The 219275-nt window shown below is 38.8% G+C and overlaps 8 protein-coding genes and 2 long non-coding RNA genes across 21 annotated transcripts; 5 read left to right on the top strand and 5 right to left on the bottom strand.

Moving 5' to 3' along the window:
* Window positions 1–25369: 25369 nt before the first annotated feature.
* LOC148189543 (uncharacterized) lies at window positions 25370–28289 on the top strand. Its single transcript, XR_015776592.1, has 3 exons — window positions 25370–25483; window positions 26939–27003; window positions 28272–28289. It is a non-coding gene; the product is annotated as an uncharacterized LOC148189543 (long non-coding RNA).
* A 749-nt stretch (window positions 28290–29038) lies between these two features.
* Window positions 29039–52720, top strand: ptprc (protein tyrosine phosphatase receptor type C). 3 transcript variants are annotated; one of them, XM_042515091.2, is made up of 31 exons: window positions 29039–29323; window positions 34143–34169; window positions 36799–37104; window positions 37381–37509; window positions 38585–38614; window positions 38992–39249; window positions 39353–39589; window positions 39678–39794; window positions 40131–40259; window positions 40390–40545; window positions 40765–40911; window positions 42256–42467; window positions 42573–42633; window positions 42790–42898; window positions 43190–43224; window positions 43510–43619; window positions 43795–43885; window positions 44332–44408; window positions 45188–45224; window positions 45341–45438; window positions 45753–45878; window positions 46300–46457; window positions 46981–47116; window positions 48123–48272; window positions 48442–48532; window positions 49070–49206; window positions 49499–49633; window positions 49756–49878; window positions 50004–50164; window positions 51078–51213; window positions 51906–52720. In XM_042515091.2, exons 1-31 carry the CDS (start codon window positions 29269–29271, stop codon window positions 52218–52220), a joined length of 4089 nt encoding a protein of 1362 aa, XP_042371025.2. In that variant the 5' UTR covers window positions 29039–29268; the 3' UTR covers window positions 52221–52720. The 3 variants fall into 3 exon arrangements, with proteins under 3 accessions (XP_042371025.2, XP_042371030.2, XP_042371038.2); XM_042515096.2 differs by lacking the exon at window positions 36799–37104; XM_042515104.2 differs by lacking the exons at window positions 36799–37104; window positions 37381–37509.
* A 1339-nt stretch (window positions 52721–54059) lies between these two features.
* abhd8b (abhydrolase domain containing 8b) lies at window positions 54060–66737 on the bottom strand. Of its 2 annotated transcripts, none has more exons than XM_088077582.1 (5): window positions 66382–66737; window positions 60377–61183; window positions 58745–58915; window positions 57687–57903; window positions 54060–56508 (listed from the first exon to the last, which is right to left on the bottom strand). In XM_088077582.1, the coding sequence occupies exons 2-5, from the start codon at window positions 61171–61173 to the stop codon at window positions 56239–56241; spliced, it is 1455 nt and encodes a 484-aa protein (XP_087933708.1). In that variant the 5' UTR covers window positions 61174–61183; window positions 66382–66737; the 3' UTR covers window positions 54060–56238. The 2 variants fall into 2 exon arrangements, with proteins under 2 accessions (XP_087933708.1, XP_087933709.1); XM_088077583.1 differs by lacking the exon at window positions 66382–66737 and adding an exon at window positions 63167–63783.
* A 3286-nt stretch (window positions 66738–70023) lies between these two features.
* Window positions 70024–74652, top strand: dda1 (DET1 and DDB1 associated 1). The gene is made up of 5 exons (XM_042484030.2): window positions 70024–70374; window positions 70978–71058; window positions 71238–71289; window positions 71627–71688; window positions 71878–74652. The coding sequence occupies exons 1-5, from the start codon at window positions 70366–70368 to the stop codon at window positions 71980–71982; spliced, it is 309 nt and encodes a 102-aa protein (XP_042339964.1). The 5' UTR covers window positions 70024–70365; the 3' UTR covers window positions 71983–74652.
* An 891-nt stretch (window positions 74653–75543) lies between these two features.
* On the bottom strand, window positions 75544–128027 carry ano8b (anoctamin 8b). 3 transcript variants are annotated; one of them, XM_042483988.2, is made up of 20 exons: window positions 127621–128027; window positions 101946–102056; window positions 99196–99328; window positions 93906–94044; window positions 93712–93808; window positions 93332–93448; window positions 92560–92687; window positions 92300–92461; window positions 92057–92209; window positions 91781–91907; window positions 90603–90658; window positions 90424–90498; window positions 90116–90250; window positions 86083–86330; window positions 85499–85658; window positions 84353–84760; window positions 82461–82652; window positions 82032–82163; window positions 81184–81294; window positions 75544–80047 (listed from the first exon to the last, which is right to left on the bottom strand). In XM_042483988.2, the coding sequence occupies exons 1-20, from the start codon at window positions 127796–127798 to the stop codon at window positions 79304–79306; spliced, it is 3606 nt and encodes a 1201-aa protein (XP_042339922.1). In that variant the 5' UTR covers window positions 127799–128027; the 3' UTR covers window positions 75544–79303. The 3 variants fall into 3 exon arrangements, with proteins under 3 accessions (XP_042339922.1, XP_087933705.1, XP_042339924.1); XM_088077579.1 differs by lacking the exon at window positions 90116–90250; XM_042483990.2 differs by lacking the exons at window positions 90116–90250; window positions 127621–128027 and adding an exon at window positions 105139–105288.
* Window positions 128028–132361: 4334 nt separating this feature from the next.
* Window positions 132362–152921, top strand: gtpbp3 (GTP binding protein 3, mitochondrial). 3 transcript variants are annotated; one of them, XM_088077578.1, is made up of 11 exons: window positions 132362–132676; window positions 134218–134397; window positions 135077–135163; window positions 135975–136057; window positions 136943–137062; window positions 141074–141146; window positions 142163–142306; window positions 145278–145443; window positions 147828–147958; window positions 148413–148599; window positions 149176–152921. In XM_088077578.1, the coding sequence occupies exons 2-11, from the start codon at window positions 134286–134288 to the stop codon at window positions 149405–149407; spliced, it is 1335 nt and encodes a 444-aa protein (XP_087933704.1). In that variant the 5' UTR covers window positions 132362–132676; window positions 134218–134285; the 3' UTR covers window positions 149408–152921. The 3 variants fall into 3 exon arrangements, with proteins under 3 accessions (XP_087933704.1, XP_042338016.2, XP_042338008.2); XM_042482082.2 differs by having other exon boundaries at window positions 134138–134397; XM_042482074.2 differs by having other exon boundaries at window positions 134135–134397.
* Window positions 152922–177825: 24904 nt separating this feature from the next.
* Window positions 177826–185334, bottom strand: plvapb (plasmalemma vesicle associated protein b). Its single transcript, XM_042515607.2, has 9 exons — window positions 184846–185334; window positions 184277–184453; window positions 183555–183645; window positions 182637–182838; window positions 182324–182543; window positions 179835–179984; window positions 179455–179583; window positions 178910–178978; window positions 177826–178251 (listed from the first exon to the last, which is right to left on the bottom strand). Exons 1-8 carry the CDS (start codon window positions 185047–185049, stop codon window positions 178949–178951), a joined length of 1203 nt encoding a protein of 400 aa, XP_042371541.1. The 5' UTR covers window positions 185050–185334; the 3' UTR covers window positions 177826–178251; window positions 178910–178948.
* A 1871-nt stretch (window positions 185335–187205) lies between these two features.
* babam1 (BRISC and BRCA1 A complex member 1) lies at window positions 187206–193822 on the bottom strand. The gene is made up of 9 exons (XM_088077577.1): window positions 193667–193822; window positions 192243–192688; window positions 192090–192148; window positions 191885–192005; window positions 191706–191784; window positions 191559–191583; window positions 191326–191455; window positions 191145–191231; window positions 187206–188911 (listed from the first exon to the last, which is right to left on the bottom strand). Exons 2-9 carry the CDS (start codon window positions 192672–192674, stop codon window positions 188711–188713), a joined length of 1134 nt encoding a protein of 377 aa, XP_087933703.1. The 5' UTR covers window positions 192675–192688; window positions 193667–193822; the 3' UTR covers window positions 187206–188710.
* A 509-nt stretch (window positions 193823–194331) lies between these two features.
* On the top strand, window positions 194332–207788 carry ushbp1 (Usher syndrome 1C binding protein 1). Of its 5 annotated transcripts, XM_088077574.1 has the most exons (15): window positions 194332–194595; window positions 197523–197746; window positions 197969–198105; window positions 198449–198612; window positions 198883–199071; window positions 199244–199491; window positions 200068–200208; window positions 200364–200452; window positions 200572–200704; window positions 200839–201100; window positions 202843–203001; window positions 204123–204220; window positions 205189–205311; window positions 205416–205582; window positions 205711–207788. In XM_088077574.1, exons 1-14 carry the CDS (start codon window positions 194590–194592, stop codon window positions 205579–205581), a joined length of 2139 nt encoding a protein of 712 aa, XP_087933700.1. In that variant the 5' UTR covers window positions 194332–194589; the 3' UTR covers window position 205582; window positions 205711–207788. The 5 variants fall into 5 exon arrangements, with proteins under 5 accessions (XP_087933700.1, XP_087933699.1, XP_087933701.1 ...); XM_088077573.1 differs by having other exon boundaries at window positions 194335–194595; window positions 205416–207788; XM_088077575.1 differs by having other exon boundaries at window positions 194338–194595; window positions 200866–201100; window positions 205416–207788.
* LOC148189542 (uncharacterized) lies at window positions 197526–209180 on the bottom strand. The gene is made up of 4 exons (XR_015776591.1): window positions 208632–209180; window positions 199225–199497; window positions 198926–199020; window positions 197526–197711 (listed from the first exon to the last, which is right to left on the bottom strand). It is a non-coding gene; the product is annotated as an uncharacterized LOC148189542 (long non-coding RNA).
* Between the last annotated feature and the right edge of the window lie 10095 nt (window positions 209181–219275).

The raw sequence follows: 219275 nt of genomic DNA, 5'->3' as shown, positions 1-219275 counted from the left end.
GGAGAGATGTGACCATGAGAAGCACAGGGGTGACGTTTTGACGGGTTTATATGTGCGACCCACCGTTAGAATTTTAAAAAGCAGCTTATAGCATAGCAGCTAATTCAAAGAAGAAGAACAGAGGCTGTAAATGTCCGCAAACTGGGAAAACAATGAGATTCTGGAGCTCCTTACCCTCCAAGCAGAGGATGAGATCAGCCTCCAAATAATTGTCAATGACATGTTGTGCCTTTGTTATTGTTTAGAAAACCTTGCCGGCACATATTTTATATATCACGCTAGAGGCTGACACTCGCGTGTTAAACGTCATGCAGGATGCAAGATGACACAATGCAGTGTATTGCTGTGTGTAGGCTGCTGTCCTTTGGTTCTGTGTAAAAACACAAGGGAAGTGTAAAGAGGGGACTTCTTTGTGGCCCTGTATAGCATGATCTCTCTGTAAAAGTGGCTTCATTCAACTTGAACTACAATATGCTTAAAGTTTATTGTGGGCTATTAACTCTATGATGCCAAAATGAAACTGCCTACCCCAGCTTTAAAGTAGTTTTCCAAAACCAAGGGGATTGTAAAAGACATTATTTCAAATGGCATTACTTGGATACACAATCTTGTTAACAAAATTTTAAATGCAATTTGACACTGCAGGTTGAGCTGTGGCCCTGTATTGGCAAGCTTACTGTATGGCCAACACTGTGCAGCTGTGTAACGCCTCTTCTTCTGTTGTGATGTTATTGTGTTTGAGGTCATTAGCTGAGTGTTTATGGTCTCCTTCCTTCTTGCCTCCCTTGAGTCACCCCCCCTCCACACCCTCATCCCATTCTGTAAGTCCCCCTCCCTACTCCACCCAACCAAACTAACCCATCCCTCTGGGTCCTTCAAATCCCTCTTGGCCAGGGAGCAGTGGGGGTGGGCACTGGCTTTTTCCCTGTAATGAACTCCACAGGGACTGCTGTTCAGTTTCATCACAGCAAAAATTGCTCCCATGGAGCCCCGAACATAGTGAAAACAAACAAAAGTAAATATCTGGAATTAATACACCGGTTGTTTGGCGCTTCCCAGCATCTGTAGCCCCACCCTCATGGACTCGCCCGCTTTAGAGTATAGAGATATTTATATGTTGCCAGAAACTAGCTTGCATTTTGTGTGTAACAGTTAAAAAAAGAAAAGTTTTTTTTTTTCTTTTTTTTTTTTTTTTAAGTTGGGGAGCATGCAGTTTATTACTGCTATTTGCCAAACATCCCAAATCCATGCAGTCCATCTTGTGGTGAAAAGTCTTCACTGCAGTTTTCTTTTTACTGGTGAGTCCTTTTGAAATATATAAATATGCTTTGTAGTAGAATAGAGCTTTTTTAAATGTATACACCTAAATCATTTTTGCCAATGGTGCTTGTGTTTGAAGCTATTTAATGGAGCTGGAAATTAAGAAAACATAACTGAATATAGCCTATTTCATGTGCCATCACATACTTATACAAAGATAAACATGCCTGAGTCCCAAACCTTTGCTTTTACAGATTTATCTAACCTTATGTTTATATAATTAAATATATATTTATGCTAAAATTATGAAAAAAATGAGACAAGCCCATGGAAAAAACTGCAGTTATGAAGTTTTGTATACATAATTTAGTTAACCAACTTATATTCTTGCAAGTCCAGATTTGAAACTGAATTATGCTGCAGGAAGAGTCTACCTCTGTGTGAATTTGCAGGCGCTCTTAACTTCTTGAGAACAAGAGTACAAAAAAAAAATGAGGAAGGCCTGCTCTCAGTCTTTAAATAGAATCATGATTTTCAGGGTACTTTATAAGCATGGTGTATGTGTGTTTATGTGTATATTTAAGAAAGAGCATGGAAGAAAGAGCAGAATAATCATTTGTCCCAGGTGATCTCTGAGTGTTCTGAGGCAGAAAAAATGGGGCCGTTCCAGAGGACATTGACTTAGAATTTTTTCTTCTTTTTTTTGCTTGTTTTGTTTTTAGAAGCCTGAAATATCAATATTTTTTGCACATTTGAAATAGCTTGTGGCGCAGGCTTGGCAATGGCAGCCTGAGCTTCAAACATATTAGTTTGCTGGGAGAGAAGATTCACCAGGGACAGTCTCCAAACACAAGCGGGAACAGCAGCACAGTCCTGTTCATCATTTGAAAGCTGCTATTGTTTGAACTTGAGTAACTTTAAACAGGTTAAACTCATATTTAGAATGAAACGGTTGTCTTGTAGGCCTGCTCGGTTTTCAGGTTAGAATATTTGTCAGCAGCTGCTCTCCAGGGAAATTGTTGAGAGGTTCAGGTAAAGAAAGACGGTCCCTGCAGTCATTTATCAGTTGGAAGCTGCACCCAGCAGGCCGCAACTGGCGTCACTCATCAGCACTGTTCCTGACACACTAACATATGTGGAAGCAGGCACACACACACACACACACACACACACACACACACACACACACACACAGTAAACACCACACATAATAAGCGTGTGTATGCTGGTGTAATGAGTGACTCTTGCTCTGCATGTCCTTAATCTGCAACCACCAGGCCAGCACAGAGGGGGCACAGTAAAGTACAAGCAGCCTGCAGTGAGCTGAGCCAAAATAAAAAGCCAAGTGGCTCACTAAACCCGTCAGGGGCTCTTAAAAGGCACGCACTGCATCTCCCTCGTCCGTCCAGCAGCCCTACGGGAGGTTTATAAAACGCCGTCCTGCAAAACTAAACTCGGATGCATCACTCCAGCCTTCCGGAACAGGCGTTTTCACAAACTGTAAACTATTGGAAACAAATGCTGTCTTAAATGTGTTCAAAAGAAACCTGATCCTCAGAGACACTTTACAGGTGGCCGGGGGTGTGTCAGATGTAGACAGCCCTCCCTAACACACATGTGCACGCGCACGTACGCACACACAAACACACGCACACACACGCACACACACACACACACACACACACACACACACACACACACACACACACACACACACACACACACTGCTGGTTTTTGCTTCCTATGTGAAACTTTGGTCACAGCACCTCCTCCTCTCTGTGGTGACCAGACTGCTGCCTGTAAATAGAGAAAGATGGCGTGGTTGGTGGTTTTATGTGTGTTTCTGTGTATTTGTACATATTGAAAGAAGAAATATAATGGTCCCAAACACTAAGACAAATATGTTTACTTTCTAATGTGCAAGTATGATAATATGTGAACATATCTGTTTTTAACAACACAAAAATAATGGAAGTTTAAAATGACTTTACCTTTTGTTCAGGAGATCAGTGTTTGCATGATCCTGTTTAAATACATCTAAAATAAGAACCACAATAGCTAGAGCAGTCATTATTTTTGCAAGAGGAAGCTAAGGTTTTTGTCTTTCTTGCTATCATGTTTTACACATCTAATGATGTCACTTTGCTTACGTGTAATGCAAAAATATGCAAAAATATGCAGTGGCGCGATAGGATTGAATGATGAAACTATCACAACACCTTTGCAGTCTGCTCATAAAAATGAGCATTATCTCAAAAATGTAATCATGTGCGTAGTTTGAAGAACTCATGGAGTGTGTTGAAATAACTTGTTTGTGTTTCTACTTTTATTTCGTAACATCTGATGGAAAAACATCTGATTTTTTTCAATTATTGTTTTATTGACTAACCTAAGCTTATAGCTTACTGCCCAGATTTTGGGGATATAAAGCATGAAGAAACTCCACGAAATGACATCACAATGAGCAAAAATATAAATGTAGGCCCAGGCAGACTATTTCTATTGTGGACTTCAAAGGTTAACATTCCTGAATCACTGCATTGATAACATCACTAAGCTACCAGTAACATCCAATAAATCCAGTAAAATCTATTTGCACCTTTAAATAAATGAATGCATTAACACTGTGCACGAGGAGTTAATCTGCATAACGCAAATGGGATCATCAAAACATTTAAGGACAAACGCAAATCAAATATTTAGATCCTGCTGACAACACACTGAATTAAAACCAGGTTTTATTTTTAGACAAACGCTGTTGCAGTCAAACTTAATCATCTTGTGTTTTTGGACAAAACACCCTCAGATTTCTTTTGGTGATAAACATCAGGCGGGTTTTATGTCCTCTTAAGTCTCCTATATTTCAACCGTATGCCAGACTTCCGAAAGGATTTCCCTCACTGTCACAAGCACATGTGCTCAGCTCTAGTAAAATAAGCACTCTAGCCATAAACTTGCCAATGAGCTGTCCCCAAATAACCACATCTGTCAGCTCGACTTAAACAGGCCCTAAAGAGTCACTTTTAAAGATGAAGGGAGCTCTGCGGCTGCACGTAGACTCAGTCGGAGACAATTCTTATCTCCGCTATGAAATTAGGAAATATCATGAGAAACGTTCATGTGCTGCTCAAGCATGGGACATAATAAAAAAAATTAAAACATTACTTTTTTCTTTAGCCTAAAAACCTTCCAGATTTAAGGCGCCTTAAATCGATCCGTTATGTTTTAATTGTTAAACCATACACTCATGCAACATTTTGTAATCCTGCAGTTTCTCTCTAATTACCGTGCTACTAGAAGTGACTCGGTTTTTATTACCAGCCAAGTTAAATTTAAACTATCACACACTTGCACACAACTTGAGCTCACAGGCAGTTCTGCATCTCACCTCATAACAGTAAAGCCCAGGACAATAAACTGATTGCAGGTCTCAAACTTAATGCCTTGCAGCTCTGCGTTTTGGGAGTGATTTAAACACGTGAGATGGGCTGAGACCCCGTGCGTTAGGGAGAAGAGATTTGTATGACCGTATTGTGAAATGGGATTGTTGTTGTACGTGCCCATGCTGTGTTTTCTTGTTCCCACGGTCCTCTGTGTGCTGCAGTCAACCCCCTCCAACCCCGGTACCTGATCCCCGGCCTCCTGAGCATGCCACTGACACTTTGGAAGCAAAATGTCCTCCTAAAACTATGAGGTTTAAAGGTTGACGGGGGAGGAGAGGATGGATGAAAGCGCACACAGGGAGAGGGGGTTGCTGTCAGTATATCTGAGATAAGTTTTAGACGTCAACTTTAAGAAGAAGCTTAAAAATGAGACTTAAGGCAAGGCATTGTCTGGTAAAATAACGGTAGTCAGTGTATTACTAGCTGCACCCGAAAGACAGGCGAGGAGCCAGACACACTTTTTCATGGTTCAAAAAAAAGGGAGAGGATAAAATAAAAACTTGGATCATCGTGAAATGCCGTCTGTTCTGGATATAATCAATAGCTAAAGAAGAATCCAGTTCAGGGTTGTCTCTCATATTTCAATCCCTGCTCTTCTGTGATCAATAAAAGTGAGCTGAAATCAAAGCGGGCCCTCTTTACTATTGTCTATTCAACGTTAGCAGACAAAGACTGAGGAGCCTTTGATCGCCCTGTCTGCAGGGCCCACAGCTAAACACAGACCCCATCCTCCCACTCCCACCCACCACCTCCAGGTGAGCAGTGTGTGTGTCTGTGTGTGTGTGTGTGTGTGTGTGTGTGTGTGTGTGTGTAGGCTAAACAAAATGTTTTTTGCACACATACAGACGCACACACACAAAAAACAAAAGCACTTTTTATAGGAATCACAGAGAGGGAAACGATAAGGTTGTGTTGTCAGCTGGCAGGTCATCACACGAGTTGCTGGCCACTGTGTTACTGCGCGTGTGTTACAGTGTGTGTGTGTGTGTGTGTGTGTGTGTGTGTTACAGTGTTGTGTAGTTGATGGCTGTGCTGTTGTAGTATTTGCTGTGTTAAGTGCTGCTGTATTCAGTGGACAGTTGTTTCCTCTTCTGTTGTCTTCTGTTATATTCTGTCCTCCTCTGTTTTATCTCTTTGTTCCCATCATGTCCTCTTCTGTTTTAGTCTCTTCTTCTTTTAGGTTTGTCTTCTTTTGTCCTTTTCCATCATCTTCTGTTTTGTCTTCTTCCTCCTTTCATATTCTCTTCCATCTCTCTTTTTCTCTTTGTCCTTTTCTGTCTCCTTTCCCATCTTACTCAGTTTTCCTCCCTGTCCTTGTTATGGTCCCCTTAGTATTGTTCATATCTGTCATCTCCAAATGTCTTATTGTGTTTCAACCATATTTTTGTCCTCTTCAGTCTTTTATTGTCTTCTGTGGTATAGTTTCTTGTCCTCTATTTTGCATTTTTTGTTGTATTTTCCTCTTCAGATTTGTCCTCTTGTGTTTTAAATGCTTGTAGCCCTCTCTCTTCTGTCTTCTTCTGTCAAGTCCTCCTCTGATTTGTCTTCTTCTTTTGCTGTGTCCACTTCTGATTTCTTGTGTCCGGCCTTCTTGTCACTTTTTTGTCCTCTGGCCTATCTTGTTCTCTTTTTTCTCTTCTCTTTTCTCTTCTCTGTATTTCTGTCACTCAGGAAATTTTGATGAATAATTTTTAAGAAACAGAAAATGATCAGTAGATTAAACAACAGTGGAAATAATCATTAGTTGTAGCCCCAGTCCTTTCCCTCTATTCTGTATCCTTGCTTGGATCATGTCCTTTTCTGTTTTTTTTCTCATATGTCCTCTGAGGCTTTACTGTCTTTAGTTTCATACTGTTCTCCCTCTATTTGTTGCCTGTTCGTATGTCCCCTCCTCTTGTGTTCTCTTATATTTGTCCTGTATTTCTTCGTCTTTCCTATTTCCTCCTCTGTTTTGTCTCCTTCTGTCATTCCCCATCTGTTTTGCTGTCTTTTGTCCCTTTCTCTAATATGTCTCCTTCTTGTCTTTTTCCATCTTCCGCTCTCTTGTCCTCATCTCCTCTCTGCCGCTCTACAGTGTTGTCTGTACTGACAGCTCAGAGGAGACACCAAAGCAGCAGGACCCTTCGACTCTTGACGTGCACCTTGTTTATGAGTCCTAAACGACAGACAGCCCCACTGAAGCCTCCTGTGTCAGAGGTGGGGAGCGGAGGATCTACTCCGGTTGAACACAGACACAGTCTTATGCTGACAGCTTGCATGAGCACGCTCAAGATGAGCTTATTATATCAAGGTGCTCCAGTACACGAAGGTGCAGATTAAAGCCGATGCTCGCTCCATCTGGCTACCTCAGTGCATCGCTACAGAGGAAATCTGTACGTGTCGACACAAACACTCTCTGAGTGACTAAAAGCTCACTGACTGTGTTCATTCAGAGAGAAATTAGGAGTTCAGGTTTATGTATGCTCTTGTTAGTGGTGGTCCAGTGGAAGGATTTAGGAGCCTCTATTGCCAGAAAATAGAAAAAATATTCATAACTGTGTTTTCATCTGTCCACAGTCAACCAAAAATAAGAATCACTTTGTTTTTGTTATCCTAAAATGAGCTGTTTATGTCTACATACGGAGCTCGTTCTCTTCTGCAGAGTCTGCCATGTTGTTCTACAGCAGCCCAGAATGGACAAATCAAACACTGGCTCTATAGGGCCAGTCATGTTTTTGTGTCGGCAACCGTGGTTCCCCAACACACTAGATGTCATTAGATCCTACACAGTAGACCTTAAAGTAAAGTACTAATATAAGTTAAAGCATTGCATATATTATCAGTTAAATACATTTAAAGTATCAAAGGTAGAAGTACTAATCCTGCAGTAAAATGCCCCCTGCGACTGATGCAATATGATGCATGACATTATTAGATTGTTAATACCAATGCATTCATTCGCAAGCAGCCTTTTACTGCTGGTGCTTTGATGTGGTAACCAACTTTGGGGTCAAGTCTGCTCAAGGGTGTAAGTTTATTGAGAGAAAAACGGGAAAAACTCATTTTGCAACATAAACTACTAATGATTTTTCCTTCGTTCTTCGATCTTTTTTTGTGGGAAAAAAAAGATAATTATATCTTTTTCAAACACTTGTCCAAATGAATCTAGAAAATCTAGAGGGTAAAACTCCATTAGGTGTAGCATCTCATGGACACCCTAGGGGCCTCAATTAATCACTGTTTTTTTTGGGCAAAAGGTCACAAGGCAAGACTGTATTAATAGAAAATAATAACCGTGAAGTCATCCATTGTCCCTGTTTGTGGACTCCCATTTTAAAGCCTTTTGACCGTCACTGTCTCGGAGTTTAGAACCAGAAGTGACATATTTGGGTGAGAGGCTGACGCTGTGGAGGAGCAAGGGGTGGATCTGACTGAAAAGTCAAGGAAACTATCAGTAGGCAGCCTGTCATTCAAACCATCCTAACCTTTAATTATCCCGGACTTTAAGCCCTAATAACATTTAAAAGGAGAGTTATAGAAAAGCTCACCCCTGTACAGCTGTAACAAAGGGGGAAATTAGCTATAGAGACAAAAAGTGTTTTTGTACAAAATTGTTTATTTCTGCTGTAAAGTTGAGCGTTTTAAAGAAGGCATCTAGGGATTGGTGGACTTCTGGGGCCAGTCTCAAGTGGCCATTCAAGGAACTGCAGTATTTGGCAACTGCAAGTTGGCTTCATTTTCAGCCTTGCAGGTTGCCGCTTGGTTGTATTTTAAAGGATTATCATATGTTTACAATTTGAAATCTTAATCTGAAAAGTAACTTGCAATTACACCTGCCAGATAAATGCAATGGAGAAAAAAGTCTTGTATCTCCCTCTGAAATATGATGATAAAGTTGCAAAACACTACCTCAAATTTTCACTCAAGCATGAACTTCAGTAAATGTACTCAGTCACTTCCATTGCTGCTTTTTGTATATCTGTATTTCTGTTTACAAGCGTGTGTGCTGTTGCGCTATAAACCACATGACATGCATTTACCGGAAACTCTTAATTAACACCCCTGTCTCTGCTCCCTCACCGTGACCAGGAAAGGTAACTCTCACCAGCCTTTTCTCACCAGTGCACCTGCTTGTTTGCCACTTGTTCTCTTACTTGCTCACCTGCCACATTCCTGTGTGTGTTTGTGGAAACCCACATATGTCTGTTTGTTGCGTATGCTTGTTAAATGTGCTGTCACCGAGGAGTCGAGAACGCAAATGGACAGGAAGCCAAATTAAAATTGTGTACGTTTCCTTTCACAACCTGGTTTAGAAAAGGTGGAATCGAGTGACGTTTTATCAAAGAAAGTCACAAACAGAAATGTTTAGAAAGTCACGTCCACAAAGCGAAAGGGGGACTGTTTTTATTCATTATTTATGAAGCGTGCCGTCAGGTCTAATAAACACTGAGATGTTATTCAGATGCCTCAAAATTAATAGACATTGTGAACTTTATAACATTCCTGTGTCGCGTTGCTGTGTAAGTCAGAGTCGATGTTCGGCGCAGAATAAGAATCATGTGCATTTATGCAAGTGAGCAAACATGAGGCTGAAAGTGTGTTTTGTGAATTTGTTTAAAGGCCAATATTAGCATATAGCAGCAGACAGGCCTGAGTCCTGACTTCCATTCAAAATCCCCAGTCCACGCTTGTGCCAGTCAATCACCGCACACCTCTGACGTTGAACGGAGACAGACATGAAGGGAACCTTTCACACCTGGGTGAAAGGTTGTAACCTTTCAGACAGTAGCTCTTCCTGTGTTGTGGTAGTGTAGGGGCCTTGGTGAGCAAAAAAAAAAACCAGGGAAATAAGAAGATGAGAAAAGTTAAGAACTCAGAGGCAGAGCAAGTTTTCCTCTCTCTATACGCCTAACCTTTAAGCCGAGTGCCCCCCTGTGACTCCTGGATTCCTGATTAGTTTACAGTATACTCCCAAATCAGCATAATAAAGCGTGTGATGAGGCTGATGAGATCTAACAGTCTGCTCTTGTTTACCCTGCCGCAGCACCAGCTCCTTCTCTGCATGTGTGTGTGTCTGACCCTGAGGCACCGAGTCACTTGATGCGCCTTGCATCTCTCTCTAACAAACATTCACACGCACACACATACACACACACCCACACAACCCCCCCACTGGTAGAAATCCTAGTTGTGCTGCCGGATCTCAGCGGAGGCCGGGAATCCACATCCCCTTTAGGCTAGTCCTGGGGTGCATTTACTCCACACACACACACACGCAGAAACAAACACAAGACCATAAATACATGCATGTGCACACACACAGACGCACGCTATATCTTAATGAGAGAAGGAGATGGTACTGTGAAGGCGACAGCAGAATGAAACCTGCTCACCAAGGACTGACCTGTGGTTCAGGGGCGGCAGCAGCTCGGCAGGGAGCTCCTCTCCCAGCGCTGATCAGAGGGCTGCACCGCCGAGGCTGCTCACGCTGACGGCGCTGGAAAAACCAACTGATTAAACGCCACTGTCGCCTCAGCTCAGCTGCTATATGGAAAGAAAGCTTCCTCTCTTTTATATTTTTTTTCACTCACTGTTTGTTTGTCAGTCTCCTTTGTTTTCTTTGTCCTCTGCCGAGACAGCGGTGTCGGTGGATTGGAGCTGTGAGCGTGAGGGATTTGTGCGTAATTAGCTGAAACGCTCACCCAAGCAAGCACAAAAAGTTAAATTTTAAACTTTTTGAACTATGCTCCTTTTTAACGGTATTTCACTGACACTCTGCTTCACTTCCAAGATCAAAACCTTGCTTCATGGTAGAAATATATTTTATTTGAGTCTTTGGAGTACGTGGACAGCAAAACGGCACTGCCAACTCGCAAGTCCCATTAACAAGTTGTGCAAACTTAAAATTGTGCAAAGTGTGTGCATGAAGAAAAGTCATGACTGTGAGACTATATGAATATATTGATGAAATGTTAGCAGCGTGACAGATGGAGTAATTGGATCTGCTGACCACTGTTTTAAAATTGTTTAATCCCATCCTGTCCGTTATGTTCTGCTATAGAAGCTCCTTTAACTGTTTGACAAGGACACTGAGTGACTGCACTGAAACAAAATGTTCAGATGTGCTGTATTTGTGAAGAGTTTGGGCTATTAGAGGTATAGTTTTGCTTAGTTGGGTTTCAAAAGTAAAGTAAGCAAGAAAAAAAGCTGATATTATCTCAATGTTATTAAATTAATTGGGACTCCTAGCAGCTAAACAATGAAAAAAAAAAGCTGAGATAAAAGGTCATCGGATATGAGGGAGGGATGAGAGTTGGTCCACAGGAGACACAGAAGATGGTACAGCTTTGGGTCAGAGGTTGAGGGCGGCATGGCCTCGCCCGCCTGCCACACCTCTCCACCGGCAGCCAATTCACAGTTCCCTGGACCACAGAATAGGGATCCTCCGTCTGTGTTTGACCATATAAGGTGCGGATGTAACATTGTTGAATGTGGAGACATTCTGGCACAAAAGAAGGGTTAGAAGACTCTGCCCATTATCTGTGCCCTCTGGCCTAGTTGGGCGAGTCATCCAAGGATGGGCAGCAACTCTGCCAGCCCCGGGGCCAGACTTCGCTGACTGCCAGCCCCCTCGTGCCACATGTACAGTGTCAAGCCTTTGTTGCTTGGCCTCGACAGAGATGTCTGTGACAGAGTGCTTTTGTTTTAGACAAATAAATTAAATTATATTTATCAATTTATTTGAAAAAGTTTCAAAAGTATGAAACACTGGACTTGAGTACAGTGGTTTGCCCGTAGTGTTGGGTCAGCTGCCCTCCACCCTACTGTACCTCTCGCCCTTCACTGCCACAGTCTGGCCGGGGGCTTCTCTGGCCAGAGTTGACAGATCATTGAAGAGCTGGAAGAAAGACAGGACAGGGGCAAACAAAGGAGGAAGCTCTCTGCCATGCCCTTGAATGACAGAGAACTGCTCTAGCAGACAGACAATAGCCACCGTGCATATCCAGCCAAGTCAACTTTTCATTTATCTTCCCCAGTTTTGTCTGCAGTTTTTTTTTTTTTAATTTGAAAGTTAGCCCCTCTCATTTCAAAGTCACTGTCCACCCTTTGCCCCCGCTGTGACAGCTAGGAGAGAAGCGAATATCTCTAGGCAAGAGAGAAAGAGAGCATTATCTCATCCTAGCCCACCGGCTGCAGAGAGAAGGAAAGGAAGAATAAGGAAGGAAAAAGGAAGGTGAAAAAAGAAACGACCAGGCAGGGGCAGCTTCAGGAGGGTAGGGAAGCAGTGGCTGGCAGCACAAAGAATGGTTCTCCTTCTGTTTTTCAGCTCCATTAATATCTGAGCTCCAGCCTGCATATATCCTCATTCATTATTCATGAACCGACCAGGAAAGAACGCAAGCGGGGAGGAAGGTGGGAAAGCAAAGGCCAGAGATAGTTCCAATCAGTCCTGGTTTAAATGACACTGAGTGACAGAGCCTGGGGTTTTATGGCTCGCTGTTCAAATAAGACACTGCGCTGTGGTAAAAGGTCCACACTGGCCCGCCGTTAATGACCAGCAGGACGTATTAGAGGCTGCACCACTCGTAAAGCTAGCTGCCACACTGGGTAGCAAATTTGCCCAAACCAACTTATCATGGTTCTACACTGCAGCACAGTGTGAACACTAACACATAGTCTGCTAACCTGAACATGACCTGAGCTGAAGAGCAACTGGATACATTATGAAGGCTTGCAAGAAAGGCCTTCAATTTATGTTGCAGTCTTCACATATTAGACTTTACTGGATATTTGAGACATGATTGTGTGCACTTTTTGTTTTTACCAAGTCTGCTGAACAGACCTACAATATATGACTCTTAACTGAACTTGATATGACACTGCTACAGTCAAAGAATTAATCAGTAAAATATGTATTTTAATCTTGATCAAATCCCATGAAAAGGCCAAAACCAGAAAAAATCAGAATCAGAATCAGAAAATTTATTGCCAGGTATAGTTAACACACTACGAGGAATTTGTTCAACAACCAATTGATCCAACTAACAAGTATTGTGAAGCCAAAGCCTGATATTCCTCTGTGATATAGAGCTCCAAACTATTGAAGACACATCATTGAGCCCCAGTCTTGCACTGGGTGACATTTTCCCCTATTACAATGAACATGGACAATGTATGTAAGTTTGAAGAGTTGATTCCACACGCACTAACCAGTAACCAGAAATGTCAAAAATACTCTATAACAAAAGATACCACATTGGTGTACTGAACATTGTGTCAATAGATGAAAGCAGATTCAAAATAATATAGCACTGTGTACAGTATAAATTTAAAGTTTGTTCCTTATTTTGCGGCTCGTCTTTATCTGCAAGCTTAATTTCTGATATCAACCCAGTACAAGATCATATCAGCTGTTGCATCATCTTGTAAGACTGTTGCTTTTTAGTATCATAAATTTCAAGGGATTAGGGCTTATGTGAAATGGGTCCAGTATTGACTTCAGTGACGATTGGTAGAAAGAATCCGACATAATTTGTGCCCACGTTCACTTCTCCTGTCGGAATGAATAGACTGGACTGCTGCTAATCCCCTAAAAGCGCGGAGCAGTGGTAAAACCCACGTCATGTTACAGGAAATCGAAAGTGTGATCTCTCGGTTCATCAGTGGTCTCTGGAAATACATATGGAAAACTCTGGCAAGACTCTGTCTCTCTAGATGTGCCGCAGTGGAGCAGCGCTGCTCACGGCAGCACTGTGGCTGCTCTAACCTGTTAACAAGGGCGCCAATATACAAAAAACGACTCACGCAGGCAGTGTGGCCCTGGCATTGGCAGCTATGGGCAAGAGAGAAGACCGAAAAATATTTAGGGAATAATTTTTAATAAATCTCAGATTTATGAAATATATGTGGTAGGCGGTCCCTGCTGTGCCTCTCTTTTAAGACGTTGAAGAACCCAGGCCTAGAGTATCAAATGTATATTAATCTGCTGCTAAAAATAGTCCCCAACAAATGCACTATTTACTTCTGTTTGAGTCATGCTCCTGTTAAAGCTACAGTGCCCAGCTGTTTAGGGGAATTATTTAGCCTTTTTATAGGGGCATTTTGGTAAACCATATTCAAACATTTATATTTTTTAGGCAGAATAAATATGTACTTGTAGAGGTATAAAGGGTATAGGGAAATGTAAACATATTGAAAAATAGACAAACATATTGTTAGTTTTTGTTTTTTCATTGGATTTATTGACAAGAAGAAAACGTGAAATATCGAAAGCTCATTCTTTAACATTCATGTTGGTTTTTAAGTCCCCAAACTATCCCCAAACTACATTATTAACACAACATATCTTATTCTTTGGGAAGTGAAACACTATGAGCTGTGTTCCAGTATTCTGTCTTAAACCCTAAATCTTTTTTGTGATTTTTTATTTTATACTGTTAATATTTATACAGTTCCTTCTTGCCTTTTGTGCTTAAACACTCTTGAATTGAGCCAAATTTGATGCTAAATCAGATCAGTGACACCACTGTCCCTCAGGCACCAATGTCATTTTAAAAATGCCACGTGCCTACCAGGATCATTGTTCAGAGATTAGTGAACAAAAATGAAAACAAGCCCTCAATGAATATGTTACAGTAAAAGGGAATTTTTAAGTAGAATGTATAGTAAGCATTTTGCAAAAGACTCAAAAATATTTTATCATCTCATGGGGCATCTGGTGAGTATGCCTCCGCTGTCTCTGTATGTGTGTGTGTGTGTGTATATGTGTGTATATGTGTGTGTGTTTTCCTCAAGTCTCAGAAATGGTAATGCCCTTAACCCCAATGCAGGGAAGACTTAACAGTTGGTATTGACTTTGTGAACATTTACCATTGAGGATTCAGACTATTCAATTCTATTTCAACTGAGGGCTGCAGACGGAGAGGGAGGAAGTCCCTAGGCTCCATGTTGCTCACACACAAACACACACACTCTCGCATACACAAGCACACAGCTGCACACACACTCAGACTGCGTGTTGAATGTGCTATTCTCCAGTGATATCGACTCAATCGGATTTTAACCCCTCTCTGCTGAAGCCGTACAGAGACAAACGCTCTCAACATAACAAAGGCTGTGTGTGTGTTTGTGTCTGTGTGTTTGTGTGTGTGTGTGTGTGTGTGTGTTCTGCCTGTATGTGTGTACTTTTTGAATTGTTGTTTTAGATGTGTAGCCCTTTGAATAGCCGCCACACAGGGGAGTACAAATGTGCCACTTCTGTCATCGTCATTCAAAATAAAATTATAATTACCTTAATTTTTACACCTTGAAATCCAGTCGGTCTGTTAAAGGAATGGTTCAGCATTTAGGAAAAATTTTATGGGAGGATTGATACCACTTTCATATCTATATCCATTAAATATATGGGTTTTGCCAGCAGCCTGCATAGTTAAGCTTAGCTTAACTTAGTTTAGCTTAGTTTAGCATAAAGAATAGAAATATTGGAAATGACCAACCTGGGTCTGCTGGACTACTTTGGGGGGGATCAGTATTTTCCATGGATGTATAAAGAGACCTGGATACAGCACTGGAGGCAGGACACCATTCATTCCTATGAAAGTAGCTTAGCAGCACACAAAGCCAGAAAAGCTTAATCGCTGCGATGTGTAACTACTTGAATTTTCTGGGGCCAAGCGCACTTGAGACGAGCTGCAGCTGAGTGTCTAACTTCCAGTTTTGCACTCCACTAATCGCAATAAGAATTATTTAATCATGCATCGCTTCCAGACCTTAAAAATGTTATGGAACCACATGCATCAAATCCTGATAGTGAAACAAGTCATTTTGTGAAGGTTGTGACACAAGAAAAAAATGTAATCACTGATTCATACATGTCTCTTTCATGATGTAGTGGTCTACGGGGAAGGTGTTTTGGGCCCCAATGTATCATGTGGTGCACCCGGACATTGTAATTCTACATTTGGCAACTTTGTGATATTGGCTTCAAAGCCTGGTGCTGTCCCTGGGGGCTTGGTAACTTCCTGGAGCCTTCCTGATGGCAGCCGGTCCTGGCGAAGAAGAATATAACACTCTGTAAAATGGGTATGTTCTTTGTTTTTCATAGATAATAAAGCAGATTTTGTTTTCATTGGGCAGATAAATGTATCCTCATAAAACAATTCACATGATATACTACAAGAATGGTTCATATGTACAGGTTGTACATTTTTTTAAATTTATTTTTTAATTTTTTATTCTCCATGTATAGGAATATGTTGTTAAGATTTCACTTTATGTACTTTAAGTCCTTGTGAATTTGTTGTATATTAATATGCCATTTAAAATGGTTGAATAAGAGTATGGATAATGTTGATGCATATTATGTATGAGATCAAAAGATTGTTAGTTATACTTTTCTGATTTTTAGTTTTGTTTGTTTTGTCTGTAAGTGTCTACTCTATTATCATGTCGTTTATGTTTTGTGTGGACCCCAGGAAGAGTTGCTGAGGTTAAGCAAAACTTGATGGGGTTCCTAATAAAATTATTAATTGTATGGTATCCTACCAATTAGCACTCTATGTATCACATTAAGTTACTGTGGTTAGGTTTAGGAAAGAAACATGGTGATGGCATAACTTAAAATCAAACAGTCACACAGTTCCGAACACTGGTCTCCTGGGGAAAGTCTCGTGTTTTGTGACTAATCCATCACCCCAACATGTCTCCTTACAAGACTGCTTCCCTCTTCAGTTTTTTTCTCCGTCAGTGCATTGGTCACATGATTGCAGCTTTCCAAAATATGTGGGTTTTACACGAATTACTGGCTCTAAATTATATGGGATATTTACAAATTTTGTTGCATTTCTTTCTGTTGGAAAACATATGAGTAGTCCATGGGAACAGCCTGTACAGATCCAGAGTAATGGATTCTCCCTGTTTCCAGACTTTGTGCTGAGCTAAGCTAATTGACTGAAGCCTAATATTGAAGTGTGAGAGTGCTATAGCTTACTTCCCAGAAATCAAATGAGCATATTTTGTAAAATGTCAAAATATGTGTGACTAATTTTACTGTGCAACTATATTAATTTTTACACTTTCAAAGCTCCTTTAGCCATTCTGTCTTCTTTTTTTTCTTTTTTTTTTGCTCCTCTCACTTTTCTCATAGTCGATACTGTGGTTTTCTGTTCTCAACCATTTTCCAGTCTCTTGCCTGGTTTTATACCCGTCCCAATCTCTCTGAGGATTGATTCCACACAGCCACACATCCTACTAGGACACCCCCCGTTCAGCCACCCACCCACATCATTTATACATGTGAGCATTAAGACTTGTCACAGCCTCTCAGTCAGGCCCTTTATCAGTGCAGGCCATAGATTCTCATTAAACGGGTGAATCCCCAGTCCCTGACACTTTAGCCATCACACGTCCACTCTGCCATCTCTCCACCACTGACCATTTGTCCAATCCAACTGGACACATAGTAGCGGAAAGGCTGTGCAATTGTTTGCTTCTCAGAGTGCTAGTGTGGCATTTCTTCACCTCTATCATATCATGCTGGTAAGCATGCACTTTTAAACTGCTGCAAGCAAACCAATACCTCACATTCCAATATTAGTCAAAAATCCCATCTGGAGCCAAAAAAGTGTATTACATGTGCATCAGCGTATCTCTGCTTACTGTAACTTGACTGGATGATTGGCTAATCAGTTTAACCAGTGGTCAAACACGGTCAGGAGATATCCAGCGCTGTGTGGCCACTAGATAAGAGGCGCTACTCCTCGCAGGCTGGGCTAGCAACCTCGTTAGTGCTGGGTCAGTGAACTGCCGTCCAGATTTCTAAATGGCCACTCAGAGGCCAGAACTGGATTTTTGTGAGTGTGTGTGTGGGACCGGTGCTGTCTCTCTGGACTTTCTCACCGAAGGCTCACTGTTTACTGCAGTTAACCACGTCCCCTCAGCGTGTCTTCGCAGGGGGAAATGTTTAATAGGGATGTTTGTATACCTGTGCTGTTGCTGACTTGAGATTAGAGTTGAGCTGTTGAATTTTTCCCCCTACTGCTGGGGAGGCACACACACACACGCTCCTAAGGGGCTTTGTTGTAATATTGAAGCAGGTAAATATCAGCGGCATACAGTATTTAGTAGGCCTCTTCCAGCCCCTTGACCCTGCGTCTTTCTCTGCACGCACACACACACACACACACACACACACACACACACACACACACACACACACACACACACACACACACATCTCCAGCCCCTGACCCCCACAACCGAGAGGCAATGAGGTCTGTACTGAGCTGCTGCTGGATTTGACTGGCAGTTCATGTGTCCATAGAGAGACAGAGCCTGTGTGTGTGTGTGTGTGTGTGTGTGTGTGTGTGTGTGTGTGTGTGTGTGTGTGCGTGCGTGCGTGCGTGCGTGCGTGCGTGCTATACAGGCCCAGTCTGGCAGCAGAAAGCAGGATCTCCTGGGAGGGCCGGATGTTGGGTCAGGAAAAGAGGAAAACAAGAGCGGAGGAAGAGAAGAGGGGTTGGAAGGAGATATACATGGAAGACATGAATGTGTGTGTGTGTGTGTGTGTGTGAAATGTAAAAAATGGATGCATCCTCCACCTAGTGCTGCATGAGGAATTTGTTTGGCATATGGGAATCTCTCCCAGCTACATACAAACATATAGCATATGTATGTACGTGGGGTGAATCCGCGGTACATTTTGATTTATACATACGTCTTCATGCTATATATATGTATTTGATATTATACATCAACATTTAATGGCAGCAGGAGGGCAGGATCCACCACATTTTTCCACCAAGGTTTGAATGCACCAGATCTGTCACCACACGGGGGGTAGAGAGAATGTCATGGAGGAGGTATGTCTTTCTTCATCGTATCCATCCACATAGTATTTTAATTGGGTTTTCTCCTCCGCCGAAAAAAAAGAAAGGGAACAGAGGTGAGAGGTGGAATGAATCATGAAGGGGTGGAGGGGAGGAGAAAACATGCTGCTCTGGGTTTCCATCTCACCTCCCAGCTATGCCGTCTCACCATTGTGGCCCTCACAATGACTACACACTGACACACACATCTGTGCGCATGCACTTCAGCTAGCCCTTGGTGGTGTTGCGTGGTGTTGTAATGCGTTTGTATTGAGCCTTATTGAACAATGGTGCAGCTGACATTCCTTCTGTGCTGGATAAGGCGGCCTCATAGAAACATAATAATACTGCTGAACCCAAACAGTCTCCCAGTGACTGTCAAACACTCCCTCAGCAATGGACAAACTGATTGAGCCGAGGAAATGGGACAGAGAATGTCTGCAGATAGTAAGCATGTGTGGATGGTGTGTGTGTGTATATAAATATGGGCGTGCATGAGTGTGTGCGTGCGTTGTATGTTGATGGTTGATGTACAGGCCTGGAGGGCAAACGCTCCAGGCTGCTCTCGTTAAGAACCTGTCAGTCATCGGCAGAGAGGAACCAAAAGCAGTCCAAATCGCAACACTGAGTGTGTGTGTATACGTGTTTGTGTGTGTATAAAATGCATTCAGCCACTTGGCTATTCCCAAAAACAAGTGAGGAGAGAAATGTGTGTTTGAAAAGGGGAACGGCTGTAGTGCAACATGAAGCCACACTGCCCTCCAGTGGCTCTCAGTTGCTTCACCACCACAGACGGGTTGTGACACTGGTGGTGGATTGTCGATAACACAACACAAGGCCTTCTGGTTCATGCTGGCGATTTGGGAATGATAAGAAATATGAAATATTGATCTGAGACAAAACTGAAAGGTTTAACTTCATGTAGCAGTGTAGCTAGTAAAGTGGATCTGTAAATAAAGCTGGATAGTGTTCAAGTGTCCAATGACGCACTGCAATACAGAGTGCAGACAGGAAGGAAAAAGAGGAAGTGTAAAAGAGGTTGTTCTCACTCTAATCTTTAACTCTCTTCACTGCCCTTCTGATGCATATGTAATATACATACGGGAGGTTTTATGTCTCCATTTAGTTCCACTAAAGATCTCATAGCAGAAATCAAAGGCCTGTGTGTCGATTTTGTTGTATGTTTTTCCAGATTTGTGACATGGGATGGTTTTGATTATTATGCAACTTACATTGAGAACTGACAATACATGTCACTCTCTCCATTTTTATCGTTTAACCCTTTGAAATCTGAGCAAATGGCTTGAGGAGGACAATGAGCAAGGAAAGAAAAAAACATATCAAAAAAATAGTGAACAAAACAAAACAACACAACACAAAACAAAAACAAGAAAATGACCTGAAAAAAGTACTTAAAAATTAAATTATTTTGTAATTAATTTTAAACATATATTCGTGATAATAATACATTCAGTTTTCCCCTACCTTTTTTTTCCTATACATATAGCTTTTTTGTTTTGTTTTTTTTATTGTAAATCTACAAATGTCTTGCAATTTGAGGAACATTTCTTGCAAAGCTGCCCATTGACTTTTTTTTCCAATGTTGCTGAAAAACATTGCAAGTTTTTAATACTTGTGAAAGGCATCTGAGAGCACAAGAAAAATAATGTTGATGCAGGTTTTAAAGGGATAAGCATAAGTGGTATTTTAAAGACTGTGCTGGGGTTATGTGAATTTCAAGTGGCTTTTTGTACTGCATGTTTCTTGAATCAGTCAGAAGAGCCGGATATTCAGGGTTACCAGCAGTAATAACCACCAAAATCACGTGCAACCTTTGACATCACATGTTATCAGTGTTGGGAAGTTATGTGAATAAATTATAAAGTTTAATCTGTTGCAGTTACTGAAGAAGAAAAAGTTTTCTCTCACGTACAGTTACTTATCAAAATGTTGGCTCACAAAGAGGTTACATCTGAATATATTCCTTTCAGTGAAAAGCTAGTATGAAGAATATAATATTCATTTAGTTGCTTTGTAGCTTTTTGCCATATAAGAATGCTGGAGGTAACATCAAAATCTGTGATCCAGTGTCAGACTCCATCAAAAAATTGTTGAGTTTTGCGAGTTGCTGAGTGTTAAGGGTAAAGGGGCTGGGTTACTGATTCTGACAGGTCACAGATTTCAATATAATATCTTCTTTTTGCCTATATTTTGGGAAAATGTTCTGCTTTATTGCCTAGTTTAAAGCATTTGAAAAAAAAGTGATCAAAAATTAATAAAATGTCATAAGTAACATTACTTTGAAATAGCCATGTTAGTTATTCCATTTTTTTCCAGGGTAATCTGTAACTTATTACAGTTCAAAAGTAATCTCCCTCGTAAGTCTAGTCCAAACTTGTTTTCTTATAACAAAGGTTTGTTCATAAAAGATTGTATTCTAGGTTAACAGTGAAACACAGCAGAATTGCCATTGATTAAATTATAGTTGTTTCACATTTGGCTCCAGTCTCTACAATTTCCATAAAAGCTACTTTAAACAATATTTAAGGTGTTTAAACCTTTTCTTGAGCGAACAACAGGCACATGTTGATATGCAGAATTACAATACTTGAAACCAGTAACCCACATACAAAGTGTAGGTGCACAGTGCAAAGAGTGGGGGGAGAATTGCATGCATCTGAGTGTAGCGTGCACACACACATTAACAGGCAGAAGCATGCATTGTCTGCAATCCATTTTTATCACACCTCCATGTGGTCACAGCTGCGACTGCACAGAGGAACTAACTGCACAATCTTCAATAGATACTCTGCGACCTCCTCCGCTGTGCTCACTGGCTCTTGTAAGGAGCTTTAGACATTTATAATAATAAGAAGAGGAAAGTGCATGAGAGGAGAGGATACAAGAAAATGAAACAAGAGGAAGCTGAATGAAACTTTTGAGTAGCAACCCAAAATTCTAGAAATTGAAGAAGAATAAAGAAATTGGGGAAGCTGTGACACAGTTTCTCATCCAAACCACACCCCTCTCCTCGGAGCCTACATAAACATCCAGATCTTGAAATAGACGACAGAGACACTTTCACTGTTAACACCAACAATTACATTAATTCACATTAGGTAGTAGCTGGAAGTCAGTGAAAACTACCTGCCCTCACTCATGTGACATTTACATTAGATGTAGGCATGAGGAAGTTTCTGTTTTACTTTCAGCCTGATACTTTTTATGTCTTTACACACTTGTAATAGCATTGGGAATGTACCTAATCTAAGGTAATATCAGTATTTCCCCCTGAAGTCTTGCCAAACAAAGAGTTTGATATGTAGGAGGAAAGACATTGTCTAGTTTCCCTTCACCTCACAGGCTTGTCTCTGATGGATCTGAAACAGGGGGCTGCTTAAAGAGAGCTCATCTCAGACTAGCCTGGGTTACTGTAGGTCAAATAGACAATGTGAATAACAATAATAATGTAACATAGTATGAAAAGCTTGTTTTTTCTGAAGTGTAAGTTGTGATTCCGTCAGTTCATCGCAAACATGTATATGTTTTTATGGGTTTTCACCCTACCACATACTGAGGGGCTTTATGCAAAATTCACAGCATATGCACACTTTCTTGCCTTGTTTTTTCGTTTACTGTCCTTTTCTTTTTTTTGTTTTGTTGTTTTATGCTAATTTTCATGTAATATTTTTCTTCTTTTTACTAAATTCTTGCTAATTTTTGGGTCTCTTCTTTCGTCGCTCTTGCATAATCAGTTTGCTCAGGATTCAAAGTTTTAATTTATGGTTATCACCACTGACTCTAGTCTGCAGAGCAGTTGCATCGTCATGAATAATTATCAAATGAAAGTTCTCGCTTTTGCATCTTATCTCTATTGTAATCTCTCTCTCTCTTTCTCTTAAAAATGTTTTAATGTCAGCATCATTAAATTCCCCTACAAAGCTGCTTTCACATTTACCTTATGAAGGTGGGGAAAGTTACATTAAATCTCAGTTTAGGATGAGCAGGATTTTGTGACATCACAACCACAATTTGGGAGCAAATCATGGTCCAATTAAGCAACATTACACAAGAGGGTGTGCTTTATCATTTCATTTGAGCAGGACATTGATGTTGTCAGGACCGAGGCACTGGTGCTGAGGTCTGCAAGCAAGCAAGCAGCTAGTAAGCTATGTTGGTAAAAAAGGTTTTTCGAGAGTGGTGAATCATAAACTAGTGTATAGTAATGAGGCAGGTGTGCTATCATGCAAATTTGAGCATGTTATAAATGTCTTGTGGACCAATCAGATTTCTTGGTTGTAGCTACTAGTTGTATTATTGAAAACTTGAAGCATCCAGCACACAAGCAGGAAACATCACATGTCTAGCAGTGAACAATATTTGCATTTTTGTAGATTCTGGGTTTTTCAGTGAAGGAAGAGGAGAAGATTTTAAGAAAAAAGATGCAACTGGTCACGAGAGCCTGGCATCGAAACCCAGGCCAACAGGAGGTTCTGCAACTCAACTAAAAGGCAATGCAAACCACTTGGTTAAAGTTTGGAAAAGATTATAAGATAACCACAACTTTTCCATCATCATGGAACATTATGGTCATTGTTGAATAATAAAATTGTCAAAAGTGACTAATAGTATGAGACAGAACGTAAACCCAAGCCACAAACGTTACAGACATATGCTTAGACACCCATGCACAGCGCCAAACTCCACATATGAACATCACACAGCACTGTCACCAAATAATGCAATGGAATGGTATTTGTGTATGAATGTAATTCATAGGAGGCTTGTGTTTAAAGTAAATGATGGGAGGATTTTTTTTCCTTTTTCTTTTTCAAGTTTGATTGACATTTTGATAAAATGTGGTAATGTGATGCAAACAAACCAAAGATTTCCTGATTCAGTAGATACTGAGGAGTCTTCAACTTGTGCAGCATTACAGGGGCCATTTGTGTCACTCTATTTCTGTGTCTTTTTTTTTTTTTAATCTTTGCCAAATGACGCACAGCTAATACCCATATTCAGCTATTTCTAAAGAAAAATGATCTTAGTTTTAATTTAAGCAAACCACATAGTATGTGGAGATATAGCGGTTAGCTGACAGTGTCCAGCGAGTGAGTCATTTGTCAGGCTGTGTGACTTCTGTTTTCAATTTGTGGCTGGTTTGTGAAAAGATGGCGAGAGGCTCAAATGGGCAACATTGTGTCATTTTATTGTGTGATCCAGACCAAAGAAAAACTCTTTGATTCACTGTGTCAACTTGTGGTTGTTGTGGGGTATGATAACAACTAGTAATTATGCCCTAAACTCATGCTTGTGTTTTGAAATACAGTTTCCATGACAAAACCGTAAATCAGGAAATAATAATGTAGAAAAAAAGCAAACAAAAAATATATTTATGTTCACTATGTCATGGGGTTATGACCAGTTTCTCTGTTTGTCAGTGGCACATTTCTGTTCAGTTTGAGCTTGTTTTGTATGATGGAAACTGGGCAAAAGTCTGTAAATATTTGTGGTTGGCCTATATTTGTTATGGAGTGACTGTTACAGGAAGGGGTTACCTTGACACTAACCTTATACACTATTGTCACACACACACACACACACACACACACACACACACACACACACACACACACACACACTCACACACACTGTCAGACTGTATGATCATATGACTTTGTTGGAGGAAACTTCCAATCATGGCGCTCTACATGAGAATAAAGGCTGATGAAAGACTGCAGTAGGAGGTTTTCAGTAATCATGTTATTTGGTAAAGTCATGACAGAAGATGTGTGATAGATAAAAAATTTCCTGGGGGAAATCCTGGCTAGTGATGGTTTGTATTTTAACTCAGTGGCATGCAAACAGACAAGTACTGTGACAACCAGCAGTGACAGATGGGCATGTGTTGTACTGTGTGGCATCGCAAAGTGACTGCACAAGACAGGATGAGATGAGATAAGATGAGATAAGCCTTTATTGATCCCCAGAGAGGTAATTCAGGTGCTGCTACAGCACAAGTACAAAAATAAGTACAGATACAGACAGAAAGTAAAAAAAAATCATACAAGTATAAGTTGAAATGTGTTGATATAGTATGAAGTGATATACAATATAGCACATCAATATAGCACAGAGATTAATGATAATAATAATAATCACAATAATAATAATTACAACCGCAATAGTAGTGTAATATCATTCTGGCATATCCCCTGATATTCTATCATTGCTTTATTGTAATCGCTCTGATAAAAACTTTTCTAAGCTGACATTTCTAAAGCCTCTCTTGAAGTGCTGGAAATTGAGCGGGTTCATTCTCTGGGGAGCATGCAAATTTTTACTGCAATGTGATTAAAATTTTTATATTTTTTGCATGCAAATGTTGGCCTGACTCTAGTGAAAGAGTAATCCCTGGGGACCATGATTATCCTTATTGAAAAATAATAAAATGTTGCCATTTTAGTCAATTATGAACCCCATCAATGATTGGTTAACAGCAGGTCTGGGCAGGTTCTTATTTCCTTTTTCTTTAGAAGTGATGCTAATGTAAACAATTTTCTTTTAGACATAACATTTAAGTTTTGATTGCTGTACACTCAAAAAAATTAACCAGGGTAGCCTTTGTGTTTGATGAGTAAATTAGAAATATGTTTGAATCAAAAGAATGAATTGTGTTTATGCTCATTAAATTATGGGTTCTTGGTTGATGTACATGTTTTGTTTTTTAAATCGGATTAATCAAATTCACACATACTGTATCAATCCAATGAGAATGAGGTTCATGGGGGCAATGACGCTCTTGACCGGATGCAGATGAGTAAGACGCGGGAGCAGAGACTTCTGGGAAGTATGTAGACCAAGACCACATTAACATTAAGGCAGTTTATATGTTATTTAAATAGCTATGCATGTTTTTTTTTTCATTAAAATGGGGTGAGTGATAAATAGTAGTCATTAGACATTTGTGAGACAATTCACTGTTGGATAGTTTTCTCTCATTTAGAAAGTTAGGTCATGAAAGAAATGTTTTTCACAGTCAATGCTAGCTAGCACAGACTTTACTATGAATATGTATGTAGGCATAATACAGGTGTATAATTTGTCAGAATTGCTGTGTTTGTGCTTCATGTAAAAAAACTCCTGCTACTGAAACGCAGTGAGGAAAAATGAACCTACAGCCATGCTTGTTAACAGCTTCGCCATGTGTGGGGGACAGTGATGGGGACTGCCAGCACATAGTCGTAGCCGCGGTGTCTCGGATGGTTAACATTAGCATCACTTTCGGTGAGTGTCCAGAGAAGCTCAAGCTGTAGCACATGATTTATCGGCGGACTCTTGCTTCGTACACTGCCTGTTGTTTATCTAAGAGGGAGACGACATCTTTCTACCGGCGTTTGTGTTGTGTCGCTAAGTTTTCCATCACGTGACCGGGCTAAATAATGTTAGCTTAAAACCGGAGGACAGCGGTTTGGAGCTGCAGCTCTGGGAAGGTAAAGTTTTCGGGTAAAAGGGTAACATTAAATCCCGTTTTACGCCATCATGCCATGCAGACTCAACTGTTAATACATGTACAAACCTGATAGCTGCGGTTACTAAGTCATTGCAGACTAATGCGTGTTGTTTTTTTCAGGGGTAGCAGTAAGAAAAGTATGTAAAGTTAAAAACGTTAGCATGTGCCTTTTCTGCATCTGTAACATTACATGACTCCATGAATAGAATCTAGGCCATGATATTTGCTTTTTTTTCTGGCCAATTATAAAAATCATGCTTGCCCGTACTGCCATACTGTTTATTCTGCTCTTTGCTCCTCTAAATGACAGTCAAGTAGCAAGTCTTTACAATTCAGTGCAGGATCCTAATTGAACTTTCTGACTCACTGGGCAAAGGTGGTGGATAGATGAAAAAATCCACCGGATAAGCTTTTTTTTTTCACGGGCCATGATAATAAATTGTGTTTTTGTGTCGCATCCACATTCCTTTGCGTACATTTTATTGACATAGTAGCTAGCAGCAGGGTAGCAGAGCCCCCTGTAGTAAACAGTGGTGGTGACTGCTGCTCCTGTGTGTCATTGTCGCCCAGCCCCGAAGCTCACTGCAGACAGCAGAGGAGAAGGAAGCTGCAGCTATACCTAAACCAAAACTCAATCATTATTTACGTGACTGTGTTTCCTAAAAACAATCACCCCCCATGTGGCAGATAGCCCTATGCATTTTACTGACCAAGTGGATAATGTATCTGCATTTGGTGCTTGGCGGGTGTTATTTTCAGACCCTGGTTCAGTGTATGTAATTAAAGATATTGAAATGCTTATTCACAATATAAATGTAACTTCTGTTGTATATGTTGGACATTTTAAAGCAAATTCTATTTTTTCGTATGTTTTACAGGAAATTGATCACAAAGCAGTGTCCCTATGCGCTGATATTTGTATGCACCCCCTCTACTATACATGGTAAGTTATTAATATTTTTGTTATGTTATTTATATGTTGTTTGTACATACATGTAAAATTTTAAGTATTAGTGATTTAAAAATTAGATGAAGCCTATTGACGTCATCTAATATTTAAAAATGAATTGCAAAACATTGCACTTAATTGCAACATTAACATTGCAATTAATTAAAATTAAAATACATAAAATATATATATTATCCAATTCAAAATTTGTTTACTTGTTGGTACTCTACTTGAGGATACAGTAATTTGTACATGTAATTACATTATTCTTAAGGATGTTGTAATGCTAACAGCATTTTACAGCCTCAACTTATTTAAAACGGAGCTGACTGGCTTCAGAATATATTTTGGGTTGCATCATGCCACAATGAAGCACTTTCATGCTCCTATTCTTGTCACAGAAGCACATAGAGGCAGCAGCTAAAGGTGCAATCATGCTGCAATTTATCCTCCATTTCTGAATATACTGTCCGTCATTACAATAATAAGTTAGTAACAGTAGCAGTTAGGAAGCATCTTGGTAGCGTTAATCTTATCTATACTTAGTGGTGTCAAATCTGGCAACTTGACAGCATTTAAGCACAGTTACATGGTTGCGTGACTTATCTGCATTTATGAACTCACATATCAAACAGAAAAAAAGCCCAGTGAATAGAGTTTCAATTGGATTGCATTAGCATGATGCTGCTTGCTTAAGAACCACTTCCTGATTACGAGAATCTATACTCTCAGAAGTGGAAATAACCAAATACCATGTGTTTCACTGGTCTAGGAGGAAATCCATATTTAGATCTTCATGCTAAAAATGTGAGCTCTTTGTTGGAAACACAGGGCATTTCTGTTGGGTTTCAGGTTCAAACTTATTTCCACAGAAATATACTATAATTCAGAAAGAAAGCAACCATTGTGTGAGCGCATTAATCTCTTCAGAATAAACACAAATGTTATTCAAAAGTTTGACTCAGTTGATGTGTAGATATTCAAATCTTCCTTTCCATGCAAAATACAATTAAAGCTTCATCCACTGTAAATACAGGTTATTGAAAGCCTCTACAAGCTCTGTATCCTATCCGATAACTGTCTTAACTTGAAAATGGTCCGTCTTAGTTGTATTATTTTCATACAGCTGCATGAAATAGCTGACTATGTTTCATCCAGATTCACATCAGCTCACCACCCAGTGTGTGAGTCTCGCTCCCCGGAGAGTTTCTCTACTCCTCTTCTTCCTCTTTTATCCCCCATTTTCTTGTGTATGTAAACAGAAGTAAAGCATTTTGGGCTCCAAGGCAGAGCACGATGATCAAACACCGTGCACGATCAATGACTTTGAAGAGATCTAACATCCCTTATAAATGTATTTCACACAGAAGGAACAGCAGAAATGAAGAAATTCACTTCTGGAGCCAATGGCCACATGTTTTCTCTCTTAAGACTCAGAGAGAGGGGGAAAAAACGGAGAGCAAAGTTTAAGAAAGGAAAGAGTGCATCTTTTTTTCCCCTTGCACACTGCGTGCTAGCTCCTCGTGAGTTTTTGATTACATGGCCGAGCGACTGTAGGCCTGTGAGAGCAGGGAGGAGTCAGTGAGAAAGAAAAGGAGCTCTGAGAAGTTTCACTAGTGTATCTCAGATGTAAAATGTTCTTATCGTGTCAGATTTTGAAGAGAAGCCAATAAACAGAGGACAGTTGAAGCCTCAATGTGTCTTAACATCACTGTTTACTTTCATTTCTCTGTCTGTTGATGTGGAGGCTAAACTGTGGCTTTAAAAACAGTCATGTTTTAAGCATGTATCTAAAAATCCCAACATGTCAAAACACAAGCCTTAAGTTATACAGAAAAGCATTCACACTAAAGCTAAACTTCACTCCTTTTTTTCACAAGTCAGAGGGTTTTCACACTTGAGCAAAAGCAAGTGAAGATTAGATGAGAGAGGACTTCCTGTTCTTGGTGGCGTCGCTAAAATGAAGCTTCCTGTCATCAAACGTTAAGGTAAAGGCAGCCTCTTTCAGTGTGACATCACTGCCACTTGCTTGACTTGTAACCAGAGGCGAGGTTTAGGGTTTGGGGAACAAGTCCAGGAAGCTGCGTCCACTGATAAGACAGAAAACTTATGTAGTTTAAAATAAATTTTTACGTATTTCTCACTAAGAGTTGCGTTCAGAATTGGACAGCTTCAGTTTGGCGTGCGAGTATCTGCCTGTTGGTCCCTACTAGGACTATACTGTATGGTGTGCGGCTGTACACACCATAACTCCTGGATATGGCAGATCTCAAGATTCTGCTGCTCTGGGCTGGGATCATCAGTTTAGCCAGCTGTAAGTAACCATCTTTATCTTCTTTATGAAAGAAAGGAAAAGAAATAGTGTTTTCTGAAGTTGCGTCTTCGTGTCTGTCATCTAAAAGTCTTCTAGGTGGAAAAAACAATCTGTGAATGGTGCAAAAACACGAGCGATAGCCAACTGTAGGTGAAGAGGTCTCTTATTCTAAACTCCTAACTTAGCTGTTTTTGAAATGATAACATATGGTTGATCGTGTTTATGAGAAAAGGTGAAACACTTTCCTGCCTCAGATAGAGACATGAATCTGTCAGCGCAAAAGCTTGACAATTTACTTGTTGTTTTTTTTTTTTTTACTGGAAAACATCAGCGCACAAAATAAAATCATTTAAAGTAAAAAACTGAGGGCAGAAATGACAAGCTACAGTATATCATGTCTTTGAGTTGCGCCTCCGTTTGTGCTACTTCACGTTTTTTAAACTTTCCAAACCCGAGAACACAAGACATTACAGCGCACACTTGTGATGTGAGAAGCTGAAAAGTGACAGGTTTGTGAGCCCCTTTGGCAAAAGAATAAACAGTTATGTTCAATCAAAGACGGCTGTTAATAAGAAGACTCTTAAAAACGTGTTCTTTCATTTGGTACAAAGCAGTGGGAATTTTTGCAATCATGTTTCTGTTCTGCTTTGACATTGTGTGATGGTGCGAGTGTGTGTGGTGTGTGTGTGTGTGTGTGTGTGTGTGTGTCTCGGTGGGGTTGTGGGGGGGGGTCGTGGTTGTGTCTGTCAGAGATGAGAGGATTTTTTGGGGTGTGTCCCTGCAAGTCTTCACTTCAACCCTAGTGGCTGTGAGGGTTGTATGTGATACACATCTGTGTGTGTGTGTGTGTGCGTGTGGTGCATATGTGTGTGTGTGTGTGTTAAGTCAGACCCACCTTACCGCCTCTTGCATCAGTCAGAGTTCTGCTACTGTTCAGCACATCAAATAATTTCTGCTATTTTCAGCTCAGATGTCTGTACACACACGAGCTGAAATAAACCCTTCACTCTATTTATTTCACTCTGCCGTTTTTTTTTTGGCAGTCTGGGTCAGTATTTGTCATTTGTCTCTAACATACAGTATCTCTCACGTCGCGTGCGAGGTGAGTCATCACGGGACACCACATCAACAGTCATTTTTTATTTTTATATGTCTTCACTTTTCCATTGATCAAGCATCAGTTTTCATACAACATAGTGTATCAAGTATCAATTTAGTTATCTTCACCTTATAAATCTGCAGTAGATAGTAAGTAAGTACCGATACTCAACTACCATACTTTAGTGCTATCCTGATGTACCTTATTAGGTACAAATTTTCCTGTAAAATAGGGAAACTACCTGCAGCTAGTTGCCTACTGTTATTTTTTTTTTTTTTTTTAAAAAGTTTTATTTATTATTCTTTATTCTAAATTACTTACAATGTATTACCCTTAATTTTATTATAGTAATTTACAGTAGATTGTGAGGTTTATATTGTTATTTTGGATCCAAATTGCAACAGGATTTATGGTGTTTTACTTTATTTTGGAGAAACTACATTCCTGTTAGAATTTGGCTGTAATTTTTACAGAAATTTTACAGTGTGGTACTTTATGTCTGAATGCTACTACAGTTGTAAGTTGCTTTGCAGATTAAAGCCTATATTGAGCACATAAAATTAAACAACCAGCAGTATACAAAAATGCATGCAATGAGCTCCAACTCAACCAACAACATTAAATCGCTATCTACAGTTAGTTTGCAAGTATTTTTTTATTTTTTGTGTCATGCCAAACATTTGGCCGATCCCACATGGGATTGCAAGACACCAATACTTTTAATACATATTGCACATATATAAAACATGCCCAGCTGGCATTGGACATCTATATGACATCAGAAAGACGTTGGACTGGGGCACTTGCTCATTTGGTAAAGCGGGCGTCCCATGTCCCAAGGTTGTGTCCTTGCTTCAGTGACCATGGGTTTGACTTCAATCTGCAGGTCTACATGTCTAAATAATAATAATAATAAGAAGAAGAAGAAAAGAAAGACTTTGGACTCTTACATCAGACAGTCATTAAATTATTATTTGTAATCAAATCAGTTGATAATATTTTAAATATCTAATGATGTTTGATGTTGTGTAGACATTTATTTTATTTTGCAGATGTCAGGGTTTGTTCTCCGTACCTTTTTGACTAAATGTAATTTTTCAACATTAAGATGACATTGGCATGAGATGTTTGCATTCCGTTTTATTTAAGTTTCTTAACAACACCGCTTAAAATCAACAAAATATCAACAGCATCTGTCCTCAGTATTCAACATCAAATTGATGTTGGCATTAAACCTTTCCCTGACATAGGATTTTGGTCATCCAACATCATAATCTTAATCAAACTAAACATCGCCTAATGTTGTCTGATGCCTAGTGGAAAAGGAAAAAAATGAACACAGGCAAACTAAAAGCAAGCAAAAACAAAATCCTGAATGATCTGTTCACACAAGGAACTATGAAATATCTACAGATTATCCCCATACGGAGCTTTTTTCTCTTCTTCAAGGTTTTCTCCGGATAACTGTCTAATTAATACATTTCATAAGTGACCAGCCAACTGAGACTTCCACATTTATTAAACTGTTATCTTTGTTTATCTTTCTAAACAAATTACGACTAAAAAAAGGGAAAGTAGAAAACAAAATTGAACTCATTTTCTATATCATTTAGAAACACATGGAACACATCCGCTTTTCTTCTTCTCTATTTGCATGTGAATGCATCAATAATATCAAAAGTGTAATATACTGTGCTATAACAGAGGACATTCTGCCTGAAAATCATGTACTTTTATACTTTACGTAAATGTTACAGATAATGCTTCTACTTACTTCTATACTATACTTCTACTTAGTTAGGCCTGCAGTTTTGAATGCGAAGTTTTTATTTGTAATGGAGGATTTTCACAGATATGGCTTTAGAATGGGAGCTTTAAATACTTAAATAAAAGTAGAGATACCGGAGTATGAAAATACTCCATTTTGTCCTACATTCAAAATCCTACTCAAGTAATAGTAAGTTTTATCAGCAAAATGTACTTAAATTTACAAAAGTCACAATAAATAAATAAAATAAAATACCGGTCCTACAGAAAAAAGCCCCCTCCGGGAAATATTGTTTATGAAAACAGTGAATATTACTCATATATATACTGTACTTTTGAAACATCAAAATAGCCCAAATGTGAGAGGAACTTTCTACCAACACACAAACTAGTCAAAATCAAATTGTCCTTCTTAACTATTTTTTCCTTATTATTGTTAAAGTGTCCTTGGATCCCATGAAATGCGCTATATCATTCCGAGCTACTATTAAAAATCACCAAATACATTTATTTAAACCAACTAGATGAGGGTGACTGTGCTCCATCAAAATGCAAAGTTGTCAAGTTTCCCTTAGTGGCAGCAGGACGGAGTTGTATGATCAAAACGTTGACCACTTCCGTGTTCCATTCTAAGCTGCCTTTATTTCCTGGCAGAGCCGAGCCGAGCACCACGCTGACTGAGACAGAGCGCAAGTAGATGACTTGAGAATTCATGAAAAAAAGGGGAAGTGCAGTCTTCTAAAATGAAGAAGTGAGGTCAGAAATGTTAAGCACGCTGCTCGACTAAAGCTGTTTCTTGCAAGAGGGGGAGCGTGCTTGTCAATGCAAAATATGAGAAGAAAGTAGAGGCGGATGGAAAAAAAAGAACAACCTGATGATGTACAATGATAGAGAGAAGTGACACATGAGCAACAGGTTTCTTTACTGAAATGTTAGGCCAGTATTTGGATTTAGGGACAGGAGTGTGTGTGTGTGTGTGTGGGGGGGGGGATCTCTAATTGTCACTGAAAAAGAAAGTACCCAAAAAAACCAAGGAGCCTTTGCTTAAAAACACATTATAAAAACAACGAAAAACTGCAATTACAATGCTGAATGCTGAAACAAACTTAGTCATGATAAAGCCAGTGTTTGGATAAAGTTTACTAATCAGCTACCTGAAACATTCATTGAGCAAAGTCATGTCTCTCCAACCTTTAACTGAAACAGTTCAAATCAGTCACCACAGAGCACAAAGTGGTGAAATGTCACTGCAGAGAGCATGCATCTCTGCTCGATATAGTGAAACAACAACGCGCCAAACCACATCCTGAGACTCATTGTTTGACTGCCCCCATCACCTCATCACTCTCTGCTCACTGCTATTTTATAAAGAACAAATGAACAAGACAGCCAAGACGTATTTACAGTAAATTCATTCTTAAATGAGAGATAAAGTGCAGCCAAACTTAATGCAGGAGCAGTGTTTTTAAAATTCCAGAACTAAAAACAATAAATGTGTGAGTCTGTATATGTATTTCCTGCATGAAGAATAAACAACATTAGAGGATGCTGTCATTTCTAATAACTAAGAATGAGGATATAAGAGAAACACTCTGTTGTGAAAATCAGTTTGAGCTTCAATACGAGCTAGTTATCTCTCCAAACTGACACTAATTTTGTAAGTACGGGAGGTTCAGTGCAAAGCAGGAAATAGCGGTTTGCTTTCTGAAATAGCAAGTGTGGTTTTTGCCGCATTGCCATAGCAACCAGGTTGTACAGCGCTGCCTCATGCAGAACTTCAAATGAAAAATGGTCGCTTTCCTCTTTTTGACCTGATAATGCTTTTGGCCCTACAGGAAGAGTTTTATTTATCAGATAAGCAGAGACTTATATTTTTGTGTATATTACAGGCAATACACTGTACTGTTTTATGAAAAAAGCAGCAATGATTTACACATCTTTTGTCTTTTCCAGGTCAGAGTTCAGGTCCATCAAATGACAGTGAGTGGCAATCTATGTTTCCTATTATATAACTTTTAATTGTTATAAAATGAATGCAGTGTTCTAAATATGTTATCATCTGTGCTCTACCTTGTGAAATACCTTCACTTCAACCTCGCACTTTCCTTACGCTTCTCTTCATGGCCACAGCATCGCCAGTGCCAACAGAATGCCATGATATGAATATGCTCCTCAAATATAAAAAAATGTGCTCTATGTATAATGAGCGGCATATTTTCTTGCTCTTAGTTAGTGGTTTGGTTGGCATTGGCCTCCATTATAGTGACCTAGTCAACTAATTGTAGAAAGCATTAGTATTTGCTTGGTGGAGGAATGTCAGGACAGCAATTATTTTTACCTAGTTTGTGCTAATTTCAGAACATTTTGTTTTTCTAAAGCAGCATGAAACATTAGCAACTTATCTGTAATGGTGATTTTCATTCACATTCAAGTCTAGTGCAAGACTTAGTGCAACATATATATAAAGTGGTTCATGGAAAAGAAAAGGCCCCTTTCAGGTCACCCTTTAGTCATATGTATATGCCCTTTAATTTCTTCTAAATGGCTTGCTTTTAAGATGAGCTAAAGCAAACTAACAATAACTGTCTGCATGGTATCTAATATATAAAAGTACTCTGGTGAGGCTGTGTTTATGCATATCATATTCATAAATTATTGTTATGATCCATTGCTTGCTTACACAGTGAAGTATTTTGACATTTTTTCTTTCTCGTATGATGTGGCTGCAAAGTGAGTTACGAGCATGTCGGATTTCTATATTTATTATTTATTTTTATTTTCCAAGCTGTCTGATACTTATTCTCCAATAAATGGAGTCTGGAGAATTCACAGCATAAGAGTTATGCTGCGTTCCATTGCAAGTCGGAAGTCAATAATTCCATGTCGGTTTTTCCGACTTCCGATCTAAATGCGTTCCCGTGCATCTACTCGGGAAAACATGGATGCATGCAGGAAAGTCATGTTTCTTTACGTTGCTATTGAACATCAGAAGCATGAACTGAGGATCTACATGAGCTACCACAGCACCAGACACCCCACCACCCATCGAAAACTTTTTGGTGATTTTTAGATCTTATGTAGATTTGTTGATGTAGGTAGCTAACAGAAACAGGAGGAGCAGGCTTGGAGGCTACTAAATGCCGTCATTCAAACACAAATAAACTAAGTGGAAATTGAAATGCCACAACAAAGTTGTTATAGCAATTTTTACAACACAAACACACCATGCAAGTTAAAATTGACGACCAGGTAATTCTGATCTCCATTCACTGTGTGTGCTGCCATATCGCTGTGACATAATTTCTACGCACTTGGTCTACATGGATCTTGCCTGAGTGTCCATCTTGGAATCCCGACTTGCATGACCGCTCCATTCCGATTCGGAGGTCGTTTTTTTCCCGAGTTCCGAGTACAATGGAATGCAGCATTAGAATCAGAGAACAGCAGTTCTGTGTCGAGTGTTGTTAGGATTTAGATGAGTCAAACTTTTCAAGTGCTCGGCATGGTGCGGATGCAATTTTTTATTTTTTCCAATATAGTCACTTTTTATCAGCCAGTGAAACATGAATCCTAATATATACTAATAGTGTGTGTTCTGCAGTCATCAGTGATGGGTAAAATAATTCATTTGAATTGTGACATTGTCTGAAAAATTCTAAAAACAACTTGTTTCCATCTTATCCACTGATCCTGACTTTCTGGTAATGAATTGTGAGAGTTTATGCAACAGTTTCTCAGAAAACTTTAGAAACTTGTCATCAGAGTTGAGGTAAAACTTCAAATCAGACTTCTGTTCAACTCTGTTTTAATAATTGATTATTACAAACTTAATTTGTGAAGAAGCTACGCTAGCTGGCTGTTGATGCAATGTAATGCCTCTGCATCACTGCTGACACAGCCCTGTTACCACTCCAGTGTGTAAGATTTAGAGGACTTTTGGAGACATCTAGTGGTGAGGATTGCGGATTGCAACCAGCTGAAACTGACTCCCGGTTAGGATTCCTTCATCATCTCTATGTAGTGTTCCCGAAAGCGTCCTTGGGTCCCATGAAAGGCGCTATATAAATCCAAGCTATTATTATTATTATTATTATTCATTCTGAGGTAACAAGAACACTACGAGTCTTATTTTCAGGTGATTATACACCAAAGAAAACATACTATTATACTGTTTTCTATTTCTGCCAATATATCCCCCTAAATCCTACACACTGGATGATTAAAGTTAGCCACCTTTAATTTACCTTTTTAGTGTTTTTCCAAAGGAAGACAGCATAAAGTCCAAAAACAGGAAGTATTTGAACTCACAGCTACACTGTTTCCACTGTTGTATCTGTAAAGACCTACTGACACGTCATACTGCCGCTTCACCTCTAAACATACATTTGCTCTTGCGTAGTGCTACTATGTTCTTTTATCACATCTTCTTTTCTAATTAAAACAAATGTGTGGTGAGAGTAAATGAGAGGAATGACTGATGAGTAGCAACGTCATCTCTGCAACAAGAGGAAACAGAAGTTATGTGTGTTACATGAAGCACCTTTTAAGGCAGTCGGAACTCGCAATGTGATTTTGTGCTTGGCCTGATTTTTGTTTCCTTGGAACGCAGATATTTCAACTCCCTTACCTCCACGCACTGCCACAAATTCCAATTTACCTCCAGGAACTGGTTTATCTGTCACCACCTCAACTCCACGCACCATGACAGTCGCCACTGTCATGCCTTCAGACAGGCCAACAACTCCACGCACCATGACAGTCGCCACTGTCATGCCTTCAGACAGGCCAACAACTCCACGCACCATGACAGTCGCCACTGTCAAGCCTTCAGACACCCAAAAAACTACCCACAAACTTCCACTCACTTCGCCATCAAACTCCCCAATTACAGCACTCAGTTCAACTACCATATCTGGTAATGTATTCAGCTGCAGTTTACAAGTTGGTTTTTTTTTATGTGTGTGTGTGTGTGTGTGTGTGTGTGTGTGTGTGTGTGTGTGTGTGTGTGTGTGTGTGTGTGTGTGTGTGTGTGGGTGTGTGTGTGTGTGTGTGTGTGTGTGTGGGTGGGTGGGTGGGTGGGGGCATTAATGTTGCATTCAGGCTTGCTGATATGTGAATCATATAAGGTAAGACTGTTGGCAGAACATATTTCTTCTTGAAAGTGACCTCCACCATGCTCTTCATTCGACAGCCACTCCTGCAAGCACCCCACCCTCAAACGCAATCAGCAATCAACAAGACTCTCAGACAAACACCTCTCAAAACCAGACTCAACCTCCAATCACCACACCCACTACCACAATGAGCCTCACTACCAACGGTTGGAACATTCACCTTTATAAGTCATCTATTCTTTCTTAGACAGGACTGAGATAAAGCTGTTTTTAACACCAGCACTGCTGCTGCTCCCAGCTGCCACCAGAAATCACTATGACGTCAAGAACACATTGGCTTCTTAATCAAATTGGGGTTACAATATTTTAAATGTCTAATGATGTTAGAATTTCACATTGTGTGGATGTTACCATTTTACCATACGACTAAATATCGTCAACGATAACATTGGCATAAGATGTGTGGAAGACACACACTTCAGTTACTTAAACCCAACAAAATATGAACGCCATCTGTGTTCGGCATTCTACATTAAGTTGACATTAACGTCAGATGTTAATCTTAAGATCCTTAAGTGCACAGTAAGGGGGATGCTAAGGGTGCTGCAGAATCCGCTTTTGACAAGGAATGCATCAACACTGTATATAGCTGGCTATTTTACGGTAACTAATGGGCCATCTGTACATTTGTTTTACATTTTGAAGCAAACCACGGCTATTTAATATTTTACCTCACTATGTAGTGGATATGTTGAAACTACTTGTATATGTATCAAAAATGCTGTGTTTACCGTGGTTACGTTTAGGCACAAAATCACTTGTTATTGCTAGAAAAGTAAGTGTTATGGCCTAAAATACCCCCCATTGTGGCAAAATCACAGCTGGACATGCCACCAATGTCTTGCTAAAAACCACCCGCTTATGGTAACACGGTACGTGCTGTACATGCAGCTGATGTGACGCTAAAAAACAACATGCTTCGTTGTTTGTTGGTGTCAAACAATGGTCTGCAGCTGGCAGCCGTAAGTGCATGCACATACACAGACATGCACACACCTTTACTGTGCAGCAGCCCTTAACAAAAATGACTTCCCAAGCACATGTTGGCCTGGATTTTGAATATTGGTCACCTGATATCACAACATAAATTCAACCAAATATCAATGTGTAGCAATGTCTGGTGCCAGCTTGGTTGCTATGGAAAATTATTTCAAAGTTTTATAATCATATATTAATAATTTGTTGTTTCCTTTTCTAATCCAATTTGAATCTGCTCTCCAGCCTCAACACAAGGTCCCTCATCTGGAAAGTGTGAGTATTTAACTTTTTTTTAAAAATTTGTTCAGTTCAATTTTATTTATAAAGTCTATTATCACAAATCAAAATTTGCCTCAGAGGACTTTACAGCATACGACATCCCTCTGTCTCATGGACCCTCAGAGTGACTAAGGAAAAACTCCTTCAAAAAAAAAACCTTTAACAATATAATACATGTCACCTTTACATGTGTGTTAATTATTTTGGTTTCCAGTATTTTTCTCCGTCTATTAAGGTAATTTATACAGTGAATGTATACAGTGTTTGGATTCTCAGCAGCACATTCAGTGTCTGCATGAACAAACTGTCTGAGATTTAAAGGTGGTTTATATTTAATATGAGATTGTAAAACTGTTGATTTCATTTTGCAGGTTCTTACACTGTCACACCCATAAAGACTGGCTTCGGGATTAAGATGATAAACTTTACTGATGGCAACTACAGCATAAAGTACAACGAAAAGGGACAAAGCAAATCAACCCGGCAGAACTTCAGTGAAAGCTCTTATGAGATTAAACACCTGAAGCCGTGCACTGAATATGAGCTTAGTGTTGCATTTATTGACACTGCTAACAACGAGACGTCTTGTATTAGTAGCGCTAAGAGTGAAAATAGGACAACTGGAATAAGTGAGTAATAATCATTCACACTGTTAATTTCCATCTGACTATCTTTTAATTTAAGAAATGAGACAGACTGATTCATGCATTTCATTTCACTTGTGTATTTCAGGTAAAGATGACATTACAGAAGTTGACTGCATGCGTGGATATGTTTGTTACCAGAGTGATTGGGACATCAGCTCTTCCCTGTCAATATCTAATAATATCTCAGCTGAACCTTGTAAAAGTGACAAGAAGAAAGTCTGCTTTAAACCTGGTTACAACGACATTTGCACAACTTTGACTGCAAACTTCAATTCCAAAAGCTGTGCTGATCCATTTAGCATCTCCAGAAACATCACTGTTGGTATGTACAGTCCTTGTGCAGTTTGAATTGAATGTGGTGTGGACCTTATTTCATCATGTTTAATTTATGTGCTGTTTTCTTTATTCAGCAAAGTTTTTAAATCCAAGCGAAATACCTCAGACGGCTCCAACTGGACTTCCTTCAAAAATACAAAGACAATTACCGCCAAAGTGCAGCGATCTCACTATTGATTACACCTGTCGGGGTAAGTGGAAAGACTAGAAGTAAAGAGACTTTGTCTGTTAACAACATTATGAATGAATCGTCATGGAAATTGATGGAGGCAGTGTGCCACATTACATTCTCACACGGCAGTAAAACAAAAATCACACTGAAAATCATTTCAATTTGAAACTGAATCTGAATTATCTTTTGGTGTGAGAGGAAGTCGAAGTATTTCTTTGTGTATTTTGTGAATCAGTTCTGAATATAGTATTTAATTGTTTAATATGAATGTGTCCACATTTGAATCTAAGTGCTTATTTTGCACTAAAATACAAACTGTTGAAGAAATGCTGTCATCCTTGTGTCTCCTCAAAAGCTGAACTCAGTAACACCAAGAATGACACCAAGCTGGAGCCCTTCACAAAATACAACTGTACGGGTCAGATCAAGAAAAACGATGTCCTCATTAATCTCAACACCAGTATCGAGGTCGAGATTGTCTGTGGTATGTTGGTAATCATTGTAGCTCAGTGCATTGATAAGAACAAAACGCCTGTATCCTCAGATAATCATGGAGAAAAGAGCAGCTTCAGATGCTCAGCTCAGTGTTACAGATGTCTGATGTGTTTCAACAGATTTTGAAATAAATATCAACGCGACTCCAACCAACACCTCCATTAATCTGACATGGACCAACAGCAGCAAGAACTGTCCAGGTCTTCCTGAACTTCCACAGTTTTCATATGACTGCAGTTGTTCCCCCGAAGACAAATCCACACACAAACGCGCTGGTAAGTAAATGTAATTACATCAAATCTCTCATTTTACAGATTTTACAGGACTGCACTTTTGAAAGTCTGTGGGGATTTGTTTACTGGTCAGTTTATCTAAAGAGTGAAATGTAAATACATATAAATATACTATACCAACAAAACAGTTGTATATTCCTGTTATTTAGTCTTTGTTGTTATTTGGTCAAACACAACACAGTTAATGAAACTATTTTACAGGTTCAGCTACCAGTACTCCAACAGGAGGAAGCTGTCACATTAAAGGACTGAAACCGTACATCGACTATACTTGTGAAGTCCAACCAAAATACAACAACAAGAACGTTGGCTCACACAATCCAGTTACACAAAAGACTGAACCTGGAAGTAAGTGTCCAAAACTGTATCATTTGGAGAAGGTTATAGTCAACACCTGTAAGAAACAAAAAAATGGACTATTTGTCTTTGACATTTATTTTGCATGTTGTTGAATATCCAGTAAAGATAATTCTGTGACATTAAAAGTAAATATCTTTTTGAAAGACTGTCTTTAGATCACACAGCATTAAAACTGTATATGAGAAAACTCATGGGACACACTTTGACACTTATAAGAAATAAAGTACTTTAATGACTATTTTAATTTGGAATATCAACACAAGATTTAGTATTATCAATTATTTTTTTCAAATATTATTTAAGCTAATTACAATAGTTAAAATTCTTAGTCAAATGCAGTCCATTAATATCATTATATTATATAATCGAGTGATTTAACTGAGTCTTTTTCCTGTAATTCCCTGTTATTAATACCAATATACACTGTGTGTTTAAGACATGATAATATGCAGCACATTGTAACTCCAAAAGTGAAGTACAGTGCTTATTTTCAGTGTTATTCTCTATGAAATCTAACCACAACGCTGCCAAAAGTCAGTTCTGACCTCCTCATTTATTACAGGTGGTGAAAGTCCAGAGTCATAATAGACTTCAGTGTTAAATTGTAATGTATTAGTACAATGATAATTGTGTTTTTTAAAAAACAAAACATTTATGTTGTTTAGTTGAATTTATATTCATTTTAAAGATATATATTTTGGGGCTTTTTTAATGCCTTTAATTCATCGGACAGATATAGCGTGAAAGGGGGAGAGAGAAGGGATGACATGCAGCAAAGGGCTGAAATCGGATTCCAACCTGCGCCGCTGCGGCGAGGACACAGCCTCTGTACATGGGGTGCCTGCTCTACCAACTGAACCACCAGGCGCCCCAAATTTATATTCACTTTAAATGCTGTTTTTAGACGATTAAGTGAAAAAGCAATCTTTAATTCAAGTTGAACAAGTTTTTTAAAAAGTGCTTGGCTTCCTATCATATGCCGTGCCATGATTCATTTCCTGCTCTATGCCTACAGTTACTATTTCGTGATGGCTTTATTCTAAAAACAACTCTGTTTAATGTAAACATATTAGGTCCAATCTACCAACCAATCGCTCTCATAACATCACAGCTGTGTGGGGAAAAATGGAATAAGTAAAAAGTTGAATTTCCTATTGAATTTCTAATTTTAAGTTTTTTTCCTTTGCGTTATAATAAATTGCTTTGTTCACACTAATGATGCTAATCGTGTAAAAACTGCTGTTAGAGCAAACTCAAATATCACCTTAGCCGTGAGTAAACGTATTGTTGTATCTGAAGGAAAGTGTGGTGTCTTTTTTCTTTGTTTTACAGAACCAGATGATGTTACTAATCTGAAAGGGATTATTATAGACAATAATGTCATTAGAGTAACCTGTACTCAAAAAGAGTTTAATGGACCTGACGGGAAAATCGAAGCAAGCCTTTATTATAATGGTAAACCTCAGGAGAATAAGCCTGAAAAACCAGACCCATGCACTTTTGAATTTAAAGACCTGAGCTACTTAACAACATATGAAGTGGAGGTTTGTATAATCCTAATTTTCTTCTTTCACAAAATCATTTCAGATTTATTCTCATATTACTTTGAATGCTGTGATTCCTGATGAAGGGATGTTCTGTGCTTACAGGTGATTGCTTACAACAGACATTTTATCAGCAACCCGAAGAGAATAACTGTTGTCACTTCATGTACGTGCTGTTTGATTCAAGCCACACATTTTCTCACCTTGCTTGGTTAAATACTTTGACACATTTTCTTTTGAGATGCAAACATCAGCTTTTAGATATTGTGTCTTTAACAGAAATGCCAGCACTTTGATATTGTTTTTTTCCTTTCCTTTGCAGATAATGACAAAGCTCTCATTGGGTTTCTGGTCTTCCTCATCATCCTCACGTCTGTCGCTCTGGTTTTGGTCATCTACAAGATTTACGTTCTGAAGCGCAGGAATTCCCAGTAAGGGTCATTCTGTCATCTATTCATCCATCCATCACGTTGCTTTTTGGTTTTTATTTATTTGTGGGACTCTCTGGTTTTCCAAAAATACACCAACAGGTTTTTGGTTGATAAGGCGATATATTTTCATGTGCAGTACACGAATAATATTGTTGCATTTGGATTGCATTTTTGTCAGGAACATCATTACTGTTATTCTATGCATTCACTTCATTCTTAATGCCATACCTCATATTATTTAAAGACTTTAAAGCCAACCTTGGGTGTTTTCGTTTGTTTGTTTTCTTGCAGTAACCATGGTGAAGACATAATGCTTATCACAAAAGGCAAGTGACTGGACTTTCTTGTTCTTTTCCTGGATTTTCACTCAAACCAGATGATTACAGTAAATGTAACTCATCTGTAGCAGCTGCTGTTGATTTCATGAACGTTAGTAACAATCCAAATGTACTGATGTCATACTTTAATCCTTGTTGGATAATGTAGAAGCAAGAGAAATAATTCATTAAAATCACAGTACTGTAAGTTGTAGTGATAGCTAGTGATTAGTTAGTGTTATTATAGTATTGAGTTGTTTCTGTTTCTTATCTGCTGGATTTTTGCTGTTGCAGACGATGAGGAGAACCTAATGTTTGTCGAGCCGATTGCAGCAGAGGAGCTGCTGGAAGCCTACAAGAGGAAGCTCGCAGACGAGGGAAGACTTTTCCTGGCTGAGTTTCAGGTACATTTATAACTGTGATGGTTTACAGTAAAAGTCCAAGACTGAACTTGAACCAAGGACGTTGGATGGGCATACTGATGGCCCTGGGCAAATATAGATTAGAGAGAATGTGAAAAGTACTCTAGTATTGCTGCTTGGTTTTTGGTAAATGACCTGATTTTGTTTCTGCTTTCAGAGCATCCCCAGAATCTTCTCAAGGTTCACTGTCAAAGAGGCCAAAAAGCCCTGCAATGCCCCCAAGAACCGCTATGTGGACATCCTGCCATGTGAGTCTGTCCAACAACACATGCAGCTTTTTAAACAGAAGAGATCAAATCTCAGATGTTTAATGTGTAATATTCTTTTAAGATTCACCTACAAAGAGTACACGACTACGATCAGTTACTATAGCACCCTGTAACTTGGTTTGTCTATTCTCAGATGTTGCCATACTGGATATACAGCTACTTTAATATTTCTAGATGTATTACAACTATTGTGGGAAAAGTTCTGCTCAAATCAATGAGCAGAACTTTGTTGCAAAGTTGACTTCACAGGTTTGTACATCAGTGTGAGATAAACGTATTACCTTTCAGGTTATATCTCCATAAAGATCCCCTTAATTGAATTTCCAGAGAATGTATTCACACACATTGTTTAGGGTTGTTTTAAGGTTGTTAAGGTATCTTCTGTGATATTTTGATAAAATCCATTTATGTCTGTCTTCAACCAGATGATCATAACCGTGTCCAGCTGACCACTGGGAACGGAGAGGCAGGATGTGACTACATCAATGCAAGCTTCATTGATGTATGAAAAACACCCAGATCATACTCTTACAACTTTTACTGCTTTTGCTGCAGTCCTAAAAATTATACAGCTTTATCAGACCACTTACAAATTTTAAAACTTTTGTAAGAATATTTGTGTTAAAGGAACACTTCAAAATGATCTTTTTATGGTGAATTGCTCACCAGTATTGCAATGAATTTGTGAGGAAAATGTGTATCTCGCATGCCTCCATGGTAAACAAAGAATCCAAAAATAAAGAAAATTCTTGATGAAGGGGAGTAAAAGGGGGCCGTCTTTAATAACAGCAAAAATATATCAAAACATCCGTTTACAAACTGTCACACAACTCATGCTGTATAATGCAAGTCTCGTTCATTCCTAAACACACACATTTTCGCTAAAACCTTACCATTGAAAACACTTTAGCGTCTGAGTAGCGCTTCTGGGCAAGCATGCGTGTGGATGTGTTTTGTGTTTGGGCAGTTCTAATCATGCAACTGGATAAACGTATTATATGGCACAAGTTGTGCAAATAAATATTCTGATATAGTTTTGCTGTATTAAACGTGGCCCCCTTTTATTCCAATTCATTAAGAATTTTTTTTTTATTCTTCATCCATCATGGAGGCATGAGAGAAAAACAAAGTTTTCTTCACAAATTCAATGTAACGGGTTGATTAATCAATATACGGATGATCTTTTTGTTGGGGAAATATTCCTTGAAGGGTTAAATTTTGGCTTTATCCATCTTTCTGACAATACACACCTTATTAATTGTCTTTGTTTTCTTCCTGCAGGGGTACAAGGAATCCAAAAAGTACATTGCAGCTCAAGGTAAAGTTCTCATGTTGTTTAAACACTCAGTCACTGCACCTTTGCTCTTGTTTCTGGCTGATTCATCAAGTGTCTGCCTGTGTGTATACAGTATATACATCCTGCGTGTCTTGTAGGGCCTAAGGATGAGACTGTGAGTGACTTCTGGAGGATGGTCTGGGAGCAGCAGTCCTCTATCATCGTCATGGTAACGCGCTGTGAAGAGGGAAACAGGGTAAGTACAGGACTAACTAATTGTCTCATAACTGACTGACTTGAGTCAGTCTGTCACTTTATCACCCCCGCATCATAGCTACTCTGCCACACATACGCAGTATCTGATATAATCAAGCCTAAAATTCACACTTATGCGCACACTGAGGTCTCATTTTGTTGGAGAATGTTGTCTTCTTGTTTAAGCTATTGCAGTCTTTCAACATACATTGACTGCGTATTTGACTTTTAGGTTTTTTCAGTAGTGTTACTGATGTGCTGCTGATAAGCAAACTTGTTTTATCACTCACTCCTTTCCTCTCACATGTATCACAGGCAAAGTGTGCCCAGTACTGGCCGTCTCCAGAACGAGAGACAGAGATCTTTGAGGAGTTTATAGTGAAGCTGAGCTCAGAGGACTGCTGTCCAGATTACACCATCCGCCACCTCAGCCTAACTAATGTGAGTCCCCATCAAATGTTTTATAGATAAAACAGTTGAAATGTACAAGGTTGTAGGCTTTGTTTCAACATTAAGGAGAACACATATGAAACAAGAGTTTGGGGAGTCCTCAGCCAGAATATTTGGCGCATCAAACACTAAATTTCCTGCATTGTGATGATTTTTATGCACCAATTTGTGTCTTTTCTACATCAATTCATCATGAAAATGCCTTAATTTTGCCAAAATAAAGTCATCTACTATTTTAGTGTTTGGGGAGACAAATGCATATGTTCTAAATATTGAGGGTTTTGTAACTTTTAACTTGTGTGTGTATACATGTGTCTGTGTATATGTGACAGCCAGTGTATCTTTACTGTATATCAATAAATATATTTGATTAAATGTTTATTGTTGCACAACAATCTTTATGTGTCTGCAGAAGAGGGAGAAGAACTCAGAGAGGGAGGTGACCCACATCCAGTTCATGAGTTGGCCAGACCACGGTGTCCCTGGGGAGCCTCATCTCCTCCTGAAGCTGAGGCGGCGTGTGAATGCCTTCAAGAATTTCTTCAGCGGCCCCATCGTCATTCACTGCAGGTAAACACAAGCTCTCATTCAGGCTCAGTTAACATTTTCCTCTGTTTGTTCCAAATATAAAAAAGAACAGGACTTTAATCTGCTAATAGTGGGAGAAAATTGTTCATTTGGTTTGCAAAGAGTACAAGCGTATTGTTTTATTCATTTTGTGTGTATCACAGTCATAACCCCTTTTACTATTACTACCTTTTAATTTATTTTTTATTCTGTACCTTTGTTTATCTGTATACAAAAGTGTTTATCTTTATGAACGTCCGCTACTGTTGCATCTGGTTAATTAGTTCAGTTTTTCTTACTGTGTGCAATGACACCAAAGTTCACTTTAATAAAGCCAAACTGGACTCTTTACTGGGGAAAATCTTACTGCATCACTTAACCAAAGTCCTTAAACCTTTTAGTGCACTCAGTAGGTTTGTTCAAGTGTGTTTTCAGTCAGGCCTCTGAACTTTCATTGCTTCTATGACTTGCAACTGATAGATATGTATGCGCAAATATTAACACTGTGTTATTATCTCGTGTGTAGTGCGGGAGTCGGCAGGACAGGCACCTACATTGGCATCGATGCCATGATGGAAGGCCTGGAGGCGGAGGGCAGAGTGGACATCTACGGTTACGTAGTCAGGCTCCGCAGACAGAGGTGTCTCATGGTTCAAGTAGAGGTAAAGTATAAAATATCAATCTATATTGTATTTTAGACATAGTGTGTGCATAGTCTGCGAAGGGGAGATGAAAATTAGGTGATGCCGTGACAGCAAATTTACATGCCTGTGTGTGTGCGCCTGTGCATGCGGGTCTCATTACGTTAATTGGCTGAGTATGTTGACCCCTACAGGGAATTTGACTCCAGTTTTCATTGTGCGTACTGACAGGAAGTAAAGCATCGTGAACATGTAGCTAAACAAAGATCAGTAAACAAGACAAGGTTACATAAGCTGTAATGTACAGCAAACAGCCAGAAGAAAGAAAACAAACATACTGTGTAAATGGAGGTTAAATGACTTGATTCAATTTTGAAATTCAATTATTAATTCATCCATTAAGACAAAATATGGAAATTAAATAATGAATTGGACAACACAATCTTTTTTCCTCTTGTTCATTTATTAATGTAGTATTTAAAAGCAAACATAATTGATAAATTTACCTTTTATAATCAATGTATTGATTGATTATAACAACACACTGTGAAAGTGTTTAGTCATGTTTGTGGCGCACTTCAGGTTCTATCTTTCTATTGTTTATTAGCAGCCTTTTCACAATACATTTTGAATGTGTTTCGCTATGATAAAGTGAAACTATCCAGCATATAATATACATGACTGTTATGGATTGTGAGGTGAAACGTTGCGCTCTCTAGCACCTACCAGAATGTGTTATTTGTACAGTGAGTGCACAACACATTTGACATGCTAACTCTTTTCATGAAGAGCAGCTGGTTAAGTTAACACAGAACAAAAGCAGAATTGTGTTTATTAAATCTAAACCAGCCACAGAGAAAGAGGCAGAGGTAACAAGTTGTGGATGAATTAGATTTAAAGGGATTTGTAATTGTGGAGAAATATGAGACATTGATTGCGTAGCTCAATAGCAGTTTGTCTTATGTGCACCTGTTCTAACCCCAAACTATATATCCTTTCCTAATTCAGCGCATTTGTCCTTATGCAGGCGCAGTACATCCTGATTCACCAGGCACTGCTGGAGCACAATCAGTTCGGAGAAACTGAGGTTATGCTGTCTGAGCTCCACAGCACACTGAGCACTCTCACTGAGAAAACCTCCAGCAGTGAACCCACCCTGATGGAGGAGGAGTTTCAGGTAAAGCACTTCACACCATAAGTTTTTCTGATCCCTTTCAAATGTATGTAAAAATATAGTCTTGTCCTCTCCCTCTTACTCCTGCACACCTCTTTTTGATTAACGTGGAAGAAAGCACAGGCCCTCAATGTGTTTATCTATAATGAAAAGTATCTGTCTTGTAATTCAGAGACTCCCCAGCTATAAAAACTGGAGGACATCGAACACCGGGATCACAGAGGAGAACAAGAAGAAGAATCGCTCCTCATCTGTCATCCCATGTGAGCATCATCCTAAAACACGGACAAATTTCATTTTACACTACAGAATGGAAGCTGTAATATATTAGTGTATGAGCACTGTGTTTGTATGTGAATAATAGTGTGCGTATATTCATAAACCAGTATGGACAGATTATGACACAATGGACCCCTGGGCACAGATATGCAAAAGGTCCCATCACCTCTCCTACATAGGACAAGACACACAGACTTTGTTTTGATTTTGTGTGTCTTTCGATTCTTTTTGCAGAAGTGGTCTGCGTCTTTTTGGTCATTTTGTGGCTCTTCAAGGTCATTTTGCATGTCCTTGTGTCTTTTCTGGTTAATTTTGAGTCTCCTTGTGGCTCAGTGTGTTTTTGTAGTCATTTTGTGTCTCTTTGCGATTTTTTTCAATCTTTGAGGTATTTTTTTCTTTTTGAGGTAATTTTGTGGCTCTTTCAGATAATTTTGTATCTTTCTTGGTTGTTTTGTGTGCCCCCTCAGTAATCTATCCATGTACACAAGAGTAAATATGTTTCCATTTCCCTCCTGCCTCAGATGACTACAACCGAGTGTTGCTGAAGCTCGATGAAGGACGTAGTCACGATAGTGACCCCGATGAGGAGGAAGAAGAAGACTCATCAGATGAGGAGGATGAGGAGTCCACTAAATACATCAATGCCAGCCATATAGATGTGCGTTACTCCACTGACACTTTTTAGCTTATTCACTAACCTGTTTTTGTGCAACTCCAACATTAACCCAGACACCAGGACAAAAATAAGTGTTTTGTTTGATTTAAGCATAAAAAACTGTGCTCCTGTTGCCATCCTTCCCGATGTAGCAGGTGTTATCTCATTAACTCTGAATGAATTCCATCTTTCATGCAGCCAGCTGAATTTTAAAACCAGTCTTATTAAATTTACAAACATCCCATTTGTTTGGATTGTGTACAACAATAGACGGATGTGTTTCTTGCCCACACAGGGATACTGGGGCCCACGCACCTTAATCGCAGCACAAACTCCAGTGCCAGACACCATGGCTGATTTCTGGACGATGGTTTACCAGAAGAGAGTATCTGCTATTGTCATGCTCTCAGACTGCAGTGAAGGAGACAAGGTAAAGTAATGTGCACATGTGATAATATATAATGTATGTAACCTTACATATAGAATACGCTATACAGGCTCTTGGCACGTACAGTAATACACTTGTTTTCTTGTGTGTCTTCTTGGTCACAGGAGTCAGACTGTGTCTACTGGGATAATGACAAGAAAACATTTGGAGATTTTGAGGTGGAGGTAGCAAGCACGGACACCTCCCCAACTTTCATCATCCGTAACATGCTGATCCGCCACGTTAAAGTAAACACTTCTAACTACCACAAACTCTGCTCTCTTCCCATATTTATCACCATTGGCCTTTGTTGTGACGGGTCATTTCAACGTCCAAAGCCGTTTTAACCCCACACATCACTTTCTGTCAACAGAGGAAAGAGAGTCGGCCGGTGAAACAGTTCCAGTTCCTGAAGTGGGCGAGCGGGGAGCTGCCGGAGAAACCTCAAGATTTCACAGACATGATCAAGGACATAAAGCACAGCAGTGGCAGCAGCAAAGCACAGAGGAACACGCCTGTTGTGGTCCACTGCAAGTAAGACAGCCCCACAGAAAATGTCCCCTAGAATCTTAAAGGGGAAGTACTTATATAGCCATAACATAATCATTTTGTTCTTGAAGAGATTTCAGAGCTCAATTTCAAGCCTTTAATTTCTTTTGAAAGACAAAGCCTTCCCAATGATGTGAGTTTTGGTGCAGTTGTAAGCTGTGATTCCGACAAGGTGCATCTACTTTAGTTTATTAAAGTAGATGCACTTTACTTTACTTTTTTTTTTTAAATTAAAGTGTAAAGTAAAGAAAAATGCTATCATAATTGTGATTTTAACCCCTAAAATTTATCAGATCATAGTAGGACATCAGGCTTGTTTCATTTGAAGATCATCAATCTCTTAACAACCTTTTTCTTTGTAAATACAATATCTTCCTAAAAATATGCTTTATCTGAGTAGCACATGGTTTATGTTGTGCCTCATTACATGGAGGATTTGGATATGATTCTTTTCTGTGTGGAGTTTGCATTTATTTTAGACTACAGACACTAAGTCATTTATAGGTGTTAACATGACTGTATAATTGAGCCCATATTTCTCAAACGTCTTAGAAATACACTCAGGGATGCTTTAAAAAGCAGACTTTGGAGTAAAAAAAATGTGCAACAATTATGAGGCGCTTTTATGGTGAATCACGTGGATAAACAGAATGGGAATAGCCAATCAACATTTCAATCAGTGATGTTTTTCTGCAAAATAGTATATTTTTGCAAGTTTATTTTTGTGAAATCATTAACATATCCAGTAACAATTACAGCAGTCTTACATAGTCTAGTAATAATTAACATTGGGATGATGCTGCAGTCCACTATGACCTAGAACAAGTGTATTTAAAGGGTTTAGTGGGGAAATGATTAAGTGCAATCTTTGTTATGTATGTGTGCTCCCTCTCCCCAGTGATGGCTCATCCCGTTCAGGGGTTTTCTGCGCGCTGTGGAACCTGCTAGACAGTGCTGAGACCGAGAAGCTGGTGGATGTTTTCCAGGTGGTCAAAACCCTTCGCAAAGAGAGACAGGGCATGCTCTCCAATCTGGTAAGTAAGAGGAACTCATTATCTGTCAGCACATAGTTTCAAGGCTTCAACTACCAGCAGCACTTGGCTGACAAGTGATGATGCTCTTTATTTACCTCCTAGTATCTGTTTATAGGTCTACCATGGCTGCTTTTACCAAGAGGTAAAGGTGCTGTCAGTGTATTTGGCTAACGCCACACTTTGGCCTTGATGACTTTGAATGCTGTAGAAAATAATCTCTCCTTCAGTTTCAGTTTCTTCGCTTATGATGTTGTTTTGAAGAACTGAAGGATAAGTGAGCTTTTTAGTGAGTATTAACAGCAGCAGGGACAGTGTATGTGTGATCGACTCAAAATAGAGCTCCCATGTTCATCATAATGGGAACGTGTCAAGCAGTGAAACAGTGACTCATTAATAATTTTTTAAAATTTTATTTTGGACAGCAGTGGAGGTTTATTGACAAAGAAGAATCTGATACAATGTATTTGGCTTTGGCAACACTGGAAATAATGTCAGATCAATTCATTGTTAACAACAACATATATATAGAATATCACCAGATGTACCGTTTAAAGCTGCTATCTGGTGCTCATATGTGTTTGTTGATTAGAAAAATGCATGATAGGGTGAGTTTAAAGTTTACTGTCATTAGAGGCTACAGCACAGCAACTTATATTTATGTTTCCACTCAAATCTATCTGTGTCTCTTAAAGGAACAGTACCAGTTCTTGTATAATGCCCTGGAGGGAGTCTTCCCTGTCCAGAATGGGGAAGTGAAAGCAGCACACGCCCCTGCAGCCGACTCCATTCAAGTGGTCAATGAAACCAACGCAGCAGAGGAAGAGGCTGAGCAGCCAGCCAGCACTACCAGTAACAACCAGCAGGGGGCGGCAGCAGAGAGCACTCCTCTGGTGGCTGATGGAGAGAAGGAAAATAAAAAAGAGGAGCCTGAAAAAGTTTCCAGTCCCACAGAGACGACACCGTTGGAGGGCAGCGACAACAGTGCCACTGTCACTGTGGAGGTGTGAGGGCCCTGGAAGGTGGATGTCTGTCTTTTACAGTTGAGAATAAGCGCTTTGGTTAAATGCTTTTCTTTTAATTATTTTATGATTGTATGAACATTGTAAAGCTTTAACATGGTGTTATTTTTGGTTGAGATTTGTCAGAGAATTTGAGCAAATATTTTGATGTCAATTTCCAAAAAGAAATATCTGATTTTTACTAAGTTATAAATATTTTAGAATTAAAAGTGTATGGATACAAATACTTTTTGAACTGCAGTTTACAAGACATGCTGTTGTCAAACTAGGTGCCATGGTGAGAGACTCAATTTTAAACAGATGCCTTCTTGTTTTGTATTCTTCTATGAGTGCATGTTGAGTTTTCATTAGTTTCAGTATTCTTTCTCCCTTAATAAACAGATGATGTCATCTACATTTATATACCCATGGCATATTTTTATAATTAAGTTGTTAAGTTCAAAATTTGTGAGACAGTGTCTTTTCATTAAAATGGACTTATATTGAGAGTCTTTTTTACACTGAGTATTTGCTTTTTAACGTTGTCACTTTAAAGTATTTATTTTTAGCATAGATGATTTTCCTAAATGTTAACATCTTCAACTGCCCCCCAGAAGCCCATTTTCTTAATCAGTTTCTCACTCTACACAACGGGCTCCTACTTAAACATTTTCTGCAAGTTTCACTGGCATTTCCTCACCAATCATTATTAATGGCAATATTTTAGTCAAATTCTGATGACAGTTGTGGGTTTGTTAGCAGTGATGGAAAAAGTATATAGCTCTTTTACCTAAGCATAAGTTGCAATACTACAGTCCTCAGCACTGCATAGGTGCCAATTTCGTTTGCTGAGCATTACTAAAAGTATTTGTGAGTACTGATGACTTTACTTGCTTATTTAGTGATTTTTTTTTGGTCAACACCCATTCTACTCTAAAGACACTGTAGCTGAGCATGCCAGTGCTTTTGTTTGACAAGTAAAATTACTGCATTCAAACTCTTACTTACATAAAAATACTCAGTTTGCAGAATGGACCATTTCAGAATCACATGCATTATATAACTGGATTAGTGTTAGTACTGGTGATGCATTAATGTGTTCATTAGTTTAATGTTGCAGCTGGAGCTGATTTTAATTACTCTATATACTGTAGCTTAATCCATAATAAATCATTCATTATTTATTTATTTTTATTTTGTATTAGTGATCTGAATCTACAAAGAATATAAAGCTTTAAAATAAATATATGGAGTAAAAAGCACAATATTTGTCTCAAGAATTTAGCAGGTAATAGTTTGAATTAGTATAAGATGAAATACTTCAGTAGTACATGCACATCAGAACTGTACTTGAAGTTCTTGTGTAAATCAACAAACACTACAGTGTTTATCAAAGATGTGACAGGAAGGAAAAAAGTGCAGTAAAGTTAAAAAGGAGGGCCTCTGGTCAAAGGTTGTGTGTTAAGTCCCTTGAGCAAAGGAGTTAACACACAGCTGCTACCAGACTGTGTTTCACCTGATAACCAGATGTTCAGCTGTTTCTGACAAAAAAAAGGTCAAACTCAGGAAACCACTCCAGCCAAATAAAGGTTGAAATATTTATTAATTTTTTCCCCCCGTAACCGTGTAGGGGTCACAGGGGTGCTGGAGGCTTTCCCAGCAGACACTGGGCGAGAGGCGGGGCACACCCTGAACAGGTCGCTAGACTGTCACACGGCTGACACATAGAGACAGACAACCATTCACACCTACAAAGTTGAAACAAAATGTGTGAAAATGTCACTGAAAAGTTAACCAATTAAAGTTTAAACATTACAAAAAAATAATATAAAAGACAGAAGACGTAACTTGAAAGCTCTCAATAATTTACTTTGATACATTTTTAAATCGGCAGTTTATATAATCATTGTCAAAGGCAAACAGTTAGAAAATTTAAGACACAAGATACAACATTTCCCATAAATTCAGGACAATCATAATCAAATCCTCCATATACGCCACATGGAAATGAGCTTTTGTGAGCTCAAGTCTAAATACAAATCCGACACATTTCTCCGAACAGAGCTGCATCTTTAGCTGAGTCAGTGAATTCCCTGCTACAGTTTCTTTTGAATCTCTAAATATTCATCACAAATAGAAATACAACATATAAAAAGAGTAATCTATGTATAAAAAAACCATCAGATACTGCTGAGTCAGATCAAATCTGTACTTCATTCACACCGTTATACAAATCAAACTTCTAATTCAGCGTTCGGGGCTCAGAGGTTTGTGATCTATTGCAACGCAGACAACATGTTGGCTAAGGTTGAAACATATACACATTATTGTTGTGGTCAAAAAAACAGTCACAAAGGGTTTTAATAGCTTCCTCTGCTGCTGGCTGTCTGCACTGTTACAGAGTTACAGCTCTGACGTTAAACAGAAACAGTGTTCTGATATGATGATGCTGATGATGCAGTCAAAGCATTGTGCATACATCAACTCAACAATACTGAAAGATATGTTAAAATGCTGTTTTTTTGGAATATGCTAATTTATTAGAGCTTAGCTTCACTTGTCCGGATACGAAACATTGAAAATGGCATAGTTTTGGTGATAAATAAATGCCCAACATTTATTTGTAACAATGAAAAAAATCTATTCAAATCTTCTAGCAGAGACAGTCTGCTATCCTGAAATTTGTGCAGAAAATACCACATGGAATTTAATCATCCATTATGTCTGGGACTTTCAGTCAGTCATTGTCATAATAAGGATTTGAATTATTACAGGTGCTATAGTATAGCACATAGCTACATGTTAAAAGGATATCTTCAAATGTTCAAATGTTCAAATGGTACTAAACACACTGTGGTGTGATGGGGTGAATTTCTGTTGACATATTTCCATGATGCATCTCAATACAAGTCTAAGTTTGTGATTTATTGCTGAGCTTCAGCTATTGCTACATTTCCCTGGATTCTGGGAAGCAACACATTTACTTTCACTTCTGTCTTTAACATTCTTCCTGTTAGGCTTCACAACTCAGTCACTCACAACACACCCTTTTCTGTTTAACACTGGAGGCGGCTAGTTCAATTTCATAACTAGGGCGAGCGCTGTCAAGCTTCTTCTAATGCACTGTGCAAAAAAATAATATTCTGGCACACCTCTTAGAGGAAGAACGTAATCAATGGCCAAAATACTGAATGTACATTTTTGATCAAGAATCACTCTGTTTTCAGTGCCATTTTGTGTGTACCATTAAACACTGTGCTCATTTAAACACCTCGCTTCTATAAGGGGTGAGGTTTGAAATCTACCGTTATGTACAATAGAAAAATCGAGCTACAAAACACCCACTGACACACAGACAGACGTTTCGCAGCTTGAGCAGCATGTCGCAGTTCGACATTAAACCTCAAGTAGGCGAATAAATTAGGCTAATTTACCCTCCAGTTAGTGTCCATGAGGTTCAGGCTCTGCTGCTGTGCAGGGCAGCGTAGTACAGAGTCATCCTGGAGCATGTTTCATACCAGCCCATCAAGTGTTATCTTTTCTACAATGAAACGGTCAGTGAGGCAGTTTACACTTTCTTATTGGTCCACAAAAGTCAATTGTAGTACTTTTGCAGCTTGAGAACTTGACTATTTCCCCCCTCAACCTCATGGCTATATGGTACCATTTAAGCCTTTTGCCCCGCCTATCCCATCATCACCACCCTTAACTTAAAGGCACAGCTACATCTGCTCCGCTGTGTGTTAAGGAGCTGTCATCTGAAGAATAGACCTTCAGGATCCTTTAGTGGAGCTCCTTTTTCCTCTGCCCTTCAGCTCGACAGCTGATATAACCGCACTCAGACTTGAGTTTTCTGCATTGTGTCACATCATCACCTCTCCAGCATTCAGCTGGATCATTTCAGATAAACTGGCTCTATTTGGCTCAGCATCAGGTTCAGCATGTACGACTGGCTCAGATGATAAGGACCCCAGTGCACGGCCAGACGTGATATCGTGCGTTATCCCCTGGAAGCTTAAATGTTAAGTCATTTCTTGGCCTTGCTGTCTGGCCTCTCGACTGAGGTCTGCCTCGCCGTTGCAGGTCGGACCTTGGTGGGGTCAGATGTAGCCTTGGTGTTGTCACATTGGGCTTTGGCAGTTTCTGGACGTGCTTTGGAGTCTTTCTTTGGCGGTGGAGGGGCGGCCGGCTCCCAGAGGATGAACTCGTGCAGGAGTGTGTTGACAGCGTCGGGACACTCCATCATGATCATGTGACTGCCGTCCTCCAGGACCTTCAGAAAGGCCATTAGTAGGATCTGACAGAGAGTTAAGAGCAAAAAGTTAGATACAATTTCGAACAAATCACTGACACTTTGTTTTGTGACAAGGAACTGTCCTGCTCCCAGACCTCTGAATCATGGCCCACATCCACAACTTTTTCAGTGATTAAAAATATAAATATAAAATCGTATTGCAGACATTTTAAAACCTAAAGTGCCGATTACTGAATTTCAAACTTTTTAAGAAACAGTGGATCCCCTCTTCTCATAAAATAGGACCTTTAAAAATATATGTATTTTATTATTTTATAGACCCATTACAATCACACAACAGACCACTAGGGGTCCTCGGACCCCAGTTGAGAAAAAGCCTTCACCACAGTCCCTAGAGCTCAGGTAGTTGTAGGTTGTTGCAATGTTTAATCCATTAACTACAACTTTGCCATACTTAACACAACTGTTGACCATTGATATCCTAAGCTCACCTTAAACCTACATAACATTTTGATCAATGGGTGGCTGCAGAAACAAGCTGCAAAAACAACACTGACCTACAGTATCACCATATACAGTTTATGTGACAACCTTCTCAGCACACGTTTGCTTTTTTCCACACACACAACACACAGATGTGTTTCATTGTTCTCCTTTTAGCTCAGTTTTGGTCTCCACAAACTGCTGCAGGAAATATATGGCTTTTCAGCACTACATGCTCCACAATGTTCACAAGCTAGTAGCTTATTTTGTCTGTGTGCTGCTTGGCGCCTTGCAGGGAGCGTGCAATGGATCACAGCTGAAAACAGCTGCCCTCTTCATCTGAATCCAACATGGAAGAGAGCAGAGACAGTGATCCACAACAGGCCATAGAACCATTTCACTGTTTAAATTTACACATAGTTCTCATTATGATCCATTATTAATTGTTAATAATTTTTTAATGCATTTTCTTAATTGAAAAAGAACATATATATTCTGGGAGGTATTCCAAAGTTTGTGAAAAGATCAAATTAATTTAACTATCCAAAAATGTAAATGTCTTTGTTCCATTTAATAATTAATTCTCATGATGCGGACAAAATGACTCATTTTGAACGTCTGGTTCTCTCAGTTCACTCTAGCTAAACTTTTGGCTCACAGTATGACAGCAGTGTATTTAGTAGGGTCAGTTTCCCAGTTTGAATCCTGGAGTTTGGAGGTCAAAGAGGCCCACTCACCTCGGCCATGCGCTGGTCTTCTTCGACAGGGACGAACTTGTCGTGCATGCCGTGAACTAGCAGGATGGGCACTGTGAGTTCAGCATGGTAGACCTCGTCTCCCTCAGGCCAGTACTGTCCACTCATCATGGCTCGCAGCACAAAGGATGACACGTTGAAGGCATTGTTGTCTTTCAGCAGCTGCTTCTCCTTGGCGCCCTGTCGAGCAAAGCCAGCCCTGAAGGGGGCAGAGCAGAAGAGATTTACCTGAATTACAAATGGCTTAAAAACTCAAAACCGGGATTGTGAAGACAAATCACACTCAACCGTAGCCAGCAACATAAACGTTTGGTTATCTCAGTTGGACCAGTTCTTATTTGTTTGATTACCGCTGTGAGGTTTGTTTAGCAGGTTAAAGATCTCCTTCACATATTTCACTTTGACATAGAGAACAGAGTGATCTAGGGATAACGTTTTTCTGTTGGCCAAACCAGAAGCTAATGTTACCCTGGTTCTCTCATCAAAAAAGCCTATGGGACTTTTTCCATTGGATTCTGGATCACTGCAGAAAATAAGCTCTGTGGTAAACAAACGTCTCATTAAGCCACTTATTAGCAACCACCTTTTTAAGACACATAAACGCTTCAAAGTTTGCTAGTGGGGTGTTCATTTTATGCCACAGACCTTATTTCAGGGTTCTAAACAAAAGCCCATTCAAAAAACCTAATGACTGAGATGAGGGAACCAGAGGTGCTGAAATGCTAATTAAATTCTGGGTGTTAGAACTCATTAATGTGGTTCGCTATACTACAGCATGTTTATGATGCTCACTGTTCATTTTTGTACTCCAAATAAAATGATTTATCTCCATTACCTGTAAATAAATGTTAATCCATGAGAGCTACCTGCTGCAGCTTTAAGTTACATTAAACTATATTTCATAACACCCTAGAACAACCTATTATGCAATATTCTGATAAGACTCTGCACAAAAAATTGCAAAGGAGGGCGATTATATGATTTTAGGGAAATCAATGGTAAAATTGTTAATGTCGCTGTTGTAATGTTGTCTGTCTTACTTGAGAAAGCTCCAGGCGAGCAGTGGGGAGAGGCAGTGGAGCACACAGGTGGGCAGATTGAAGATGGAGCAGAGGCTGGGCTCCAGAGCTGTGGGACCTCCTCCATTGATCATCACCATCTTGTGGATCTGATCCGGATACTCATGGGCCAAGAAGGTACAGAACGACACACTAGGAGAACAGAAAAGACAGCTAATTACAGGCAGTGTTGGGAAGTAACAAGTTACATGAAGGAAATTACAATAAAATGTAAATGTAATCAGTTACGGAAAAAAAATGTAATTAAATGGCAGTTACTAATCAGAAATGTTACTACAAAGGGGTTACACACTAGAACTTTCACTCTGTTGCTTTGCATCTTTTTGGCATGTAAGAATGCATTCTTTTGGCAGAGCCTATGTTCAGATATTATCCTGCTTTATTGTCCAGTTTGAAACATTTGTTAGAAAGTTACTAGAAAAGTAACAAGTTACATTAGTTTAATGAGGTAATTAAAATAGTTACGTTACCTGTTAAGTTTTTAACAGGGTAACTAGTAATCTGTGACCTCTTGCATTTCAAAAGTTACCTTCATCAATGATCACAGGACAGGCTTGAGGAATCTGTGTAACCATGCTGTTTGTTTTGTGGTTGTTGACTTTAGTTACAATGTTCACATCATGAAAAGTGTTTGGGGACTGACAATTCTGGTATTTCAGCATGCAGGTTTTTGGAGAATATAAAATAAAAGCACTGTAACACTATGTTTAATAGATGTAAAGTCGACTAGTTCAGGTAAGTAACACATCTGTCAATTAAGTTGATCACATTAATCAAATTTTTTTCAGTCTATATGATGTCAGACATAGTACAAATACACATCAACAAAGAAGTAACTTCTCAAAATTCCTTGATTTATGTGACCAACAGAAAACCTCAAGCAACTGTAGCTTTTGGAAAACTGATCACTGTGGCTACTAGTTGCACCTATGAGACGATGGTCAATTCTAAAACGAAAGAAATTTGTTACATATCACCATCTGTCTAAACATTAGCCACCATAAGATATTGTACATATCACACCAAGTGCAGCTATAAAGGCAAAACTTCTAAATGAGTTAAAATGAGCAATGTTGCATCTCATTGTGTATCAGTCCAAATTTTCATTTGGAAAAGAGGGAGATTGTGTTATTTCTTCTTTTAAATCTTAAATAGTCTCCCTTTATGTCAATATATATTTAAACAATCATAAGCAACTGAAAAGGCAGCAAATGACCTTGAGAAGTTTTTGACACTTTGATAATTAAATTACCCAAATGATTAATTGATTTAATCAATAATCAAACTGAAAACTGCAATAAACTATGTCAATCTTAAGTTCACTGATACTGTACGTGATGTAATCACATGATATGTAACTGACAAACGCTGACATGCTCACACTGCTTGTCTGGGCCTCCCTCTTGTTCTTGTTAGTTATGAGGGTGGGGGGTTGATTAAGCTTGCCTATAGGGTGCTGCATGTGCTAGATCCGGCACTGCATAGATACATATGTAGTTAGGTGGCTTTTGCTTTCACACTTTTTTCCACTTATAATCCTCCTCTCTTTCAATATAGCTGTGTGTTACATGAAAGCTGAGATCTTATATTTACCCATAAGAATGTCCTATGAGAATATTCCTCTTGCGTGCATATCTCTTGAAGATAAGTCTCATGTCCTCTGCCAGGGCGTAGAAAGTGTACGCAGCAGCTATCTGTGGTGCTGAGCTGGCTCCGTGACCTGCCAGGTCCGGAGCGATCACCTCATAGCCCAGCCTGGAAAAGAAATCCAACTGACTTCCCCATATGTCCAGTGAGCCTCCCACTCCATGGATGAAGAACAGAGCCACATCTGCATGTGTCCCTTTGCAGGCTGTTATCTTCCTCTCACAGTCGATCACCACTGTGCGCTTGGGCCTCCGCCTGCGCTTTCTTGGTTGCTGCGACTGGTCAGTCTGTCCAGGAGCAGGTGCCTCTCCTCCTGCTCCTGTCTCAGCTGTCCCATCTTTTACAGCGGTGACAGAGTCAGACCTGGGCTCAGGGATGCTGACGGGCGGTGAGGAGTTACCACAGTCTGTCAGTTCAACCTCTACACTGATGTTTGGCTCTGTCTCCCCATTCTGGCAGTTTTTCAGCTCTGCGCTCGCCCTGTCACCCAAGTTCTCAATGAATAGCTGTCCATTACGGTATACTGTGATCTTTCGCTTGCAGCTGACGCTCCCACCTGGTCCAGTGGGTTCCTCCACCACCGGCCGGTCAGGGATAATATGTCGAACCCGCAGAACTCGGCCTGGTTTTACCTCCACAAACTCGTAGCCGTCAGCTGGTTCTGAGGTTTCTACAGGAACCACGATGTTTGCCGACTTTGAGGTCAGGCAGCAGAGAAGACCCTCCATAAAGCTGGTCAGCATGGCTGCCAGTCTGTAGGGAATACGTTCATACACATGTAAATCAGCACACATGCAAACATGAATAAGTAAGGTCACAGGCACATAAATTCTAAAAGGAACCACAAGCAAGTACTTCACTTATATAGACTATAAGGTCAGTAAAAACCACTAAAAAATATCTTTAAGTGAAGTAAAACAATCTAGATGAGCTATATAAATCAACTGTATTTCTATTAATTATTAAGCCTAAATCAGATCTAAATACATCAACACCCTCATTCACTGGTAAAGTGAATTTTTGTATCTTGGAGACCCACTAACAGATATACTGTATCTAAGATCTCTTATCAATGACCAGTATTGGCATATCACAAAAATATCAAAATGTATTGCGGCTACCCTTGTGATCTTTGCATGCATTATATCAAAACGAATTGAAGTTGAAGCACATTTAGACTAAAGACGACTAAAGACAATACAGAGAACAATCAAGTTGCAGTGACTGTTTACATATATGTCTGACTCATATATAGCCATAACAGATGACAGTACTTCAAGTATGTATGTTGTTGCAAGAAGCTACAAATACTTTAACATGGATGCTTCACAAACATCTTCAACCCGGCAGCAAAGAAGATCTATACAATCAGCACAGTTTCAAGTTGGACAACAAAGATAAGGGGCATCAATTCAGTATCTGACCAAATGTCTCCCCTTCTTTTCCTGAGGTATGACATGAAAAGTGTTTTTGCAGAACATTTTGATGTCACAGTGAAGTTAACCTTTGACCCTTTGGATATAAAATGTCATCATTTCAACCTACTCAATATTTTTTTGTGAATTTGTGACATAATTACCATATGTATCCTTGAGTTGTGGCCAAAACCGTTTTTTGAGGTCACAGTGACCTTCACCAAAATCTACACAGTTCATCCTAGAGTCCTAGAGGACATTTGTACCAAATTTGAAGAAATTCTCTCAAGGTGTTCTTGAGCTATCACATTCACGATAATGAGACAGATACAAGGTCACAGTGACTGTGACCTTTGATGACCAAAATCTAATCAGTTCATCCCTGAGTTCAATTGGACATTTGTGCCAAATTTGAAGCTATTACCTCAAGGCACTCTTGAGATAAGGTGCTCACAAGAATGAGACAGAGAACCCAGCTGAAGCATAAAAATTAGTGATACGTGAAATTTTAAAATATCGGCAATATGTATCAGAACTCGTGTTAATCAATATGCAGCTTAGCCGATGATGGAATCTTTCCAGAGGAAGAGAAGTTGATATTGTACTTACCTTTGTTGTAATTCCTTGATAACACAACCAGTGAGATTTTTAAATTGGGTCAAGTTGGGACAAGTTTTACATTATACTACAGTATTTACACTTATTTTAATAAGAAGACCACAAAATACATTGTTGCCACAATGTTCTCACTCCCAAATATCAGTGTAAGCATCTGCTCCATAATTTTCACTCTATTGTCATGTGCCATTTTTAACATGTTTTCTTATTTATCTTCAGAAATCTTTACATCTCTACCCCAACGGAGCACCTGGAAACCTTAAATGCACCATTCAAAGAGGTAAACAAGCTCCTCTGCCTTTACAATCTGTCGTCTAATTACCACTGAAACCCTTGAGACTTTCTGTCAGACGTAACTGAACAGCATCCTCCCTCAGTGCAGACTTTCAGGGTATTAATAGCCGGGACCAGTTATAGCTCCCTGAGTTAAAGCTGTCCACCATGTGATCACTCTGCACCGATGTATACTGCCATACTGCCTGTCAAAACCACAAAAACACCAACAGTGGCACTTTTTTATTAAGTGTTTCAAGGAGAGAAGGGTTAGATTTCTTTGGTGTAGAAACATTTAAACGCATGTACACACACATTCAAATGATCAAAGTCACTGCAGTCTTCACATGTTATGATAATGCAGAGAAATAGTAAATATGCACATTAAAAGTTAAGTATTTAATAAGTACTCCATATTGCAACAACTTACAATAACAAATTGGCTTCTTCATGATGAGCTCCAAACGTTTCAACGAAGCTTGAACAATTTACTATCAGCAATAAATATTCAAAAAAATAGATGAGACTCTGTATAATGCATGCCCCATACACACTACAGATACAGTATACAGTGCATGTTAGTTTTATCAACCATTGCAACAGCACAGCAGCCGAGCAGGGTCTGCAAGTCTCTCCTCTGGTGGCATTATCCTATCGCCCTGTTGCTCCCCTCCCTGCTAGAGAGGATTATACTCTCTGTCTGTCTAAGTCCAAACAACACAATCTGTTTATCTCCTCTCTTGGTGAAAACAGTGACACTGTGTGGCAACACTATTACCTTCTGTGTGATTTGTTGCATCTTTTTCTGCTCTTGCAACTCATCAGTGACCGCTTTCATCTGGGGATTATGGACACAATGCAATACAGCATTCCTGCTTCGCTGGCTATTCCCGTGCCCTTTCTGCTTATACTTGCACATCCTTTATCCCAACTGCAGTTCTGTACAGTGCTGTGAGCAGACTGAGTGGAGGAGACTGAGCAGGCCGTTATTAGAGGGACACATTTGTCTCTAATATTTTTTTTTCACATCAAAGAGCATCCATTATCCAGGCACAATATGTGTCCTGGATAATGGATTTTTGTTTTTTTTAATGCTGCTCTTTTACTGACAGCTTTTGACTTAGTGTCTATTTAAATAAAACATTTATACTAGAATAGACATAGGCTATCTTTTACTGTTATGGACTAAACAAATCCAAAAACCTTTCCCACCATTAAAACATAAAAACTCCCATTCATTCACCAAGCCCCCTTTTGAAAGTTGCAGATTCCCCTCATCTACATTAGATATTGGACCTCAACTTTAAGAGCATTTTTTTTTCATCACAGTCTCCCCTTCTCATTGTTATCTAGCCTATGTGATGTACATTATTTGATGGGCAGAGCATAGATGGTACTGGTTTTCATAAGGAAAAACTAGCACAAGCACCTGTGAGAAAACATCAGTGACTGAAAAATAACTGAGCAAAAGACTCTTCAATATAGCAGCAAAATCTGTCCGATTTGTCCATTAACCCTTTGAAACCTGGATTGACATCCCTTTTCTTGAGCTGCATTTAGACACCTTTCACAAGTATTTAAACCTTTTAGGCCTGAGCAGATTGGTTGGTTCAAAAGTTGAAAAAGGATAGTTATACACACATCGCATAGGTGCAAGGCTATAAAAAACAACTTTCATGAGGGCAAAAAGGGTACGCCTGCACACTTACTCCATGCCACACAAGTCTGTTGAAGACAACGTTTTGATCCTGCCTGGATCTTCGTCAGGTCAAATGTTTGAAAAGATGTTTGAAAAGTTGTTCAAACATTGTCTTCAACAAACTTGTGTGGTATGGAGTAAGTGTGCAGGCGTTACCTTGAATTCTTTCAAAAACATGGGAGGAAAAGGCAACCAGCAACTTGGCAAGAAATTAGTGAGAAATAAGAGGATTTAGAAATTTATTTTTAAAAAGTAAGAGGAAAATTTCCAGAGAACAACTTTTATACAAATAATAACTAGATATTTTAAATTATTTTACAGAATTATTATGATTTTACAAAGTTTTATTTATTCTCTTCTTTGTTTTTTACTTTCACATTTCTTGTTTTTGTCTTTGATTTTAAACTAATTACCAGGAAATTTTCTAGTACTTTTATCTAATTTCTTGCTAATTTCTGAGTAATTACCTCTAAAGTTGCTCATTTTTTGAAATAAATTAAGCCAATTTGCCCAGGTTTTGAAAGGTAAATTGATGCTATGAGAAAAGAGCATGGTAAACATGTATGATTCACTTCTCATGTGTAGTGCATATCATAATTTGTTTAGTTTGGTGGAATTCACATACTTTAAACATATCTGTGATAGTAGTGATCACAAAGCACATTATATCTGGTACAGCATTAGGGACTCCCTCGAAAGAAGGGCACTGTCACTTTGCTCTTTATAAGCAAAGTTACAATCACACCTGAGCGTGCCTGCCCAGTCATACCTCTTTCTACTGTTGGTCACCAGAGCAGTCAGATGTTATCCGCTTTATAAAACGGCAACTCATGACAGTAAGGAGTGAAATTCAAGAGCCACTATTTTACCTGCGTCCAGTTTATCAAGCTGACCACCTCACAGTCACAATAGTGTTCCCTAATGGATGGAACAGACTGTTATATTATGGTGGGGAAAGCACTTTATTACAGTATGTCCCAGTGTTGTGTCTTATTAGTGTTTGTGCATGATTTCTTGTGCTTGATCCATTTGGACATATTGCATGATGAAGCACTGCAGTGTGTTCCTCTTGTGGTCACTACTGTAGGTGGCCTCTGTTGACTGCAGGAGGGTGTTATATAACGATTTACGCAGGTCAGACACACACAGTGGGGACTGGTGCCAAGAAAACAGCAGAGACTGTCATAGGGATTAAAAACAACTACAGTAGGTTCACCCCATGAATTCTGATCCTTAAAGCTTTCCATCATGGGCCACAATTTCATCAATAAATAGTGATTATTTTTTTTTATCTTTAGTATATATCTTTCTTATGTACTTATGTAATTTATGTCTGCAAGACAAATGATCAAAGTAAAACTAAAGAGAAACTCAGTAATAATGTTCAGAAAATTAGAATAAATTAAAAAATAAACATAGTTTGAGTCATTTGTGTATGTTTTCCCTTTTCCAAGTCGGACAGTTAAAACACTATTGCCCTTAGAGCAAGAACATCTCTTTCTCATATTGATTGAGCGGGTCATGATTTTACACCAGTTTGAGCAACAAGAAAAATAACTGGTCACACAATAGATACCATGAAGGCGTCATTGCATAGCTTTTGCGGGTGTTAGTGTAATAAAAATGTTTACAGGGTGTTTAGTGAAGCTAATGGTTCCCATCTATTCACTAATAAAAACAGAGCGTTTTGAGTAGGCCAAATATGCAGCAAATAAGGCGTGTGTTAGAGCGTTTTTTCCCCTTTTAGCCAACTCTATCGATAAATAAAATGTATTAGAAGAATTTTATGACACTAATTTAGCCGTTTTTCTCGGTTAACTGCAACGCCACTTGAAATGCAGCGCCCTCTCTCTGGTGTGATGGATTTATATAAAGTATGAGCTAATATAACAAAATACAGACCAAGTAAAAAGAGAAGTGGGTGATATGAAAAAACAAATGCTTACCTTTATTTTCCCAAAAACTCCGCGTGAAATATGATCAGATTAATGTGGTTTTCTTTTGAAGCATCGAAGAAGTAGGAGAGCTGTAATCTGTTGCAGTCAATCCAATAATCTAATTTATTTGGATTGTGTTGTCCTGTAGGTAGCCTCCACATGGCGGACAGTATTAGCCTACTGACAGCATATTTCTCCGTATTGCTCACAGGTAAATCCAATACATGTGCGTCTTCCAGCACTCCACTAACATTTCCATGGTGAAATATTGGTGACGGCGCTTTGGAGGCGCGCCGGAGCTGCGCGGCAGGATAGCCGACTGTTTTTAATCCATCAACTGTCAGTGCGACTGAACCACTGAAACCTTCTGCTTCACTTTGTGGATGTGAGGAGCTGCCCCCTGCCGCGTGACGTGAGACAACCAGCGGATACATTCCTGAATAAAAACAACAAAAATCACAGTATAAAAATGTAAATCTAACTTTTATGGTTTAACAGTTGTCTAATTTATTCATTTTATTTCATTTTTTATTGAAAGCAACTTTTGCCTTATCCAAAATAATCTTTCTCTATGTTCACTAATACCAATAGACCGAAGGACTATTCGTTATTTTAAGGTATATATAAATATAAATATTTAAATATGCATTATAAATTTCCTCTGATTTTACTTTGCAACTAAGATGCTTAGGGGAAATGCAATAGAGTAAAAGTAAACATTTTATTTAGGAAATGTAGTGGAGGAAAAGTGAAAGAAACTCACACAAAATACTTAAGTGGTGTGACAAAGTATTATTACTTAACACCACTAGTCAATATTACACATACATAAACAGATCATTTGTGCTACTATCTTCTAACATGGTTTTAAAGCTATTGTTATCCACTTTCAGATGGTTGTTTACACCCCCCCCCCCCCTCCCCCAGGAAGATCAGTTTTTTTTTTTGGACCTCCGTATTTCTAAAACCCTGCATCCGGCCCTGTCCCAGTCCACCCCTGCTTGTGAGCAGTGTTGTGTTGAGAAAGTTACTTGTAACTAGTTACAGTATTTAAATTACAAAATAAATATAATTGTGATCAGTTACAGTTACTGAGATAATATATGTAATTCAATTATAGTTACTAATCAAAATTTTGGTGATTACAAAGGGGTTAGGCTACATAGCCTGTTTAAAAATATATATATTTTCAGTAAAAAGTTTAAATGTTAACTAACATTCATTCTGTTGTTTTGCATCTTTTTGCCATGCCCGCTTTTGGCATATTTTTGGACAATGCCAGGCAGCATAGCCGTTGAGACAAATTTGAGTGCAGCATTTATGCACTTATGTCTTTTTAGCTGTATTGCCGTGTTTAATACATTTGTTAGAAAAGTAATCAAAAAGTGATTTTAATAAGTTGCATTATCTTGATAGAGTAATTTAAAAAGTTACAAAACATATTACATTTTAACAGGGTAACTATCTGTAACCTATTACATTTCCGAGTAACCTTTTCAACACTGTTTGTGAGAGTGGAGGGGTGATGAAAAAAAACATAAAATAAAATTTTAAGCACTGTGGAGGAACTTTTTTTAAAAATTTGTCTTAGGGGAGGGAAATTCAACTTTATATGGTTGTATTTATTCTAAATACCCCCATAACCTCAAAACCTGCAAGATCACAGCATTTATCATGGCTGGAAAATGTGAAATATTGTTATTTATGGTAAATGGAGGGTTCCAATCACTCAGGGAGGCTTCAGGGAAAATATTTATTAGCTCTGGAGAGGGTCATGACAAAAAACAAAAAATAAAAAAAGGGAGTCACACCCCAGCCCCTTCCCTACTCTAATAGGTCTAAATAAAGCTATTCAAATAATGGCAGAATCCTATCAGATGGTTGTTTACATATTTCAAGTTTGTAAACTGATTAACTGTTCCACCAGTTATTTTTATTGGCTTTCACTCATGTAATGTCTAGATGTGTAATAGGCTACCTAAATGGGATGTAGGCCTGACACTTAAAGTTGTTTCACAGATGATCTCCATCAGCGCCACAACCAACCTGAGGAAATCGAGTTAGCAACTGCAAGCCACTTATTTCCTTTAGATTTGCTTGGCTTGTTAAATATGTTAAGTCTGGTTAAATCTGTTATACCAAATACTTATTCATTTTCATTATTTTAATACTTTAAAAAGTAGGCTGTTGACATTTGACTGTTCATTCATTTTGGCACTATTCTGAATTTCAAAATGTCCCCAAGTTACCATTGAAAAATATTCCACAATAGCAAAGAATATTTCCTCCATCTTATCAATATCCAGCTCTCCAGCACCATAAGGAGCTGATGCTGTGGCTGTTTCCATGGCTGTTGTTGCTAGGTAACTAAGGAGTCCAAGAGGCAGGTGCCAGTGAGGTGTGAGGAGGACCACACAAATCAAGACCCAGCAAACCCACTGAGCTAATTATAATGTAGGTCTCCCTCAGCTGTTGCAAACAAGGGCTGATGCAAAGATATACTATATCTCTTCATATGCTGATGGACAAAAAGCAGGATACATTCATAGTGATATAATACTATAGTATTGTGTTTCAAGAGATGCTAAAAAGCACACACCTGGGCACCAAAAAACATCAAAGAAGTATAGATTCACTCCGTTAGAAAGGACCAAAGCATTATTGCAGCTTTAACCACGTTAAAGTAGACCAAAAGCTTGAAACTGCAAGAATGTCTCTCAATACTTTTTTTTTTAAACAGACTTCAACTCTGTTTTTTTAATAACCTGGTACTGACTGAGATTATATTTCATTCAGCTGTATCTTTTATAGGTATATTTTATAAATAAACTAAAAGTGGATAATAGGAGAGTTAACTGCCCCATGGGTGTCACTGTCCACAGATAAAGATCAGCACATATAGGAACACATGTACTTAAATTATGGATGTATTAAGGAGGACCATGGAGATGTTATTTGTGTGAACACATCAGCAATCCGTGTGTTAGGCTAATATATAATCTGTAAATGTAAAACACCTTCTAAACACACACACACACACACACACACACACACACACACAATTTTAACTGACAAAACTATTTTGCAAATATAAAATGCTCTAATAAATACACTACAAATTACGCAACTAAAAAAAGTATCTATGAATCGATTTGATCAATTTACAAATTTCTCATTTATAGCTTTTGAACAGATATTTGTGAATCAAGTTTTATTTGTAAATATAAGTTCTGTGTTTGTGGAATTGCATTTTATGCACAGTGATTCTTTTCTTTACTTTTCTTTCATTTTTTCCCATTTTTTTGCGTATATGCTGCTCTGTTTTATATTTGAAAAATATTTTTGTGAATTCAAAAATCTCTTTTTGTATTTGTAGAAGGTGTTTTATATTTGCAGGTTACACATTTACACAGGGACTGACAAACTACTCACAGTGGTAATACTGACACAAATCTATCTCTGTAGAGAACTACATACTCTGTTGGGTGAATGTCTGGTGATGTTTTTGATAATGAAGCTCATCATGTGGGAAAGCAGGATTTCCCAGTCAATGTTTTAGGGAGGGGCTTAACGCTTTTGTGTTTATTGATTGGCTGTTATGTCAAGCTACGACCACGTGGGAGCAACAGTAGGCCAATAGGCGCTTTGGGGGCGTGGCTAAGAAAGCATCGCTATCATCCAACCATCATGCTAGCTGAAGAAGTCCAGTGCAACTAGCCTTGCTAAATCATGCAATGATATGTTGGGTTATTTTACCCGTGTGTTGTATTATTTTTTTATGGACACTGGGGTCTAGAATGGAATCAACAACTGGTGTGTGAAGGTCGTTGTTTTTTTTTGCCAGGAGGACTCAAAAGGACAGGCGTCTCGGTTGACTAACGCTAGCCTGTTAGCTAGCACGGCTAACCGTAGCATACTCACACTGCCTGCCATCACGACCAGCACAAGCCAAGTCCACGAGTCGGCGTTTCAACGTTGGAAATTACTATCATCATGGAGAAGGTACTTATTTCACATACGCCATGCTAGCGTTAGCTTAAGCTGCTCTACAGTCCTCAGAGGGCATGTGGTAATACCGAGCTAGTAACAGATAGCTGTTAGCCACCCCTGCTTCCCCTGTTGGCATTCATTCACCGAGGCCAAGCCGGCTGTTTTGTGCTCTGGAGCTCTGACTTGCTAATTTGAAACCACTTGCTGTACACTATCAGATATCATCACCTTCAGTTGGGAGGTTGCTGGGGACATTGCAGGGAGAGGAGGCCCGTTAGCGTGCACGGGCTGCAAAAATGAGGGAACGCCCAGCACTGACTCAGTGACTGATGGCCTGATCTACTGTCATTTACAAGGACTCCTCAGCTGTGTTTTCGACCCTCTCTGCACATCTAACATCTGTACTAGAAGACCCTTGACACACACTGATGCCAATCAAAAATTTGGACTGTAATGAAATGCCACAGGTGAACGACTGGACTGCTAAAAGTAGAATATTTGTGGGCAGATAGACAGATGACTTGCAGTGCTCAGGGTCAGATTAAATGCAAGATGAAAGACATTCACTAAACCAGAGCTGTAGGGTATAATCATCACCTCACCTTCTTCCCACAGGCTGATTTCTTGAAAGGACTTCCTGTCTACAATAAGAGTAACTTCAGCAGGTTCCATGCAGACTCTGTTTGTAAAGCGTCTGTAAGTAGCCTATTATATTATCTATGTTGTCACTATTATTTCTAATCACAATTTAATATGGATAAGTTGCATAACAGTTTAAAATATTTGCTCTAACATGGTCAAAATTCTTGGGTTGTTCCTTAACTAAAATAAATACACAACTCTCATTTTCTAACCTTTTCTGTCCATCATTACAGAATCGGAGGCCCTCTGTGTACCTTCCAACACGAGAATACCCATCTGAACAGAGTAAGCAACAAACTCACAGCATAGTCAAAACTCTGGGCGAAACACAAAGATGAGGGAGTAGAAGCGATGCTGGGTCTTTGAAATGGACATTAATAGGTGGTCTTTGGATAATTCAGGTGTACTGTGTTTATTCCATCTTGTGAAGGTCCCATTGCATGGGTGAAGTATACTCTCAATCCAAAAATGTAAAATGCATGTCTCAAAAACAAGCCAAGGCACACTGTAAGGTTTGTTCAAAAATTAAAATGTCTTATGGGAGAAACATCTTTGAACAAACAGAAACAAGCAGCTTTGAACGTAACTTTTCAGTAATGTGCTGACTGTGTTTGCTCTACAGTTATTGTAACAGAGAAAACCAACATCCTTTTGCGTTATCTCCATCAGCAGTGGGACAAAAAGGTGAGTGTGTGCAGTTCTTTGGAGTTAATTTCAGCAATTTGGCATCACTTATTGACTGTCTGAGTCTTTGTTAGATCTTGCTTAATCATGAGCCTCATAATATTTGGTAGCTTGATTATTATTATTATTATTATTAAAAAGACACTGTTTGATTTTACTGACTTTGGTGTAATCCTTTATGTCACACAGAATGCAGCAAAGAAAAGGGAACAGGAGCAAGGTGAGGGTGACAGTCCGGCACCCCCAAGGAAGATCGCTAGGACAGATAGCCAAGAGATGAACGAGGACTCATAAGTTTGTGTATATTTGTGTGTGTGTTTGAGAGAGTGTGAATGAATGTGTGTGTGTTTGCATATACAGGGTATAGCCAGTATAAACTAACAAAACTGAGGATAATCCAACCTGAATAAATACTTCTGGTCATTCTGCATTATGGCAGAATGACCAGAAATGACTTCTAAAACTTGGAAATGAGTTGGCATTTTTGCCCTCCCTGCTCCCTCATCTTGAAGTCAATGAGTCTATTGAAATTTTTTTGATTCACACACACTTAAAGGTACACTGTGCAGGTTTTTCAATTACTGTTTGCAAACATGCTCACCACCAAAAGTGAAAGTAAAAGCCAGATTCGCTTAAGTTTATCATTTCACCTCACTATTTGCACTTTTTCAGCACTCTGTCTCTTGGATGCTCGTTGCTAATGTTATTACTCCTGGTTGTCACCTTTTTATAAAGCCCCGACCTCACCTGAGCGCCATTGGGGGTTCATACCCATAAATATCCCAAACAAAAAAAATAAGAGGAAAAATAGAGGCAGAGGGCAGAGGCTCTGCAGAAAAATACACCGTCACACATTTCTAATAGGCCAAAAGCGATGATTGAGATGGATCACTTTTGTGTGAGTCTTTACACTGTTAAATCCCTCATAATATATCTTAAAAATTAAAAAAATTCATGTTTTGCTCTCTGACATAAAATACATCAGTAATTTCCCACTTTGAATTTTCATGCTTTTGTCTAAAAAAAATCATTATTAACAAGTGGCTAAATGTGATAGAAGTTGGCGACTTTGAACATCCTTGCGCAGCACACACCTTTTACAGCCTCATTATGATTGTGATGTTGAAGTCATGCGACTGTGGTGTACTTTGTTTGTAGTCTAATATTAGTGTTTTACATTTGCTGATTGCAATTACGCTCCAAATGTCCGAAGATTATCTTGCTAAACAAGTTATGCAAGTGTCATAAACTTTTGTTTTTGTCGCAGTATTTTCTGAAAAGTACTTGATTTTTATCGAGGGAACCACAGCGACGTAAACGTTTGGGCTGGCATACAGAAAAACTTCATCCCTGCAACACTCAATTTTGTTACTCTTATATATGTTGCCTATTCCCTGTGTAGGTTAGCAACCGTGGATATGTATGCATGCTGAGGTGTGAGTGTGTGTTGTACTGTGTGTGTGCAGTGAATGAATAGTTGAAAAAGTGTAGATTTAAGATCAGAGGGACTTGACACATAAAGTCAGACACTACCCTTAAAAACAGTCTCATAAACTGGTACATGACTTGTGTAGCCTTCTTCTGCCACCCAGAGAGTCTGTCCTGATATGTGCAAAGATACATTTTTGTTACTGTTTTAACTTTATTATAACTATTATTTTTTATGTATGGCAATGAGCTTCCTGCCAGCCACAGTGCCCACCCTCTCAGTTTCACTGCCCACTCTGCAACCACATGGGGGCATTGCGACATTTCTCCACACTGTTTGAATCAAGAGAATCAAGTCTGCACTGTGAAGAACAGCACAACGTAGAGGCAACTCTTCCAGAATCCCCCGTAGATGTGTATTTATGGTGAATATGCATATCTCCATTCTATTCTGGGACTTGTGCTTTTAGGATAAATGTGGTGTTGGTGTTTCTGAGAAATATTTTTTGCATCTAGCACCACCTGCTGGCTGATCCAGGCTTGTAAGAATGAGTAAGGTTTAGCTGATCTTTATCAAAGGATGTACAAGACAAAAAGAACAAAAAACATGACCTTAAATATGGAGATTTTGATGTTGGATTTTCAGGTGCACAACAGGGTAACAGCACAGATAGTGAAGAAAAAAATGTAATGTCTGGAAAAGGGAAAAAAAAAATAAATTATGATATGTGTAAATAATTGCCAGTACCACAATTAGTTCATCCAATGGAGTATCTTTGTGTCTGCCTTTTTGTAAAATAATACTTACCCATGGATACGATAGAAAATGACCCTTGGGACAGTAAAGAAAGAGCCCTGGTGCCCAGTGGATGTTGCCTTGCATGTTGATGTTTTCACAGCTGGGTGTTATGTTCCTGGCCCATTAATACAACGTAAGGGGTGTTGGGGTTATGGTGTTATCTTGTGTGACTGGAAGGTTTTAGCCTAGAGGCCTTACAACCCGTCATCATGGTTCGGACCCTTTCGCTCCCCCAGGTCAGGGCCCGGGCAGCTGTACTGTTCTCCCTGTCTTTGTGACAGTGCTGAATGGTTTGTGTCTGAGAGCTGGCTTAGATGAACACGGGGGTTTAAAGCGGTGTTATAATTTCAGCCATAGAATGCACAATAAGCATGCACAGCAAAGTGCAGTTGCCATCCTGCCTTGTTCCTGAGATTCAGTTTGTATTGGTGTCATATACTGTACAACACTGATTAAAGCTTTTTTCTTCTTTTTTAATATCACTGCCCAGCAGTCACGTCAAACCCTCCAGCCCCTCTTGTCTTTTTTTTTTCAGTCAATGCTGCAATGTTGGTTGACAGTGTGGTCAGTCATCTTTTGACCCACAGTGTAAATACTGTCTGTTTCTGAAGTGTAATACCACATTATACTTCTGCTCGGATAGACTGTTGTACAACACCCTAAGCCTTGCCCCATCTCATGTGTGTTAGATCAAATGTTCTTTTTAGCTTTGCAGAAATAAAACTGGATTAAAAATGTTTTTTTGTCATGTGGTACTTTTGATAGATGATTTTGTGTCCTTGTGTTAAAGGAACAGTGTGAGATTTAAGGGGGATTTAGTGGCATCTAGTGGACCGCAGATTGCAGCCAGCTTAAATGTCTCCCAGTTACAATTTCTTCAGGGTTCTTTGTCCAGGAGGTTCTTTGTTCAGGAATGATTTACTGGGGTCCCTTCGTTTCCAAAACAAACAAGCCTGGTGATTAAAACCCATAGAAACACTGAATAAGCAGTTTTCTATTAAAAATCACTGTTTCTCCTATGCTGTTTGGCACATCATATACTGGCAGTTTCAGCACTTGCTAATGTGTGTTCCCCTTTTTTCTTTGATTACTTAATATATGCTCACCTTACTTTTGACGGTGAGGATGTATTTACCAGTAACTGACTTATCAGCAGAGGTCTCCTCCTCCTCCATTAAACAAATGTAAACAGTGATTTAAATCGGTAAAAACACTGAATGAAACAGTTTCATGCTAAAAAATCTGTTTTTCATATGCACACATTTCAGGGGGGAGTTAACTGTGATGACTGATGCAAAAGATGAATGGCCCCATCTGGAGACACGGTCTGTTTTATCCATTCTGGGCTACTGTAGAAACATGGCGGTGCTCTATGGTTATGTCCATGGACAAGGACCCACTCCCTGTGTAAATATTAACGGCTCACTCTAAAGGAAAACAAAACACGATTGTCATTTTCAGGTGATTACAAACCAAAGAAAATTTTATATCCCATTTTATATCCCATTTACAATCAGTACTTTCCTCTAAATCTTACACATTGATTTTGACCCCTAGTATTGAAATCAGTATTAGTGAGAAAGTGCAGTTGTGAATTAGCAGGAAAAAGATTATCAGAACACATCAAATGCATTTGAAATAGTTTTATTAACTATTTTTCAGGTCTTACAAAAATATGACAAAATAAATTAAAAGAAATAAATAATCCCATTTCCCAGTATTTCTCTTTAAAAGATCTTTTTTTTGTACAGTGGTACATTGGAAGAGCATATGATGTTCAGTAAGTGAGGCTTCCATGAGGATGTCTTATCTTAAACTCTTAAAGTTAGAGTCGGGTTTCAATGTAGCTGTGGTGAGAACCTCACCTGTTCACATCCACCTTTAAAAATCCAAAAGAAGACAGTACATTTACTAAACTTAGTCCTCTCATACTGGTTTCACATTAGAGTGTCTAGATAAGCCCAAATCCTTTAAAGAACCGCTGTTGCTTTATTAGTGAATTACAGACGGCTGATGAGCTGTCTGAGCTGCTGTCCTTACACAAGGGACGCCTGTGCTTGGCGTGGTGCTGTCTGGGTGATGAAGCTTTCCATGATATCTGTTAGTTTACTTCAACCAGTGCTTATTTAAAAACCTCCATATTAACAATGTGCTGAATTTGACGCTGCTGCTAAGAGTGCAAGGATAAAACATGTTGGTTAATGCTATCCATTTCTATCAAATGAACTGTGAGTTTTCCCTGAATAAGGAGGAACTACATACATGGAGGCATGCCCTAAACTGTTGCTCTTATCTCTGCCTTCTAATCTTTGAAACTGGTTTCTCATTTTCTACAGAAGCTTTCAAATGACAATATGAGGACTCTATTGCATCATGGTGTCACTCATCCCTGAAATCCAAATGCTGCAAGGATTTGATGAGACTGAGCTCAGCTACACTTACCATCCTGATCTCTATCATGTGTCCTGCTAACAATGACCGCCCTGTGATACACAAAGACACCAAAGATATTAAATTCCCCTCAGCCCTGCACTTCTCATTTTACATTTATAATGAACAATGACTTCCAAATACATAAAAAAGGACAGACTGTAGGTTGACAGTCAAACAAAACCGTGACCACACAATTTGATGTCCTGTCCATACCCTTATTGCGTTTAATGTCAGAAAGTTATTTTGCCGGAAGTACATTTTTGTGTTTTCTTTAGTAATGTGACTGAAAGGAGGAAATATTGTGAGATTCTCACAATTTGACACATGAAAGCAGCAACCAAATATATTAAAAAAAAAAATCCTGTTTGAAGCTCAATGTCATCGTCACCCCTAGAATAGACAGATTCTGTCAACACAAAGCGAAAGATGGATGACATTATTGTTATTTTAATTGTGCGTCAGGGGAGATTCCTAACATTAAATGTGAGACGGGAAAGAGCTGACATTGAAAACTGAGCTAACACAAAGGAAAGATACATAGAGTCTTGCAGGGGATAATGCAGTAGGATGGGTGCTGCAGGTGGAGGAGTAAGTATAGTGATACATGTAAGCTTCCTACAACTCTGTTATTGCCAAAATCCTTGCCAGGGGTGATGATGTGAAAATGCATAGTTAATGCTTCTGTCTCTCAACCTTCAGCGTGATGGCTCTGAACTTTCAATCATTACTTGTGAACATGAGCCATGATGTCACTGGGTGTAAAGTCCAGGGCTGCTGCAAGACAATGACCGAAGCCTGATTTTTTAGGGGGGATGTTTTGAATGAATGTTTGTCTGCTTCTTTTAATACCCAACTGAGCTTTATTCTATTAAAATATTCTCAGTTCTGAAACAGCAAATGTACCCATATAACTCAGAGCATTCCCCTCAGGACTCTCAGTGTCATCTGGTGGATCATGGTCCAAAAGTGGATAGTGGGTCAATTCTGAATGGACCACAAGTGACACGTGAACTTTGTGTGTTTTGAAGTGCAGTGAATTTCTGGCACAGTGCTATTATTTTGAAGTGCCGATTCTATTTATTCTTGCAATATGTTTTATTTCTTTGTGTTCTAAGCCAACGTGTTGTTTGCATTTTGTGAAATAAAATTGAATATGTGGTAATTCATGGCCCTTATACTTATGACAAAGGAGAAATCTGTACCCCATGACTGGACCACTGAGAAACCACTAACCGAGAACATGTTTTACAATTCACCGTCTACAGAGTAGCTCCAGACTTTCTACCCAGTGACATCACAAGGTTGAGTTTAGTACTCTTGTTTCACGTTTACTAATGTTTTTGGACTGTCTTAGATCATGAGAACATTATGGGTGAATTTTGAAAATGGGCATAGTTCCTCTGTAAGGATCCGTCAGACCAAGCTGTTCAAAAACACATTTTTCTGTGCAAAGTATCTCTGGCGCCACCTTCTGTAGACCCCAAAGAAGTATAATGGTATATGATGGGCTTGTTTACAAGAGTAGCATAATGTATACCCTAAACAGCGCTGATATAGATAACTAACAGAACAAACAGTACTTAAATTTTGAGTTAACAGTTTAATCCAAAAAATACCAATTTGGTTAAAAAAAGGAAATCCCCATCATGAGCACTGCAGTAACGCAATGCAGTAAATGGTGCATATAAAAAGATATGGAGCTCAACACAAATAAGAGCAACTATTGTTAAAAGAAAATCTGAATATTTAGGAAATCTCATGTTTACTGAGTGCAGGGGCAGGTGAGTAGATGGCATGTACTGTGTAAGACAACCCAGCTTTTGCATAATGTCATGAGGCAGGCTGGTGTCGCTCCTCTCTCCTGCAGAGGGAGATATGTTTCTATGGAGGGCGTCAGGGTTTTAGTGCAAATGTTACTTCTTTAACTCTATACTTGTTTGCCAAGTCTGGTTAGAGTGTGTGGAATGAAGCACCATCTGTGTTTACATGGCGCTCTACGGGCTTGGATGGAGAACAGCACATGATAGCCTCCCATGCTCCATTTTCTCCAAATCACCTTTATCTACTTGTTTTTTTTGCTTTTTCTTGTCTCTCTTCCACTTGCTCCCTCGGGGAAAATACTGGTACGTGACAGCTCGACTCACTAAGCTCTTTTACTTCCTTTTTTTCCAACCAAATCTGCTACTGTCACAGGATGGGAAGAAGTGTTCAAAGCTCAGACGTCACCTCTGCTTTGAAAATAAAGCTGGTGATACATCAGGGATGCTGATTAATCGAGGGGGGTTTTGTGTGATGATTGATAATTAAAACACTGATTGATATTGCTTTTCCATTTTTCCCACTTCAGTATAAAAGTGAAGGGCCCAAGAATTCCTCACAGTTAAAAATGAGACAATATCTAATGATCACTTGTGTTGTGACAGCTAAAAACACTCTCGGAAGTTATTTGATGTACAACCTGTGATCCTTTCATACCACTGTATACATTTTTTTTTTTAAAGTCTTTTTCCTCCATGACAGGCTGTTCTGTCCTAGTCGGAGGCCAACAAGATGCTTACAATTTATGACTAGAAGAAATCAAGAAACACAGCTCTCTGCTTTAAAGGCTTAAAAATATTAGAAACGCAGCTCATGCATTTCTTTATGTATTGCAGACAAGGAAGGATTTGTATGTGTGTGTGTGTGTGTGTGTGTGTGTGTGTGTGTGTGTAAGGGTGTGTGTTTTTATTCATGATAAGAGGGCTTACGTCTTTCTTATAAAGCCTGTTTTTTGTCTCTCAGCAAAAAAGCAAACCAAAACAACAGTCACCTCTCATCAGTTTCTCCTCTCTCTGCTTCAAGTACTTCTACACACAGCCTGTGATAGCACAGAAGGTAGGTCAGGCCTCTCCCCACAGTAAGCACATCGCTTCTTCGGTTGAGATGTAACCAACAGCAAGTTTCTCTATGGAGCTACTAGACTTTAGAGCCGGCCGGGTCCAAGTCTGTTGCATGTCCGTTCTCTGAGCCTTCCCCTCCAGGCGAGGGGATCTCGTCTGGAACGCCGTTCAGGTCAGACCTGGATGGTTGTCTATCTGACGTCTGTGATGAGGATCCTTCCCCGGGTCTGGGCAGCGGAGCCCCGTTCACACATGTCCCCCCCTCAGATTTCCCAAAGTTAAAGAGTTTCCCAGGGTTGAAGGCTTTGCTGGGTGACTGAGAACGCTCCTGAGAGCTGCTACCTGATGATGAAGATGATGATGATGCTGTCGCTGTGGCATTAGTGGCTGTGGAGGCAGCCGCAGAGGCCGCAGCACCTTCCTTCTTATTCTCAGGTGACTTGAGGAATTTGAAGCTCAGAAACCCGGGCAACTTGGGCTCACTTCCAGTGGGCGACTGAGGGGAGCGGGCACCGCTCGAGGAGAACTTGCTCTGCAGCGGGATGATCTGTTTGAGCTTCATCACGTTGTTGTTGGCCAGCAGAGAGCTGGGCCTCTTGGGTTTGTCCGACCCGCTGCCCCCTCCTCCTCCTCCACTCCCGGGACGTGATTTGCTGCTGTGACTTTTGTCGTGGTGGTGATCCCCAGAAGAGTCGCCCTTGCTGTCATCCCGCTCCCTTTCCCTGCGGGCCATGTGCTCCACCTGCCTCTGCCTCTCCTCCTCCTCCCTCTTCCTCCTCTGCAGCTGCTGGTAATGCTGCTGCGCCTGCCGCTCATGCTTCTGCAGAGGAAGGGAAACATTTGCACAATGTATTTACTAGAATCAGCTAACCATTCCAATACTGCAGTGTTACCCATCGAACAAATTCCTGACTAAGAACACTGCATTGGTTCTGCAGCCTAATCTCATTTCTATGCTCTACAAATTGTGTTTCTCAAAAGTATCACCTCTCAAATATCATCAGGAGTTTAAAAGAAGCTATTTAGCCCCAAGAAGAAAGCTGCAGTGTAGCAGTACAGCTTTTTTTTTGCAGCAGAAAGTTCAGCTTCTCTGATGGCTAGTTACTATATTACAGTACTCTACATATCACAAGGTAGTAGATAGTAAAGTGGGTTTGTATGGGGTACTTACCCATAGTTAGTATATGAACTACAGTAGATGGGAGTCGGTACTCCCAGTTTGGAGAAGCAGGCTATAGTCAAACACAGAAGCTTAGCAATGTACTAATGTGGAGGGGTTTTCAACAAAACATATTTCAGCCACCGAAATATTTTGAATATTTTTGCTGCTTTAACAAGGCTGAACACAAGAGCTTCTGGCCTACCACTGCCTCGAACAGTTATTTTGTTAAGTTATTGTGTGACTTTGGCATTTAAAAGGGTTAGTTTAGATTCACCAAAGAAATGCATTAACACTTAAAAACTAACTAATCGCAGCAGTCATAGACCAGCAGCTCCTGTGTTTGGTGAGCTAAAATGACTTGTTTTGTCAGTGGAGTTTGGTGGCTTTGACAGGAGCATAGATCAAAAACTGAAACTTCTCTCTCAAAACTGGCTGTCTGACGGAAAGGTAAAGCTGTAAAATACTTTTAGTATTGCTTACACTTAAAGTGATACTGATATGTTTAGGTGGGACTTTTTTTCAGGTGATAAAAATTTTTAAAAAATTGCATCCCCATCCACAGCAGTATATTGCTTAGCTTAGCTGTTGGACTTCCAGCGTGCTTCTTCAAACTGGGGGCATGTCGACTGACATCTGCTGTATGTCATATACTGACTATGGATAAATACCTCATACAACCCCACTTCAAAAATGTTGAACTTTCCCTTTAAACCACCTGAATACTTATTGAACTTCATCCATCTCATGCAGCTTCTCCATGACAAACAACATTATCTCACGCTGTCATGATTTACCTTAAAGGCCTCCCTGCGCTGATAATCCAGTTTAGCCATCTCCTCTCGGACCCATGTAGGAATGTCAGGGATGGCCACATGGATGACGTACTTCAGGAGGATGGCAAAATGCTGCAGGTGGTTAGGGATGAAACAAAAATAATTCACTGAAAGTACAATTCTAATCAGATATAAGGCACAAAGCTTCAGAGCACCCTTTAGGGGTATGTTACTCGAACTAATTCTTGCACATCATCTAGGCCGTGAAATCTTCCTCCTGATAGGCCTGACTTCTTTATCAGGCCAAGACAGAGCTGCAGGCTGTTTACCTTTTCCCGAATCTAGGCAGGCATAGAGTGCAGAGCTAACAGAACAGCTATTAAAATATGTTGCAAGTAACAGGAGGACCATGAGAAGAGCTTCAGCTCATGTATTTATGCAATGTTGTTGTGCTTCTTTCATCATAAATAGCCATAGACACCTTTCTGTCTGGACCTCACAACTGCAGAGGGACACAACACAATATGTGTGGTATATGTACATAGTATTTCCAACCACTACATCTTCCTCTAAACTATATCTTGCATCTCCTGGCTCACTATATAATTACAGTGTGTTCTGTAATTATTATAGAGTAACATGTTTCTTTGCAAACATCTTTGAATGCATATTCTGCCAAACCCTTCAAGGTCTCTGCAGGTAGAGAGATACAGACAGTAGTAAACTTGTTTGCAGCTTAAATTTCTGGCACATTTTCTGATTACCATACATTTTGTGCTAGGTCACAAAATACTGGCGACTCGAGAAAAAGTTTGGAAAAGCACTGCTCTAAGCACTTCAGATAGACCCTCAGGAATGAGCTGCGGTACCTCGAGGATGACGATGGAGATGATGGCCATCTCGGGGCTGAGCCATGGGAACAGACGCTGTAGCTGACCGCACTGACCAATCAGGTAGCAATTCACTATGATGGCAATCAGGCCCATGGCTTCCATCGCAGTCTGTGAAGGAAAAGAAAAAAAAGGGAAACTTGGTGGTTTCTTAACACTAGCGTTGTTTCTTTGAATCACTTCAATTCAGTTCTATTCAGTTATTCCATCCAGTTATTAGTAATAATTCAATTTAATGTGATTACTACACAGTTACATATCATCAACTTTCTGAATGTTTGTTACATGTGACACCATTTCTTTAATTCTTTCATTGACCCTGTCTTCAGGTGACAATGAATTTGATTACAACCACAGTAGAAAAACCTCATGAGCTCCTTTTAACTTTAACTAGATTGTATTCCTGACCTGCCATTGGCCGATGCTCTCCACTCTGATTCCAAAGGGCCTCTGCAGACCGGTGCAGAGCTTAAAGGCATCGCTGCGGATCTCAATGATGTTGTTGATGAGAGCGCACATGGCAGCCAGAGGGAAGGCCGAGGAGAAGAGCACCACGTAGCCAAACTGGACAAACATCTCTTGGTAGTCCTGAAAGGTGTCCTGAGAGAGGCAGAGTGAATCATTAAACCACAGCTCTATCATTTAAGTGCAGTCTAAATGCTACTATTTAGCAGTGACAAAACAAAAGTGCATTTCTGTAGAACAAAACAATGGTACTAAATAACAAAGGAAGTTAATATGTCCCTGTTTTAATAAATAATAAATACATACATTAAAAAAAAGAAAAGAAAAATTAAAAAACATATTTAAAAAATAATAATCTCTCTCCACATGAACGGGCTTTCTCCCAGTGGCTCTAGAGGCTGATCAGGATGGACGAAGGGGCAACAAAATACAGCCAGCTTCATCTGTAGGGCTGAGTGGTGGCTAAAGAAAGGTATGCAACTTTACTAGCAAAGTGAAAATAAAAAACATAAGCACACACAGGAGCCTACACAACGGACTGCCCTCCTCCTTGGCAAACACACATACACCCTTAACCATAAGACCTAATATTGCGCTTTATTTATTTTGACTGGTTTGTTTGTTTGAGGTTCTGTCATATCACCAAATGTATTGAATCCTGTCTTTGTCTAGTCTCACCGCTCGTGTCTTGCAGAAAAAAAGAAGATGTTGTTAGCTTTGATAAGCCATCATATGATCAGTTATGACCTTTTGGAACATCACCCAGCGTTATTCACAGCACACTCAGGATGAGTCCGGGGTGTCGTGTAACTGTGAAGGCTGAGGGATCGGATCCATGTTGCAGTGCTTGTTTATCAAATGCATGAAACCTGAGCTAAGTATGAGGAACATGAGTGGAGAGGGGAGTTGAGGCTGAAACATGTATACTATGTACACTGTACTATATGGCTAAGTCGGTTACCTGCTGTGACACAACATTTTACAGTTATTTTCTATCTATTTGTTTTGAATGAAACTGCAACCGTTGTAAATTATTCTACGGAGGGAGGAACTTTTCATGATCTTAGTTTCATGGAAAACCTCAAAGAGAATTTTGGCAACATGGGTCTTAGTTTCATGTTTTTGTCTGTTTTTCAATAATGATAAAAATCTACTCATCCACTGTAGAGATTTGAAAAAGAAGAATTCCTGCAACAATGATGTCAATCAGGATAATGATGAATGAGTCACCTACAGCTTTCCAAATCACACAAATAATCTCAAATACATTTTTGAACACAGAGAGTCTCTAGCTGTTGCAGTAAGCTTCACATAGAGGTGGATTTACTTCCTGGTCAGCTTGTCTGCGGATATATTTATGCACACATGCCAGTTTATCTGACAAGAGTGCAAAGGTCGTGGCTCAGTTTCTATTTAGCTGGTGTGCAGACTAGAGAGGAAGTAGCAAATGGAGATGGTTTGCAAGTTTTTGAATCCATAAAAATAAAATGACATGTTGCACATCGCTCAGTTTTATTTGTCTGCCACTTAACAATATAGAGATGCTCCAGCTGGCTAACTGCTTTACAGACTCAAAGATGTGTTTTGGTTGAACTGAAGTTTTTTTTGGAAAGCTGTAGGATGACATCATTCTTTCCTGAGTTCACACATCTCAAATCTCTACAACAGACCAGTAAACAAATGCTCGTGATAACCATTAGACATACTATGAGAATAATACAACCCAATGTGACAAGCTCTTAATTTGCCTTTAAATGTTTGAAAGGATGCAAAGTGCCATCCTTTAGAACTGTGTGCAGAATTAGAGAGTGAGTTCAGTATACAGTCCTACTTACAGCATAAGTTTGCATGCAGCTCTCCATCTCAGCCTGAGTGAGTGTGTTGCTCTCTCTATCCTCAGGGGGGTCAATCCATGATTCCCTTTTTGTCCTCGGCTCGGGTCTCTCGGTGCTCCTGCCTCTTCTTCTGTGTCGCAATGACGTGCTGCTCTCAGACCCAGAGGGCAGCGGGGCGGCGCTGGCAGCAGCACCAGCCGCAGCACCAGTCGTAGCATTAATTCCCTCGGCCACACCTGTCGCTCCCCCAACTGACTCCTTCACATCATGGATGCCATTATCGTCGTCATCATCACACATCTCAAACACAGAGGCAGGGTCCATTCCTTTTTCCACCATAGTGGGACTTCCCTCTTCCAGGAAACTGGTGTCCATGGGGGGCCCACTGCAGACTGGCCTTCTGTCCACCTTAACAACAACAATACAGATGAGTACTTCAGCATCAACTTACAGCAATACTTCACCCAAAATGTGATCATGTGTATATCAGTTTTTCACCCTGTGTTACATTGAATTCATGAAGAACATGCCTCCAAAATGAATCCAAAACAGAGAAAAATCTTCATGAATTGGAGTGATAGGGGGCCATATTTAACTACAGGAAAACTTTAACAGAATGTCCATTTACAAACTCTCACACAACTCACAACAAGTCTCAGTGCTTCCCAAACACATGCACTTCTACTAATATCCTACTATTCAAAATATGAGTGGTAAACCTGGCAGGTGTGTACATTTACTCAGTGGAATGCAAAGTTCAAACACACATGCATGCCAAGGTACCCTACTCATATGCGCAAGTGTTAGTAAGTAGGAATGTTTTAGCAACAATGCATGTGTTTAGGAAGTTCTGAGCATATGACTGGATAAATGAGACTTGGATTATACTGGAAAAGTTGTGTGACAGTTTGTAAATAGATATTTTGGCATAGTTCTGCTGTTGTTAAATGCAGCCACCACTGACTGCACTTCATCAAGAATTTTTGTCCATTTTTGGATTCTTTGTTAACCTTGGAAGCATGTCAGAAAAGCAAAAGTTTTCAAGACCAATTCAGCCTACCGTGGGGTGAGTTAAACTAATCATCATTTTGTCGGTGAGGTATTCCTTTTACTCTTCATAAATTAACATTATCACACAGCGTATACCTTTTCTATGAAGCTGACTTTCCTCAGCTTCAAACCGCAGTCGATCAGACTTTCCTCCTCCGTCTCTCCTTCACTGAACCTCCCGCTGTCAGCCTCGTCCCTCTCACCTCCCTCCTCCTCATCAGGCACCCCGCATCCTCCGTTCAAACACTTCTTTTCCCTGAGAGAAGTTGAAGGAACAGATAGACATCAGACAAAATGTGTGTGTGTGTGTGTGTGTGTTTTACTGCTCACAGTGGTGTTCTGTCCATTTCCTCAGTGTCCGACTGGCATGAATCATTACCGCACGCAGTGTTCAGACAGTGTCAAGTGCAGATAAAGTGGCTTTTAATTTGAACCCGAGCGCGTCTGTTTGTTGTGACTAATACTTTGAGTGTTGGTGTGGATGACAACTACAAACACTTAAACGTCACTCTTCATCACCCTGATCTTGTGATAAAGTGTCAGTTTCTCTTACTGCATACTTCAAATTGCACTGGTGAAAGATTCATTTCAATCCTTTTTTTGGCATCCCAGTGTTAATACTTGAAAATGCATGTTACTGCAATAACTGATTGAATAAGAGTTCCAATAATGAGTTTGACCTTCTGTCTGGTTGCCCCAGCCCAGGCCTGGTGCCCCTCAGTCCAGGTCCTGGCATGGCCTGGTCCGTGGGAGAGGCCTGAGCTTTTCCAGCTGCCAGCCGGGCATATTTCAGCAGCACAGACTGCAGCAGGTCCCACACAGCTCGCAACGTGAGCTCGCCCAGCTTGTGGCGCTCATACAGGTAAGGCTGCAGAACCTCCTTCACATTTTGAAGGAACTGGCGTATGATGAGCAGAGTGGCCAGCATCTGACAAGGACAGACAGAAACATTCGGAAAAAATGAAGCTGCCCCATCGGGTGAACAAACTGTGAATAAACTGTCCAACTAATAACAGCATTTATATGCAAGGGGGATGGAAATGGTTGGGCAGAGACAAAGAGGACCAGCAAGATGGAAGGAGGCATAGTAACAGGCTGAGAAAGCAGTGGGATAAACCCTCATGGAACAAATGCACAAATCAATCACAACACAATGATGTATGCAGACTTTATCATCAAGCAAAATAAACAAGGCAGAAAACTGTTGCTGAACAGCTCTTTATAAATTAAAAACAGCATCTGTCACTGACTGGGGTCCAAAGTGTTTGAAAGAACCAACAAGGAGCAGTGCAGCCGCAGTTTTCCAAACCATGTGATCCACTGTGGATGTGCACTTTATGATCATCGAAACATTTCAATGATGTTCAGAGGCCAAAGACTGTTGAACACTTGAGGCCTTTCAGTAATACTCATACCAAACACACCAAACAAATCCAAATCATATGCAACAGCAAGTACAAATTGTCCTGACTTTAAGGATAATTCAGGTTTGTCACAACTTGATTTAGACTTTGTTACTATATTCCTGTACAGTGTACTCAACAAGTTAATCACGGATGTGAGATCACAGTGTCATCATTAAAGAGAGGTCCAACAGGGCAAGTAACTTAAGCAGTCAGACCATCATACAGGTTCTAAACATGCCCTCAGGATAGCAAAACTTACTTTTTTTCGAAAAAAGTATATAAATAAATAAAGGGTAATATTTGAAAAAAAAGTATATAAATAAATAAAGGGTAATATTAGGCCTACTATAATCAAACTTACTTTTTGTTGTGCAATAAAGAATTATTCCCACAATTTTGAGGAGGCTGATTCTATTTTTTATGTCCAAATAAAGAGCTGTTGATTTCTATAACCTCTGTGACTGTCTAACTTTAGGCTGGGCAATTGGCCTATGTTGAAAATCAAATTGCTTATTCTTTATCATATATTATTTATGATAATATTATGATATTTTTGAACAAAAACCTCGATATTGATAATGCGACAATATTGCAGGGTTCATCAGTGCTATCAGTGCTATCCAGAATATTTACTCAATGGGATTTTTCATTAACAACTATTAATGAAGAAGTAGGTAAAGGCAAATAATTGAACAGATAGAACATTTTGGTAAGTTCAAAATTTTAGTTTTTAGTTAGTTTAGGTTTTTTTTTTAAAAAACTGAAATACCGATTTCAAAACCAAGCCAATACTTACTTAATACAATATTACAATATCCAAAAATAAAAAAAAATTCTTATCTCATATTAAGATTTGAATAGGTTATAATATCGATATATTGTCATGCAGCACCCCCGACTGACAATGTAACAATGCAGGCTGTTTATAGTTGGCTATTTTTTTCATAACTTCTAATATATATATTTTTTTTTTTTACAGTATAAGGTGCTGGTAAAAAGATATATGCAAAAAGACATTTAAAATGTGCGAATTAAATGAACCCCTCTCTTCTCTGGCGTGACGTCATTACGTCAGGTCAAAGCGCAAAGGTCAGGGTTAGCTCAGGGTGCAGCTAGCTAGACTTCGTGAGAGGCTAACGGAAGCGGGGGCTCCTCAGCGTGCACAGACTGACCAGGCGAAGAAAGACCAGAAACTTTGACGCTGCTCTTTAAATCAGTGAACATGTTGGACACGAGGGACTTCCACTGCAGGGGCAAAAACGCTGGGATGCAGCTGGTTTTCAAGCAGCTAATAATGGTGTGAACGATGTAACCCAAGGGGACGTGAGTGGCTTCAGTGGACAGACAAGTGGATGTCCGACACCGACACAGTTCAAAAGGAAATATCAGACATTTTGGCTCATCCAGTCTACAAAGAAATTGTGTCTTAAGGCGAGGAAGGGTGTTTTCTTTGGACTAATGGAGCCACTGATGTAAGTAACATGATGTCTGTGCAGTTTTCCTGTAGCTTATCAAGCTAAATGCGAGAATGTTTATTTGTATGTATCTGCAATCCTTCAGAATATGTTACATTATTAGGTATTTTGATACTTTACGTTTTAATAATATTGTGGTTAACTTGTGGTTATGCTATGCTCAAAAATCACTTGGTTATGTGCAGGAGGAAATCATGTTTTGGCCTAAAATACCCACTTTAGGGGGCACAGGTGCGGCCGACGTTTCGCTAAAAACATCCGGTACTGGTAGCATAGTCTCCGTTGTAAAAGCCGCAGATATCTCTTTTACATGTTTGTTTATTTGCTGGCTTTGAACAGTGATCTGCAGCTGCCTGGTTGCACAAACATAATCATTCGCTTATATTTATGCTGCGCAGCACCACTCAGCGAAAATACTTTCCTGGTATTGCCCTGTTAAAGTCTATGACATTGCCACATAGACACATCTATATCTATGTATTAGCCAGCCCCAGCCTTACTGCTCGTTTCCTGATCTATCAAACTTTACTGCAGTAATGTTACTTTGTTTTCAGATCTCAGCCAAGAAAACTATAAAATCTATAAATAGTCATAATTTCCTTGATCTCAGCAAGTAGGATAGCTTATTTTCAAAATGTCTTGAAATATTGGCCCAAACTATTAAAATTAAACTCAAGTTGTAAGAAATCAGAATTATACTTTAAAACACTCTAAACCAAGCAGGGAGCATGTCTTCAGCCTTTTAATATTATACAACCAGAGAAACTCATGCTAAGAATTGCAGCATCTCAATCTGCTATTGGTTTTTATCTAAATGCAATTGTTTCCAAGTCAAATAATGCTGATGCACAATATCTTGTAGCCGCTAGCTGCAGCACAGAATGCAAACACAAAGCCACAAAGACTTCCTGACAAGAACATGGACAGAATGTTATTTTCAGTCAATGATGGGAGACCTCAGAAATGCAGAAAATGAGATACTGTTCTTCCACTGTTACCTACGTGAACAGTCTGCACAGATCCGTCAGAGTCAGACACTGGCAGAATCAAGCTGACAACACCAGATGGTTTTCATTTCAGACACTTAAAGGTTTTTGCATGTTTTCGCCATTTTTTCTATTCATTTCACTACCGTATGAAAATTAATTAAAACATATTATTTAATGTTATTTTACGTGTGTTGTAATGAAGTTGTGGGTTGAATGATTGTCTTGGCACAAAAGTAAATATAGTGTGACCAATATTTGCAGAAGTTCGTCTGTACTGGCTTGTAATCATAAATGGGAAAACAAATAAAGTCAGGTGATGTTGACAAAATATGACAAGCTCAATGAGGTGGCACTCCGGCTGAGATTGTAACAGAAACTGACAGACGGAGTGAGAAATTGAGGTACGAGTGGTGAGAGTTGTATCGGAAAAACAATTCACACTAACTGCATGGAAGGAAATGGCCAATATAAGAATCCACATTGACTCCACATCCCCATGTTGAGAAATAAAACGGCAAAACCACACAACTATTGAAACCAGGAATGATGCTCATAGATGCAGGTGAAGAGGCACCATTTCTGACTTGATGAGCCAGAAATAAAAACACCAATCATTGAAACATCATCTTCTGTCTACATTTTAAATTCTCCACCACATGAAACCGCTCATCTGTCTCTGTCTGGTGAAAGCCACGTGTCTCCGAAACTTAACAAAAACATAAAATAGATTTTGAATTTTTTTGCTAGGTTTTCACCAGACAAGCACAATCAAAACAAACACACAGTCGGTCAAAAATGGACCTTTGACCTCTCGCCCAGACAGTGGATGTACAGGGAGCATACTTTGGACCTGAGTAAAGCCCTGAAGAACCAGGGAACAGAGACCACAAGCATCTGGATCTTGAGGAAGAGGGAGGGCAGCACATTGACCCGGACCTGCCGCTGCAGACTCCTTAACAGAGACAACACCAGCAGCATCTTCCACAGATGGACAAATGGATGAGATGTGTGGATGGATGGTTATGGAAATCAATGCATGTAAGCAGAGAGAGCAAGCATTTAAGGATGGGAGAACGACAGACGTTGGAGGCCAAATGAATTACTGGAGCTAATGCGTGACGGAGGAGCATTAGAGCTGGGGTGTTGCTTACCTCTTTCAGACGCTCCATGTCTTTGAGGTAGAATCCAATGTAAAAAAGGCTGAGATAAGAATTTACAAACTGAAACTGCAAGAGAAAAAATGCTATTAAGGAAAAGTTGCGCAGAAAGGACTGTTTAAAAAAAAGAGACATTAAATTACTTAGATAAGATGTAATGAAAAGCAACTCACAAGAACCATTTTGATGATGAGATTTTTCTCATAGGCACTCTGGAGTCTATAGTTTTCTGTAGAAAAACAAGACAAATCATCCCTTATCCTGTATAAAAAATGTAATACACTGTACTGTAAAATTGTAATTCAGCTAATTACAGCTTTCACGGTATTTTGGTTTTCTGTAAATTGGTTTTGTGTTGCAAGTCTGTTGCATGTTTCTTGTATGTAATTTTTTTTGTGCTGCTTGTTTTAACTTTTTGCTGTTTTGTTTTTAGTTTTTTTGTATATCAGACTTTAAACTGGGCATACACTATATGATTTGAGCCAATTTCTGACCCAAGTTTTGAGCCGCACAACTCATAATCTGACAGAATTTCAGCTTTGTGGAAAGTCGTTTCCCTTGCAGCGTAAACAGGGAGGCGAGGACCGACCAACTGCTGCCACCAGCTGTTGGATGTCTGGATGAATTTTTGACATGTCAGCTATTTTGGCCAGCCGTTTTTTTAGCACTCGATCAATTGTACAGCTAGTTTGTTGGTGTTGCTTACGTTCTAACTTCTGTGTGAGAGATCGAGAGAAAGAGAGAGGGGCGGTGGATCCAGAGAAGGAAGGGAATCAAAACCAGGACTGACTGTTTTTTGCAAAAATGGACTTTTATGGGTTTTTTTGGGATGTCTGTCTTGATATTATTGTGACTCGTTCCAAACTAGCAAACAAACTTCTGCCTGTCCGCAGTCCTGGAGCTTGTAAATCTTTGTCTTTATTTACAATCATTGCTAGTCAGGACAGTCCACAGAGACCGACAGGCTGTTTTATTTTCCAGTTTACAAGTACAGTGCAAGCACTCAGGTTGTGGTTTGAAAATTGGACCACACGTTGTCTGCACATAAATCTTGAGCTTTGGTTTTACAACAGAGATGACTTCCTCATACAGTGGGAGTTGGAATTAAACAACAACATTTCTAAAAACAGGCTGAACTCGTGCAGTGTATGCCCATTTTTAGGCTGCTGTTTTGACTCCCTACCAGAGGAGATGTTGGATCTCAATGGGAATATTCCTGGTAAAATAAAGGTAAAAAACAATACTAAAAATCAAAGAGGAGTGTTAAAGAATGTTAGAAGAAGCATTTTTATTTGACGCTCTGCTCGCGGCGTGAATGTAGATCAGAAAAATCTGGAAGATGGACTCTCACCCATGTCATTGAGCCAGCAGGCGATTTTCCTGTACACCTCGTCACATGCAGTCACAGTGATAGCCAGCATGATTTTGGGGATGAAGCGAGCTAACCGAGGCATTTCCTTGATCCCCATCACAAACTCCTGCAGAGACACAATCACGGCTCTTTACTTGTCACAGCCATCAAAAAATGTTGACGCTTATCAGGCTTGCTGCATCATTTTTATCCAAAACTATTATTGCGACATTTATACAAGCGGATCTAAAACATAGATGCTGACAGATGACTGACCTGCAGCTCAAAGCAGATGAGCATGACCAGGAAGACAAAGCAGAGACAGAGGAGACAGATGGGCAGGCTGACCAGCCACCTGAATACACGCCTCCGCCACGGAGGGTAGTAAAACTCCTCACATCCTGTTATGGGACTGCAGCGCTTTACTCCCTGCCAAGAGAGAGAGAAAGAGCATGAAAGGGCCCGAAAGAAGAGAGAAGAGAAGAAGATGGAAGGAATGAGGGTTTTTGTTTCTCTCACTCGGAACTGAGGCCGCGGTTCCTCCAGGGATTCAGACGGCGTATCCAGTGTTCCCCACTTGAATGCCAGCTCAGCCCCCCTCCTCTTCCACCGCTCCAGAAACAGAGTGGCCCACACCACGTTGAACAGTGCAAACACCACGCAGCAGATGTCACGGCTCGTCTGAAACATACCAAAAACACAAACGGCCAGACTATGATGACCATTTTCTCAACTGCGTGATTTAAGTTGTTCTAGGCTATAACAGCTTCTCTCTTCACCTGATCTGACTCAGTGAGCATCCACAGCACGAAGCCGATCACAGCAGGATATAACATAGAAGTGGTGTAAAATCCCAGCCAGGCAAAATACATGGCAATCTTCACGCCAAAGTAGTCACAGATGTCATCTGTAAAAAATAACAGTGAAGAAGAAGGATAATATGACACAGTTATAATGACTGTTAGACAGCGATGGAAGAAGTATTTAAGTAAAAGTAGCAATACCACCTTGCAGAAATACTCTTTTCCAAGTAAATGTACTGAAGTACAAAAGTATTAGCATCAAAATATACTTAAAGTACAAAAAGTAAAAGTACTCTCTGTGCAGAATGGCCAGTTTCACAATAATACAAACATGACTGGATTGTAATTACTGATGAAAATATGTCTTCATCACCTAAATGTTGCAGCTGGCAAAGGTGGAACTCATTTTAATTATTTTATTTACAGCTGGCTACCTTAACATATGACAATATCTTATCATGTATCAGTTGATTTATATTTTGCATTAACATTATGAATCCACAAGGTAACTAATAACTTAACCCGTCAAAAAATTGAACGTGTTTCCCATATATTTCTGTGTTAATTTATTCCTCTTATCCACAATATTGTTTCCAGTAGATTTTATTTCCGAAGTCTAGTTTTGATTTTTTTTTTTTCAGTTCACTGAAATGTTTTGTTTTAGTTAACTATGTTAACTTTGCTTTCTTGTGGTGTTACTTTTGTGTTATGTATACAGATATCTATGTAATTCTATTCTTCCACTGACCTAGGGGCTGTTTTTCACAAACCGCCTGAACCCAAGACTTCATCAGCTGACTGAGGATCCTCTGCTCATGGAGAGGAAATACCTGCTGGATCACACCTCGCGCACTCAGCTCTGGGACTGCAGAGAAAAAAAAAGCAAAAAGTAAGTTAAAATTTCTGTACTTTAAATTTGGGAGAGATAGGAACATAGAAACATAGGAGATGATAAACTATCTGCTACAGTAAACCATCAAATCCATCACAATTAAGCCTCTAATAATTTTAAACCCAAAGCAACTGAGGGATTATTTCCAAAGCCTGCCAAAGAACTGCCTTCTCTTTAATGAAGACAAATATCACAGCCCGTTTAGCAACACCATGCCTATAAATGATGCAGCTTACTGATTGGCTGGCCCTCCAGAAAGTTGATATTATGGAGCACCTCCCCATGTTTGGCACGTAGATTGTCCAGCCAGTATTTAATGATGCTCTGCCTCTCCTGCAGCGAACATGAGGAGGGGAAAGTAAAATCAGGTGATGCCACAACAGCAGGTTTACATGCATATGTGTGTGATTGTGTGCGCGCTGACACTGACCTGTGAAGTAAAGAAACACAGCTCGCTCTCGATGTTCTCGTAGATGTAGTCCTCCTCACAGGAGAAATTTCGTGTTCCTCCACCAAACTCGGGCTTCACCGCTTTCCTCAGTCCCATCTCCTCAGCACCTCGCAACAAACTGAAGGACCACAAAGAGTATAATGTGCCTAACAGAGTATTATATCGTCTTCTCGCAGTATGATTGTTGAACGTTGGTGCAAAACGTTTAATTTTTAATAACCTTGTTCTTTCACAATGAGGGACGCGTACCTAAAGATCCACACGCACCAAACCAACATCAAAGCCACAAAGCAGACTGATGCATGTGTGAACCTGAACACACTGCAAAGACTACAATCAACGACCAACCAGTACGTACATTATATGCATGCGCGAATGGAAATACTCGCCATAACAACACATGGTGGAATTAGGTAATTGCCAAAGCAAAGATATTTACCCTGCACCAGTGACAATAACACAAACCATCAGGAAACATTTCTGCTAAAGATCTCAGTGGCTAAAGAAAAACAATCGGACCTTATAAAACCAGTTTGTTCGATTTTACTCCCTCTTGCTTTAGCTCGTTTTTCACGTTCCTTACTTCTGTTTCACTTCTTGCGCTCTGACCTGAACAGCCAATCAGAGTGATTCCATTTTCCAATGTGCTGTGGCGTCACGGACACGAATTCAACATGCCAAACTGGCAGAAATAAAGCTGAAAACGGTCAATGAGGTCCAGCTGTGCAGGACATACCACAGCAACTAGGGTGACAGAAGCTCACCAAGCGTCAGGATCTGAAAAACCTGACATTTCCTTTATAATGTTCTTTTTTATCAACAATAATTTGCTAATTGATTAAGTAATTTATTCAGCAAAAATGCCAGATCTTCTGTAGGTCCAGCTGCGTAACTGTAGGATTTGCTCCTTTTCTCTGTTGTAAATCACAATTAATTAAATCCTTTTGGCTCTTGAACTGTTACAAGCAATTGGAAGATTAAACTTTTTTGCTCTAGAAAATTGTCATCTTTCACAATTTTTGGACAGTTGACAGAATGCAAAAAGATGAAACAATAATGAAAATGATACTTAGTTGCAGTCCTATTGTGGATAGCTCAACAAATTTCAACGAAACTCCATTTAGGCTGCATAAACAAACATTTTACTGGAAATGACCACAGTGAATTTGGCAAGTTTTTTAATGGGATTACAAAAAACAACCGCAAACAATAACATTAGCAGAGATGGATTGTCCTTCATAGTGTTAAAGTCATGTGAACTCTCCTCTAATGCTTTAACCTCATCAATCTCTCTCATCATCTCATTTCCCATCAGCCCTTCCTCCACGTCTCCACTCTTTCTCCCTCCTCCTCCTTTCCACTCTGTCTACTCTCCCCTCCTCTTTCCAGCCACCTTTCTCTCTTCATCCTTTTATCTCCCAGTCCTCTCCTTTGCCCCCCCCCTTCCTTTATCCCATCATCCCCTTCTCCTCTTCCTTCTGTCCTTCCCGACGGCTTTGTGCTGAAATTGTAGTAACAATGCAGCACTACGCCCTCTGTTCCCTCCAGGCAGGCAGCTCACCTCTGCTTGTCACATGTACATGTATCTATAGTTTATACACACACATACAGGAGCACAGCGTAGGTGGGCCTGTAACATCCATCCATCATCCATCCGGGCACTTTGCAGAGCAGTCCAGTGAAGTACGCTCAGCACCATGATGGATTACAGCAGTAATGTGAGGTGTAAGCTTCTGTATCACCGCTGAATACTGCTTACTGTGCAGCATCATCACAATAAAGGTCCTTGTCTAAGAAAAAAAGGGCTGTATCTATTTAAACCAACTGTTTAGTAATCGAAGCCAATGACTGCAAGGCCTTTCAGAGGTGCGCAGCTCCTGCTGCTGCCAGGAATCCTGATGAGAATCCCCCCTTTTAATTAATCAGAAACATTATCGCCTTTTACACTCTTTCTCCCAAATACAAGGAGTCTTAATTTAGAGACATAGTCAAAGGGAATGCGTGGACGAAGCTAACCTTGTATAAGAACAGAATACTGCTGAGGGAGAGCACTGCACGTACGGTTTATGCTAATATAGCAAATATCTATCAGACGTAATGTAGAAGCTCAGCAGAACAGGACAGCATGCTATAAAATTGCCCAGTCAGAGCTGTGAAATGAGTAATGGTTGGTATGTCAGCTATGAAAAGAGGAGGAGGAGGACATTTACTGTACGTCTCACTGAGTATGTTAATTGCATCAATTGCACTTTCTGCCAGGGTTGTTGTGTCTTTCAAAGCTAAATTTTAGAAAAACTGTCATAGTGAAAAGAACAAAGCGCCATCAGAACAGCAAAATCTGTATTTGTATTTATTAAAAGCCCTGCAACATGCAACATCATAGCACTACTTTTTGTGCAGTCTTGGTAAAGGACTTAACATTTGCCTATATCAGAAAAAATGTGCTTGCAGGATTCTTTAGGCGAGTGTTACTCAATCTATAGCCTGCAGGCCAAATCTAGTCCGTGATAGGATGCCAGGTAGTCTCCCCAACCATTTTAAGACCACAATAAAGTTAAAGTGAAATAGATTGGGGATTTTTTTATACTGTTAATGTAAACAAGGTACCATAGTTTATTAAAAAAACATCTAGATAGAGCTTGTTTATTGATAACTGTGCCAGGGAAGGATGTCCCCCCCTCCCAAAAACAGAGGTCGTCAAATCCCAGAAACACCCCTGCATACACCTGACCTGAAAACTGTAAACAGTTAAAAAAAAAAAAGATATTATTTTTAAAAATCAATACCCTTTCACAAAACAAAATATCATGATACTTAAGTGTGTTTATGTCTTTTTTTACAACCCTACTTTATGCTTAAATTGCTTTCCAAGTTATAAATGTAGATTTTCTAAAAAAAAAAAAAAAAAAAGCACAAATAACAGCACCGAATCTGTGACCCCAGCTGTTTTGATCTCCTAACCAGATTTTTTTACACTGGTAACCCCTCTCTTTAAACTCAAACACGAAGCAGAAAGAGCAGTGCCATTTCAGTTGACAGAATGATATAAAACAAGCAAAGTTGACAAAAAGCACGCCAGGAGCTCTCAGCAAATGTTCTCACATAGGAGGAGATGAAAGGAAAATTCTCACCGCTTTAATATGTAAAGAGAATGACTGTTCAAGGTTAGTTTGAGAGGATGAGATACTTTCTGGGTTATTACTTCTATCACATGAAATGTAGGTCAATGTATCTAACAGCAGGTACGTGTGCAGAGAGAGGAGAGTGCACTTCATGTCACACAGCAATCATTTTCCTTGAGCATTTCATCTAAAACCCACTGGCACACATTCAGAAAGCACTCTCTCCATCCTCCTACTACATTAACCTCCCTGTTGTTTTCTCTTTGTCTTTCTGCTTCACTCCCTTCTCTGTTTCTCTTGTTCTCTCTTTGCATCTGTCTCTATCAGGCTCTCTTTCTTCATTACTCACGGCCATCTGTCTATTCCCATTCCATTCATCGGTAAAAGGTTTGGTTGAGACTCTGAGGGTTTTTCTTTTTTTTCGAGGAGCTCGTTGTCAAATGCACAGTCAGCAAAAGGACTCTCCATTTGTCAAGAGGTGAAATGCAGTATGGAACAGCGAGTGCCACCCTGATCTCCTGGATTATATTTCTCAAATGACCCTGTACTTATTCCCAACTGCCCTAAAGATATTTTCAAAGCAAGAGACTTTGTCTGTGCAGTGTAATCAGAGCGAATACAATCTATACTGTTTAGTCTGACTACAACCATCTGCGAAACTTTAAATAACCTGCAGCCAGAGGCAGAGCAGCGGTGCTGATACAGGAAACCAGGCATCACTAATGATTCGCTGTGTATGAGCTAAACTGCTGTGCCTACTATAGCTGCAGCTAAATATAATACCACAGTAAATGAAGGGACAATTTTACACCAGCACAGAACTGCAGGGATATTTTTGTCATTAACATCCCAACTCCAGTTGCTTTAAAAATAACTAAATAAACTAAACCTCAAACTACCAGAGGAAGCAGTGATATATACTGTATTATTCATCTGGCAGTTTGTTCATTTCCTGTCTCTGTCGAGAAAGTCACTGCGGTGTTTTCTTGTCTGTTTTCTTTCTACAGTGACTAATTCACACAGCTACAATAACAAGAACAGTAACAGCACTCTGTACCTGTAACATGACAGCAAGAATGAAATTACACAGAAGGCGTGTATACAGATTTGTTCCTCAGCAAAGTTGGAAAATTGTTCAGTTAAAGAAAGTATCTTCATAAATGTGGTAAAATTCAATAGATCTTGAAGTAATAATATGAAATTAGGGAAACACGGTATTCATTTACATTCTTGCCAAGAGTTTGATGAGAGGACCGATGTACCACTCTCATATCCGAGGGTGTAGGTTTCAATTCAGCATTGGAGGAGACACATATGCAATGTGTGCATATCTGTATGCGAAATATGAAAGAACAGAAGCCAAGTTGGAAGTTTTTGTAGAGATTAAAGAAATAAATAATTTGTCAAATAGTGAGCTTTAGGCCGAGTTTGTTAACTGCAGTAAGAGCTGAGCCGAACAGCATCGGAACACATTGATTTTTAACGTGTACTGTTTCATCATGTATTAGCATGTGCTAGGCAAACAGCCCCTCTGCAACAAGCTGAACAGAAACTGTGATTTGTAACATGAAATAGCTTTATTTAGTGTTTTTACCTGTTTAAATTACCCGGTCCATTTGTTTTACAGAGGAAGAAACCTCTGTGAATAATTTTGCTCCTGGTAAAAAACCTCCTGAACAGTGAACTCTGAAGTAATTCTAATTAGAAGAAGTTTCAGATGTTAGCAATCTGTAGTCTTCACAGCTAGATGCCACTAAATCCCCCTAAATCCCATTAAATCTTGCACACTAAACCTTTAAATGAGAGTCAGTACATGCCAGTGACCCTTGGCTGTCAAATGGAGGTCAAAACTATTTGGCAAATTAGTCTGTCGACAGAAAATTAACTGGTGACAATTTTGGCTAATTAATCATTGTTTTGAGTCATTTATCAGGTAGAAATTACAAACAAACTTGTTCCGGCTTGTCCAATATGAATATTTTCTGCTTTCTCTGTTTTGTGGCATTTTATAGACAAAAGAAATTATCAATAATGAAAATTTTCTTCAGATAAATCCATGCTGTCAATACACACACGAAATGAATGACTAAATACACTCCTACAAAAATGCGTTGCTAACAATAGACAACCTTTATGATAGTCCTTACTTTTCATATGTAGCAGTGACAAAGAATGCGTAGACTCGTGTGTGCTTGTGATGTCGTATTTGGATGATGAGCTCTGGGATTCCCAGCCGGATGTGGTTCAGTAGCCATAGCAACGTGTGGTCATCTGTAGTGTCTGTGGCAGGAAATGAAAAACAGAAATACATTTTCAACTGTACCCACGCATCACTGTACACGGAGCTGCCGGGAGTACTCCCACAGTCTTATACTATTTATTGCTGAGCAGCAGCTGGAGGTTAAGAGTCGTACTAACAAACACTTGAGAATGACTCTTCTCTGCTTTCTTAGTTGGTCATAAAAAGGTTTCTTCGACCTTCAGGCTATGGCTTAGAAAGTTAAATGAGGTAGAATGATCAATGTAACAGTCACGAACCTCATCTTTACTATCAGCAGTATGTAACTGTATTGATTCCTGCTGTTTCAGAGACTATTCTCTGCTGCTCAGTGGTAGGCTGGGATCTCTGTGTTCTTTAAAAGGCAAATAATAGTCTAAAATGAATTGAAATGGGATGAACAAAAAGGAATAAAAGAAAATTGTTTTCTTCCTTTCCTGGAGAATATCAGCATAAATTTACAGCTTGGTATTTATAGCACTATTTCAGAATTAAATTATGGATTAAAATCACATTTTGAATTTTTTTTTTTTGGAGCGGCAGTGAAAGCTGGTGCGTTGAAATAAAATTAAATGAAATAAAATTTTTGTTATCACATAATGAAAATGTGTGTGCTCTTGTACTTTTATATATGTGAGGACCAGTATCTGGATCTTTAAAATGAAGACACTGTAAAGTTAGGACATTACAGTCCATCCTTACTCTTTCAAAGGGCCATTTGAGGGTTAAGACTTGGTGTTATGGTTTAGTAGATATGAAATTATTAGCTGATTAGACAGAAGATTATTTGGCAGTTATTTTGTATAATGTATAAACTGTTTGAGTCACCTTTTTAAGCAAAAATACCAAACATTTTCTGGTTCCAGGTTCTCAAAAGTGAGGATTTGCTGCTTTTCTTTGTCTCATATGATAGTATATTGAATATCTTTTTTTGTTTTGCACAGTTAATTGTACAAAACAAACAATCTGAATTTATTACTTTGGGAAAATGATAAATATCTGTTAGTTGCCCATACCTATAGGTGAGGGTTGACCTGAGGCATGTTGTTGAGATGGTGAAGGTCAGGAATATTTCACAAACAAAATGGTCACTGGTATATCAATTCCTCTCCTTGTGTTACATTGACTTTGTGAAGACATCTGTTGTTTTTTACTTGTATGCCTCCACACTGAACAAGAATCAGAAAACCAAAAACTTCTTATGAATTTGAGTAAAAGGGAGCCGCATTCAAAAACAGCAAAACTATATCAAAACATCAGTTTACAAACTCTTACACAACTAATGCACTATAATCCAAGTCTCATATATATCGAGTCCTATGCTTAGTACTTGCCATAATCATTGATTTTAACTAAAACACCATAGCATTTAAACGGTTGCGCAAGTGTGTTCATTTTAACTGTGCTCATGTATTTCATTGCGCACCGTTGACTTCAAACTTACCTGCTTGCTCAGGCACATTATTCATCTGTGAGTTAAACTGTTTAACCGAAAGTTTTTTTAAATAATAACCCTCAGTGGAAATGCATGTGTTTGGGAAGTACTGATCATATGACTAGATAAATGAGACTTGGATTACACTGCACAAATTGTTCTGTAATCAATAGTTCTGATATGGTTTTGCTGTTGTTAAACTTGGTCTCCCATGACTTCAGTTCAGACGTTGAAGATTTCCCTCAGTCATATAGGGGTTAATGTTTTTGGGTCAGTCTTTTAGCAGTTGGAACAAAAGTTTGGGTCAACACAAAGAAGAAGACACAAAAATACGTACAGTAAAAGAGATAGTAATCAGGTCACTGGGTAAACAGTGTAGTTGAGGATTTAGACTTGACATATAGTTCCCTTTTTTGTTTAACTAAGTATGCAATCAAGAGACAGTAACATGTTTGCTCAGTCACCATCAATCGTCTATAGTCACAGGTGTGATCAGGTGATTGTTTTACCTGATGAAAGCCTGTCAGTTATTGTATAAACAGCATTACTGTGAGGGAAACTAGAAGTACCACCGCACTGTTGTATGCCTCCAACAACCAGTCAAGTTGCAGTTTACATCCATGTCTGTCCAGACTCATAATATATGTAGTGAAGAATTTAAAGGAATTTAACAAAGGGTATTATATTCTTGGGAAAATGTGAATGTTTCACACACATCTTCAGCTAGAAAGTTGACCTCAAACTTACCTGCTTGCTCAGGCACATTATTCATCTGTGAGTTAAACTGTTTAACCGAAAGTTTTTTTAAATAATAACCCTCAGTGGAAATGCATGTGTTTGGGAAGTACTGATCATATGGCTAGATAAATGAGACTTGGATTACACTGCACGAATTGTGTTGAGTTCTGTAATCAATAGTTCTGATATGGTTTTGCTGTTGTTAAACTTGGTCTCCCATGACTTCAGTCCATTTTTCTCTATTTTTGGGTTCTTTGTTTTCCATGAAAGAAAAACAGTTTTCTTCAGGATTTCAAAGTAAAACGTGGTGACTGAAAAGGTGGTTAATTGATAAATAAATGATAATTTTGTGGGTGAAGTATTGCTTTAAGGTAAGCGTTGCATTATGTCAACGAGGTTCCTCACAAAAATAGAACTACAAACGTAAGCATGTGTGAGCACCTGACCTGCAAATGTCATGAGGACGTCACAGTTCTCCGTGGGCACCGTCTTCATCCAAGACTTATGAGACATGATGTGTCTCCCAGCCTGCAGCAGCCGCTTTCCAAACAACTTATCTGAGAGACAGACAGACAGACAGAGGGGGACAGGAAGAGAGAGAGACAGTCACCTTTTCAAAGTGAAACAGTGTAAGGAGCAATGACATTTCTAACATTCTCGGCAACCCCCCTCCAAAACTCTTACCCTGCTGCCCCAACACACACACAGACACACAAAAAAATGGACCTTCTTGACGGGAACGATTTAAATGTCACGCTGCCCCTTTGCCTCACAACATGAGACTGACAGAGCTCATCCTGCCCTGCCAAGACCAGAGGCCACACATTGTCCACACTCTCTGAATTGTTCCATACGCACACAGACACTCCTTTCAGTCAACTCAACACGTGGACGTGCGGCTATCTTTCACTCTTGTCGTATGTCCTAAGTGTCGTGGACACCCACATCGGCGTTGCATAATAAAAGAACACGGTATGTAGAGATTTTGGGGTTACCTTATCTCTATCCCTGAAGTTACCAGTGCACCACAAATAGCTCTCCTGCAGCCAAACAGTTATGTCACATCACAACACAGTCGCCTTTAATGCAGCATTTTTTAAAGGAAAATATCACACCATATATATTTCTTCTAGGCTGAACAGACACTGTTTCATCTTGGAAACAGTTTTAGATTAACAGCAATTTTTGAGTCCAGTCTCAAATGAAACTTATCTTTGGCACCTCATTTATCTGTCATTGACCCACTAGATTCTCATATTCCCACTGATATATTCATCAGATGGCCAGCAGTGCCAAGCGACTCTGTAACCAGTTTAACCCCAGTCACTGCTCAGTTGTCAGAGGACAGTTTGTGAAAATTATTTCCCGGGTCCTGAATAATAATGACAGCAGCCTGGTGAGAATGCCCGTCCAACAACACCATGATCACTGAGGCATGGAGTGTCAGAGAAGTGGGGCACTTTCCAGAGATTACACACAGGCAAGTTTAGTATTGCAACATTTATCCAAGATTATTTGCTTATCCTTATGTATTTGAAAGCCAAAATATGAAAGCTGCATATCATCTTAAACACGTACATCCTATCCAACTATTTTGCTCTCATGGTTACAAAAGTGAATGCACACACATGCACTCTTACAAAGGTCAAGGTCATAGCAGGCTGTAAATTTAACCATGATATCACCACCAAGAGCATGACGCTTTAAATCACACTGTAGCTCTTACTGTTCTGTGGATCCAATAAACACCTGTCACATAAAAACGTCATTGTGCTGCTGCTTGGTGTGTCCCTCTCATTCCTGGAACAGAGGGACACACAGAGTGTCTTCCCAGAAACAAGCCTCGTGGTATTTTCTAAAGACTATATTTGCTTTTTGTGTTTACAGTAGGCTACTTTCACAGTAAGCGCTGCTCCAACATGTAGTGTGCTGGCATAGGTCCTGCTATTACAGCTGCCCTAATCAATATTTTTATATAACCAATGGGGCAAATTATTACATGTAATTAGGTTAGGTTAGAAATGATTAGAATTACCTAAAGGACAGGTCTCAGTAATCTATAGTGCTTTGTTAGAACACACACACAACCTCCGATGAGTTGGAATAAAATCTGCTTCGAATCATCAATAGATTGGACTAGAGTTCGGTGAAATGTATCCTGTTCTTCACAAAGCTTAAATCATAAATTAACAAATCTCAATTTTATTTACAAAACATATGTGACCCCAAAGCAACGATATATAATGAATATTTCTATTTCTTCAAATTGTACCCTGTGTGATTTAAATCAGTTAGGGACTTTCTTGCATATCATGTGGGAGTGTCCATTAGTTAAAATTTTTTGGGAACAAATTACAAATCATCTATGTGGAACTTTGGGTGTAAAAACGGGTGATTGTTCTCCAGTATGTCTGCTGCTCAATAATTAGTCAAAATAGACCTTTAACTGTACTCAAAGGCTCCTATGGTTATCTGCATGCACTGCTGCTAAAAAGATGTTGGTGGTCCGGTGGCAACCACCACACAATCTTTCCGTTCAACAGTGGATTTATTCTTTAATTGAGATTTTATCTCTGGAGCTCTCTGTTGCTAGGATGGATGGTGCTGGACATGGTATGCTTGATGCAAGGGAGGAGGCACTCAGCTTAGCTAGAAATATGCTTTTCTTCACACGTTGGTGCTTAAAGCACCAGAAGCCGAGTGCCATCCGTTATATTAAAGAGAAGGCAGACATCTTTACGCCGGATATCGCCAGCACTCGGCAAATCATAGCAAAACAATTGAGATGAATAAATAGCACTACAGGTAAGAGGAAAAATATGTAGTTTGATTTGAGGTTGAACTGTTCCTTTAAGAGCCAGATATTTCCCTCAGGAGTTTGTGGAGACCAAACCGGAGCTACAGTAAAAGAGAAGCGAAATTTGACAAGAAGCACGACCCAAAATTAATGCAAATGTTGTCTGCCTGCTGGATAAGCAGATATTAATAGGCAATAGGCAGTTCACAGCTCACAAATCAACCAAGACAATTTTATTTTGTGATGATGTGTTAGTGCTGTGTTTTGCTGCTCCTAAATGAAAAAAACCCAGCTTAAATATTTGCCTCAAAACCCATTTGTGTAAATTTGCTTAATAGCTTTTTTGGGCCTCAGATATTGCATTACTCCAGACTAAATGAGAAATTAATATTTTAGCATCTTCTTTAACTCAGTTTTTATTGTTTAGTCTGTGGCAAAGTTATAGTACTGCTGTTAATAATATTTATTATACTTTTTTTGTGATTTTGATATACTGTTTTATAATCCATTTTTAGCATTCCTATCTCCCCATCTTGTCGTTCTTTTTGTTCCCTAGGTCGTCTGTGGAAAACACCTTCACCTAAAGATTTAATATAAATAAAAAAAGTACAAAAAATGAAGTAGAGCCATTAGAGACATGGAGAGCTTGCTGGCAAAATAGCTTTTGGTAAATCTAAGGACTTGTCTACAAACTCTTAAAATTCAACCTAACTTATTTTGCAGAAAGGGATATTCCCTGTCAAGATAAATCAAAACGTATCAAAGTTACACCCTAGTAGCAGCTAACAGACACTGACCTAGAGGTAGCATTACTATTTAAAGGATCCCTCTTCAGTACTTACAAAGGGGTTCTGACAACTTAATCTGGTTCCACACCGCTCTTCCCCTCTGAAGAACATTTGCAAACATCATAACCGCCCGAACAGGAAACAGAGTGAGGTATTTCTGACTTTTTAATCTCGAGTGGTGCTCCTGGATACTGAAATCTGACTGGCCGCTCCACTGTGCTTAAGATGAAATGCTGCAGGCAGAGCTGCGACATGACAGCAATTCTAATGAGTCCTGTATTCATCGCTGAGGGCAACACACACACACACACACTCACTCTCTCTCTCTCTCTCTCCCTCCTGAAACAGCCAGCAGATTGGTTTCAACACTTCCACAAAGCTTCAATTTATAAGCCCTGATTTTGAGCATGTGTTTAGGTGGTTTTCGTGCATTTGTGTGTTTGTTCCTCGGTCACACATGGACAGTTATTCATACATCGGCCATTGAGGCGTCACTGCACAGACTTGGCCAGTCTGACAGGTTTGTGTCTGCATGTGTTTTTGGACTATGCAAACAAACCACCTCTGAAGTGCCATGGAAAAGGTTTTTGTCACTCTGAGTGAAGTAGCTCCCTGAAAGCAGCACACCTGAGACCACAGCCAGCTGAGCAGAGCACTAGGTTGTTTAGCAACATGATCAGCACAACTTTTCTGGGTAACCATTAATTAAAACAAGGGTCAGATATTTGAGGTAAAGTTTTAAAGATAAAATTTGTAACTTTTTTTGCATTCAAATGTCTACTAACAACTAGACCAATGTTATTTTGTTGAGTTGTGTACTTACATTATCTCCAATGTTTCCAGCAATGTTCAAACCTAGGGAAATCTGTAATCAAAAATGGACCCAGTGCATGTTTGTTGGTTGATGTTGCCTGTCAGTGGCATCGTATTTACTTTACGCATGCATCAGGGTTGTGGGTGTCTGCCAGAAGTTGTCCTGAATATCCTTTTTATCCAAAAAAGTGGTATGAGGGATAGTTGATTTTTTTTTTTTTACTGTATTACAAATCTGCATTTGAAACACATATATATTTATATCACCACTAATGTTTGTTGCTGCTTAAGAGAAGCAGAAACAGACAAATTATCAAATTTTAAGTTGATATGGCAATTAGCAATGATTTTGCAATATTTTTGCTGATAACGCTATTTTTAAAACACATCCAAACAACATCAGCAATCATCTGGAATTCTGTTCCTGTACATCTCATTAATATAATCTGATATTCACTCTCTTTTAGCTCTGTTTTTGGTCTTCACAATCTCCTAGAGGAAATATCTGGTTCTTTAGATGCAAACATGCTCCATTATGTTGCTCTCTACCTACGTCTGTCTGCTGTTTGGAGCTGGAGTTAGCAGAGCCTTTCTGATAAAAACGGTGACCTGCTGCGGCTGAAAAAACCTCATAGAGCTGGTGATAATTCTCTCATGGATTGTCACTTAAAAAAAACCCCAACTTATTTTTATTGCATGTATGCTACATGAATTCATTGAATACACAAAATATCAGGGACCTAACTATCTTGATTATAAGTCAGTCCATTATTTATTATTCTGTCCCCCCTTTAAACTCATTTGTGTCTCATTGTCTCCATCACCCCCTTGGTTGACTGATTTAACAAGGGCAATCAATTGACACTTATGACCTTTAACCAGTTCTACCTCATCATTGTACTTAATTAATTAAATAGGTGGCACAGATATTGTGTAAATGCATGTAAATAAGTGTTGGTTTTAGCAGTTAAATTACTGTTAAAGTTTAGTAAGAAGTTTAAAACAGTTTTTAAAAAGCACCCAGTTTTCTAAATATTTTAATTACAGCTCAACAATGTAATCCTCAAATAATATACTAGCAATTACATAACAAGATGATCCCAAAAGTCATTTCTGTTGGCAAAATAAAAGAAGTTCTGCGTTAAAAAGCCCCTTTTGGCCCTGTAGCAGAAACCAGAGCACTGTTGAGCAGGTTGGCCCTGGATGAGCAGTGATACAGATGAAGCCTTATTACTCACGGCCTTCACAATGAGACGGCTGTTTCGGGGCTAACGCTTATCAGACAGCAACCAGGCAGGTGTAACAAGCAGGATGTCTTTCTGTCATCTGAGTTGCTCTCTGAAGCATTTCTGTGGGGTGTTAATGTGTGTGTGCGTGTCTGTGTGAGTGTTTTCCACACAAGTGTTTGTCTGTGTGCATGTGTGAGCCTGAGATATAAAGTGCCAGATTAATGGGGTGTAAGTCAGTTATGAAACTGAGTCAAAGCTCTAAAATGAAGGTCACAGACACTGAAGGAAACACCTGATGATGCATTCACTGTCTTCGCTGCCTGTGTAAGTTTGATAACTCACTGGTCTTAACACTGAACTGGAAGCCAACGTTGAAGATTTCCCTCAGTCATATAGGGGTAAATGTTTTTGGGTCAGTCTTTCAGCAGTTGGAACAAAAGTTTGGGTCAACACAAAGAAGAAGACACAAAAATACGTACAGTAAAAGCGATAGTAATCAGGTCACTGGGTAAACAGTGTAGTTGAGGATTTAGACTTGACATATAGTTCCCTTTTTTGTTTAACTAAGTATGCAATCAAGAGACAGTAACATGTTTGCTCAGTCACCATCAATCGTCTATAGTCACAGGTGTGATCAGGTGATTGTTTTACCTGATGAAAGCCTGTCAGTTATTGTATAAACAGCATTACTGTGAGGGAAACTAGAAGTACCACCTCACTGTTGTATGCCTCCAACAACCAGTCAAGTTGCAGTTTACATCCATGTCTGTCCAGACTCATAATATATGTAGTGAAGAATTTAAAGGAATTTAACAAAGGGTATTATATTCTTGGGAAAATGTGAATGTTTCACACACATCTTCAGCTAGAAAGCACAGATAATCTATACAGTAGGCAAAGTTTCAAGGTGGGCTTGTAGTGTCATCACTTCAGCAGCTTCCCAAATGTCTCCCCGTCTGTTGCTGAGTTTTGACGTTGGCCAGAAAAGAACATTATTATGTCACAGTGAAACTTACATTTGACCTTTTGGATATAAAATACCATTACTTTATTATTTTATTCTCTAAGACATTTGTAAGGAATTTTGTCATAATTGGCAAGTTATGGTCAAAAAACATGTTTTGTGGGGTCACAGTGATCTTTGACTAGGGCTGTGACATTGTGGATTTTTTTCTTACCATGGTGAAAAAACAATGTATCACCACAGTTTGGTGGTTGATATTTAAAAATAATAACATTAAAATATCTGCTGTCTTACATTTGACGCACAGTTCAGAATCTGCATGCTAACTGGAGCAGCTCCAGTCTGTGTTCTTTGCTGTCTTTGGCATGGCGGCCCTCAGTGTTGGTAGGCTATTACTTGTGACATGTAATCAATCAGATAGTGCTGTGGGTGGAACATAAAGCAAAGCTACACAGTTGTGACTGCACAGAGAGAATCTGCATCAGAGCCAAGTAGCTCATTTTTTAGATGAATTTGTTATATCAGCTCAAAAATAGTATGTTGATGATGGCGAAGACCTCATCACCACGCTAGTGTCACATGCTTCAGTTACTGTCACAGCCTTACCTTTGACAGTAGACCAACAATAGAACAATTTTAAGTTTATCATTGAGTCTAAGTGGACATTTTTGCCAGATGTAATGAAATTCCCTCCAGGTGTTCCTGAGACATCACATTCATGAGAATGGGACAAACCTGAGTTCAAAGTGACCTTGAACTTTGACCTTTGATTACTCAAATCTCATCTGTTCAGAGTTAGAGTCCAAGTAGACGTTTGTGACAAAGTTGAAGAAATTTCATCAATGTGTCCTTGAGTTATTGGGTTCACAAGAAGGACGGATTGACAGCCCAATAACACAATGCCTTTGTTACTGTTGCCAGTGCAGAGCATTAAAGAGAACGCAAAAGAAGTATGTGGGTAGAACAAGAGACATGGAATTGATTTTTACTTCCACTCGGGTTTACATCACATAAAAATAATTTTAAAAAATACTTTTCCTGTGTTGCCTGCCGTAGACCAGCTGTTAACGGCTTAATGCCTACCTGCAGCTGGCATCATTTAGTAAGTAAATGTTCTTCCTTTCTCACTTTTTGGTCCTATGGAGCAGATTTACCGCACTGAGGTAATGCTGGGGAATTGTACTTTCAAATGCGCCTCTAGAAGAAGATGCCTTTGCTAAATATGCCTGGCAACAGAGTGTATTTCCTAGGAGGCTGGAGGGTAGGGCAGGATTTATATTTTCTTAGCAGCAAGTCATTTCTACTCTTATATAGCCAGTCTAGAAGCAGATAGACAGATGCAAACATAATGTAATAAAAGGCAGAGATACTGAGCTTCAAGGAGACTCAGAGGGAATGTAGCAAACAAAATGAGAAGGCAGAAAACATTTCTGTTGTCACATCTGCTAAGTGTGTGAATGAAACAAATGACCCTATTAGAACGATTACAGCAGTAAGTGGGACAGAGAGCCTAATCCAATTCAAACATCCAATAATTTCCTTGATTAGAATCCTTTCCATTCCTGATTCTGTTTGTTGCCATCCTGTGCAAACAAGTCCACACCCAGCCAGACTGGATCATAAAGCAGCATTACTCTGAGACAGCACGCTCTCAAACCTGTTTCCAACTCATCACACACACACACACACACACACACACGCGTTAATAGGGGCGGTAAAATACACACAGACAAGACCCAAAAAAAACATCACATTTCTGAGTATGTACATACAGAGAAGTGAAACAATGCCATGCACACTGAGTCATCAAATCATGCATCTGAAATAAATACCAAATCAGACCATTCTACCTGTGAAAATTATGTGAATCAAGCTGTGGAATCTGCATCTGCAGCCTACATGTCTTGAGGGAAAGCGGCAAATCATAATAACCCACCTCTTCTCCTATATGTCCCTTTTTCTGTCTTCCACTTCTCCCTCCCTCCTGCTTTCTCCTACTTCTAAACACTGACTTGCTCTATTGCTTGTCGCAACAGCCACCTCACCAGAACCTTGCACCCTCTCAGTGCAAGGTACACAGTCTGCATACATTTTGGCACCAATTACACAAACACTCCCAATTCCACATTACATCTTTCTTCTCCACTGGCAGCAGCACACACAGATGTGTTTTAGATGATATGAAAGCCCCCTCTTCCCGTTGCAGCAGAGCACTCCCCCTCTCTTTTCTTTCACCTCAGTCTGCTCCTCTCTTCCAAAACATGGAACTCTCTCTCTCCTCTCTATATCTTTTTGTTGCTACTATCCCTGCCTCCTCCTCTCATCCAAATCCTCTCTCTTAGCCCCCCTGGGCAAAATCTCTCAGTCCATCCTTCTCTTCATGCCTTCACTTTATCTCTCTCTCTCAGCTCTCCTGCCTTTCCTCTCACTCAGGCTGTCTCAGGAGGTATTTGTCATCTACGTGTACATGGAGCTCCTATAGATGATGCCTTCAAATTAGGCGAGGGAAATAGTGATAGTGATACAAACCTGAGTAAACAAGGTGCAGATGCTTTGGTGGCCAAGCACTTGCAAAAGTTTAATTTCTGCAATTAGCAGTGACATGACCGAACCGATCTCTCATCACTCAGTAAATATCAACACTAAAAAAGGACTGAGAGAACATAGAGTAAAGTGTGCTGCAAGTTTCCTTTCAAAGACAAGTGACAGCCACTAGTTGAAACAGCATTTAATGAAAACTGGTTTCCTGTAAGTTTCAAAGCTGTACTGCTATCAGACTGTAGTCCGGCCTGCTGCTAATTAACAAACTTCTTTTTAAGCCATTAATAAATACTGCTGACACAGTCTTAGCATCTCATTTATCCCAATTACAACAGACACAGGACAGCTACAGCATAGTCCAAAGGAAACTTTTAAATTTAGAACTGTAAAAGAAAGGGAAACAAGTCTATAGCTGTGTTAAAACTGCTGACCTTAATCTATTTTTGGTATATCCATTTTGCATTTCATCTGAACGCGAGTTTGAACGACTAAAAAATCACATGAAATGCGATTTTTGCAAATCCACAGCACATTTGGAGGTGGTTTGAAAGCAGTTCCAATCGGATTTAAACATGAAAAACACTGATTGGCCATTCAGCTCAGCTCATGAGAAGACCAATGTAAGGTTAGCCTGTCAACAAACAGCTAAAGTTAAGGGGGAGGTAAGTCAAAACAGACTTGTTTAGATTGTTTTTCTTAAACCATTGAGCACTTAACAGAAATGTTTCCTGATGGGTTTTGTTCAGTGGCGCACGGTAAATATGCTTCGTTCTGTCAGAATTGGGTTGTGTTGTGCTAACTGGCTATATAGCATCATGGCTGTGTTTTGGTTTCCTGTTTTGAATGACCATTACAGACGATCGCTGTCTGCTGGTATAGAGGGGTATCCTCTTGTGCAGGCGCAGAATGTACGTGCTGGTTGGCAGTTGGATTGATGTGTTTTTGTGCAACTGTTTGGCCAAGACACGGCAACATGAGGGCCACGCAGCAGGGGGCTTTTGTTGATGCTAGTTCTCTAATGTCAGCTTGGTGTGTCACAGCCTTAACATTTATCCTGAGGGTGACGTGCATGTCTGCACAAAATAATAGCTGTCCCGACATTTTACTCAAAAACAAAATGTCAACCTCATGGGGGAGAAACAAACAGTCAGGGGATCACCGAAGTCATCCTCTGGGGATCATGACTGCCAATGCATCAAGGTCTGAGAGTATTTTAGTCTGGACCAAACTGTGGTCATACCCTGAGCCATGCTGCTAGAGTGGCTAAAAACATAGCTGTACTATAACTAATGTGGATATGATGTAACTGAGATAAGGACTGTGTGTCATCAGGAGGGAGACAGAAGGTGTCTTTTCCACCTTTGTGATAAATGGGATGAAGATGTCAGTGCTGGTGGATGTCACAACTCTGGTTTCCTCATTAACAGCAGGAGGGAGGATAATAGGGACTCGTCCTTGGCTTCAAAATAACAATGATTACATGTGATACTGGAGCCACCCGTGGCTGCGGGCCAAGGGAACATTGAGGCAAGACCATGTAGGAGAAAAAAGCCACGCAGCAGAATAGCTGAAGTATCACTTTTCCCCCATCCCATCTTCTCTCCCCTATGTACATTACATCACTTTTTGTCTCTGCTTCTCACATAATCTGCCTCCTTCATTACCCACTCTCACTCTCTTTCTGCCAAGTTGGCTAATCATTAGTTCATTCTGGGTTAGCTGGTCAATTTGGATGAGCTACTGTTCGTCAGTGAAGAGGAACAGAAGCAGGGATTGAGCTACTGTATCTGTTATAGAGTTGGGGTTAAATGAGGAAAATGATGCAGTCTACTATTCAGTCAGGTAACAATCATGAACGAGAGCCAGCGTTGAATTGCTTTCATGCCTGGTTGATGCAGACTACTTCATCAGACAACCACAGACTGGTTATCTAACGGGCTGAATTGAGCATTGTCAAGGGGGGATTACGAATTATGAATAAGCGAGTGGTGATGATGAATATAGTGGAGTGAATGGCAGCCTTTGTGGAGCAAACAGACCTCCTTGTTGAGTAGTAGGCAACTGCCAGAGTGGAGGAAGGGCTTTCTGATTAACACACAGAACAAAGGAACATGGATTACACACAGCAACAATGCAAACACACATTAGTGGTCAATTCTGTGTTTTGGGGAGATGGTTAAGAGTCACTGCAGCACAAAGACATACTTGAGGCTTATTTGCTTCTTTGCCGACAATTAGATGAGAAGATTAATACCGCCTCAGGTCTAGATTTCAGGGTGGGAATTAGAAGACATGTCCCCCTCATTAAATAAAATATGCATTTGTCTCCCCCCAGTAACACCCTGAAATTAACCGAGGACTGTAATTTTGACAAAATTAAAGACATTTACACTAGGGTTGGGGATCACCAAATACCCCATGGTATGGTATTATCACAATACTTACGTCACATTACAATATTATTGGGATTTTAAATGTGTTGTGACATGCTGAGTATTGTTAAAACATATGATTGCATATATTACATTGGTGCACGGCAATGCAGTTTTAATCATCAGGACACAAACATGTTTCTTATTCAGAGCACACACAGGGTCATATGGAGGACCTAACAACTCAGGCGTTCAGAGAAAACAAGCTCATACATTTTTAAGGAGCTTTAACACAAGGCATTAGTGTCTAATGTAGGCTTGTTACTGTACATCTGACTGACTATGCCAGACTCAAACCTGGCAACGTTCATCCAGAAAGTTCTTTAATGGAGATTAATTGAATTATGGGAAGAAATATAGAAATTGAGAGGATTCACTTTGTGCCAGCATCTCAGGAGGTCATTCATAATTATAATCATTCAGGCAGTCCGGTGTAGAGAGAGAGACGTTCCAGTAAGCGTCAGGAAAACTGGGTATTTCTATTCACATCAGAAATTATGCTGGGCACTATGGCATTAGAAGAAGAAAGGATAATAAAAGAGTGAATTTAGAGGAGAGATTCTGTAGCAGTGAGGCAGTCTAATGGCTTATCTGTATGATGGTGCGATAATCTATTCCTGGACAGGAAAGATGGGAGGGAGGCTTCAAGTCTGATCAATACCCAGAGGAACCAGTGATTACTGTACATTACTACACCATTCCTCCTATTTCCTTTCCAGTTCAATGACAAGCAGTGAAAGACATCTTTAATGACCGACACAGTCGGGTTTGATTTCTAATGTCTGTCAAAAAAGAGGTTGAGGAAGATCTGTGCAGCATTTCGTTCTGATTTAGGTAGCTTTGTGTCTATAAAGGGATGTTACAAAAGTGGTGCACTGTAGAAGCAGCATAGGAAGTGTAAGATGGTTGTTTGATTAAAATACATAATGACTGGTTAATCGAAAGCTAATGGGAATTGAGCAAATGAGATGCATATTTTAGGTTGCGAAGCCTCCTCAGTTTAAAAAAGAAGCAAATTAATTACTCCTCTGTATGTGCTTGGAGACCGCCATACTCAAAGACCTTCATACAAACAACAGGCTGTTGACTCGCATGCTTCAATAAACACTGATCAGGAGGAAAGCGAAAAACTGGAGATATTTCACTCTCAAATGCAAATACGCATGTTACAGTAGTGGCAATGCTGTTTATTTTCCTTGACAGCCAATTTCTTCAGGCATCATCAGAAACACTGCAATCGCAGCCTTCCTGTGGCACTTTTCTAAAGGAAATGACAGGAGTAAACGCTGTAGCAAGCAGAAAACAGTGCACCAGAATCACGATTCTCTGACCATATGAGAAAAATATGTGTCGCCAACAAAACAGGCATGTTTCTGCAGATGGCACATAGAGTATATGTTCTTAAATATGTGATAGCGAGGGCTGAACAGTAAAATAAAAGGCAAAGCGTAAACAGAAAATAGAGGGGTAAATTCAAAGGAAATGTATGGGAATGAAGCTTGATGAAAGTCTGTAGTTTACAATTGACAGCTTTCGTCAGTCAGCATTGACAATGTGCAAATATATGAGCTAGAACAGAATGTCACCCGTCAGCTCTGAAAAGACTGTTTACCACATCCAAACTTGTAGTAAAGGCACGGGCCAGAATCTGCCTGGACTTTTCACACAAGGAACAAAAGATGCAAAACTAAACAAAAAGGAGAGGGCTGAAAATTACCTCAGTACTCATCATACACTTCAAACTCTTGAAACCCACTGACCCTTCAGTGGACCCCTCAGTGGAGCAGCAATGCTTTGTTTACAACAGCACAAAGCTTCCAGAAATGTCAGGTGTAATTTTGAAAACTGTGTATAAAATGATGCTCAAGACATTACGCATATTTACACTGAATAGAGTGGTGCAGTCTTGGGTTTAAATACTTCATTCTATGTAAATAGCAAGTGGCTTCAAAGAAGGGCAGGAACAAGCCTATGCAGAATTTATCTGTAATACTGTTAGACAGTTGGGAATTTTTTTTCTCCAAACTAAAAGCTACTTCATGGTAATGAAAAAAATCAACTAGAATTTATGGGGTTAACCTTAAGTGTAGCAAACTCCTTAAAGCTTTTAGCAGCATCCCTCATGTCAGTTCTCAAAGTAGCTTTAACATAATAAAAATAAATAAATAAAAATGTAAAACTTGTATTTTAAAGTGGCTATAATTAATATTTCCATAGTAATAATAATAGGGCAACATGAAAACAATGTGACAATGTAAAAAGTGACATACACATGACATAAAACCCTCTAACACCTGGCTTTGTACTTATTGAACAGTTCACTCACTCCCAGGAAAGATGACTGCGATAGTCACAGGTATTTATCAGTTCCGGCTCCAACCGACTCCAATCAGCAGTAATGGAAATACAACACACAAGCTGACGCACTGATTTTTGCCCCTTTTCCAGCACAAGGTAATGACTGCCTGCCGCAAAGTGTCTTTCAATCAACACTGAAACATCGTTTCAAATTAACATAGCTCTGACTCAGAAGATGTATAAATTGAGTAACAACTGTAACATTTTCACTGGCCCCCATGCTGCTTTCTACTGTTTACTAAACTTTTTTTCTGGTCTGTCTGTGTGCAAAAAAACAAAAAGGCATATTCTTCTGCTACAGAGTTGTGCACTGACTGGTCTACTAGCATTGGAAAAGTAGCGTGTCACCTATTTATAGTGAGTTTTCAATGTGCCAAAAATCCACATACACAGTCTAGTTTTTGTGGCAAAAGGGTAATAGTATAGTTTTTGGCTGCAGCAGGCAGCTGTTTCCAGTGAAAAAGCTCTAAAAACTCACAATAGCAGCAAAGTGGTCGACACAAGCCGCATTTCCATCAAGAAGCTTTGGTATAGTAACTTCAGCATCCGATGTGACCCATATGGACATGTACCTAGACCCTTGATCAGTGTAGAGTTTTCACTGCAGACAGTACTGAGGCCAAATTTTCCTCAGGAGTTAGAAGAGACCAAAAACAAAGTTAAAACATAGACAATATTGGACTTAAGTTTATAAGGTGGTCAGAAAGATATACATTTAATATAAGATTTTACTGTCATTTAAGGTATTGATACTTGATGTAATAGCTCAAACAATCAGATGCTCGGTCCTTGGCTCTACAGCCATTTTTTCAAGGTCAATGGCACTGGCATTACAGATAGCCCAACAAAGGCTTACAAAAATAATGCTGTGCCACGGTGACAGATGTTGCTTCTGGCAAGCATCAAAATGAACATTGTGTGAAAAGTGATTCTCTTAAATCTACCTTCTGCATCATCAAGGGAAACTGATTAAAAAGGAAGGACAGAAAAGGGAAAATACTTAATTTTCAAAGGAGATTTACTGAGGTGAAATCTCAGTGGAGAAGCCTCTGCCAAGCTCTTATCTGTCATCTACAGCTGTGGGCTCTATGCTAATGTCTGAGCAGAAAGTGTTGTTCCCCCCTGTTACAAAGCTGCACACAAGTTACTCTCTCAACACTTCAGTCGATGATAAACGGTAGAGGCTGACGAGCAGTGATTCTGTTCCTCATATGCACTAAACAAGCTCCCCTCCTGCCCTACACCATTACTAAACAGGAACAAAATACAGAGCCACACAGGAAAAGGGTAATATTAGCTAAAACAGAAAACTGAGTGTCTTCTGAGATGTAGTCATTATCAGAGGATGCACGAGTGCTCAGCAGCAGTTTTGAGTGTGCATTATTTCGAGCAAACATTTAATGAGGTTGAGGTTAAGATGATGAGGATTGACTGCGCCTCTATACCCACACCAAACGAATTTAAAAGTATAGCAGCTAAATAAAACAAGTCACAGGAGGGAGTTCAGGGGGTAAACAAGAATGATAGAGAGGACGAAGACCGGCTGAGCTTTAAGATTCCCTTGCTTCTCATTGACTGGCTCTGTGCTAACACTGACATGGATAATATGTCTAGTTATTAGCTGCAGGAGAAAGAGCCTTTCTCCCCCATGTGCTGTATGTTACACTTTCACAGCCCTTTAGCCTTCTCTAGAGGCTGCAGAGTGGCTAATGTGGAGCAATTCCCCACAACTGAGGCTAAAAATGGCATTCTTCACCATTGTTATTGTATTTCTCCTGGCTTTGCTTAGCAACAACAAAAACTAAAAAAGTTAAATCTAGACCTGGTCTCTACCGGCACAGAGGATAAAGGACAGGGTGACCGAATGCACATCAATCCTAGTTTTTCCTTTAGGAATGCAATATCAGTTACACACAGAAGGAGGCTGGTTATTGACTCTGCTTTGATCTGAGAGAATGGAGCCTAAACTCCCTGATAAGGTCTCTGCGACATGCCATTGCTTCCACAGAAGGCAGGCGACACCGGCAGCACTCTCTCTGTGCTTAGAGTGCATTAAGCTCTGGAGTGTGCATTATCATTTTCCGCTTACAGTTTGATAATCTTTACAGCTATAAATGGAAAAGTGTAAATTTCCAGAGAGCATGAATGAGGATTTAGAAGTTGGTTGGCTAGAAGCAAAGATGCATTATGGGTGATATGATTAAGCCATTAAAAACTTGAGAATCTAGGGCAAGTGAATCACCACTGGCAAGACAGATGGTTTATCACAACCCTGGGACAGAAACTTCCTAAAACATACCCATATCTAATGGCTCTTGATGCAGGTAACTTAACAGCAGTTACAGGGTGATGCTGTAACCTGAAGGAATCTGATCATGCATGTGGGATCATCTCTGCAATTAGAAAACCAGGCCAACAAGAGTCAAGTAACATAAAGGCACAGAGAGCTGTTGGTCAGAGGGTGCGGCCACACTGATCCATCACTAAACGGATATAAATTCAACAGAGCATGTCGCTCTCGGTTTGTTTAAGAGTTATTTGTTGCAAGAAACAGTTAGGGTTGGGATTCGAGAACGGGTTTCAGTTGAGAACCAGTTTTAAATTGTCCGAGCCATCTTACCCATATGCTTCCAAGTTTGTCAGTTCCTTTTTATCGATGCCAGCATGTTTTTCTGACAATTGCGCATTGCAAACAATGACATCAAACTCACAGTTCTGCACCGCTGGAACCGTGCAACAGAACAGAGTCATAGGGGAGAAAAAATAACAGTCCAAAGTGTGGCTTAATTCCATGAAGAAAGATGACAACAGTGCTGCTTGTAATTTCTGTAAAATAATAATTTCAAGTAAGTGTGGAAACACTAGCAATATGCTAAAACATATTTTTAAGCTACATGGGTTTAAAGTCCAGGAAAGCCATTTATCTGACATTCTACGCACAAATGCCACTGCTTTCCAACTGAGCAGCACGCCTGTTCCTGAGGGTAAATATCCTGTTATAATAACATTAGTGCCATGCAGGCAGGCTTAGCATATATATAACTTTGACTAAGCAAACCTAAATGAAAACAAATGCAAATGTATGTGCAGATATTCTCAATTTCAGCAGTGTGTTCAGACTCAGAGATAAGAAAACAGGTGCGTTGCGATGCTGAAAACATGGGAAGGCCTACTTTTTTCCACACAGAAAATTGATCAGGCATTTATAAATAATCCGGCCCATAAGAAGAATCAGTTAAGGTACAGGCATCAATAAAGTCATATCAATTCCCCACCCCAACTCAACTTTGAAATACATTAATTATTTTCAAAACTGTTCTTTTACTGGACATATTCCAGAAATGTGAAGAGGTGGCATATCCCAAAGTTTTACGACTAGGGGGACAAAAAACTCACACTTCACTTGTTTAATTGCCTTTAAGTACACAGATTCAATTCAGTAATATTCACAAAGGCAGAGTCAATATATGCAGCTGGAAGGTGGACCCAATTATTAAGGGACCAATCACATGTCTTCTTCCAAGGTTAAAGACACAGGGACCGATCACAAAATAGTTAAATCTTCTCTAGATCCCGTTCCATACAATATGGAGATTCAAAAAACACTGCTCGTGGCATCATCACCAGCTCTGTCCAACAAACACACCCTCAGTGAAAAAAAAGGTATTAAACTGACAGACAAAAAAGGTCAACCAACATAACCTTTCCTTTTCAAAAAAGCCTTTCTGAGAGGAAAAAAAGTTGTTTTCACCTAATATTGATTCTGATGCCTTTACGCAGGGTCCCTGCAGAGATGCTATCTTTTCTAAAAATTTAAAATCTGAATACCTCACAGCATGTCGCATGTCACTTATTAGAGAGTTTTTTGTGACAGTAAAAACTGAGTCAACTGCACACCATGACTGCATGATTGTTAATGATACCAGAAACAGTGAAATTTGCTAATGATAGAGAAACTGCATTAAAAGACATATTTTACTGCTGAAAAGATTATCTTTTCATAAAACCAAGCTTTGTATGCAGTAGAGAGATGCAAGTACATGTGAAATTAGTGCTACGTGACCAGAGAAAAATGAAGAAAAAGGACTGTTGCATTTGCTTTTGCTTAAGAGGTAGAAAACCTACAACTACCAGGATGCACTGTGCTGCACTGGAACAATAAACACTCTCGCTGGTAGGTAACATAGTGCGAGCTTGTCTGTTTTCATAGGAAACAATGTGGCGGTTGGCTAAAAAACAAACAATCTCATAACAGTTAAATGGTAGGCTAAAATATGTTTCTGAAAACATAAGGTGAGAAACACGTAAAGCAGTATTAGAATCTGGAAAGGGTATGGTGGCCATTTCCTGTTCACTTATTCTTGTATTACAACAAAACAATGCACTAAAATATGATTCTGAAGACATTTTAGGTGATCAGCATTTCCTAGTTTTTATCAAAATTTGAGAGAAAGGGCGGGTCTCTCTCTCGATCCGCCTCTGTACTCTCTTTGTGTGTGTTGTAGTGGGCACATGAAAATGCAATCAATGCAATACAATCTGTGGTTTGAGCAGCAGCCCTAGAGCCAGTGAAATTCATATTTTCAAATGACCAGGGAGATCATGGTGTTGGTCAGATGGAGGAAAGTTTTCCACAGAACATTTGCAAATGCTACCCACATTTTTAAGATATGAAGCTGGATAAAAAATCGGCTGAATGGAAAGTGTCCCTTTAATATGGATCAGACACATCATGGCTGATTTAATATGGTCAGTATCGGATTGTTGCGTCCCTAATCCTCACAGGAACATGAGGTGATGAATGCTGTGTTTCTTGCAGCGGAAATATGAGTTTGGGTAGTATGCATGAGCAGATGAAGCCGCTGTGCCTGGAAATAGACCATGAAACAAGGACCAGCCTCACAAACTAATCTATTAAAATTATTGCTGCACTACAACTGCTGTGTTTACCTTCATCTGACCAGCAGCTACTTCACTGTAATGATCTTAATTATAAGGCAAGCTGCTCGTTATAAATATGAAGTGTTATCACAGCAAGGAGCCAGCCACTTAATTTTTATAGTTAGCCTAATGGCCTGCTTAATTCTATCAAGAAATGTCTTCCCCCAAAGAAATCTGTCAGTTCTGTTTTTGACTGATCAGGTTAAGGTTAATACATCTCCAATGCTACTACCAGCAAGGTCACCCCACATAGAGGTGATTCTCCTTGCTTGCAAATGCAGCTAATGTGCAGCTTATTCTGGAGGAGAGAGGAAGAACAGCAAATATATCGCATGCAGCGAGTAAGAGTGAGATGAGCAAAGAGATGCAGAGAGAGAGGCATTAAGTTCGGAATCATTAGGCACAACACACTGCTGTCATTATATCATACTGCATTACATTCATCAGCTCCTTCATTAATGAAGCTGTGGGAGGCACAAAACCAGTGGCTCAGTCTGTCTGCCGCTGTGCAAAACAGCTCTTCTTTAGGGATGTTCAGTGTGATGCTTCTTCCTCTTGACACTGCGCTGCCTCATACTGCTGTATTTAAAGCAACCTGTGTGACACTGAACCTGACTAAATCTGTCTGAAGCAAAGCTGAGGTATTCTACTTGCCTAAGAGCCAGTGAGAAGAGCACAGGCCTGGCCAAGAGTCTATGGATAAGTGCAGATCCCGGCTTAATGCATTTTTTTCTCATGCATTTTGCAGTCTGTAAAGTGCATGTATTAACGCCAGGCATCAAGGATGGAGTTAAACAAGTTTACGTAGCTGAAAATGGACCGACCAGATCTCACCACTGCTTCAGAAAAGACCTTCACTATAAGATCAGAACACGGGGGAAAAATGGGTTTCAAATTATCATTTTATAACAGCTTTACTTGCTAAACCTGCACACTTTCTTATACAGTGGAATCATGGGTATGTTACATAACCGGACTACCGAGCCGAGGCATAGGGGCTCTAAGCCAGAGCCTCTGCGCAAAGTTGTTGTTATTAACTTGCAACACACTTTCATCCAAACTCATCAAACACTGCCACTTTATTAGCGGACCTTTACGTCTAAATATGACTTACTTGGTACCGTCCTCTGTCTGTTTTGGATGTTCTGGGACAGCGTGTTCATTTATGCTTGTTAAATGCATTGTGTCTTTTCAAAATACACTTTGTTTTCACAGGAAACGTAGTTTCTTGATGTGACATGCTTAGAGTCTTTTTTCAGCATACACTTACAGTGTAGGTAAAACACATTTTTTTCATACGTTACATTTATTCCTTAGGTTTTGGTAACAAAAGCATGTGTTTTAAAATCTTCATGGTTTTGCTTAACTGCCACACCAGAAGCAAATGGCTGGCTCCCGGGTGAAGGTCCAGGGTTTGTTGGACCAATCCACTCAATACGGACTTTGTAGGTCTTTTTGTGGGTAGTTTTTTTGTTATCTACTGTAATTTTATTGTTCTTTATGACATCTATTGCATGTCTGTCCATTCTGGAAGAGGGATTCCTCCTCAATTTCTCTTCCCGAGGTTTCTAGCTTTTTTTTCCCCCTCGTTAAAGGTTTTCTTCTGGTGGAGGGGTTCCTTAGTAGCTACAAGGGACAAGGACAGTAGGTTGTTGTATGCTGTAATGCCCTCTGAGGCAAATTATGATTTGTGATAATGGGATTTATAAATAAAATTTAATTGAATTGAAATAGTTGCTGGCGGCATTTCAAACCCACATGCAGGTGCATATCATACCACCACATAAGGTGCCTCTCTGTGTCAGTATCTGATGGCGCCATCACTGACAAAGTGGCGGTATTTGTCAAGTTGGAAGTGACAATTAGCTGTAACTTCGAAATTCTTGTCAAAGGGCTTAACCATCATGTCAATAAGAGAGCCCCAGAAATCCTAAAAAAACAAGGGAAAAAAAAAGAAGTAATAGCACTTAACATTTTGAAAACCATCATAATACATTTCAGGACAGTGTTTCTATCCCCTCATTTTATCTACAGGACTTTAGATGTGCTGTGTACTCTATGTAATTTGGACCTCTTGTGTAGGGAGAAACAACAGCATGTTGTGCATGCCCAAGGGGCAGTTGGGGGGGCATGACATGCAGCAAAGGGCCATGCACTCGCCGACCCGCAGTCGTTGTGGCCAGGATATTGTTTTTGTATGTTGGGTGCCCACACTACCCACTAACCTACCGGACACCCCAGTGAAGCAATTTTTAAAAAGCTAAGAAATAAAGTTAATGATGCAGACTGTCCTGGAATAGTGTGATATACATTTATTTGTATTCCTACATATTTTAAAATGGGCAATTAAGAGCTATTGTCACAGCCGTTTTAAAGGATACCCATGCATGTCGCTATAATACATTAATTACTGAAGTATTTTTGGACTCTGTCCTGATGAGAGAGACAACTCAGTTGTCATCTCATTAAGCCCAAAGTTTAAGCAGGCCAAAACAAAAAACACTCAGCATGAATTAAAACTTAAGATAAATTAAAGTACAAAAAAATGTTGTTAATAGTCAAAATATAGAGTTAAAATCACACAGATCTTCGAGTATGTTTTCGGCGACTCAAGATTTCAAGCTGCAACCTGTCATCAAAATGTCTTTTTCCAAAGTGAGAATGAATCTCACCCTATGTCCTAACAATGTCCTAAATCCTAAACCTCTGTGCCGGCTGATTGGGCAAACACAAATTACATGACCTGATTTCCACAACACAGAATCTTATCAACACTGGCCGCTGAGGGAACACAAACTAATTGGTGCGACTTTAACGTTGCGTTTTCTAATGATGGGCGCTTAATTAATCTTTGAAACGCCGGCTTGTGAGTGTTGGCGGCTTGGCGCTACAAAGGGAGATGGCTGAGAGGATCAAAGTCATTCCAGTCTACTGTGGAGGGATTAGGAAAATGTGGTTGAGGCATGGAGACAATCGAGCATCAAGCCTCCAGTGAGAAAAATCCTTCCCGGCTGCAACCAAAATCTCAGCTGGAGAAATCACCCTGACTTGCGGCTGTGCTAGCTGACTGACACTGACACGTGTGAGGGTGGTTATGTGATATCACGGTAATCCCATTGAAGTCCACAAACCCAATCCTTCTGCTCATGACCCACGCTATGAAATATACAGACAAGAGGGGGCAAGAGGTTTACAGAGGGAAAGACTGTCACTTCTCTTAATATTTCAACTTCAAGTCCAACATTTGATACCTTTTAACAACAAACTGATGTGTTCTTTTGGTTTATTGTTGTCTGGAATGCATGTCAGTACAAATTTAGGCATTTTCCCATCCCTAAGGCATTTATGCATACAATGTCAAACATAATATTCTCCAAAAAGGAAAACACAGGGAGGAGTTGCTACTTGGATTTGACAGCAATTTAACACAAAGCAGGTGGTCCTCATGCACGGGGAGGCTGATACTCTCCACACAAAAAAGAAAATTGATTCCCTTGGTGGCAACAGAATTTTGGAATGCACGATATTGGATTTTTTTTTTCAGTTTATGATGTATAACAACTCATTTGATTGATAACCGATACCACTATCAATACATCCACTTTTTACCCCACCTAGTTTTAGTGATCAAGTGTCTTCTGTGGTGGAATTAACATCATATACTTTTGTCCTGATAGCCCACCACCAGACATAAAATAAATAAATAAACCATAAAATGGTTTTTAATGTATGTAATATTTATTCATTGTGCAAAATAAATCAATAAATGTGTGTGTATATATATATATATATATATATATATATATATATATATATATATATATATATATATATATATATATATATACACATATATTTTTTTCATTAATAATTTGCAGTGTAAAATAAATAGTCAAACAAATATTACTACACCTTCATAAGAAACAATGGAATGAGGAGATCTGGAGTAAGCCAAAACTCAGAAAATATGTTCAAATTAAAGAAGACTACTACAATGAACCTTATTTGAAGCTTATTTTACATTAAACTTAAGGAGGGGACAGAGGTCCCTGTGTGCTCAGTTAAGATCTGGTACCTTGCCTCTGGCGATAGAAGTCGGTAGATATAAAGGTATTCCTGAAGAGCAGAGTATGTGTGTTTTGTGTGATGTTGAAGTTGTTGAGGATGCATTTCATTTTTTGTTCTTCTGCCCTCTGTATAGTGATCTGAGAAAGCAGTTGTTTAAAAAAGTTCAGGTGAAGAACCCTGACTTATTTCAGTTGGCTGAGTGTGATATGTTGAGTTGGCTCTTTAAGGAGCAGTTTTATGCCTTAGCCAGATTCATAAGAATTGCATGGACATTACACCAGAAAACTCTGTGTCTGTGTATAATTGTCTATTATTGGTTTGTATATAATGAAATGCTCCTTGTATAATATATATTTTGTATTGTGGATGTATTAGAAAAGGCTATGGGACCATATGTATCTTTTGTATAGTTATCGTCAGTGTCTTATAAACCCATGGGGGCTAGGCACAATTAAGTGCATGACGCTTAAATAAACTAATCAATCAATTGGCCAATTCAATATTTCATTTTAATACCAATATCTGCCAATAACGATGACATGCCAGTATTATACTGCACCCCTAGAAAAAGAAAGCATTAAGAAATATAGAAATAATGTATTTCAAACATCATTTATGAGTTGGTTAATTTACCTGCAGAAAATCTGCCTTCTGCCTGTATTTTATTATTTTCTGTGTCCGGGATGTTTATGGGCATGTAACCAAACCTCTAAGGTCAGGTTGGGGCTTTATAAAAAAGTCCTGACCAAGTGCCAGACCATAATCAGCAGGCATCCAAGAGACACAGAGCTGAAAATACAAAAATATAATCAGGCAAAATGCCAAACAAAAGTGAATGACTGACATTTGCTGGCTAGCATGTTTACAAACTAACCGACAATCCCTTGTAGTATACCTTTAATATTAGCTATATTTTTTTGGTGTGGGATCTTTAACTTGTATTACTGTTGCAAGACAACCTATGTCTTTATTTGTTTATAACTATTATCTGTGACATATTGTTCACAATGAGGGAGCAGCATGTGGCTGTGAAAATTCTCATGAGTGATTAAATCTTGTATTTAAATACTTAAATACTTGGCTGAGTATAATTGCTCAGCACTGCAGTCAATGTGCACTCATTGATCTTGTTTGTAATAATTGATTTACCATGATAGAGGCTTTTTAAGTTTAGTACTTCTGATGGGGAATTCATTCCCTCTCTTGTGGGCCCAATAACTTAACGGTGGGCTATAAAACACAGTCTCTCGGACCAATTCATACCAAAGAACCCAAGAAGAAACATTTTATTCAGGGCTGAGTATCTACTGAAATTCTGCAATGACACAATTCTTGAGTTTTCAGTTCTGATAGCCAGACAGTTCCTTATTGATACCCTTCTCACGGAAACATGTTTTTTCTATATACCCTTTTCTTCCTTTAACAAAAGAGGCTGAAGTTCTCAAGTGTTTTCTAAATGTCTGAACACATGCAGACCATTGCGTATTAGGGACCGCAGTGGTATAGGTGTGATAGTTGACAGATATCATACCATGTACATTTTCTTATATACAGTATAGAAAAAGGCAACCAGATGGAGAATCTCAAAGAAATTATTTCTGTTTTCATTCCTTTAAGGGTCATTGTTGTTAAAAACAACAATAACTGTGTAATATTGTATGCCATGTTAGCACAAAACAATGATATTTCTGAGATGATTATCGTACCATAGAAATGCAACCCTTGTGCCCAAATACAATCTGCAAACTAGTATAAGGAGATAAAATTACATATCTGACCAGGCATTTGATGCCAACTTTCCGTACCTGACAATTTTGGATACTTATTGCCACAGATACATTTCAGTCAGTAACAAAAAAATGTATCGATACTAATGTTTTGATACTCAGCCGAACACATTTTAGACCACTCACCACCATTTATTAAGAGGCTGAGTATTGTAAACTCTTATGTGTGAAGATGTTTGCTCTCTGCCTCTACCTGTGCCGGTTTAGACTCCCAGTTCTTCTCTTTACGCCCAGTGCTGCTTCCAGCTAACAGTAAAACTGAACTAATATTCACTTAGCTGGCCCTGCTGCAGCCTATTCAAGGACCCACGGTGGCACCGCTGGGTGCCTCAGGCTGCTCTTTCAGTCAGCAGCAGCCTGCTCATGTTACCTCGACCAAGTGTTGAAGGGAGCGCTCATCGGCTGACAGCCCACTGCTCCACTGCATCACTCTGCAGCAGTACTCGCAGGCAGCACAGAAGCAGTCTCTGCAGCCCGCACACAGCAAAACAACCCTGGCTCGGCAGCTGAGGCTCTCTACCCGGGCTAATATTGTGTCTCTGTTCCAAAAATAGCCTCACTTGCAATTCTAGCAACAAGACAACTATGATTTGGTCTATTTCAATCCACTATCAGTGTCATGGAGTGTAAACAGGAAACATATCCTTTAGAGGATATTATTTTAAGACTCCCTGAAGAATAATACGGGGTGAGCACTGGGGTATAAACCACATCACTGTCACAAATTATGGGAATAATATTGTGAGAATTGCAGCCTTTATGGCTTAACCCTCGTTAAAATAACAAAACATGCACCTGCCCTATCTTGGCACTGACACTGAGGCAACATGTATATACACCAAAGCAGTCTGTTCTAGTCTAGTCAGGCTACACTAGTTTAGAAATCCCTGGATGACATCATGAAGTTAATAAACATTTTGTTACCTGGCAGATCTCATAATACAGAACTGAGCGGAAATCCCATAAATAAAAACTAGCAGCCAATCGCAGCCTACTAGCAGCCTGTAAGGATGCAGTGGAAAAAACTATAGCAGCAATTACTACAAGTAGGCTCCCCATGGGGATACTGTAGAAATAGGTTTGTCATAACAGGAGGTAACCGAGAATAAGGTCAAAGGCAGGCACGAGGATGTGCAAAAATGTAGCCATTTTCCTTAAGAGAGAGTATAATATAAGAAGGCTAATTTAAAAAGCAGCTGCTATACTAGTCAAAACCATTATTTACAGGCCCGTAGTCTAATCAAGTGGTAATTTTGGGACACCCTCGTGCAGACAAAAGAACGGTGCCGCGAGGTGTATGATGGTGCGGCGCTCGTCTAGTTTCCCAACATCACGTCCACCTGTCCTCACTTCCCTTTCTGCGCTCCCTAACCGCATAGTCCGAAGCGGAAGACTTGACTCACCCAGGACCCCGGAGGAGCCTTGTGACGGGGCAGCGCCCGGCTCCGGCCTCTCCGCGTCCCCCTGCTGCGCTCGGTGTCGGTGCCGGGAGCTCTCGGTGCCGTCGCCGGCGGTGGCCGCGCCACTGGCGGCCGCCGCGGCTGCAGCGCCTGCTGCCGCTGCCGTCCCCGGGTCGGGCATGCTCTCTATCAGCGAGGAGCGACGGAAGATGAAGATATTCTCCGGGAAATTGTACAATGGTATCGCATCTCAGGAGGAGGGCAAAGCATGGGTGTAGCGCGGCGGTCGGCGGGGGTCCAAGTGAAGGGTTAAATGAGTGTGAAAGTGAAGTGAAGGTTGTCGGTGTCGGTGCAGCGGCGGATCATCCTGGTGGTGCTCTGGAGCAGGATGCGCGGCTAGATGGAGAGCGCTCCTCCGACGACTAGAGAGGAGGGACAAAGAGAGGGAGAGCGGGGGGAGGGGGGCTGGCTGCCGCACGCAAACACAGAACGCACGCACACACACACACTTTACAAAAATTCACTATGATTTTATGAGTATTGCCCCAGATAGCCTCAGCAAAATTTGAAAAGGAATTCCTTCATGAGAAAAGAAAATATAAAGTTAGGTTATGTAACTAATCTTTCTCACTTCATGAACAACTCACTGTAACCCTTTAAATCTTGAGCAAATTGGTGTGATTTTTTTTTTTCAAACATGGGAGGGTGACTAGCAACTTAACAAGAAATGGCAAAAAAAAAACCCCAAAAAACAAAAGATTACAAAAAAGAAAATTACCCGAAAAGAAGAAAAAAACAATCGAAAAAGGAAAGATAAGGACATTCTAGTATATAAAAATAAAAATTATTTATTCTGTAACAAAAAAATTCAGATCATGGGGATCATTGTCACCTTTAACATTTTTTTTGCAGTTTGCAGGACATTTGTGGTCAAGTTGCTCATTTTGTTTTTCCCACATTTTTGCGAGAAATCAAACCAATTTTCTTAGATTTCAGAGGTTTAAATGCCAGTAAAAGGTGTCTGAATGCAGCACAAGAAAACTGATATTGATACAGATGTTATAGGGCTGAGACTTTAAAATCCTACAAAAAGATTTTAAGAACATTATTGCGATTTTTTGTTTTCATGCATGCATGTCCGTACAGTCTTGTTGTCCTCGAGGAGAAATTCATATGTTTTTTATTTTCAGATTTTAGGCAGGCAAGGCAAGGCAGCTTTATTGTTATAGCACATTTCATACAACACAGCAATTCAAAGTGCTTCACAGAGCAATCAAATATAAAGAAACATAATAAAGGATACAGATTTACAATAAAAGACTAAATAGATAAGATATTAAAGGTAAAATTAATCACTAAGTGATTTCAAAATTCTAAAATAAAAATCACCATTAAAAATAGCAAAAGTTTAGACAAGAGGTGCAAAGATAAAATGATGATTTAAAATGATTTGAAATCAAGTTTAAAATAAGTTTGCAGTATTGCCCCAGGCTGTCTCAGCAGAATTATAAAAGGAATTCTTTCATGAGAAATAAAAATGTAAAGCTAGGTTTATGTAACTATTATAACAAACTCACTTCATGAACAGCTAACTTTCAGATTTTATAATCCTGCACAAATATTTTAAGAGCATTATTGTGATTTTTGTTTTCATGCATGCATATCTGTGCAGTTTTGTCATCCTCCAGGAGAAATTTATATGTATCGCCCCACAGTGACCTCTGCCAGCAGCCAGGCTTCGAATTGATGCCAGAAATAGAATCTGCTTGGCAAAACCCAGACAAGCAAAATACATGGCTTATATTGATGATAACATCACTCATGTGATCACTAGGCCTGTAATGCTGTTAATTGTGTGCTCTTTTAGAGATTTATGCACGCACCTTATAATCATTCCAGCAGCAGGTCTCTCAGACGGGCAGGTGGTTTCTGCAGTCCAGCAGGTAGACTACTGCTCCTCTGTGAGAATGCACTACCCTGTCCTGGAAGATTAAATAGTCTATGACTTATTTATAAATGCAAAAAATACCTTCATAGATTAAATTTTTAGTGACACTCAGGTGAAGGGACAAGTAACGTCACTTCACTTTAGTCCACAGGACACTCTGCATCCCACACACACTGTCTGCAGCTTTTTAATATCTATTTTTATTGCATAAACTGCTTCGTAATCTATTTGCATTTCATCACTTTACTGTACACATCAACAGACTAAAAGCCCAAATGTCTTCAAAGAAAATTATGTTGTCAGGTCAGCTCACAGTTGTCATACGGCAAACAGTTGTCAGCTTATACCAAAACAGGCCTACACCCAAAAACAAACACTGATGGTGTAGACTCAGTCAGGTGGTAAAACATACATGCATATATCTGTCACAAATAGCCACGGTTTGCAGTTTTACAACCAGTGGCATTGTTGTTTAACTGTGTGTATTGCGTGTGTGTGTGTGAAAGGAGAGTCGAGGTAAATTATTCCTAACAAAGAGAATTTAGTCATCTTTAATAACATCCATGGTCTGATTAACAGTCTTTTTAGTCAGAATAGACAAAGATGTTTTTGTATTGAATGCGCTCAACAGCTGTGAGGTGGCAGCTGTCATGCTTTGTGCACACAGCCTATAAATTATTGAGATCTCAGGTTAAAGATTGCTCCCCGGGCCTGAGGCCATGCCTCTTCGGTGTACATAATCTATCTCCTTGGCCAGCCCTCCTGGATGCCGTGTGTCACCGTACAGCCAGGCAGGCAGGCAGGCAGGCAGCCCTCCCCCTCGTACGGCTCGCAGCTCATAAGTACCTCGTCTTCAAGCAGAAATTCTGCTTACTCACCACCCTCTGGGCTGACAGCTGCAAGCAGCTGCAGTAGGGCATGCACACACACACACACACACACACACACCAGTGCACATGTAGGCTTTACTCTGCGCTTTTATTTTGCCATATAGGCATGATTTATGTAGGCCAATATGTTTTCTTATAATCAAGACAAAACATAACACCTATGAGTATTTATTGGAGATGAGCTTCAAAAACAAATCATACAAAATCAAAATTAAAACTTTGCTTTATTTAGACAGACTATTTTGTCTTTCAGAAACACTTTTTTAGTCAATGAGTAGCCAAAACATCATGCACAAAGGTCTATAAGTCATTGTTAAACAGATTGTCGAGGCACAAAGCATTTGTCAGCAGGAATTTAATCAGATTAATGTAAAACAATTAGGAAACACACCATCACTGACATTTATGTTTCCACAGAAACACTCATGTTCCATGATCTGTTACAGGCCACCCATGTAATTCTTTAATGATATTAATAATAAAATAAACAGATCGCCAACTATGATGAGAAAAAAACAGGTTGATCATATTGAATTTTACAACTTGATTTATTCGCACCTTCCTATGGAATAACACTGACAAAATGAGATCATGAGAGAAACAGATATATCTACATGAAACATTGGCTACATCTTTCAGCAGCCAGAGTCATAAGTATTCTTGTGAACATCATTCAGTTTTTTTAGATAAAGCAATGTATAATAATACAATAATAGCAGGCTTATAGTAAAAACAATTGTATATTTAACAACAATAATAACAAAGTAATAAAAATGCACAAAAAGATAATAAATGAAGGCTAATTAAAATTGTCATAGGGGTCCACCAAGCAACTCTTCATAATACAGTTTGCTGCATGTTTTTGTATGTAATGTTATGTAAAAAATAGGGCAGACAAATGATTAATTTTTGAAATTGTGATTAATCGCAGAATTTCAATAGACGATTGCGATTAATCACATTTTATAAACACAGGTTTTCAATTCCACTGTTTTGTATTTCAAAAGTTATAAAGTTCATATTGACAAGTTAAAGCTATTTCTACCAGATCGTCTTGATTTGGAATCAAATGACACCAGAAAACTGCATGGAAATAGCACAAATAGCTTTACATGTCTGTAAAGGGGAGACTCATGTACCCACAGAACTCATCTTTAGGTCAGAGGTCAAGGGACCTCTGTGAAATTAGCATGCCATTTTTCCATCTCCAAAAAACTTTGTAATGTTACTCTCCCCCCTTCCTGAGAAACTAGCATGGCATGGTTAGCACCACTGGATTCTTTCCTTCTTGTTTCACATGATACTAATATTATCACTCTAGCTTTAAAACTCAGCTCAGCACAGCCTCTTAAAGACAGGAATGTTGGCCAGTGATTAATGCGATTAAAAAAAAAAGCAACCCAAAGGTGTCATGTATGGATTTAATTGCATTGCAATTAAGCGTTAATGCTTATAGTCTTAGTAATACATGTAGGCTATGTAGGTAAGGGCTAAGTTATATTCTATTAATTAACATTTAGAATTAGTTTAAAACAAAACAAAACAAAACAAAACAAAAAAAACCCAATACCTATGGCACGTTACTTAAAATAACCTATACTAAGTCTTAAAACTGGAATTGAATAATCACTTGTTGCGAAATAGTTGCGGTTTAATTTTCTGACTCCGACTAATCGCTTAATCATGTCATCATTTCAGCTGTAACAGTAAGATAGCAGTAGGACGGTCAGAGATCTACTGTAAAGAGCAACGGTAGCTACACGGACCGCATTTAATGTCGCACTATGGGCGGAACGTACTGCAGATTGGCAGGTCCTGAACAAATAGGACTCGAGAACGTGCTAGCGTGTCGAAAATGTCGACCAATCAGTGTCAACAGAGGAAGCACGAAACCCATCGTGGTAAATGTAAACAGTTGAAAGTCGCCGGTGCTGGAGCTTGTTACTGAAGCTTTCACAGAATAATATAGTAAGCCTAAACTTGATGAATTATCAGCATAATCAGCTAACGTTACATTTCAGGTTACTTCCGGACATTAGCTTGAAGTGAAAAAGGTAAAAATAATGATTTTGTCAAGGACACATCCTGTTTCAGTGTCAGTCTGTGAAATCAGACACACCAGAAACAGCACATGAAACGTTTGGTGTTAGTATATTTTGATGATGCTGCCATCCATTTATCGTGGGATATGGAGAGCTGCTGTCCACACGCTTACGACAAGGTTTGTTGCTAAAGTTCAATATCGTCAATCTAATATCGTTTTCTGCATTTTGGCCAGTAATTCAGAAACTCACTTCCTTAGGCTGTCTTTTCTCGAAATCTTGCTGTTTTATTAGTTTAATAAAGGTTTTTAGTGTATGTTGCTGCACAAACTGAAATCCAAAAAAGAAAAAAGGCAATAAAAGAGATGAGTCCATCTTTGTATTTTTCTTTTACCATTTGATTAAATACACCAAAACCTGTAATAATAATGATGATGATGATGATGCTAACTTTATTTATATAGCACCTTTAAAGGAGTTGTTTACAAAGTACTTTGACAGACAATGCAAAGGCAGGAACTAAGGGGAATATTAAAATAAACATCAACAAACATGGCAAACAGAGAAAGGTCTCAAACACTTGAACAAAAAGGCAAGAACAAAATGCAAACACAAAAGGTCAACAAGAATAAAGCAAATAAAAGTCATAAAACAGGCAGATTGCAAAAGTCAGTTAAAGTACTAAATGAGTAAAGTTTTGGAAAACATAAGAATATCTGTAATAAAAGATGATGAAAATAATATATGCAATAATATAGGGGGACGACGTCACATGAGTGGGGATAAAACAAAGATAAGATAAAAACATGAATAAGAGATGGATGAACAAATAGATAAATTAAAGCAAGAAAAGATGGAAAGAACAAGACATCAGAAGGATAAGGTATAGATAAAGAGAGTACAAGCCACAAAATGAAAAGAGGATGAGAGATAAAAATGAATAAATAAATAAATAAAACCTAAAAATTTCCTTATGGAAGTAATAATTTTTCCTTTTTTTTCTTATTTATTAGCATAATCTGTTACATTTTTGACTCATCAAACAACCTTTTATTGCCTTTTGTCAGTTTTGGGGCTCCAGAACATACAGGGTTATCTCTGTGTAATAGACTGTGTAGCATATTTGTTTAGACAGAAAAAATGCATGTTAGAGACTTCATTGCTCCATTTTATAATCAGGGGTTATGTAGAGGGTTTCCATTGTCATGGAAAACCAGGAAGGTCATTGGATATATAGTCACACTTTCCAGGCCTGGAAAAGCCATGGAATTTTTCTGCGGTATGAAATTGTAACAGTAATCCTTTTTGGATAACCTTCAGCTTCATGTCACACCATTAAGTTTCTGTAAATGTCAACATAATGTAGCTCAAATATGCATCGATGTGACACAACATTTTGTTTACCACTACGCACGTTTCTTCATTTTTTATCAGAGCTCCGTCTCTGCCTTTATGTATGCCAGCTAGATGAAATTATGCATAAGTTTATATCTAATATGTTTGAAAAACATCAGGCAAGTGAGACAAAGAAAAGATATGGCTCCTTGAAAAATGTATTGAAGTGTTGAGTTTTGAAATTTTGTCCATGAAAATATGTGTTAACCTTGAATATTGTGTTTTACCATTTAAATCTTCAGCAGAGGAACACCTTACAGATTCCTCTCCACTTCTGATAGAGTCCCACTGGCTGATGCTGAGTCCATCTTTGCATTATCATCAGGTCATGGCAGGTGTGGGGTCGCTGTGGTACGAGCCAGTGGTCCAGCTTCAGCTACAGCTCTGAAGTGTATGACTGGTCTCACACACAGTCTGCCGCCTCCACGCACCGCCATGTTACGCAACATCACAGACCCCCAAACCAAAGAAGTGCTGGACCGTGGACTTGTTCTGTGGTTCCCAGGTCTGTTCCCTTAGACCACACACACACACGCTTAATTTCTTTTTCACATTTCTGTGATTTTGTATACGAATGTCATAAATACCTGTTGCAAGACAAATTCTAATGTGAGACAAAATGTATTTTAAACACCCTCTGCATTAACATCTTCATACACTGTACTGTACTATAGTGTCATTTGCTGATAAAAAAAAACCAACTTTATCATCAGATGGGCCCATGGTGTGTAAATAAAAGTAAAAGAAGGCATGAGTCCTAAACATTACCCGTCTCCAGCAAGTTTCAAGTGTCTGCAAGCTCAAATTTTATGCCACTCTGAATGTAACCGTAATTTATGCTTGAATAGAAATAAATGGGCTAAAATATGCAAAAAACATTTCTGCTTGAAAGGTCTCCTGCTTGTATCTTTTAGTGTAAAGTGATGACACACCAGCTCATTTGCTAAATACTGATGTCAAGTTCTGTCTCACAGGTTCAAAATGTTTTAAGCAGTTTTCTCACACTGCCATTTGGTGTCAAAAACCTACAAGCAAGAGCTGATCTGTTTTATCCCATCACATTATTGAGCTGTGTGATTATCTAAAGTTCATCCAATTGCAATAGCCAAAGTCTTTGTGCATATTTAAATGACCGAAGATTATTCACACTGTGTTGCTGTTGCTTGTGCTGTTCACGTCTTAAGCTCCTCACAGTTTCACCGGAGAGGACAGTGTGGAGTTCCATATCCACGGAGGTCCTGCTGTCATTACTGGTGTCTTACAGGCTCTAGGTAAAAAACAGATGCATGCTCATGATAAAATGTTATACATCTTTATATAATGCAGTGTAACACACACATAGTTTCATGTGATGCACCATGACTTTGCAGGTGGTTTCTAGTATGTGTGTCCTCACAGCTTTGACTTCCCAAGCTGTAAGCCTGCATAAGAATTCTAAACACAGTCACTGGTTGAGTCATGTGACTGTCCATCACTGTGACTTAAAAGTGAAAACTGACACATGCGTTCTTATTTCTAAGATACTTATAATATGTGTCTTGGCAAGCGTGACAATCCCTCTGTGACTAAAAAGTAACGTTTTACTGTAGTTCACCCACTGGCTGTCAAGGGGGCAGTGTTGTATAAATTAGAAATGGTAATAAAAGTTTGTCACCACCTAAGATTATTGCTAAACAGGAATCATTAGATAGGTGTTGTACATGATGCTGCTGAGTTATTGTTGTATTTTGTTAAATTAAATAAAAAGCAGTGACAGTATTGGTTAGATAATAACCAGCAAGTAGAGTTTATAACAGAATATTTTTTACCAGTTATTAACATACCATGACCTACATCTCCCAAATGCTTTTTGCTTACTGTTATCTCCTAATGAGATTTGAAAAATGGTTTTGAAAACAATGAAAATTTAACCTCTTTAACCTGCACAGCTGTGCCTGTTTTCATTCCAAGTGAACCCTGACTGACACATTGACCCTCCATTTGATCCTTGTCTGTTTGTGTGTGTGTGCGTTGTGTGCATGATGTGTGTTCATCTTGTGCCGCATACATTTTTTCATGTGTGTTTGTGTGTGTGTTTCTCAGGAAGTGTGCCTGGCATGAGGCCTGCTGATGCTGGAGAGTTCACGCGGAGGGCCTTTCAAGCAGGGAAGCTGGGTTTAACAGAGGTGGGTCAAAAAGAGCACGTTAAATTGCACTGAAACAGATCTGTGCAGACTTGCATACCAAGAGCCTTTCAGAGCAATTTTAGAGGGGAAATACAGAATAAATAGGGTCAGAAATGAATAGGGATTTCAAGTTCATGAAATGACAACAGTGAAAACTTTCTGTTTTACATATTTTGCCCTTTGAACACTTCTTTCATTGGGCAGTCAAATATTTTTATATAAATAAAGCTACTGGGCTACTGGAAATGGTGATTTTTTTCTTGTAAAAGCAGCCATGTATGCACTCTTAAAGGGACAGTTCACCCTACATCAAAAATACATATTTTCCTCTTTACTGTAGTATTATTTATTAATATAGGTTGTTTGCTGTGAGTTGCTGAGTCTTGGGGATATATGCAGTAGAGATGTCGTCCTTCTCTTGAGTATTATGGAACTAGATGGCACTCGGTCCATTTGTGGTGAACTGTCCCTTTAAGTGTTGATAAATAAGGGGCTGTGTAGATATTCTGTTATGCAAATGTATTTTTACAGTTTAGTACAATTTGTCATAGAAATGATCAGTATGGCAGTTAAAGTTTCATCAAGGGAACAAAAGTACTTTAGAAAAAAAATCTTATCCTAGTAGTCAGTGTAATAATGAGATAAGATGTCCCTGAGAACAATTTGTCTTGGACTTCGTAGCTGCAGCACTATGAATGTAAATACTGCACCATGGACATAAATGCTGTGTTATAGGACAGAAGCAGTATGCTGTGCATCTTACATGCATCATCACATGCTAATAAAACCATATAACGTATTTCTGCAGGTCAGAATGAAAACATTAGTGCAAGAAATGGATAAATAAAAAATGTATGATCATAGAAATTATAATGCTCCTTTCAGGTGGAGGGGCTTGGGGATCTGATCCATGCTGAGACAGAGGCCCAGAGGAGACAGGCTCTCAGGCAGATGTCAGGAGAGCTGGGACGGCTTTATCAGGACTGGAGCCACAGACTGAAACGGGTAGGTTGACCTCTAGTACATGTGCTGGTGGTGAAGACAGGTTTAACCAGAATTGGGAAGACAGGGTGATGTACAAACAGGTGTTTCTATCAGGACTGGAGCTCGGAGTTTAAAGGTGTAGGTGTAGTATGTGTGGCAGAAACCGAAGGTGTTTTATTTAAAAGGGTGTCACTTATAAGAGTGTCATGTTTTTAATTCTAAATTGAAAATCAATCAAAATGAGTTTTTATTTGGCCCCTGCTAAATGTCAGACATGATGGAAAAAGAATAGAGCTGTAAAACCCTCCTACTTTGCTGAAGTCAGCAGTGAGGCAACATTTCACCTGTACACAACAAATGCCTCTGTAGGCAACATGTCAAATACGGCAGAGGGTATTTGCATCATAAGCACTTCAATTTGACTACGAGAGCCACCAGTATCTGATGGTTTTCAGGACTTGATCGCAACCACCTTTGGACTCAAACCCATCGAGACCAGGACTTTGAGGTGACAGGTGAATAGGGGGCCTTTAGAAATTCTGTTCTGTCTGATTCTGAGTTTGTTTGACAGCAGAAACAAGCCGACCTCCTGGAGTTCTCCCTGGAGAGACTTTGTCCATGTTCATGTCTGACATTTCTCCGAAGCTGTACCTTGGAAAGAACCTGTGTGTACTGTGCTGCAGGTCAGGCCTCTGTAGTTTCACAACCAAACAATGCTGTCTTTCTTTTTTTTGTATCACTACAGCTGTATTTCCAACACACCGTTAGAGGATTAACTTTTGGGAATCTGAGGCTTCCTGTTTTCATGTTGCTGTAGCACGTGTAGTACATGTTCTGAGAATCAAAATAGTAATGTGTAAGGACTGTGTGTATATTTATCTTATGTTGTAACCAGGGTAAAAAAAAAAAGCAGAGAGTAAAAATACAAACAATGCAAATGAAATGAAATAGATTGATTTTAATTTTACTTTACAAAGGAGAAACCCTCCCTGGATTAACTCGTAGTTTTGCAGGTATGTAAATTAATGGTTTTGCAGGTTTAGCAGTAATGATATTTGTTAAGAAATATATAGCAAACATAGAAAAATAACAATAAAATACTATTTTGTGAAAACTACATGACTATTTTCAACCAGCACAAGAATTTAAAATAGTTGGGATTGTAATGTAAATGCTCATATATAAAAGAGCATAACATTAACATAACATTTCCCAGCAGATTTTCTGACAACCATAACATCAGATTCACAGAACTACTGATGGGTCAAATTTAACAATTTTTCAATCATGTGATGTTTTGCTATTACGATTATATAATGACTGACGTGGCTGAGGCGATCACTCCAAGCGTTTGTACAAACAAGTGTTTGGCAGCAAGACTGAGTAAGCTCATTGAGCTGTTAATTTGGACTTTCCTGAGGAAAGCCACCAGTAAGTGTTCAAAGGCCCATCTCTATTTTTGACTTTCTAAGAAGAATACGTTTTTTAAAAGCTCACATTTTATTTTAATGTGCTGTTGTTCCATCTTTACTCAAGTGACTCCCATTTAATGTATTTTCCATCACAGCACATCTGGCTTTGTGTTGTTTGGATGGATTAAGGATGAATTATACTGAGTACAACCACTGTGTGTCTGAAGACATGCACACAATACGACGTTGATATATTCTGTGCTGTGTGCTGTTATGTGCTGTGCACCTTAACAACTTTATTAAAAAATTGCTATACCTTAATAAGTTATTTGTGATTTCCATCTCTTCTCTTGGTTGTCCTGCACCACTTGACATTTGAGCCAACTGTCTAAAAGGTTTAACAACTTCATGCAGTTGAATTTGAACTCTACTGGGAGAGACAATAGCAAAGTTTTGTTTTTCTTCACAGTCATCCAAAGCACTGTCTGTAGCATAGAAGTTGTTTGGGAGAGATACCTGACTTACAGCACACTGTTGTATGTTTATGTTGGTTAAAGACACACTTTGCAGGATTTTCCTCAGAAACAATGTGTAGACTAGATTAGAAGTGTGTGGCAGTGTATTTTTTAGGGTAAAAAAATTGATTCATCAGTGCATTGCAATATGCTTTTTGAAAATTCAGTATCGATTCATAAAGTCCTGAAATCGATTATTTCCGCTGTTCCGCTGCTAACGCTAAAGCTGTGGATCACAAACAAATGCAGGTAGATAAATCTATATAAATGTTTATTACTTTTGTTAAGTACGGCTCAGGCACAAATGTGCACTTTTCTGTACTTTAAATTTATTTTAGTTTGTTATTTTTATTTAATAAAGAATAATGTAAAGGTGAAATACATTTTGGTGTCAGTTTGTTCTAAATCAATACAGATAATGCACGCTTTATTGAACTCATATCAGAAGGTATTCTAATGAATTATCTGGGTGTTTCTGACATTAATACATATTACCGAATCGATATCGAAGCAACTGGATCAATATCGAATCAAACTGAAATCGAATCGAATTGTTAGCCAAAGAATCGAAATTGAATTGAATTGTGAGGTTCTTGACAATACCCAGCCCTAGTGTTATTCTGCAGACGCTCTGCCCTCCACCTGTTTTTTCGTATTTCCTCCTTGTTTTCTGTATTTTGGACATTTATTGTGTACCCCCACAGCGCTCAGGTGAGGTCAGGACTTAACAAAGTGACCAGATGCCAGACCATAAGCAGCATGCATCCAAGAGACATAGCACCAAAAAGAAAACCCCAATGCAAATCTAGCAAGGCGAAAATCCAAACAAACAGGACTCTAGGGTGGACTTTTACCATAGCCTTTGCTGGCAAGCGTTGTTTACAACCGTAACCGACAAGCTTTTGTAGAAAACCCTTAATAAGACTACTGAATAAGCTTAGTACCCTGATATGGTGTCATATACCTATCATGTTAAATCCTAACAGATGGTCAGTTTTCCTTTTCCATCTTTTTGAAGGCAGTTCAGAGCAGCAGGTCACTGACCGCAGATGAATACTTTAACTTATTGGATGCAGACCAAATTTTCCTCTACTGTGAACTGTTTTGTAGAATATAGGCCAATGATCTTTCAACACTTTGGCACCAGATCTGACCAAGCGGTCCAGGTGATCTCCCTTGAGAAACTCTGTTAAGCTGCTTGTCGGCAGCTTTCTCAGGACCGTTTCCTTGAATGTGCCTTTATTTTAGATTTCTGGGAAACCTGTTAAACAGACGTATACCGTCTGTATGATGCGAGGGGCCAGACCCTTGTTTGACACCCAAACAATGCAGGGTTGTTGTTTTTTTTTTTAACAGTTGGCTTCCCACATTTGTGAATGGATTAAAGTATGAGAATCTGACACTTCCTGTTTTCGTGCAGCTATACTACTATTGTGTTTATGTTCCACATGTCAATCAAGATAGCGATCGGTGCTGTGGTGGAAATACTGAAGATTTTCCCTGTCTGTATTTTGTTATGGTTTCAAATGAATTAAAAAAAATTGTTATTGAGGTGAACTTAAAATTATTGCACCGGATTTGAGATCAGTCATGGAAAAAGACTAAAAGAACCCATTTAATTCTAAACATTAACAAAAAAAATAAACAATAGTTTATTTACAAAAGTTTCTTAAATATTTTTGAACCAGTTTAAAAATGTCTTCTGAAAAAAAGGGTGAGGGCTTAATTGGAAATAATTGCCTTTTTTGTTACTTATTTGTTTTATGATATAATGGAAGGTTGCATTTTAACATTTAGCATTTTTTTTAATTTTACATTTTTCCTTTAAATTGATATAGCATACTGTACATGTGTATCACAGGCTGTACAATGTCCAAGTTAGCAGCTGTAGCACTAGCAAAGAAAACCAGACATTACCATCGCTCACCTTTTCTGTGCTGGTTGCTTACATTTCAACTCTTCATCATGCAGACAAAGAACAAATAAAAAAATATTTTGCTTAGTTTTTTAAATCCCCCATGTATTGATGTTTTCAGGCGGTCTAAGGTGTTAATTTTACACACTGGTTTCAGCCTCTTCTCTCCTCTCTGCTTTGTGTGTCTTAGTGTCTGGCTCATGTTGAGGCCTTCATAGACTTCAGTGAGGATGAGCTCATTGAGGATGGGGTCTTAAACCAAGGTATGTGTACACTTTGTCCTCCTTTTTACTGGAGAAAAATAACAGACCAGTCATCCCTTGGGCTCTCAGAGGGCTCTGTTTCTCTCTGAAGAGAGAGAGGTCCGGCTCGCTTTCCTGTTTGGATCTTCAACTGGCCATCGAGTGTGTTTGCTGTGCTGTGGAGAGCAGCCATAGACAAACTGCTTAAAAGACTATTTCCTTTTAGGAAGTGTGGAGAGAAGGCCAGGGGGGACAGTAGAAGCATTTGTCTTACCTTCAAAGCCAACCTGACATGTCGCTCACAGGAATAGTGCTGTCAGCAGTAACGTACAGTCCAACTGTTCTCTCTGTGCCCATGTTTCCCATGCTCACAGTGTAATGTGAGGCTCAGTGTGTGTGTGTGTGTGTGTGTGTGTGTGTGTGTGTGTGTGTGTGTGTGTGTGTTAGGGGATGTCCCCCCTGGGTCTGTCGCCTGCTGTCTGGCACTGGCACAGCCCTTCAGAAGCCTCAGATGTTGTGAAGTTTCGACACAATAACGCCTGGGAACTGTTGTTTATTTTTGGTGGCACGGAATGCGGGCTCACGCCTCAGAGTGACAAATAATAGACTCATTTCCAAAAATAGAAAACAAAAGTAGGCTACTCTCCATTGCCACCTGAAGACAGCAAATGACATGTTTTATGTTACGCCTTTTTTCTTATGTCCTATCTCAAGTCATCATGTAGGATTAATTAATGTGCCTGACTCAGTCAAGAGTCTTAAGTTTGAATGTTATCTGCTCCATAAGAAGTAGGTATTGTTGATTCATTGTATTGTCAAAAGCATTTTCCGCTTTAGTCACTTGCGGAAAGAGACAGGTCCATGACCCATTTTTCGTCCAGACTGGCAGTGTGACACACCGGACAGGCTTTTGTCCGTCAAAGGACAGAAATTCTCTTCACAAGGCCATGAAAGTGAAGTTGAATAAGAAGACTGGAAAAATTGTGTCACGCCCTGTTCCCTAATCTGTCTTTCTACCCCTCAACCCCTCCCCCAAGTGGACAGGTCGGTGTGTGATCTGCAAACACAAATTGAGTGCCACCTAAAGGATGAGAGGCGGGGTGAGCGGCTACGCAGCGGAGTCCTGGTGGTTATTGCAGGGGCCACCAATGCAGGGAAAAGTAGCCTCCTCAACACACTCTGTAAGAGAACCGAGAACACCAGCACACACACACACACACACACACACACACACACACACATCGTGAAGGGATTAACATCAAATAAGACTTACTATCTTTGAAATACAGACTTTAATGTTGAATCATACTGCCGTCAGCCATGTTTTGGGAAGGGGAGAGGGCAACATCTGTCACACTGTAAGCAACAAGGAATCCAAAAAAAATGTGAAAAGTGTAATATTCATTAAAATGCAAATACTGTATTCCATGCACAGAAAGTGAGAGAAACATATTTCCTTGACAAGACAGGATTTTGTGGGGAAACAAGCAGCAGTCTGAATAAAGCACTATGAAAGTAGATATTCTGGGGTTGGCGTCATATTTAGTGACCTTCATCTTCGACATTCAGGGTTTAGATAAGGAAGACCATTCCTGAGTAATTTTTTGTCAGAAGTCAGTCTTTTTCTTACCAAATCTAGCAAAAGATATAAAGAACTCAACAGAAGTTGTTGATAAAACAATCTCTCTACAAGGTCAAAGCTCACTCAAATCACACAATCTTCTTGCACAGCTGTCAGGGATTTGTCTTTTCTATTTTCGGGGGGTGCGAGCACTTTTGTTTCATATTAATGAAAACTCCTGTGGCGTAAAGGTCCATTGTGTAGGATTTAGTAACATTTAGCATTGAGGTTGTAGAACTGAAACTTCTCCTGTGTGCCAAGCATGTAGGAGAACAATGGTGGCTGACACGAAAAATGCAAATGGCCCTATCTAGAGCCAGTGTTTCGTTTGTCCATTCTGGGCTACTGTAGAAATAACATGATGGATTCTGTGGGAGAGGACCTGCTCTGTGTACAGATTTAAGAGGCTCATTCTAAAGTATCCAAAACACAACAATTCTCATTTTAAGGTGATCATTAAGTAATAAAACCATGAGTAGCTATGAATATTTTATACCATTTCTGCCAATAGATGCCTCTAAATCCTGCACAGTGAACCTTTAACTGCTAATAGATCTTTTTGTCAGATTGTATTTTCAACTGCTGTTTCCAAGGTGTTTTATTTTCCTGTTACTGTTAGAGGAGCCAATGTTTTCAAGTGAAAGGTCAAAGAAATCTACTCAGTTTGTGTTACTTAGTACAATAATCTCTTCATGGTGCAGGAATGTAATCTAATTATCACAACAACACATCTGTGAACAGTAGACCCTGCTCCTGGCACACATGAATTACAATATTTTGACTTCCGCAAACAAGTTGCATTGCTTCCGATTAGATTCTGGCCATGTTACAGACAATATCAGAGTCATTTTCTGCTTTAAATTGCAGCTGATGGTGTAGCAGTGTTAGTAAAGAAAAATGTTTATACATATAATGGTAAGCACTCAATAATTCCCACATGTAACACAAATTGCAGTGTTTCCGTTTTTTTATTCTTAATATATATGTTGTTTCGTTATTTTTCCATGTTTGGTGTCAACCTAATGAACCCCTTTGTTTATGGTCTATGCTTGTGTTTGTTTAGGATATCGTATCCTTAAATCATTTGGAATCAGTCTATATAAACTATCCAGAGAGGGGGCTTGGCAGGGTCTCCTCACAGCTTCCTATTAGAATAATAGACATATTCATCAAACTTCAGATAAAATCCTGTTATCATTTCCTCTTCATATTAGTCTTCCCCCTGGCCTGGGTTCACACCAGCACAGACTAGTATTGATGAGCAGGCACCATTGTCTTTTGACGTGGGATACGTGGGTGGTCAGTTCTTGACTAAAGAATGAAGGGAGGATTAAAAAAAAATGTTTTGTGTATGCGCATTGCAGAACTTTAGAAGGTATGGTGTAAAGAATAAACCATTTTTTAAAAAGGGATTAATTCTATAGTTTAAAGGGATACTTTGCTGAATTTAAACCAGCTGCATATTATAACAATGTGAGTAATATGTGTAAATTAATTGTGGTAAACTTCCGTCAGTTACTAGTGCCCAGATCTCTGCTCATCTCTTTGTTCACAATGCATCATCGAGTGGACCTTCACTGGCCGGCTCTCTTTCTCTCTCTCTCTCAAATTCAGACCAATCTGAGACCAACTGTAAACCTAGGCAGTGCTGGTCAAATGTAAACCAATATTCTGTTACCATATTGACAGTTTCTTAACTAAAATATCTTCAGAAGCATATTTTAGTGCACTGTTTGACTGTAATGCAAGAATGAGTGAACAACAAGTTGGCACCATACTGTTTCCTGTATTGTAGAAACAGAGGCTGAAAACTGAGATCAAACGGTAAAAGTGGTGGTCAAATATAAACCATATTTTTGTTACTGTGTTGCCTGTTTCTCACCTCAGTTTGCAGATACATATTTTAGTGCACTGTTCAGCTGTGATTTCAGATCGATTTTTACCAGCCGGCTACCATATTGTTTTTTGTAATGAAACAGCCAAAAGCACCAGCACAAACGTGTTAAGTGACCCGGTGTCAGGCAATGCATTTGGGTAGTTGTAGGTTTTCTACCTTTCTACCTAAAATCAAATGCTGCAGTCCTATTGTCTCTGTTTTCTCTAGTCAACATTAATACTCCACTTCTGATCTATAGTTATGTTTTGGTCTTAAAGAATAACTATATTTTTCTTGTTTTCAACAATTTCCATGAAACAACCAAAAACAACCATGAATATATACTACAAACAAGTAGGATGTGCAGCATAAGCCTGATATATCCCCTATAGCACTAAAGGTGTATCAATATGTGGCTGAAAATAGTCCTCAACTATTATGCTATTTACTTAAGTTTTAGTAATGTTTGCCAAGAGATACAGTGTCCAGCAGTTAAAGCAAATTATCATTTTTCAGTAGAAAAGAATGGGCTTGAGGCTGCCACAAATAAGTTAAGAACTTTTTCAAAATTGGGGTAACACACATTTTGGACTTTTAAAGGGATTAAAAATATACAGTTTTGCCAGCCTTATTCTCTAACCTTTTCAATGTACAGGCCAAAGACCTGCAGCCATTGTGTCCCCCATTGCTGGCACCACCAGGGACGTAGTAGAGATGGCACTTGACATCGGTGGGTTTCCTGTCCTCTTGAGTGACACAGCCGGCCTCAGAGAGAGCCCCGACCTGGTGGAGAGAGAGGGGGTACGCCGAGCTCGAGAAAGGTAGGTTTTTATGTTAAATATTCCAAAAAGTTTTTCTGCTTTAAATGTTAAATGTTCAAAAATGTAATTAATAGTGGTGTTGAGTAGTAGATTGCTGCTTCAGAAACTGTTCACGTGTCTATAATATAACACAAAACAAATTAGCCAGGGGACCAGTGGAATAAATCTTTGAAAACAAAGAAAGGAAGAAATAAGTCATGTCTTTTCCCCTGTACATAATGCCATATTTTTGTAATGTCTACCTAACCTCCAGAGTTTATATTATTGCTGAGCCACAGTTATAAATACTCAGGACAAACACTCCCAGGAGGTTGCGCAATGAAGAGCCTCCTTTCCTTGTTGTAAAGTGTTTACCATTAAGAGGTTCTTCATGTGAGAACAGACATATATGGCAATTCAGTGACAGCTGCTTCCACTGTTTACACCCATGAAGAATAGCAGTACTTGTAGCACTCGTCATCACTGATCCGTCATATACAAACAGACAGACAGAGGAATGGACACATACACAAATGATTACATCAGCTTTTACACACACACACAGATATTTTATATTTTATGTTTTTTGGTGTAAGAAAACAGGAGGACACCTTACAACCCCACCCCCAACCCCCCACACCATATTAATTATTAATTGATTTGTGGGTGAAAGCAAAGTTTTCACTTCTTCAGCAAATAATTAGAAAAAATTGTGACAATTTTCAAGTCAAGGTAAAACAACTGTTACGTGTTTCCCTAAGCACTTGTATTCTTGGCAAGGGGATGAGTCATCTGACATAACAGTCAGGTGTTACATCACTACATGTGACTAATATCAATGAAATCTTTAGTGGTAGTGGATACACAGGGACACATCGCATAGTTTAAATGGAAGAGAATACTGTTCAACATGTATTCCATGGAAAAAATGTGTTCACAAAATCATGACTGAAAAGATTGTTTGGTGACTCACATTGCAGGAAAATCGCATGAAAAAGCAAAGAAAATCCTGATGAAGATGAAAGTACAAAAATACCATCTTCAGAGTAAATATTCCGTAATGCCTTAACTGTTTGTTAAAGTTATTTGGGTGACCTGGTCCTCTATAGGAAGGGTGGGCAATTTGTGTTCTACGGGGAACTTTCTGTGCAGGTCAGAGGGTCATGACCTGGGTCACTACAGGAAGGACACAGTAAGCACAAGCATCCGCTGATGCTGTTAACCGCACAGTGGGTCTAAGGTGCAGGAGTGTTTAAAGTGATTCCTGCTGAGATAAATCAGTCTGAAATATCACTGCCAATAATCAGTGTTTTTGGGACATACTGTAATGCTGTCCAAAACAAAACAGCCAGGCCTCTGAGCAGGGGTGTCTTAGCGGTGTACAACCTGTAGCTGCTACAGTGGCTGGAAAACAAGTAACACCGTATTCCTCAGGACTTGACTGCCACATGAGTATTACAATATTGCAAAAGGTTATGGAGGAGAAGATTTACCCAAGTCACCTAAAAATCTTAACTGGTTCATAAACAGCCAACACAGATGTCTTTTAACAGCTCAATTAGCCTGATGTGCATGGTGGTGCTTTAAAGTGTTACACAATTTTAAAGTTTTACCTGGTGGTGGCGCTAGATGAAAGTCATGTGATCACCAAAGATATAACTATTCTTCATAAAAGGGACATGAATGTGTGTAAGAAATTTAATGGCAATCCATCCAACAATTGGTGAGATATTTCAGTCTGGACCCAAGTGATGGACAAACCAACCAGCCTCACTGTCAGACATTTAGCGAAGCTAAACCATAAACTCTAACAAATTAACTAACAAACATAAGTAATGTAGGCATTATGATGAAAAGAAGATAGAATTATTCATCTTACCCAGGACAGTTCAGTGAGCTCAGAAAATGTAACTTTATCACAGTGTTAAGGCAAGAAAGATGTCACTATACAAAAAGAAATTTAAGGGCACTTCTACATCCACTTATGTTAAAATGTGTGTGTGCAAATAAGGCTCGTGCCCGTGGGCCCAGCACCAAAATGATTGAGATTTATAAGCAAAATCAGGCGTACAAATGGCTTTATAAATCAGACAAGAAGAATGTTTATTTATATTTCTGTCTCTGAATGTAGTCACAGTTTTAGTCGTGAATCTAGTTCTATCTATAGAATCTATCTATCTAGAGTTTTACGCATCTGGCTGTCGGTGTGTCAAAATGTAACTGTGATATGAATTTGAGTTATGTAGTCTAATATGATATGTGTGCTTTTATCAGTACACAGATATTCTGTCTGTAGATGTGTGGCATTTAATATACAGAGAGGGAATTTAAGAGTCCAAAAATGTTATTTTACAAAATGCTGTCATATCATGTCATGTCATGATAGGCGGCTTTCTTTTTTCCAGAGTGGAACAGGCAGATCTGACCCTGGTGGTTGTGGACTCTTCTCATCTCCCCTCTGATGCACAGAAAGCTGCAGCCTTCCTTCAGGAGTACCTCAGGAGTGTCCTGCCCACTGTGGAGCAGCCAGAGACAGGCATGATAATATCTAGGCCTTAGCTGGACACTTGCCACCATAATTTGGCACTTTAAGTACAATAAAATAAATGTGAATTTGGTATAATTACAATTAACCGCAATTACAGCAACTGCCACTTGCTGTAAAATTACAGCAAATGGCAATGCTTTACCTATCAAATGACTTTTAAAGTGGTATTAAATATAACTTGAAATTAAAATGCTCATTTGTTTTTGCCTTTAGAATACAGTCTATTGTGACACCAGTTGCTCAATTATGGCTCCATCCTGCAATATTAAACTGCTGGGGAATAATTCAAAGAAGGATTACTCCTGGTAGAAATCAAGCAGTATACCAGGGAGTACAACTGAAAAGGGAAAATCTAATAGAAATCTCAATAGCTGAGGTAGTAATAATTGAGTAATTGATGACTGATCAACATTTTTCTTTCTTTCTTCTGACCTTACCACAGTGTTTCCTGCAGACAGATTTCTCCTAGTGCTGAATAAAACTGACCTGTTGCCTCAGGAGCAGAAGCTGAAGCTGGACAGGCAGCTGAGACAGGTCTCAGGACTCCCTCCTGTTTGTTTCATCTCTTGCCACACTAATGAAGGACTGCAGGACTTCCTAGCAGTCCTTCACAGCAGTGTCAAGACTCTGTGAGTTTCTACAATTTATAATGTTGTCATTTAAATGTAGCTTCTGTAATGCATTCATACAAACCAATATACATGCCAACATGAATGAGTACTCCTGCCATTAATTATGTCGGCTTCCAAAGGAATCTTTATGTAATGTAAAACTGCCTTTGTCCAATTGTGAATAATTAATAAGAGTAAGTTCCCTTCTGCGCTGAACTTTATGGCATTGAGACTATAAAACCTGAAATAATATATTACTTGAAGTAATGTTATATACCATTTTTTTTATTTTTATGTGGAATCTTGCAGCTGCTTTTGCATTGTGTGTAGGTTTTTAAGGCTCACAGTTTTTAGTTTTGACTTATTTATGCCAACATTTTTGTGAAATATATAGGTTTAAGCTAACTCAGTTGCAGCACACATTGCTTTTGGGCTCAGTGTCTTTTTTAAAATAAGGAGTCACATAAGTTGGAAAGCCTTCTCTACGATATAGTTTTTTAAAGCTGAATTTTTGTGTGCCAAAAGTTTTCCATCCTCCCTGAAGTACAAAATAATGGGTGTCTGGTTCATTTTGTTGTCTAACTTCCTCACTAGGTGTGGAGACCCTTTGTCTGGTGCCCCTAGCCTGACCCAGGCCCGCCACAGGGCCCACCTGCAGCAGTGTGTTTCGGCCCTGGCTCAGTACCAGCGGTACCGCGACATCGACCTCGCTCTGGCAGCCGAGGGTGTTCGTTTGGCTCTCACCAGCCTGGGCCGGATCACTGGACGTGTCGGGGCAGAGGAGATCCTGGATATCATCTTCAAAGACTTTTGCATTGGAAAGTAGTCAGATGAGTAAAAACATGAAATACATGTAATATCAGTCTGCTCAGAGCGGAAGTCTGCATTCTTGTTTGGTCCCAGAGTATCAGTTAAGAAAACAAGAAAAAAAGGGCAACGCCTCGGCATAATGCCAGGCTTCGAGGCGCAGCAAGAGTAAAAAGAAGAAAATTCATGTTCTTGGCTGCAGGATCACTCTGCTCCCAAGACACATTAATCTTTGTTTTCCATAGATGCTCTTTGAGAGCCTGAAATATTTTTAACGTGATGACAGGTGCCTCAAAAGCCCCGTTTGCTAGACAAGTGTTTGGCAAGTCTTGAGTCGTAATTTAAAAATAGCTTCTGAAAGCCTTTGATAGGTGAACATTGGGCTCTTGGGTCCCAACATAACAGCCAAGATCATTTAAAATACAGCCAGCTGCAGACCTCTGCAAGGTCATGGACCCATAGTTTGGATGTTTACTTGTACTGCAGGACAATGAATAATTTTCCTTTTTGGGAGCAGATATTTCAGCTGCACCCCTCGGTGTTTGTCTGAATGCTAGAATGCTTCACGAATCAGTTAAGATGCAGTTACAGTTAAATCTATGTCTGTTGAGACTCATGTGATGTTTTGTTTTTCTAAGTGTTTTTGCAGAACATTAAGATGTCACAGTAAAGCTTACCTTTGAACTTTTGGATATAAAATGTCTTCACATTATATTCCTTTAGACATTTGTGTGAAATTGAGTTATGGCCAAAAACATTTTTAGTCAGGTCAGAGTGACCTTGATCTTGTGTATCAAAATCTAATCAGTCTTTTGTTGTGTCCAAGTGGGCAATTGTGCCAAATTTGAAGAAATTCCCTCACAGTTTTCTTGAGATATCACATTCATGCATATGAGATGGAGGTCACAGTGACCTTGACCTTTGACCTTTAACACCTAAAAACTGTTTCTGTTTATTGTGTTCTTACATGTTATTACATATTTGAAGGTGCATCAGGTTGTTACTGTAATTAAAAAGAATGTAAGGCTTTAAAAAAGCAGGGCGTTTACAAGACCTTAAAAAGTTTTAAAATGTATTCGATTCAGACTTAGACTTAGACTTAGACACGTTTATTTATCCCACTTGTGGGAAATTAACTTGTCACAGCAGCCGTGTGTACAGAAAAAAAAATAAAATAAAAGAAATATATATATATATATATATATATCAATATATACAAGATATAAAATATAAAATATACAAGAGTGCAAGAATAGGCATGTATCAAAGAAGAAGAAAAAATGTACAGGTTTTAAATACAAAAGTCAAAGATATACCAGAAAAAAAAATCAAAGATGTACAGATTAAACTAAGAATGTGGGAGAATGAGGGAGCACTGTTGTTGTGTTGTAATAAATAGTAATAAGTTCAGTTTTATAGATAGTCCTTAATAATTTATGTCACCTTTTACAGCATTATGCACTTCACATTTATAATATCATCATAACATTAAAGAAGTATTACCTAAAGACTGAACTGATAAGGTTGAATTCTTGCTAAACAATAACTGCTGTCACAATGAGTACAAGTACATATAGCTCTGATTTATTCCAGTTTAAACTACATTTTGAGTCCAGCTCCAACCATAAAACGTAACATAATTTAAATACAGTATTTAGCAAAGGTCAGAGTGAGCTAGTTGCCTTCTCTGCTCTGTGGGAAAGGGACGTTTTTGGAGGCAGTGCTCTTTGTTCCCTTGTCAATCTGGCCTCGATCAAATATTTATGTTTCCCTGTTGAACTCCTCACCCTTCTTCCCCAGTTGGTTTCTTCTCTCCCAGTCTCTGACGACAGTTGCCCTGCTGTACAGCAGCGCAACTCGTTCGTTTTTCTGCTACCTTTCCCTTCCTCTTTCCGCTCTGCCCTGTCAGTCTTTTTGCCCTCTTTCATGTTCACCCTGATAAATTACCGCACCGAGGGAGTTTAAGCTAAAAGTGGGACTTGCTGTCATAGAAATAACTGGCAGTAAATTTTGGAGTCCAGTTTGTCTTTGAAGTATTGCCTGTCTGTGAAATCCTGGATCATATTGTTTAAGACAAATGTCAAAATGTATAGGATAGTAATTGCCAAAACAAATCCTGGGTTTTGTAAAATGATTTCTAAACAATACATTTTGATATCTTATTTTGAGAAGAATAGGCATGTTTTGATGATCCACCACTTTGGTACAGACAGGAATGTCACAATAATATAATATGGATTGCCATAAAGTTTTGTATGGAAAATCATGGTCCCCAGAGGATGTATCTTAATGGTGTAAACTGGTGGCAATCACTAACTTATTTTTTAAGCTTCACTGTGACATTCACACTTGTGATTCTGAATCAAGTGTGGCCCATAGAAAAGGAACTGTAATAACTTTCGTCATCTCTTAACTTTTATTCAAGCACTATTATCAAGTTGAAATTTTGACCTGTCCAGTGCTATAAAACTACTAACAGTCCCATCAGCCTCAGCTGTACTTATGTGTCCTGCTTATTAGCAATTGTTGGCATGCTATATGTAAGAGAAGAAAAAAACATCATCTAGTAGTGTTTTTCTTAGCTGAAAAACCCAAACAAGAACTTTGAACTATAATATTTAAAATTAAACATTTTGTTTGTTTTGTTTGTTTTGTTTTTTTTTTTATCTTGAACTGGTGGTCAGAGAACAAATATAATAACATAGTTTGACAAATTATAATTGGTCTGAAATTTGTTCCCAGAAATGATTACATCAGCTGAAACATAGTAAAATATAAATGTTACTACAAGTCATTTTGCAAAACAACTTTATTTATATATGATCTTTCAGTAAAAAAGGCACTCTTTATGACATAAAATGGCATGAAGATAATAAAAGTAATAACAAAAAACAAGACTTGAAGAGTTAACAAATAGTTTCTAGTGGAAATCCATCCACTATATGTAAAGGTTTTTCACTGGATAAGTGAAAATTTTAACCTACCGGTGGCGACATAGGAAAAGCCAAACACACTAGGATTTATTTAGAAAAGAAGACTGCATGGCAATCAATGTACTAATTAGTTTAGATATTTCAATCAAGACAAAGAGACAAAAGAGTAAATGATACAGTGAAATGAGATAATTGTATTCATAGGAACAAATTTAACTTTATAAATGGATGTTTTGATATTTACAAAAAGTTATTATTTTATACTAATCCTCAGTGTGTATCTTTTACTAAGTTAATAGATTAAATGGCTAAAAGTTTAAAGATGTGCAACACAGATTAATACTCATCACTCATTTCAGTCTATTTAATTTTGAAAGGAGGTGGTACTTGTAACTTTTTCTGTCTGTCAGTTTCCTGTAGTTATGATTAATGGCTGTCATGAGACGTGACATTGACGTAGCGGGTCCAGTATGTTCGGTTCCACCCTGTACCCATTAGACTCAAAGTTGGTGTGCGTGTCTGTTTTGGATTCCACGTGACACACTCATGGGATTGAAAACAGTTCATATTAAACAAAGGATTTCCTGAGGACAGGGGGCAGACGGACTCACCTGTAAAGTTACATCCATCAGTGCAGTCAGACTGGGAGTGTATACTCATGAGGTTACTGATGCAACATAGAAGGAATCGCAAACATTTGTTCCTTCTAAATTAACCTGTATTTTTTTTTCATATACAATGCTAGCTTGCTAAAATATTTTCCCTGGGAATTAATATGGTTGGGGGTGGAGGGAAGAGCACCTGTTTATCATTTAGTGTTTCTGTTCTATTACACAGTGCAATGCAGTTAGGGGCCGGGGTTAATATGAGCCATGGTACATCCATCTTTACCTTACAGAAAAATAAAAATACCAGAAAACATGGTAAGGTGTAGAAATTATAATTAAAAACATTTACACTTGAGTAAAGCAATATCTAAAGGCATGTGAATAGCCGAAATGATGGAAGAGCGTCCAAGTTTAAGTTCCTTTGCAGATTATTCCATGTATAAGGTGTACTGTAAGAAAATGACATTTTTCCTAGTTCATTTCTGATTTGGGGAATGTGAAGTAACAAGCTATTCTGTGACCGAGTACCCAGATTATGTGACTTCAGAATTAAGAGAGATGAAATATAGGGAGGAAGCATCTGTTTCAAAGCTTTATAGATTAATTAAAACCAGTGCTGGTCATGCCTCACGGCCAAATGAGGCCGTGAGGCAATTAAAACAGATTAAAAAGAAAAGATTCTGAGTTATTAGCTTTGGTGAACTGCATCCAATGTTTTTTTCTGAGTTTAAAGCTAACTTATGGAGGCAGTAAAAAGAAGACTGTAGGCAACTAATGGCTGGCTGAACAGATTTTGCAGAACAATACAAAAGCAAGTCATCCGCGTAAAGATGAAACTTACAAGATTTGAAGATGGGGCCAATATCATTTATGTAAACTGAGAACAGTATGGGACCTAATACTGAGCCCTGTGGAACACATTTAGCAATGTTTAGAAAATCGGAGTTAACATCATCAAATTTAAAACATAATCTATTTGATAAGTAGTTATCAGATTAGAGGCAACTGAGGGAATCAAGACAGTTTTTTTGAAAAGTGGTGAATGGTCAACTGTAACAAATGCTTTAGATACATCAATAAACAAAGCAGCACAAGACATTTTGTTATCCATGGCCAGTGCAATGTCATTAAGAACCAGAGAAGTTGCAGATATGGTACTGTGCATGGGCCTGAAGCCAGACTGATAGGGAGAGCGTATTGAAAAAAAGGAGAAGGATTCCAAGATTTTGACCAGGCAACATAATCTGGAGAAGAGCTGTGCAAATCTCCTCAAGGTCTGTTAAAAAAGTGTGTCCATTAACAATGCTTGTTCGGAAGGAGCTTTTTTTTTTATTTTATTGATTTAACAACCCTTCCAAAATGTGCTCTGATGACGAGAAGAACTGATAAAAGTATGTCAATAGTAGTCAGTCAGGACCTCTGGCAACAGTAGGGAGCAAAACCAAAGAAAAAGGCCCCCTTTCACACCAAATCCAAAAATCCACAGCTCCTCTCTCAACCAGGAGTCCTGGTCCATCATATGTAGCAACAGCAAGGGGAAGAAGTTTCGCCCGCGTCACTTTCCCCCCTTTGAAATTCAGACCACCAACCAGTTGAGCATCCTGGATGAGCAGGACTTCCCCATGCTGACAGAAAACCATCCATACTTGTCTCCGCTGCCGCTATGTGCGGCAATCCCCATGGCTCCGGGTGCTGTCTCATGTTTTGCCAAAAAAGTCAGACTGTAACATGTCATCCAAAATAGCCTAAAAAAGTCATAGCATGTTGTCCAAAATCCCCTGAAAACATCATACTACAGGATGCCATCAAAAATATCGTAAGAATGTCTTTCTATAGTGTGTTGTCCAAAGTAAACTAAAATGTCATACTATAGCAGGTCATCAAAAATAGCCCAAAAAAGTGATACTGTAGCATGGTGTCCAAAATAGCCTAAAAAAGTCATACTGTAGAAAGCCGTCACGAAAAACCCAAAAAGGTTATACTATAGCAGGTCATCCAAAAGAGACAAAAAAGTCATCCTCCAGCATGTTGTCTATAATAGCATAAAAAAATTCATACTAAAGCATGACGTGAAAAATAACCTAAAAATTCCATACTATGGCAGGTTGTCCAAAATAGCGTTAAAACATCATACTATATCATGTTGTTGAAAATATTGTAAAAAAGTCATACTATAGCATGTTGTCCAACATACTCTAAAAACTACTATAGCAGGTCATCCAAAATAGCCCAAAAAAGTCATAATAAATCATGCCATCCAAAATACCCTTACAACGTCATACTGTACCATGTTGTCCAAAAAAGCCTAAAAACATCATAATATAGCAGGTTGTCCAAAATAGCTTAAAAAACTCTGATCACTCATAACCCAAACATCCGAAACAGCCAAAAACAAAGCCATACTATAACATGTTGTCCATAATAGCATTAAAAAAGTCATACTATACCATGACGCCAAAAAAGCCTTAAAATGTCATACTATAGCAGGTCGTCCAAAATAGCGTAAAAAACATCATACTATAGCATGTTGTTGAAAATATTGTAAAAACAAGTCATACTATAGCAGGTCATCCAAAATAGCCCCAAAAAAGTCATACAAAAGATATCATTCAAAATATCCTAAAAATGTCATACGATACCATGTTGTCCAAAAAAGCTTTAAAAAGTCATACCATAGCAGGCTGCCAAAAATAGCCTAAAATAGTCATACTATTGCATGACATCCAAAACAGCCAAAAACAAAGTCATACTATAGCATGTTAACGTTAAAAAAAAGTCATACTATTGCACAAAGTCAAAAATAGCCTTAAAATGTTATACTATACCATTTAGTTCAAAATAGCCCAACAAAGACATACTAAATACTATCATCCAAACTACCCTAAAAACCTCATACTATATCATATGATGTAAAATTGCTAAAAAAAAAAAAAGTCTTAGTAGTATAGCATGTCATCCAAAGTACCCCAAAACGTAATGCTATAGTAGGTCTTGCAAAATACTAATTTTTGAAAAAATTGTATACTATGTAGTTTTTGTGTGTTTTGGGGCCATCTTTGATGATATAATGTAGTATGGCATTTTCAGTCGTTTTTGGGACATGCTATATTATGGTGTTTTTGGCCATTTCTGCAACATTCTATGCTATGGCGTGTCTCGGCATGCTATTTCATGTCTGTTTTTTGGGCATGTCACTATTTGACATTTTTCACTGTGGCATTTTTGGTTTTTTTTTTTCAAAACACTATATCATGGTGTTTTGGGCTATTTGTGCAACATACCATGCTATGGCGTTTCTGGGCACACTATTTTATGTTTTTTTGAGGTATTTTAAGCAGTTTTTGGGATGCATCATGTTTTTAATTTTTTAGCCTTGCCTTTTGGGTCATTTTTTCAACGTGCATTGTTATGGTGTTTTGGGCTGTTTTTGCAACATCCTATGCTATGGCGTGTGTTGGCATGCTATTTTATGCTATTTTAAGGTGTTTTTAGCTGTTTTGGGGACATGATATGTTTTGACATTTTTAGCCATATTACAGCCTTGTCTTTTCAGTCATTTTATCAACATGCATTATCATGGTGTTTTTGGCCGTTTCTGCAAGGTCCTAGTCTATGGCAAGTATTGACACTTTATTTTGTACCGTTTTAAGGCAGTTTAAGCTGTTTTTGTGATGTGTCAAATTTTCACATTTTCAGCCATACTATAGCCTTTTACTATAGCCCCATTTGGGTCATTTTTTCAACATGCTATATAATGGTGTTTTTGGACATTTCTGCAACGTTCTATGCTATGGAAAGTATTGGCATGCTATTTTAAGCTGATTTTAGGTATTTTCAACTGTTTTTGGGATGTGTTATATTCTATTTTATGCTATGGCGAGTATTGGCACGTTATTTTATGCTGTTGATAAAGCATTTTAAAGTGTTTTTGGGACTTGTCATATTTTGACATATTTAGCCATACTATAGCCTTGCCTTTTCTGTCATTTTTTCAACAGTCATTATTATGGTGTTTTTGGCCGTTTCTGCAATGTTCTATGGTATGGTGAGGATTGGAACGTTATTTTATACTGTTTTAAGGCAGTTTAAGCTGTTTTTGTGACTTGTCATATTTTTACATTTTTAGCCATATTATAGCCTTGACTTTTCGGTCAGTTTTTCAACATGCATTATTGTGGTGTTTATGGCTGTTTTTGCAACAAACTATGCTATGGCGAGTATTACTACACTATTTAATGCTGTTTCAAAGTATTTTAAGCTGTTTTTGTGACGTGTCATATTTTCACATTTTTAGCCATTGCATTTTCGGTCATTTTTTCAACTTGCATTATTATGGTGTTTTTGGTCATTTCTGCAACATTCTTATTTTATGCTGTTTTAAGGCAGTTTAAGCTGTTTTTGTGACATATTTAGACATTTTCAGCCACACTATAGCCTTGCCTTTTCAGTCATTTTTTCAACATGTCAAGTCAATTTAAGTCAAGTCAATTTTATTTGTAGAGCCCATTATCACAAAACATGGTTTGCCTCAGTGGGCTGTACATTTTACGACATCCCTCTGCCCTTAGACCCTCACATCACCCAAGGAAAAACTCCTGAAAAACAACCCCTGACAAGGGGGGAAAAAAAGGAAGAAACCTCAGGAAGAGCGGTAGAGGATGATGAGGGATCCCTCTTCCAGGTGGACAGATGTGCAATAGATGTCGTTAATAACAAATTTAATACAATCATGGCAAAAAGGAAAGAGAAAGAGAGAGGGTAGGAGAGGGGGAGAGAGGTTGAGAGAGGGGGAGAGAGGCACAGCAATAGTAGAAACTTATGCATGTCATATTACAATAATGATAGGTGTGAAATCATTAATTGCACTCTGTGATGATGTTGAGGGTAATGGTGAGAGTCTCATGCACATGTTGATAGGGAAGTGTCCAAAGGCAAGATCACAGCATCGGCACAACCAGGACCAGACCACGATCAGGGCGAGCGGGGGGCATAGTTTCAGTACAGCCACAGCACAAGCACAACCAAAGGCAGGGTCGCAACATCAGCACAGCTATCTCCACGGTCAGGCAAAGTCAAGATTACAACATGCATTATTATGGTTTTTTGGGCTGTTTTTACAACATCCCATGCAATGGCGTGTGTCAGCACACTGTTTTATGCTGTTTTGACATGTTTTAAGTAGTTTTTAGGACGTGTCATATTTCAACATTTTTAGCCATAGTATAGCCTTACCTTTTCGGTCATTTTTTCAACATGCATTATTATGGTATTTTTGGCCGTGTCTGCAACGTTCTATGCTATGACGAGGATTTGCACATTATTTTAGGCTGTTTTAAGTTATTTTAAGCTGTTTTTAGGACGTGTCATATTTTGACATTTTTAGCCATACTATTGCCTTGCCATTGGGTCATTTTTTCAACATGCATTATTTTGGTGTTTCTGACCGTATTTGCATCATTCTATGCTATGGCTAGTATTGCCACACTATTTAATGCTGTTTTGAGGTATTTTAAGGTGTTTTTGTGACGTGTCATATTTTCACAGTTTTAGCCATACTATAGCCTTGCCTTTTCGGTCATTTCTTCAACATGCATTATTGTGGTGTTTTTTACCGTATTTGCAATATTCTATGCTATGGCGAGTATTGGAACGTTATTTTATGCTGTTTTAAGGCAGTTTAAGCTGTTTTTGGGACGTGTCATATTTTCACATTTTTAGCCATACTATAGCCTTGCCTTTTCTGTCATTTTTTTCAACATGCATTATTATGGTGTTTTTGGCCGTTTCTGCAACGCTCTATGCTATGGCGTTTGTACGCACATTATTTTATGCTGTTTTGATGTGTTTTAAGCTGTTTTTGGGATGTGTCATATTTTCACAGTTTTAGCCATACTATAGCCTTGCCTTTTGGGTCATTTTTTCACCTTGCATTATTATGGTATTTTTGGCCGTTTCTGCAATGTTCTATGCTATGGCGTTTGTTCGCACATTATTTTATGCTGTTTTAAGGTATTTTAAGCTGTTTTTGGGACTAGTCATATTTTCACATTTTTGGCCATACTATAGCCTTGCCTTTTGGGTCATTTTTTCACCTTGCATTATTATGGTATTTTTGGCTGTTTCTGCAACGTTCTATGCTATTGCGAGGATATGCACGTTATTTTATGCTGTTTTAAGGCAGTTTAAGCTGTTTTTGGGACATGTCATATTTTCACATTTTTAGCCATACTATAGCCTTGCCTTTTCTGTCATTTTTTTCAACATGCATTATTATGGTGTTTTTGGCCGTTTCTGCAACATTCAATGCTATGGTGAGGATTGGCACGTTATTTTATGCCGTTTTAAGGCAGTTTAAGCTGTTTTTGGGACGTGTCATATTTTCACATTTTTAGCCATACTATAGCCTTGCTTTTTCGGTCATCTTTTTCAACATGCATTATTATGGTGTTTTTGGCCGTTTCTGCAACATTCAATGCTATGGTGAGGATTGGCACGTTATTTTATGCCGTTTTAAGGCAGTTTAAGCTGTTTTTGGGACGTATCATATTTTCACATTTTTAGCCATACTATAGCCTTGCCTTTTGGGTCATTTTTTTCAACATGCATTATTATGGTATTTTTGGCCGTGTCTGCAACGTTCTATGCTATGACGAGGATTTGCACATTATTTTAGGCTGTTTTAAGTTATTTTAAGCTGTTTTTAGGACATGTCATATTTTGACATTTTTAGCCATACTATTGCCTTGCCATTGGGTCATTTTTTCAACATGCATTATTTTGGTATTTCTGACCGTATTTGCATCATTCTATGCTATGGCTAGTATTGCCACACTATTTAATGCTGTTTTGAGGTATTTTAAGGTGTTTTTGTGACGTGTCATATTTTCACAGTTTTAGCCATACTATAGCCTTGCCTTTTCGGTCATTTCTTCAACATGCATTATTGTGGTGTTTTTTACCGTATTTGCAATATTCTATGCTATGGCGAGTATTGGAACGTTATTTTATGCTGTTTTAAGGCAGTTTAAGCTGTTTTTGGGACGTGTCATATTTTCACATTTTTAGCCATACTATAGCCTTGCCTTTTCTGTCATTTTTTTCAACATGCATTATTATGGTGTTTTTGGCCGTTTCTGCAACGCTCTATGCTATATGCGTTTATGCAGCACATTATTTTATGCTGTTTTGATGTGTTTTAAGCTGTTTTTGGGATGTGTCATATTTTCACATTTTTGGCCATACTATAGCCTTGCCTTTTCGGTCATTTTTTCAACATGCATTATTATGGTATTTTTGGCCGTTTCTGCAACGTTCTATGCTATGGCGAGGATATGCACGTTATTTTATGCTGTTTTAAGGCAGTTTAAGCTGTTTTTGGGACGTGTCATATTTTCACATTTTTAGCCATACTATAGCCTTGCCTATTCGGTCATTTTTTTCAACATGCATTATTTTGGTGTTTTTGACCGTATTTGCAACATTCTATGCTATGGCGAGTATTGCCGCACTATTTAATGCTGTTTTGAGGTATTTTAAGGTGTTTTTGGGACGTATCATATTTTCACATTTTTAGCCATACTATAGCCTTGCCTTTTCGGTCATTTTTTCAACATACAACATTATGGTGTTTTTGGCTGTTTCTGCAACGTTCTATGCTATTGCGAGGATATGCACGTTATTTTATGCTGTTTTAAGGCAGTTTAAGCTGTTTTTGGGACGTGTCATATTTTCACATTTTTAGCCATACTATAGCCTTGCCTTTTCTGTCATTTTTTTCAACATGCATTATTATGGTGTTTTTGGCCGTTTCTGCAACGCTCTATGGTATGGCGTTTGTACGCACATTATTTTATGCTGTTTTGATGTGTTTTAAGCTGTTTTTGGGACGTGTCATATTTTCACATTTTTAGCCATACTATAGCCTTGCCTTTTGGGTCATTTTTTCAACATGCATTATTATGGTGTTTTTGGCCGTTTCTGCAACATTCTATGCTATGGCGAGTATTGGCAAGTCATTTTATGCTGTTTTAAGTTATTTTAAGCTGTTTTTAGGACGTGTCATATTTTCACATTTTTGGCCATACTATAGCCTTGCCTTTTCAGTCATTTTTTCAACATGCATTATTATGGTGTTTTTGGCCGTTTCTGCAACGCTCTATGCTACGGCGTTTGTACGCACATTATTTTATGCTGTTTTAAGGCAGTTTAAGCTGTTTTTGGGACGTGTCATATTTTCACATTTTTAGCCATACTATAGCCTTGCCTTTTCGGTAATTTTTTCAACATGCATTATTATGGTATTTTTGGCCGTTTCTGCAACATTGTATGCTATGGCGAGTATTGTCAAGTCATTTGATGCTGTTTTAAGTTATTTTAAGCTGTTTTTAGGATGTGTCATATTTTCACATTTTTAGCCATACTATAGCCTTGCCTTTTGGGTCATTTTTTCACCTTGCATTATTATGGTATTTTTGGCCGTTTCTGCAATGTTCTATGCTATGGCGTTTGTTCGCACATTATTTTATGCTGTTTTAAGGTATTTTAAGCTGTTTTTGGGACTAGTCATATTTTCACATTTTTGGCCATACTATAGCCTTGCCTTTTGGGTCATTTTTTCACCTTGCATTATTATGGTATTTTTGGCTGTTTCTGCAACGTTCTATGCTATTGCGAGGATATGCACGTTATTTTATGCTGTTTTAAGGCAGTTTAAGCTGTTTTTGGGACATGTCATATTTTCACATTTTTAGCCATACTATAGCCTTGCCTTTTCTGTCATTTTTTTCAACATGCATTATTATGGTGTTTTTGGCCGTTTCTGCAACATTCAATGCTATGGTGAGGATTGGCACGTTATTTTATGCCGTTTTAAGGCAGTTTAAGCTGTTTTTGGGACGTGTCATATTTTCACATTTTTAGCCATACTATAGCCTTGCCTTTTCGGTCATCTTTTTCAACATGCATTATTATGGTGTTTTTGGCCATTTCTGCAACATTCAATGCTATGGTGAGGATTGGCACGTTATTTTATGCCGTTTTAAGGCAGTTTAAGCTGTTTTTGGGACGTATCATATTTTCACATTTTTAGCCATACTATAGCCTTGCCTTTTGGGTCATTTTTTTCAACATGCATTATTTTGGTGTTTTTGACCGTATTTGGGACATTCTGTGCTATGGCGAGTATTGCCATACTATTTTATGCTGTTTTGAGGTATTTTAAGGTGTTTTTGGGAAGTGTCATATTTTCACATTTTTAGCCATACTATAGCCTTGCCTTTTCGGTCATTTTTTCAACATGCATTATTTTGGTGTTTTTGACCGTATTTGCAACATTCTATGCTATGACGAGGATTGGCACATTATTTTAGGCTGTTTTAAGGTATTTTAAGCTGTTTTTTGGGACGTGTCATATTTTAATATTTTTAGCCATACTATAGCCTTGCCTATTTGGTCATTTTTTCAACATGCATTATTATGGTATTTTGGCCGTTTCTGCAACGTTCTATGCTATGGCGTTTGTACGGACATTATTTTATGCTGTTTTGAATTGTTTTAAGCTGTTTTTGGGATGTGTCATATTTTCACATTTTTAGCCATACTATAGCCTTGCCTTTTCGGTCATTTTTTCAACATACAACATTATGGTGTTTTTGGCTGTTTCTGCAACGTTCTATGCTATGGCGAGGATATGCACGTTATTTTATGCTGTTTTAAGGCAGTTTAAGCTGTTTTTGGGACGTGTCATATTTTCACATTTTTAGCCATACTATAGTCTTGCCTATTCGGTCATTTTTTTCAACATGAAATTATTATGGTATTTTTGGCCGTGTCTGTTCTATGCTATGGCATTTGTTAGCACATTATTTTATGCTGTTTTGAATTGTTTTCAGCAGTTTTTGTGAGGTGTCATATTTTCACATTTTTGGCCATACTATAGCCTTGCCTTTTGGGTCATTTTTTCAACATGCATTATTTTGGTGTTTTTGACCGTATTTGCAACATTCTATGCTATGGCGAGTATTGCCACACTATTTAATGCTGTTTTGAGGTATTTTAAGGTGTTTTTGGGACGTATCATATTTTCACATTTTTAGCCATACTATAGCCTTGCCTTTTCGGTAATTTTTTCAACATGCATTATTATGGTATTTTTGGCCGTTTCTGCAACATTGTATGCTATGGCGAGTATTGTCAAGTCATTTGATGCTGTTTTAAGTTATTTTAAGCTGTTTTTAGGATGTGTCATATTTTCACATTTTTAGCCATACGATAGCCTTGCCTTTTCGGTCATTTTTTCAACATGCATTATTATGGTATTTTTGGCCGTTTCTGCAACGTTCTATGCTATGGCGAGGATATGCACGTTATTTTATGCTGTTTTAAGGCAGTTTAAGCTGTTTTTGGGACGTGTCATATTTTCACATTTTTAGCCATACTATAGCCTTGCCTATTCGGTCATTTTTTTCAACATGCATTATTTTGGTGTTTTTGACCGTATTTGCAACATTCTATGCTATGGCGAGTATTGCCGCACTATTTAATGCTGTTTTAAGGCAGTTTAAGCTGTTTTTGGGACGTATCATATTTTCACATTTTTAGCCATACTATAGCCTTGCCTTTTCTGTCATTTTTTTCAACATGCATTATTATGGTGTTTTTGGCCGTTTCTGCAACGCTCTATGCTATGGCGTTTGTACGCACATTATTTTATGCTGTTTTGATGTGTTTTAAGCTGTTTTTGGGATGTGTCATATTTTCACATTTTTAGCCATACTATAGCCTTGCCTTTTGGGTCATTTTTTCAACATGCATTATTATGGTGTTTTTGGCCGTTTCTGCAACATTCTATGCTATGGCGAGTATTGTCAAGTCATTTTATGCTGTTTTAAGTTATTTTAAGCTGTTTTTAGGACGTGTCATATTTTCACATTTTTGGCCATACTATAGCCTTGCCTTTTCTGTCATTTTATTCAACATGCATTATTATGGTATTTTTGGCCGTTTCTGCAACATTCTATGCTATGGCGAGTATTGCCACACTATTTAATGCTGTTTTGAGGTATTTTAAGGTGTTTTTGGGACGTATCATATTTTCACATTTTTAGCCATACTATAGCCTTGCCTTTTCAGTCATTTTTTCAACATGCATTATTATGGTGTTTTTGGCCGTTTCTGCAACGCTCTATGCTACGGCGTTTGTACGCACATTATTTTATGCTGTTTTAAGGCAGTTTAAGCTGTTTTTGGGACGTGTCATATTTTCACATTTTTGGCCATACTATAGCCTTGCCTTTTCGGTAATTTTTTCAACATGCATTATTATGGTATTTTTGGCCGTTTCTGCAACATTGTATGCTATGGCGAGTATTGTCAAGTCATTTGATGCTGTTTTAAGTTATTTTAAGCTGTTTTTAGGATGTGTCATATTTTCACATTTTTAGCCATACTATAGCCTTGCCTTTTGGGTCATTTTTTCACCTTGCATTATTATGGTATTTTTGGCCGTTTCTGCAATGTTCTATGCTATGGCGTTTGTTCGCACATTATTTTATGCTGTTTTAAGGTATTTTAAGCTGTTTTTGGGACTAGTCATATTTTCACATTTTTGGCCATACTATAGCCTTGCCTTTTGGGTCATTTTTTCACCTTGCATTATTATGGTATTTTTGGCTGTTTCTGCAACGTTCTATGCTATTGCGAGGATATGCACGTTATTTTATGCTGTTTTAAGGCAGTTTAAGCTGTTTTTGGGACATGTCATATTTTCACATTTTTAGCCATACTATAGCCTTGCCTTTTCTGTCATTTTTTTCAACATGTATTATTATGGTGTTTTTGGCCGTTTCTGCAACATTCAATGCTATGGTGAGGATTGGCACGTTATTTTATGCCGTTTTAAGGCAGTTTAAGCTGTTTTTGGGACGTGTCATATTTTCACATTTTTAGCCATACTATAGCCTTGCCTTTTCGGTCATCTTTTTCAACATGCATTATTATGGTGTTTTTGGCCGTTTCTGCAACATTCAATGCTATGGTGAGGATTGGCACGTTATTTTATGCCGTTTTAAGGCAGTTTAAGCTGTTTTTGGGACGTATCATATTTTCACATTTTTAGCCATACTATAGCCTTGCCTTTTGGGTCATTTTTTTCAACATGCATTATTATGGTATTTTTGGCCGTTTCTGCAACATTCTATGCTATGGCGTTTGTTAGCACATTATTTTATGCTGTTTTGAATTGTTTTCAGCTGTTTTTGTGACGTGTCATATTTTCACAGTTTTAGCCATACTATAGCCTTGCCTTTTGGGTCATTTTTTCAAAATGCATTATTTTGGTGTTTTTGACCGTATTTGGGACATTCTGTGCTATGGCGAGTATTGCCATACTATTTTATGCTGTTTTGAGGTATTTTAAGGTGTTTTTGGGAAGTGTCATATTTTCACATTTTTAGCCATACTATAGCCTTGCCTTTTCGGTCATTTTTTCAACATGCATTATTTTGGTGTTTTTGACCGTATTTGCAACATTCTATGCTATGACGAGGATTGGCACATTATTTTAGGCTGTTTTAAGGTATTTTAAGCTGTTTTTTGGGACGTGTCATATTTTAATATTTTTAGCCATACTATAGCCTTGCCTATTTGGTCATTTTTTCAACATGCATTATTATGGTATTTTGGCCGTTTCTGCAACGTTCTATGCTATGGCGTTTGTACGGACATTATTTTATGCTGTTTTGAATTGTTTTAAGCTGTTTTTGGGATGTGTCATATTTTCACATTTTTAGCCATACTATAGCCTTGCCTTTTCGGTCATTTTTTCAACATACAACATTATGGTGTTTTTGGCTGTTTCTGCAACGTTCTATGCTATGGCGAGGATATGCACGTTATTTTATGCTGTTTTAAGGCAGTTTAAGCTGTTTTTGGGACGTGTCATATTTTCACATTTTTAGCCATACTATAGTCTTGCCTATTCGGTCATTTTTTTCAACATGAAATTATTATGGTATTTTTGGCCGTGTCTGTTCTATGCTATGGCATTTGTTAGCACATTATTTTATGCTGTTTTGAATTGTTTTCAGCAGTTTTTGTGAGGTGTCATATTTTCACATTTTTGGCCATACTATAGCCTTGCCTTTTGGGTCATTTTTTCAACATGCATTATTTTGGTGTTTTTGACCGTATTTGCAACATTCTATGCTATGGCGAGTATTGCCACACTATTTAATGCTGTTTTGAGGTATTTTAAGGTGTTTTTGGGACGTATCATATTTTCACATTTTTAGCCATACTATAGCCTTGCCTTTTCGGTCATTTTTTTCAACATGCATTATTATGGTATTTTTGGCCGTGTCTGCAACATTCTATGCTATGGCGAGTATTGGCAAGTCATTTTATGCTGTTTTAAGTTATTTTAAGCTGTTTTTAGGACGTGTCATATTTTCACATTTTTGGCCATACTATAGCCTTGCCTTTTCGGTCATTTTTTTCAACATGCATTATTATGGTATTTTTGGCCGTGTCTGCAATGTTCTATGCTATGGCGTTTTTTAGCACATTATTTTATGCTGTTTTGATGTGTTTTAAGTTTTTTTTGGGATGTGTCATATTTTCACATTTTTGGCCATACTATAGCCTTGCCTTTTGGGTCATTTTTTCAACATACATTATTATGCTGTTTTTGGCTGTTTCTGCAACAGTCTATGCTATGGCGAGTATTGGCAAGTCATTTTATGCTGTTTTAAGTTATTTTAAGCTGTTTTTGTGACATGTCATATTTTCACATTTTTGGCCATACTATAGCCTTGCCTTTTGGGTCATTTTTTCAACATGCATTATTATGGTGTTTTTGGCCGTGTCTGCAATGTTCTATGCTATGGCGTTTGTTAGCACATTATTTTATGCTGTTTTGAATTGTTTTCAGCTGTTTTTGTGACGTGTCATATTTTCACATTTTTGGCCATACTATAGCCTTGCCTTTTGGGTCATTTTTTCAACATGCATTATTTTGGTGTTTTTGACCGTATTTGCATCATTCTATGCTATGGCGAGTATTGCCACACTATTTAATGCTGTTTTGAGGTATTTTAAGGTGTTTTTGGACGTATTATATTTTCACATTTTTAGCCATACTATAGCCTTGCCTTTTCGGTCATTTTTTCAACATGCATTATTATGGTATTTTTGGCCGTGTCTGCAATGTTCTATGCTATGGCGTTTGTTAGCACATTATTTTATGCTGTTTTGATGTGTTTTCAGCAGTTTTTGTGACGTGTCATATTTTCACATTTTTGGCCATACTATAGCCTTGCCTTTTCGGTCATTTTTTTTTTAACATGCATTATTATGGTGTTTTTGGCCGTTTCTGCAACGCTCTATGCTATGGCGTTTGTTCGCACATTATTTTATGCTGTTTTAAGGTATTTTAAGGTGTTTTTGTGACGTATCATATTTTCACATTTTTAGCCATACTATAGCCTTGCCTTTTCGGTCATCTTTTTCAACATGCATTATTATGGTGTTTTTGGCCGTTTCTGCAACATTCAATGCTATGGTGAGGATTGGCACGTTATTTTATGCTGTTTTGAGACAGTTTAAGCTGTTTTTGGGACGTATCATATTTTCACATTTTTAGCCATACTATAGCCTTGCCTTTTCTGTCATTTTTTTCAACATGCATTATTATGGTATTTTTGGCCGTTTCTGCAACGTTCTATGCTATGGCGTTTGTTAGCACATTATTTTATGCTGTTTTGAATTGTTTTCAGCTGTTTTTGTGACGTGTCATATTTTCACAGTTTTAGCCATACTATAGCCTTGCCTTTTGGGTCATTTTTTCAAAATGCATTATTTTGGTGTTTTTGACCGTATTTGCAACATTCTGTGCTATGGCGAGTATTGGCACATTATTTTAGGCTGTTTTAAGGTATTTTAAGCTGTTTTTTGGGACGTGTCATATTTTAATATTTTTAGCTATACTATAGCCTTGCCTATTTGGTCATTTTTTCAACATGCATTATTATGGTATTTTTGGCCGTTTCTGCAACGTTCTATGCTATGGCGTTTGTTCGCACATTATTTTATGCTGTTTTAAGGTATTTTAAGCTGTTTCTGTGACGTGTCATATTTTCACATTTTTGGCCATACTATAGCCTTGCCTTTTGGGTCATTTTTTCAACATGCATTATTTTGGTGTTTTTGACCGTATTTGCAACATTCTATGCTATGGCGAGTATTGGCAAGTCATTTTATGCTGTTTTAAGTTATTTTAAGCTGTTTTTAGGACGTGTCATATTTCCACATTTTTGGCCATACTATAGCCTTGCCTTTTCAGTCATTTTTTCAACATGCATTATTATGGTGTTTTTTTGCCGTTTCTGCAACGTTCTATGCTATGGCGTTTGTTAGCACATTATTTTATGCTGTTTTGATGTGTTTTCAGCAGTTTTTGGGATGTGTCATATTTTCACATTTTTGGCCATACTATAGCCTTGCCTTTTGGGTCATTTTTTCAACATGCATTATTATGGTGTTTTTGGCCGTTTCTGCAACGTTCTATGCTATGGCGTTTGTTAGCACATTATTTTATGCTGTTTTGATGTGTTTTCAGCAGTTTTTGGGACGTGTCCTATTTTCCCAGTTTTAGCCATACTATAGCCTTGCCTTTGGGTCATTTTTTCAACATGCATTATTATGGTATTTTTGGCTGTATTTGCAACATTCTATGCTATGGCGTTTGTTTGCACATTATTTGATGCTGTTTTGAAGTGTTTTCAGCTGTTTTTGTGACGTGTCATATTTTCACAGTTTTAGCTATACTATAGCCTTGCCTTTTGGGTCATTTTTTCAACATGAATTATTTTGGTGTTTTTGACCGTATTTGCAACATTCTATGCTATGGCGAGTATTGGCACATTATTTTATGCTGTTTTAAGGCAGTTTAAGCTGTTTTTGTGACATGTCATATTTTCATGTTTTTTTGCCATACTATAGCCTTGCCTTTTGGGTCATTTTTCAACATGCATTACTATGGTGTTTTTGGCTGTTTTAGAACATTCTATGCTATGGTGAGTATCCGCACATTATTTTATGCTGCTTTGAGGTATTTTGAGCTGTTTTGGGGACGTGTCATATTTAGACATTTTCAGCCACACTATAGCCTTGCCTTTTCGGTCATTTTTTCAACATGTCAAGTCAATTTAAGTCAAGTCAATTTTATTTATAGAGCCCATTATCACAAAACATGGTTTGCCTCAGTGGGCTGTACATTTTACGACATCCCTCTGCCCTTAGACCCTCACATCACCCAAGGAAAAACTCCTGAAAAACAACCCCTGACAAGGGGGGAAAAAAAGGAAGAAACCTCAGGAAGAGCGGTAGAGGATGATAAGGGATCCCTCTTCCAGGCGGACAGATGTGCAATAGATGTCGTTAATAACAAATTTAATACAATCATGGCAAAAAGGAAAGAGAAAGAGAGAGGGTAGGAGAGGGGGAGAGAGGTTGAGAGAGGGGGAGAGAGGCACAGCAATAGTAGAAACTTATGCATGTCATATTACAATAATGATAGGTGTGAAATCATTAATTGCACTCTGTGATGATGTTGAGGGTAATGGTGAGAGTCTCATGCACATGTTGATAGGGAAGTGTCCAAAGGCAAGATCACAGCATCGGCACAACCAGGACCAGACCACGATCAGGGCGAGCGGGGGGCATAGTTTCAGTACAGCCACAGCACAAGCACAACCAAAGGCAGGGTCGCAACATCAGCACAGCTATCTCCACGGTCAGGCAAAGTCAAGATTACAACATGCATTATTATGGTTTTTTGGGCTGTTTTTGCAACATCCCATGCAATGGCGTGTGTCAGCACACTGTTTTATGCTGTTTTGACATGTTTTAAGTAGTTTTTAGGACGTGTCATATTTCAACATTTTTAGCCATAGTATAGCCTTACCTTTTCGGTCAGTTTTTCAACATGCATTATTATGGTATTTTTGGCCGTGTCTGCAACGTTCTATGCTATGACGAGGATTGGCACATTATTTTAGGCTGTTTTAAGTTATTTTAAGCTGTTTTTAGGACGTGTCATATTTTCACATTTTTGGCCATACTATAGCCTTGCCTTTTCGGTCATTTTTTCAACATGAATTATTATGGTATTTTTGGCCGTATTTGCATCATTCTATGCTATGGCGTTTGTTAGCACATTATTTTATTCCGTTTTGATTTGTTTTCAGCAGTTTTTGTGACGTGTCATATTTTCACATTTTTAGCCATACTATAGCCTTGCCTTTTCGGTCATCTTTTTCAACATGCATTATTATGGTGTTTTTGGCCGTTTCTGCAACATTCAATGCTATGGTGAGGATTGGCACGTTATTTTATGCTGTTTTGAGGCAGTTTAAGCTGTTTTTGGGACGTATCATATTTTCACATTTTTGGCCATACTATTGCCTTGCCATTGGGTCATTTTTTCAACATGCATTATTTTGGTGTTTCTGACCGTATTTGCATCATTCTATGCTATGGCTAGTATTGCCACACTATTTAATGCTGTTTTGAGGTATTTTAAGGTGTTTTTGTGACGTGTCATATTTTCACAGTTTTAGCCATACTATAGCCTTGCCTTTTCGGTCATTTCTTCAACATGCATTATTGTGGTGTTTTTTACCGTATTTGCAATATTCTATGCTATGGCGAGTATTGGAACGTTATTTTATGCTGTTTTAAGGCAGTTTAAGCTGTTTTTGGGACGTGTCATATTTTCACATTTTTAGCCATACTATAGCCTTGCCTTTTCTGTCATTTTTTTCAACATGCATTATTATGGTGTTTTTGGCCGTTTCTGCAACGCTCTATGCTATGGCGTTTGTACGCACATTATTTTATGCTGTTTTGATGTGTTTTAAGCTGTTTTTGGGATGTGTCATATTTTCACATTTTTGGCCATACTATAGCCTTGCCTTTTGGGTCATTTTTTCAACATGCATTATTATGGTATTTTTGGCCATTTCTGCAATGTTCTATGCTATGGCGAGGATATGCACGTTATTTTATGCTGTTTTAAGGCAGTTTAAGCTGTTTTTGGGACGTGTCATATTTTCACATTTTTAGCCATACTATAGCCTTGCCTTTTGGGTCATTTTTTTCAACATGAATTATTATGGTATTTTTGGCCGTGTCTGCAACGTTCTATGCTATGGCGTTTGTTAACACATTATTTTATGCTGTTTTGAATTGCTTTCAGCTGTTGTTGTGATGTGTCATATTTTCACATTTTTGGCCATACTATAGCCTTGCCTAGTGGGTCATTTTTCAACATGCATTATTTTGGTGTTTTTGACCGTATTTGCAACATTCTATGCTATGGCGAGTATTGCCACACTATTTAATGCTGTTTTGAGGTATTTTAAGGTGTTTTTGGGACGTGTCATATTTTCACATTTTTAGCCATACTATAGCCTTGCCTTTTCGGTCATTTTATCAACATGCATTATTATGGTGTTTTTGGCCGTTTCTGCAACGCTCTATGCTATGGCGTTTGTTAACACATTATTTTATGCTGTTTTGAATTGCTTTCAGCTGTTGTTGTGATGTGTCATATTTTCACATTTTTGGCCATACTATAGCCTTGCCTTTTCGGTCATTTTTTCACCTTGCATTATTATGGTATTTTTGGCCGTTTCTGCAACGTTCTATGCTATGGCGAGGATATGCACGTTATTTTATGCTGTTTTAAGGCAGTTTAAGCTGTTTTTGGGACGTGTCATATTTTCACATTTTTAGCCATACTATTGCCTTGCCTTTTGGGTCATTTTTTCACCTTGCATTATTATGGTGTTTTTGGCCGTTTCTGCAACGTTCTATGCTATGGCGTTTGTTCGCACATTATTTTATGCTGTTTTGATGTGTTTTAAGCTGTTTTTGGGATGTGTCATATTTTCACATTTTTGGCCATACTATAGCCTTGCCTTTTCGGTCATTTTTTCAACATGCATTATTATGGTATTTTTGGCCGTGTCTGCAACGTTCTATGCTATGACGAGGATTGGCACATTATTTTATGCTGTTTTAAGGTATTTTAAGCTGTTTTTTGGGACATGTCATATTTTAATATTTTTGGCCATACTATAGCCTTGCCTTTTTGGTCATTTTTTTCAACATGCATTTTTGTGGTGTTTTTGGCCGTTTCTGCAGCATTCAATGCTATGGTGAGGATTGGCACGTTATTTTATGCTGTTTTACGGCAGTTTAAGCTGTTTTTGGGATGTGTCATATTTTGACATTTTTCGCCATACTATAGCCTTGCCTTTTGGGTCATTTTTTCAACATACATTATTATGGTGTTTTTGGCTGTTTTTGCAACATTCTATGCTATGGCGAGTATTGGCACGTTATTTTATGCTGTTTTAAATTATTTTAAGCTGTTTTTGGGACGTGTCATATTTTCACATTTTTGGCCATACTATAGCCTTGCCTTTTTGGTCATTTTTTTCACCTTGCATTTTTATGGTGTTTTTGGCCGTTTCTGCAGCATTCAATGCTATGGTGAGGATTGGCACGTTATTTTATGCTGTTTTACGGCAGTTTAAACTGTTTTTGGGACGTATCATATTTTCACATTTTTAGCCATACTATAGCCTTGCCTTTTCGGTCATTTTTTCAACATACATTATTATGGTGTTTTTGGCTGTTTTTGCAACATTCTATGCTATGGCGAGTATTGACACATTATTTTATGCTGTTTTGAATTGTTTTCAGCTGTTTTTGTGACGTGTCATATTTTCACAGTTTTAGCCATACTATAGCCTTGCCTTTTCGGTCATTTTTTCAACATGCATTATCATGGTGGGTTTTTTTACCGTATTTGCAACATTCTATGCTATGGCGAGTATTGGCACGTCATTTTATATTGTTTTAAGGCAGTTTAAGCTGTTTTTGGGATGTGTCATATTTTCACATTTGTAGCCATACTATAGCCTTGCCTAGTGGGTCATTTTTCAACATGCATTATTTTGGTGTTTTTGACCGTATTTGCAACATTCTATGCTATGGCGAGTATTGCCACACTATTTAATGCTGTTTTGAGGTATTTTAAGGTGTTTTTGGGACGTGTCATATTTTCACATTTTTAGCCATACTATAGCCTTGCCTTTTCGGTCATTTTATCAACATGCATTATTATGGTGTTTTTGGCCGTTTCTGCAACGCTCTATGCTATGGCGTTTGTTAACACATTATTTTATGCTGTTTTGAATTGCTTTCAGCTGTTGTTGTGATGTGTCATATTTTCACAAACACCAAAATAATGCATGTTGAAAAATGACCCACTAGGCAAGGCTATAGTATGGCCAAAAATGTGAAAATATGACACATCACAACAACAGCTGAAAGCAATTCAAAACAGCATAAAATAATGTGTTAACATCACATTTTTAGCCATACTATTGCCTTGCCTTTTGGGTCATTTTTTCACCTTGCATTATTATGGTGTTTTTGGCCGTTTCTGCAACGTTCTATGCTATGGCGTTTGTACGCACATTATTTTATGCTGTTTTGATGTGTTTTAAGCTGTTTTTGGGATGTGTCATATTTTCACATTTTTGGCCATACTATAGCCTTGCCTTTTCGGTCATTTTTTCAACATGCATTATTATGGTATTTTTGGCCGTGTCTGCAACGTTCTATGCTATGACGAGGATTGGCACATTATTTTATGCTGTTTTAAGGTATTTTAAGCTGTTTTTTGGGACATGTCATATTTTAATATTTTTGGCCATACTATAGCCTTGCCTTTTTGGTCATTTTTTTCACCTTGCATTTTTGTGGTGTTTTTGGCCGTTTCTGCAGCATTCAATGCTATGGTGAGGATTGGCACGTTATTTTATGCTGTTTTACGGCAGTTTAAGCTGTTTTTGGGATGTGTCATATTTTGACATTTTTCGCCATACTATAGCCTTGCCTTTTGGGTCATTTTTTCAACATACATTATTATGGTGTTTTTGGCTGTTTTTGCAACATTCTATGCTATGGCGAGTATTGGCACGTTATTTTATGCTGTTTTAAATTATTTTAAGCTGTTTTTGGGACGTGTCATATTTTCACATTTTTGGCCATACTATAGCCTTGCCTTTTTGGTCATTTTTTTCACCTTGCATTTTTATGGTGTTTTTGGCCGTTTCTGCAGCATTCAATGCTATGGTGAGGATTGGCACGTTATTTTATGCTGTTTTACGGCAGTTTAAACTGTTTTTGGGACGTGTCATATTTTCACATTTTTAGCCATACTATAGCCTTGCCTTTTCGGTCATTTTTTCAACATACATTATTATGGTGTTTTTGGCTGTTTTTGCAACATTCTATGCTATGGCGAGTATTGACACATTATTTTATGCTGTTTTGAATTGTTTTCAGCTGTTTTTGTGACGTGTCATATTTTCACAGTTTTAGCCATACTATAGCCTTGCCTTTTCGGTCATTTTTTCAACATGCATTATCATGGTGGGTTTTTTTACCGTATTTGCAACATTCTATGCTATGGCGAGTATTGGCACGTCATTTTATATTGTTTTAAGGCAGTTTAAGCTGTTTTTGGGATGTGTCATATTTTCACATTTTTAGCCATACTATAGCCTTGCCTATTCGGTCATTTTATCAACATGCATTATTATGGTGTTTTTGGCCGTTTCTGCAACGCTCTATGCTATGGCGTTTGTTAACACATTATTTTATGCTGTTTTGAATTGCTTTCAGCTGTTGTTGTGATGTGTCATATTTTCACATTTTTAGCCATACTATAGCCTTGCCTTTTCGGTCATTTTTTCACCTTGCATTATTATGGTATTTTTGGCCGTTTCTGCAACGTTCTATGCTATGGCGAGGATATGCACGTTATTTTATGCTGTTTTAAGGCAGTTTAAGCTGCTTTTTGGGACGTGTCATAGTTTCACATTTTTAGCCATACTATCGCCTTGCCTATTCGGTCATTTTTTTCAACATGAATTATTATGGTATTTTTGGCCGTGTCTGCAACGTTCTATGCTATGGCGAGGATATGCACGTTATTTTATGCTGTTTTAAGGCAGTTTAAGCTGTTTTTGGGACGTGTCATATTTTCACATTTTTAGCCATACTATAGCCTTGCCTATTCGGTCATTTTTTTCAACATGCATTATTTTGGTGTTTTTGACCGTATTTGCAACATTCTATGCTATGGCGAGTATTGCCGCACTATTTAATGCTGTTTTGAGGTATTTTAAGGTGTTTTTGGGACGTATCATATTTTCACATTTTTAGCCATACTATAGCCTTGCCTATTCGGTCATTTTTTTCAACATGCATTATTATGGTGTTTTTGGCCGTTTCTGCAACGTTCTATGCTATGGCGTTTGTTAGCACATTATTTTATGCTGTTTTGATGTGTTTCAAGCTGTTTTTGTGACGTGTCATATTTTCACATTTTTGGCCATACTATAGCCTTGCCTTTTCGGTCATTTTTTTTCAACATGCATTATTTTGGTGTTTTTGACCGTATTTGCAACATTCTATGCTATGGCAGGTATTTCCACACTATTTAATGCTGTTTTGAGGTATTTTAAGGTGTTTTTGGGATGTGTCATATTTTCACATTTTTAGCCATACTATAGCCTTGCCTTTTCTGTCATTTTTTCAACATGCATTATTATGGTGTTTTTCGCTGTTTTTGCAACATTCTATGTTATGGCGAGTATTGGAACAGTATTTTATGCTTGTTTAAGGCAGTTTAAGCTGTTTTTGGGACTAGTCATATTTTCACAGTTTTAGCCATACTATAGCCTTGCCTTTTCGGTCATTTTTTTCAACATGCATTAATTTGGCGTTTTTGACCGTATTTGCAACAGTCTATGCTATGGCGTTTGTTAGCAAATTATTTCATGCTGTTTTGATGTGTTTTCAGCAGTTTTTGGAACGTGTCATATTTTCACATTTTTAACCATACCTTGCCTTTTTGGTCATTTTTTCAACATACAACATTATGGTGTTTTTGGCCGTTTCTGCAACATTCAATGCTATGGTGAGTATTGGAACGTTATTTTATGCTTTTTTAAGGCAGTTTAAGCTGTTTTGGGAAGTGTCATATTTTCACAGTTTTAGCCATACTATAGCCTTGCCTTTTGGGTCATTTTTTCAACATGCATTATTATGGTGTTTTTGGCCGTTTCTGCAACATTCTATGCTATGGCGTTTGTTCGCACATTATTTTATGCTGTTTTGATGTGTTTTCAGCAGTTTTTGGGACGTGTCATATTTTGACATTTTTAGCCATACTATAGCCTTGCCTTTTGGGTCATTTTTTCAACATACATTATTATGGTGTTTTTCGCTGTTTTTGCAACATTTTATGCTAAGGCGAGTATTGGAACATTATTTTATGCTTTTTTAAGGCAGTTTAAGCTGTTTTTGGGACGTGTCATATTTTCACAGTTTTAGCCATACTATAGCCTTGCCTTTTCAGTAATTTTTTCAACATGCATTATTATGTAGTTTTTGGCCGTTTTTACAACATTCTATGCTATGGCGAGGATATGCACGTTATTTTGTGCTGTTTTAATGCATTTTAAGCTCTTTTGGGGACATGATATATTTAGCCATTCTAATCCATACTATAGCCTTGTCTTTTTGGTCATTTTTTTAACATGCATCATTATGGTATTTTTGGCCGTTTCTGCAACGTTCTATGCTATGGCGTTTGTTAGCACATTATTTTATGCTGTATTGATGCGTTTTTAGTAGTTTTTGGGACGTGTCATATTTTCACATTTTTAACCTTGCCTTTTGGGTCATTTTTTCAACATGCATTATTTTGGTGTTTTTGACCTTTTTTGCAACATTCTATGCTATGGCGAGGATTGGCACGTTATTTTATGCTGTTTTAAGGCAGTTTAAGCTGTTTTTGGGACATGTCATATTTTCACATTTTTAGCCATACTATAGCCTTGCCTTTTCTGTCATTTTTTCAACATGCATTATTATGGTACTTTTGGCCGTTTCTGCAACGTTCTATGCTATGGCGAACATTGGCACAGTAGTTTATGCTGTTTTAAGGTATTTTAAGCTGTTTTTGGGATGTGTCATATTTTCACATTTTTAGCCATACTATAGCCTTGCCATTGGGTCATTTTTTCAACATGCATTATTGTGGTGTTTTTGGCCGTTTTTGCAACATTCTATGCTATGGCGAGTATTGGCACGTTATTTTGTGCTGTTTTAATGCATTTTAAGCTCTTTGGGGGACATGATATATTTTGCCATTTTAAGCCATACTATAGCCTTGCCTTTTTGGTCATTTTTTCAACATGCATTATCATGCTAGTTTTGGCTGTTTTTATGACATTCTTTGCTTTGGCCGGTGTTGGCACGCTATTTAATGCTTCATGGCCATGTCCAAATTGTTGTCCGTGTGATACAGTAACAGGTTGTCCACAATAGTTAAAAAAAAAAAAAATAGTCATACTATAGCGTGTTGTAAAAAATAGTAAAAAAAAAAAAAAACATACCATACTATGTCACCCAAAATACCCTTTAAATGTCATGATATAGCATGTACTCAAAAATCATGTGAAAAAGTCACCTTAAAAAAGTCCTTTTATGGCATGTTATATAAATACACTAAAAACATCATACTATAGCAGGTCGTCCAAAATAGCCTAAAAAAGCCATTCTATAGCAAGTCATCAAGAATAACTTAAAAGTCATAACGTCAAAAATAGCGAGAAAAAGAATGTCATACTATAGCACGTTGTCCAAAATATCCTAAAAACATCATACTGTAAGCAAGTCATCCAGAAAAGCATAAAAAAGTCATACTATTGTATGTCTTCCAAAATGAGAAAAACAAGTGGACTCTAAAGTTAATGCATGAGTCTGTTTTAGGTCAATTTAATTTTAATTAAAAAGATAAGATTCTTAAGATAAATTCTTAACTACAAAAACCACGATGAGTGAAACTCAATTAAAAATATTTACACCATTGTCAGGGAAATTTGTACATTGACCCTGGGAGATACCAAGGCTTTTCACAGTTAATGTTTTCTCTCAAACACAAGAAAAATACAAATAAAGCTTCTATTCCACACAGAGCTAAACAAAGCATGCACAGACCAGCAACAGTAAATATGTCCTTCATGTGGGCTCAGAGTATTTGCAGGTTATGTGGAAGTGGGTTCTATCAGGAACAAATAAATGTTCTTTGAAAGTTTTTTGAAGCCAAAATGTTGATCACTGTGACACACCACTTACACCTTCTGTTATTACTCTGCTAGTTCATTTCATCTCACCTGGAAGACAAAAAGATTGGCGATTATGATTATATATCAATGACAGCACAATGTATTCATTGTCTCTGGATACTGGAATATATGTTGAAGCAGTTTACAGATTAAAATGTTTAAACAAATATGACAGATTGGCGAAGGAACATTAAGACACACATAACATGAAGTGCAAGCATTCGAGGAAGTGAGCTAAAGTCCAAATGTTTTGTGCTATTTTAACCGTTTTAACTGTTGCCAGTAGCATAGCAGCAAGGGTCATAATGTCCCCAGAGAATCAATCACACTGACTTTAATGGTCCTCTGACTTCTCTTCTCAAGCTACCATTAGGTTTACATTGGTGGTTTTCATGTAATAACTCAACAACTGTTGGATTATTTGAAATAAACTGTGTAATACTTTGGTTTATGAAAAAACCTGCAAAACTTATGACATTAACATGAGCCTCAGCTATTATTTGTGTCTAGTGACAATTAGAAAATGTTAGCATGCTAAAATGCTAAATAAAAGGCAGAAGAGATCATGGTTAATGATCTATCTGTTTACGATGTTCAGATGCAGGTTTTATGCCATGCCATGTGCTAAAAGCACAGCAAGGCACTTGCTGTACAGTAATCACACTTCATATAACTAGTATAATCTGATTATTGTTGTTATTCTTACCGCTGGAGTTTTGCTGATGCCAGGTGCTCCAATAGATGCCTATAGGCCAGCAGCTTTAGGAAAACCAGACTGGAAAACAAAAAAAAGTTAATATTGTTTCAAATTTCACTGAGATACCATATTTGTACAGATGAATGCACACCTACAACTCACTCTCATAACTGTGGAATTTGATATTGGACGTTTTTTAGACTACTGACTCTATAAAAATGTTTTTTGTTTTGTTATCTTGCTTTCCTGCTACTGCTGCCCTCAGATTCTGAGATTTTCGGTTCAGTCCACATGCATCACCTTATCTCTGCGCTGCTGTCCATTAAATCAGTAAATCTAACTTAAAAGCACAGGGGCAAAAAGTTAAGTACAGGAAATTTAGCCAGCAGCTAAGAGCAGCTTAGATGAATGCTTAACATGAGCACAAAAATGAAAATCTGTCCTAAATAAATGAATGTTTGAATCATTAGTAAGTGCTCCCTTGCCTAATTTCTTTTCATATGGCTGCACTGAAAAAGAAAAAAAAAAAGTCTGATCCTTTCTATTTATTTCACCTTAAAATTGGGTTGAGCAGAGAGCATTCGCTGGAGGGTTTGAAGCTCTTTATCTCTCAGGGCCAAACTGTCTTCCTGCAGCTGCTTCTGTTCTCTCAGTCGGTTCTGCTCAATCAGTAATTTCTCCACCTGAACAAAATATGCATGTGTTACTTCAAATAGAAAACTATGTGAAAAAAGAAACTTTTACACCCTAGATTGTCTCATATGATTAAAGTTCTTGTTAAAACAGAAACAGGAGTACATTATCATCATTTTTTTTATAATGGCAGTCACAGTTTCATAACCGGATACTGAGAAAATCAGCTTGTTCTTTGGATCTCTCATTTCTTTCCCATTTTTCACCCACGCAAACAAATCAGTGCACAGACTTGATCTACCTGGTCGTCATGAGTCTTTTGCTTGAGCTGTAGCTGCTTGGCAGTCTCAGCGATCATCTCACCACGATTGCGTTCACACTCCTGCGCTTCAGAAGTCAACTGTGAATTTTGCACCTCCAGACGACTGGACTTGGCTTGGATCTCGGCCACCTGGAAGAAGATTTTTCATTTTTTATTTATTCATTTGACATTATTCTTGTTTTGCACAAGACTTTTTTATTGATTGATTGCTTGACATATTTTAACATGTAACAGAGAAAAAAAAGTCAAAACAAAATAATAAATGGATTAAATGATAACATACACAACAGTCCTCTTGGACTATCAATATCTTACCTCCATGGATGTAAATAATCCTCTGAGGGGTGCGGGTCATGTATTATCTGTTGTATTTTTATCATCTGTTTGACTTTTGACTGGTTAGCTGAGATTGCTCGTTCTGTCATGAGCACACTGCTGCAGATTTTTAACAACTACGTTGTACAGCAAAAAAGTAATAATATTTACTTATCTTAACTCCGTAGCAGAAAGTAGGAGACTCCCTCATATGTAATCGGCTCAGATGGAAAAATGTGACATATTTGACTAAACCAAATGTGTTTCCAGATGGTGCCTTTACATAATGGCACCTGTTTTTGTTTACCATGTTTCTATTTCTATCTGTCAATGTGAGTGTTTGTTAATGTACATTTTCCTCACTGTCACAGTAAATGTCTCCCTGGGGCCACAGCACAGAGGTTAATGTCTCTCTAAATCAGACGCTGAGGTGCCAGTGACACTAATGAACGCTTACTGTTTATTACCAAATATGGAGCTGAATCAGTGGAATGTATGTAGCCAAATAATGGTTTTGTAAGTTACATAAATTCGACTGTACGTTTTAACAATTCAACTGTATAGTTCACTACTAGCAAAACCGATGTCATTTTGCTTTTCCTCTAAGACTCTACCCCATTTAATAATTAATTAATAATGAATTTATTGAGATGTTTTCTAGAGTAAAATATCTCAGTCTGATGTTAGATTACAACTTTCATATTGAGAAATGTGTTTAAATTTTGAGCAAGGTTGCAAAAGTAAACTTGCTGTACATATTTAGAGTCATTAGAGACCACTAACCTTTCTATGCTACATATACTTTTATCTATTATAATGTTTTCACATTTAAATTATTGTGTACCCGCCTCTGAAGAACATCAACACTCATTGGCCACTCTAATAGCTAAATTTTATGCAGCACAGCTATGAAGTCTGCCTTTGAATAATGTTCAGTTTTGATTGACCCTGTCAGAGAGGTATTAATTCAACTACATGTGTAGTATTACACCTTAGTTAGTTACATACACCTTAGTTACATACATAAGAGGTCATGGATGTCATGAATATTATGATATTTTTTATTGTATCATTGTTTGTTTTATGCTTTTATTGTATGTTTTCTTGACTTTTGTGTTGGTCAGTCTACAGCAGACTAACTTAGGCTATCATTTCTGTGATGTGTAACATTGGTCTATGTTATCTACTTATCACTTTACAAACAATAAAAGAAACAAAGTTGATTTACAATTTTGTCTGCATGGGAAAAAACTAATACGAAAGGCTGACAAAAAAAGTTTACAATTACCACCTGAAATCTGACACAGACAGTGTCAAAAGTTGGTGTAAAAAAGTCTCCTTACACCAAAATATTTGGTGTAAGGAGAAGTGAAAAAAAGTTGTATCCACATTAAATATTACTCTTAAGAGTGGAAAAATAGCAAAGCTATTTTCTGAGGATATGTTTCTTTTGTCCTGTACTGTGCTGCTGTATTAGCAGTGACACACACTTCGCCTCTGCTTTGACCCTGACTTCACCTCAGAGGACGTCTGTCTCTTTAGCTGTAGATTTATCATGAATGATGCAGCGGATTGACTTCCTCCCCTGAGAAACTGGTTTCCCATTGAATTTGTTCTCTGGAATTTTACGTCAGAGTTTAAAGGAAGGTCGACAAGAGAGAAGAACAAACTCTGAAAAGTACCTACAATTTTGAGGTACTTTGAGAGAACAATTACCTTAATTAATTATGTATTATAATTATTGCAATTTTTACTTTCCAAAATGTATTTGTCATTTTACTTTAAGAGTTACTTTTCAGGTAAAATTTTACATTTAAAATGTTGTACCAGTCACCTAGATTACCATTGTTCTGCAGTACAACTACTTTTACGTTTGACACTTTTAGGATATTTTGCTTGACTGCTCTGCACTTTTGCCTGAATATAATTTTGGATGCAGTACTTTTATGTGTAGCGGATCCGAGTACGTCTTCCACCCCTCCACTATTAGTCTAGATTTGTTTTTATTAATGCAACAACAGACTTATTTCACTACTTAATCCCTCTCTAGATTGTGTATTCCAGCATACACTGAGTGCTGCTGATCCACTTGTCATTTAAAATAACATCAAATCAAGACACACCTTGAATCATAAAATATATAGCGCACACACCTTGTTGCCCACGTTGTCTAAGTACAGCTGGAATTTATTCTCCACGTCTCTTGACAGGTTCGTGCAGCTGTTTCTGATCTTCTCCATCTGCTCCTGCTGGCTGTCACAGGTGAGGTGAAAGGTCAGCTGGTGGGGAAACAGGTTGTTGATCTTATTCAGGAACTCGCTGGTCACCGTTTTGATTCCGTCCAAAGACTGAGCAAAGTCCTCTTTGCATTTCCTGGTTAAAAAAAACATATCAGACAAAAGTTTTTATGTTTAATTTGAATGTTTTTAATTATTCTCACAGAGCAGATGGAGAAACACACAGTACCTCGTGTAGGTGGTGAGCTGCTCCTTCAGCATAGTGTTGTCCCTGCGCAGCGCAATGGCGTTTTGGTGATGTGTGTCTCTGTCTTTGAGAGCGTTGTCCCTGTCCTGGCTCAGGTAGTGAACCGTCTGGGTGAAGTTTGCCTCGATGAGGTTTATCATAGCTTTTTGCTGAGCGTTGAGGGTCTGCAAAGTCCTCATTTCACCTGGAGAGTTTCGTGGAAAACAGCATTATCATCAAGAAAATTTGATGCAAACATTGACATATTTTGTGTTTATTAATATTCTTGTCTAACAATGAACCTTTTACACACTGTATCTGATGGCGCTGTTAATGTTTGTTCTACCAATTATTTAGACATTAGTTATTAGACATCAACAAGAATATCAGGTTGAAAAAAATCTGTCACAGATATTATTTCTTTTATCAAAAAAACCCTTTTTGAGATACAAAGCACTAAATAGTAGGGTCGTTAATCAATGCTCATGAATGTCTCTCTTGATAAGCCACCATTTCTACTGGTACAAATACTTATAAATAATTAATAGAGGTAATAAACGATAAATTAGACCACAATTAAAATACCTGACCGATATTTTTTTATAACCCAAAGGTGTTCGTATTAATGTCTTCTAACTTATCTATACAGTAAAGGAAAATTATTTCTTAACCACTAATATAGCCATTAATTAAAACTAGGATCTGTTACCAAAATTATTTTTACTGTATTTCAAAACCTATGTGCAACCATCTTGTTTTAAATTAGACACATTTTTACTGTACATGCTGTTTATATAGTATTATTATTGTTCGGTAATTTCTAATGCAGCGGCTGCTCAACAAGTCATTTTTTCAAAATGTTTCAACAAAATTAGAGAATTACACTAAGTCTCCAGAAAAGAATGGACTTGGCGTACATACCACTGGTGGTGACCACAGGAGGGGGCTGGATTGGAGTCGTGGTACGCCGCGCCATCATGCTAAGTGTTGCTGCATTTCTCTCACAGTTAGCCTATAAATAAGAAAACATATATTTAATATATATATTTACAGGATAGTTGTGGATTTTCTTTAATTAATACGGAGACCAGTAGTGGTTAAATGTAACTAAGCATATTCACTACCTGTACTTTGGTATTTTTTTTATGCTACTTTATACTTCTCCATGACTACTTTATAATTGGAAATATTAAAGTTTTTACTCTACTACATTTATTTAGTGTGTAGGCATTAAGGTTATTCAGTTTAGAAACATAACAAATATTTTAAAATATTTTTTAATTCAAGTGTCACTGGGCTCTGGGCTATTATGATGGCCAATATAAAGTTTCAAGTTACTCAGCCCACAGCAACAGTAAAATCCTGCTTTTTTTGTTATAAATGAATGAATAATAATAATGGAATCATAAATTATATAGTTAGATAATCATGGACTATTTTTATTTGAATTGAGTACTTTTACCTGTGATTTTTCATGTTAATTTTCATGATTATACTTTAAGACTTTTACTTACTTCCATAAAGAAATAATCATTTTGTATAATTTGCACATAAAAAATTACTCAACTTTTTGTTTTTTAAACAAGTTTTTTTAAAATATGATTAAAATGACCTGCATGATAATAATTAAGTCCTCTACTCACTAATTTTTCTTTTATTCTATATTCTGTATTGTTGGCGTCAGTCTTCAGCTTCGCCAGCTCTCCTTCCAGAGCAGCTTTCTCTGCTGTGCGAGCTCCCAGCTGAGCTCCCAGCTCGCCTTTCTCCTTCCTCAGCTGGATGTTGTTCTCGCTCAGCCTGTTGAAGTTCTGCTCCAGCTCCTTCAAAACATCAATCACATCACTCAGCATCATCATCATCTCTAAAATATACAGCTCTGGACATTTATACACATTCATACACATGAAACTGTGAGTCGGAAACAACAGACTAGAGATAATGAATCAAAAGCTGCAGCAAAAATTAGTCCATCTTTTTTTTAAAGCCTAATTAAGTTTCTTGAAGTCTCCTTCCACTAAAGATAATGTTTTGCTGTTTTTTACTTTATTTGAAAGTTTTGTGATTTCAGGATTTTTTTGTTAAGAAACTGTCACACATATGATTATTATTATTCAAAGCAGAGTATTTTTACACGTTAAAAAAAAAAGTTGTGAATGTTGTTTAATATCTGATAAAATAAATTAGGGTTATTATACAAGAAGAAATCACTGACCTCAACCCTCCTCTCCTCTGCAGACTTCTCTGGCTGTCCGTAGATGAGGAAGAGCACCAGGCTGACGATGATGAGAGACTGGATCAGAGAAGAGAAGAAGAAGACGATCCTCATGTAGTAGCCACAGCTCTTCCCTTTGGGCTTGTGCAGGGGCTCTCTGGCCTCCAGGCCAAACTTGGCCCGGGAGTAGCTGGAGCTGTACATGACTGTTGGAGGTGAAATGGTGGCAGTTGGTTTCACGAGATCTAAACAGGAATAATTTTTTTGCTACAGATCCACAAGGTGGCCGGTTAGATGTGATCTTCAATGTAGAGCAGGTGTGAAGGCTTCAAGGTGAACACTGTCGAGGAGAAGTGGAAAGAAAAAAAGGTGATGTTTGTTTCTCTGTCTTTTAAAGCTCTGTCTCACTGTCAGGGAGCAGAAACATAGAGGCACAAATGCCACGTATGGATGGATGTAAACAATGACCCTTAGGTGTGTAAAGGGGCCATGTTTATAAATGCTGCTGGAAGCACACTTCCAGTCCATCCTGGCCCAGCCCTCACCTCCCCTCCCTCTCCTCCTCCCTTATCGACCTCTGTCACATTTCCAGCCTCCAGCTGCATTGCTGCCCAAATTATCACATATTTTCCGAGTGCTCAGGACAAATGGAAATTTTTTGGGCAGGAAGATTTAATAAGGTTTAAAGACACGTTTTTAAGACACTTACACTTTGAATAAGAAGTTGTGTCTTATTTAGTTTTTCCAGAAAGGTTTGATAATGTTGTTCAAAATTCCCACTTTTTCTCTTAATCAAAAATTCTGAATATTTAAATTGGATTAAAGGACTTTTTAATGACTCTTAAGTCCTAATATCTATGGAAATGAATTTAAGACATTTAAAGACTTTTTAAGTATCTTCTTACACACTGATCTAACTCAGACTGATGAAGCCTCAGCTAAACTTCAGAAGTCATCTTTACACAGGGTGAGGTGAGCTTTTGTCCTTCACAACTTTAAATATGATCAAGTTAAGAGCAGACATGTTTTTAACAAAAAGAGTGATTTCAGAAACCAAACAAACAAAATTTTGCCCCGGGGCCTCATCACAGGTTAATCCAGGCAGGCTGCTGGGTATTTTAACTTAATCAAGCAATATTTTTTCTGTTTTTTGTTTTTAAAGTCAGCTTTAAATGCAAAATAATGACATAAGAATCAACCAGTTACTCTAGGAGTTAAAAGTACTGAATTGAAGTGGAGCAAAATAATAAAATATAATCAAATATAAATACTCAAATATTAGAGAGCGTAATTCATCCACTTTGAAAAAAGAAAAGCTCTGTTTTTCTGAATTAATAAGATAATAATCTAAATTTCTCGGAAAAACAGGGTAAATCCTTTTTCTCAAGTGAATGCATTGCATTTCCTTGCAGGTACAAGTGTCCTGAATAAATGCAGTAATTTTCCACCGCTGTCTGCACGTGAAAAGAACGGAAAGATCACCCATCAGTGCCACATTTAGATATAGCTTTAACAGAATTCGTGATCATATTCCCTAGGTGGTGAATGAACAATGTAGGCCATGTGACAAGTAAAAGCAGAAAATGCCAAACAAATCCAAAAAAAAAAATTCCACCATATCCTGTTCCAAGCAAGCACGGAAAGGAGTCATGGCAGTGGAGGAGTGAAAGAATGAAAACAATAGGGACCTGTCATTCTTCAGGGATGAGGGAATAACAAATTCTCCCTGCAGCACAGACACTCTGGATCCCCCCCCTGCACTGTTATCTGCGGTGATGACGTGAGGAGCAGCCGGTCCTTCTGGGGAAGTGTGTGAAAGGGGAAAGGTCCTCCGAGCCTGGCGTTTTCCTGCTCCCCCATTGTCTCCCTGACAACCTGTCCTCACTGGAAAAAAACTAATTTATGAAGGTATGTTAGAGTGACAGAAAATGAGTGACTATCAGGAGTCAGGGCAGACATCGGATCAACTTCTGAACAAAAACAGGAAACCAAAGGGTTGAAAACTGAGATAAAAACACCTCTTAAGATATCTGGCCAGACACATTTACCATGGAAGTTATATTCCTGCCAGAGTTAGATAACAGATAAGGTTGCTCTGATAACTGCCTAATTATGTGGTCATATTAGCCTGCAGATTCAGAAATTATAGTATAATTATAGTAGGAAGCTGGGTAGTGAAGACGCCTGGAGATTTAACTCAGAGCATGTAAAAATATCAAAGCTGACACTTGGATGTATTAAAAAACTGCTAGTCCCTACTGTCAAAGACCTCAGTTGCTTTTGTGGAGGCTTTTAAATTTAGTTCAAATCTCTTATGTGACTTTGCTGCCATCTCCTGACAAAAACATAGAAAGCACATATGCGTGTATAAAACACGATTCAACATGCCTTTTTTAATACTCAGAAACAGCTTCAAAAGGCTCATCTGTACAATGTGTTTCAAGTGCAGCTATACTGGCAGTATGCGGGGCCTTTTTAACAATCAGTACATCAATGACACAGAGATCGCTGTCATGAGAGGGGTCGCTTCTACATTACTGTACATTCTGTCATTGTCAGTGTAACATATGAGAGGCAAATCAACTAAAGATTAAAAACAGCTGCTTACAAAACAGAAAATACATTAAAACAAGCAATGAAAGGTGGAAATTACCAACAAAAACAGAAGGCAACACTACAGAGGTTGTGACCTCTGTGATACAGTACATAACGTTACAGTTCATTACTTTAAAGTCTGAAAAGGCCAGCTATGGAAAACTGTCACAGGTGTGCACTGAATGTACCCCTTAAGACTTTAAAAGGTTTAAAGGAACCGCATGTAAGATTTAGGGGGATTTAGTGGTGTCTAGCGGTGAGGATTGCAGATTGCAAGGTTAGAATTCCTTCAGCGTTCATTGTTCAGGAGGTTTTTATCAGGAGCCACGTTATCTGCAGGTGTCTTCTTCTCAAAACAAAAACTGGTTAAAACTGGTTAAAACACTGAATAAAGTAGTTTCAGGCTACAAATTAGTGTTTGTCAAACACCATTTGGCACGTCGGTGATGGGTAGGAGGCCCACAACAAGCTACTGCGCATTCACCCTTTTCACCTTATAACTTAATATGTGCTGAACTTTAATCTGATCCAGACATTCAGGAGGTTTTTACCAGGAGCCGAATTATTCGCAGAGTTATGCTCCATTCCAGAACAACTGGACCCAGTGATTTAAACTGATAAAAACGATGACTAAAGCAGTTTCAGGTTAAAAATCAATGTTTTGCCACGGCTGTTTGTCTTGTAGAAGAGGGGCTGCGGACTACAGCAGCCGTCATGAAAATGTGCTGGACATCATGGATGAGGACCCACTCCCTATGTAGATATAAATGATTCATTCTGTGGTACCGAAAATACGATTCTTATTTTCAGGTGATTTTACATTAAAGAAAACACACTTAATATTATATTCCGTTTTTGATAATATGCTGTATTCCTCTAAATCCTACACACTGGACCTTTAAGATTTGAAAGAAAAACATACGGAGGAGGTGAGTTTAAGAATTAACAATCTTCCTTTTCTAAAATCCTTTCTTAGTCATCTTTTACTCCTGTCCTGCTCCTGAACTCTCTGCCATCCATTTCATCCACAGGACACCTCCAGTAATTTCACAGCTAGCTGAATCACTTTATTACTTCCGATTATCAACAATAGATGACTCATTCATTCTTTTATGGAAACCTTGATGAGTTAACAGAAACCTGCCGACAACCCCTTGTCTCTTTAGAGTCACGTCTGGTTTTGCGAAATATTCCTACAAATTATTGCTTGTCAGCAGGAAATGGAAAAAAAACCCTCATTGAGGTGCACACGGAAAACCGCTGTCTGGTTTTACACGGTTGCCTCAATGTCCTGGGGGTCATCCCCCTCCAGCAGGCTGTAAGACGCGTGGCTCTGGAAAGGTCTCTGTAAAGGGTGAGCCAGAAGTTTGGCCATGCAGTTGTGCAGCTCGATGGCGGGTCCTCCCAGGGAAACCTCAAAGCGATAGCACATGCCCTTTGAGTCCAGGTTGCAGAAAGACGTGTAGTTGTCCTGAAGACAGAAAACATACCACACAGTTGAAATACAGGGCCGAAGGAAGATGTTAAGAGTACCTGAGTGAATAATCTAGAAAACACAGGAAGGTGTAATAATACAGAGGACTCGGACGCTGGCTGTATTTGTTTTTGAATCTATGATGCTATGGATATGGCTACAGAAGCTGTTCTGTGACTGCTCCTGTTAAAGTTCTTCACCAATAAAACGATCACTTGTATATAAATCACACACCTACATCACATTAAATTTGTGAAGAAAACTCAGTGAACAAAGAATCCAAACGCATCATGATGAATCGCAGTAAAGGGGGGGATGCGTTCAACAACAGCAAACTAGAATTACCGCTTCACTGTTGTATGCCTCCAAAATCGCTCAAGAAGTTTCTCTTACAGTTTACATCCATGTCTGTGAAAGCAGGCATGCATCACACACATCTTCCCCTGGCAGCATTAAAAACCTGTACAATCAGTACAGTTTTGAGGTGGACATCCAAGATTAGTGTCACCAATTCAGTCTCTGGCCAAATGTCTCCACTTCTGTTAGTGAGTTATGTTGTTGAGTTATGGACAAAAAAGTGGTTTTTGCAGAACATTATGATGACAAAGTGAAGTTGACCTTTTGGATACAGACAGTTCATCACCTCATCCGCACGACACCTGAAGTAGTTTTACAGCTAACTGCACCATTTTATTACTTCCACTTAAAACAACTGATAATATGGATAATATGGAAACCTCTATGAAACCTGCTGACACCCTCTTCTTTACACAATAAAGATGACCTTTGACCTTTTGAATATATAATGTTATCACTTCATCTATTATTTCATAACTAGCGAATTAATTCTCTACGGCCAAAGACATGAAGTTATAATAACCTTGACCTTTGACTGCCAACTTTTCATCATTCTCATCATTCTTGAGTCCAGGTGGACGTTTGAGCCAAATTTGATGAAATTCCTTCAAGTTGTTCGTGAGATCACTTTCACGAGAATGACACAGACACAAGGACACCATGACTTTGACCTTTAACCACCAAAATCTAACCAGCTCATCGTTGAATCCACGTGGAAGTTTCTGTCGAAGTTAAAGAAATTCCCTCATGGTGTTCTTGAGATATCGCGTTCAAAAGAATGGGACAGATGGACAGACAACATGAAAACACAATGTCTCAGACCCCAGCGAATGCCGGCGCGGAGGCATAAAAAGCAAAAATGTGTTTGGGAAGTACTGAGCATATGACTGGATGACTGAGATTTGCATCATACTACATTAGTTTGAAAATATGTAGATGTATGTTTTGATGTATTTTCCTGTTGGTAAATGCAGCGCTTATTTAGTACAATTTATCAAAGATGTTCTCTGTTTTTGGATTTTTTATTTGCTGTAAATGCATCAAAGAAAAAGAAAGATGTTTCACAAATTCAGCAAAACACAGAGGGATTATTGATATACAAATGATTATTTGGGGGTGAAGTATGCCTTTAACATTAGCCAACAAAACATTATCAAGCAACACAGGATTTGAAACTTTGGTGCTTCCATCAGATATTACAGATGTGTTACCAATTCACCACAGGAGTTGAACACAGTAGCCTCAATACAATGTTCAGCCAACACAAGCATCTGCTCACTGCATACACACAACCCCTGCATGTACTTCCTGTTCAAACTTTTTTAGACAAATTTGTCATGCAAACATGACAACTTAAGTACAGTCATGACTACAGCCACAATCACAGTGACAGCAACGGCCAAAGCAATGTCATCCCATGACTACAATCACAATCACAGCTACAATCCATCTCGAGAACAGAGCCAGCTTATCTACCCATACTAGCTATCTATGTCGCTGCAATGACATGGACAGGTGAGGCACACACGGCTGGTCGTAACCAGCAGCGGTCTACGACACAATAACAATCATAATACTGCTCAGTATTTCTCTGTGGATCAGAGGGAATGCAAAACTTATTGTGTGGTAACATGAAACATTGAAAGTTAAAGTACATGAATTTAAGAAAAGAAATACCCACTTTGACCTTCTGAAAGCTCAGCAGGAAGGTTTTTCAAATAGTCTGAAACAGAAGTTACTACTTACTGATACCAAATGTGCTACTGGAGTTCTTCTATCCAACTGAAATACTTTACTAAATCACAACAGCAAACAAACCAGAGCCACAGCACAAATGCTGGATCACTGTCACTTCATGAGCTGATTCACTCACCCTCCAGCTGGTCTCATCCCCCTGCTCCTCCGACCCGTTATGTAGGTAGACCACATCAAAGAAAAAATATGGAGACTGCAGCATTTTCTGTGGCAGGAAACAAGATCAAGCAAGACTTTTACTTTTGTGTAAAGTAAATGCACTACTCGAAGCTGGATATCTTACAGGGTCTCATACTCACACTAACAGCCTCTGAAGGGTTGAACTGAAGCTGCCCGGCATGACGGCTGTAGATCAGCACCGTCCGCACCACATATGGAGGAGGGACGGTCTGGACATTTTCCATTGACGGCAGCTCGATCTTCTGACGACTATGTGTGCAACAGAAAAAGAGCTGACCTTCTCTACACACTTGTATGTAACGTTGATTGTATTTTAAGAGGCCAAAAAGGTTTCAAGTCAGACAGAACTTACATTACATTAAGAAGATCTTCCAGGTCTACAGAGCACAGTTAAGGCTAACATGTAACAACCATCAGCATTAAATCTATGTCCTATGTATCGCTTCATAGTACAGCATTTATTTTCATGTTTAAGTGTTAGTTTTGAGTGAAAGGATACTGAAGGACTCGCACACATTGGTCTCAAGGTCATACAGACAGCTGCACAGCTCCCTGGGGTCAGAGGTGAAGCCTGACAACTGTGACACATATATTACACATGAGAAGAGGAAAAAGACGACAATATTCTAGAAAAACGTATGAAACATTTGGAGCACATTAAAATGTTCCTGCACTCACCCACAGAGCATCATCATTGACGACGACCAGGGCAAACTCATGACGTTTGTCAATCTTGTGTTTGGTTCTGACAAACATTTCAATCATCTTCTGGGAAATGTTTAGCGCATTAGTTTTAGACCTGTTTGGAAAGATTAATCAATTAGGCAATGATGACAACTACTACAAGCACTGTGGAATTAAAGTTTACTTGACTGTTGCTTACCCGTTAAAAGACTCCAACTTTGGCAAAGACATCTCTTCAGAAAGGTCTAAGCAGATGATCTGCCATGAGAACACCAGATAGATTAAGCCTTTTAATGAAAGTGAGCTTTGATTTTCATGTGAAACACAAATCAGATCTGTGAAGCAGGCCTACCACTTTCTCTGGACAGTTGACACGGGGCACTCTGAGCTGGTACTCTGCTGGCGGAGGGATGGGGGTTGTCAGTGTGGGCTGCTGCTGTGTCGGCTTCGGCCTCTCTTTGGCTGCAACAGACGCAGTTGATAGTGGCACTGTGGTGCTGCCTGCAGCCGCTGCCGCCACTGTGACAGGAGCTGCAGTCTGAGCTGCAGCTGCTGAGACAGTTGTGGTGGTGGAACTGGGAGGACTGTCGCTGGTTGAAGCCTCGCCCTCACCCTCAACACGACTTCCCACAGCGGGCTGAGATATGTTGGGGTTGCTGTTTCCTCCAAGGCTGCCCGTGCTGCTACGACGGTCCTCAGCACCTTCAGGGTTGGACCGTGTCCGAGGACGCAGCTCCACCAGGCGCTCCTCTCCATCTGCTGGGCCCGGCTCTGGCGTCTCCATGGATACAGAGATTACTAAAGAAGTGGAGATGTTGAGGTTGGCTGGCCAAGAAGAGAAACTATCAACACAGTAGAGATAGTATACATTTACCTGTGGTTGTCATCCACTGATAATAAAATGTAAATACAAATTAATATTGATCTTTAAACAAGTGTTACTAAAATTCTGTGACTGATCAAATTTTGTGACCCAAATGAATTTCAGCTATGAGTATATAGCATTCAGCTGGGCACAGATATAAGATAGATAAATGCTCCCAACTGGGGATAGCTAAAATTTGCAGCTGCTGTCTGGTTCATATCCTTGTAAATTAGATATTTTGGTGTTTGGACTGTTTTGACAGACAAAATGAAACATTTGAAGATGTCACTTGGGGCTCTGGTAAATTGTGAAATACTATTTGGACAATATTATTTAGCTCTTCACACAATCAATATATTATTTGAAAAATATTTGTTTGATAATTATCCCCAATAGCACCTCTTTTGCTAAAAACTATGAAAATATAATGTGCGACCATGTTAGGAGCATTGGTAGTGGGAATTTAACTAGACTTTTAGTGCAGGTCATAAAATCTGATAGGTAACAGAGTACCAAGAAAACTGCCTATAAATCCTAAAACCATCAGGACAAGAGTTAGTATAAAGTCACAGATGGTACAATGGCAACAAGAAAGCTGCATGAATCTCAGAATCACAACCAATGTTTGCAATAACTTTCTAAAAAAAAAACTGGTTTAAAAATCATGCTAGTTCACAATAAACTACGATTCTGCAAAGTGCAGTTTGCAGCTGACTCGAATAACAAAATGTGAGGTGTTTTATCATTACAGGATGAATAGTTTCCAGAAAGCCAGAGTCTATGTAGGTGATGTTTGATGACAGCGCAGAAGCCAAGTGAGCTGTTAGCATTAGCTTCAAGAGAAACTAGAGCAAAGCAGACCAATAAAGACGTAGAGCATGTTTTATGTTAAAATGTCAAAATACACTTACGTGATGACTAACTGCAAAACGTCTATGATTCAATTAAAGGGAAAAGTCATTGAAAGTTATAAAATATGTCGACGACGAACAAACATTTGTTTTGGTTTTGAACGGACAACTTCCTCGCCGGAAATGATCAAACCCGGAAATGCGAAGTATCGTGGCATTATGGGTAGTGGAGTTTAATGACAAGGTTACATTTTTCTGCCTTTTCCCCCCCGTCTTTTTTCCTTTTGGAGATTTTGGTGGTGATTGTAGTAGTAAAAACAATATTTGTGGCGGTAAAAAAAAAAATCATCATAATTATAAGAAATCCTCCATGACTGCTAATCCATTTTGGGAATCAGCACTACAAAAGTTATTCATATACACATCTTTAGGGTGTAGTGTATTGCTCTCCCTTCTCAGATCCCTACAGGAAACTAATGTTGAATATATTATCTTGCAAAATTCAAGTTTGGTTTCAGCTGATCACTTTTTTGTTCAGCTCACTCAGTGTGGGTAAATGAGTAGAAACTATATTTGTAGCAATACAGATAAAAATAAACACTAACACGTGTCTTACGTCAATGTTATGGTCAAAACTGATTGTAACTTCATACATTTCTTGAATTACATAACATCCTAATACACACTTGTATGTGAAAAGGCGTCGAAGCGGACAAAACAGGAAAGGACATAAAGTGACGGGGAATGGGTGGGGATGACTTTCTGAGTGTTTTCCACTTACTTCACTCATCACACTAAACACTGTTGTGCAGACATGCTAACAGCAGACTGTAGCAGTGACTGACTGAACTGTTGGGAAATATAAAAACACAAAAATAGCAAGACTAAAGAAAACATCCTTAGTTTGTCAAATGTTTAATTATAGGTTGTGAACTGCCACATCAGGAACTAAATCACTGCTGCAGACATCAGGATCAAGAAGCATGGAGGTAGGTTATGATGAAGTCTTTCAGTGTTTGTTTGAAAATATTGATCTTTAAACAAGTGTTCCAAAAATGCTGTGACTGATCAGATAATATGACGCAAATAAATTTCAGCTATGTTGCAAAAGTAAATGTTTTAAACATAATTTACTCTGTACAATATTTTTGATAGGGTATATAGTATTCAGCTGGGGACAGATATAAGATAGATAAATGCTCCCAACTGTGGATAGCAAAGATCTGCAGCTGCAGCTTATAAATTAAATGTTTTGTGATTGGACTGTTTTGTCAGACAAAATAAGACATTTGAAGATGTCGCTTGGGGCACCGGTAAATTGTGAAAAAAAATATTTGAACAGTATTAATTTGTTCTATACACTGTCAGTGTATTATGTGAATAATATCTGTTTGATAAATATCCCAGATAGCACCTCTTTTGCTAAAAACTTTCAAAATATAATGTGTGACCATGTTAAAAGCATTTGTAGTGGCAGTATAGCAAAACTTTCTGAGCAGGTCATCAAATCTGATGGGTAACAGAGTACCTGCCTCTCAAAAAACACCAGCAGCAACTGCAAATAGGAGAAAACTGACTATAAATCCTAAAACATCAAGACAAGAGTTACTATGAAGTCCAATACAGATGGTACAATGGGAACAAGAAATCTGCATGAGACTCAGAATCACAACCAATGTCTGCAGTAACTTTCTGTTTTTTCTTTCTGGTTTAAAAATCATGCTAGTTCACAATAAACTACGATTCTGTCTTTGTAAACGCAGTGTAACTGGAATAACAAAATGTGAGGTGTTTTATCTTTACAGGATGCATAGTTTAGCTAGAAATGCATCGATCAAAAGGTCCAGAAAGCCAGAGTCTATGTAGGTGATGTTTGATGACAGCGCAGAAGCCAAGTGAGCTGTTAGCATTAGCTTCAAGAGAAACTAGAGCAAAGCAGACCAATAAAGACGTAGAGCATGTTTTATGTTAAAATGTCAAAATACACTTACGTGATGACTAACTGCAAAACGTCTATGATTCAATTAAAGGGAAAAGTCATTGAAAGTTGTAAAATATGTCGACGACGAACAAACATTTGTTTTGGTTTTGAACGGATAACTTCCTTACCGGAAATGATCAAACCGGAAACGGGAAGTATCGTGGCATTATGGGTAGTGGAGTTTAATGACAAGGATACATTTTTCTGCCTTTTTCCTCCGTCTTTTTTCCTTTTGGAGATGGTGGTGGTGATTGTAGTCGTAAAAACAATATTTGTGGCGGTAAAAAAAAATCGTAAGTTTAAGGAATGAAGTCCGCCATTACTGCTAATCCATTTTGTGAATCAGAACTACAAAAGTTATTCATATACATATCTTTAGGGCGTAATGTACTGCTCTCAGTTCTCACATCCCTACAGGAAACTAATGTTGAATATATTATCTTGCAAAATTCAAGTTTGGTTTCAGCTGATCACCTTTTAGCACAGCTCACTAAATGAGTAGAAACTATCTTTGCAGTAAACAGAGATAAAAATAGACACTAACACATCTCTTCCATCAATGCTATGGTCAAAACTGATTGTAACTTTATACATTTTTTTAAAATTACATAACATCATAGTACACAGTTTTATGTGAAAAGGCGTGGAAGCTACATGCGGACAAAACAGGAAAGGACATAAAGTGACGGGGAATGGGTGGGGATGACTTTCTGAGTGTTTTCCACTTACTTCACTCATCACACTAAACACTGTTGTGCAGACATGCTAACAGCAGACTGTAGCAGTGACTGACTGAACTGTTGGGAAATATAAAAACACAAAAATAGCAAGACTAAAGAAAACATCCTTAGTTTGTCAAATGTTTAATTATAGGTTGTGAACTGCCACATCAGGAACTAAATCACTGCTGCAGACATCAGGATCAAGAAGAATGGAGGTAGGTTATGATGAAGTCTTTCAGTGTTTGTTTGACAATATGTTGCTTATTTTATTGGACTTTGCATGGCTTGGATGTTTACTGTGTAAATTTGACAAGTCTGTGAAACTCGTAAGCCTGAAACCAGTCACCTGTGAAACTGCTGGCTAAAATAACCTTGAGATAGGAACGATTACACAGAATTACACCCTCTTGCACTGGCATGAAATCTGATTATACTATTGTGAATTAGTAGCAGAATGTTTAGTGAGTAAAATTGTTGATTGAGTGGCATTACATACATACATTTTTACATTATATAAGTGATGTCCTTCCCACATTCGAATACTTGAGTGAATTTGAGAATCTAAATAGCCAGAGACTTTAAATGTGAGTGTTTAGCTGGTAAATTATCTACGGTGGTTCTTCGTTTTCTAACCAGTGCATGCATAAATACTTCCCCTGTGACTCTGGAAGAGGTGGGTAAAGTGGATGTATTGGTGGATGGATAAGGAATTTAAAGAATGTAAGGATGTATGAAATTTACAATATATGTTAGAATCTACACAATCAAAAGTGTTTTGTATCACTTCGGCAAATTCTTTGACATCATATCTACTTTATAGCAGAATTAACACTGTGTTCTAATTTATTTTAGCCGACATTCTTTGAGAACAACAAAAGATGGTTAGTCCACAAATATTTGCGAGGCAGGAAGTTGGATCTCAGGATGTTTTAGTTTCCTCCTTTTCCGCCGCTTAAAACAATAGCGGCTAAACAGTGTAGCAACAATGTCTGCTTCAACAGGATAACACATTATTTTGCTCACATTAATTATGAGCCAGTCTTCAGTGGAGGATGATTATAAACAGGCAGCAAGAACGCACACTTAGTGTGTATTATTGGGATAAATATATGTAAGAACTGAAGGGAAGAAAATAAGAAAATGGCAGTAAAAAGCTAAAATAATGACAACAAATGGCAAATTATTGAAAATCCAAATGACCTCATGTGTTCAGGAGTCTTGCCTGGTCAGATGTGACAGCCTGGATGCTGGGTCAGGGTGTGACACGGAGGTGATGATCCCCATCGAACATATGACCCTTGACCCTGAGAACTCGGATCCCACAGCCAATCTTGAGCCTTCAGCAGCAGAACTGGCTCAGTGTGAGGCTGAAGTAGGCACGCTGCTCAGCATCATCGCTGACCTGAACAAGAAGATGGGGTCATTAAAGGCACCAAGGTAACATTAGTCAAGACAATACTTAGATATGGGATTTATGAAACTGTGGCACCAATGTGAGGCATAAAATTTATCTGAATTAATTGATTTGAGTTCTCTCCAAATAAAGATTTTTTCATATTTTCCCCTCAGTACATTATATATTGGTCTGCTTAGCTTGTTTCAAAGTAAACACAGTTTACACTGTTATTTATAAGCAATTATTTTGGTGGTTTTCTGCAGTGAACCAGGGGACCTGAGATCACCAGGACCATCCAGGCCTCTGGTTCCAGACCTCCTGTCCCACAGGCTGGTCAGGAGAAGCCCAGAGAGGAGCATCGCCTCCACTGCCGCATCTGACCCTCCACTGACTGACAGAGGTTGGCAAAGACACACCTAACATTACTTTGTCATCTTTTGGATGCTTTACATCTGCACTGTATGTAGTTGATCTTTCCTGCAACTAGGCCAAACAAGACATTTTGTGTCCAATTTTATGTTAAATATTTAATCTGTAAAAGACAGCAAGTTAACTTGATGGAAAATCTTGCATAGAAAGTGAAAACTGTTAAAGAAAGCTTTTTTAAAAAAATATATTCATTTTTTTTTCCATAGGCTGTTTCTGCTCTGGTAGAATATAAAACTGACCCTCAGGACATGGGTTAGGGTTAGGGTTAGGGTCGGGTTGCATGAGTAATTGCACCTCTATATTTCATGCACTAGGGGGCGGTGGAGTAGTCTGGACTAAACTCCAGGAGGTTTTATCATCAGTGGAGGACTCTATCAGCTGTAAAAGGTCTTGGGCCGCCCCCATCACAGCCTCTGACCAGCACAAACACAGAGAGCACCTGAGAGCGGCCCAGGAGAGCTGGTTTAAAGCCACTCAGGTATTAAAACTCTATTAATCTCTTATTTATAATGTGAGGTTTTTGATGTATTTTTTATACAGCTGCAGATTTCAACAAAAATCTAATGTTGGGTCAAATTTCCTGACAGGATTTGCCACTACCTTTGCTACTCTCTGGTGTCATGAAGTGAAAAAGCATTGTTGTGTCTGTCTGAGTTTTAATAAATTGCCATAGGAGAAAAATATGTCACTGTTCAGGCTATCTTTAGACTCCCGTCAGCCCTTCAGTAATTTTGGCTCTGGTTTGCAGATACTGGAGGAGATGGAAACAGAGTTTGGGATTTCGTGCCCACCAGGCCTCCCAAAGGAACAGTATCAGGAGGACCTCCTGGATCTGGAGAAGCGGGACTCTGCTCTCAGAGGCACCTTACAGGGTCACCAGGAGGAGCTGGAGAGAGCACAGAGCAACATCAGTCATATGGAGGAGGAGAAGAACAAGGTGGGAGAGAGGGTTTCATTTACGACAGGAGAAAGTGAAATATAAAAATGCTGAAAACACCAATCAACTTAGGAAGTTTGAGAACATAAATAGTATAAAAACTAGTGATTCAACTCAATGAATGACTTCAAACAGAAGAAATAAATGTAGTACCTTTTCTCTTGTTTCTCAGCTGGTCGGTCTCCATAAAGCCTGGAGGTCAGGCAGTCGCTCTCCTTCCTACCGACCCACTGCTGGGGCTCTCAGTCCAGACTGGGCGTCTCCTCCATTCCCTGGTTCACCGTTACTCTACAGAAGAGCAGCCAGAGCGATGACACCTCTGTCTGTGGGTGGGGATGGTTCTCCAGTCGGCTCTGTTAACTCGTGCAGTCCCTGTCCGAGCCCCATCAGCCTGGAGTCTGAGACAGAGCGACTGAACAGGTGAGTCTGTGGAGGGCACAAAGATGGTTTAGTCTGCGGGGAGCAGCAGAGTCTTTGCTGGCACGATATCTGTGTATTACTCAAATTTATTTGTATTGTGATAACTTATTATAGCAAGTTTGACCTGTCAAGGTCAGGTTGATTATATTGGCACGTTAGCATAGCTACACTAAATAAGTCGCTTTAAAATGGACGTCTATGAACCAATGAGTGACAGTAGCTATTTTTATTATTTATACAGTGTTTGGGAAAACTGGGAAAAAGACATTTTAGCATATAAGTTGCAAGCTCGAGGTTGTTGTTTCACGAAAAGCACTAAAAGCACTGCAAGTGTTTCAAATGGTGAGAGCCCTGGATATGCAAAAGGAGAGAATTTTGAAAATGGTAACATGCAGGAAGTTCAATGGCAGTCTTAAACCTCTAGTCAGAATCCTGCCAGCATGACCAGTTTTGGCTTGACTAAACCAATACAGTGAAACTGTTTCTTCCTCTGAGGCAGCTTCATTATTTAAAATGTTTTATGAATTAAAGGTTTTTGCGCTCAATCCCCTCATATTTTCTCCTTCAATTTCACAGGTGCATTGAGAGGCTGAGGGCCAGAAATGAACGGCTGACTGCAGCTCTGGAGCGAAGGAAGGGAGAGTCAGAGCAGATCAGTTTAACACTAAACAGACTTGAGGCTGACTGCTCTGCCCTGCAGATGGCTCTCAGATACTGGTACACACATAAACCACAGCTGACACACACGTACAAAGGCCATTCAAGGCCATTCAAAAATAATGAATGTGTTCAGGACAGCCATTTGACAGTATTAATGTGGGTTCTTCTCATGCAGTGAGGTCGTATGTTGTCTTTGTGCTCGTGATTGACAGTGAGGAGTGCGAGGAGGCCTACAGCGAGCTGCTGTCACTTTATGACGCCAAGAAGCAGCAAGGCATTCCTCTGCAGACGGACTCAGCAGGTGTTTGAATGCCATGTTTGAATACTGCCTAAACTCAGTGGCTCGTATACAGTAGATATGCATGTCATCCACTCATGCACTAAACACACAGTCAGGCTCACAGTTTTTCCTCTCATCAGAGGTCGGTGACAAGCAGCAGCCCGACCGGCCATCAGCTCAGCTCTTGAAAATGGGAACTGAGGAGCTGTCCACCTCCTTCTCAACAGCAGGGGTCACAGAGGAGACGGAAACACGGAGTCACACAGAGCAGAGGTAACGTTTGAAAGTGCTCTTTGTACATTCAAGCACAGTAATATAAATGTGTAGAAAGGAAAGTATGCATTAATATTGGCCAACTGAAATTGCAAATAGAAAGGATTACATTTTAAACTATTGCATATCATCAGATCACTCACTACCCATAAACCCTTCAGGACATCTGAACAGCCAGAGCGAGAGGCTGTTCTCCGTCAGCAAATCGAGCGCCTAAAGAAGGAGCGGGCAGCCCTTCGTCTACCTAAGCCAAGCCCAGGAACTGTGAGCGAAATGAGCCCTGAAACTGGTCTCCCAGCTGGATCAAGAGGGGGACATGTGACGAAAGAAAACACCAAACCTCCTGATACCAAGAAAGAGAAAGCTTCTCTGTTCTATGAGCTCATCTCTGTCAGGGTAGGAGCTCCCTGTCCTAACGTGTGCATCAAAAATCAAGATCTGAAGCAAACAAAAAAACTTTCATGAAGAGATCATGAGATAAAAGTATCTTTTGTGCTAATTTCATCGTTGTTATGAGTGCAAGACACTGCCAGCATCTCATACTGCGAATCTAGTGAGAATGGGGAACACTGAGAGACCTGAAACTGGTAAAGCAATCATAGTTTGACATTTTGAAAATGTAAATCCAAAACAGAAAAGGTGTTGACATCCTAATATTTAAAATGTTAAAGTAACAGTACACCCCCAAATCAAAAATATATTTTTTTTCCTTTTACCTGTAGTGCTATAACATAGATTGTTCTGGTCTGCCTTTTCTCCAATATAACAGAACTGGATGGCACTCAACTTGTGGTGCTAAAAGTGCAAAAAAATATTAAAACCAGATATATAACCACACAGTTGTGTGCCTCCGCACACCGGTCAAGTTGCACTTACAGTTTACACCCATGTCTGGACGGATGTAAAAGATCGATACAATCAGCACAGTTTTAAGATGGTTGTGAAGGGTTCTTGAGTTATAGCCAAAAGCAAGTTGTATGAGGTCACTGTGTCTTTGACCTTCGACCACCAGATTCTAGTCAGTTCATTCTTGAGTCCAAGTAGGTGTTGGGGTCAAATTTAAAGAAGCTCCCTCAAGTCCATCAACAGAAAAATGAGACAAATGCAAGGTCACAGTCACCTCTACCTTTGAACACCAATTCTAATGTTTATGTTTATGAATGTTTATGTCAAATTTGAATAAACTCCCTTAAGGTGTTCTTAAGATATCTCGCTCACAAGAATAAGACAGACGAGGTCACAGTGACCTTGAGCTTTGACCTTTAACCACCAAAATCTAATCAGACCATCCCTGAGTCCAAGTGGACTTTTGTGCTTAATTTGAAGAAATTCATTCATTCTTACGTATGTCCATACGAAGAGACGGACAACCCAAAAACATAACGCCTCTTGTCACGGCTGTCACTGACGCGGAACCATAAAAAATTAACAACAATGTCTCCTTTTAAAATCATGTCTCAGTTACTCGAGATAATCCACAGACCTCATTGTGTGCAGTTTCATGTAGGAACTATATTCTTTCTTCTGAACTACACCTACCAACCATATCAGCTCACAGATAGAAACCTCACCTAGCACCACTGACGGCCGTTACAGCTCAGTCGAGGGGGATGCCATCTATGTTTACATCGCACGCTGACTGAAAAGGTTGAATTTTCAAATATATTTTTTGGCGCTTTTAGCACAACAACCTGAGTGCCATCCACTTCCAATATATTAAAAAGAAGCAGACATCTCTACGGCCCACATCGCCAGCACTCTGCAGCTCACACCAAAACAGCATGGACTAATAAAATCTAGCACTACAGGTAAGAGTTAAAATACATATTTTTGATTTGGTAATGAACTTCCTTTTAAGGCACAAACATAGCCCTAACCTCCACAGTTTGATTCCAGCTAGGAGATGACGGATAACCATACAATTCTATAAATTATTAAAAACAGACAAATAAAGAAATTGTATCAAAATTGTGCAGACTGGAGCTTTCCCCTCCCACAACAGCCACAAAACAAATCTGATGGTTGTGATAAAGTATCTACAGCTCGTGTTTCTTCCACTAATACACACACACAGCTTTTCTTATGCTATATCTGTGTTCAACTCTTTATACACTATGGTTTATGATTAACTTTTTCAGGAGGAGATGTCAGATCTGCGAGCTTTAATCCGCCTCAAGGAGAAAGAGCTGAGGTGTCTGGAGTGGGGTTTAATGGCCCAGAAGGCCCAGGAAGCAGCTGGAGCGTTCGTTCCAGAAAGCCTCCGAGAGGAGACGGAGGATCGTAAGACCGAACAACAGGTAGGAAAGACTCCTACAGCATTAACAGAGACCTTTTATTTTAATTTTCAAATAATACAAAGTCAAGGTGAAATGAGCAAGAGGGAGCAGGACGCTGGTCTACTGTGGCAGACCCGATTCAAATCTGGGTGTCCCACATGGGAAATCACACATCCACCAAAGCAGAATCCCTCCAGGCCAAGAGGGATATTTTGGTTCCACAAGGTCTTCTGCTGGGCACAGATTCATACTGCACCACACACCTCTGTCATTGTCAAATGAGAGAGAGCTGAACAGCTTAACACATCTTTCTATCACTGGAGACGCAGGACAACAGAAACCGTGGTGCACAGACCTTTGTGCACTCAAGGGTTAAAATTTCCCCTCAAACAGTGTTTTCTTTTTTTCCCCAGTATTTTGTTTTAATGGTATACATGGGGCCACTTTTGCAAAACGACAGAAGGCCAGGGGCCAATACATTTTTAAAAACTTTATATTTATCAGTATGTGCAATAAATAAATCGCCTGTTTTCTATCTTTTGAGATTTGCCATATACAGGGGTGTTACTAGAATTTCAGGACATCTGGGGCTTTGTGGGTCCAGGGGATCCTCTCCTTGCTCTTTTATTATGGAGTTATTATCAAGCTCTTATGTGATGCTTTTTTTATGTACCCTGGCACCTTATTTACATTCAAAGTACAAAGAAATCTATAGTGTGAATCAATTTCTTTTCATTATGAATTAGAAAATGATTGGTGGGTCACCTGGCACCCTTTCCCGGCCAGGCATAGCCTGCAGGCTATAAGTTAAGTATCACTGGTAGATGCACATCAGACTTTCTGACTGCTCTTACGGAATTCATCCTGTGGACTATTTCTACCAAAATCGCGATGACGCCCAATCGCAGCATGATGGTATTCCGATGTGCTCTGTTTAAATCAGTGGTTCCTAACATATGGGCCAAAAAAATGAAACAATGTGAGACTGACTGCGAAAACTCATTCTTTGGTTGAACAACTAAAAGTACTCTGACACTGCTTCAGATAACAGTCTGTATTTACAGTATATTCATTGATACAAAATTGAATGTGGAATGATTTATGAGTTTTGAAGGTAATCCTTATTGGATGTTTTGTTATAGAGGCTCAGTGAAAATGCAGCTAAGTTAGGAGGTGATGGGGACATTGCTGATCCTCGATCCAGACCCATTCTGAAGGAACTGCAGGCCGTCCTGCAAAGGTGAGACATTGTCATTTCTCTGCATGCAGCAATCCAATGTTTAAAGCTAGAGTGCAGGCGCTTTAGCTGATGCTCACATTGAAAATGAAGCGTGACTAATTAATTTCTACCGAGCAAAACTTTTCAAAAGTGTTGAGCACCGTACCATAAATCAGGTTTGATCCTTACTCTAAATGCAGAGGGGTTTTTTTTAATCTGTAGCACCCACTCCAGAAACTAGTCTTGGGCACTTCTTAGGATTTTCTAGCATAGTTTCTGCCATACTTCCTGCCCCCTTTAGCTCTGGATAGTTAAAACATGTCAATCTCGGTGTGCCAGTCGCCACAGTCACCACAGACACCACGACAAATGCAGTATAGTACAAAATACAGAGAGCTTTCCCTGGTAAATATAGGCTTAATCAGCACTGTATTGTTTGAAAAGGCACTGAATGTAACAAAAAACATGATACCTTACTATAAAATACTACAAATAAAAGCACTTTATAGATGGCATATATATAATGTATTAAAACATTAGCCTTTTTAAATATCTTAACAAGGAAACCTGGTAAATGATTGAATGTAATGTCAACTGGGCATTCACAGATGAAAGAAAAAAGGTACCCGATGAATGTAGTCAGTGCAGAAAACGAATCATTAAAGCATCTGTTGCCTGGTTTTATCTGTTGCTTAGGAACACTATCAGCAGAAATGCAGCCTTTGGACATAAAAGGCCTCTTGTTCTCTTCATCAAGTGCTTCAGAGAGCATCTTTTTTCTCCTCTGACCTCCAGTAGTAAATACTTCTAAACAAAGCTCTGCTGTTAGCTCTCTGCACCACATTCGCTCTCAAGTCAGGGACGCATCATGAAGACAACTCTGATTGTTTACATGATCTGGTTTATGAGATGATCTTTAGTGCTTTAAGCAAAATTATCACACTGACATGATGTTTTTCCTTTGTTTTATGTGGTCTTTACTTTTTCAGGGAACAAGCCCTGAAAAAGAGACTGGCTTTAGTCCAAGACTCACTGAACACAGCTCTGTCAGACAGCACCTCCCACAGGAGGGATAACGGAGAGCAGATCGCTCGGCTCACACAAGCTCACAGGTAAGGATTACAAGAAAGGCCTTTAATAAACCGCTGCATGTTTTTTTTTTTTTGTACTGTCATTGTTAATGCAAATGTATCTCTCTGGATTTCTCTCATTCCAGTAAAGCCTTGAGCTCATACCGGCAGATTCGCAGGAAATACCGTGAGCATGTGTGGCGGCTGGAGCAGAAAGTGGCGGCCATGACGGAGAGTCACCACCACCAGAGCGGCGCTCAGAAAGCTGCAGGGGAGGCCTTGGAGTGGAGGAGGGAAGAGACCGTTCTGTGATGTGAGTCTTCAGACAGGATCAGCGTCATAAAAGTCACATTTATCCACATCAACTATAACAGACAGTACTTCTAAATTCAAGACACTCACATGTTTTTTTATGATTTGTCAACTTATTGCTCCATTTAGACAGAAGCATCATCACTGCAGAATTACATTTTTCAGCCATGACAGCAGTCTTGTTAAATGGATGGCCCTGGTGATTAATCCTGCTGACCTTGTTGATCCTCTGACTCTTCCTCTCACGCCACCAAAAGTTTGAAACTTGTGGCTTTGAGTGAAATGGCCAACAACAACTAGATGGATCACCATGAATTTTAGTTAACGCATTAATTTTCTGTAATAAATTGTAAGAACTAATCCTTGAAAAGTCCTATATTATAAATAGTTCAATTTTCATGTCTTTGGAAACTTTCAAAACTCTGAATCCAACAAGAAATGCACAAAGTCCGAACTGTGAAACCGTGCCTTTAAAATGAAGTTGTGATGTCATAACTTAACCAAAGAGGAAGACACTGCAGCTATTGTGCTGTTACGGTCATTACACAGCTGCAGTGACGGTGCAGAAACACCAAAACACAGATGTGGAAGACCCTCAAACAATGACCTATCAGAGCAGATTTTCTGGAGGTGGGCTTGAGACAAATACAGGTATACTCAGGAAATCAATACGAGGTAAATAATTGTGCTTTTTTGAACACTAAAGCATGCAAACATGTTTTAGGAGAAACCTCCAAAGCAAGTTTCACCCTGAAAATGAGCATAATGTGGGACCTTTAAATTTTCATCAAACCCAGTATCAGGTCAAAAAACTGCAATTGTCCAATATGTAATAAAAAAAAATATATTAAAAAGTTTATATTAACTGAGTGAACAAGAGAGAAATCAGGGGAGATATGTGACAATTAACACTAAATTTTCTACCCTTGAAAAGAAATATGTACCTATTCATCTATTTATCTGTCAACCCATCAATGACATCTATATCAGTCCGTTCATTTATTCACTGAAGAGGTAAATAGAGTATTTAGGGCAGTAGAACATAGAGCGCACTGTCAGTTTTTCAGTCTTTTTTAACCCTTGTGGGAGTCACCAATAAACCGAACAGGAATCCAAAGCTTAACTTGTCTAACAGGACTCACACGTCACACGACACATTCCTTATTTCAGAGAACAGCTGTCATGCAGTCATGAAAGTGCGAGGCTGATTCAAGGACTGAACACTGTGAGGACCTCGGGACTGACCTCGAGAGCTCACATGTCCTTTTTCCCGTACAAGCTGACTGTATAAAGCCAGTCCCCTCCAGCCGCACTGCCGTCACAAAGCTCAGAGCGGGGGGATGGGGGCCAGGACAATGGCTGATCTGCTCACAAAATGTACGTCATAGATCTCTACATCGTGCTCCCTTCTGCTATTTCCACCTCTTTTAATGGTCAGTGCAGCCAAATCACACCAAAAACATGTTTCCATGTTTCCTGTGTTTCTAGCAGCCATGCAAATAATTCTATACAGCTTGTTAGTAAATTACTTGCTAAACAAATAAAACTTTATATTTGGTACTTGTTTAAAATGATTTACAACTTCAGTAGGAATGAATGGGCTTCCAGCTAAGAGCTACAGACCGGTTAGAGAAGTTAGACGGTGTAAAGATGACAATTTACTATCCAACAAGATGTTGGAGGCTCTGCAGCAACCTGGAGGGAAACCTTACTTTTGTGTCTTGATAGTATAAAAAACATAGCCTAATGGGATTTCCCATTCTTAACGGCCAAAAAGATAACTTACAAAAAATTTTCTTGGTGCCAACAAAAATGGTAGGCTATCAAATGAAATTAGTGTAAAACTCATCCTCTCTGAAAGAGCAATGGCTTAAAGTTAGATTTTTTTAAAAGGAAAAAGAGCACTCCACTGATAAATCATTGCACTCCTGCAACATTTCTGATTTTCACAATAGACGGGACCAAAACCAATGCAGCAGAACCAGAGATATCGACTTTTTCATTCCACACATTCTCCTTCATTGTTAATACCTGGTGCCTACATTACCCACAATGCAACTTAACCATCAACAGTTAGATCAGAGACTCAGAGGTGTGTCCTGCCAGTAGTGGCTAATGTAGCCTCAAGCAGAGGCAGAAATACTGTACATGAAACTGTACTGATTCTTATTTAAAATGCTGTATTAAAAATTAACAATACTGTTGAATAGGCTCATGTTATACATTGTAACTATCAAAAAGAATATATATGTATATATGTCTAACTTTTTGTCATATATTATGTTGTATTTGTGTTTCTGTTGTTGTTCCCAGATTTGAAAATGCAATAAAAATATAAATATTAAAAAAGAAAACATTAGGACACCAAAAGTAGTGGAATGTAACTAAGTAAGCCTACATTTACTTAAGTATTGTACTTAAGTACAGTTTTGAGGTACTTGTACTTTACTTCAGAATTTCCAATTTATGTTATTTAGAGGTTATTTATTTTTATGTTATACTTCTAACACATTTCAGAGACAAAAAAATGTACTTTTATACTCTAATTATTTTTATGCTGTAGAAACTTTGCAGATTCAGATTATTTATTAAAGAAAATAAAGGTCAGATCAAATAATAAATAATAAAACACTATTATAAATTAAACTACCCTGCATTGTATAAAGTTATGGAAATGACCTCCAACTTTACCAGCTGCAACATTAATATAATGAACACTTGAATGCATCAGTACTTGCAACCCAATGATAGACATTACTCTGACACGGGCCATTCTGAATAATGAGTAATTCTACTTTTGGTACCATATTTTGATGTTAATACTAAGTCACATTTTGAATGCAGAACTTTTGCTTGAGTATTTTTACACTGTGGTATTTTTACTCTTACTTAAAGGAGCAGTGTGACATAATTACAGAGATTTCGCGGTGTCTCGCAGTAAGGATTGCAAACTGAAACCAGCTGAAACTTTCAGGATTGAAACTGTGTGTTGTACGCGGTTTAGCACCTCGCAGACGGGCTGCTCACCGAGGGCCGCTGTATGTGCTCACCTGGTCTCTGATCCAGATGTTCAGGAGGTTCTTACTGTGAGATGAATTATCTGTCTGGCTTCCTCCCTGCAAAACAAACAGACCGCGTGATTAATCTGAGCCCGGCGTAAACTCTGTTCCACTTTATGTAAAGTGTCCTAACTCTGCGACCGTTTGTCGGATCGTCTTACTTTTTTCGCCAGTGAAAGCTCCCGGCTGTACCTTTCAGAAGCCTCTCTATTCAGCCCTGGAAATCGGGGGGGGGTTTTTACGGGACCTTGTTCAATAAATCTGTGATGACAGATCCGAAATTGGGTGTCTTCCGCCCATATAGTAATCATATTTCGGTGATAAAAGCATATTAGCATCGATGCTAAACGCCATATTGGTTTCCCATGGTTCCTTAGGAAAGAGGTCAGAGGTTTGTTTTGGTTTTGTCGTCCAATCAGCAGACCGACCGACGCTTTGTATCCGCTTACGTATGCCTACGTCATCTGGAGCAAACTGCACTGTGATTGGTCTAATCCTGCTGTGACTATCTCTGTTATTGGTAGCGCCTCATGCATTAGAATAAACTCTGGTAGTCCCTATAATAATAATGAGACATGGGTAGATCAGGAGACAGTCTAACAAGCAGCAGGGCCTCATATGGATATAAACTGTGCTGACTGCAGGCAGAGCAGGCAGGAGAATCAGGCCCCTCTCTGAAGTGTCAGGAGTGTGATGTGGCCCTCTGCATCTTCACAGATAGGAGCTGCTTTGCAGAATGGTACAGATAATGGGATACAAAAAAACTGCAAAACAAGAAATGATGGGACTTTTTTTTTGAAACGTGTATCTATTTTTTTTTTAACTATAATAGTTTTAATGTTTATTTTTTTCTTAGGAGAAAGGTTTTCTACAACAAAAAAGCTTGTACATAACACTGTTGTCTCATAGCTATTTGTACATTCAAGTGACATCACTGCAGCCTAAATATTCTGATAGCCCCCTTTTTTTTCTAACTATGGTGGCAGATGCAAAAGCACAAATGGCCCGATGTAGAGCCAGTTTTTGGTTTGTCTGTTCTAGGTTACTGTAGAAACACTGAAGTGCAACATGGTGATCTCCCGAAACGAGGACCTACTCCTTATGAAGATATAAACGGCTCATTCTAAGATAACATAAACACAACAATTCAATTTTTTTTGGTTGCTAAAGAAACCATACTTTTAAAATTCTTTCTATTTCTGTCAATATATCCACCAAAATCCTACACAATGCAACTTTAGGTAAAAGGTCGGAGTGTTTCTTCCACCACTCGACATTACCGCATTTTTGTTTTTTGGCATTTCGTTGTATTTCTTGCCAATGCAAAAGACAAATTTTTCAAGATTTGTACATATAAAACCAAAACCATCAATAGGCTAGAGGCAGATACAACTGAAGGTGATGGGGAAAATATGTTTTTTTTTAAATTTGGTTTAAGAAACCATCTCACTGTGACCATCGCTTCATACCCATCCTTTGCTCTTTACCTCTCACTCATACCTCAGTTTCTCTGCCTTTACCCTTCATTTCTTCTCGCTCCATCTTCTCTCCTCACTCATCTCTCAATCATCTCCATCCCTTCTCCCTCCTCCAGCTGACCCCCCTGCTCTGACCTACCCGGGCCGGTCAGCTGCAGCTGTGACCGACGGTCAGGAGGTTAAGGCAAAGGTTGAGTGTCACACCCACAGGGTCACAGTGATGCCTGGCTGTTGTGTTAGCCTGTGAATGGAGGGTTCAGAGTGCCAGACGAGGTGGCGAGCCCCTGACGCCCTGATGCCCTGACTCTTGCCTGAGCTTGCCCTTTCCCGAGCAGAGGTCAGCGCAGAGGGCCGGTCCTCCGCGCTGCCCCCATCCCTCCAGGTCACCATCGCTATTGTTGTAATAGCTGCCATTAGAGCAGATGATACAATTATCATTCCATTTTGTGTTCGCTCTCTCTAAGATCTATGTTAAGCTCCTGAGTTCATCAAAGGTTTTTTAGACAGCATGATCGCTGTAACCTCAGGGCAACTCTTAGTATCAAAGAGCCCGCATTATGCCAAAATGTGCCCTGGAGAGAAAAAATTATTTTTATCATGCTTGGCTCAAAAAAAGAAAAATGCAATGTAAAAATACCATGTTACAAGTCCTGCATTCAAAATCATACTCAAGTAAAAGTAGTAAACAAGTATTCCCAGCAAAATGTACTTAGTTATAAATATGCATACATGATATATACAAAAGTACTGATTGTGCAAAGAAATTCCACTGGTTAATGATTCTTTATCATATACAAAAAATAAGGCTGTTAAATCATGCTGGAGCTCATTTTGACCACTTTATACGTAATTAAATTATTTCATTTGTACCATATTGTCACTGATAAGCTTATCTTTTTTTTTTAAATGTAAAATCCTAGCAAGCAAAGTTACATATCAAATAAATGGAGTAAAATATTTGTATCGGATTAGAAGTACAAAGTGGTATTGTATGAAAATCTTCAAGTAACACTCTAAACAACAATGGAGCTAAACAATACCCAAAAAAGTTTCTTTGGCTTTTGGTAAACAGTGCTATATGGAAGGAGACATGCACTTTATATTAGTATTATACTTTTGTTTTTTAGCCTGGGGGCCTTGAATGATGCCAGATAATACCATGGATTAGTCAATATACATATTTCTAAATGATGCTTTTACTTTAAAAATAGATGATTGTTAATAATTTTCTTATTAAATATATATAATATATATATAATATATTATAATATATAATAATATCAAGAATGTGTAATTAATGGAGGTAGTTGCATAACGCACAGTAGAAACAGCAGCAGCAAGATAGCAAAATACTTGTGTAAAGTACAAAAAAGTTGTACTTAAATACAGTTTTCTTTTTAAAATTTTCTTACTGAAGTGCTGAAAGGTTTGGCTTTCAGTTAAATGTTAGTCAAACATACTTCAACATTTTTATTTTTTGAATAAATAAAACCTTCCTTTAACCTTGACCCAAGATAAAAGCATGAAAGGTCTAATCTAATCTTGCTCATGATAAAATGATTGTATACGTGTGTGATGAAATGTGCATTGTTTTGTGAAAGTGCACTGAAGAACAAGTAGAAAGTCAAACACAGTATATGAGAACGGACTGATTTGGGGGTTTAAATAGCCATTGTTTTGGACAACACAGAGGCTGTAACATTGTCATCTGGTAGCATTTAAGCTTCACATCTCTGGACACATTTTAAAACCCCCACATGTAACAGCCAGCGTTCGAGCCTGTGGAAAGGGGAGTTTTTCAGTGCCTGGGAAAAATACTCAAACCATTATTAGACAATGACAGAGGCTGTCAATCAGTATGGGGGGTGGACGCAATCACATGTCCACAAGAAAGGGAGGGGCAGTGACCTCAGGGTTTTAGGTCAACTCATTTACTCTCTGCATCCGTTCCTCATTTTAATAAGTTGTCCCTCTGTAAGCTGCATAAAGAGATCACAGCCCGCGCCGTCATCCCCGCGCCCTCTCTCTCATCAGCTCACCTGTCACAACCACTCCATATCCCCTGTCATCTCCTCCTCCTCTCTCTATCTCTTTATTCTCCGCTCTGTGCCACGTTGACCTGACACCTCTCTTCTGAGCTTTCTGACACTGCCCGCCCGTGGGGAGGTCAGGAAGGTGGGGGTACAATTGGCATGGAGAGGCACGAAAGAGATTTGACCTCAATCAAATGACCGATCACATCCGCTTTGTGCCCTCGCCCACTCACATAATGACAGCAAACAGCTCAGACCAAACATCTCAAGTGAAATCTTGTTGCCAGAGAAACTGAGTCCAATTATGGGGATTTCCATGCTCAAGCTCCTGTTAAAGGATTGCATGTCCGCTGGACAAGAGGTCAAGAAAGTTGTTTGATCCCTTAAATTCATCCTGGATCCTTGGATCAATTCAGTGAGCATCGACCTATAAGCTAATTTAAATTATAAAGGGTTGTACTTAGCACACTTATTGTAGGAAGGCATCATTTTATTTGGTCCTTTCTATCATGATGTAAGAAGGAAGGTTTTTTTCGTAAAATTGGAAGAAGATAAAATAAGAAAAAGACTATTTTCTTTGGGGGAAAAGCATTATTACATAACTAAGTGACAATGGACACATAGCCCTTCCACAAGCCACAACTAATGCTAAACTAATGCTAAAGTAACCAAACTGCTCAGTGAAATAATTGAGCAGCATCTATCAGAAATATCACTAAATAAGATTTAAATAAAAAACCTAAGAATAAAAAGCAATGACTGTTCAGCTTACTTAGTGTAGAAGTCCATGGTTAGCAGTCTGAAAAGCATCTGAGGCACTGTGACTGTAGTTCAAAAGTTGGAGCAACACATTTTGACTTGGTTACCTGGAAGTGTAAACGCTATAATCAGCTGAGAGAGAAAATTATGAATAAATAAAAGGATGAAGAAAGTCTTTGTGAATGAACTTGTGCTTGGCTTCATTTGTAAGCATTGGCTATCGGTCTGATGACAATATGCCTCCAAGGGCAACGGCCAGGAAGTGAATCGTTGAGCCAAGACTCCAAGACTTCTTCTTCTCTGTGCTGATCATTTCGGATAATCGATGTATGAAAGATACGAAGCAAGTAAAAAGCTAAATCGTTCTCAGACTATAGCTGATGGGTTTCAAGACGCAGACCATTTAGCTGCGACTCAAACGTGATTGGTCAATGCTACTCAGACTGCAAACTAAAACCAGAACGCTTCAAATACCAAAATTAATTGCCCACAGATGCAATTATATATGCATTATATGTAGTTGTGTGTTTACAGAGATTGTCCTTTTAGGTAAATTTTTTGTCACATTACTAATTTCTTGCGTTTTGTGAGACATTTCTTGCCAAGTTGGTCATTGCCTTTTTCCTTCTTTTGTTTTTAAAAGAAACCAAACTAATTTGCCAAGGTTTCAAAGTGTCAAATAGCTTGTGAAAGGTGTCTGAACACAGCATAATGTCAATCTAGATTTCAAATGATTAAACTGTACGGATGTAGTTCGTGATGTTTTCAGCCTACCCTTATTGATAAGGAATGACCAAAATCTAAAACTGTATAAGATCTACATAAGCACTGGAAAAGTTTTATTAAATTGATTATAATTAATTTAGTAAAATAAGAGGTAAACTGTGATTAAATAAAATAAAAACATACAAAAACACTGGTGTGCTGTACCAAACTTGATAGCCTGAATCCACTCATGAATAGAGCTTGACATGTGTTTGTGATATTCCTCACAAAGTCGTGTCCTAGGGACGTCAGAGTCGAGCTGAACGCAGCGCAGATCAGTGTCCAGACCAACAACAGATCAGATAATCTAAAGAGGTCAGTGAGCTCCTCAGCTTGTGAGCCGTAGATTACAGCAATAAGGTGTTCAGAGGGGAGAGGCAGCCGAGGGAGTGGCCTCATCCTAATCCCATTAAAGCATTTGAGTCGTCTTCACTGAGCTAATTTGGTTAATTTTCTGTCAACCCAAGCACCTTAGTTGACCTAGGCACTGTCTGGTGATAGCAGAGGGCACGAGCAGGGAGCAACAGATTGGACACAGATTTACGCGAGACTGAAGTTGCTGATTGGGCACACGATCAAATTGTTGTGGCTGCACAGAGCCTTAAGGTTAATGTCCTGTCTGGAAATATCAGGCTTCTGGATGGATAAAAGAAAAGACGTTCATCTGTCAAATGGGCTGTCTGCTGACAACTTATTGACAAGCTGTCAATTGTAATCATTTTACATTTGACCCAAAACATTTAGCTAAATAGTTTTTAAGGGGATGCTAGAGGTGGTTCACATAAGCCCCTTTAACCCCATAGATCTGTTGGCAGCATCATAAACATTTATTGTCTGCAATTCAAACTATCAGAATTTTATTTTAAAATCAAGTCAAGATCTGCCAATGGCATGTTGAATTTGCTGAAAGCTATGAAGGTCGAGGGTGTAATTATTTTTTATGTTTTGATCATGACATTTGAATGTAAAACAAAGCACAAAAGCAATTACGTCTATAATTGCGTTCCATACAAACCAAGGAAAATGTGTATAAATGATGTCACAAGTGACCTTAAAGCCAGCCATAAAAATATCTGCATTTGAATATTTAAAGCTTTATGCAATAAGTTGGAACAATGGCATCACAGTTGACAGAAGGTCAGTATTTGCAACTGTTGAACTTCAAGTCACGCTTAACAGAAAGAAAGGGTGTGCTGCCTGGTGATGATTCCTTACTTGTATTTACTGCAGAAGTCAAGTATAAAACTGTTAAAATAATAAAGCTACACTATGATTATATTAACAATGGGTCAAACAGGTGATGTGAAAGAAGTCATATGAATGCTTATGCTGGTGTGTCAACTTGAGTGTGATGGTATGTTAAAGTCGTTCTGCTGCCATAAAGTACAATAGAGATGGGTTTTTTTTTGCTATAAATTATCATCCTGAGGCAAATTTTAAATGAAAAATGTAACAGTTATAGAATAATGGCGGACTGGTTCCTGTATGCCTCGCTTCTGTTATGCATCAAGGGATGTAGGTTTTGTTTCAACATTTGGGGGCAACACAATGAGGGACAATTTTGTGCATCAAACAATTTCCTGCATTCTGATTGATTTTTCTGCATCAATTCAAAGTGGAAATGTCTTCATTTGTGTCAGAATAAAAGTCTTTTGTGTTTTTATTGGCGAGATAAATGCATTTTTTAAATATTGAGAAGCATGTGTCCCCTGCACACCCCCTGAAATCTAAACCTTTGTTGTGCCATTTTGTCTGCCACTAGGTAGACTACAGTCTCCTGGGAAAATGAAGGCTCTATTTGCAGCACAAACAAAGTGCGTCACCCATTGTGCAACCAAAACAGAAGGAGGAGACCTCATAACTGCCATGTCTCTGGTTTGAGTCTGGTTGGAAATCTTTGTTGCATGAAAAAAATGGACAGAGTGAGCAGGGAACATCTATCTAGCTTCAGTGATGCCCAAGGTTCAAAAAGAGGCCTCACTGGACCACAAAAACATACATACTGATTAACATGTATCTCATTTGTTCGCTCCAGAACAGGCTCTTATGGTCTTGTAGACATGTAGCAGGCTTTAACCCTTGAAGACAAAAGAGGCAGCTTGTCAAATTCAAAGATTTATATCAAAAAGCTTAGCCTATTTAAAAAAAAAAAAATCAACAGATATCTCAGTCCCAACAAGACTGAACTAGCAAGGCATTTTTGTGTTTATATCTGTGGTATTTGTTTGGTTTGGGAAACCCCACAGTCCATAGAAAGCATAAACTCAAATTGGCCAGCGGACTCAGCAGGGATTAGAAAAAGTGTCTGTTGTTTGGTGGTTAATAAGGTTTGATCTAATTGCTGGAGGAATAAACTAGGTTTCATGACATTACACCACAAGACGCTCCAACCAAGCAAACTAGTTGGTGAAAAAGTAATTTATAATGTACTCATGGGAATATTTGTTCGTTTATGGACAAACAGGGTTATAGCAATATTAACAAATATGTAATTTTTAAGAAATTATGAAAAATCAATTACTATATTTGATAGTATATTATTATACTAATATTTGACACAGCGCAAATTATATAGAAAATGGTCTACACTACAATGTGAAACACAGATGCAATAACCAGCATAAACCGTATTTTAAGCAGACACATAATAAATAATGACAAAAAGTGACATTTGCATTTTCAAACAAAAAACACCAAACTTAAAACTACTAAGTCCAAGACCAGACGTGATGGGAGAGTGGGCCTCGCAACAATACTTACATTACAAAGGTTAAATGCCATCAAATATGGACTGAAGCAAAACAGTGAGTTGTGAGTTAACACCATGTTGCAAATTTTGGAAATTATTACATATCTCTTTTTTTCCCATTAATTTTGACTTTTGGACTTGTGACCTTGCTCTTGAGTTATTGAAAATGTTTGGCATTCTTCATCAGCTGTGGCGCTACTAACTTAAAAATACAGGTAAAGTATGCAGATGTAGTGCCCAAATCTGAAGGCAGGCCCAAAGTGAAGCAGGCACAGGAAAGCCAGTAACAAAACTCCAAAACAAACCGAAGACAAACTGACAGAGAACATAGAAACGGGGCTGGTGTAAGTAGGGAAACAGGTTGACATCACTTTTCTTGTACTGCATACAAACGCTTTCTACAATCTTTGAACCCTGAGAACATTGGTTTGATTTATTCCAAAAACATGGGAAAAAGGCAATAAGCAACTTAACAAGAAATGTTCCATAATTTGCCAGAAATTTGTAGATGAAATTACGTGCGTACCCACCAAACGCGATAAAAATTATTTCATCGCGCCTCAAATGAAATCGCGTCGCGCCGGACGCTCCAGTTTTGACGCTCGTACAAAAACCCCAAAATGGGACTCGACGCGCGACGAAATCGCGCCGCGCGTTGAGCCCGCCCAAACAACAACATTTCTTCCGCCATTTCATTCTCTCGTTGACGATCGCTGCACCGCATCTGCTCTGGAGAAGTTCCCAGCGTCGTTTGCGGGCTAGGCGCCGACGTCAGTTCTGGGTGCATGCTACCCTACGGAGGCGGCGTGAGCTCGGCGAGTTCCACCGTCTCCTGCAACAAGGGACAGGAACTGTCGTACAGCTCTGGGTGAGCGGTGATGGCGACGATAAGCTGCTCCTCCATTGTTTCTGGCAGTTTGATTAGATTTTGCGAGAGAACACCAGGACGTCCATACGTCAGCACGTCGATGACGATCTCAACGCTGATAGGCTGTCGCGGCGCGTCTTCACGCGACGACGCCGCAAAAGTTCAATTATTTCAACTCGAGCGTTGGACGCGAGGCGCGTTGGACGCGAAATTCGCGCCGCGAATTTCGCGTCCAACGCGCCGCGCAATCGCGGCCATCGCGTCGCCCGGCAAAATGAGGCGTCAAATCGCGTCTTTGCATTGACTTTGTATGTAATCTTGAGGCGCGATCATTTTTAATCGCGTTTGGTGGGTACGCACCTTAGAGGAACATTTTTTTTTTTTTTAAAGCTATGGAGAAACGCCAGAGAACTATTTCTCTATTTGTCATATTTATATATTTTTAATAATTTTGCAGAATAATAATTATTTTTTAAATTAAATTAAATTGAATTAATTAAATTAATTATTAAATTAAATTTTAATTATTAAATTAAACTAATTTTAAGATATTTTTTTCCTTCGAAGATTCCATCTTCAGTCGCTCATTGCTTTTTTTCCATGTTTTTGAAAGAAATTAGGCCAATTTCTTCAGGTTGCAAAGGGTTAAACAGAGGAAAAACATGACCTCAAGAGGAGATCTGAGCAAATCATGACACAGACATAGAAAAAAAATACTACATTGTTTTGAATGGATATATGTGTTAGTTTTATTGTGAACACCTGCTCGGTCTTATTGGTGATTTCCTCTTGGCACTTCAGTTTTTTTATAGAATAAACAAATGATGTGTATATATAATATAATGTTTTCTTTGTTTCTCACTGTTGTCTTGCAGCTCTAGCACCACCCTGTAGTACACAAACATGAGAGTGGTTGTCTTATAATCCAACTCTCAGTAAAAAGTGAATAACCATCTTTTCCAAAATTAGATCTATCCTAAATGTGAGAAATATCGTCATCTGGAAGAAACAAGTACACACCTATTCCAACAAAACTGGTATTTCCAGAAAGTGTAGATGCTTTATGTAACTTTGAAGCTACTGAAAAAACAACAACAAAAAGAAGAATATTATTGACATCAGAGTTAAAGTAGTGAGCCACAGCAAAGCCATGGCTTCTTCTCAGTTTAAACTCAGTTTAATAGCAGCTTCATTCAATAATGTACCTTACATTTACATCAGATACATGGAGAAAAAAGCTCCACTGCCGTTACAGTACACCCGTCTATTGACTTCTCTACAAACAAAGGGTTGATATCTTGTTCAAAGCAAACAGGAGATAGCTTATTTGAATGACAACAACATACACCAAATGGGAAGTTTCCCACCATCTCCAGCAGGTCCTGGGCGTGGAGGGGGGCAAATATTGATTGGGCTCTGCATGTTGCTCTGGAGTCACCCCAGCAGATGTTTTTCTTTGGCAGGTTCCACTGCCCTGTGTATTTTAAATTGCTCCGTCATTCGCTCGAGGTCAAAGGCCCAAGAACGGAGAGAACGTTGTGAGCAGAAAGAGAAAGAGAGGGGGGGGGGGGATTTTTCCTCTGGCCTCTGGGCCAAAGGGCAGCAGAGGCTAATGAGGAAGGAGCAGTGAGTCATGTGCTCTTGCTTGTTCACCCGCAGTTACTCCTCTGAGTTAAAGTTTAACCCCAGTTTTCAAATTCCTCTGCACTTCAACTAATGCAGTTAACACACTCCAAGACCAATAATAGGGCAACCATGTGCAGAGAATCACCTAAATACCACAGTTTCAAACCAAGGTCACACTCAGTAAATGTAAAAAAAGAAAAAAAAAAACATACAATGGCCATGACTGTGGAATTCTACTAAGTGACATTTGGTTGTATGTGAAATACTGCAAGACGTGTCATTTAGCAGTTTAGTACTTTAATGTGTCACTTTCATATCATCTGAGATTCTGACAAAAGCCTCTTGTGTTCAGGTGAA

This window comes from Plectropomus leopardus, chromosome 5, assembly GCF_026936395.1.
Source record: "Plectropomus leopardus strain MGB_pleo_1.0 chromosome 5, ASM2693639v1, whole genome shotgun sequence".
Classification (NCBI taxonomy): domain Eukaryota; kingdom Metazoa; phylum Chordata; class Actinopteri; order Perciformes; family Serranidae; genus Plectropomus; species Plectropomus leopardus.
Note: the sequence above shows the minus strand (reverse complement) of the source record. Positions and strands in the feature narration are given on the sequence as shown.

Bases quoted from the DNA above. Each gene is read 5' to 3' on its own strand.
- dda1 (XM_042484030.2), top strand. The intron at 71,059-71,237 runs GTAAGTAGCCTA...CCATCATTACAG, and splicing joins ACTCTGTTTGTAAAGCGTCT to AATCGGAGGCCCTCTGTGTA. The intron at 71,689-71,877 runs GTGAGTGTGTGC...TATGTCACACAG, and splicing joins ATCAGCAGTGGGACAAAAAG to AATGCAGCAAAGAAAAGGGA.
- ano8b (XM_042483988.2), bottom strand. From the start codon at position 127,798: ATGCCCGACCCGGGGACGGCAGCGGCAGCAGGCGCTGCAGCCGCGGCG. The intron at 93,809-93,905 runs GTCAGTGTCAGC...TGTTCGCTGCAG, and splicing joins TGTGTTTCTTTACTTCACAG to GAGAGGCAGAGCATCATTAA. The intron at 82,164-82,460 runs GTCAGGAATACA...TTTCCTTCACAG, and splicing joins AGAGCATCGGCCAATGGCAG to ACTGCGATGGAAGCCATGGG.
- plvapb (XM_042515607.2), bottom strand. From the start codon at position 185,049: ATGTACAGCTCCAGCTACTCCCGGGCCAAGTTTGGCCTGGAGGCCAGA. The intron at 184,454-184,845 runs GTCAGTGATTTC...GATGTTTTGAAG, and splicing joins CAGAGGAGAGGAGGGTTGAG to GAGCTGGAGCAGAACTTCAA. The intron at 179,985-182,323 runs GTGTGTGCGCTA...ATCTTCTTCCAG, and splicing joins TAGACAACGTGGGCAACAAG to GTGGCCGAGATCCAAGCCAA.
- ushbp1 (XM_088077574.1), top strand. The intron at 197,747-197,968 runs GTAACATTAGTC...GGTTTTCTGCAG, and splicing joins GGGTCATTAAAGGCACCAAG to TGAACCAGGGGACCTGAGAT. The intron at 199,492-200,067 runs GTGAGTCTGTGG...TCAATTTCACAG, and splicing joins GAGACAGAGCGACTGAACAG to GTGCATTGAGAGGCTGAGGG.
- abhd8b (XM_088077582.1), bottom strand. From the start codon at position 61,173: ATGCTGACCAGCTTTATGGAGGGTCTTCTCTGCTGCCTGACCTCAAAG. The intron at 58,916-60,376 runs GTAAATATAAGA...CTGTTCTCCTAG, and splicing joins CTCATAGGACATTCTTATGG to TGTGTCGTTCTGTACCTTCT. The intron at 56,509-57,686 runs GTGAGTGGGCCT...ACTCTCTGTCAG, and splicing joins AAGACCAGCGCATGGCCGAG to ATCCTACTAATGGCCTTTCT.
- ptprc (XM_042515091.2), top strand. From the start codon at position 29,269: ATGGCAGATCTCAAGATTCTGCTGCTCTGGGCTGGGATCATCAGTTTA. The intron at 37,105-37,380 runs GTAATGTATTCA...TTCATTCGACAG, and splicing joins CAGTTCAACTACCATATCTG to CCACTCCTGCAAGCACCCCA. The intron at 49,879-50,003 runs GTAAACACTTCT...TTCTGTCAACAG, and splicing joins TGCTGATCCGCCACGTTAAA to AGGAAAGAGAGTCGGCCGGT.
- babam1 (XM_088077577.1), bottom strand. From the start codon at position 192,674: ATGGAGACGCCAGAGCCGGGCCCAGCAGATGGAGAGGAGCGCCTGGTG. The intron at 192,006-192,089 runs GTAAGCAACAGT...CTTTCCAAACAG, and splicing joins AAGTTGGAGTCTTTTAACGG to GTCTAAAACTAATGCGCTAA. The intron at 191,584-191,705 runs GTATCCTTTCAC...TGTGCTCTGTAG, and splicing joins CAATGTGTGCGAGTCCTTCA to ACCTGGAAGATCTTCTTAAT.
- gtpbp3 (XM_042482074.2), top strand. From the start codon at position 132,615: ATGATGCTGCCATCCATTTATCGTGGGATATGGAGAGCTGCTGTCCAC. The intron at 134,398-135,076 runs GTCTGTTCCCTT...TCACGTCTTAAG, and splicing joins ACTTGTTCTGTGGTTCCCAG to CTCCTCACAGTTTCACCGGA. The intron at 148,600-149,175 runs GTGAGTTTCTAC...CTTCCTCACTAG, and splicing joins CACAGCAGTGTCAAGACTCT to GTGTGGAGACCCTTTGTCTG.